Genomic DNA, 254,000 nt, shown 5'->3' with positions numbered 1-254,000 from the left:
CAACACTTGATCATTTGATGCTGGTTGAAACTGTCAATGAAGTAGAACCTAAAGATACAGATGAGATGATAAAATCAACATTTCAGTCATAATCCTTCTCCCCTAAACACTCTGTCACTAAACACTGATGTGAGATTCAGTTATGAGTGTTAAAACACTCAACCAATGGAAATCAATCATTCTAAGTGCTGTCCAACAACTTCTTAGCAATATACTTAATGATTATAAAAATATTCCTGGCTGTGTTTAGATGTATTTATCGATGCTATAGAATAAATGTGACTGCAAAACAAATTTAATAAGCAAGCACACAAACAATGAATGTTATGTCGCAGGTTTGGGCCGGTGGTCAGCCTATGGCGCATTGTACGATAACTCTTTAGCTACTATGACGCCCAAATAGACCCTTCCCATAACTCTATTTAACCTTTGGGGCACCACACAAGATTTGACCATCTTTTTTTTCCATTTCTCTCTCTCTCTCTCTCTCTCTCTCTCTCTCTTTTTGAATGGATAGAATTTCTTTCAAAGACAGGTCTGTCCATTCTTTCATGTTGTCTTCCCATCCATTTCTCTGTCTGCCTTTTCTTCTTTTTTCTGGTACTGTTCACTGAAAGAAGGTTTCTGCGAGCCCTGAAGATCTTTGATAAGGCCGTAGAGTTTAAGTTTTCTTTTTTTTACGATAGTTAGCAGGTTTATATGGATCCATTCGTTATATTAATCCTGTTTAAAATCCCTTCATTTGTGATGCGCTCTTTATAAGTGATAACTAGGATCTTTCTGTAGCATCTCAGTTCCATTGCTAGGATCCTCCTTTCGAGGTCTGCAGCCAGCGTCCAAGATTTTCAAGCATATAAGAATGTGGCCATGACCAGGGAGCACATCAGTCTAATGTTAGTGTACTAATACACAATGCTTTTGTTAACAAGACCATGAACAAAAGAAAAGCAGAATGTTATAGCAAGCGTCAGTTTAGGGACACTGAGGAAAATGATTTCTTTTTTATTGCCAATCCTTCAGGAGAATTAATATTCATTGTTTCTGGTCGCATTTTCTCGGATAACAAGACATGATCTCAGCAGACACCTCATATCATAAAAGTTAAAATAGATGAAAACCCAGACATTAGTCTCCGACTTTGAGCGACGGAAAGTAGGTGTGATCAAGAAAAAAAGGAGATAAACAAAAAAATATAAAAAATATTATATTTATATATATATATATATATATATATATATATAAGCTTATAATTAAGCATAGTTGTTTCAGTTATTTTGGATCAGCAGAAGTTATAAAAATTAAGTAATACTTGAAGAGCCAGATGCAGACGCATTGTGGGACATTCTCATGATGTATCTAAGCAGGCTTTTTCTTGAACGAAACTGCTGACATTTGTGATTTTACCCAGTTTTAATACGAGGAAGTGATGATAATTTCATTATCTTGGAAGAACTTATTGTCCATCGAAAAACAAGAGGGTCCGACATATTTGAGATAGAAGAGTCAGAAAAATCATCAAGTAAATCTAATTAGATTCCGAAGTATCTCTACCAAAGGAGCACTATCAATGAATAGTACTATTGCTGGAACTGGAGCTTTGCTCGAAAGTTTTTTTTATCTTCGTATATATCAACACACACCAAGAGGTTCTGTGTGCCAAAAACAATGGAAGTTTACAGTACGTCATGATACCGGTACTAAAATATGTGAATAAAGTTAGAGCCAGAGGATTAAACAATAAAGCCTTCAGTCAATATTGTGAACTGTTAGATATGAAATATAATCTCAGAAGATTTTGGAAACTGAAAAATAGTGTACATGATTTTCTAGAAGAAAAAGATGAGCAAGATGTGAAAGAGCATCTAATTTAATGAAAAAATGTATGTTTGAATTATTTTAGTTAACGTTACAGCTATCTCAATCAACTCAAGTTTAAAATAGTGGAGAGATAAAAAAAAATTGTTTCCCAACATTTTTATATTATTTCAGTGGATTCAAAATGAAGTTAAACTTTGTATCTATCAGATAGAAAACAAGAATTTCAGAAAACTTCAAATTTAAAAGAACAAAGTGAAGGTGATGAAGATCAAGCCAATTATACAGTATCACTTGAGAAAGACTACAAATTATCATAAGAGATCGTTCATAGTTGTTTTAACAATTTTTTTGAAGAAAATGAAGAATACATGCTTGCAGATATACCTTTTCTTGCAGTTACAATAAAAAAAATATATTCTGAAGATGCCTAGTAATATGCAGTTGGAACTTAATGTAATGATCAAAATCTGTATTGAAAATAAAATTTGAGTAACTTCTCTCACTCTCAATTACATCTGAAATAATGAACTTTAGGCGAATAGTATCATGTAAACATTCATTAAACTTAGATAATTTGCCCAAAGTTATGTCTGTGACTTCGGACCAATATACAGATGCGAGCAGGCATTTGCATCCTTAAAACAATATGCTAGGAAAAATTTGTACAAATGCTCCTTCTTCCCTAGTGCTTATTAGAGCATGGAATGGGTTGCCTGAGCTACCCAGGAAAACAAGTGACTTGGCAGAATTTAAGGCATTGGTTAATATGCATGACTGAATGCATGACGCGTATGACGTAATCATCTTCTTTTTTGAAGTAACATCTGTATTATATAAGATCAGATAACAAGAAAAACATTTTAAAATACTTTTTAAAAAACACAGCTTAAATGTAATAGTATCAATACGTTTGAATCAGTCATGTATTTAAATTTGTAATACACCTAGACTAACAATAATAAATGTGTGCGATTAGAAATATTTTTATCAATTTCATTTTACCGGAGTTCGAAGTCAAGGGCTCAAGCCAAGACACTAACCACTGTGTCAGCGAAGTGCTAATGAAAGAAGATTTTATACTTATCTGAAATTCTGTTGTTAGTTTCAAACTTTAAAGCGGCGCTTATTTCTCTCTGCAAAGTATAAAGTGGACTAATTCAACTCATGGGCGTAACCATCCCTTGCCCCAGTGCAGCCAAGGGGGTTTTGAGTTTAAAACCCCCTACTAGGGAGGTTTGCAGTTAAATCCCCCTCTTCTATAAAACAAAACCAAAAAAAAAATGCAAACGACAATCCCTCCAAGAGCATAGCTAAGGAAGATTTTGATTTTAAATTAAAACCCCCTCCGAAATCTACAATAAAACCCTCTCTTCAATATAAGACTATCCATACATCAGTCACATCTTCATTGTAAAACAAGGTTGCAAAATTAACGAGATCTAAACGGGACGGACGGACGGACAGACATTTCACACAAAACTAATAGCGTCTTTTCCCCTTTCGGGGGGCCGCTAAAAAAGCAAATTTAGCGGGGTTTGAAGCTAAAACATACCTCTCCAATATAAATAAAAAAGCAAATTACACACTCAAAATGCTATGATCGTAGCCAAAAGTGATTTTGATTTTATACCCAATCAAGCGGGGTTTGAAGCTAAAAAAGTTTGGTTTTGTAGATATTTAGTTTAACCCCCCACCCCCACCCCCAAACAAATGATTTTGACTATTTAACTTCCCTTTTCGATATAAATTCTATATCAAACTACAGTCACCTAATTCCAAGAGCGTTGCCAAGAGAGGTTACATATTTCTACCAGTGGCTGGGATCCATTAATAAAGTGCAGTGAATTGTCAATTGCCGAAATTGAAAAAGAGTAAATGTGACTCAACAAAGATGGCTAAGACAGATTTTTGAAGTCAGTTATAGAGATCGGGTCTCAATCAAGGAAATCATATGCGAACTAGGAGTCGACTCCTAATTAAGGTTGTGACAGAGCGTCGCATGAGGTTTGCGGGACATGTTCTCCAACAAAATGAATTACGTATAATAATAGTTGCGAATACATGGAGGCCATTACGAGATAAGCGCAAACAGGGACATCCTAGTACAACTTGGCGCCACACTTTCATGTAGGTCCTCATAGCAGGTGGGAAGAGGCTAAAGACATTGTCAGTGACAGATTTTTGTGGAAGCAGCTTGCAGCCCAGTGCATCGAATGACGCGGGAGGATCTACGTCAGTAAGAATAGCACATAAAGTTTTTGAAATGAAACTTTTAGTAGCAGGATAATGCACTGTAGATACCTCAGAATATGCACTTTGTGTGCTTTCAATACCGGAAATAGTGCTTGGCGGAGGGGCTCCCCCAGACCCCTTTGCTGGCAATGGCTGGGAGTTCAACTAAAACCACCTCATCCGTCAAGCACAAATTATTTCCCTTATTCGAGACCAAATAAAATAATTAATTACAAATAGTTAATTAACTAAATTTTGTTTATTTGTTCTTGTCTTGACAGGTTAAAGAAATAATTGTGCAGAATTTCAGCTTGATCTGAGATTGAGTCTGGGAGAAATAATGTGTACAAACTTTTTACCATACAGACAGACAGACAGAAAAAGTTGATATAAGCTTTGTAGAAATATAAAGAACCACTGAAGTCTCGACTGATTCCAATTTGAAGAACTGTCAGTTTGTTTCAGTTGCGACTTGAACTTTATTATTTGATGAAAGAAAAATAAATTACAATACACTTTATCTAAGACTGCTTTATTGTATAGATTACCATATTCCAGGGGTGGGCAAATTACGGACCGCGGGCCACATGTGGCCCGCAGGAGTGTTTTATGCGGCCGTGGACACCTACAGAAATCAGCTGTGCTCACAGTAAATACAAATGAAAATATATTGTGTTTGAGTTTTTAGTTTTTGGCACATTGGCACAATTTAGGCCATGTCGTGCCCGAAGTCCTTCAAGGATTACCCTCCCTTCATATCACAAGGGCTAAATTCCGTACAGTTAAATTATTAAAAGCAAGGTCTATTCACAGTTAAAATAGTAAAGTTAGTAAAAATTAATAATTTAGTAAAAATCTTTGGTAAATATTATATGTTCACAATTTCACAGATCAAATCTTCGTAGACAACCCCATCTCTTGGAGCAAATATATTAAAAATAATTCTAAATATCTGTATAAATTACTGAAAAATTTCGCTCGATCTTTGATTGAGAAAAACAGCTTGTTAGTTTGTTGTTGTTTTTATAAAGAATATCACAATAATAAACTCTAAACAGGAAAGTTTGCACAAGCTGCATAAAATATCAACAAATCATTGGTCCATATACTTCAGTGACGACATTTAGCTGCAAATACTGATTATATCAGCTAAAAGGGGCAGCAAAGATTACAATTGCTGAGAAAAATGTCCTCGTTTTATGCTAGCGAAAAGGTCTTGGCTATGATTTATCACGCTCACATCTGCAATATTTTAAGTTTAATATCACTGCCTGGTATGGCATTTGAACATTAAAAATTAAAATAAACTCCATAGAATCCAAAATGCTGCTGGTAAAGTTTTTGGCAAAAAAACAAACCCCATATGGGCAGCTGTTTGAGACAAACATCCATAAAAAAGCTAAAAAGATTCTAGAAATAAAAAATCACCCTTTGGGTCAGGATTTTGTGATTTTACAATTACAAAAGAGATACAAGAAACCGATAGCAGAGACAGACAGACACAAACACTCTTTTGTTCCCCTGGCAATCACATCATTAAATAGAAACTATCTGATATAAACTTTTCACATGTAAATTATGAGTGAGTCTGGTGTGAATGAACATTTTGGTTTTCTATAGTTATGTAATGTTTTGTTTGGTGTAATGCACAAATTGTAAAACAAATTTCCTTACAGATAATAAAGATTATTATTATTTTAATTATTGTTATCAGAGCTAGAGGCAGGCAGTTTCGAAAAGTGCTTGACGATTTAGAAACAAAATATTCCGATTTATTCGCTGGCTTAGCATGGGCAAGGTAATGAGAAGAATATAAAATCTCAAAGAATAAATTTGTATATTCCTTGAATAACATTGATAACTTTGTTTGCATATGAAATGTAAGTGCCTGTTTAATCTACTCAAACAAGGCTTTCCAATTTCTCCAGGCAAGCAAATGAAAACAGGTTTTGTCATTTTCCTTTGCTAAAAGATGAGACTATTTCTAATGCAATGGTTAAAAGTACAAGACTTATTTAGATTCCTTTATTGTGAATTTATAAAAGCAAATGTTAAGACGCCAAGAGCCAGTTTTCAAAACCATCAGCTCACCATTTAGCGCAGAAGCTGATTCAGCTCCAATCAAATTATGACCTGAAAGAGAAGTTCCAGTCAGTTCTTCCGCGGGAGTTAAATGGGTTCCAGAAGCTGTATTTCCACACTTTAAAAAACTTTGCTGCTAAGCTCTCACTTTATTTGGGCCCACATACATACGTGAACAAGCATTTTTTTGTGTGGTAACTAAAGTATAATCAAAAGTTGGTTAATAACTGACTGTAATTTGACAGCAATCACAAGGATAACAAGTAAGCTAGTTCCACAGTTCCGGAAAATTAAGCACATATGTAAACAGCTAAATACTTCACATTTAGTACAACTGTACCTTTGTGTTGAAATGTTGTGATATAAAAAGATAATAGCCAATTTTATTTTCTAAACATCGTGAAATTGGTTTCGAAATTGATAACTCTTGTTGTAATTCCTTAATTGGGAGTGTGAAAAAATGAAAAGTGAATGTATAATACAGTATAAATATGAATTAAAAAACATTATACAGTTAGCTAGCATATTTTCTAGGGTTGTAAGTATATAAGAACATATATATATGCCGCCCCACATTCAAAAAAAAAAAATTAATGCGGCCCTCGATATAAAAAGGTTGCCCACCCCTGCCATATTCCAATGTATAAAAGGGGCACATGAAAGAGTGCTCCACGAAATGAACCGTCGTTCTACGACTGAAGGAGGTCAATGAGGCAGCCATATAATTTTAAGAGAAAAGTGGTAAGAGAATTTAGATGCCAAGTAGGTGGGCAAGACGTGGGGACATTCATTAGCCTAGAGGCTTGGAGGAAGTTAGTAAATGACCTATGACACAGAGAGGACAACAGGCAGAGATGACAAAACAGTATCTGAAATCGTTATATTAATACTTATTATAATAATTTAAAGATACAAGACTACAGCTCTAGAGCGACAACCATTCTATTTCGACCCGATGTGACCTGAGGTCAAGAGTACCCCATTCGTCACACATCTCCGCCCGGCATTGGTTCGTGGTTCCATTAAAACATTTAGTCCACAATCAAACGGGATGTTATGATAAGAAGAAAGGGGGAACAAGCCAATTTGGAAGAGAAAAAGGATTAGTCCCGAGCTCATGTCTTGTCAGCTTACCCGATCATGACGAACTGTGGAGATTTTTGGGTTAGTGGCGGCTTTCTTCTCTTAGTACTCGATACCAGAAATCGACTACTCTAGCGTGACACTGCAAGCATACACACTCAGACTTGAAACGAACTTTCCATTGTTCGCTAAATAATGTTCGATTTTAAACAATGAATCTAAACAATTAATGCACAACCATAATACTCGACCTAATAGAATAACTACATGTCTTTATCCCAAACAGAAGACACTTTTTGCACACCATAACGCCAGCAGGCTACATAATGCTTTGAGTCGAAAACCAAGATTCTTCGCAGCCATAAATAATTGTAAACAAAGCGAATAACAAATATTATACTGATATAAATTAATGATCACACGCACGTTTCCTTTTTTCAACTACAATGTCAGAAAATGTTTTTAAACTGCTTTAGGCTGTTGTTGTTTGCTAAACGAGCAAGTCACATTAGAGGCCAGTTGGCTGTTTTAACATCTGCGTATAGATCTAGTATATTTGAACTGATCCTCGGCTATACTTCTTGTTGCACTCTACAACAGCTCAACAACACAAGTTAGTCCACCGCACATTTTGCTTTGGTCGTCTTACAAGAATGTAGCACAATTACGTAACAGAAGAACGAAAACTGATTAGGCTTTAGTTTCTACTTTTTGGTGACAAAAAAAAGTCTTTCCACCTCTAACAGAATATCGTCTACAATATCCTTCCGATACTGAGAAAAATAATGAAGCTATCGACTACTCGTGGAACTGATGAAGATGCCAGTGGAACTCATCCTACACAACTCGTTCCGAAATAATCTCTCGGTCATCTCCCTTAGTTCAAGACGCTCTCTGGAGGTTTGCCTCCAGACGGGAAAACATTTTTTTCCCGCCAGATCATCGACTTTCATTGTTTCGGATTGACCTAAGATAAGCTCGTATTGGTCGTGAATTATTGATAAACTACATCTATTTTCTTGTTCAGGCGACCTGTAGTCACGGTACAAATGGATTTGTCTTCCCTTGTCCATCCGATCCCTTGTGATTGGGGACCTTCCTGAAAGTGACGCTCGACTGTCCAACTAAGAGACTTGTCAACCCAAACTCAGAGATAAGGCCAAAAGCTATTGTCTCTGTTCGCGAGAACACATTTGGTAGAAAAAAAAGTGCCTTCCGATGGTATAAAGTTAGTTATCAAGTGTAACCCAAGAAAAGATCACATTTTAGATTGTGTCTATTGAAGGAAATTATCAAGTTCGAAAACATATCGACAATGAGGTCAAGTACATAAATCTACATATAGATATAAAACCAAGATCTTAATCTGTCCGTTTCCAAAAGTGAATCATTTCTTGGAATAAAAAACAATTGTAGGCATATGAAATATAAAACACCAACATATAGTTCTACCAATTAAGAGAGAGAGAGTGAGAGGGAGAGAGATTAGAAAGAAAGAGGGAAAGAGAGAGAAAGGAAAAAAAAGAGAGAGCAAGAAGGAAGGAAATAGAAAGTAAGAATGAAAGAGAGATTAAATAAAAGATATTTTTTCCTTTAATGTAAATTTGAAAAAAAAAAATCTTGTTTGAGATGAACACTCCAACATACACCCAGCTCACAATGTAACAGTGTTTCCCAAACTTTTAATCTATTTATACCTCTTCTAGAATTTTCGTAACGCCGAGTACCCCTCGTCCCGGTATCCCCCCCTCTCGATGGATTTATTTCAATAACAATCAATTTTTTTTTGGTAGACCCACATATAAAAAACAATAATAAACTAAAAATAAAATTGTGAATAAAATACATGCAAGTTCTATTCTAGATAACATTGATTTGGAGCAGTGAGAAGGATCACGTTGGGTTCAGAATTTGATTTCCTGGTTGTTTGTTTCAATCTGAGAAGCGATCTTTAAAAATGCTGAAAAAGCATTTATCAACTGAGCATAATAAATGGGTATTTAAATAAAATCAGCATAGTTAATGAGGTGCAACGCGTACCCCCTTTAAACTCTGCCCGTACCCCTGGGGGTAAGCGTACCCCACTTTGGGAAAAACTGTATAGATAAACGGATCTTCTGGTCAGCTTCAGCGCGCCATTAATGGGGATCTCATCGAAAAACTCATCATGCAAGTACAAGAAAGAAAATGTAGATTCAATCGTCTGCTAATTAAAAATCATTGTATGCAAGCCTGTTGGATAAGCCTTTTTTTTTTGTTTCCAATACATACACATACAGACACACATCTCAACAGACATACAGTCAGACACATCTGCACACATGCAGACACATCCACACACACATGCAGACACATCTCCCCACACATATATTAACACATCCCCACACATTCAGACAGACTCAACTTCACGCAAACAATATTTCTTATTAAGCATTCGTACAGGTTTCAACGTAACTAATTAAAAAAAAAAGAAAGTTAAAGTACATTGAGACCTGTACTTAGTCATTTTACTTCATTTTTGGTTTTCATTGGAGACCATTTGCCTTGGTAAACGTAGAATAACGTAGGAAAGTGGTAGGTGGGGGGGGGGTGACACTTTGATGTAATGAACGTTTAAAATGGAATGTAAAATTATTTAAAAGTTTAGGAAACACATTTTTTTTCTCTGTTGTTTACATACGTGTTGAAATCTGAGAAATCCGCAAACTATTCTAATAGCCAACAAATGAATGATTCAAAAACTGATAAACCCGCTTCACATCTGTGTCTATATAATGGTCGATGTGAACGTAGAAATAGTATAAAGTACGTTCGTGGGATGAATCTGCGCTAAGTTGTTTATTTATAGTCATGAAAAGGGAGTAGCTCATTGTTTCGTTAACTCAACAATAACAAACCTTGTCTCCATGGTCTTACTTAATATGCTAAGAAATAGAGTTATTATCGTGACAGAAAAAAACAACAACACCCCACAATCATTATTTTATGTGATGCTAAATATGAAACAGTATTTAAAAAGATATTTTAAAAGTATTTATTTGATAAAGATGGACAAATATGGTTGAACATTACTTTAAAAAAACAAAAACGCGTCCTACAATTTAAATCAACATTATTTGAGGTGGGACAATGCAAAATATCATGTTTGGGAGTGATTAGATCAAATCACATCTATCTATCTATTCTATCTATTCTATCTATCTATCTATCTATCTATTCTATCTATCTATCTATCTATCTATCTATCTATCTATCTATCTATCTATCTATCTATTCTATCTATCTATCTATCTATCTATCTATCTATCTATCTATCTATTCTATCTATCTATCTAATCTAATCTAATCTAATCTAATCTATCTAATCTAATCTAATCTAATCTAATCTAATCTAATCTAATCTAATCTAATCTATCTATCTATCTATCTATCTATCTATCTATCTATCTATCTATCTATCTATCTATCTATCCATCCATCTAGGCTACTGAATATTTCTCTCAGAAATAGGATTTTCTTATTAATTCTCTATTTCAATAATGACAACAAAAGAAGAATAGTATATATATAAGCCAGGCCTACTTCTACGGAAAGTCACAAGAACAAACAAGAACACAATTAAGTGAAATTAGTTGTCACACTGAAGGACAGAGTCAAGATACGGTTACGTTAGTTTAAGCTTTACTGTAATTAACAAAAAAATAGAGAGTGATAGAGTTAAGGTGATAGATTTCTAACTATGAAAAAATTTGACTTCGTGAATCACAAATTGTAATGTCATATCGGTTTAATAAAAAAAAAATGGTATGCAAAGAGCGACAACCAATATTTTACTTTGAAGCCAAATATATTGACATAGTTTCCCTTAATAGAGTTTCTCTGTAGCAAGGGCAATTGAAACTTTAGTAACATAGCAGGGTGTAGGCTAGGGCACCGACGTGCTAAAAAAAAAGTTCCCTTTTCAGACCTTGCGATCTATGGGGCAGAATGAATGGCAGATGATTTAAAGGTCATCTGTTTCTGAGGCCTACTGTTAACGAGGGTGTTATGTGGCCAGAATAACGTACGTCTCACGTAGGCTACTACGTATAACTGTAATTCCAGCTTCTTATAGTTTCACATCAATTAGTGGAACAAGCATGATTCAGAGAGAATGATAATCTCTTTTTTCGTCTTTCTGTGGGCCTACCAGAGTTTCGGCTCTGTTTTATTTATCCAAAGAAAGCAGTTCCACATTTAGCCGACATGAAAATAACACTAATTTATGCACACCAGATCTGTAAACAAGCAAACAAAAAGTTCTATATGAGAATTTTGATAATATATGTTCATACAATTGAAATAAAAATAAAGAAGCTTCTTTTAAAACAATAATAAATATAAATTTTATCTATCAATCACACAGATTCAACTTGAATATAGATAGCAACGTCTGAAAGGAAAACTTTTATTTTTTTTTATTCAAACCTCCTGCAGGAAGGCCGGAAATGGCAATAGGCGACTTGAACTAAGGACCATCTTTGCGATTGTCCAAACTCAAAGCTTATTCCACATGACCAGGCAGTCCTCTAACTTAAATGTATTTATTTTACTACCAAACAGCCTGTAGACCTAAACCGAAGTACTGGAGTGACGAGACTTTATTTGCTTCAGCCCATTATTATTGATAGAACCGGTTTTAATTTTCATTTTAAAAAGAGAGGGGGCAGGGAAGGACCGGTAATTATTTACAAACTAGATCTACGAATTTCTGAGACCACAACCTAATTTGGGCCTAATAGTCCTAAAGATTATTTAAAATAAGCATTTACTATTTAGGCTACCATGCAATACAAACAAAAGAATATCGTATATTATTGGTCATGGGTTACAAACAATAGAAGTAGGCCTACTACGCAGTAGTCAGGCATAGATTACAATTTTTTCATAAACACACCAACAACACATTTTAACCAGACTTCGGTAATGAATGTTTGACTCAAATTATTCAAAAATAGTAACAAATGTGTTCTTGCATCACTGCGCAAGTGGACAGAGAGTATATCCATATTAATGTGTGCTTGTTTGAAAGCCATTCTGATTGGTGCATGAATTTTTTAAAAAATGTGACGTAACGAAAGTAGGGCGAGTGTGTTTGACGATACTCGTGCAAAGTTCTATCGTGCAAGTGAAGATCTCGTTAAAAGTATGAACCAGCTTATTGAGGCTAACAATGGCTTTTCTCGAAAACAAGAAAATGGTGAAACTACGGATGATGTTATTTTTGTGGAAAATGAAACTTTACCTCACGTGAACATTAAAAATTCCGAACCCTTGCGGGGACAACCTCGTACACAGAAGTCCATCGATTTTCTTACCTTGACTGGCAATGATAACAGCAATCTTGATAACCCTAATCATAATGATAATACATGCGGGTGCTCATCGAATCGTGCATATTCAACGTCATCATTGCTGTCATGCAAACCTGTGTGCATCGATGAAAAAAGTAAATCATCGGGCACTGAATTGTGTGCAAGTGGAACTTCAAATACTTGCAGCAAACTCATAAGCAATAGAAATGGTGAAAGTTACGCTAAAACAAGATCTAACAATGACAACAATGCCAACATCGATTTTCTGCTGTCTTCGTTTTATTCATTTTCGTCATCTTCGATGGTGGATACTGATGAATCCCCTAGTGTGAACAGGTCCCACCCAATAATTGCTCATATTCTTACTGGCGAGGATAAAAATCTAGGCAAAGATCAGTCGCGTTGCTCACCTGATAGAAATAAATCTACAGGCCCTGTGGTCAAAGATGTCTCGTTTCCCATTGAGTGCCACGAAAATTCTGACAAGAGTGACACGGAAGATGATGTGGATTCTTTTATTGATGAAGCAATCTGTAAGAATTTGATGGCCGAGAAACTTGAAGTCACTGGTGAATGGGTGAGACCGAGACTTAATTATAATCATATTCAAATTACGTGTGGTTAAATAGATTATGAACTTAGATCTAATTCCTAAAAAGTTCATTGGATTCTAGATCTATAGGCCTATTTTATAACAATGTTTCAATTACTATAATAGATGTAGATCTACACTATAGGCATACTAATAGGTAACATTTTCATATAAAAGATTTTTTTTTTTAATTAGACCCTGAAACTCTATACATATATAGCATTGGGCTTCTTTTTCATGTGTAAATGTCTATGCTGGGCTAAGTCCTTGTGACATTTCAAGTCAATAGCTCAAAAAAAAAGTTTTCATTTGATCCAGTACAATTTGCAAATTATTATTTTTTTTTAAATTTTTTTTTACATTTTTTTTCAGGAAATTGGAAATCGTCTAGAAAGCCCAGCAAATGTTTTACCAACGACACAGTCTTCTGATCCTGTATTAACAGAGAGACGGACAGTTTTATCCCTTATTATTGCTGATGGAAAAATCGGCAGCGAACTGAAACAAGTTATTTCACAGGTGTAATGATATGAATTTGTGTATGTTTGCTATTATTTACTAACATTATATGTGTGCTTGTCAGAAAGGGTAATTGAAGGCATGAATTATTAGAATCTTAGTCTCCCACCCTTTTTTTTTGTTTGCCTCTCCCTGAAATTTGGTTATAAATAAATCTTGTTTATCCTGAACCTTTTACCTTTCCCTTACTAGTTTCTTCATTATTTGAAGTCTGTTAATTTGATCCTTGATATTATCTTACCGGTACATGAAATAGTTTCTATGTCAAATAATAGTTTTGTCTTGTCTCAATGTAAATGATTTTGAATAAGTCTGTTTTGTCACATGAAGTAAATTTGTAAAATTTAAATGTGATTCATTCAGGTGTTCATCTCTTACAGGCAATGACAAATGTATCTTCTGTGAAAGTTGTCTCACCTACTGAAGCCCTTAACACTTGTAACACTGAAGAGTTCCATCTTGTGTGGATTCACATCTTGCCTGATTTAGTAGAGGAATTTGTTTCTTTGTCTACTGCTATCAGGTTTTGATATACTGTAATAGCTTAATAGAAACTTTGAAACTTTTAATTCAATGTACTATTGGCTTTATTTATGTCCCATATTCAAGAAAATTCATGTTGTAATTAATAAATATAATAACTCAATGAATATTTCAACAGATGCACCAGTAAAAAGAATGGGAAGGCTATTTTGATTGCATTAACAGAAAAATCAAGTGAAGGTTGGACATTTTTTTTAAATATTATTTACTGTTAAAGATTTTTGCTATCATTAGAGGCTTAAGTGTGCATTTTTTCAGCAGAATACAAAATAGAAAACTAATTCTCCTTCTCTATAAAAACATTATTTAATGAATTTACAATGATTCAAAATATGAATTTGAAATTCTATATGGATTCAATACATACTTATCTTCATGGCTGGCCTTAAGGCACTGCAACCTAATCGGCCGCTGTGGCCCCCACACTTTCATAGGCCCGCCCTAACAATAGTTGTAAATTATTAAATTAAACCATTATACCTTATAACAGGGTTTCCATGGTATCCTGATTTCCCAGGAGCTACTGGAAATCTTCAGAAATTGCAAAGTATACGAAAAAAAAGTCACAAAAATCTCCTGAAATTATTAAATTGTCCTGAAAACTCATAAAAATGTCCTGAAAAATATTTTGGGTTGTCATTAAATATGGAAAAGACGAATCCTAATCCCGATGGAAAAAACCCCCCAGCATTTTCAACTTTCATTTAATAAAAATAATAAGGCAAATTTAAACTAAAACAGCAAGTACCAATACTTAATTTACTATAATAGTCAGTGGCATGTAAAGATAAAATCTATCTCGATCTCTTACAAAAAATCAGAGCGATATTTTGCTTGTTGATAGTAAATCTAAAAGGCAGATGTGAATGTTTAACCGTTTTTTGTTAGAAAACTATCTACTGTAGATGGCTCATAATTTTATTTGACCAAACCTGGACTTGGCCCAGCACAATCCATTTTGCATAGGGCCCTGCAATATGTAGGGCCGTCCCTGCTTAGTTTTGTTTCTTTCAATAATTTGTCAGTTTTCAAGTGGAGACCTATCTATCTTAGTTATGGCTAGCAGTGATTTTATTTCTATTCTACACAATGTTTCAAGTAAAATTGTTTCTATAAATAGTCCTTTTTTTTAAGGGGAAGTGAAGCTTCAAAGTTTTGATACTGTGCTTACTTTACCAATTTCAAAAGAAACCATTCAACAAATGTATATAAAGCAACAATGGATATTAGGCAAAGATATTTCAGGTGAAAACAACAAATTATATATGACAGTTTCACTTTAAAAGTGTTCAGATTTACTTAAAAGCTTATCTTTTTGGTATAAATTTTGTAAGTTAATAAGAAAGCTGTGTAAATAAAAAGTGTGATGTAAAAAATATGGAATTTATAGGAAATGTTATACAAAATATTGATCATACATATATTTACATATTTTGTCTACATTTGGTATAAGTTCTATAAATAAAATGAAGAAAAACCTTTAACATAAATATAAATAAATGTGAAAATGCCTTCAATTTTGTTTCTCTGCTTTGAAATAATATAGTTTAACATTTTAAATATTTATTTTGACTCAGAATCTGAGAGATCTATAGTTTCACCTGCACTGAGTATTGAATCAATTAGAACAAGTGAAAGAAGGTAGGGTATACAAAATATTTTGTATTTCTCTTAAGTATATGCCTATTTTTACATATGTATGCTATTTTTATGTATGTATTGATCTTTTGAAACAATGGCAGTCTTATTTGTGAGCCATAAAATACTAAAACCGCTTTGGTATAGAAGAGAAGTAGCTTTAAGGTGGCAAAGGTTAACTAGATAGTTTTGTGTGCCTCATTTTCCTACTTTTCACAAATTCCCAGAACCTATCAAAGCTGGTCTAGATATGTCTTTGAAATTCCACTTAAAATGCTACCTCCTCTAGCATTGAAACACAGGTTTCTGTTCAACACCCAAGCTACTTTGCACCATTAAAAAAAATTTACTGTTTACCAATAAAATGAAATTAAGGAAAGACAACTGTTATCTCAACTTTTTTTATGCTCTGTGATATTTCTAAAAATAATTCTCCCCACACTTCAGTCAATCTTCTCAGTGTGAAAGTGGTACCGGCACATTTGATCTCAATGACATCCCATTAATGGAAATCAAAAACTTAGCATCAGATTCTAAACTCTCATCAATGGTGGACATGAACTCGTACAGAAAAAGAAGGTAAAATGCAGTTTTAGAAAAATATATTGTATTTTTTGTTCCTTTGGTAAATATAGATATTTAAGTATACTTTGGCTTTGTTTATAAGTAGTGAGAAGATTGCTAAATTAAAATGTTTTGACAGCAGTCCCATGGATGCAGGCTCCCCTGCCTGGTGCAGAGCTGAGCATGCTAATAAAGAAAAACAAAGAAGGTGTGCAAACTTGTACATTAGTCAGCATGCTAGTGTTTTCTCTTTTTGAAATACTAACATTCAACCAGTTGGACATTTTAAATACCAACTAATTATATTATAAATTACATTTTGAAATGAAAAACATAAAACAGCGCTTAATAAATCTTGAAGAACATAAATTGTATTTGGAAATGCATATTCTGTCATTTTCTTTTATTGCTCTTTGCATTTTTTTCCATGTCAACCTATCAAATGTTATTGATATCTTTTCACTTAAAATGTAAAAAGAATGTAATCATTAATTTTTTTTTTTTAATAAAATCCAGCTAGCACTGGAAAGTAGAGCTTGTTTATGGAGCAAACTTTTAATTTATTTTCTTAAATTTTAAGCATTTTACTTTTTGTTCTCTTCTTTTAATTAAACTAAAAATTAACATGTATTTGAATTGAAATGACAATACATTGCGCCTTAATGCATTTCAATACAATGTGCCTTAAGGATGTATAAAAGCAAATAATATTTTTAAAAATGTATGTTCCAGACAAAATTAAATAGCTATATTTATGGCTTTACACTTAATTTTTTTCAATGAACAGTTCTAGACATTTCTATTGTAGTCTTTGGACTCTTCAAACTTAAGGATTTTATGGCATTTGGATTCTTTAAGTGAAAGGGTCAGTTATCTAAAGAAGCTATTTTAGCTTTTACTGTACAAACATTCAAAAAAGAAATCGCCTCTTATTTTTATTAGTATTTTAAAATTGTTCCTTAGGCCACAAATTTTGACTTTACTAATGTCACTTACTTGAATGCCACTTGTTTTGCTCTAAAATATTAAGAAATGTGTTTACAATTATGTTTGTTGTTAACATTTTTAATTAAGTTTTATTTCACTATCAACCAAATCTTTTTTTTTTTTTTTTTTTGGGGGGGGGGTATTATTTTTACAAAGCTTACATCAACTCACTCGGTCTGTATAGTAAAAGTTTGTACATGTTATTTCTCCCACATCCAATCTCAGATTAAGCTGAAATTGTGCACAATTATTTATTTTACCTGACAACACAAGAATTTTAAAAGAAATTAACAAATTAGTTAAAAACTATTGATAATTAATTATTTTGCTTGGTATTTTGAACAAGGGAAAGAAATTATACTTGACAGATGTGTTGGTATAAGTTGAATTAGTCCCGTTGAGGACTCTTGAGCACTGAATGAAATTTTTCTTTATGCATTAAAAAAGACAATCATCTAAACATTCACCAAGATACCCCCTTCTTCCCTCCTCCTTTTGCAACTGGTCCAGACAAGTGATAGGATCATAGCTCATTGAGAAAGCTAAAAGTTAAACAAAAACAATTGTTACAAATATATCTAATCACAGATTTATTATGTTTATGTATATTATGTATATAATTACAAGACAGATCCAAACTAATTGATACAATTGCACTTAATATAAGCTTTGTTTTTTTTTAAAGTATTTTTTAAATATGTTTTTCTTGTTATTGCTTCCAGTTGAGTAATCCCAATTAGAGAATGCCTGTTTTAATATTAAAGTATTCAGTATAATTTTAATTATTTGTTCTCATTTCATTTTCAAAACTTAATAAAACCTAATACTTTTTTTTTCACCAATGAGGGAATTTTAAAAAGCTGTTTCTATGATACCATCAAAGTAGTTCTATCTTACCTAACATATGTAGCGATAGTTGTAATTTTGTTGTTGGATTTGAAATTTTAAATTTATACATTATAAAGTAGATCTATTAAAATCAAATCGATTTACTTCCCCTTTCGACTATAAAAAAATAATATTTAACTTCTACATTTTAAGTCAGAAAAATTGTAACTTTCTTAGAACTTGAGACAATAAAACCATTTTGATAAATTGTGTCCATTTTGATAAATTGTGTATAACATTGGCTCTTTTAAGGAAAAATGTATTTTTAATTGCATGGTTAGCTGTAGCTTGTATTAAATAGCAAATTTCTAGACTTGTATTTAAATATTCAAATAATTTTAAAGATTGACATATTTTCGAAACAAAGTTTTTAAAGAAAATCTTACAATTATCTATTTAGATTTGTTATACCATATAGCATAAAATGTCTCTAATTTAAAGGGAGCGAATAAAGGATAGCTGTGACCAGCTTAGAGTGCTATTGCCATATGTAAGAGGTAGAAAAACAGATATGGCAAGTATACTTGAAATGACTGTTGACTATTTGAGAATCATTACAGCAGCATTACCTCAGGATTTTCAGTCACAGGTAAAAAAAAATATATATAGATAAAATTTAAAAACTTAGGTGTCATGGAGTTAAGGTTAGAAAAGGAAAATGTATTTTCAAAATTCTTACTAGATGATTAATGAAATTTAATATTATTAATCTATAGGGAATACATTTATCTAAGCACCAAGATGGTTAGAAAAACTAAATACTTCCTTCTCTTTATGTGTGGTTATAAATATTTTTTAAAATTATTCCATCATCCAAATGATTTTTTTTCATGTTGAAATTTACAACTTTATTTTTACAGATTATAAACATTATGAGCAATGGGAACTCTTTACCACCTTGTGAAATATACAAGAAAAACAAAAGTGTCAAGATACCAACTCAAAACATTTCCCCACTCATCAAGCAATCATCGGCTGATAAAAAGTACTTTTTTTTTTTAATCATAATAGGGGTTAATCAGAGTGGAGGAGTGAGAATGTAAATAATTTTTTTAGTCAAATATTACCTTAAAATATGCAAGAAAAAACAACCAATAGGCTACTTTATAAAAATAAATGTAAAAAAAAAAATAATTATTGAACATCTCATTTATTTCCTTTCACTTTTGTACAAGAAGAAATGTAACAAAATACAAGATTCAATTTATTTTGGCTTGACCACTTTTTCTGATGTACAACTTAAATCATTTTTAATAAGATCATGCAATATTGCTTATTTTCTGAACAGAAACAATTGTCATCCACTACTATTAAACCCTGAACCAAAAACCAAATTCAGAATAATGACAAGGTCGGTATCAAAGTCAGAGTCCTCACTACTGGATGATAGACATTCTTCTGGCAGCGGTAATGAAAAACATAGTGAAACCCACACAAGTCTGTCTGGTTCACTTAAAAAAACAAAGACAAAGCTTTATCATGATGTTGATCATGTTGTTAAAAGAGGTTAATCAATTTCCATTCTCTAATCTCTTAGCTATATATTGTAGATTATAATCACTAATTCTCCCATTAGCTGTGAACAATAAAATACGAAAAAATTTAGCCTGTTATTACTTAGAGTACATAGAACAATTAAGCCATTTTCATTATCGAAATCACAGTGGTTAAATTTATCAAAAACAATTTTTTATTCACAATTTCGAATATGTTTTTAAGAACACGAAGCATCTTTATGGAAGTTTGTGTGGAGAAAATCACTACAGCTTGTTTAGTTTCTGAATGGGTGTAAAATATGTTTTGTGGTTTTTGTGGTTATCTCTTTACAAGGTGCATCTCTAGATAACATTTTGATGAATTAAAAAAAAAGTTTAAAAAGTCATGTGTAAAGTCTACTAAATGGTGAATTGGAGAATGCAAAAAAAAAAATTTTTTTTATTTAAATGAGCTCCTAAAAAGTTCGTGGTTGAGAATAAGAAAATTCTATTGGAGAACACAAAAACATGCTGTTCTGATGAATAAAAAAAAAATTTGTTGAAAATTTAGGCCAAACTAACCAGAAATGCGTTATAGTTGAGAATAGTGTGGGTGGGGATGCGTTATTATGTAGGCCCATAAGGCTACAACTAATGGACCTAAGAAGTGTTTGTGCATACTCTAAAGAGGAGGTTTTTGGCCATTTGATGGAGGGATGAAAGAGACAAAAAAAAGGTACTTACACAGTTTGAGAGCTAAAAAAATGTGATGGGGCTGGGGGAGCTTTGTAATTGGGTTGTTATATTGAGTTTGAAAGTATACACATACACCAACTATTTCAACTATAGTGTAGCGCAGGTATCGATTAATCTTTATAATATATATAAAATATATATATACAATTTTTATAATTTAATAGGCAATAAAGACTTTGAATGAAGATTTTTGTCTTTTCAGAATGTCTGTCTACTGAGGGAAGCGGTGTTAAAAGAACAAAAGTTCAAGTTTTGCCATCTTATATGGAACCGATTCCATCTAAATCTGTATGTCTGCCAACTTCTAAAGTTTCAACATTACAAAATACAAAGAAAGGTTATTTTTCTTATATTTTTTTAATTCCTACATTTTCTAGCACATATTAAAAGTAAATATTTACCTAATATAAATGATTATATTTTTGAAAATTCACAATAGTAGTCTTCAAAATTGTAATTTTTAATGAACTTGATTGTTTTCAAGTTTTATTAGTTGTACGCATTTTTTTATGATCATCTTAAATGTCAATTTAATTTTCTTGACCCACAGAAATATTTGGTGAAATGGTGACTCAGGTTTCTAGCTTTCCAAACTTTTCATTTCCACCTAAAGTCACTGACAGTGACATGGCAGTCAGTCATGTGTACACCTCAAGCCAAATGGGTAATGATGTATTTCAGTTGCAGCAGCACTCACATGTTAACAATCTGACATCAGGATTGGGACATGGAGAGAGAGACGCAAGTCAGTTTGGTGGGTTGTTTATGGATGGTAATTATTACACCTACTTCCCATTGGTAGAGAATTCAAGTGCTGGTCTCTGTATCCCATCTATGTCTGGGAATTATGTTAGTCCTACTGCAGTTTTATCCATGACAAATAACCTAAAGTCTGGAAGTTTTGGTATAGCAACAACTAATGACCAAACTATAAATGATACAGAACAAATTAAAATAAATCCAGCAACTAATTTGTTTAATGTCTCTGTTGTTAAAAATAATAATTTGTCAGGCCTAAATTAAATTTTTTCTTTATTTCATTACTTTTTTTTTTTTTTTTTTTGTTAAATGCCTCTTAAATTTTTTTAAAGTTTGAGTTGTAATAATTAAAAATGTTGTTTCCAATTTGTTTGTTTTAAAAATGTATTTCATGCCATTATGTTGTGTAATATCTATTTTTTTCCCTGTTTGAAATATCTATAATTATCAAAACTTTTGGATATTAATACTCATTAATATAATGGAGTCATAGATGTTCAATGTAGTTCTTTATTGATTTGTATCACAAAATTGTACTTGTATTGTGACCAAGAATGAAATATGTGTATTTTTATTAAACTATAACATTTTATTGTTGTTGTTTAATCAATTTCTTAGTCAAAGTAATTTCTCAACACTCAAAATATTTTCAAAACTTTGTAAGAGCCTATGCTGGACTAAACATTAAACCTCTTAATGAATAAATACTTCTTTCAATCCTTACTCTATTTTCAGATTTTAAATGGCACAATTTGTTTAGTCTACATAAATAGTTGTAAGACAATGAACCAAAATTAAACACTTTACTCTTAAATTTATGAAAGATATATTAATGACTAATTATCCTATACATGTTCTATAGCTATATAAACACTGGTACTTAGGCCTATTGATTGATAAATGAGACATTAAAACAGCTCATACGTATTCCCGTTTAAGTACTGCATAATTACAATATATCTATTGGCCTATAGTTTGCTTTCTGAAAGATCATAATAAATTAGAAATTTGAAATGACCTAAATGATACAAGTTCTATGTACGGCCAGAATATATCACTTCTTATGTGTGTAGCCCATTTACAGTTTGAAAGTTTGTGCATGTTGCAAGGCATTTGAAAAGGGGCAATAACTCCAAATTTTACATTCTTATAGCAAATACCCCCCCCCCCCCTTTTTTTTTCTTTTTTCACTAAGAATTATTTTGACACGTTTTTGGAAAGACTAAGTTGTCTAGCAAAGTAGCAATTAAATAATTATTATGGTGGTGTTTTTGTTTTTAGCGGGATATGACTATTTACTATATTTTTAACACATTTATGCAAACGGTTTTAGAATTTTTGTCAAAAAAATATTTTTTTTTACATTTGTATTGCTAAGTTAATAAGTTGTCATACTAACTACTACATTTACAAACAAAAAATGTTAACTATTTTTTTTAAAGAGACAATATATATATATATATATAGTATGCATATAGGTTGGACAGAATTTAAAACAATTAATAAGTAGTTTTTCATAATATCGCGTGAACTGCAGCGCTGTGGCTATAAAACACACAACCAAGGGGAATTTGTTTTTTTTTTAATAAGAGATTGACCCTTTACGAAACAATTAGATCGATTAGGTTTACCTATCCTTTGGTGTGCTATACTGATCCATCTATTAGTGTCAAGACGTAGGCCTACCATCTAGAAATAGTCTATCGCACACACACACACTGTCAGGGTTGTGTTTCAAGTCTTAGCTCGTTTGACAAGCCCCTGACATTCAATATGCACCTTCGTGATTAAAAAAATCAATTGACTAGATGTTAAAATATTACTATAGGGGCCTAATGTTTAATGTGATGAAATTATTTACAATGAATAACAATGATGACTTAAGTTATGTATTATTTAGTTTAACAATGTCACAAATATTTGAATATACATATTGAATCATGTCAATTTAAGTAGTCATTCTGAACCTTGCGGTCCTTCAAGCCCAACACAACACCGTATTTGGCCTCTATACAACAAACGCACTATGCTGGCCCACAGCTGACTCTTGTGTACTACAATCCCATTACTAACTCCCCTAAATTTAAGGGGATACACAGCCTAAACTCAAAGAAACGTTACATATCAGCATAATAATAATATATAAAAAAAACCTCCATAAGCTAAAAAGCAATGCAACAAAGAAGATGCGTTCAAACCATAGACTCAAACCCCAACAGTGTGCACCTAACAAGAATTGGTGCATGAATAATATAACATACGCACCGACACACACACTCACTCTGGCTTAAAATTTTTCTTGCTAAATTCATTCTCCCCTTTCCAATTCTCCAGTGGCGAAACATGGGAGGCGCGGGTCGCATCATGCATTGGTATGTTAGAGGTATTAAAGATTCCGATTTAAGAAATGCATCAACTTTCAAGAGAAAAAAGAAAATGTTTTGGACGTCATTTCGGTTTAAATTGAATATCAACATCGTCAGCTGTATGCTATTATTGGCGCACTAGGCATCAACACTAGGAACATTTATTTTCACTCTGTCCCGCCTCAGTTAAGAGTTATTAAGAGCAAGGTCACTATATATATAACTTATATACCATTTTTCTCTTAAAACATCTATAAATAGGGAGAGGTATTTGAAGTTTACTCGGATCTAGATCTGGATAAGATCCGTTATATATGATAAAATGTGGAACTAGATCTTGACGTAAACTAAATCCAGATAAAACTAATAAATACATAATTTTATGCTGTAGCGGTGTAGCCGACTAAACGATTGTGTGTGAATAGGCCTATGGAGATTTTTTTTTACTCTGTATCCATCCGGCATAGCCCAGCAACGAGAAAATATAGTTCTTAAAACTTACTTGCTAAATGATTAGCACAACTTACTAAAAAGCTAATATAAATTAATCAAAATGAAATTATGCACATTTATATGTGTTTATTTCACTTAACATTAGATTTTAAAAAATAATTAACAATAGACACATATTTAAAAAAAATCAATTTAGTAATTTCCGTCGCCACCTTTAAACAATATGGCTGCCACTGACGTTTTGTAATTTAGTAATGTTCTGTTATTCCATTATTATGTAGAGGCAGCAAAATAAATGTTAGGGCAATGTGTCCATTCCAGACACTAACATTTATTTTTAACTGTAAGTAATAAACATTACACTGTATCATATTTTATCTTGTAAAATGTGTTAGATTATGGAAAAAGAATATAAATTTAGTGAATTACCCAATTACTTCAATTCAATTAGTCTAGAGTCTATAGATTAGTATAGACAGTATAGATCTAGATAGATAAAAATAGATTGACTAGATCTAGACTTCAGTTCTAGAATAGATCTAATTTATTCTAATTCTTAAATTCTAATTTATTCTAAAGTTTTTAAAATTAAAATAGTAGATCTAGATCTAATTAGTAAGTAATATCTAGATAGATCTAATACTTTAATATAAATATTATATGAGTTCTATTAGACGAATCTGGCCAGAATTCAGTCAGATAGATCAAGACTGTTCTATACTTGACTTTCTAGATCTAGACTAGAGACTAGAGTTAGTAGACAATTTAGATCCATAATTAATAGAGTATAGAGATTATTTTATAGATCTATTTTAGATTAACATAAGATTATAATAAGATCTACACACACTAACTCATTCTTAGATTCTAATGAAATCTAGATCCAATCATTCTAGCAAAATTGCTCAAAGAATTAGAATCTAGGCCACAAGCTTGCAACACTGTTCAGAATACTTTTTCAGGCATCACTTAATCAGGGTAGAGTAAGCCTACTGAGGGACTGGAAAAAAGGTAATGTTACTTCCCTATTTAAAAAAAAAAGAGATAAATCTGATTAGAGAAACTAAGACCAGTATCACTAACCAGCAGTAAAAATAATATCTCACTAACCAGCATTAAAAAATGTATGCTAGAATACATAATATGTAGCAATATTATAATTTCCCTAGTTGGTATCCAACAAAATAATTAATTACCAGTAGTTAATTGATTAATTGTTTAATTCTTTTATTGGTTAATGTATTGTCTTCACCAATGGATAATTGTGCAAAGTTTCAACTTGATCTGAGAATGGGTGAGGGAGAAATAATGTGTTCAAACTTTTTAACAGAGTTGATATAACATTTGTAAATATTTTTCTTATTCTGCACATTCACTAAAATGTTAAGTGCATTTTGTTCAAGGACAATTTTAGCATATTACAAGTTAAATGAAATGATAGTGAAAACTTAGTTCAGTTTAAATAACTCAGATAAACAGCAGCCATATAAACTCATAAATATCCATTAGCATTAGACATAATATATAGTACGTCTCTTTTACTAAGGTTTGCCAGTAAAAAATGCTATAAAATATTTTCAGTGCAGGACGTTTAGGCTTTATAATGTATTTTTTAATAAGCAGTTTCAAGTTGCAGCTCATGTATATTGACTTTCTGCACCTTTGCTATTTTTTTTAAAGTATTTACTGGCAAAATCAAATTCTATTGTTTAATCTAGGGTTTGGGACTTTAAAGACAGTCCTGAGTCTACTCTGGCTCTATGAGGAACCTGACATTGTTGGACCAGGAAAGAAAGTTTGGATTTAGTTTAACTGTATAAAGCATTTATTATTCTGAACAATGCTGATTATCATGAGCAGATTTGGAAAATCATATCTCCCTTCCCTTTCCAAATCATGTCCTAATATATAATAAAGTGTTTATAGATAATGAAGAATCTGATCCTGATTTTTAAACATACTTAGGAAAGTGGCAGTGATTAATTACATCAACCTGATTTTTGTGCTTAGGTTAAATTGGGCATTCTAATCTTTTATTTTTTATTTAATGGATTTTCTTTTCTGTGATTTTTATTGTTTTGTTTTTTATATTTTTACAGACTTTAATCAGTTGTCTGGAGGCTAAATCACCCTGGCTAATAACAATTCCATGGTTTTCAAAAGTAGTTCCAAGAATAGCCTTACTGGCGAATTTAACTCTCAGACTCAATTACGAGATCCAGTAGATGAGAGTTATATCAGCAGCAGCAGTTCAGATGAGAGTGATTGTGAAGCAGTAAGCCAGCCTTCACAACTTGTTGGAAACAGTGCTCAAGAGCTGACACTGGTGGATGATGATGCTCCATTGTTAGTGTTTCCCTCAGAGGAGGCAGGCGAAGGGGATGATAATGCAACTGAAGGAAGTAAGCTAAGACTCTCCTTTATATTAATATATTATTTGATTGAATGCATCTAAACCATATCTTTTATAAAATTAACCGGTTTTTAACCATGCAACATGAAATCACTTTCAATCTCCCCTTACAACTCATAACTATTTTTTTATTGTGATTACTTGAATGTTATTTTTCCATCACACTGACTGCAAAAGAGCTGACAGCTCAGCAGCAAAGAGCAAAGAAGCAGAAAAGACTTACTGCACAAAAACACTTTTAATTTCATTTGCACAGTATATGCTGTTGATAATATTCTAGACGAGTATATTTCTTTTTATATTAGAATTATTATTGATACTAATGCTACTATTAAAAAGCAATCGTCATAATTATATGCATTCCCAATTTATTTTTGTTGCTTTAGAATAAGATGTATTCTCAATGCAGTAGTGTGTCATGCTTCTTTTATTTTGACTAATAATTGCCATTGCTGTTACCAGCTACAACAGCATATAATGAAGATGAAGATGAGTTGGATGGTGAAGGTGCAGAAGAAGAAGAAAGCAAACTCACGATAGGAGCAGAAGATGATACAAAGGAAAAAAAGAAAAAAAAGAAGAAAAGAAAGAAGTAAGTTTTTACTATGTTCAGTGTGGAAAAGGTTTTCAGTTCACACACAGCTATTTTAGTCCATTATAGTTTCACTTTGGTTTGGCTTCTTGTGCTCATGCCAATTTACTTACATTTACACACACGATTACTCACACCTAATTACTTGTTTTCGTACATTAATTACATGCTGAATTAATAATAATAATTTAATTTATAGAGCGCTGTTAACAAACAAAATGTAGGCTCAATGCAAATTACAAAAATAAACAAAAGAGCTAAAAACAAAACTGATCTAAAAAAGTTTTAAACAGATAGGTCTTAATGTTCTTCTAATAGGTCTTAATTAGACTAAAGATAGCTTAACTGAATCCTCCAGCATGTTTGACATGTTTGTCAATGCATCATAGAGTTGCTCTGATGTTGTGTGAAAGTTCTCCACTTTTCTCTGTCAAAAGACATCTAAACTAGCCAATCAAGAATCAATTGGTTAATGTATAACCAGCATTTCTTCTGTCTCCTTTTCTGAATCATGTTTTGTAGTGTATTCAAACTTAAGTGGCTAGTAGCTACCAAAGCATAAACATTTTTAATTGAAGAGCACAGTATTATACTGTGCCATATTTATATTTAAACTTTGTCTTACTTAATTACTTAAGCTAGTGAGAGTTAGTTGTCCAGGTACTTTGCAATTGAAATTTGTAATTGTTATGGCATTTAATCAAAACATTACAAAATTACACACTCTATACACTTTCTATACAACGAATAGCATTTTATTACTTTTGAAAATATAACAAAAATACTAGCAATATAATCATTAAAAAATATCAATTTCTTTTTAGGTGTTACAATACTATTAATTTTTTTTTTAAATGCATTTTGTAATCATACAATTTATCATCATAAGCTAAATGTGCATTAGCATTGAGGACAATATAGATTGAAAAAAAAAGCAGAATTTTAACAAAAATTTTACATATACTATTTAAAACAAATTAATTAATTACCACTAATCGATTAACTACTTCGTTAATTTTTTAGTGATTCATGTGTTGTGATCAAAAATGAATAATTGTGCAAAATTTCAACTTGATCAGAGAATGAGAAGTGGGAGCAAAAATGTAAAGAATCCACCCAGACAGATGGAGTGAGTTAATAGAACCTTTGGAAAAGTAGAGAAATTTATTTGCTATTAACATTCACTTAGACATATCTCTTTTGAATTTTTTTTTTAGTTTATAATAAGTTGTCATTAATATAGGGAAAGGTCATTGAAGAGTAGAAAACAGTTACCATCCAGAGTCCTCTATAGACTTCATTCACTTGGGCTGTTTCAATTTCAATAAAAAAAATTGTATGCATTTATTGATCACTTGCTGGAAATCAAATCAATTAAGTTATTATACTGGCTCTAATCTTATCTGGTATTGGTATTATTCACAAATAGATTTAACTGATTCTTAAGACTTTAGTTACTTTAAAGAGAACAAACTCATAACTCTTAGTTTTTAGAATCGAACCTGTATTTTAAATGCCTAGTAAATGCCTTACTAAAAAGTTAATTTTGCCTGGTTAATGGTTCTGACATGATAACAATTCTTATTTCAATCTTTTGTTGGCACCTTCTCAAATGTCCATAGGCTTATTTCTAATCTTATCTTGTACTCAAGGTAATTATTTCTACCATTTGTTGTTTTTCCTCCTCATGTCTTTCACGATTGCCTTTTTTTTTCTCTTTGTGCTTTCATAACTATTTTCAGGGGGAGGAAAAATCAATGGCTCAGATTAAGTGCAGATATTTAGTAACATATTTAGCTGCTTTGTTCCTAAAGATATTTGTATTTACTTTTGTAGTATGATATACCTCTGATTAAAACATTTTTAGATTAAACAACTTTGAAATCAGTTTTTGGGTTTAATGTTGTGTGTGTGTATATGCTTTAACTTCTAAGAGTTTGTTTTATATTGCTTAATAACCTTCCTAAACATTAAATCTATATTAAATAAGATAGCGAAATTAGTTTTTTCGTACACGAACACGCCCAGAGGTGGCCCCTTCTGGTCAGTCTTGTTCACACAATACTTAAGGCATAAGTTGAACCTAAATTATAATTTCTTTCACATCTGTGACGTCTAATTCACCAAATAGTCTTTTGTTTGAACTGTTTGTTCCTACTATTGAAATGGAAGGGGAGGAGGGCACTTTGGTAACTTCACACTGTAAGTCGAAGAAAGTGGTTCAGGTCTCGCATTAAGATTTCATTAAATGATGCATCTATTGGAGAATGAAAACCTCCTATTCAAATACTTGTTCAACCTGTGGAGCGTAGTGATCGTCATGGGGAAAATAATTGGGGGAGGAGAAAAATTGAGGGTTTCCATTAGGAGAGTTGTCTTCCATTGATCGCTTGCCCCTATGGTATGATTCCCATTGACACTGTGTGAGTGATTGTTGCCTAAGTAAACGGAGTGTATGTGACACGTCATTGATACTTTGGTATTGTGTACTCTATGGCCACGCCGCATTCAGATGAACCATTTCCTTGCAATGTTGAAATAGGGAAAGAGTTTAGGCCACTACTACCGAGTAAAAAGGAAAATAAGTTTTCTAGCGTGTTTTTAAATATTTGCAGGGAAAACGACGAGTGATTTTAAGTAGCATTCAATAGCAAAAAATATTGGCGCCCCATGTATAAGTACATTCTTTTTTCTTGGTTGTGTTACTCATTGACTTTTCTAAACATCAATGAATGACTTAAAAATAAACTTTCGCGATGTTCTTGTACCAGCAGTATTTCAGTATTTTCTCTCACTTCTTTTCATCAAGTCTTGAAGTTTTTGTGTTACCAGTACGCTATAATGTCTTCCTGTCTTCTGTCAGATATTGATTGAAAACATAAAATAACGTTTAAAATAGCAATCAATATAACAATCCTACTTCGAACCTGTTATCTGGACCCAGGCCAATTTTGTGTGTTTTCTTAATGAGCAAATAATATTACATTTTATTATTGCTTTGATCTATTGTGCTCTGGTTGTGACACCGCAAACGAAATTGGGGAAATTACCTGTAGCGTAAGTGCAGCCATGGGGTCATTTTATTCCACTTCTTGTCTGGTAGACGTTTTACTTAAGTAGAAGTAACATTGTCATTAGATGAAGTAACATTGTCATTAGATGAAGTAACATTGTCATTAGATGAAGTAACATTGTCATTAGATGAAGTAACATTGTCATTAGATGAAGTAACCTTGTCATTAGATGAAGTAACATTGTCATTAGATGAAGTAACATTGTCATTAGATGAAGTAACATTGTCATTGTTGTAAGCATTAGGACAAGCTCATTTTGATCTTACTTGAATGTGTGCTCGCCTGCACTTTTATACTTACGTAACTACATATATTAGGTACACTCACAAAACTATTAGGCCTATAGGCCTATATTGGCCCTATATTGAACATGTTGTTTTTTTGTTTGTTATAAAAAGCTTTTATACATATCCTAGAGTGTCCCAGACAAATGTGTGCAATCCAGCATAATTGTATTTTTGTTCATTATTTATTCTTGTTGGATCGCCTGCTGCCATTAAAAATATTCACTCAACTTAATGACTAATGGATGTTTGATGTTAGTTTCTTATTTCATCTTGGGCACATGTGACAGTAAATTGAAACGCTTAAATTTGCGTTAGAGATTAGTTAAATAAATTTTGGGCTATATTTTTACCATAGTTTACAATAAAACTACAATATTCCTCGTTCTTGTAGCCTACAATGCACTATGTTTCAACTGTTATGTCACATCATTTGAAATCCTTACAGCATTCGTCATGTCTCCGTTTCTAAAGGCATCCACAGTGCAATGTCCTATCCCCGATTCATTATTGCACCAGTAAAGAGAGGAACTGATGTTTCAGTTTTTACACTATAGGGCCTACAGAAACACATATAGGTAGATATGTTCAAAGACGCTCATGGTTCGCGGATCATACCCGACGCATGACGCTGTGCTATCCGGTACTCCCACAGTGCATAATGAAGCTGAATGACTGTTGGAATATTGTAGGGGCCAAAAAAAGTCGTGGAACTTCCCACTGTGGAAAGTGGACGGAGTATGTATTTCCCAGGTCTCACCACTCTTTAGTACAGTAAGGTAATTAAATTAAAGGCTTGACTTTATGTGAACTTAATTCAAGTTTACAAACGGCATGCCTAGATCCCCGAACTAGATCTAGATCTAGAATCTACATAAGATTACTTTGATATCTTGTATAAACAGTCAGCTACACTTGTTAATGTGGAATTCTAGTAATAGGTCTAAGTAGGATAACAAAAATATATATTCACATCTAGGTCTTAATTAGTTCTTATGCTTACGCTGGCAAGACTACAACTAGACTAGTGAAGTAGCCTATTATACATTATGATTATTAAAAAAAAAACATGTTTATCTGTATGCTGATGTGGGAAATGAAGACAGAACACATCATGTAGATCTAGGACTATATATTTTATAGACTTTGTGACAGTATGTCTAGATCTAAATTCTAGATCAATGCTAAATGAGGCATGACCGTTTTCCAAAGGCGATCTTTTTTTTTTGCTGGCGTAACAGAGGTAGGCCTACCCCACGGAAGAGCTAGACTATATGGACTATGACGTCAATTTGTAGGCCTACTCACTGGCATACAGTGCTGAGCTGGATAACTCTTGCGAAGATCTCGCGTTAAACATTCACTTTTTTTACATTTGAGATTCCCCCCCCCCCCCCCAATTAAAAAAAACCTTACCGACAACAGGAGCAGATGGCGAAAAGAAAGTTTTAATAGACCCCATGGCAGATGTAACAATTAATGTGTAAGATCACCTGGGTCTGTGTATTCACGTGAAATACTGCACTTATCCTTAGTCTGAACACCCAATAACTCAAACTAATTTAACTAAACTAAGTTTACCAGTAGGCTTACCTACCTACCTTTACCTTTACCTATCCCTTAGTCTGTTGGACCGTTGGGGCACCAGGCAAGATTTGTCGACCGTCTTTCTCCATTCCTCCCTTTTTTTTTGCCTTGTTTAGAACCTCTCTTAATGGCAGGCCCGTCCATTCTTTAATGTTGTCCTCCCATCGCTTTTTCTGTCTGCCTCTTCTTCTTCAGTAGGCTATAAAAATCAAGTAAAAAGTAGAGTATATCTGGGTCAATGTTGACTTGCATTGCCAGCTACTACTGCTAAGTAAGTTAGTAGATTTACTAATGCTATTAGACTACCAAAACCCAGTAATTTAGTAGTTGACTGCTTGACAACTAGATTTAGCAGAATCTAGCTAGACGTCTACTTAATTGCTCTTAATCACTAAGCAAGTTTTGAATCTGGATCTTGAGTAGACACTATTGCCTGAAGTGACAAAAATTTGACCAATAAATCTTTGACTTACAATCAAGTTTTCTTTATTTACATTCATGTTAAAATATGGATGACAAAGTGGTCATCATCGAACCACGATGGACGAACTATATATAACAAAATGCTGACCTGTTCTCAATATATGTCGACTTAACAAAGGCATTCGACACTGTTAGCAGAGAAGGACTCTGGTAGATCATGTCAAAGTATGGCTGTCCACAAAAATTCATAACCATGGTGAGACTATTTCATGATGGCATGAAGGCTCATGTCCAAGAAAGTGGAGAACCATCAGAGCCCTTCGAAGTATCAAACGGGGTAAAACAAGGCTGTGTCCTAGCACCTACACTGTTCAGTATCATGTTCTCCGCTATGCTGGCAGATGCATTTACAAATAGAGAAAACAACGGGATAAATATATCATACAGATTTGATGGTGGCCTATTCAACCCGAGGCGGCTTAAAGCAAAAACAAAAACAAATGCAGCCGTAATCAGAGACTTGCTATTTGCTGACAACTGTGCCTTAAATGCCTGCTCTGAAAACGATCTGCAGAGCATCGTCAGTGACTTCTCAAGAACATGCTCAGACTTTGGCCTTACCATCAATACGAACAAGACTGAAGTCTTATATCTACCTGCTCCTGGGAAAGCCTACTCGGATCCAAGCATTACTATAAATGGACAGGATATAAACGCAGTGGACAAATTCACATATCTTGGCAGCACACTCTCCAAAAATGGAAAAATCGATAGTGAAATCGACCTGCGTATCGCCAAGGCCAGTGCATCCTACGGCAGACTGTCTACAAATGTCTGGAACAGACGTGGTATCACCACAAACACCAAGCTAGGGGTCTATAGAGCCTTCATCCTCCCTACATTGCTCTATGCCTCAGAAACATGGACAGTGTACAGTAAACATGCAAAGAAACTAAACCACTTCCACATGACATGTCTGAGAAAAATACTAAATGTCAAATGGCAAGACAAAATCCCAGATACAGAAGTCCTTCGAAGAGCGTGTCTGCAAAGCATCCACACAATCCTGATGCAGTCCCAGCTGCAATGGGCAGGTCACGTCTACAGAATGGAAGACCACCGCATCCCTAAACGACTCTTGTATGGCCAACTAAGTGAAGGAAAGTGCTCGCAAGGTGATCAAAGAAAGCGCTTCAGCGACACCCTCAAAGCTTCTCTGAAGGCGTTCAGCATAGACCCAGGCACCTGGGAGACAGAGGCACATGACAGAGCGTCATGGCGTCACGCTGTGAAAACTGGAGCACATGTTGCTGAGGAAAAAAGAACAACGCTGGCAGAAGAAAAACGCCAGAAAAGAAAAGCTAGGCCCACTACACTAGCTCCAGCTTGAATAACCTGCCCAGTGTGCCGCCGAACATTCCGGGCTCACATAGGTCTCACCAGCCACATTAGGAGGCATAAAACCCCAGTGCATAGCCCTCAGCCCCTGGATGACAAAGTGGTCATCATCGAACCACGATGGACGAACTATATATAAAATGATAATAATTCAATTACTATTTAATATTCTGCCTTTAGTGAAGCACATGTTCAATACAATCATAATAATAGATTTTACTTATGATTAAACTTTTTCTATATCATGCTATGTCTGGATCTTTATGGATGAACTGTTTGTGTTAGAGTGAGTTGGTGCTTGTGTTTCATTCGTTCATAAATGTGTGAGTGTGTTTTGTACCTAATTTTGAGACTTAAATGTAGCAGCCTATATGAATATGTCACTTATTTATTAATGTACTTATTATCTTGAGACTTTCTCTAAATTGTTTGTCATTAAATATGCTTTAAATGACCACAATTTTATTGCTGTCTTTTGCTATGTACATTTTTTTTTCTTTTTAATAAAAAGAAATATTTTTGTATTTTGTATTCTAAATTTTTTTTTTATAAACTTCATTAACATTTTGACATGAATAGAATTTTAAAGGAAACTACTTAGTAGGACACTGAATGAAATATAATTTTACAACACAAGTAATTATTTTTTTACTTATTTTTTCACCATCTTTCTTTTTTTTTTTCTTTAACAGAAAAAGGTTAGTAAGGTGCTTTTCATCCTTGATTCTTTTTTCTTGATTTTAACTACTGTTGCCTTATTTTTTTTTCTCCATTTGACACTTACATTATAAAATTATTTAATTTATTAGTTTTCAAAAAGTATTTGTTTTACTAGTAATGCTAGTTATGAATAGAAATCTATTCTGTTATATATTACTTTGGTACAATATATAAATGAGGACTTGATTCTTTAGATTTAAATGTCTGTTACTCTGAAAATTATTTTTAATAAATAGCATGTAGAGAATGGCTAGTCAGAACATTCTGGCAAGTATTTTATTATGGTATAAATTAATTGCAATTCTATTAATCTTTTTTTTTTATTTACCTTATCTTATAGAAATAATGTTTAATACTAATAAGTATGTAGTAAATGCCAGTGTCACAAAGAAATTGAATACTAAACTGTAATGCAACTAACTAAGCCAGAAAAGAACATTAAAATTTGACTATTTATTCAAAAACAAGAAATGAACTATAAAAATAAAATATTAGCCTACTTTATGATGTATCGATTAACAAAGGAAGGTATCAACGAGTGAATGGATTGTATACAATGGAATGAATTCTAAATAAAAGTATCTAAATTTAACAGATGCATATTACTGGCTATCAACAATATTAAGATCATCATCATAATTTAGGTACATATTTTCTATTATAGTGACACTTTATAAAGTTGTCTACAATTTTCTATTTATTTATCTTTCTATTAGATTTTCTTACTGTTGTAGTTGCATTTTAACTAATGTTATTGATTCTTAGTGGGGAGATCATTATATTAAGTGATGCTTCTTAAATAATATAATTTTTTTTTTATTCCTCAAGTTTGAAATGTAAGCAGAATATTATATAAACTATATAAACTAAAATATCAATATTTTAAAAGTTAAACAAAAGATGACCTGTAATCTTGTTTTTTGCAATTTAAAAGAGTATGGCTAAAATGCATTTTCTGTTTGGTTCAGTAAATGTTCAATATAACCAATCTACATGCTACACATTACTAATGCTAAAGAAGTTTTCTTTTTGTCTTGACAGGTGGCTCACTATTTGTCTCAGCAATTGTAAATATGATGTTGGTAAGATGCTAGACAGAATCATTTCTACTTCATTTTATTTTATGCAATAAACTTTCAGATTTAAAAAAAAAGTTTTAAATTTAATAATAAATTTAAAGTGTCCTTCTTCTGTGCTTCCAGTGCGTCGAACATCCAGAAAGTATGGTTTTAGAGAGGTTTCAGATGAAGATGACTGGACTCTATACTGGACAGACTTTTCAGTTGCCCTGGAAAGAGTCATGGATATGAAAAAATACCAGGTGCTTGAAATTAAAGAAAATTATTTTTTCTTTGTAACCTTTCCCAGTTGTAATTACACACATTCTGTTAAATAAAGATGTTTAAAAATTATTACTAGATTTAATTTAACTTACTGTCACATTTAAGTTTTTTAACCACATCATATAGTAAGATTAACTGCTTTATAAAGTAGTTAAATAGTGAAAGGTTACCACCAAAGGAATGTCTGTTAACATATGTATGAAATGTATACAACAGAATAATATTATTACTAATTTCAAGGATGACTAAATGGAGACTCACACACACACACATATTATTTATTCTTGTTAAGAAAGGAGCAATACAAAATTAAGTACTTATCGATTGTTTTCATTATTTTTCACTTTTACTCTCCCTTTTTTGTTTTCCAATAAGACCAGGTATAGCTGTTGAGATTTTTATATTAAAATAATTGAGCTTATTTAAAAAAAAAATCCCTGTTTACTTTTGATTTCAGAAAATAAACCATTTCCCAGGAATGAGTGAAATATGTCGGAAGGATATGCTGGCCAGAAACATGAATCGAATGCAGAAGCTATTTCCTAAAGAATATAATGTGTTTCCCAAAACCTGGTGCCTTCCTGCTGAGTAAATATAATTTATATTTAGACAAATTACATTAGTCTTTGTGCATCAAAATAAATTGAATAATAAATTAAATCAAATTGTATACATCCTCAATTTTTTTTAAATTAAAAGTATATAATAGAAAATAACTAAGAATTGAATTTTTTTTTTTTAATTGAATGTTAATACATAAATCTTATATAAATGAAATTTAGTCTAAATATCTTTCTATCCAATTTTATTTTGATAGAATTTTTTCAGTTGTATTTAAAGAGCTATCTTTTTCATTAAAAATTTCTAGTCATTGGAATTTCTTTTATTTAATAACTAATCTATTTAAATAATTAAACAATCATTTTCACAAATTAGATTAAATATATTCATTATTATTTATGTAAATATAAATTTCTGTTGTAAAAAAAATAGTTATGGTGATTTTCAAGCTTACACAAGACAGAAGAAAAACAAAACCTATATCTTGAAACCAGAGTCCGGGTGTCAAGGTCGAGGTATTTGGGTCACAAAATATCCCAAAGACATAAAACCCAATGAGCATATGATATGCCAAGTTTATATCACCAGGGTAATTTTTGTTTTTCAAACTTATGCTTTACAATCTTTTGTTAGTGGCAAAAATAGCTTGCTTGTTGCAGCTTTGTTGCATTTCTTATTCTTCTAGCTGTTGTCATTTTCTGAAGTCATCCTCCTCTACAGGAACAGTAAACACAACTTTGACTTTGTTGGGGATGCTCTGCTCTTGTTAGGATTCATTGACTGTGATTTTTCCCCATCAGCTTTTTTTATCCAGTTGTCCCTAAGGGTTTGTCAGGATGAATACTGGTTTTATCAATATCAAGAAAAGGCTAACAGACTTAATGAGTCTCAGTTTAGTAATACAATAGAATGTCATTTATCCAGAATGTGAAGTATCCTGATTGTCTCTATTTGTTGTTTTTGTTTGTTTTACAGTGTTTTATCTAAGTGGTCTTGCTGATGTGCAGCAAAAGATTATTTCTTTCAATAATGGTAGACTGCTGCGTATAATGCTCTGTTCCCCTGTATATTTTACTTGAATATAATGTTTATGTACATCGCAATACACCTATATGCATTTTCTTTATATTGTTGGAGAAATGGACTGTTTATAGTTTTCTGCATTTGTCTATCTGGAGAGATACTGTTCCCAAATAATCAGGATAATTTACATTCTACTGAACTGAATTATTAAAAGAAAACCTTGTTCTAATGATAAAGTTTTGGCTGTAGTATGGTGTTGAAAAGATGAAAAACAAAATTGCTCTGGAACAGACATGTCGCTTGTTGTGCTTGTATTTATATTAGTATTTGTAATCATATTTGTATGACCTGTGATTGTGTTCATCTGTGTTATCTCTTGGTTAAATAAAGTCTTGTTTTATTGAAATAAAACCTTTCTCATAAGGTCTTGATATAGTTCAGTGTATCTCATGTGCCATTATTGATCCAACTGAAACATTAATCTCCTTGAATTCTGCCATTCAAGTCAGCTTGTTCTGCTACAAAAAATTCTGTATATATTTTACTTTTTTTTTGTTTTGACATATTCCTTTGTCTCTTGAACACAGTATATAATAATAAAGTTAAAACAAAAATATTTTTGCAGAAAATTGTGTTTAACAAAGGAGGTTACTGTCCATAATTACAATGGACCTTTATCTTTCTTTTTTTTTTTTACTAAAATTTATTTGTGACATTTTTTTCTTCTACAGCCTTTTTTGATTGATGGATTTAAGTTTGACTTGCGAGTCTACACTCTCGTAACTTCTTGTGATCCATTCAGGATATTTGTCTTCAAAGATGGTCTGGCCAGATTTGCTACTTTCAAATATAGTGAGCCTAATCATAATAACACAGTAAGTTGACTTTTATCTAACTAATAAATCCGTTTTTGTGTCACAAGAATATATTTTAGGAGCGTATTAAAATTTTCAAACATTCTTTGCCCTTTTAATTTTTCTTCCACCATTTTTCTTCCTATTTTGGTCTTGTTAGTAAGTTTGTTTAAGTTTTGAGAAACCTATTTCAGAATAAGTATACATTATTGTGTCCACAGGACAATGTGTATATGCACCTGACAAACTATGCCATAAACAAGCACAGTCAAGACTTTGTTAGAGATGATGAGGCAGGAAGTAAAAGGTCATTGTTTAATAGTTCATTAAATCTTGGTTTACATAGACTGATCTTTCAGACTCCAAGACAAGCCTTGTTATTATAGTGTGATCACTTGTTAGCTAGCTGGAATTGTTTTAATGTTTCAATGTTGTGTAGTAGATACAAGTAAGTTAGTTGAGTGGAATTGAGGAGATTTGGTTGTGTAGTCTATTTTTTGTAAATTTTAAAGATTTAAAAAATATTCAAAGTTACTCTTCTATAAATTTTTACATAATGTCTTTGATATATAAAGTCAAATTTTTTTTTTGGCCTTCAGGCGCATCAGTACAATCAATAAATACCTGAGAGAAAATGGTTATGATGTGGATAAGCTGTGGTCAGATATTGATGATGTTATCATCAAGACTTTGATCTCGGCACACTCTGTACTGAAGCACAATTATAGAACCTGTTTCCCCAACCATGTCAAGGGCAGTGCCTGCTTTGAGATTTTAGGCTTTGACATCATTTTTGACCGTAAACTGAAACCTATAGTGCTAGAAGTAAGTTTTCTTGTTTTATCTATAATAAGTAATTCATTATAAACTGAAGTTTAATGTTAGTGTTATTTCTATAGGTTTATTCATTTGGGAGTTTGGTAAAGTCTTCTGCAAAACCAGATATTGCAATTCAAAAGTGAAAAGAAGCTTATTCTTACCCAAGCATGATAGTCTTCAAAATAAGATGAGCATTCATTTTTCAGTACTTGTACAGACTCACAGAATTTTTTGTTTTGTCACTCAATTTTAGGAAAACTCCCAAGTAACAGCTTTGCAACACTCAAAATATCTTCTAACCAGTATGAAAATTTACTATCTCAATTTTCATTTTTAAAACCTTTTAATAACGAAAATGCTTCAGGGAGAAATTTATCCTTGTTTTGACATTAATATTGTTCAATTTACATGTAAGGCCACACAAAAATGGGAAGTCAAACAGCCAAAAAGGATCTTGTGTTTCTTCCCAGCTTTCCATTTTACTAATCTGTGGAAGGGAGTGTCTCATTTGGATTTCTCTTTTTGAAGAGCAACTAGTATTTAAGGGCCAAAAAAAGGGGGAGGGTTCCAATGGAGGATTTTAAAAAAAGTTTTCTTGTCAACATAACATAATATTCAAAGCCTTAGCTGGTTCAAAATTTCTTTTCAGCTTGCAAAAAAGAAAATCATTAATTTTATTTGTCAATCCTAGCATAGCATAGGTTTCAACTAGTAAAATAAAACACATTAACATCCTTTCTTATTGAAGGAGTGCAGTGAATGATGTGCTTGATTAAAACCTAAGACTATAGATGGGGTGTTGTTCATATTTTAAACATAAAAATCGCCCTAATTTTTTTAATGAGAATCTTTTTGTCTAAAAGCTTTAATGTTTCAACATAGTACAATATAAAACAAATGGGTTTGATCTCTCTTTAATCCTGATCCTTGTCTCTTGAAACAGGTGAATCACTCCCCAAGTTTCACCACAGATGCTGATATTGACAGAGAGATCAAAGGAGCTCTTATTTGGGATACCCTTGGTCTTGTCAACTTTGGTGCTGTAGACAGGAGAAAATGTGTTGAAGAAGAGAAACGCAGGATTAAAGATAGACTTCTAGGAAAATATGTCAAGAAGGAAACAAAGTCAGTGTACATGATTTGTCAGGGTCATAGAACAACAGCTTAGATTATTTGGGGGAAGATTATAAGTTAACATTCAATTTCTATAATTAAAAAAAACAAATTTTATATGTAGACTACTGATAAATTTTTTTTTTTTTTTTTTTCATTTTGCAATAGAAATAAAGCTGGTTTTGATTTTAATGATTTCATAACTTTGACAAACATTGAAACAGCTTCAAAAAACAAGAAAAAAAACTATTGTTTTGTTTTTTATAGCTTAATGTTATAGACAAAATGTAAATAAAAGTAATTGTTTTTGGTGAAATGTAAATTTATATTAATTTAAGTTTATTTCATATTTATGCTCACAAAAATTTTAAGCTCACCTTAAGAGTATGATGAAAGTTGACTCTAATGAAACATTAACAACCAATAGTTGTCATATTTACATTAAGTACTGCCATTGAAAAATACTTTTTATAATTTAGCTAGCTTTTCTTCAAGTAGACATGTGATCAGACAATATTTGATACAGTGACAAGATAATCTACATTATCTTACATTTTACATTTGCCAATAATTTTTTTTTGCAGAGAAGAACTGGAAGCTGCTTATAATCAGTATCTTGAACAATTAGAGAAATACGAAGAAAAGCACATGGGGAATTATCGACGCATTTATCCGATTCCAGGAACAGAAAGATATGATAAATATTTTCATAGTAGTGGATCATTGTTTCAAGAAACTGCTGCATTTAAAGCAAGACAGGAAATGGCCAGGTAATATTTACTTGTCATATTAAAATGACAAAAATAAGTACTCATTGTTTTGAGTTTTAATTTATCTCATAGAATTTTGAAACTTTTATTATAATCATAGTTTTGTAAATGTATGTATTTTTTTTAATAAAAAGGCAACAAAGGGAAGAAATCATGAGAAAGAAAGAAAAAAATGAGATGATGCTGAAAGGTAAGGCAAAAAAAGATATGCTTCGACCTGAAAGTCCTGGCAGAAGACGAAGAAAATTAAGCAGTCGACCCACATTACCACTCAGGCATATTGGCAATCAACAGATGCCAAACAATGAGGTACTTACAATGCTTCAAATCAACATATAATACTAACATTAATAAGCTTTATTTTGAATTTTTTAACATTAGTGACCCCTCATAGAAACTAGGTTACAATCTGAATAAGCTATTATTTTGATATGTAAAATTAGTTTTTTAAAGTTAATATATATATATATATATATATATATATATCATCTGTATTACTTTTTTTTTAGCCAACTAATGGGACTGCCATATTGTATGTAAGTAAAAAAAAATTCATAAGTCATTTGGTTGCATCAATATATTTTTAAAAAATCTTTTTGTGAGTTAAACATTTTCATGGTTCATTCTAATGACTAACATTTTTTGGTTGTTAGATTATATAGACTTCAGACTATGCTTAGAATTTCTAATATTCTTTATTATTGGTCTTTTTTTTTTTTAAATAAAAAATGTTTCTGTGCTAACCAAAGCTACTAAAATTATATAATTTCCAGTATTCTAAAACTCTGCTAGCCAGAGATAGACAACTTAGTTTTGTAAGTTTTTTTTGTTTTTTTTTTTGTAACCCATGTATAAAACTGTACAGTGCATTTCTATATCTATATATAAATATATATATATATATTTATAAATTTGAATTTTGTTCTCTATTATAAACTATACTAAATAATCCAGGGCATATTTTTAGCTTGATCCAGTTGTCCCAGTTGTTTTAGACTAATAAATTTGACAAGGTATTGGTCCATTTTGTTACAGACTTGTCTGCTGTACAATAAGTTAAGCTTCCCTTGTCTATGCACTGTCCTGTCCTCTGTTGTATATAAATACACACGTCTGTAAACCAATGCTACTAAAACAATTTCCACAACAAATAGCTTGCTGCGTTTGTAATATGTACCCATTACCCATTTTTTTAATGAATGAGTTGCATGCTTTACACATAAGCAGCATTTATTATGTATGTAAGTTTCTGTACCTGGTTTCCATTTTACCCAATGAGGTTTATCCTCTGCAAACCTGATTTTGGTAGCCTATATTTGGTTGAACCCTCTAAAGGAATGGGTGGCCTGTTTTTGGTATATGTTTACAAGGACTGCTTCTGATTGAGAGGATTGAAGAAGTTTGATGCACACAACATGACAGCTCTCTCATTATACATGACAACAGTCTAATGAATGAAAGATTACCACTGTATAATTACAAAATAAACTGTTTACATTTATTTGATAGTATTTCATTTTTTTTTTTGGGGGGGGGGGGTGAACCCCAACCCCTCCCCATCCTGGCTACGCCCATGGTAAAATGTATCTTTAAGTAGTTTCTCATCTGCTTGATTAGTAGCTAAATTCTTTGAAATATATGTTAGTTGTTTATAAGAAGTGCTTACAATGTTTATTCATATGGCATTAAGGGCTAGATGAATATTGAAAAAAAAATATTCATAAGGTTTAATTATTATTTACTGACATACATAAGGACTGAGATACATAGAATTATCTGTGGTTAAATTAAAGGGATCATTTTCTCCAAAAAATCTTGTTTATTATTCACCCACCAAATTAGAGTGTATTATAATAACTGTTAAATCTTAACACATCAGCTTTGCCTGATTTCGATCTTTTTTTAGCTAACACAACCACTTTGTCCTATTGTATTCCCATGCTATAAAATGTGTGCATCACAACTGATATTTAGCTTGTCTTTTGTTTTATAGTTCCAATAGATGTTATTTATAGACTAATTGTAATAACTTCTTGTGATGTACTCATTATTCATTTCATTTTATATTTAAAAAAAAAGACTGCACCTAGTAATTAGACTTTTGACCTTTTATTTCCACTGTAGCTCTACAACTTGTTTTGGTTTTTTTGGTTTAGCTTTTCTTCAGTATGACTTCTTAACTGTCTTCTTTGTTTGGCAGGACCGACCAATTGCCTCTATACCATAAATTAAGCTGTTATCAAGCAAATAAGTTCCAAGTTAAGAAAAATCATTAGACAGTGTCAGTACTATGTAATATATGTTTCAAGAGAAATTGAATTTTTTTGTCTCAATATTTGCTTTTAACTAATTAACAGACTTTATAATTTGTTTAAGTACAAAAATTCAAACTTTCTTCTACTAAAGTTAAGAAACTTTTTATTTCTTATCAGGATGTCAAAGAGTGTGAACCAGTTGATACTAAAAAACCCCAGGACATTGTAGAAGAAGAAGAACTAGAGCGTCTGTCTGGTTTGCTCCAGAGAGATAACTTGGTGCGTGGCTTGGGTGTTGTTGAACATGCATATCGTCTGCTACACTCAACACCTGGTATCCTGAACAATGCCAGGTCAGATCAGAGAGGGCATGGTCTGACAGGTCAGGGACATTTTCACACCCTGGTAAGATCTTCTTTTTTTTTTCTTATAATACATTTTTTAAATGTTACCTTTTAATAGGGTTGCCAACTTCAGATACTGTACAGTTAGTGAAATTATGCAAAATTTATTTTAAAAAAATGAGATATTCTGTTTTTCTAAATAACCATGTAAATTTAAAAAAAATTGATTTAATTATCAATAACAAAGTGTCCTTTGCATTAATCAAACAATGACAGGTTCATTATAAATAAAGTCATTTGGTATTTCATTTTGCCTTCCTTAAAAAGCTTTCTATTTTTCTTACTTAGAATTATCATATGTTCATATTTTGTTTGAACATTTTGTAAGTGTTGAAATCATTGGCATCCTTTTGTCTTAATTTTCAAAAAGAAGAGAAATAAAATAAGCCCAAATTATATATTTTAATGTCAAAGATATGAATCATTAAATAAAGTGTACATATTTTTGTATAGGATTTATTTGGCAAAGAAATGTCACTGTCCCACTTGGTATGTCACTAGTACTAAATAGAGTTGCTTCCCAGTATATTATATCTTTCAGTAGTAGGAATACACAATATGTTTCTAATCCTCTCTCTCTCTTACCTTGTCTACAAGGAACATATAGGAAACATTGTTCTGCATGCTGGCCTTGTGCATGTCTTGATGACCTGTTTAGTTGTTCCAATGACCTATGGTTTGACCAAGTATCACTCATATTTGTGTTTTTCTTTACTTTACAAAAATCATTCACTATTTCATACATTTATGCTACATGTTTATTCTCATTTCAGGCTTCAGTTTCTTTCATAACTTAATTCAGACTTCATTGTGCACATTTATGCAATTTATACATTTTTTTAATGTTACATATATGATAAATTCTCTTATGAGCTTTCTAGCTTGCACTATGCTTTACAATTTATTGTCACTAATTCTACATGAAACACACACAAAACACAAATATTTGCAACTATTTCATTGCACACTTTCATACTAATGAAAAAAGTCAAACCTTGTTACAGGGAATTTGGTATCAGCATAAATTAATGATTAGCAATTGTAATAAATCTTGTCCATAGTTCTCAGCCTGTACTGAAGGATGCCTTTTGAAATAGCTGAGTTTTCTATATAACAAGGTTTAACTGCACTTATTTATGACTTGAAGCCTAATAATGCATGTATTTTTTTACCTTGATAAAGGTATTTTTTTTCCAATATTTCTTTAGCAATGGTAGATTTTCTACCTTCTAAGTCAAGCCATATTACTCAGATTTAAAGTTCCCATTTAGACTTAAATGACCTTACCATTTATCCTTAAATGTTTGAGATTCATAAAATATGTAATAATCAATCAATGGAAACAATTTATTAGAAATAATTTTTATTTCAATCTCTTCTTTCATTATCATTATGAAAAATATTACCACTAAAAAAAGGAAGCCTTGCCAAGTTTTATTTTACTGTAAGGTTATATTTCTCTGCAGCAGCCTCTACCTGCCCCTTATAGGTTATCTCAGGTATGTTGTAGGCCAGTACCTTTATGTTGCTGGCGAGAATTAATGCTAGATGATACTGTTAGATTGACAAAACCTTCTATCCTCAAACCAACTCCTTTTTTTGTTTTTCTAAACACCAGGTTCATTTAGTTCTGTTTCTTACTTCTACTAACTTTACATTAGTTTTACTAATCTTAGTTAATTGTGACATTCTTAGATGAATTTTGTCTCAATTGATACATTAGTAAAGCTTCAGTCATAGATTTTTTTTAAAAATAAATGTTTTGACATTTAAAAACTTTTTTTTCTTTTTGTATGTGTTGTTTTTTTACCAGGTACTTAACCAAATAAGCATCAAATTTAATCCCCTTTATATTGGCTCTATAATAAAAAATATTAAAAAACCTGAACATAAAATTTAAAAGAAAAATAAGAATTCTCTTTTGATGTTGTTTTTTGTCATATGTTGTCATTATAACATCTCACTGATGTTAACCTCAATATTGTATTTTGAAAACACAAATACACTCAAGATCAATATCAGCTCTATTCTTGTCACAAATAAATAATACCAAAGATTAGATAGATCTTATTATGAAAATAATATGAGATTATATTTTTGTATTCATGTTTTAATGTCTCTCATTTAAAATATGCTCCAAGTTCGAGTTAACAAAACTGATGCATTCACACTTTTTTGGGGGGTTTATTGGAAATAAAAATGGTTTCACATAATTGCAGACAATATTATTTTCATATAGCATATTGAATACTTTTTATACCAGATTCATGAATTATTTGTAAGCTTTGTTTTGTAGACTGCAGGTCACAGCAAGATGGCTCTGCGGCTAGAATTAGCAAAACAAGAACTTGAAATGATGAAGCCTATTCCCAATAAAGCAAAGGATACCCATTATTATAAATGTCTTCTTGATCGGTACTTTGGACCAAACCATGTTCTGTGTAAAGAAGGTTCTTTCCAGCGGTTGCAGCGATGTTTGTCAAGCATATCATCTCCTGGTGTTCAGTTTAAAAAATCTTCAGATTATCAGTTCCCACACATTCGGTTCTCCAGAACAGTGGCTTCTCACACACCATCAGATCAAGTATATGTTAATCAAGAGCTTCCACCCCAGATGGATGTCATCATTGGAAAAGTGAGCAATTTCATTTCATCAGCTGCTTATAGGCAGGCATCACCCTGCACTGCAAATAATTTCAAGTCCAAATATTTGTGAAAGCTTTATCTAAACAAAAAATGTTTGAAGTTGTTTCAACTAACATTGATGGCCTTGAAAATGTCTTCACAGTGATGTTAAAACTGATCATTATTTGTTTCAAAGCACTTTTTAGAGCTATGAGTAATTTTGATATAGTTAAATTTCAAACATGTGAATGGGTTTGCTTAGAATAGTATAGTGATATACTTATCTTATAGACCTCACTGTTATGATACAAATACAACTCAAAACTTTTAAGCTCTTTCTGTCAAATAAAAAAACCTAATTAAAAGAAAAGCATGTCATCATTGTTCTGCTAATAATTTCACTCAAATTAATTACTTGTGTTATTGCATGCTTAGACTCATAGTTAATAGTTGACATGATACATATATTATGTTTTTTGTTAAGAATTTCGTTTTATATTTGTGATCTGCATGTCTATGTGGATAAACCAAATGCTTTGATTGTGTGGTGTGCTATTCTACAGTGCTGTGCCTGATTGTATACCTATTGTTAATTTAAACACAGAGTTATTGCTGTGGCTGCAGTTTTTACAAAAGCACATCTGTCTATTCAATGCTAATATTTAAAATAGAGGGAAGGATTCTCATGCTACTCTCTTATTGTTTTCAATGAGTGCCAATTACACAAGTAGTGTAATGAAATCACATCACCCGATTGAAGCTGCCTCTTCTACATCTATTAATTCATTCTCCTTTGTGCATTCATCAAATATTTAAATATTTACTACTAATATCTAACATCAATTATTAATGAAAAAAACAAAGTTAAATTTGTTTATAATCATTACCTGCAGTCATATTTTAAAAATTGATCTGTGAGACATTTGGATATGTAAGATATTAGTTTGTAGACGATATCCTGTCATGAATTAGTCTTCAAGTGTTAACAAACTTCTTAATGCTTTTTTGTATTATAACAAGACTTTTAGAAAAGCAAATTTGTGTATAACTTAGCTTATTTACTTTGGTAAAATTTTAAATATGATAAGTATTTATACAAAGAAAAAATAAAACTTACATATGCCTATGCAAATATTTTCAACAACCCTAGAGCCCTTTTTATAAAAAGAAATGCTTCATAGCCTGTTCTCTCCCAACACTTACCAGCTAATATTTGTTTGATTAATTAATAGACTCCCTTAATAATATATTTGAACCCATACAAAATATATATATCAGGAAACAAAAAACTTTCTAATATTTTTATTTGAAAAGAATTTTATTTTATTATTTTATTGATTATCAGTTTTTTACAAATCATGGTTAATTGTCAAGTACTTATACACAGAATGTGCCTTTTAAGACAAATTATGTGTTTATCTTTTTCTGATGTTCTATTGGCTAGTGCATTATATTTGTGTGCTCAACTATGCCAATGTTAATAAATACTTTATTTACAGAGATGTGTACATTGAGTTCCAATTCATTTGACAATGTATCCTATTATCTGATTCTATGTTTTTAAGTATAGGAGTTTTATTTGTATACATGTTTATCAAAGTTCTCTGTTCACTGATGTTTCTTATGTTTATGATTTTCATGTTCATAGATTTTTAAACTGGTCAAAGTTTATTTATTAAAGGCTATTATATGGAAGTTATCCTTTTAAAAGATTATTTCAAAGAGCTAAAACATTCAGAAGCTATATAACTAGATAATTTTAATTGTGCATGAATTTTTCTATTGTACCAACAAAAAAAAACTACTTTAAGTTATTACTTTAAAAAATGAGTAAAAGAAATAATTGAAAATGAAAGAACATTTGAAAGAGTAAAGAATGAAATATATTTATTGAAAAATTTATTTACTTTACTTTAAATATTAATTTATCTTTAACATGCTTTTGAAAATTCTTTTTTCTCTTAAAATTAGGATATAATTTTTTTAAATTTTTGTTTAAAGCACATTACTGTTGTTGTTTTTAATTACTATTTTATTTAATCCTAACTTTCATTGTTTTATTTTATAATAATTTTACAAGTGTTATAAAAAATGACTTCTCTTTTTATTTGGTAGATATAATCATCAGAACATAGAGTAATTTAAACTTTTGTTTAATCAAGAAGCTAATGAATTAATTGTTTTCTTCTTGGTTAGAAGAATATTTTGTAAATTAAAAAAAAAGAAGATTTGAATACTGATTTTCAGAAAAAAAATCTATAGATGTTAGTGGTAAACAATCATAATTAGCTTATTTTGATTTCAGACAGACTCTCTGGATCATCCCAAAGACTCTGCCTCATTGCTTGGCTCTATGCCAATGCATACTGATGAAAGTAGACCTAGTGCCTTGAATCTGCTTAGCCTGACCAACATAGCCTCTAATTCATTGGCTGATGCTGCTAATCCTGCTAACAAGTCTAGTTCTAACATTTCTGCTTCTACTAACTTAACTACCAATAACACACTTAGTCCTAACAAGGCACCCAGTGTTATTAAATATACATTGACTCATGCTCCACCTGCCAACACCTCATCATCTAAACAATCATCTACCCACACAGACCAATCTTCTAATGTCAATGGAACTATGGTTACACACAACTCATCATCTTTGAACAGCTATGTGCCTGCCACTTTGGCATTCCCAGAAAAAAGTCTGACAACTTTAAGCCTGTACACTGTTCTAAATACAGACACATCTTTAGAATCCGTCACACCTTCAGAGAAACAAAAACCCAAAAAATACATCAAAACAAACACTAGAAAAATACTTTCAAAGTTTGCATTTCCATATTCTAAGCATTTCTCTGGACTGAAACGTGCTATTTCCGCCAATGCCAAACTTACAGCATCCCTAACACTGGACTCTCAAACACCTCTCCTCACTACCACCATCATCTTTCCCTCCACTTCTGCCTTATCATCTTACAATTTGGCTAAGCATGTAGCATCTTCCTCACTTCAGCCAAGCTACATTCAGAAGACACCAAACAGAGTATTGCCAACAACCAACCAAAATGACCGTTCTTTTCAGCATTACCAGGTAAATAATTTTTCATCATCTATGTAAACATCTTTTTAATGTTAGAACAAATTATTAACCCTAAATCTTTAACAATATGAAAAATTTTAAACTCTTTAAAATTTGTTTTAACTATCACTTAATTGGTCACAGATTGATTTTCTTTATTCCATCTGTACTAGTCTTTGACAAGGACTTTACTTTGGGTCTCAACGGCAACATTGTAAAATTTCTCTGGCAGTCTCTTTCAGAAGCCATTTGCTGCCGGCTGTTTTTCTCTATATCAGTAAGGACAAATTGAAGCCTGAGTTGGTCTTCATAGCACTTACAAATAACTATGTTCTGCTGAATGCTACTTTTGTTGTACAGCCGCACTATGTTGAACAACTATCCCATATGGGGGTGCACCATGTGCCAAAGGCGATCTTTTTTTTTTTTGTTATTAGAAAAATGTTATCCTATAATGAAAAACAACATTTCTGGTTATCCTATTACCTTATAATTTTTTGCGTCTGAAAGCATTTACAGCATTATTTTGTACCCATAAATAAATGCAAAAACCATCACTTCTTTACTTTTTAATTTATCCACAGAGATCAAGAGTGACTAAAAAAGCTTTGGGGGCAGCATCTCGACCTGGTCCTATTGTAGCATCTATTCAAGAGATGGATTATCGAAACATGGCCAATTTAATTGATGCTAAATCAGGTTATCAATTGGAATGGCGTTCTGATCTGAGCACCCCATCAAGGGGACGTTCTTTAAGTGCCAAACAAAAAGAACAAGGTACCTTTTAATTATTTCTGTAGTATTTATATCATTATTAAACTGCATATTTTTTTTGAACATCTAGACAAAACTTTAGAATTTGAAGTACAAACATCCTTCAAATGCATATTTGTTAAGCAAAAACATTTGGGTCTTAATCATAGCATTTATAATTATGCAATAACCTGCTTCTGGTGGCTGAGCAGTAAAGCGAAAACTATAAACGCTACACTCTCCATAAACAACATCAACACTATAACGCCAGATTCATGAGTGAATTTATTTACACACTGTGTTAACACACATGACACATAACATCACAACATTCACTGCCTTAGTAAAGGGGCATCATTCAGATACTCATATAAACAATGTCAACATTCATTACAATTTCTCTTTTCTTTTTCTCATTCGTTCTTTCAACTTTAAATGCAAAAAATCCAGAATCAGGAAAAATGTAAAAAATCAATTTAGAAATAGCATAGTGCATATTAATATAGTATTTAATACATGACAATAGTACAATGTAGAAGAGTTGTGTTAAGCAAAATAACTCAAAAATCAAATGTACAAAGTCATTTTTATTTAATTTATTCCTTTTTTTTCTTCTTTTTTTTTTTTCATTTATTTTTTCTTCCAATTTTTATTTTTATTTTATTTTATATATTTATTTTTTTTTTAAACAACATAATAGTTAATACTAGAACTACAAATATAGATATGATGAATAACAAAATGAAATAGTAGGCATATTCACAATACTAGAAATAAAAATATGGTGAAAAAAATGAAATAGTGCTGTTTACACAAACTCATCCTGGAGTCTTCCTTCTTGCAGTATGGTCAGAAGTAGAAGTCCAAATGCGCCCCGTTTGGTGATCACACTAGCTAGTTGTGCTCTTCCAGGACACCAGCGAATTTCAATTCTTTCAGTCCTGTGCATCTCATTGATGGAAGCGATGTCAATACGCAGCCTTTTGTCTTCAACTATCTTAGTGGTCTGCAGCGCTTCAATGACACTTCTGTTGTCAATGAAAACTGTGATAGGCAGAGACTGTTTCTCAATACCATAGAGTTCTTCTATTACAGTTCTGTAAAAGATGGTAGACTCTAGGCCTTCTTGCAAGCCTAATGCCTCAGTAGCTATGGTAGATCTCACTACCCCTTTGATCTTCGAGGCTTTCCAAAAAATTGGACAACAATACCCGTCTCTGTCTTTAACTCTTTCTCACCTGACGATACCTGCGTTGATTTCACCAGAATGTGGTAAATAATTACGGAGAGAAAGAGTTAATCCATACAATATGGGCACTTGTACTTCCTGTACCACCACTAAGATTACCCAAGGCGGCATCGCAGAACAGAAGCAGCTCCTAGTCTTCTTCAGGTTTTTTCCATTTAGACCTCTATACAATTGTATGGGTCTTAAGTCTTTTAGCTTTCCGATGACTTTTATTGCTCGCATTAGGTCTGTAACCAAAGCTTTGTTTAACTTTGTGCTTAGATCAACTAACTCAAAAGCCATATCAGGTCTGGAGTCTTGAGCGACCCAATTTAACTGGCCAATGAGTTTTCTGTACAAAGACTGTTCTGCATCATTCAACTACAAGTTCTTTTGCAAACATCTTGCTGGGTCTAGCTTTGGGCAATCAAGTTTTGCCATGTATGCTGTGTGGTCCAGGATGATCCCATCTATGACTTGTCTGATGTCGAGTCCGATGTAATAAAAATTTTGCTCTTCTATTTTTCCTGCCACAAATCAGTGGCGCAATTCACACATAGTGTTCTCAAAAACGTCATTGCCAGCATGAAGAAAATCGTCGACGTGGCAACAAATTATGCCACATACAACTCCATCAGTCATTAATGTGAACAGTGCTGGATCAAGGTTTGACTGTTTGCAACCAAGTTCAATAAGCTCTTCTTTGACACTTAAATAGAATTGCCTTGCACCATCATTGAGTCCATATAGCCCATACTTCAGTTTCAAAATAACTTTACTTGGAGTATTACTCTCTTTTGGTGGTATAATATGTAGGCCTACATCTCTATCCAGGGGCTTTCTTTGTAAAAGCGCAGATTTCATGTTTGTTGTTTTAATCTGCCACTGTTTACTTGCCACAATTGCCCAAAAAATTCTCATGGAAACTTTGGCAACAGTTGGACTATCTTTTGATATTAAGTCTTACTCTTCAAATCCTCTTACAACAAGACGTGCTTTTGGTGAACCATTTTTCATTGTTTTTACCCAACGTGTAGAAATAGCATTTTGTCCACAGTCTTCAACCTCTTCATATGTTTCAAGCTGCTATAATTTCAGTAACTCCAATTGTTTGGCTTCATCTATCTCTTTGCTTGATTCAACCATTGATAAACAATAATAAACATACATTGTTGCTATTGTCTCCCCTTAAATATTTCCACTCAATTCGTTCAAGGTCCACATTATTTTCTATGTTATACCAATATTTATACTTTCCTATGGCTTTGCCTGCTCTTCCGAGAATGGTGGCTTTTTGTCCATTGTTCTGAATCGTCCATTTTGTATTCTATTTGATCATTTGGCTTCAAACAAGTTACAGAATGAATGTCTGTCCTTGTGTTACTTTCAACCCTAATAAGTTCACTATCTCCATCAAATATTTCATTTACACCACTCTTGACGTCATGAATCGTTTTGTGTTCTCCTCATTATCTTCTGTACTCTCTTCCTGGTCTACAATATTGACTCTCTTCAACATGTTTTCACAACTGTCTGGGCATTTGGGCTTCATCTTTTTCTTCTCTATTTTTCTATATATTGTGTCAAATTCTGCTATGAAATCCTGTATGGACTAGTTTTCCCCCCCGTTTAAAATCTTCGAACTTGTCAAATTTGTGAATGCTGTCTGCGAGGTCATCTTTGGCCAAGTTCTTGTCAAGAAACTTCAAAAGTTTCCCGAAGCCTTCCCAACATTTGAGCTCTGATATGTCTAATTGTTCAAACACTTTCTCTGTTATCCCTAAATCACTGTTTTGTGGTAGTGAAAGGGATATGGCTTTTGCTCTTTTCTTCAGGTCGGTAATTCCATTCCATGCGAGTAACTTGTTTATACAATTCGTATGACATTTCTTTAAAGAATGATGGGATCTCTACCCTAGTAGCCATTATTACTTCAAATTAGATCGATAATGTAAATAATTTTACTTACAGCTCTGCTACCACTTGTTAAACTATAAATGCTACACTTGATAACCATAAACAACACTATAGCACCAGATTCATGAGTGAATTTATTTACACACTGTGTTAACACACATGACACATAACATCACAACATTCACTGCCTTAGTAAAGGGGCATCATTCAGATATCCATATAAACAATGTCAACACCCGGTTTGAAGACTGGGATTTTTTATTTTGGGATCTATGGGCCCCTCTGTGTCCACCCAGCTCTATTGGGTACCTGACATTAGTTGGGGAAAAGTAAAGGCAGTTGGTCATTGTGCTGGCCACATGACACCCTTGTTAACCATGGCCCACAGAAACAGATGACCTTTACATCATCTGCCCAATAGGTCGCAAGGTCTGAAAGGGAACTCTACTTTTTTTAATAACCTGCTTCATTAGGAAGCTCTCATAACTACTGATTGAGATAATACTTTATTTATACTATACAAAGCTTTGTCACTATTTATGTTTAACATTCAAACTAGATTCATGTTATAAAGATATCAAAGGGACTATTGTTTTTTAGCCTTTAATGCAATGCTCCAGAGTTTAATGTAATATTGAGTGGAAATAAGAAGTAAGAAAATGCTACAATTTAAAAAATATTTTGAACGAAAATTCTTTATGTATAAAATTAATTATACTACATTTGTACTTTTTGTGGAGCATCTTTGATCAATAAATGTTTATAGGCAATGTCCTTATGCTACAAAAATAGTCAGCTATTTAAATTAATTTCCAATATAGCGTAATGTAATATAGGACTATCTTATCAGGTAAAATACTGTACACTCTATATGGTATCAGTATTCCAGTATTTGTTAATTTACATTTTCATTTAGTAAAAAGGCTTTTGCCTATATGAAGTCTTACTTCCTTTGTTCTAAGGGTATTTGGGCAGTTTCATCTCTTTTCTATTCCCAAGCAAACAATACATACAAATACAGTAGTGTGCAAGATTTTATATTTCATTGCATATATTACTTGTCAATATTTCCTTCTACTAGAAAATATGTAAACTTTATAAATATTAACCATCTGTAAATACTGGGTTAATGAACTATTCACAGATTTGTCTCAAACTTTGTCTCAAGGGCTGTCTGTTGTGTCTGCTCCAGCCCCAGTGGTATACAAACCTGATATCAGCATGTCTTTAAATAAGGGCAATAATAAGTTATACACAGCTCAGGTAAATGTTGGTCTTTGATGGGAAGTTTTACGGCAAATATATTTTGGAGTAATGGCTCCTTTTTTTTTTCTTTTTCTTATTAACTCACTTCATAAAGTCAACTGAATACTCTATATTTTTATAGGCTTATCCCCATGTAACCTTCAAATAAATTCTTATATTGTCCATTGATTTTCTTTCTTTTAGGCAACAGACAATCAGAAATCCCCCAACACTCAGCGCCTGCGAAACATTCCAAACAACATGCCTTTCCGTAAACTGGAAATCAATGATAACAATGCCTTTGTTTTTGGTCAATAAGAATATAAAAAAAACAAGGATCTACTTATTAAATCTATATTATCTGTGATAAGTTGATTTTTTTATAATTGAAAATATTTATTTATTTTATGAAAAGAATATTTTATATTTATATAATATCTATCTTTTAATTAAAGTATTTTGCTACTTTTACGACTTTGATGTATATAAATTGTATGTCTAGTGGAATCGATATTATGAAGAAACAAAACATTAAATAGTACAGTGTCTTTGTTGTTTGTTCAAGCTCCCAATGTACTTCCATTTTGTGTCAGTGTAACTTTGCTTTCTTTGTACCATTACCTGTATATATTTATGGGAGAAATGACACTGTTGTTTTTTTTTATAAAATAAAACTCAAGAAAATTAGGCCTCTATAAAATCAAAATCTATCAACAAATTTAAAACCATAATATAAAGAAAAAATCAAAACAAAATTTGTATTAACAAACCAGAAAATTATGTGTAAAATCAAATCAATCGGAAGCTTTATTCATTGAAACCATAATATAAAATATAAAATAATGTCATTCTATTGAATTTTAAATTTTATTAAGTTTCTTTTTCTTGAAATCAATTTAGCAGTCAAAGTCTAACTTGTACTTGGACTAAATCAGTGCATTTTTTTCCCTTTTATATGCATTACTTTTTTTAAAAATGTAATATGCATTTTTGTAATAAAGGGTATCATAGACTATTAAAGTTCTATAAGCAGAAGTATGTCTAGGTTTCCAGAGAAACAGTTGTATATGTTTCTAGCTTTGGTACATTCCAATGTGTCTAATGTGCTTATAATATTTTAAACTACTTTTATTGACATGATGATATATACTGAAAATTATTTCAATGATTTTTTTCCCAATGTTCTATTACTTAGTGCCTTGATCCAGGCAACTTTTCAAAGCTCAAGTCTCCAGAAACTAAGTGGAGTGGAAATTTAGTCATTACAATCATTTTTTTTTTTGCATTTCTCAACTTTTGAGACAAAGATTTCTTAGCTTTGTAAATATATTCTTGGACTATTATTAAAACCAATAAAAGTTTGTAAACAGAATTGAAAGAAACTTCCTGTGGATTGAAAGTAGTTCTTGAAAATTGTATTTTGTAATTATGGACTGTAGAAAACAAATGGTTGACTCAAATAAAAGCCAAAAAGTACATTTTAAAAAATAGTTTGACTTTTTGCTGCAGCAAGTTATTTGATTTACAATGATGGGTGTTGTGGATGGTCATTGACTTGTAGCACCAAACTGCTGGTAGACATTTAAACCGCTGTAGGCATATTATATCTTAACTTGTAAAACTTGAAATAACTTGAGTAACTTCTTCGTGAACAATACTAAATATAACTTTTATTACAATTATAGACAAAATCAACTTGAGATAAAATGAGATAAATGTAGTAGACTTCAGTAATAATATAAAATGGTACCGTATTTTAAACAAAATCGAACTCACTACAAAAACATGTCTTTTCACTCTGACAATCTATTCTACCTAAGACATGTTAATAAAATAAAACACAGTATAGAAAGACATGCATGCATTTTTAATCATTCTCTATTTGAAAACTTTGAAGTAACTTCAATTTTCAAGTGAAAACGTTAGCAATTTTTTTTTTAAGAAAATAGATTTGAGGATGAAGTTAAAGTGAAAGAACTGAAACAAAAAAAATATGCTCTGAACATGTGATGAGATATGCATTTTTAATAGTATTTCTAACAAAACACAATAAGCATGCATTTTTAATTATATTTCTAACAAAACACAAAAAGCATGTCTCATTATTTAATTTTTCAGTAGGATAAAACATATCTAAATAGGTTTATTTGCCTACAACTCATATTAGTGTAAAAATATCAGGTGGATATCTGAACTTTGGAACTACCAAACAAAATTTGTATTATGCCACTTTTTCAGCTCCATAATTTTAAAGCTAGAAGTTATGCATCTAGATACTAATGTAAATATAAGTTTATGTTATGCATTACATAATAGCTGCATCCCTTAATGATTAGACAAATGTCAACCTGCACATAAACTAATCACTAGTATTATTTCTGATGTTAAGAATAAAAATCAAAATAGAGGATGGACAAAGTTCATCCACAGACTTTCTACACATCTTTTTCTTGAATTTGTAAGATATGCTGTGCGATAAATATATTTGTGATCAGACAAGTTATTAAAGATAACTTTGCTTTGGTCACTGTAACAAGTAAACTAGCAAGTGTTGTGCCCAGCCAAAAGTGAGCATGGCTATCAAATGGGCAGCATGAAGAAAATGTCACACCTGGTCTGTCTTGGTGAACAAATGTAAATGAAATAGCATTCCATATTTCCAAATTTAAAATTATTATTAAATGCTGCGACTGTACATATATCTGAGTCTCCAATTTTAACTTATTTAATATTAAATCTATGTAAACTAACAAAATTCCCATATATTTTGTTACATTCCATACTATGTTCACTGTACCAGTATTAGTGTTCGAATCTACTTAACTTACTAGATAATATTTTTATAAGGCAAGTTACTGAAAATGAAGTATTTGTTATATAGAGAACAAAATAAAGATCCCCCCAAAAAAGCCAATTACAGAGATCTACTGAGTGCAGTAAAAAATATTATGAATGTTTCATGGCTTTAATTTTACTAAAGGAATATTTTTAGAACTTAAACATTTGTCACAGGCCCATTCTGCATAAACTTCAGTTTTTAACATGGAGAATGCCTCTGGAGTTAGTCCTGTGCAGATTCTGTGGAACCAGAAATTACAACCACTTTCACATAGAACTGCTTGATCATTTTCATGAACTTCCTTGTGGCACACCCCACACGGGTAAATAGGTGGAGCACTTGGATTTGATGGATTGAATACCATGGGCTGATTTGGAGGATACACTTTTCCATGTGGTGGACCTTGTCCAGGGGCCATGAGTCCTGTCTGCATTTGTGACATTTGCTGAGGAGGCTTCCCCAGCATATTATTTGTAGGTAATGGATCATCAAAAGGATTTTGTGCTATAATTGATGTATTTGTGGTAACTGGTGGTGGGGAAGGTCCAGGCAATAACTCTGCCAAAGTGTTCTTTTGCTGTGAATAGAAGTTAAACTTAAAATTTTTTTAAAAATCTGTAAAATAATATATTAAATTTAAAAAAAAAATAGCCTACTTAAAGTATATTTCATTATATATGATACTGTGCATATAGATATAGATATCACTAAAATATCTTTTTATTTAAACCCACTATTCTGTTATGAAACAGAAACTACACATGCAACACCATAAATGTCATTTATTAAATAAATCCTTTTTTATCATTATGACCACTTATTTAGATTTTATTATGAATCTAGATTCTAGATCTAGATTAGAGTATTCTTATTAAATAATAAAATACTAAATTATAGATACAATACAGGATCTATATAATATTATTATAGATCTAGATCGTATGCTAAGTATCATTATCATACTAAATCATAGTTATACTATAGTATAGTATACTAAGTATATTAATCTATTATTTATTTAAATAATTTAATAAAATTATAATTATAATTTTATAATGATTTGATTTTGAGTGTAAAATCGTGTAAACTTACCTGGCTCGATGACGACTTTTTGTCATCCATTTGTGAAATTTTCATAATAATAATCTAAATGATACGATGTAAACAAAATTTTTATTTTTTTATTAAACTAATAGAGATCTAGATTTTATTATAAGTTCTTGATATCTAGACTCTTGATCTTAAGTCTAAAGAAAAAGTGCTAATTTGGACGAACCGGATGTCAAGAATTATTCGAAACGGTTCAAAATAAACTTTCAAATAACTTTTAAATTCTAACTCTTAAATTAGTTTCAAACGTTTCCAAAAAAATCTATCAGTGATAGCAAAAGTAACATATAGCATATAACCATAGAAAGTTGATATTTTAAGAGTAATTAAAGCAAATGGAACTCTAAGGACTTAACATAAGTGATTTTTTTTAAAAGCAATCTAGATCTACTTTAGAAATAAAAATTCGAAAAAGCTCATGATACTTTGTTCTTACAATTTCCGCCAAGGGAGACAAGTACTTACTGTTTCCAAGAAACTGAAAACATTTAATATTATTATGGTACGTTAGGTTCACACTCTACTAATCTAGACCTGTAAAGTCAGATGGTTAGAACTTAGATCTGCTTAAAAGAATGCTTTTGATTGTTCACGTTTTAATATTACTTTTATTTTGTATTAGACTTTAGAGTAATCTAGATTAGTAGATTATCATAGTCTATATTAATATTTTATTTTTATAATTTTATATTATTCATTATAATTATCTAATCTAGTCTACTTGTTTTAGACTTAGATTAAAGTTAGATCTAATTGACTTCGTCTTAATTAAGTTAATTAAATTATTTATTTAATTAATAATATTATTTAATAATAATACTAATTTACTTACTAATACTATTTACTAATTCATCATTGTAACTAATAATACTATTAATACCATTACCAAATAACTTAAATCTTAATTAAATTATAATACTAATAGTACTTTCTTATCATCAGGTCAGTCATCTTACATTAGTTACTTTTGAGTCTTCTATCCTGAAGTGGCTGAAGGCTTTCTAAATTTTGTGATTTTTCTAAAGGTGTTACTCTAGTCAAATGTGAATATTCATTTCTTATGAATCTCACTGCTCTATTTTGTGTCTGTTTCAGTTTCTTAATGTTTTCTTGAGTTGAGGGGTAACAAACAAAAGATGTATATATATTCTATTATTGGCCTAACCAAGGTTACTTAATAACATTTTAGTTTTATGTTCTTATTTGATTTATAGAAATTTCTTTTAATAAACCCTAATGCTTTGTTGGATTTTTTAATAGTTTCATCAATATGTGGATTCCATGACAGTTTTTTGTTTATTATAACACCTAAGTATTTTGTGTTTTTAGTCTGTGTTACTGGTTTACTATGAATAATATAAGTGGAATTAATTTGTTTTAGTTTTTTTTTTTTGTTACTCTTAATAAGTAACATTTTTCCAGGTAGAAAGACATGCTCCAATTTGATTCCCATTTGTGTAATTCATCAAATTCTCTTTGTAAAATTTCTGTATCTTGTGTTGTTTTTATTGTTCTATATATATATTATTTATTATGCAATTGTCTGCAAATAATCTGAGTTTTGTTCCTGAACTAATGCAATTTGGTAAATCATTTTTGTAAATTAAAAATAGTAGTGGACCTAAGACTGTTCTTTGAGGTACACCTTTGCAGACATGCCTACTGTCCCGCAGTATGCGGAACCGTCCCACAAAAGCATAAAAAAAAGCTCACATGTTCCGCCGTTCTGCATTCGCGATTTTTTGTTCCGCCAAGTCTGAATTCCGACCAATTAAAAATAGTAGTGGACCTAAGACTGTTCTTTGAGGTACACCTTTGCAGACATGCCTACTGTCCCGCAGTATGCGGAACCGTCCCACAAAAGCATAAAAAAAAGCTCACATGTTCCGCCGTTCTGCATTCGCGATTTTTTGTTCCGCCAAGTCTGAATTCCGACCAAAAAAAAATCGCAGATTTTTCATTATTTATTAATAGTGCGAAATGTAAATACTGAATGCAAAATAAAATATATATAGGTCTATGTTTATTGTTTACATTTCATCTCCTCACGGACCCGGACCTGTGTGTCCTAAATTTACAAAGATATGGTTGAGCTATCTAGATCTAGACATAGATCTAGTTACTAGTACTCTAGGTCTAGATACTAGATCTATTCTTAGAATCTAGTAAGTGCTAATAAGCCAAATGTTCCATTCAAATCCCTTTCTAATGAAGTTCCAGACAATGGCTCTCTACTAGTACTACTAGTCTAGACTTAGACTTAGTTTAGTAGACTAGAAGTCTAGATCTAGTCGCAATCTAGATCTATTCTAACACTCTCAACTGGAATAGGAAAGGCAGGGAGCATTTTCCAAAGGCTGCAGCCTATTTGAACTAGCTAAGCCATTGGACTCCGAGACAAAAATACACCTTCTCAACACAATCGTCATTCCAACTGCTACATATGCATGTGAGACGTGGAAGTCATCTGTCAAAATTGAGAAAAGACTAAATGTGGCTCAACAGAGAAGGCTGAGATAGATTTTGGGAGTCAGTTACACAGATCGGGTCTCAAACAAGGAAATCCTATGCCGAACTGGGAGTCGAACACTTAGTGAGGTTGTGACTGAGCGTCGCATGAGGTTTGCGGGACATGTTCTACGTCAAAATGAATTACGCACACCAAGAGTTGCGATAACATGGAAGCCAAAACAAGGAAAGCGCAAACAGGGACGTCCTCATATTTCTTGGCGACACACCTTCATGGAGGACCTCAGAACAGTGGACACCAGGTGGGAGGAGGCTTCAGACATTGCCAGTGACAGATCTTTATGGAGACAGCTGGCCGCCCAATGCACCGAACGGCGCGGGAGGACCTAAGTCTAAGTAAGCAATCTAGCACTAGATTACTAGATAAATAGATCTAGAATTCTAGATGATTATCATCATGATACTAAATCTAAAACTAAGAATAATCTAGATCTATCTACAGAAATAGACTTAGAAGGTGATAGTGATAGATCTCTAGATTTCTATGTATCATTATGTAATAAATTTAGTTCTCAATAAGTCTTTAGATCTAGACATAAATATTTAGATCTATAATATAATTATTATAATCTGTATTCTTAGACCTAGAGGACTTATTAGATGTAGGTCTAGTCCTAGACTAGTAGACTCTTAAATTATTTTAGATCTAGTAGAGACAACTTCTAGAGTGACTAGAGTAGAGCCCTAGAAAAGGATAGATAATCAAGTAGATCTAGAATAATCTAGATCTAGTCATTAGATTTAGATCTAGTAGTAACAAATAAAAATAGTAACATTTTAGTCTAGGTCATTAGAATTCATCATATAGGAGCTAGAACTATTGATTTCAAACAAAGGACATAATTATGAATTAAAGATTTCTTACTTTTAATTATACTATTGACATCTAATTTATAAGAAGCAAACTAGTATTGTTATTAAAGTAATTATAATTGAAGTTTTATTTATATATTAGGTACAGTATGGCTGACAAACATAAAAGCGTTTATGTTCCACATTGGGCCCCAAAATTCCACATTTTCAACCTGAGTGTTCCACATTCTGGGTCTTGAGGGTAGGCGTGTCTGCCTGTGTTACTGTTATTGGTGTTGATTTAGAGCCATTTATTATTACAGTTTGTTCTCTCCCTATCAGAAAATCCTTAATCCACTGTTGACCATGAATGCCAAAATATTTTAATTTTTTAAGCAAACTATGGTGGTGAACTTTGTCAAAAGCCTTGTAAAAATCTAATAAGATAGCAGCTATTTGCTCACTATTATCTTAACCTTTTGAACCAGACTACTGGCTACTACCGCAGTGGCTACACCTACAGTTAACAGTTATAAATGTTAGTGACAATGTATTCCAAGAGTCTAGATTTAGACTTTTAAAGACTAATTTTAAAAAATAGAGAATAGTAAAATGTACCAATACCAACTACCAAGTAGATCTAAATCTAGACCTTAGACAGTCTTGAATTCTATATAGAATGAATCTAGACTCTCTAGATCTAGTGTGTGAGTGATAATTGCTGTTGCTCTGTCTCATCTTAGTGATAACAGAACTGAGAAACCCAATATCTGTGCCACACATGAAGGCCAGGAGTTGGACTAATTGTCATGATATGCATGCCATTGGAAGCATTTTATTTATTTTGGAGTGCTTATAATACTTTGTATCCATTATTCCATTAACACTAGCAATAACAAAGTAAATACTTATTATCTTACAGTATAGTATACATCAAGTCAGTGTATCCCAAACTGTGTTCCACAGAACACTAGGTCTGAATAGGTGTTCCACCAACTACTGGAATGATTAATTAGCAGGCTACCATGTGAACTAATCTCTCTAAAAAAAAAAAGCAAAGTGTTCTGTTATATAGTTAAAATACACGTGTGAAGTGTTCTGTTAAGGAAACACTACTTTACATATTCTGTATACTCATAACTCATACTATAATTACTAGATCAATATTTCTATGTCTTGACCTACAGTTAACAGTATGAGTATGAATAGTATATTGACATACTAGAGTATATATTTAGATCTCTAAAGACAAGTACATAATTTATAGATTACTTTTAACTTAAATTCCTTACTATTATTACTTGTTTTTCAATGTAGGAGATCACCTGATTCTATTTCTATGATAAAAGGAAAAAATGCCTCGCAAAGATCCTAATCGCTCTGAGAGAGGCCCTAAATTACATGAATCTGTTTGTATTGGAGAAGATGTAAAAATTGGAATTCATTTGGCAATTCAAAGGTTTAGGTTGGATCCTGATTCACAAGGTATGCAATGACTTTATCCTTATTGTTTTTATTTTAAGTAGAATGCATATTTCTAGATAGATCTATGGTAATCATAAAACTATGGCTTATAATCAACAGAATGCAGAAAATTTGGGCAAAAAAACATTTACTCAGCATCAAATATACCTAGAACTACAACACTTATTTTGCACTGTAAACACAGTTCACTTAAATAAATCAAAAAAAAAAATCTTTTATTTCAATAAATAGCTTTGAAATCTTTTCCTTTCTAAAATAATATATAGCTACATCTGTAAAAGCAAATCACATTTTTTACTTGGCAACACCTGGATTTACAAAATTTAAAGTGATAAAAATCTGGTTTTGTTGTTGGTTAGACGATTGAAACATTATTTTATGAAAAAAAAAAATTGGAGTGGTACACTTTTTGAATACAGATCTATGCATTAGGAATATTCTACTTTTGTAACCACAATTGTATTTCTTTTTATTTGCAGAGCTGAGTTTCCCATCTTCATTTTCAACCACTGAACGTGCTTATGTGCATCGTTATTGTTGTCAGCTTGGCAGTTTAAAAACATGGAGCAGAGGGTAAATGTAATTGTTTCTTCGTTGCAGCATTAAGATTTAATCAGTTTTATTAGTACTTTTCTAAAATTGAATATTTCAATAAAATAACACTTGATAAAAAAAAGTTATGAATATCTTATGTAACAACTTTGCTTACTAATAATTAATGAATTTATGAATTCTTTATTTGTCTCTTTCAGGAATGGACAAAACCGCTACATAACAGTTCGTAAGGTGGAAGGAGGCAGAAACTCCAGAACATTACCGTCACTTTTTTCTCTAGCCCACAGTGCAGCTCAGTTAAACACCTTGTTAAATAAATATCCTGTTACTGTTAAAGAGAAACAAGATCTGACTGTTATCACTGATCGAGGTTCTAATTTAAATGATAGTAAGTTACTAGCATTTTAAAATATTTTTTTACTATTACAAAAGGAATAATTGCGTACCATAGACCATTATTTTCTTATGCTAATTGCTGTGAAAACTTCCTTTTTTTTCCTTAGACAGAGAAAGATCTAACTTTGGAAGACTGTCACACAATGTTCCTCAAGTACCACCGAAACGTAGTCCTTCTGAACTCAATAAATTTAGGGAAACTCTCCCAATTTATAAAATGGGGTCTAGCATTATAGAAAGCATCAACAACAATCAAGTTATTCTTGTTGCAGGTGAAACTGGATCAGGAAAGACAACTCAGGTACCTTTAAAGTTTAAACTGTTCAGAAAATTCTAGAGTTCATATTTAGTTACTTTATTTTCTTGTAACTATTTCATCTTCGTTTAATAAATGTTTGTGATATTCTTATTTTCAGGTTCCTCAGTTAATATTAGATGATTATTGTGAGAGACAACTGCCCTGTCGAATACTGTGTACACAGCCAAGAAGAATAGCAGCGCTTAGTGTTTCAGAAAGAGTGGCATTAGAGAGAGGAGAGAGACTTGGCCACACTGTAGGCTATCAAATCAGATTGGACAGCAAGTATGAATATTTTTTGTTTAATTGCTTTTATGTAGCTCTTTATGTATTGCTTTATATTTGCGACTAATCTCTTTTGTGGACCAGTGGGGTAAGGCGTGTCTAGGAGAAGATTTCCATATTGCCTTTGGGCATTCAGCAAACATAACTCCTTCTCAAGTAGTGATTCAATCTTGAGCCCTCTTATTAGGTGGGCAAGCAATAAAAAGGGCTTTGGCCTTTTATTTAAAACAAATATAGATTTTTTAAAATGTAATTTAAAACTTTTTAATAAATATTTTTTAAAATCTATTTTCTTTTTTAATTAGGCTGTACATCTGTTTATCTTTTTTTATATGGATGATTCAAAAACATACTGTATACTTTATTGCAGGATTTCTCCCAAAACTATTCTAACTTTTTGTACTACTGGTGTTTTATTAAGAACTTTTATGGGAGGAGATGCCTGTCTTAGTACCGTGACCCATATTTTAGTTGTAAGTATCAAGACATCTTTATTTTAAAATTATATTTAGTATGTTTCAATAATTTTATAAATAACTTTAAAATACTTATCAACACTGTTTATTAAACTGTGTAGATAAAAAAAAAAAGTTGCAATCTAAAAACTCTCAATTTAGTATTTTATTTGTCAGTATTTATAAAGATATTTTTTTAGTCTGCATTTGAAATTGAATGAGTAAACGTCTGTTTAAAATGTTGAACTGATAGATTGTCTCAAAACACTTTATTACAGGATGAAGTTCATGAGAGAGATCGCTTTACTGACTTTCTTTTACTTTGTTTAAAAGAAGCATTGCCCCGTCATCCTAATCTTCATTTAATTTTGATGAGTGCTACTTTAAACTTAGATTTATTTTCTGGATACTTTAATAACTGTCCAGTAGTATGTGGTACGTTTTGAATTTCATTTTTTTTTTTTTTTTTTCAATTATATGGGTCAACAAGCTATTTGTTAATTTAAACAACAAGATTTTCATAGATTTCTTTGACCATTAAGCGTGTTATTTTTAAATAGAAAATTAAGCATATATCTCATTTCTGACAAACCTTCCCCTTTTGTAAACAAATTATCCAACTTAAAAAAGGAAATATTTTTGAACACTATTGCACTAACCACTAACCTGTTGAGTTGTCATTTGTCTGTTATATCAGGTAATTGTAACTTGACAACTACCAGGGTTGTGTTGTGAGAAATTTCCCTTTTAGCAATTAGACCATTTAGAATAAGGAAGCAATTAAATTTTTACACATAATTTTCATGCATTAAGTTATGAATATATTTATAGCATTTACTCAACAGTAATTTTTTTATAATGACAATAACTTATTATATTGAATATAAATCTGGATTGTTACATAAGCCATAATTGACAGCATTTGTCACATTTCTGATTTTCAGTTGCAGGAAATTTGTTTCAGGTTACTGAGTATTTTCTTGAAGACATACTTAAATGGTAGGATTTCTGTGTAGTGTAAAAAAAAAATGTTCTCGTAATGAGAAAGATTGTTGTGTTAAAAACTAATTGTTATTGACTATAAAATCACTGGCTAAATTTTGTTTTCAATAGTTTATATTTTAATCAATCTCTTTTTTTTAAATTATAAGTAGTTGTTGAAGTTTAAAGAATATTTGTATTGTGTGACAGGCTATTTCAACATTTTAAATAAGTTTGAAAACTATTTGTTTCATAGGACAGGCCATGTGAATAAGCTGATAGACAAAGACGTAACAAAGAAGCAAAAATGTGAGTAGGTTTTTTTTTATACTACCAGTATACAAATAATTTTAAATAGTTGTGCTAACCTTTTTGTTTGTTTGTCCTGGTCTCATTATGTTTGTGTTTCTTGGTCTCATTATGTTTGTGTTTCTTGACCTCATTATGTTTGTGTTTCTTGACCTCATTATGTTTGTGTTCCTTGGTCTCATTATGTTTGTGTTTCTTGACCTCATTATGTTTGTGTTTCTTGACCTCATTATGTTTGTGTTCCTTGGCATTATGTTTGTGTTTCTTGACCTCATTATGTTTGTGTTCCTTGGCATTATGTTTGTGTTTCTTGGTCTCATTATGTTTGTGTTTCTTGACCTCATTATGTTTGTGTTTCTTGGTCTCATTATGTTTGTGTTTCTTGACCTCATTATGTTTGTGTTCCTTGGCATTATGTTTGTGTTTCTTGGTCTATATTTGCGTCTTAGCCTCTCATTATCTCTGTTAAAGTTAAGAAACAAGAAGAGCAGCTAACTGAATGGTGCTCCAAACAACTGACTCTGTCAGACACTACTCCTGGCAGTGGCACAGAAGATGACTCTGATGTGACAACATCTGATAATGCTGAAGTAAGGATCTGACATTTAGAACATTTAGGCATCCTGAATTAACTAATTCATTGAATCATTTAAAGTATTAACTTGTAAAACATATTTTTTTTTTACCAGAACTGCTAAATTTAATTTTAAATCCATTTTCAGCTAGGGGAAGAAAAAGAAGATCTTGATCCCTGGATTGTTGAAGAAATGGACAAATTGCTTCGTGAAGCTTGGCAGACTGGCAATGAAGAACTTTTCAATCAAATCCTACATTTGATCTCAAATGAAAATGTTAGCGGTGAGACAACAGACATCCCTAATTAATAAAATAATTTTTTTAATTCATTTTTAAGATTTAGAAATAAAATTTGTTTAATTGCCTACTTTCAGTGGACTATGTGCAGACAGAAACTAGTATTACACCTCTGATGATAGCTGCAGCTCGTGGGTTCATTAATGTTGTAGAGCATTTACTTACACTAGGAGCTGATGCCAACTTAAAGACAACCAATAACTGGACAGCTATAGATTTTGCCAGGAAATTTAACAGAATCGATATTGAGGAACTTCTTAAAGCTCACTGGTTAATTTTTGTTTTATTTTATTAGTTTGTGATCTAATATTCAATAGGCCTCCATCTTCATCAAATTGTGTCCTTTTTTTTGTGCATGAAAATATTTTTAAACATCAACCACACTACGTAAATCTTTACTAAAAATGTTAACTTGTTGATTACTGCACACAACATACCAAACAGCTACTAATTCAAATTTAAATCCAAATTGTGTTAGTAATTTATTTTTGTTTCAACTTTATTTTTAGTTCATCTCTTGCATTTGACTTGGAAAAAACTGATGAAGAAGATGTTCAGCTTACCTCAGAGGAAGACAGGGAGCTATTGTCTGTATATCAACATAATTTTGATGATGAGAAAGTGGATATTGAGTTAGTAAACAACCTCATTTTTAAAATTCATTCTGCAGAAGGAGAAGGTGAGCAATAGTGTGTGTGTGGTTAATGAAAGAAACAAAGTGGTCAAAAAGTTGTACAAGAATTACATTTTTATTTACTTTTCTTTATAAGTTAGATTTGTACAAAACTATAGACCTTCACTTATAAAGAAAAGATAATACTGGTTTTATTTTTTTAAAGGGGCTATCTTAGTATTTCTTCCTGGTTTTGATGAAATTGTATGCCTTAAAACAGCCATAACAGAAGATCGACGTTTTGAACATTCAAGGTATCCTTTTAAACAATCTATAATAAAATACTTCTATTTATAATATACTAGACATATGTTACCCGCGAGTCTTTATTTGCGCATTACTTTCGATATAGTCACTGAGAGTGTTTTGTAAACAATTAAACGAAATAATAATGTAATAAGTAAAGCGAATGTGTCAATGTAAAAATAGTGTGAATGAAGCTATCAAATCAAAATAGCTAATAGACTTAAATCCATTTTTTTTTTCAAATTGAAACATTTGCTTGTAGGCCTACATATATTTGATTAAAATTTGAGATGAATAGACTAAATTTTGTATGTTCATGTGTATAAAGTAGATCTAGAGGTAGACATAGATCTAAATCTACACTAATCTAGAGTTAAAAATTGGCTTTTATAGAGTTCATTCTGTGCTGCGCATGCGTGAACTTTTTTTCATGAATGAATATAGGCCTATCGCAACACGGCTACGCAGCTTTAGGGAACAGCGAACGAATGTATTAAAAATGCTTTAGAAAAACAAATTTGAATGTTAATTTGATTAAAATATGAAATGAATGGACAATAATTAGTATGTTTATGTGTTAAAGCATAAAACTATCTTTGCGAAAAGAAGTTTTATCAGTCTTAGAGTTCAATAAGAGTTTTAGACCTAGGCCTAGGAATAGACTCAGTAGAGAGATGTGTTAATGTGTAACCATTTGGTAATGTCTAATGAAAGAATGTTCGCCAGGAAATCTGTAGTCACAGATATCAGGAAATAATTTATGTAAAAAATGCTTTTGAATAATCTAGTGGATTGGATTTAGATGTATGTTAAACGTAGCCAATGATCCTTTCACGTTATTTCTCTTTCGCTACGAAAATAAAATTAGTTTTGCGAAAATGGGTTTACCCGAGGTCGATACATTCTTATCTATTAAAAACGAAAAGAGCGATAGCTTTGTTAAATGAATGGAATTATAAAGTGAACAATTAAACAAAATAATTTTTAGTACGCGATTCATGAATGAATATAGATCTAAGCCTATCTCAACTCGGCTTCGCAGCTTCCGTAAACTAATGTAGCTTTAGAAAACCAAATTTGAATGTTTATTTGATCAAAATATGAAATGAATGGACTTCAATTAATATGTTTATGTGTTAAAGTATAAAACGATCTGTGCGAAGAGAAGTTTTATCATCTTAGAGTTGAATTAGAGTTTTAGATCTAGGGATGGGATTATAAAGTAAACAATTAAACGAATTAATATTTACGGTATTGTCTAATGAATTAATGTTCGTCAGGAAATCTGTAGTCACAGATATAAGGAACTAATTTATGTAAAAAATGCTTTTGAAACACAAAATTGAAGGTTAATTTTATTATATAATGAAATCAATGGATCTTCTTTTGTATTTTCATGTGTCAAAGTAAAAAACTATCTGCGCAAAGTGTATTTCTTAAAATTAGATCTAGGTCTAAATCCTTTCTATCTTTTCTCATGTCAACATTGTAGACATGGCCTAGATCCATAAAATACTATAGCTGTAATAGTGTCGGACAACTTTATTTTTTTTTGAGGGTCTTAAGTTTGTTTTAGGGCTACAATACATACACTACGGTCTAAGTTAGTACCCAAGGAACATTCCTGCCTAGTTTTATCAAGATTGGTCAAGCGGTTTTGATGTCTATAAGTAACATACATCCATACATACATACATACACCACACATTCTACTTTATAATATAGATATATATATATATATATATAGTGCTTTTTTTTTTTTGTAAAAAAAAAATAGGTGCCGGTACTTAGTGATTAGGTGCCGGTACTCAATAGTTGATTGCCTAACTTTTAACTACTAAAAATTATTAATATACATTAAAATACAAGAAAAGTAATAATTTTTTCAAAAAGGTTCCTGTACTCAGTGATGGATTGCCTAACTTTTAACTACTAATAAATTAATAATAAACTTTAAAATACAAGAAAATTAATGATTTTTTTCTCACATTGAAAAAAGTGCCGCTATGCTGTACCAGTGCGTACCGTCACAAAAAAGTACTATATATATATATAATTGGCTTGTTTTATAGTATTTTATAGTTTTTAGAAATATATATTATATAACTTTCTTTAACTTAACATAAATTTTTTTACATCATTTTTCTCGTCTTAGGTTCGTAATTAACTTACTACATTCATCCCTTCAACAATCTGAACAAAAAAAAGTTTTTAAAAATCCACCAAGTGGGGTTAGAAAAATTGTAAGTCATTACAAATATTTAAATTAATTGACTAATTTTATTGCATACTTTGAAGGAAATTAAATTATTTCATATTTTAAATAAGTTTAACTTGTCTTTTGTTAAAGGATGCCCTTCTTGGTTTCTTGAAAAGTAGTGATTGAAAAATGTTTTGTTATTTTTTGAATTAGTATCTTAGTAGAAAAATGGAATAAAATTGACAAATTTTAATGGAATGTCACAATTTTGTTTGTTTGCATATAAAGTTGTTGTTTTTTCATCCCAGCCTTCTTTTTTTTTATTATCTTTTTAGAAACAAAACATTTAACTAATGTTTCTTTTAAGTGAGCTTTACAATAAAAGGTTCAACCTAATGACATTGACATAGAATTGACATATATGGGACACCCTTTTATTTAGAAGGGCATCTTGGTCAAGTGGTGAGAGTTTGGTTGAATGCAGCTTGAATCAACTCTGATTATATTATACTGGATGAAATCAATCACACTATTCTCAATTTATTTAAACATAGTTTGCTGAAATTAAAAAACATTTCACATTTTCTTGACTTGTTACATTATTTTAAAATGTCTATTTCTCAGATTCTGTCTACCAATATAGCAGAGACATCTATAACTATAGATGATGTTGTCTTTGTTATTGATTGTGGGAAAGTTAAAGAGGTACACAATGAGAATATTCTGAGTTAATAGCATTAATAAGTAAGACTTTATATCAGTCTATTTTTAATCTTCTTTTATATCTAACTGTAAACAGAAAACGTTTGATGCACTGACTTCATTCACTTCCCTTAAAAGTAACTGGATCTCTAAAGCTAGTGCACTGCAAAGAAAAGGAAGGTAATCACTGTTGAACTCATTTGTAACTATTTAGAAAGCATTTACAAAGATATAAAAAAATAAATTTTGTTTTCATTTACTTTCAGAGCTGGGCGATGTCAACCCGGTAAGTGTTACCATTTGTTTAGCAGGCCCAGATATATGCATCTACATGACTTTCAGACCCCAGAAATACTTCGACTTCCCCTTCAGGTGACTGAAAAATGAATCACTAAATCTTTGTTTTTTAATTATAATCTTTTTCGATTGATATGTTTATTGGTTTGATTTCTCAATGTTTCTTAAAATACTGCCCTTTTTTATTTTTTTGTAGGAATTGTGTCTACAGTGTAAGCTGTTAGCTCCACTGAATGAATCTGTGATAGACTTTCTACAAAAATGTCCCCAGGCACCACCTCAGTTGGTCATACACAATGCTGTTCAAATTTTAAAGGTAAGTTTATGACTTAACATTTAATTTGTCAAAAAAAAAGCATTAGTATCTTATTTATGCACTTATTTATACTTTTTTTTACAATTAAACTTTATAATTTGATCATTTTGCAGCAAATCGATGCATTTGATCCGTTTGAAGATCTGACAGAGCTAGGTCAGCATCTTGCTGATTTGCCTATAGAGCCAAGACTTGGGAAGATGATTCTCTACTCTGTTGTTTTAAAATGTTTAGATCCAGTCCTCACTATAGTCTGCACACTGTCTTTTAAAGAACCATGTAAGAAGTGTTCTGTTTTGTTGTTCTATATATTTACTTCTAGTTTTTACATACATTTTAATATTCCATTTATCATAATTACTGTTATTATTTTGTAGTTATTATTCCTGCCTTGCCGTCAGAAAAAAGATCTGTGATGGGAAAAAGGAGACGATTTGCAGAAGAGACTTACAGTGATCACATGGTTTTTCTGAGATCTTTCCAAGTATATAATAAAGTTTAAAAAGTTTTTCGTATAAATTATTCTTTACTGGCAGCTTATCTGTTTAAATATTTGAAAGCTAACAGTATATACCATGAAACTATCACTTTTCTAATAATGGTTTTATATAAATGTTTTAGAAATAATTGTGACTAGAAGAACACAACAAGGCAAAATATCAAATAAACCTTACTGAAGCAAATCACTGCAAAGTACATTGGTCTTAATCTCCTCTAAATAAAACATTTAAATCACATCTTGTCTAGCTAATAATGTTTGTCTCTTGAGCTACGCAAGTAATGATCATATGGCAACAAAAAGAAAATAGTGGAAAAAACATCAGGGAAGAACAATATGTGCAAAGATTTGTTAGTTTAGTCCATGGCAAATAAAGATTTAGTCTCAATAGCTGGCTGTTAATATGAATTATATAATAATAATTATAATATAATTTAACACATTATTTAATTTGATGTTGTTTTTTTAAATTTGATCCAGGCTTGGCAAAAAGCTAAATCTGAAGGATGGGAGAGAGCATTTTGTGAGAAAAATTATATTTCTTCTGCAACTATGGAAATGCTCCTTGGAATGAGGTCATTTAGAAATGTTGACTTTTACTATGATTAGATATTTTAGGTTATTTTTCTGTGCTTTTTTTATTGTTTATAACTTAAATATTTTTCATCATTTCAATTTATTGAATAATTTTTTTAGAGTAGTGTAATAAATAATTGCTATTTGTTACAAAAAAAAAACAGAATGCAACTTCTTGCTCAACTTAGAGCATCTGGGTTTTTACGAGCCCGAGGAGCTGGTGACATCCGTGACTTAAACACTAATTCTGACAATTGGGCTTTAGTAAAAGCATGCTTGCTGGCAGGAACCTATCCTAATCTTATGCAGAGAGATGCATCCATGGCTTTGTGCACCTTGTAAGTTTGATAAGTAATATTTATTACTAAGTTGATTAAATTATTAAAGATTCATTAAGCATCTTAAAATAAAAATGCGACTTATGTTTATGTCTAGAAATGAAAGAAATATCAGGTTCCATAGCAGTTCTGTCCTCCAGCCATTTACATCAGCTACTAATATAAATACGTCGAAATCTCTGAAGAAGTTTGTTAGGTCACTTCCTTCTAAATGGATTATCTATGATGAGATGTCACGCTTTCAAAGGGTCTCTTTAGCCAAATATTGTAGCTTAGTGTCACCAACAGCTGTGTTTCTGTTTGGTGGACCCAGTAAGATTACAACAGATGCCATAGTCCAACAGCAGCAAGGTAAATTGTGTTTTAAAATATATCTGGTTAATCATTTGCTGTATTTTGAAATTTAGTCTACAACTTAATATCTTTTAAAATTTAACAATTAATATACAAATTATATTTCTTTGAGAATAAATTATATGACTTAATAAAAATACTCTCAAATATTATTTTTATTGTATTAATCAGAATTTGATGAAGATGAAATGTCTAATTCAAATAAGATTGCACCCAATGTGACTGTCAAGTTGGATGATTGGATTGGATTCGATTTTGAATCTGAATTAGTAAATATACATCATTTTATATTTTTTTATGAAAACAAAGTACTGTTCAGTATTATCAGTATATTTTCTAGATGTAACACATTCCAGCTAAACCTTTCTTTTTCCTCTTACAATAATTTCATTTTGTTTGAAAACTATCACAATTTTGGGATTTCCACTAATTTGTTTATTTCTTCACTCTATAGGAAGCCAAATTGGCTATACAGTTTCGAATGAAATGGCACAGTTTGTTCTTAAATAGAATGAAGCACCCGTCTAAAGCTTGGAGTTTAGCTGAAGAGGTAACATAGTCTTAGTCTAAAACAATATCATCAACATCATCACAAATTATCAATAAGTATTTTTTATCTAGTTTGATACATTCTAGCATTTCACCATTTGACCTTTGAATTCACATGACACCATTAAAAGAATTAATTTAATTTGATATCACTGATTATTTGTGCTTAACTTATTTTTAAACTTGACAAAATGTGATGTTTTTAGGCAGTGCTTCAAACTATAAATGCAGTGCTCACAAATGCAGAGAAAGCAATTGGACTTGAAAACCCTATTGGAGTTGGTCAGCGGCCTAGAACAGTTGGTAAGCTGTCTGTTAAATGAAATGGTTCATTTAAAATAATAATTTAATCAACATATTTGCCAACTTTTTAATATTAGAATAAGCTGTAGATGTGGCAATTATATTTATACCTTTAAAAGCTCTAGAGAGCTTTCAGACTTCATGGTGAGAAGCTCCTCACATGATGACACTATACTTGATATTTATGGATCACCAGACATAATTATCTTTTTTTTTCTCTTCAGCTTTTCTTTTTTTTTTTTTTTTTTTTTCAGAATCCCTCATGGGAACTGGTTTTGAAGACTACTACAACAGACCTCCTGGTAATGGTGGTGCAAGTGGTGGAGGGGGCTACAGCTTTCAGCAACATTTCCCACAACATCAGCAGCATCCTTACCAACACCAGCAACAACAACAGCACCACAGCCACCAGCAGCACCAGCACTATCAAGCTCAGCAGCAGCACTTTTACAGGAACAACAATAACATCCGAAGCTATAATCATCTTCAGCAGCGCAATTATCAGGGATACAACAGTAATACTTCGAAATATTTACCAAATATCCTTGATAATATGCAACATCATATTACTTCACTTTTCTTTAATCAAACTTAATTTCGTTTAGATTGAATACATGTAAAAGTATCAAGCTAAAATGTTTTTTTTCAACAACTTTATTCTTTGAATTTCAAAACCATTTGAAATTTAATGATGCAATTTAAAATGACCATTAGATCTATTAAATGTAATTCAAAACCTTTTTATTGCAATTAAAAATCAAGCAACTAATTATCCTCAAGGACAGATTAAATTAAAATCATGTATTCTTATGCTGTCATATATTTTACCTTAATTAAAACCTATGACTATAATCTGGACACAATAATTTTATTATAAATTTTTCTTAATTATCAAAATTGTATCATTTGCACCAGTAACCTAACCCTAACTCTTGAGAAAAAAAATCAAACACATTTTTTCTGTTATATTTATCCTGGAAACTGATATTAATGCATATAAAACTCTATGAAACAAATTTAAGCCATTTAAATGGACTGACTAATAGATATAACGCCTTAGACTTGTTACATTATACCTGTAACAAATAGCTTGGTAAGAGTACTACAAAGTTTAGCAAAACCAAATTTGGTACTTATATTTAAAAGTGTATTGAATTTATTTATATTTAGGACATTTTAAAGAAAAACAGAAAGAATGATCTTGTAAAGTGTCTGTATTTATTTGCTTTTGCAACATTTATACTTTGTTTATTCTCTCTTTTTTAATAACTTGATATTTATTGATCTTTTTTTTTTATCTGTACAGAACCCGTGCCTGTAAACACCATGTCCAGAGAAAGCAGCAGTTCAACACCTCTAGACTCACCACAGTCAGGCTCACCCTCTTCATCTGTCTCTGCCACTGGAACCACTGCTACAGCTAATAACAGCTCTGGTGTTGAAGAGGGCAGGTACTTTTTGATGAGGTGCAATAATCAAAAGATTGTGGATGTTTCTGAGACTAAAGGCATCTGGGCCACATCTGTTTCTAATGAAACAAAGCTAAACAGAGCGTTCAATGTAATTCACATTTTCTAATAGCTTCAAATGTTCTTTTAGTTGAAATGAAGAGTAAAAATTTCAATTAATTGCAATATATCTTACATGGAACCTTGTTTTGTACAGATATTTATTTTCAATGCCTAATGTCTGTCATTTCTCAGAGTGGGAAACCAGTATACTTGATATTTTCTGTCCCTGGCAATGCAAACTTTCAAGGTTATGCCAAGATGACTTCGCTTATTAGCAAGAATAGGTCACCAGATTTTCCTGGCTCTGGTTTAACTGGTACATTTAGTGTATCTTGGGTCAAGAGGTAAATATTTTTTATTGTACAGAACTTAAAGGTTTTTTAACAGAAAAAATTCTATTCAGGTCATTTTAACTTATTTTTTTTAAATAGAATTTTTGTTTTAATTAACCAGTGCTGGTTTTACCTATAGGCAACATAAGCTATTGCTTAGTGCACCCCCCCTCCCCTTAAACAAATCATTCCAAGGAGATTTTCAATTATTTTTAAGAGAGACCAAAGAGACATGTAGATTCAAAAGTTCAAATAGCATATACAAGTCTAAATCCAGTCCTGTAATTAGTTTTGATAATTTAAAAAGTAGTGTTCAATCATTGATTAGGTCATCTAGTTACAATTTCTTACATTTTTCATCAAATATATTTTTATGTATGATTCATGCTAATAGAAAAAAAATTTATATAAATATCAGGGCCACCATACCATTCAGTAATACAAACTTCTTAAATAACCCATGGAATGAAAATAGGCGAGTTCATACTGGCCGTGATGGACAGGTCAGTTTTTTATTTATTTTTTTTATTCAGGAAGCATTTTATTTTTATTTATGTTTTACATGAATACTTTCATACTGTAAACTTCATTCACCTAACATATTTATTAAACTTCTAAACTTCTTGAAACTGTGTAATATTTAAATTTAAATCATTGGTCTTGGTTTTATTTTAACCAATTATTAACCAAGTCAATGGTTAAATTATTTCAGTTTTAAAAGAAAATTCCCAAATCTTCATACTTCAAACTGTTCAATAATATATAGTTTTCTAAAAGGTTTTTAAAAAAATATTTTAAAATGTTACTGAATTTTTATTTAATTAATTTGTTTTTCACTGTAAAGTGTTGATTTGACATTTTTTAAAACAGTTTCTGATCTTCTATTTTCAATTTTATAATAAAATAGGAGATTGAGCCTAAAATTGGCTTAGAACTAATAAAACTGTGGGACACCATCCAAGCCAGACGTCCACAAAGCAGCTCAAAGAAGAAAACCAATGGGCCACCTGCAACACCAGGTAAAAAGCAGCCTAGCCAGAAATCTGGTCAAAAAGAAAAGTCGTACAAATGTGAGACGCCAAGTGAAGAGTGTGGGAAGGAAAGAAGTGATATGTCTCACTCCAGCCCCAGCCCCTCCTCATCAACTAATACCAATCACAGTTCTAACAGTAGCACCACCAGCCCTGCTTTTGGCCAGAAGTCGGATAAAACCAGCGGTGCTTATTCATCAGGTGTGGCAGGATCACAATTTCAAGGCCACCAGAATTACTCTAACACTGGGGGCAAAGGTTATTTTCCTCATCAGCCAGGTGCTTATGTCCAGCCTGTGGTTGGTCTGCCAGCAGGTTTGAACTCAGTTTTGTTGTCTCAGCAGTCAGGACATAGTCACGGCAACAGTTCAGGTCAATCCCAGCAGCAACAACACTATTTTCATGGTACTGAGTAACTGTTACATCTAGTGGCAATTTAATAACAATACTGTATGCATGGTTGAGGGCATTATAGCTTGTAATAATTTTAGTCTAGATTTCTTTAGATTTGTTGCTTAAAACAAGTAGGAAATGAGTATCAGGCCCTGCTTGTACAGTCAGAGGATAGAAAGTATTGCAATTTGTTTTTTCTTGCTATGTTTCAGTTAGGAGAGTTAAATCCTGTCTAAAGATAAATAATTGCTTCAATGATTCTGTTATTTCTACCGAATGTTATTTTAATTTGTTTTTAATGCTTGTTTGAATTGGTTTCACAACAATTTGGTGTTAATTTAATCATTTGAAATATTAAAAAGGATTTAAAGGCAGAAAAAAATTTATTAAAGACAATAAATCCCTCATGAAATTGATTTTTAACAGTAGCTGAAAAAATGTGTTTCAAAAGCTTTACTATTGTTCCAATGTATCCCAGGAAGTCAAAGCTGTGATTTTGTATGCCTATACGTTTTGTTACAGACTTTTGGAGTACAACTTATTTTTAAAGTTTTCAGATGAACTATAGCGTAGACTCTTCAATGTTGTTTGATTTGCATTTTTTCATGTACTTTATGTCGGCCTGGACGTGATCTTTGATTGTTTTACTTGTAGTCCACTTGTTTTGATGGTTCACAAATATTATTTTTAAAGATCACTATATTAAATCTTGACTGTTACCAATGCACTCATTATGTCATTAAAGAAAAAAATTGAAATGGTGTTCAACTTTTATCATTAATAACGATTCTTTGTTTTTAAAACTTCCTATTTTATCAAAGAAAAGGTTTCCTCTTTCAGACCCTTTGATCTATCAGCAAGATGATGTAAAGTTCATGTTTCTATATCCAACAGTTAATGTTTATGTGGACAGCAAAAAAAAAAAAAAAAAAACTAAATTTACTTACTAACTAATGTCAGTACCGGTACCCATCAGAAATGTGTGGACTCGGGGGGCGTCCTGAAAATCCTGAAGTTGAAAATCCCAAGATTCAAACCTGAGACACTTAAGTTCAGAAGCCAAGTGCTCTAAGACTCATCAACTCTACCCCCCTATCCTATCTTATAAATGGTACACGTTCTAAATCTAGGGAAATAGTTTTGAAGCTCTTGACCAAATTTTTAATTTCTGATGACTGGCAATGTCAATTCAAATAATTAGGCCATCCCATAGTCTTCTCAACTCTGATCACCCTACTCATTACATACAGGTGGACTTGTATCACTCATCTCATTACATACAGCTTGACTTGAATCACTCTACTTATTAAGATTACTTACACAAAAATTGAAAGAAGTAAAAGTCCAAAAATTCTCAGGATAATTTTATTGCTGACATAACTAATTCATTCATACCAAGATTGCAACTCATGACACTAGGACACATTTCCATTACAAGATGTACATGAACTATTCACATTCTTTCCGTGATTAAATTTAATCAAATATTCCAGTTGTAAAAAAAATGAATCACTCTATGCCAATTAATTAAAAATAGTTCTATTCTAAATGTCTAAAGTTCTTGTTTTGTTCTAGTGTCGATATCACCGTCTGTGTTGAACTGTTCAGATGTTAGTACATAGGGACTTTTTATTCGGTTTATGCCACTCTTCTCAATGACAATTTTCCTCAATGGAACATTGAGTGGACCTGTCTCTTCACGACCTATTGTTTCGATCACATCCTGAAAAATCATTACGGAGAGGAGATCTAGCTGTTAAAATAAGCAATCCAGATGTATGACTAGACTCAAGTTAGTACTAATTAGATTGACTTAGTACCTTTCTATCACTAAGTGACTACATGGGGAATAACATTTAACTAAGACTTCGGCAAGTAATACACAATTTTTAAAATAAAACAATTTATTACCAATAATTAATTAACTAATTGGTTTTTTAAATTGTTTCTTGTGTTGTCAGGTAAAAGAAATAATTGTGCAAAATTTCAGCTTGATCCAAGATTGGGTGTGGGAGAAATAACGTGTATAAACTTTTACCAGACAGAGTGAGTTGATATAAACTTTGTAAAAAGAAAAGAAGGGGGTGTTCCGTCCATCATTATGAATATAAAGCCTAGGAACAAATCAACGGGGGTAGTCGGTGTGTACTGCTAGTATATATAGATATGGATATATATATAGGCCTTACCAGCGAATTTAAAGGCAATGCATTATAATTATTTATCAAATTAGAATATAGACATTGCGCCATGAAATATATCCTCTCTGGGCACAAATCAGGGCAATATCTATGTAACAAGGTTACAAAAGACAGTTTGTGTGGAAACATAAACTCAAAATCGGCCCCCGAAGTGGTCCACCCAGGCAGGCTTCAATATTTTCAGAAAGAACATCCGAATGAAATTATATCAAAGACAAATGAGAGATAAGAATGGAGAAAGAAGGTTAACAGATCTTGTGTAGTGCCCCAACGGTCCCGCAGATCAAAGGATAGGTGCAAGTGAATGTTAAGTAAGATGTGAACCTGGCCTAACTAGTTCCCCTTTCAGACCTTGTGGTCTATAGGGCAGATGATGTAAAGTTCATCTGTTTTTGTGGCCTACGGTTAACGAGGGTGTCATGTAGCCAGCACAACGACCAACCGCCTTTACTTTTCCCCAACTAATGTCAGGTACCCATTAGAGCTGGGTGGACTCAGAGGCGCCCAAGGATTCCAAAGTTGAAAATCCCAGTCTTCACCAGGATTCGAACCTGGGACCCCCGGTTCGGAAGCCAAGCGCTTTACCGCTCAGCCGCGGTGTTTCTTCTGGCCTAACTGATGTCTTAAATGAAGTTTACAAGATTACTATTCGTTTTAAATTAGGTCTAAATTATGATGCATACTAATTAGCTTTTTCTCTTTAAAAAACTGATTGCATAACTGATTTTAAAAATTAGATTTTTCGCTTTCAGAAAAAAAAAGTAGCCGTTGCATCAGAACTTTGAATGGTCTAAAATATTGTGATGTCGGATTTTCAATATCTTTTTCTAGTTTACGAGATCTAAACGGGACGGACGGACAGACATTTCGCACAAAACTAATAGCGTCTTTTCCCCTTTCGGGGGCCGCTAATAAAATTACTAATGCAGTCAAGCATATTTTGACTGCCTGCTGTTTCTGAAAAGAGATGCCTACTCACCATGCCTTGTATTACTTTGCCAAAAATGACATGCTTGCCATCAAGCCATCTAGCAGTCCTGAGAATGATGTAGAATTGGGAGCCGTTGGAGTCAGGCCCAGAGTTGGCCATGCCTACCCAGCCTGCGTGATTGTGGCTAATGGCAAAACTTTCATCATAAAACTTCACACCAAAAATACTTTCACCTGAAACAATATTAATTAGGTCAAGGGAACAGCGGTGATTGGCTAAATAGGATTAAAAAGAAAAAGATGGCATTGTAATACCATAAAGTGTATAACTGTATTCATCTGATATTACATTGTGATAGGCTATACATACTGTTGCCATATTTGGTCTGGACATCTCCCAACTGAATCATAAAGTCACGCACCACAGTGGCCACTGTTGTACCTCTGTAGCTCAAGATTAGCTGGGGAATAGTTTACAACGTGCCACACATTAGTCTAGTATATGTAAACTTAGCTGTGACGGGAGGATTAGTGACATGTTAGTCTGTTAAAGGGCCGGCCTAAGGCCACTGCAGCCTATGCAGCCGCAGTGGTCCCCGCACTTTCATAGACCCCCGCGCTTATTCTAGGTGTAAATTATTAAATTAAACCATTATCTCCTTAAATCGCAAAATATACGAGAAAGTCCCGGAAATATCCTGAAATTATTAAAATCTTCTGAAAACTCATGCAAATCTTCTGGGAAAATAGACAAAATAGTCATTTTGAGGTGTCATTCAATTATGAAAAACGCCAATCCTACTCTCGGTAATACAAAAAGCTTTCATTTAATAAAAATGTAATAAAAGGGTGAATTTTAATCAAAAGAAGATGACTATGTCACTACAGGATTAATTGCTTCAATAGAACTGTGGACAACGCAATTCAATCCTTGCAGCCAAGATTTGAACAGCTGAAATAAACAACAATCTATTTGAGTTTCTTGTCAGCTTTAATAAGCTTCAGCGTGATGACACGAAATTTTACAGCGAACATCGAGCAAGCATTGACGTCATCAGCAGACCAGTAATCAGATATGGGCCTATGTGGGCAAGAATTAGAAGATGAAATGCAATTTTTAAGGCCTATTCTACCAAAAACCGCCAAACCCCGGTAGAAAATTTAGCTTTTCTGTCCTCTAGTGAAAGGTACACTGCTTTCCCAAACTACTTTGTTGCACTCAGAATATTTTTAACAATACCCGTAACTGTGACATCTGGTAAAAGAAGCTTCTCGCGCCTCATACTAATCAAGAAATACTTGAGGTCAACATTCAAGAAGATAGATTGAACGATTTGGAAATTCTTGCTACTGAGCGTGACCTATGTAGTAAACAGAATTTGATGATATACTGTATGACACACAAGGCTCGTAAAGTTAAGTTAATTTGATCGAGATTTTGTACTTAGTAAAGAATTAATAAAATGCAAAGAAGAATTTATTTTCCAATAGAAAATCTTAATTTTTTTTTACTTATTATCCTTATCCCTACAATCCCTACCCAGACTGTGACCCGCGCAATCCATTTCGCATAGGGCCTGCAATTGTTAGGGCAGGCCTTGGTCTGTTATACGTCACTTATGGATGTACCTTAAATTTGTGCATTATTCTTCCTATAGCTAAACCTGCATGGTGTGGTATGAGCTGTGGCAACTTAGCCAGTCGTTACGATGGTCCTGAGTTTCAAGCCTACCCGCTGCCATCCGGCAGGAAGTGTTAGCAGCCATACAATAATCTTTATTTTTGAAGAAATTTAAGCTTAGAAAATGAGACATAAAAATCCATGAAAACCGATAGGCTATTACTGACTTGAAAATGCTGGGGGTAGTTTCAGCATGGAAAGACAAGCACAGTAGGCCTACTACGATATAGACAGAGGACTTCAATCAAATCTATGAAAACGAGCAAATCTCGTAACGCTGAAAACCAGTTCACACACCCGGTGCGTTGCGGCCTCAACTGCACGCGTTAATATTAAGGTCGTGGCTTATCACTATCAATAATTTGAGAGCAACAGCTGTAGCATTTCAAATATTTACTTTCAAATCGTAGATTGAATAGTGTGTCAATGTGTTGTGTTGCATGCATCTGTGTTTAAAGAAACACTTAGATATGTGTAGTCTTTTTTTAAAATCCGAACTATAGTGTGTCGTTTATCAAATTTCATGTCATTAAAAAAAAATATATTATTACTTTGTAGCGTGGACTAAATAGATTTGCGAGGGAAAAAATGTCGAGAGAGAACTTTAAAAAAAGAAGGCAGTGTTTAAAAGAATGTAAGATGAACCACTTAAAAGAAATGATAACATAATAAAGGGGAACAATCCTGCAACAGTTTCTGTTCACTTACCCTGCCTTTCTTATAACCTTTGGCCAGCGAGATGAAATTCATGCATGTCACTGGAGTAAGTTTGCCGAAGCAGCCAATGGTAAATCTTCCCCTGTAGTCTTGGCCTTGCCCGTCGTAGTCTTGTATTTGGATGTCAAACCAGATCTCTTCTGTGACGATTAATCTAGTGAGAAATATACTTTTAGACAAAGAGCTGGGCGAATAACATGTCAGCTGTTCCTAATTATTGTTGACAGACGTGTTCCTCTTCTAACGCTAAGAGGGCAGAGGATTGAAAATGCAGTTTCAGGAAAATAAAGGAAAGTCCTTGGCCTATAGGCCTATAACAAAAGATGTTTTAACTTAACTGTATAATTACAATTGTTATATTTAGGCCTACTGATCTTTTTTTTTTCGTGGCAGATGTGTGACGTTCTAAGAACAAATTCTCGTGGTGCCACGAATTTATTCAAACGAGAAGAGTAAAATACTGCCAAGCACTCTCTCACTCTTCGCAATTTTTATTCTCCCAAAGAGTTGGTCCAACAAATTCTTTAGACTCATAGAACTTTTCGTTTATGTATGTTCGTGTGTTTCTTACTATGTAATTCATTACTACTTACAATATTCATTGTGCATACATACTAGCTGTTACTTGTTTACTAGCTGTTGTAATACAATTTTAGTAAATATTCAAAAAAGATACAAAAGACTCATGTACTAAAAGCACTCACGTCTCTGGGGGATCCTCCAACGTTTTCCCGCCATATATCCTTTTCTGTATGCCATCTTTTTTGGCGCCATATTTCTCTGTACTGTTGGTACTGTTCTCTTCTTCATTTTCTGCTCTCCCCTTGACCGCTATCACGGAGATGAGGACGGCGAATGCAAGGGAAATAAACCTTAGTATCATTTCTATAGAACTGCAAAATAAACACAACCCAGTTCTACGAGAATGGAATTGAGAAATGATTTTTAAAAATACTTATTCTACGACATCACAAGGATGACCAATCTCTGCCTGACCATGAGATTTAATAAAATACTCTGAAAGACACAAAGATAAAGGCACATTCCTCGTCCCATATGCTAGGACAAATTTGTACAAATACTCCTTCTTCCCTAGTGCTATTAGAGCATGGAATGGCTTGCCTGAGCTAGCCAGGAAAACCAGTGACTTGGCAGAATTTAAGTCATTGGTTAATATGCATGACTAAATGCATGACGCGTAGGACGTAATCATCTTCTTTTTTGAAGTAACGTCTGTATTATATAAGATAAGATAAGATAAGATAAGATATACGCACTGGACTGATCGTTCGGTCGTCTCGATAGTCCCGGGTTCATACCCAGCCCCGATTGTCCAGCGGCAGGTTTGGACTAGGAAGTAGATTATCTGCAGCTCTGAATGAAAATCCGAAACATTTCAAATATCTAATTATAAAACGATTAGTAAAATTAAAATGGTGCACGCTTTAGGCCAACTCCCTAGAAGAAGGTTATGAACATTATACTTAAAAATTAATTAAACTAAAAGTAAATGCCTTATATAGCCTACAAATAGTCTATATATCTTAATAGGCCTATATTTTCTAAGATAAAGACTTAGCCGACTTGATCTCTCAAAAGCCTAGCAACAGATATGTTCGTATATCAACATTAAGACTAAAGGTTTAAAAATAAAAATTTACTGTGAAAATACATTAGGCGCTAATTGTATAAACTTTAAAAAATGTAATTATAGATTCCACTTACCTCTGTCGCTTTATTAACAATATTATTATAGGAAAAAAATTGTTTTAGAGAGAGAGGTCACAAATGTATCGGTCTGAACGCCACCAAAGCCACGCATGCACGACCAAATGCGTTGGCAAAAAAAAAAAAAATTGATTTTGAGCTTTTTTTTTTTTCTTTCAACCAGCAGACGTTCAGTAGTTTTAAAGTTGCAAGTTTAGAGTCTTGTTGACGCGACTGTTAGTCTGCATTGAATTGGCGATGGGAAAATACAACAAAGAATCGCGATTCTAGGCTACATAGATCTATCCAAATAAAGACCCTATATTGTTGGGGGGGGGGGGGGTTGGGAGGGGGGGGGGCAAAAAGCTTTTTTTATTATTATTTGTAAATAAGCCTAACTTTAAAAAAAAATATACATTGTCTTCGATTCCAAAGATTAAGGATGGCTGCCTGGTCGTGCGGTTTGCACGCTGGACTGTCGTTCGGATTTATCGACGGTCGAGGGTTCAAACCCTGCCCGCTCCCATCCCCCGTCGTCCTGCGGGAGGTTTGGACTAGGAAGTAAACTATCTTCAACTCTGAAGGAACATCGGAGAAACATTTGACAAACATTTGTAAGTATGAGAGCACGTAAAACGAGTTGCGGCCTAAATATTTTACCACACCTAAAGCAGCCAAAGCCGATTTCCGCGGGAGATCTACTAAGCCTAAATTGTCTTTTCGTCGTCTGCGTCTGTCTTCGGCTAAAGCGCTTCTTTGATTCAAATTTTTATCCCACGACCTACGTGTGAGCTCTCCAGTTGTCTCTTTCTGCTGCCAGGTGCCTTCTTCTTTTGCCTGAGAGAGAGAAAATGACTCCTGATTTTATCCTTACAGCGGTTTCGCGGGGCTCCTCAATTACGCCGTCCTCCTTTAAGCTAGCCAAAACAAAAACAAAAAAAAACATCGACTTTGGCGTTTGGTCGTCCTCCACAGGTCCGCCTTAGACATAATGCCGCACAGGAAAACTAGGTAGCCGCCTACCTCCGATTGGCGGGGGCCTCGCACAGGACACAGATCAATTTTTAGAGAAGAAATAGCGAAACCTGTGCCCAATCTTATTTTTGGAGACAACTAGGCCAAAATTGCCTTATTGATATCTTCGAAGTTTGAGTTCCTTTAGTTTGCCACATAAATAGAGTGTTCGCACATTCCACGTTCCAATAACTGGGGGCTCATGTTCGGTTTATTTGTTTTAACGTGTGTCTCAGTGGCATAATTTTCGCTTCTAACAAGCCGCTGTCATTTTTAATCCAGGCCTCAACCGATTCGTCAAGGTTTTCACTGGTTTCATCTTTCATTGGGCTTAATAAGTCTTAGTGGCACCTCCCCTAGAAGATCATTTTTTCCTTGGGGTTTTCTCCCGAATATTGCAAGTCTGATCTTATCTTATAAAATGCAGACGTTAAATAACTAATGAGCTCCATCTGCTTATTCCATTTTAAAATCTGGTGATGGTTTTGGTCCGCCCAAGTATTCGATAAAGTTTTTATTTTATTTTGGAATAAATCTAGCGATCGCTTTCAAAGGTTGTTGATAACCTTTTGGCCAGGGCCAGTAGTGCTTTTGGTCGCCTTCAGGAGTGAGTTGGCGGAATAAATCGTTCCGCCTGCCATCAAAAATCAGTGTCAACCAAGCAGTGGTTGTCTCAGCCCTTCTGTATGGATCTGAGACATGGGCATTATACAGAAAGCAACTAAGACTACTTGAACGCTTTCACCAAAGATGCTTGCGCTCAACCATGGACATACAGTGGCAAGAACGCACTACATACAGCGATGTCCTTGCGAACGCCGTTATGGACAGTATAGGGGGACTTATGGCCCGACAGTTACGCTGGGAAGATCACGTATCCCGTATGGGGGACGAATGTATTCCAAAAGCAGTTTTTTTTTGTGTGAGTTAAAAGGTGGTCGACATAACAGAGGTGCTCCACGGAATGCTTTAAAAACCAGCTTATGCCTCAACTTGCCTTAGATGACATATATAGAGCACCTGGTGTGCGGCTTTAGAACAAGACAGCCGGAGGTCACTTACAAAGGCCGAGAGATACACATTTGAGACCAAAAGAAAATCCGTTGCCAATGACAGACGTAGAAGGCGAAAAGAAAATCTTAATCGACCACCGGCGGACAATGGCTATGCTTTTCCTAGATGTGGCGAAATATGTAGATCACAGCTGGGGCAGCGTAGCCAAGCGAAATACTGCATTCCTCATTAATCTTCGGACTTGAAGATGAGCCTATTATTATTATCTCTTTTAAAAATTCCAGCTTTAAACTTTTCCGAATCTTTGAGTTCACTGCTCGGTAAGAACAAGCAGTTTAAAATATAAAATCTTTTGGATTGGAAAATTATTTTTGCTCGCAACTCTTATCTTCCTGGCTTAGTTTTTTTTTTTTTTCAAATGTAGTCTAGAATCTACGTGAACAAGATTTACATTGATGATTGATCTAGAGTCTATATACTATATTATATAGTCTTGATCTACCTGGCAGTAACACTAACGTTTAAAAAAGTCTAGGATTGACTCGAAATATGATCTAGTGGTATAGATCTGTATCTAGATTTATATAACAATCATGGCCAGCTACGATATCAACGCCGATATGATCGATGCATCTCTTACTAAGAGTTTACCCGCTCAAGTTGCAGCATTATCTGAAGCGAGAAAAGAAAACGCAGCTGAATTAGCAAGATTGCAAGTGGAACTAACCGATCTTGAGGTGAGATGTGATTGATGCTTTTTGTACTGAATTTGTAGTTCCATACTCTGTTGTCCATAGATAGAAACACTAATTTTAAAAAATCTAAGTTAGAAAGGTACTTTTCAGGGAATTTCTCTACGCTGATGATCATGATGCAGCTATAATGTTGCTGGTTGACAGACCATCTGCTGCATGCCAGAAGTTTGGCTTAAATATTCGTCAAAGAAAGACCGAAATACTAGTTCAGAACACAAACACTGCAAATCACGTGACCATTGGGGGCCAACCACTGGAAATGGCTAAACATTTTTGTTATCTTGGCTCATCATCTCCAACAATGTGCTACTAGATAAAGACATCAACAACAGGATACCCAAAGCAATGGTCACCATGTCTTGGCTGCAGAAAAGAGTGGGACAAAACCTTACTGACTACCAATAATGAAATCTCGCTGTCTGCCTAACCTGTGTGATGAGCACTATGCTATACGCTAGGAAACATAATCAACCTACTCTTGGCAGGAAAAAAGTTGAATATATTCATCCACCTCCTATGCTTAAGACATTCTGTATGATCCAATAGAAGTCAGGAGAGCAGCAGGTTGCCCTTTTTAAAATCTTTCTATCCTAATTGACGATATTATCATTTATTTTACTCCATTCTGCAACCTAATCAACAATATTATCATTGATGTTTAAAAAGTCAGTTGTTTTGTTGTCTTTCCTTACAAAATATTTTTAATTGCTTATAAATAAATCTTGAGTAGTTTGCCTTTGGGGCAATTTTTTTTAAAATTTTCATTGTGTTTTTACAAAAAAACAACAATGTTTTGTACATTTTTAAAGAGTGGGGACCAAAAAAGGCTCTATATTTCTATATTAATTTTTTATAGGGAGTGTGACATTATATAGTGGATTTATGACAATTATTTTATATATGTTATATATTAAGTTTTGTGAAAATATAAATAACTATCATAAAAATGACTTTTTATCCAATTTGGATAATAAAATATTGCCTAGATCTAGTCTAGATATAGTTTTAAGGGAGAATTATCCACAGTCATGAAATTTTAATTTTAAAGTTGCATTATCTAAAAAAAAACTTTTAGTTTGGTTTTATAAACATCAATTAAAATTATCTAAAAATTGTGTGCATTCTCCTATAATTGTATACCAAATAAAACATTTTCTGATAACAAACACAAAAGTTATTAAAGTTTAATCATAACAGGGTAGTGAAATATACATGAGTAAAATGAATAATTCTGTCGGAATGTGGAAAATAATTATGGAGAGAAAGAGTTAAGGTATATTGATGTATGCAAATGTGACATGAAGCTCTTCAAAATCAGCACCAACAGTTGGGAAAAAGAGGCACTGGATAGATCCAAATGGAGTGCAAGGGACCTGGACTGCAGATGGCATACACTCCAGAAGTAAAAAGAAGGGTGAAAGGGCTAAAGCATCTGGTGATTACAGATGCCCAACCAGTGACAGCGGCTGTGTATCAAGGATTGGCCTCTTTAGTCACTTGAGAAATTGCAAAAGGAAAAGATCCTCTCTTAAGATGTAAAATGCTACAGAAAAGAATATAGTTTAAATCTACATCAATAATATTGTTTAAATCTAGATCAATATTAATCTTAAATCTAGACTCTATAGATATATATTATAAATGGTATCTCGCTACAGAAAAGAATATAGTTTAAATCTACATCAATAATATTGTTTAAATCTAGATCAATATTAATCTTAAATCTAGACTCTATAGATATATATTATAAATGGTATCTCTGGATCTTTGTAGATCTATATAATCTTTATAATTATAATGACTAATCATTATCATTTATGTGAATCATTTGAAAATAACTGATCTTTTCATCTAGAGTAGACCTATACAGTCTACTATTAGATCTAGAATCTCGATCTAGAAGACAATATATCTAGATTTTTAGTTAACAGAATAAATGTATCACTTAACTAGTATTGAGGTATAGATATATATAATTGTAATGATTCTTACTATCCAGGCTGTCTGCAAACTGCATTACATGACACTATATATACCAACTCAAAGAACTTGATAACTCAGGGCTCAAAAATAACATAACACTTTAATGCACAATAAATCAAAGCTAATACTGTACATTTTGCAACAATGTAACACTGTTTGTATAAATGCTTCTCTATAGATAACCGTATCGCTGTATCAACTATGAACTCCCATATCAAACTCTTCTGATCTCTCTGTCTCATCTACATATAGTAGGCTATTTAAATATGTATAATTCGATTAACTATTAACAGACTTTTTATCTTTTGCAGGGAAAAGTAGTGAAAGGCAAGTGGAGATATTTTTTCTCTTTTTTAAAATTATTTTTTAAAAAGATCTACAGTGGATTCCACTTCATTCAAATAGCCAGGCAACATGAGTGACTTAGAATTTATTGATTACAACACAGTTTATATTGTCTGGTTTGTTTGTGACTGTGAGAGGCTGGGAGATGGGAAATGTGTATGTCACCCAGTCATGTCCCTCACTAGGAACACCTAACATTTTAGGCCAATTGATGCCTTTACACTATACATGTTATAACAGAACTTCTGGCATGCAGCAGATGATCTACTGTAAGAAAATCATGACTTTTTTATGTGACTTATCAGGAACTAGGCATTTTGATTTCAATACGAGAAAAAGATGGGGGAAAAAAATCAATGAAAACAAGTCTGTAGTTCTAATTATATGAGTTCTAATTTGAATTTGCAGTGTATGTTAATTAAAAAAAATGTTAAAACAATATGATCTATTATGAGAGAGTGAATCTATGCCTACTCACAACTTGTTTTCTGGTATGTTTAATGACATATAAGTCTGCAGTGAAGTAAGAATAGGGCTGCTATTTACAATCTGCAAATTTGATAAAATCTGAATTTTAAAAAATTATTATTACTAAGGAAATATAAAGCCCATAAAATGTGACATATTTTACTCCATGTAGAAACGAATCAATACATACCTCAGTAGATCTACGCATAATATGATGTAGATCATGGGCGTAGCCAGGGGGGGGGGGTTGGGGTTCAAACGAAATCCCGAAGGGGGGGAGTCGGAATTTAATGACTGATTTTTTGCTTTGATTTTGTTTATTTTAGGTGAGTTTTTAATACTAAACCATCACTTGCCCCAGCACAACCAAAGGGGTTTTGAGTTTAAAACCCCCTACCAGGGGGGTTCAAGTTTAAAAACTCCTACCAGGGGGGTTCGAGTTTAAAACCCCTACCAGAGGGGTTCGAGTTTAAAAACCCCTGGTAGGGGGTTTTGAGTTTAAAACCCCCTACCAGGGGTTTTGAGTTTTAAACCCTCTACCTGGGGTTTTTGTAGTTAACTCCCCCTCTTCTATAAAACAAAAAACAAAAAAAAATGCAAACGATAATCCCCTAATTCCAAGAGCACAGTTAAGGATTTTAAAACCCTTTCTAAAATTTACGATTAATCCCCTCTTCAATAAAAAAAAAAGCTAATTACGCACTCAAAATGTTATGAACGTAGCTAAATGGGTTTTGACTCAGATTTGAGTTTAAACCCCACTTCAGCGGGCTTTGAAGGTAAAAAATACCTCTTTAATAATAAAAACAAAGCAAATTATACACTCAAAATGTTATGAGTGTAGTCAAAGGGGTTTTGAGTTTAAACTCCCCTCCAGTGGAGTTTGAAGCTAAAATGTACCTCTTCAATATAAATAAAAGCAAAATACTCACTCTAAAATATATGAGCGTAGCCAAAGGGGTTTTGAGTTACAGGGGGTTTGAGGATAAAAAATACATCTTCAGTGTAAGAAAAAAAGCAAATTACGCACTCAAAATGCTATGAGCTTTGCCAAAAGGGGTTTTGAGTTTAAGGGGGGTTTGATGCTAAAAATACCTCTTCAATATAAAAATAAGCAAATTACACACTAAAATTATTTGAGCGTAGCCAATCCAATCAGGGGTTTTGAGTTTAAACCCCTCTTCTACAGATGGCTTTTTTTTAAAGTTTAAAACCCCTCCAGATGGTTTTGAGTTTAAGATCCCCCTACAGAGCATTTTGAGGTAAAAAAAACAACAACAGATGATTTTGACGATAAAATTCTCTTTTCGATATAAAATCTAAAGCAAACTACAGTCACTTAACTTCAAGAGCGTATTCAAGAGAGGTTACACATTTTTACCAGTGGCAGGGCTCCATTAATAAACTGCAGTGAATAGTCATCTGCCGAAATTGAAAAACACTAAATGTGGCTCAACAAAGATGGCTAAGACAGATTTTAGGAGTCAATTATAGAGATCGGGTCCTAATCAAGGAAATCCTATGCCGAACTGGGAGTCGACCCCTTAGTAAGATTATGAGAGAGCGATGCATGAGGTTTGCGGGACATGTTCTCCGACAAAATGAACTATGCATAAGAATAGTTGCAATGATATCCTAGTACAACTTGACGCCACTCATTCATGGAGGTCCTCATGGCAGGTGGGAAGAGGCTTCAGACATTACCAGTGACAGATTTTTATGGAAACAGCTTGACGTCAAATGCTCCAAACGGCGCGGGAGGGTCTAAGTCAGTAAGAATAGCACATTAGGTTTTTGAAATAAAACTTTTTAATAGCAGGAAAATGCAGTGTAGATACCTCAGAATATGCATTTTGTTGGCTTTCAATACCAGAAATAGTGCTTGGCGGCGGGGCACTGGGGGAGCTCCTAGCGCTCCTCCAGACCCCCTTGCTAGTAATGGCGGGAAATTTACAATTTATGGAAACAGCTTAACAGCAAATGCGCCAAACGGCGCGGGAGTGTCTAAGTCAGTAAAAATAGCACATTAGGTTTTTGAAATAGAACTTTTTAATAGCAGGAAAATGCACTGTCGATACCTCAGAATATGCATTTTGTTGGTTTTCAATATTAGAAATGGTGCTTGGCGGAGTGGCTTCGTCCCGCGCTGGGGTAGCTCCTAGCGCTCCCCCAGACCCCTTTGCTAGTAATGGCGGGGAATCTACTATTTTTCCACTAACTCATGGAAGAACCTATTCTAGGGCACAATAAACGTCTTCCGAAAGAATGAAGGGTCAGAATGTAATAAAAATTATGTACACACACATACACATAAATACATATAATTTTTTTTTTGCTGGGGGATGGGGGGGAGAAAAAAAATCCCAAACACTGGGGGATATATATATATATAAAACAGCCTTAATTATCATTCTTTAAACAACACTTAGTTGGTACTTTAAAATATAATTGATAACCAGATGTAGACAGACAATAGTAATACTGCACATTACTTAATGTCTAAGCATTGATTTTTTGTTTGTTTGAGGTGGGGGGGGGGGGGCAGGGGAGAGGAAAGGGAGTATAAAAACATGTTTACATCTAGCTTGCCAGAGAATAAAATTTAATTCTGGTACTTTTGTCTTTTTAAAAAAAATTTAATATGCATATTTTAGTAAAAAGAAATACATTTTTGAGTTTGTGGAGGGTAAGGCCCTGGATTGATGCACTGTCTTGAGCAGGGGCGTAGCTAGGGATTAGGGGGCCCAGGGGGATTGACCTCTTTAGGGGCCCCCTTGCATTGTGACATTCAACATCATGACATGAGATAATGTACTTAATAAATATATAACCCTACATTCCAATTGGTACAGTATATCAGTAAAATTAACAAGAAATGATCATTAAGACTCTTTTAATAAATAATACAGTTGTTTATTGGCGAAATAATGCATTAGTAACAAATCTCAATTCATATCGCTTGATGTCATGCTTTCTGTGAAGCAAAGGCATTTATAACATCATCTACATCCATCTATTATTTTTGACTCCACTGACATTAAAGTCATGCTGCTAAGTCTTTCTTGCGTCATTATGCTCGAATCCTGGGATAGTTTTTGATTAACTTGAGCTTTGAGAATGATCTCTTACATGACACAATGGAAGTGGCCTGAGTTAGCAGTATTCGAATGGATAAGATAAGATAATTTTTATTGATCCAATCAAATGGAAATTCTGTTAGACTACATCATGCACTTTGTTCAGATCTTATGTAACAGTTGTTTAATGGGTGCAGGTTATCTTTAAGAATCGTGAGTGTTTTGGAAAGGCATCTTTCATGAAAAAGCTCTTGAAGAGATGGTAGCTGTGTTCGAGTGATATATGATGCTTTTTTAATTAGTCTATTTAGTCTAAGTCTTTGTGCCAGTGAAGTATTACTATACCAGCAGGTGATGGCAAAGTTAATTAGGCTGATGGTGATGCTGATGGTTGCTGTATCTCTGGGGATGTTGCAAGGTTTGATGCACATCATTACCATATGAAGCCAGCTTCCTCAATATGTCAATTGGTAATTGTGGCACTGGTTTATTGATGAAAAGTGCTCATGCATCAATGACATCATTGAACAAGCGATTTGTCTGTATTTCATCAAACAGAAAAAAGTAATGCAGTTTTTCATCAGCGTGTCATCATCCTTCATCTCCATATGAAGTCTGTCCAGCACTTCTGTTGCAACACATTTGAATTGCAGTTCTATTCACAATACTACATCAGAACTCAACTCCCCATCAAGTCTTTTCTTATATCTGGTTGTTTTGATTACAGGAAATCCATAGCATTCACTACCTTCTTTTGCTCTTTTGATGGATTGATTGATCAGTTTTGTCAGTTTCTCATCTTTTTGCAGAAAGCTTCCCGTATGTGCAGTCCAAACTTTTGTGGTTTATTCTGAACTAGGCTATATTGCTTTAGCGCAGGAGATTTGACCAGAATTCCAGATAAGCAAAAAATTCATACCTATAGATGATTGATAGGATTTGTTGGCGGCTACTTGTATGGAGAGACAGTTATCCATGACAGATCTGATGTATCCAGTGTATAACTGTTTTAAGGTTTTCTTTTCAGTTCCCCAGGATGTTCCTGCTAGGTGTTTTATTACTGTATGTTTAATCTTTGTGATGCCTTTTCTTTTAAATCTGCCATAAACTGTTTTAGAGACAGTCTTTGGTCTAATTTTACACCAAGATATGTTGGATTTTCTTCTTTATTTATTGGCTGTGAGCCTATTTTTAGGATGTAGTTTCTTTTTGCTATTTTGTTGCTGTGACTAAAGAATGAATAAACTAACTTTTCTTTGTTTATTTCCCTTTTCCATAATTTTCGTGAAACCCTTCTACTGTGTCCTGGATAAAATGAAAGAAATGGTCTTCTGTTCTACTTGCTTTTGTGAAGCCAGCTTGTGGAGTGAGCAAGTGCTTTCTAGCCACCAATAAAGTCGGTTATTGATCATTTTTTCTGCCATTTTGCCAATGTTTGATGTTAGAGATATTGGTCTATAACTTTTAGGGTCTCCTGGTGGTTTATATTTCTTTAAGATGGGTATTATGTTTGCAGTTCTCCATTCCTGTGGTATATCTCCAGTTTTCCATGTATGGTTGATAAAGTTAAGTATACAATTTTGGGCCTGTGATCCTAGTCCCGGATCATTTCATTTGTTATTTTATCGGGTCCAGGAGATTTTCTTAACTTAAGTTTTTTTTGGGCAGTATTGAGCTCGTATAGAGTGAAGGGAGTGTCAAAGATCTAACAGTTGGAGCTTTTTCTTCTCTCTTTAGGATATTACTAAAGGCCTGGTCCAGTTGTTTTCTTGGATGTGACTTATTGATGCTAGCAAAGTATTTATTGAAGGTTTCGGCCTTTTTAAGGTTTTCTGATACAGGTATTAGGTCATCAGTGTCTTTTAAAGGTTGGGGGTTTGTTATTTGTTTCGTTCCTGCTAGCCGATGTAGGAGGGTCCAGGCCTTTTGACCATGCCTGTTTAGGTCTAGTTGTTTACATGTTGTGGTCCACTTTTTCTTTTTTTCTGTTTTAATTTTGTGTTTAATAAGCCCTGTCAATTTGTTGTACTTTGTCTTGTTCTCTCTAGTAGTTTTTTTTTCTACAGTCTTCCTGGCCATGTTTCTTTCTTTTACTAATTTATCTAATTCTGGTGTTTGTATTTCCTAACTTGGCCTCGTGGGATGTGTTTTTTCGCTGCTTCTAAGATGTTAGAGACTATAGTTGCGTAGGTTGTGTTGACATCTGTCTCCATTATGCTTGATAGTCTTGTGTCTGTTTCTTGTGAAAAAGCTGCCCAGTTAGCTTTGTTTTAGTTCCATCTAGTTGTTTTATTGTGTTGGTATCTACTTGTGTTCCTATATTGAGGAGTATAGGCCTGTGGTCACTATCTATGTCTTCAAGAACTGTAATTTTAGAAGACTTGATAATGTCTGTAGAGATAAAAGTTAGGTCAGGTCTGCTAGTTTTTTTTTTTTTTGCACTCTATGGAGGAATGTTGGAGGTGAGGTTTTGTTTTGCATAAGTTTTAGGTTAGATGCATTTGTTACATCCTCTTATTTCTTTGCCACGCTTGTTGTAGTATGGGTAGCCTAGGGAGGGTGTGTGCACATTGAAGTCACCAGCTATTATTGTCCTTGTGTAGTGTGGTAGTTTTATGTCTATTTCTGCTGTTGAAGATGGTGGGCAGTAGAAGTTTTTGATAGTGTATTTGGTTCCTCCTCTTCAAAGAAGTATTTCTTGCATGTCGATATCTGTATTGTTCTGTACGTGTTTTACTGTTGCTTGAGTGTCATTTCTAATGTGGGTCATAATTCCTTGACATTTTGTGCAAAGGCATCTGTACTGTGTGTAGTCTGTGATATTTATTACAGATCCTTGAAAGTGAGAGTAACCCCGCACGGAAAGGGTTAATAAAATCTGTGGAATACATGCAACAGGTTCACTGACTTTTATAACAAGTGAAAAGCAAGATTACATGGCAGTGACGTAAAATTTAAATTATTTAAACAAAAATTTGGACACTCATTTGGGGGCCCACCTCAAGTGGGGGCCTGGGGGATCTTCAAATTCTCCCCCTCCTCCCCCCAACCTAGCTATAATGAGCATGCTACAGGTGAACACTTTTTAACCACCACAGTGTTGCCAATCGTAACATTTATAGTATTGTCAGTAAAAAGGCCATAAAAATTCTCTCTTTTAGAGTCTCCAGGACATTAGTCCCACCTGTCCTTTTACCGGTAGGCCTACTTACCTATTTTGGGTACTAATAGTATTTAAAATTCTGTACTAATTACTTGCAAACAAATTTCATATAAAAGATTGGCTGTATACATTTACATAAACTACACTTATAATTTTTTAGACTGCTAATTAAAAATTGTAAAGTTTATGGATAATTATACTCTATCATACAGTTTTATGATAGTCATTGCAAATATATTAATGAAAACCAAATTTAATTAAAGGTAAAGAAGAGAAAAAAAGGTTAGCCATTGAAGTGAATTGTCTGTTGTCAAAGCTGCATGCACTTGAAGAAGAAGGTCAGAGACGACAGTTAAACACATCTGTTTTACAAAAAGGTTAGAAAAATCCACTTTTTTTTTTCTTTTTTGTAAGTTGAACTATATTTTACTTATTTGATTGAACATTGTGATGCTGAATGTACTTTAGTTTTAGATTTTCCGTTAGATTGGGCGCTTAGATCTAGAGGTGTCTAACCTTATAAGGTTAGGGAAACAGACACATAGAAGAGAGACAATAATTACAGAAAAAGTTATTTTAAGTTTTATATGATTTAATATATGAAATTTAATACATTGAATCATAAATTACTTTAATAAATAAAAAGGGGAGGGGACAATTACAATAATCAGTAACTTTATAATAAGCTTTCTTTATTGACTGCCGCTGATATGTATGAGTTGCCCTTATTGTATGTTTCTGTTAGGATGATGAGTGCTTTAGACCTGTCATCTTTAGACCTGTCATGCCTGTTAGCATAAGTGGGGAGATACAAACATTATTGGCTCTAACTCTCACCAAGACTGTAGTTACTCAGCTAAGTGCTTGGTAGCTGCTATTTTCTTTGTGTGATGCAGGGTACTGCTGCTGAAGCATGAGATGATGTTACCTTGTTTTTTTGGGGGTGAAGCTGTGGCAGGACTACATTTAATTTAGGATAATTGTTCTGGAACCAGGATGCATGTCATGAATGTGTAAATCTAGGTTAACATATGTTCAGTCTTGAACTGTAGACCTTAAAACCAGATGTTTTGAGTCAGGAATTGTAGAGTTAAAAAAACAACAGGTTTAGCTAGTATGTGTAGACCTAAAAACCAAGCTGCGAAATATTGCAGTGACTCTTGTTAATGGAAGTCTGGGAACGTTAACTTTTTGCAGAGCAGTCAATCAGATTGCATAGAGTATGACCACATGCAATACGTACAAGCTACTGGCATGAATGAAAAAAAAAGAACATTAAACCAGGGCCAGTCTTAGACCACTGCAACCTATGCAGCCGCAGTGGGCCCCGAACTGACATAGGCCCCGCGCGATGCGAATTCTAGGTGTAAATAATTAAATTAAACCATTTTAACTTATTATTTAAAGGTTCCAGGAATTCCAGAAAAAATATACGAAAAAGTCTTGAAAATCTCCTGAAATTATTAAAATCTTCTGAAAACTGATGCAAATCTCCTTAAAACAGACATAATTTTCATTTCGGGGTGTCAATCAATATGGAAGACACCAATCCTACTTGCGATTTAAAAAAAAAAGGGCATTGTCAGCTTTCATTTAATAAAAATATAATAATAGGCCGAATTTTAATTTTAACCAAAACAATAAGTTCAAATACTTAATTTACTGGCATACAAATATAGATCTAAATCTATCTCGACCTCTTAGAAAAAAAACAAAATAAAAGCGATATTTTGCTAGTCGATTTTAAATCTAAAAGGCAAATCTGAATGATTATCAGCTTTTTGTTGGAAAACTATCTACTGTAGATGGCTCGTAAAGTTAATTTGACACTGATTTTGTACTTAAATAAAATATGCAAAGACGAATTTATTTTCTAATACAAAATCTTAATTTTCCCTTATTATCCTTATCACAACCCAAATTAGGCCCTGCGCAATCCGTTTCGCATAGGGCCCAGCAACCTGTAGGGCCGGCCGGCCCTGCATTAAACAGTTACAGGAGGAAATAATAATATAACAAAGTGAAGGTCAAACAAATGTCGTGGACCAGATATGTGTAAAATAATCAAGTAATACTTATAAAATCTTTTTATTTTGGACAGAAATAACTAGAGCAGTAACTCTTAATGCAGACCTGAAATTGAAACTCGTTGAAAGAGAAGATGAATCCAGCACAATGGAAAAGTATGAAATATGTAGATTTCTTGGAAGCTATGTGCTTATTGTTTAAATTGATTTACACAATTTATTCCTTCAAATTCTAACAAATATTTTCATTTCTAGTTGTGTAAGCGAAAAAAGTAAAATAAAACTAAAAATTCACTTATTTCTATTAATATAAATTAGTACCAATTAGAGCTAAAATCCTTGAATTTAACTGTTAATAACATTTTACTAAAGGTAGGCCTATAATAGAAACATGTATACTTAACTTTTCATATATACCCAGTTTAAGTTTTTTTTTTTTTTCTCTCAAGAAAATGTACAAGACATGGAGAAAAACTAGACTTAGTTAAAAGAAAAACAAGTTTATATGAGAACGCTGAAGCTGTCATGAAAGAGCTAAAGATGATCAGGATCTTAACAGATAGTATGGTGGCCAGAAGTAAGACAAGTTGAAAGCAAATTGCTTCATTCATTCAAAAACCATTAAATAACAAATAGTTCAAGTATTAAATTTTTTTTAAGAACAAGAAATTAAGACTGACTGAATTTTCTTAATTTCTGTTATGTTCTTGTATACTTTGTGCGTGTAACATACATTAGTCTGGAATTCTACATAAGGTAATTAAAATGTAGTTTATTAAAGATACCATTGTGAGGATGACCCATTAGAAGATTCCGGTACTTAAGTAGACATGGCTACTTAGAGAGAAAATGCATTAATATTCTGAAAATTTTTCTTTAATTGAATTAATCTTTGGCCCTGATCACTGACAATCACTTATTCTTCATTTGCTATAGATGTTAAAAAAAAAAATTTATCCTTGTATTACTTTTCAGTCAAATAGAACAACTAAGCCATTTTCAAGATCAAAACCTCAGTTGTTAAATTTATCTAAAACAATTTTTTATTTGCAATTTGATCTTTTATAGCTGACATTTTAGTGTGCAAAAGTTTAAGCACTTATAAACACTTTCTGTTGTGTAACTTTATTTTGATCCATTTTTATTAGCCCCTGAAATGGGAATAGCCGCTATTAGTTTTGTGTGGTATGTCTGTCCATCTGTCCCATTTAGATCTCATAAACTAGAAAAGATATTGAAAATACAATGTCATGATATTTTAGATCTTTTATAGCTCTGATACAATGGCTACTTTTTTCTTTTCTGAAAGCAAGCATTTTTTTCAGAAAAATTCAACATTTGTACAACTATTCACTATTAATAGTAAAAAAACGTGGGAAACTACTTAGTAAGGAGGTGGATATTTAGCACATTTTTAACACATTTATGAAAAGCTTTAGACTTTTTTTGTCAAAAATGTTTTTACTAATCTTTTATTACTAAATCATGTACTTTCCGTCACACCAACTACCAGTACTTATAATTTAAACTAAATATTTTTTTTTTAAAAGAGAAAAAATCTATTTAGTATGCATATAAGTTGAATATAATTTAAAACAACAATTATTAAGTAGTGTTCATATTATATACATGAAGTGCAACATACATTAAACAATGCAGGACACCAAAACTAATATCGAAAGTTTTTTTGTTGAGGCTTTGAATGAGATATTTGCCCTTTACAAAACAATTAAATCAATTAGATAATGTTCAATAATATCAGTTAGGCCAGGTTCATATTTAACTATATCTTCAAAATTATCAGTTTATTGAATACATATGAATATTAACAATGTTATAATAATAACAGTAAATCTCTGTTCTGTGGTCTTTAGTCAAACTAACAACACAACAGTATCAGCAACATTTTCGACATGAGTACCTCTTCTTTTTGTATTGACGGAGATAGGGTTGTAGTTGTTGATAGTTTGTAGTTAATAGTTTATGATATTCTTTCTGAAAATTCTTGCAACCTGCCTTTTTACCTGCCTGAATGGACCACTCAGGGAACAATTTTGATTTTATGCTCCCACACAAACTGTCTTTGTAACCTTGTTTGTTTTTTTTTCCAATATATGTTTATTTCTACATAGCTGATGATCTGTCTAGATTAGAATTACGAATCCACATAATTGTCAGAGTGAATGTGAGGGATTATTCTTATATGTGTGTTTGTGGTGGAGAAAATTACTGGTACTATAGTTTGAAACTGATAGCATTTAGCACAACTTTACAATAACTAGATAATGTAAGCCTCTATTCTAAATCAAAATTTAATAATCCAAAACATTGTGAGCAGAAAATATAAGGGCTGTGTGAGTTTGTTTGGAGTGATGTATAATAGGTTCATGGAGATGAGTTATTCTATTTAAGGTGTGTCTCTAGATCTATGACTGACAAAATAAAACATTCTTATGCTGGTTATTCCATTATAATATTAATACGAATAAAAAAAAAGATTCAGGTTAAACTAAGTAGAAATGCATTATAATGTTTTTTGCACTTTTGGAATTCAAGGAGAGCCGTTGCATTGGAAGATACAAGGGTCAAAAAGTGTGTTGCTGGGGAGGAGGATGTCATTAAAAAATAGTGGGGGAGGGGGTATTATGATGCAGGCAAACGAGAAAGGCTTAAACTGATGGGCCTAAGAAGTGTTAGTGTGGGCCATTCAATTGAAGAATGAGAGGGACAGAGGGACAAAAAAAGTTAATTATAGAATTTTAGGGTTATTAATTTGTGTTGAGGGTATGGGGGAGTGATTTAATTTGCATATTTTCATTGATGGCTTTAAAAGTTGTTATGAGCAATACACAAATAACTATTTCAGCTGTAGCAAAGCATGGGTAGCAGCTAATATCTAATATATTTATTTAAATCTAGAGCATCTTTACATGCAATGAAATTAAAATTTACCGGTATTTTTTAAATCTTTTAAAAAGACATTTTAACATATATTTTTTAATTGTGCTACTTTTCCTTAGCAGCTAGTGATAAGAAAAATGTGTACTTATACATTTAAGTGTTTAAGTTCATCTCTTCTTTTTGATTTTTTTTCCTTTCAATCTAAATGTATTGAAATGAAATTAAAATTATTTAAAGAATAGAATATTTGCTTTACCTCCAAATTAGCACTAACATTTTTAAATAAGTATTGTTCAATTGTACAGAGGAACAGCTTGAAAAATGTTGCACTGACATGAACACAGGTCAGACAATACAAAAGCAAATAGAAACAGAAGACATTGTAACTTTGGAGACTTCAGTCAATGAGCAAAAAGCACTTCTAAATTGTAAGCTCAAAGAGGTATATTTAGGTATCCCTGATTTTGTTACCTTCAATTCAAGATTAATAATTTGACTATGAATGTGATTTGTATTTTATCTTTATATGGTATTAAAACTAAGATTTAGCTATTTATTCATATTCTTTAAAATACATCAGCTATGCTTTATAAGTTTTGAACATCTATTAGAAATGAAGATTATTATGTCATAGCCCAAACCTCTGCAAGAAGGAACAGCTGGCACTGAATTAACTCTGAACTATAATGTCTGAAGTGCATACCACACATTATCGGTACTTATTAATTCAGCAGAACCTTACCCTTTGAACCAAGCCCAACATAATGGCAAAGAGTTTTTTCAAAATACAAATAGAAAAGGCTTTAATGACAACTATTTAAAGAGGAAGTGCTATAACAGTTACTATCTTACTAAAAATGATTCACCTTAAAACTGTATTCGTGTTAAGAAAATTTTTTTTTAACGGGTAAAAAAAAAAAAAAAAAAAAAAAAGAATACCTGTGTTTATAAAGACCAAATTTTGAAATAAATCAAAATAATCCATAATTTATTAGTAATATTTTATCTATACTAAATTATCCAGCAAACATTTTATATGCCTTTCCTTCAATTCTAGCTTGAAGACTGTCAGCAAGAAAGAAAGCAACTTGAAATAGATAATCACATTTTGCAGGTAAAAACCTTTTGTGTGCTATTCATTTAGGTAAAAAAAAAAATAGCTGGTTGCATAACTACATGTGTTCATAAGCCAAAAAATCTAATACTATTTTAAATTACATATATAGAAACATCGTACCAAGTTTGTTTGTTTTTTTTAAATTATTGAATAGTTTCAGTGTAAACATTAACAACATTGACAAGATTCACTAGCTAAAAGTAAAAGAATGACAGATCAAGAAGTTAGTTCTTCTCAGCCTTAAAACAAATCAAAACCTAGAAAGTGATATAGAAAATAATTTTAGTCATCTAAGTGACAAATAGTAGGAGTTTTGGATGCCTGCTTGGTAGTAAGGTATGCGCGCTGGACTGTCAGACTTTTTCGATGGTCCTGGGTTCATACCCTGCGTGCTGCCATCCCCCATTGTTCTGCAGGAGGTTTGGACTAGGAAGTAACATCTGAAACATTTAAATATGTAGCCACAGATTGTAAATCCCTTAAATATATATTGCCCTTACTCCATAACAACATGGGTTTAGGAAATATATAGGTAGGAAATATAAAGGTCATGTAAAACTCAACTGATAGGTCTAATTGATGATTTTTAAAAGAGCTTTTATAATAACGAGCTAATAGATGCTATTTTATTAGACTTTTCTAAGACATTTGATTAAGTTCACCATTATAGCTTGCTAAAATTTTTAAATATTTTGGCATTAGTGGTTCATTACACCAATGGATTTATGATTTCATGATAGGGAGAGAACAAACTGTAGGAACAGTCTTAAACCCACAAATGTTTATAATTAAAAAAATATATAATATTAATGGCCTACTAAACTGCATTAGTTCAGGAACAAAAGTCAAATTATTTGCACACCATTGCAAAATATATAGAACAATATAAACTTTTTCAATAGTATTTACTCTAGAATTGAATAAATTTTCATTTCTATGAAGAAAATTATGTCAGTCCGGGCTTTTTAAAAACTGAAATCTATTTTAACCAGTACTACTATATTTTATAAGTTAAAAGTCTAAATGCATTTAATTAAACTAACTGCATGATATCCAACAAATAATGATTTTGTTTAGATAATTGAATTATTTTTACAAAATTTTATTTTGGATTATAAATTAGCATGTAACTTTTTTCATTTTCTTTGAATAGAAAAAGAATGCAGCTTTGTTAATTCGACTCAAGAACCAGGTAAAGGAACAGAAAGCTATTGTTTTAAATAAACATACTTTTCAAAATTGATTGTAATAATTAACATAAAAATATTAAAACAAAGGTAAATAAAGTCAAGTGCAAAAGAAAAACGTTTTATAGTGTTTAATTTAATGAAATATACCATAATGTTAATTCATATGAACTAACACAACAAATAGATCAAGTGTTCACTTTTTTAAACAATGTAAAAAGATAATATAATAACAGTATACACTACCAACCAGAGAACATATCAAATAGTGTTATGGACTATACCCATTCTACTGAAAAGCAGATAAACATTTATAAACCTTCCATTTTTTGGCAAATACATGATTGTATTGTACATATAACATCTGCTGTTCAAAACTACCTATCCAATATTAAAAATTGGTATAGCACCTAGTGCAATACAAGAAATAGATGTCACAGCTTTGTTTCAGCCATTTTCATACAGGTTCCTCTATACACAGAGTAAAAAAAAAAAGTCTAGAATAAAAAAAACTTCCTACTCTTTTTTTTTAAGTTAATTTTTTGACATGTTCAGTCTTACCATTTAAAATAAAATCAAACTGTGAACACAGAGGTATATGGAGTTTCTTTCACTTATTGTACAATTTATCCAGTCAAAGAATATTTACAAAGTTTATTATTGCATCAAACAGCAGACCAACAAGTTCCTCAAAAGAATAACACTGTAATCCACAACAGTTTTGAAAATTGTCATTTCACTCACAGCAGATTTAGTGGAAATAAAGTGCTTCTGAAATTGTAATGTTTTCTTCAGGGTATAATCCTTTACAATTAGATCATTATTTATCAGGTAATTTTCGCCTGAACAAAAGCACATGGGGTTCTGTAAAAAAAAAATTTATATAAAAAAAAATTAGTTTGTTTTTTCAATTATAAATGACTATTTTAACTGAATATTGATACCAACTTCTATCAGGGATAATAATTATGATACACTAGACATTTCTCTATAAAAAATTGAAATAGTCTTTCAGACTTAAAACTTTCAAATCTGACAATGTATATATGTGTGTGTGTGTATATCATTATACCAACCAAGAACTGGTCACACATGGGATATGAATATGATTTTTAAGAAATATTTTGTTTCATTACATTTTACAATAACTATTATAAATGTCTAATCTGTGCCGGGGTATTGCATCTTAATGTATATAAAAAAAAATAGGTAAAGAAACTAGCATAGCCATATTTAATCTATAGAAAATACATTAGTTCTATACTGTCACAAGCCATTCTTTCAAATTACCTGGATCGTGCCGCATGTAATGAACCCAGCCGTGACTTTGTTGAACACCAATACTCCGCCACTCAGTCTCTGACATGAGATGTGTTTTGGGAACCAATTTGGCTATTTCTTTTGGTAAAAGAACATGTCTGAAAAGTAAGTAAATAGTCCTTTACTACCGGTACCAAATTAACAAGATGTTTATATTATATTGTTTTTTGTAGTTGAAATTTCACTCTAAATTTAAAAATAAATGTTGGCCTCCTTAAGTCGTAGAATGACTATGGCCCATCTTGTAGAACATTTTCCCATGAGACCTTGGAGACTGGCAATATGCCATTTTTTTAAGGTTAGGGCTTGTTTAAACAAGATAAAAGCAAGGGCATTAATTATGGTCGGAACAATGTCGCCACTCTCCATACAGCAAATGTGTTCAGAGGTACATCAAATTCAGCACCAGTACAGTCTGTGTCACTGGTTCTGCCATGTTGTAGCGCAATGTGCCACAAGCTGCCTCAAGGTCACCAGCTTCTAATTTTTTCTGAGAGTTGTCTCCTGAAGCCTTTCACATTTCTGGGTACAGCCGCCATAAGGCAGCGTAAGTTTGCATTCAATGTTTTCTTTCTAAGTAGGTAGCCAATGAAAGCTAAGTAGCCCCCCCTTCCCCCAAGTTTACTCAGGCGCCAGTTGCTCGCCTTTCCTATCAGTGGCAATAGTTTTACCAAGACTCAATATCTGAAGCACAAGTGAAGGCCAGGAGTTGGACTGGTTGTCAAGGCTATTTGAAACCATACCACTGGAAGCATTTTATAGGTAACGGCGCACTTAAAACCATTACCCAAATAATAAATGTACAAATCTTACAACTATTTTTTTTTCTTTTCTTTGTTTCTAGCAGTGGCACAGATTATATTATGGTACTTATTTTTAGTTCTGTTGCATTTTACACATTGACTCAACATTCTATGCTACTAGAAAGATAGAATATATACTAGATACACGATGGTGCTTTTTTTTTTTTTTTTAGAGTGTAAGAAGAATACGATGTAAAAAAAAATAGACCCAGCTTGACACTTTGTCACTTTCTAAACGTAGTATAAAATAATTGTTATTGGAGTTCACCAATCAATGGAAAGCTTGAATTGACTAAAATTTGTGCCAAAATGTGAGGAGTGTAATGGTGCTCATATTTGCTAAAATTCAAATGAATATATTATAATTAAATTACATCTATTCTAGATATTTTTATAGAATTCTAGATCTCGAATTTATATATATAATATATAAATATAGATCTTAATATTATATATAATATATCTAGAATCTAGATTTAGATATGACATTCCCTATTAATTGAACAAGTGTAACTCTAGTTTATTCCTTTTCTTTTTCTAGATCTAGATCTAGTAAAATTCTATTTCTAGTCTAGTCTAGCCAGATTGAAAATTCAAAACATAAATTAAATATCATTAATTTTAATAGATCTAGATCTGTATATAATGAATATAATGCATATTATAAGTGAGTCTCCTTGTCTTAAGTCTAAGACTTAGACCTTAGTTCTCGTTTAATCCTAAATTCTCGGGAATGTTCTCACTGTATTATGAGTAGAGTTACCAGTAGAGAATCTACAAAAAGTTGTTTAAAAAAAAAAAAAAACAAGTTTCAGCACGTTTTCCTTATTCCTAGATTCTAGACCTACGGCCGGCTACGTACTACACAGTTACAGTACACTTGACTAAGACTCAGTAGACGTCTTCTAGAAAAGACAAGAATACTATCTCTAGAAGTCTAATTATAATTATTCTAATGCTATAATAATTGCTCACCTGTACTCGTATTCGTCATCTGTGTATTTATCTGAATAATAAATCTGTTTCTGTAAAGAAGACATTTCCTCTTCTGTGAATTTGTTTATAATCTTTTTACCTCGGCACTCTGCTTTTTTACCGTCCAACATGACACTGCTGCGACTAAAAAACTTTTTGTTGACAATCTTAGAGCCAGAGTTTAAATTGTGGTTGACTGGAGTAATCGTTCTTTGAAAAAAAATGCTCTATTGATTGGTGGGTTTTGCTTAAACACTGAGAAACCATTGGGCAGTTTTCATTTCCTTTTCGCTGTATTTTGTAAAATTGGTTGCTTTGTGTTGCCAACCTCGTTTAATTTAATTAAAGAATGTGAATTTTGGATCTCTAGAAATTTAGGTCTAATTTCACATCGTAGTCTAACCCCATCCTCCATTTTTTTTGCTCGATTATGAATCTTTTTTTTACCATTGACTTTTAGAAAATTAGGCATTATAAGGTGACCAGACGTCCTAATTTAATCGCAACAGTCCCGCTCTGGACCGATACTCTTCACGCTTTTCATAAAATGTCCGGGCGGGACGGCCAATGTCCCACTTTCATAAAAAAAAGATCTTTCTTAATCTTTTGAAAAGTAACTTAAAACTTCCGAATTGCGACGTTTTCTTCTAGATCTTTATTTCATGTTTACTGTTTAGCGGGCTCCTGTGATAAAGGCATATGATAGTGCTTAGGCCTATAAGTTGTTTTTTTCTGCATTTTTCTCAGAAACTGACATCAGCACGTTTTCTTTCGACTTTTGGCGTTTTGTCGTTCCGCACGTTACTCTGCTAATTCTGTGAATCAATTCCAGCAAACAGTATTCCTTTGTTTGGCTTTCCTTTCTGTTCAAATCGATGTCAGGGTAAAAATGTCGAAGACAAAACGAGCATCGAAGTTCATGGGAATCTACATGTGCAGACAGAATTCCCGTTCATAGATGGCAAGAAAAATCAACAACCACAGGGGAGTGTGATGCTAGAAATGATGATCAGTTTTCTGTCGCACATGTGGATTTAACCAAACATCTGAATGCAGATTGTATTTTTTTTTGTACTGAAAGCTTCTAGCAAGCAACCAACATTTAAATATTTGTCTTATAGTTTAACTAGCAGCCGCTAAAGGTAGGCTACTTTAGCCTATCATACAGTTATCGATAATGACAATTTTTATCAATGGATTGTAGGCAGTGGCATAGCATCCATGGCGCGAAGGGGTTCAATGAACCCGGGCCCACGACCAATAGGAGCCCACAGTAGCAGCAATAATTAACGGAAAGGGATTCATTGCACTTGGTCCCATTATGACTCTTAACTTGTTGGTGCCCACGTGAGAACTTATGGATGACACTTAAGTCCTGATGCTCAGAATTAAAATTTCGACACAGCTGCTAATTATTCGATTTTCTCCAAGCTCAATCAGTTTCTTTATTTTCTGTATTTAAAATGTGTTAAAACAACTCTTATTATATGAGATTCGGTATTATTTAGATTTAAACTAAGTCTGATATTTTAACTGACTTTCAACTTTATTCAATAAGTAGCAAACTATCTCAACAGTTGTGATTCTAAAACGTTTGTATCCGCGCCAAAGAAGTAGAGACTTTCAAGTAGTGTCAAACTCTCATTTAGGACAAACTGGGAAGTCTTCATCACAGTGTTTTGTTCTCTTTGTATTGTGTAAAACAAATGTGATGTAATCATTAGAAAAGAATAAAAAAAAAAGAGATGAAATCGAAAAAAGAAAATATATAAAAAAATAGCATTAAATATTTAGCAAGCAAACTAAACACCATTGTAGGCCTATGTTTCATATGTCTTGTTAAAGTTGAATATATGTTTGTTCTGCTACAATGAATGGCGAAACCAAATTGGGGTGCAGCTTTATAACAAAGATCTAGAAGATAGAGAGATGTGCACATTAATCAGGAATAGCGTCTTTCTCTGACCAATGCTTAGTATCTGGTTCATAGTTCTTAAAGAAAGTTAACACCATTATATTTATACATAAACTTCTAACCAGGCTTTAGGCCTATTTGAAATTGTTATGAATATTGAAATTTGACAGGAAAACAAAGCGCACAAATTCAAAACGAGATAATAAACCTGTTGGGCGATGCAGTTCTGGACAAAATACCGAGGTCCAATCAACACCATTGTTCTCTTTCATTTTCACTAAGCTAACCACGACTTCAACTTGGTCCTAAATGATTTCGTCAGTTGTGTTCAAGACGTTGCAGATTTCTATGACTTGTTATGTGTTTGTTTTTTGCTCGCAGCATCTCAAGATGGACTCGTTTTCAATCCCATAGGGAGAGCATAGTTTACATTATACTCAAATACTTTTGCCCACAATGTGGTCATCAAGGAATGCTCTAAAGAAAATTAGATTCAAATATTTTGATTTACTAAAGTTGATTACTCAAATTACCTTGTGTTCTTCAAAAGAAAAAGAACGCCTGGAAGCTGGAGCACTTTGAGGGAAATTAGAAACATTCGATAAAATTGTTCTGCTTATTGTCGAGTACAAAATTGTCAGCGCAGTCAGCGTTACGTTACATAAAGCAGAAAGTATTGGGATGTCTTTTGGTGAATGTACCCATACATTCAGATGACTCAATTGTTCTGTCACACACTACATTCGTTTTATTTGGAGGAGGGGGCCCAACAAGATATTCTTGAACCCTGGCCCACGGATACCCTGCTACGCCACTGATTGCAGGCCTACTTTGAAATTGCTTAAAAATATATGATCCAAAATACAAAAGTGCAAGATCTAAAAACAATTAATGTGAAGCAATCTTTACTAAAGGTTTAGCCACTAAATAATGAACAAAGTCAAGAAGCAAGTTAGTGATGCTCAGTTTTTGACAGCGTTAACTGGTGCTTCGAGCCCGCAATAAAGTGAAACTGTTTTCCTTGATAAATTTCTTTGTGACAACCTTTGCGGAAATCTTTTAAAAAAAAAATAAAAAAAAAATCGATTTATAAAATATCAGAATTGTTGGTTAGCTCCAGTAGCGGCCTTAGGGGGTGTCAAGTGGGGCACCCGTCCAGGTCCCGCGCCTGAGGGGGGCCCGCGATAGGAGATTTTATTGTCACAAACTTGATCACTGCACATTTTCCTAATTAAATCCGATTGGACTTCGATTTTTAAATACAAAATAAACTCTTCGGATTGACTTCTTCCGCCTAAGTGTTTTATAGGCTACTGTGCATGGACATCGTGCGGCCATGGGAGTATTTTTAAAAACTTTTTTAACTTGAAAGAAAAATCTTTTATGCAGAACAATTACAATACAGTATATAATACACTTAAGCAGCCAATAGTATGCCAACAGTACATATGTAATGTTCTACGTTTTGTAACAAAAAAAAAATAAGGCCTACAGCTTAGAGACGTAAATATTGTAATGTTATATTGTTACAGCGTTGGAGACGGATTAGCCCGTTAGCGTGATGGGGACACTCGCCCAGGGCCCCGCGCACTGCTAATTTAATGCCGCCCCTGGTTAGCTCTGATGCCTATTTAAATTAGCCTATAGGCCCATTCTGATTCGAAATCATATTTCTATTCACTAGAAAAGTGCCCCACCATTATCAAAAGCTTCTTTGAAAACCAGTGTGCTGAATTTTGCCTGCATTTTGTACACAACATTGCGCAATATTCCTTAAGGAAGTTCTGTTTATTTAGGGACAGAATGTCAGTGCTCTTAAAGTAGCCTATCTTTTGTTAGTCTAAGAATTACGCATGCGACTTAGGCCTACTATTTGGATGGCGCGAGTTGGTTCTTAAAAAAGTGATGTAGCAGCAGCAATCTTAAACTTTTACGAAAATAGTGCCGGTATTTGGTATGTTCTATTTTTTTTTTTTTGCTAGGGTTTCATTTCAACTATTGAAATTCACATGACTTTGCGCTGCGCGATGGCCAGAACTAACGGATGCTGGAGGAAATATATATAGGCTGTCGCCCTCTCCCTTTTATCGAAGAGTGGGGCGGTAGTAGGCCCTTTTTTAAGGTTGTGGAGAAGTTACAATTGTGAAAAAAAAAGTTACAAATTTAGAAAATATAGGCCTGTTATTGTTTGAATGAAAAATGAAGAAATTAATTGTAGATAAAATAAATGGACGAGCTCCCATCCAAATCACAAGAAAGATGATGCTTACTATAAGCTATCCCGACAAGACCAACGTCTAATCTTTCGACTCAGGACCGGACACAACAGAATGCGACAACACATGTTCCGGAAGCTCAAAATTGGAACCAGTGAAATCTGCCCATGTGGAGTATCACCAGAAAATGCCTACCACGTCCTCCAAAACTGCTCTCTCTACCAAGAGGCCCGTATAAGACATTGGCCCCAAATCACCCCAATAGAAAGAAAACTATATGGAGAGCTCCCTGATTTGGAAACCACTGCGCAGTTCATCTCATGTATTGGTCTAGTCATATGAACACTCCAACATAACAATGAGAACGATGAAGAAGTAGAAGAAGTTTGAATGTATTATATAAATACAATGGACATTGCAATACGCAGCGATGCACCAATGTATAGAGAAATAGACATCTTTCTGACCAAGGCCAAAAATACGGTTATTACCAGACCGTTGGCATAAGCAGGACATGTCCGTCCGGCATGCATTGGCGGCATAAAGTGTGGAAATGTTTGGCTTTTCCTGTTATTTGGCATATTGTATGCAGTCGAATTGAATCCTTCATATATTCTGATTCAAACAAATCCACTCTGTTCAAAAGAAGCCTGTTATCAGAAATCTCTCTAAGATCTGTTTTTTTTTTTAAAATTACTTTTTCCCGTCTCCCAGTGCCAAAGAAGCGCTGTAAAGACAGTTTTCCCTCACTGTCAAAGAGGAAATCAGCTGGCAGCTTTAAGAGACTGCTTGCGGTGAAATAGGTCTCTTGGTCTACCAAGAAAAATCAATCTATATAATGTATACTATGGCAAAATTACCAGAAAAGCAGCTGAGTGAGTGAATTCATATAAGCCAGTGATGCTTTTAGGTCATGGGGCCCACGAGATGAGTGTTGGAATAAGGTTGGGCATCACTGATATAAGCTTTGTAAACAGAGGTGCACTTACAAGTGACATAAGCTTCAGAATAGGCCTAGATCTATTTATACATATACTAATTACTACCAAATAAATAGATTTAAGCTAAATCCATGAATTTATTTTCAATTATAATAGTAAACCTTAAAATTGTATTTATAGCAGGCAATTTCATTAAGTTACAATGAAATAACTGAAATTTATCTACACTGACTGAACACATTATAAGAAAGACTATTTCAGGAAAATGAACTTTTATTTACATTCTATTCAAGATTTTTTTTTCTAAACATTTAAAATAAAACATGAGAAAAAGGAATCTCATCATCATATAAAATAAAACATGAAACAAGGAAACAATAAACATACAAGGAAAAAAAATCTTAAATTATGCATTTAATTGATCCCCCAAGTATACTTAAATACATAACCAAAAAGAAATATACAAACTAGAGCTGCAATTGATTAAGCCATGAAAATAATCAATACAATACAAACAAAGGATAGATACATTTTTATTTCTATACAGGGGAAAGCCTGGGGTGTTGCTCAATCAAATGAACATAATAGCTTACATAGAAAAAAGTAATAAGGAAAAAATAATGTTAATGCTATAAGATTTTTAATTTATGAACTAGACTATTTCCTGATAATCTAAACAAAGGCCAATTACAAATATTTCTCAGGATAAATACATACTTATAATTAGTAATGATCTAAAGCACTTCATTAATATTTTTTTTAAATAAAATAATAACACTTTAATTAGAGCCAATCTATAATAAAATAAAAACAGTGAATCAATAATATTAAGATTGAATCTCATACTTGTAACATAGCAACCATACTAGTTTAGAAACAAAAGGTCAGCTAATCATAATGTAGTTCCATATTTACTAGAAGGCAACAAATGTACAAGAGTGTTCTAAGATCAGAATCAATCTGAATATATCTCAAATCACATGACTAAAGAGTGTCTAATAAAACTATCACAGTCCATGAAAAAACAGTTAACTAGACTATAGTAAAAACATTCAGGAGACACATCAACATGAATTGACTACTGCTAACATAATACAGTGATGCTATGGACAAGATCCTCCAAAAATGCCTGTGCATTTTCCTGGCTCTGGTACAGAGATCATCATTCTGTATATGCAGTCATAAAACTGACACCAATTGTAGAAACCTCTCCCACAGCATTCCACTCCCAATCTTTGTGAAACATACTACTTTAATCAAAGTACGCAATATGACAACAGCCACACCTATAATGTCCAATGAACATGCACAAAAAAAAAAACAAACAAACAACAAATTCTGTGCTGATGTATAATGATGCACAGATACACCTGTAAGTGCATCAACTAAAACCAGTATTTCAGTCTATCACTGAATGACTTGTGCTCACCACATGTTCTTGAAACTAAACAAAACTCATGAATCAAAAGTAAGATGGAATAAAGATGAGGAGAGGTTCAATGATGGATATTTTGAAGGGCCGTTCCTTGTGTTTACATTTAGAACAAACAAAAAAGTAATTATTTTAACATACTTTAAACAGGATTTAGAAAAATTCATAAGAAAACAACCACCTCTTACAATCATGGCCACAATATTAAAAGACTCTTTTCCCACTGTGATAAGATATGTTTTTGAATATAATTTTCAACAACTCTTAATGGATGTGTAATTGAAATGAATTGGATGCAGGCTTTAGCTAAAACATGATTTGAAGAACTACAATGAAATAGTGAAGTGAGCAAACATCAAAACATGTCAACCAATAGTGTACATTGGATGGCATTAGTAACTAAATACACAAGTAAATAAAGAAAATTATTCTAACTAGTCCAACATGTTCTATATAGTAACTTGAGCATTGTGCAGCAGATACAAATAGTTATTATACAAAACATTGGAGGGGTATAATGTATGAATATTTTTAAAAATTAAATCCTGTTTTACTGCATTATTTAATAACTATAAACATTTAATCAGTAGTAAGCCCAGTTAGATTGTCTTTTAGTCAATAGCTTTCTTATCTCCCCTGCATTACATTTTTTTAATTGTCCAATGATCTTTGCATATCAGTCATTGCCAAAGCTGCACTATAAGACGTTCTGCTGCCAGTAAAAATATACAAACGATTACTATAAAAGAACGTACTGTGTCCAATAAATAAATAGATACAATTTTCAGTTTACACAATGTCTTTATTACAAACATAGCCCAGGGACAAAAATAATTAGTACCAATTAACTTCAAAGATATCATGACTATGTACTAAATATAATTCACACTGGTGAATAGTATACAAGAGACTAAATATCCACCAAAGTTGCAAGATAATACATTTCCACTATCAAAGTTAAAAACCAATCATATCTTTAGTAAAAGCACAAACAAATGTTTCTGAGATGATGATTCTTGGATCTGTCATTTCTAAATTTTAACCTAAACAAATTTATTTTTGCTAGATATTGCAAACACAAATACTTATAGCATACAAGAAAATCAGTGATAGATGCAGTTATTGCAAAGATACAATTGTGAAGTTGTTAGTGAGATAGTTAAAATTAAGTAAGTGTTGTAGGGAATGTGTTTGATGTTTACATTGTTAGCATGTTTGAGACAATAGTGAGATGGAACTTAGCTAAAAACTAAAAAAAAATTTTTTTTTTAAATTCATAGCTTTCAGAATAGTAAAATGTTCAAAATGATTGTGACTTTCTCACAATTCTATAATCTCACTGTTATGCTCAGTAAATAATAAATGTTTCATTCCTTGAAATAAAAGAAATATATATTCATCATCAACATGTCATGAAACAATTTTCTTTGCTGATACCTGCATTCTCTAAAAACTTGTACAGTTACAGCAAATGAGTAACATAAAACTAAGAGCAGACAGGTAAGATGGATCTACATATCCCAAACAGAAGAACAAGGCGACTATCTCTCAGGAAAAAGAAAAGCAGTTTGGGGCGTGTTTCAAATTGTCTTGATTTCCATCAGAGTGGGTTGATCACTTCTACATAATTTATAGGGAAAAATCCAGCCTGGCCATTGACAGAGCCCTCATACCAATTTTCATCAACCTGAAAATAAATAAAGATTCATAGATTTTATTACATAGATATCTAATCAGATTTTATTACATAGATATCTAATCAGACTTTGCAAAATTTTAGGAAATTTTCTACACCTGCGTTTGTGATACACCATGTCATCAAACTCTATCAATCTATATATCTCTCAGCAGATGAAGATCATCTTGATCTAGACTTCACTTTTAATCTTACTAATATCACTAATCTAGATCTAGATCCAATATATTCTATAGATCTATATCTAGAGTCTAGATCTAGACCTTAGGGGGCTTAGAAAGTTCAAGATGTGCAAAGCGCATAGTAGCTGCGAACACCAAATGTCCAGACAGCCATTCAAAGTATTTAAATTAAAGAATCTTGATCCAGACATTTTATCTAACTAGAAAGATTTAAAACTCCGTAGATCTAGACTTTTAAACCTAGATCTAGATGGTTTTTAATTACAACATGATCTTTATATATAAATCTAGACTATGTAAATAGACCAAAATCCTACATGGGCATGTACAACACAAATCAGGTCCCAGTTCGCATTTTTCTAAATATGGATAAGTAATAAAATCAGATATATATATCTATGTATGTGTGTATAAAAAAAAATTTAAATGTTTTTCTGTCAAAAATAATAAAAAAAAATATAGGACTTTTTTGTCTGAAAATATGGATCAGACAAAAAATTTTAAATTCCAAAAATTTTTCAGAAAATTCCTCACTGTCTAATACAGTGATTAAAATTGAAGGCTGAATTCAAGCTGGTTTAGTCTTTGGTAGTTTATTTCTACAGATACCTGACTAATAAGTTGAATGTAATCTCCTTCTTGGAAGCCCAACTCTCCCTCATTTTCAGCAATGAAATCATATAATGCTTTAGCCATTGGCTTTTTCTTGGTATCAGGAACTGGATAATAAAAAGAATAAACAAAACATTCAGGTATATACATTTGTTGACTAATTCTAAAAAAAACAACAAAAGTGAAATGTTTGCAACAAGTTACAGACAGCAATATAAAACACAGACTTGACTATTAACACTAAAAGATGGTACAGAAAAATGTTTAGGATTTAAAAAATAACTTTGAATAAAAAAAATTTAATGACTTGCGAATTAGGTTTAGGTAAGATGGAACTAAACATGTCAAAATTTGTAATATTTTCACAAATCAATTTAAATACATATTTATGTAGGCCTAAAGAAACTCAATATTTACTTCTGAATTCTTATAATTGCTATTATGAATGCAACTTGTAATTTCCTAATACAAAGTAGGAAATAATAACAGCGTGGGACAAAAGCTATACTAATGAATAAAAAAAAAGGATTTGACATTCAATCAAAGCCACAACAAACTAAATAATGATAATGAAAAAGAGAAATTACAGGAGATTTTTTATTAAAACAGAGTAGAAATTATATTTTCTTTGGTAATATTCTTCTATTAAAAAAAGTTATGATGTGGGTTATTAAATAAGATTGTACAAACAGCAGCAATAAAAGGGTATTTGAGAATTAGCCATATTAATAAAATGCAACAAGCATGCAATTAAATTTATTAAAAAAAAAAGTGTGGTGACTAGTTCTACAATTAATTTTTGTTTTCCAATGAAATGCTCAGTAGTGTGAAGCTTGACAAGGACAAGGAAATGTAGACAACAAATAGTAGACTGAAAGGGTGTGTCCCGCTTACCAGCATAAGATCCAAAAGGATCTTGATCATCATAAGGATCAAAGCCTAAAATGAGATGGATCAGGAGCATTGTTTAATGACTTTTCCTTCAGACAAAGCAAATGAACATAGTGCATGAACATTAACATACAGGTGGCGTTAGTGTGTGACCTTTTTTACAATTTAGATGCTGAGTGACTTACTATGGGAATAAAAAAAAACATGCTAGGAAGCTAGTATTGTACAGCTAAGTTTGTTGCTTTAAATGTTAACATGTTTCCGGAATAATACAATTTTAGGCAGATTGTTTTGTATTTTATTAAAACTTTATTCTATCATCTTGCTTATAATTTTGTTTAGACAACGACACAACTGGACAGAAGAAAATGAAACAAACGTAGGCATGAGCAAACTGAGCTAAGATTAGTCAAGAACAATTAAAACTGATAATAGGTAAATATAACTTGATTTTCTATACATTCTAAACTTGGTTAAATATAATTGTTAATATATATAAATATTGATTTGATATATACTTGATATATTTTATATATGTTGTTAAGCTTTAGTAAAAAAAAAAAAAAGTTAGTCAATTCAAATTCAAGTCATTTAAATGTTAACATTGAACTTTGAATATGATATGCTAATGATTTTGACAAATTTTTTGCCTGTATTTTTTTTAGAGGTTTTCATGAATTCGAACAATGATATGCTATTTATTACATAGATTAAATAATACTTTCTATCAAGAACTATAATTACAATATTAGTTAATTCAATTTTACTTAATTAATGAAACTTCAATTATTGAACATGATTAAAGCAATTTAAAAATAAAGAGCAATAGCAAGAATTCAACATTTGAAAATATTTTTATCTAATATTGACTAATTAATGAATGTGTACTTACCAGACTGGTGATAAGATGGAGCTTGAATGCTATTGAAATTGTAGCTGCCTGATTTTCCGCCTGTGTCAAGACTTTCACTTGGACCATCATATGAGTTTGGAGATTCACTACGATTGTAAGATACTATCCTTTTAGGTATGTGTTCAGATTTTGGCCGAGAAGCAGCATCATTGCGTCTAGATTAAAACAGGTTTGGAAACATTGAAAGGGAAACTAAACTCTTTTCAATATTTAATGTAAAAATAATGAATAGGGATTGTTAAAAAAATAATTTCAATACAAATTTTTTTAAATGTATATTCCTGAGTAGCAGTGAGGTTTAACCTAATTTGTGCATGTTTTCCAGAAATATATAAACAATTTATAAGCTCTGCTTAGATCAGATAATTTCACTGTTATAACAATTATGAGTAAAAAAACCCCAAATAAACCCATTTTTATTATGCTTTACAAGTTAGAATTCTAGTTAATGAAAAATAGAGATTAAATTCAACAATATATTTACTATTGTAAATTATAATGCTTAATAGAAAAAAAATCAAGACATTTGTTTCTTAATACATTTTCTGTTTATCTTATATATTACAGACTTTACTTCAAAAAAGAAGATAATTATGTCCTATGCATTTCATGTGTCAATCTAGTCATGCATGTTAATCAATGACTTAAACTCTGCTAAGTCATTGGTTTTCCTTATCAAATTCTAATATACTATACAAATTTAATATGAAAAACAAAAATACTTGATCTCAAGAGCATCCATCAGAGTTTGAAGAGTATTCAGTGCCTGCCTGTGGTAATCCACTTCAGCCTCTATAAAAGCTTGCAATTGACTAATATATTCCACCTATCAAATAAAATTTAGTATTCAAACTTATCAATGATAGCACAATGAACAACAGAGCAACAAAACTGGAATAATAACTAGAGGACAGTTTTTTTGTTTCTAACTTTAAAGCAGCATCCATTCTTTAAGATGTAGCAAGTGTAAAGAGAGATGCTCTACAGTGTGGAGAGGTGTCATTGTAGTTCTACCTCATTGTAGTACAGTGAGTTCAACATAAACACACACAAGCTTCACTGAATATTTGATTGTATAGCTTAGAATATATAATTGACTTGAACAAGTCATTTAAAAGAATTGATTTGGATCACAAAGCACTTTACAAAACTTAAGCTCAATTTATTAAAGAACTGAATCTTAATTAAGTAATAATTGTCATAAACTGAATTACCATATTATGCTTTCTAAACTTACATGTATACATGTGTAGTTATTAACTCTACTTTACCTCATTTTCTAAAACATTATGCATAGCATTTTCTGCTAAATTTTTGGATTCTTCAAATTTATCTTCTGCAACCCGTAATTCTTCTTCTGTTACATTGGAACCTATTAAAAATAGGGTGAGAGAAAAGAAATATTTTAGATTTTCACAAAGAAAAAAAAAAAGACAATAGACACACATAGTATTAAAAACATTAGAAACAACAGCAGAGCTTAAAAAATCTTTCTTTAAATATTTAAAGTAATAATTTTAATTATTTAACCATTGCTCGCTAATTTGTTTTTTAAGTTGGGATGAAGAAATGCTCAGAGAGGAACAATCTAAGGGCATCCAAAAATACATACATTAGTAAATCAAAACCTAATTAGTTAAGTGGTGGAGGCTACTTAATGAAACAAGGCTCATGCCATAACCTCTTGACCTAATTCTGTGTACACTTGTACTCTGTTAAAGTACTGACACACAAAACGAACCAAGAACAGAGTTTTTGTTTAAAGTGATTTACTAGATACTGGATGAGAAGACATACATTGGAGGGTGTTATAAAACATGCATGTTTATTACCGTGGCTATCACTGTGTGGCTGTGCTTTTGATCATGCAATTGATTCAAAATGAAATAGATAGTAATAATTATTTTATATACAACTGGACTAAACTAAATAAATGTTGATGAAATCATTAAATTATGGGAAAGAATCTTTTATGTGTTGGTGATAAATCAAAATAGTTTAGCTGATGAAAATAATGTTCATAGACATAAAGTTTAGTAAATAAAAGAAATTTGAAGAACAGTTCAATCATCTTCATTCTTTTAAGTTTCTGTTGGCAAAACATAGACTGACATTTTTTCCCCTTATTAAAAAAAAAAGCTAATAGTCAATTTATTGACTCTAGATAGTAAATAAAGTTTTCTTAAAACTATGTGATATTTGAATGTGACAATGCAAAATTATCTGTTTCCTTCTATTCAAGCAGCCCATGCAATTAAATGTTGCCTGGTGATGCTGCATAAATAACATAGTTTTATCTTGATACTATATATATTTAGAGTAAACAAGACAAATAACTGCTCTACAGGTGGTTATAAAAGCACATGAAAAATTATATCTTTTTCTTTTAAAGAGAACAATTTAAAGTGCTTATGATGAGTTAAAAGCCACTGTACAAAACTATACTAACAAATGTCAAACTTAGCTAGAAATATACTTCAAAGATAGTTAACTGAATTTTTCTTTTTCATCTCAGGAAGAAACACACAACAGAAAATATACAACTAAAACCAGCACCAGAAAATATGAGACTGTCTCCCTCCTAATAACATTAAAAGTAAGTAATAATCTGAAGAGATTCATGGTAGAAAGAATTTATGGCTTACGAGGATGGTACAATGAGCAAATGCTACAATCGTGGCAGAGCATGTCAAGTATTCAATATAAAATGTCCTAAATCCTAAATAAATTTCCAGCCTCCACCTGAGATTCCTTATACTGATTTCCATGTGTTTTACTAAACAATCAACACTTTATCACTAGTATAGGCATTTGTTTAATTCATTAATTTAAAATTTAAACAAATTAAAGTTGTGTTTCCAAAAAAAAAAAAAAAAAAGGAGGCTGATAAATAAATAAATAAATTGTAAGCTGAGCTCTGGATTAAAAGACATACATGTATTCATGCAGGAAAAAAACAAGATACCCAAAACAGAACTATTGAATAGATAGATAATAAACAATATAAAGGACTAATAAATACAACTAAATAAACAGTCTAAATAAAATATCAACAAGCTTTATACTACCTCCGGCAGCTAGAAACATGGACATACAAGAAGAAACAGACTATTAATTCATAGATTAAAAAAAAAAATAGGTGATTACCCAGCAATTAGAAACAACAACAGCAAAAAAAAAACAAACACACAAAAAAAACACAATCTATTTAATATTTATTGGTAACTAGACATACACACAAAACAAAACCAAAAAAAAAAAGACATATACATGATTTCTTATTCTTAATATGAAAATAATACTTACATTGAATGTTAGCATTTATTTGTATGTAAATTAGATAAAGAACTTAAAATAATTACTAAAAAAAACTTCAGCATCAAGATAGATTATTTTCACTTAAACACATTAATAACTAAATTAAAATGATGTAATTATTTTGCAATGATTAAAGATAGACTGGACAATGTAATACCTTGTTTCACATCTTTGACATTAATATATTTTAGATGGAAGATATAACAAATAAAAAAAATTTCAGTATCTGTGCAGTGTTAACAAACATTACTTTGTAGAAGTAAGAAGGGATACTTCTTTAAATTTTTTTTTTTTTTTTAACTTTAACAGACTAAGAGCCTAAATATCTATCCATAGTGAACAATTTTAATGCCCAGCATGATCCTTCAAATAATGAACCACTCACTTAGATGCAATGTCAAGCATATTTATAACCTACAAAGTAGCCTACTAAAACTATTAAATAAAAATAAAAGCAAAGATGACCTTACCTCCTAGATTTGAAGGAAACAGGACATGAAAATAAGAGTATTAAATAAATAATGGTTGTAGATTAGATTTAAAAAATATATATAGTGTTTTATATATATATATATATATATATATATATATATATATATATATATATATATATATATATATATATATATATATATATATATATACATTACATTGGAACATGCTGCTTTCCAATGCCAACCTTATAAAGCAGTAATTAAAAAAACTCTTCACTTTAAAAGACATTACAGTTGCAGACCAAATGCAAGTTTTCAATGAATACACTAGATAGTCTTAAACACATGTCACTGTGTTGTTTCTCAATGTATAACTTTGTATGTAAGGCTATACTTTCAAATTGTTTGCATATATATAAGTGATGTCTGAGCTGAATAAAATGATTCCACGCATGAAAGTTCAATAGTAAATTTAGATGACAAGGTAACTGAGGTACTGAGGGAAGAGGATGGTGAAATTTGTGAGCTTCAGTAGTCTACATATTAAAACTTCCAAAATTATTTTATACACTTCTATATAGTTGAATTATATTTTTTAAACTAGAATGTACTTCTATTTAAAATGCTTTTTTTTTTCATTTAATATTAATATTAAAAATTAAAAACAATGATGACAAACTAATCATGCAATAATATAGATAGCTAATATCTCTTCATTCAAATTTTCAGAAAGTGAAAAAGAAAACGTCTACAAAAAAAGTACACAAAGTTAAGTTTATTATTGTATTATCTACTGACAGATCACACGTCAAAACACTATAAGGAAAAAAAAATAATTATATATATAAAAAAATACAAAAATAAAGTGGTTAACATGAAGCTAATTTAAGACACATTATAAACTGTTTTCAATTTACCTTTTTCTTTTTTTCTTCTTTTACAGTCAAAGTCTAGTCTTCTACCAGACAATTTTTTGCGATGATGCTATTAAAAGATAATTTATTATTTTTTTTTAAAAACCTGTAATTACATTAATTTTAGTTTAAATATCCATTAACAATTAAACAAGTATCAAATTCTCAAAGCTTGGTTATTGTCAATGTCAATTATTCTCATCAGCAAGGTACTCCTAATTACATTTAGGAAAAGTCAAATAGCATGGCCAACAGTTGGCAATATATTAACCCTACCAGCCTTTGCTTCTGAAACTAACTGTCCATCTATTCATGAGCTCCATGACCCTTTAACTACCTTTTACAAGCTTGGTTCATGTTTCAGAAATATTTCATATAAAACCACACCAATTCAAAGTAAATGCATTGGAGTAGGCATTTGAATGGCTAAACATGTGGTTTAATTACGATTGGTTAGTTATTTTTAAAGAATGAACTAGGCAAGTAGCCCTACCATTAAATAGGAACACTGCCATTTGGGAATCACAGAAAAGTGGTACAGCAGTCTGGTAGTGGTAATCTCTGTGCAGACGCTCGAGGGAACTGTGAAAGCTGGGTACGGTGCGGTAGTTCGACTCTCTTGCACTCCAGAAAGTGACGAGCTCAGGGGATCCTGTCAGCAGAAAAACAGCCTCGAGGCTGAACTCGAAGCAATGTTCCAGGCACTGGACTGGGTGGCAATGAAGATAATGAACAGGCCTGCGTCAGCAACGACATAGTCCTTTTCACGGATTTGATGTCCGCACTAGAGGTCTTAGAGGGGCTTAATGAAGGTGTCAGAAGGGTATATGACGTCCTAACGGTCGGAGGGCGTCTCCTACGATTTGGCGTGAACGTTACTTTGCAATGGGTGCCCGCCCATTGTGGGGTGGCCAGCCACGACTTGGCTGACCACCTTGCGAAAACCGCGGCCGCAACAGCACTCGAGCATGATGAACTGTGCACTTACCAAAGTGTGCGAGTCCTAGCCGACAAACGCTTGTTGGCACTTTGGTACGATGGCTGGGATTCTTCAGACAAGGGACGTGAGCTTCACTGGGTAATGAGTAGACCAGACAAAAGTGATGCATGGTGGCAATTGAATCGTGCAGAACAGGTGGTCCTAGCCCAGTTTCGGGTAGGACACTGTCCAATTGGTGCTTACCTCGGACGGCGGAAGCAGAATTACGACACAAGGTGCCGCCATTGCATGGAGGCCGACGAAACAATAGACCACATTCTTTAAGAATGCAGAGTTCTGCACGAAAGGCGATTGGCACAAGGATTAGATAGAGAGATAACTGGTTCATGGCCAACACAAACGATGTCCTTGTACGGGGACAAGGCAACCTTAAAACTCACTGCTCGCTTCCTCTCACGTGCTCTAAGGGAGTAAGCATGTTTTTCGCTGCCAGTGGGGTTTCTAAATTGGTAGTGGTAATAGAAGCATCCAGCTCTCATTAATTTGTATGTACCCTATATTCTGAGTTCACCAAACTTCAAAATGAAGTATTGGTAGTCAGGGAAAGTTTACAGTGGCAATATGACTCTGAAATAGCTGAGCTGTACATCTTCTGTACAGTAGAACACACTAGGTTTCACAAAAAACCTTAACTAATTATTACAATCACAATAGCTGGCCAAACTCATAATGCTTCTGTCAAGTTAACCTCGATTAGCACAATGACTATGGATATTCAGTTAACTAGTCATTCTACAGAATGCTTTGACTTAATGCAATGACCATAACATGTACACCACTAATCTAGCATCTTATGGATATATTTATAAATAATTAAAATAAAATGCTTACATTAACTTCTTTAAGATCTTTATTTTGCAGTTGATTTAAAGGCTCTAGAAAATTTTGCTTCACATTGTCTTCAAGGTTATATTTGATTTCAGCCAAATGTTTAAATGATTCACCAGCCTCAATCAGACAGCCACCTATCACAAATGAAATTAATCTATTAATATTAAAAACACATTTAAAAGATTAAATAAGAGCAACGCTTTAAGTTTTCTGACATACTTCCAATCCCTGGCAAGGACTAAATGAAACATAACATATGTCAAGTAATGCTTATTGTCTCACCAAACACTGAGTCTTCTCCCAGATCAGTTCCGTGTTTGATCATGTAGTCACCAAGTGTACCTTCAGGTTGTGGATATAATATCTTCTGTTCTTGTCCTCGTAACTTAGAGATTGCATTTCTTGTGGACATCTTAGCCCTTGAGGCTGAAATGTTCAAGTGCATACAATTTTATGTTTAAATTACAAAAATAGGTAATGCCAAAATAAGTCTTTATGGATATCGAAAAACAAAGCATTTATGAGAAACAAATGTATGATACCTGGATTAGGCTGAAGAAATTCATGAGTTTTATTGATAAGATCATCCACCAACTTTCCCAATACATCAATGCGCTGATGATATAGAATAATGATTATAAAAAAAATATTTCAAGAATGGAAGGAAAACAAAATCTACATTAATAAGGTACAGTAGTGAAAAAATATCATTTAATGGAGAACTTTCTCAAAGGTATCATGTCTGTCAAACAGGATTTACTTCATTGAGGAGAGACAGAGTGAAGAGAGTTACAAGGATTTTTAGATTAAGTAGTTAGATGTATTTAAAAGTAAGTTTGAGAGCATGAAGTTTGGGGAAAAAAATTCACTGACCAATATCTCAAAACATGGAGAATTATAACAAGACTAGTGATAAATCACCATTGAACAGGATAACAAAGAAGCAAAGGTGGTATGGGATTATGACTGTTAAATGCTATGATACTATGAAACACCTGTATATTGGTAATGCATGGGTAGTTCACTTTTAAGGCAGTCAACTATTATGATGGCTTCAGGGATGTATGATCTTGTGTATTGCTAAATATGAAATGTCCAAGTGATAAATATAACAAGAATATTTAACATTAGACACTTAGTGATAAAGAAAAACAAAACACCTTTACAAAATGAAAAAAAAAAAGATGTTTTTATACAATATTTTCATGTGCATTATGTATGGCTTCTGTCTCAAAAGACAATGATATGCTCAGAAAAAATCATTGGTTTTAGTTTCTTCTTTGAGCCCATGCACTTAATTTGGATGCTTTTATATTATTATTTTTTTCTAAATGATGGAGCAACGATTTCTTTATTTTGCTTCTAATGAATTAAGCTCATTATCCAACATATGTTAGTCCTATACTTTAAAGATGTAGTCTGATACCAAGACCTAATTAGTTTATGACTAACACCACCACAGATCAGGAAACTATGGACTCACTTATACCATTAGTAAGAGTTTTGACACAAAAGTGAATTGAAATGATAAGGTCCAGAATGTGTTTTTCTTTCCCTTCAGCCCAGCCAAAATGATTGATAATTGAGACAGGTGTCTGAGACAGCACAGACACTGATGTAGATTGAGCACTTGTAGGTGGACATTGAAATATCCCCGCAACACACATCACACTTTCTAAGATTTGTAAAGACAACAAAACAATCGCTGGAGAAGGAGAGAGATGGAGAAGGACGTAGAGATAGCTATGGCAAAGGCAGGCGGTGTATTGATCTCAATGCAAGGCTGGATAGCTTGTCCAGCGATGTCTAAAGAAATGCTACACATATCTACATCAACGAAGTATTCAACTACTGAAAACAGCAACAAGTGTAAGGCAGGCTCTCAACTCAACAAAGGTTCATTGTGCAGGACTGTGAATGAAAAAATGACCGCTTAACTTCCAACAAACAAACAAACAAAGTGGGGGAGGCGGGCAGAGAGAAAACTAGTGGCGGTGTTGTATAAACAAGCCTGAGAAATGGGGGAGAAAATCGACTGTACACAGCATTGCATTACGGCGCCGAATAAAACAAATGCCATAAACACGACCAGTTTCACCAGCGGGGCAGCAAATTCAACAATGACGAAGTGGCTAACATATCTGAAAAGAATTCCTACACGATTCCAAAAAATAAACACCACGGCTAATAGGGTGATAAATAGTGGGCAGAACAGTCAAGACGCGATGATTTATTGTTCCTGGTCCAAAACCAGATGCCTAACAAAACACATCTATTTGTAAAGGTATGTTGCTGTGATGAGGTGCACAATATCTCGAGGAGTGTTTCACTCCAAGACAGTAAGAAAGGAGGAACTGAGAGACGCACATTAAACAAACAGAATTACATTTAGTACTCAAGTTGCTGGCTGTACTATACAGACATGCTTCTATAAGAGAAATGTGGTCTGTCGTGTACAATATCATTTAATACACGTAATACAACAACATGAAATTCTAATATTATTTATTCGTAACATAGTATTGAGCACGAGCGCCGTTGAAACAAAAAAAAAAAAAGGGGGGGGGGGGCGGATTACTCGGTTTTAAATAGGCCCATGTTTAGTGTTTGGTAACCCAATAATACTTATTTTTAAAAAAGTCAATTTAAAACTCTGACGCATGCTGGAGATAAGGGAGATATTGACATTTAAAGTCAAAAATAAGACCATGGTAGGATTAAAATGAATACAATAGTGTCCTATATTTGAAAATATGCTTATATGGTAGATATGTCAACAAGTAATTAGACACTCTATAATATTAAAATGATGACTACAGTGTATCAGTCACTGAAACAAAAAATGCACATCTAGTTCTGAATAGTAATACTGTATCAGGAGAATCAGATAGACACTATTTATTAAACTCATTGTCTAGTGAAAGAATTCTCTGGGTCTTCGGGTGTCTCAACATTAAATTAAAACCAAATACACACATCTATATTGGTGAGGAGAGCCCGCTACACACATCAACGGACTAATACACCAAGTAGACCGCTAAACTACGTGGCGTGGACCAAGGCTGATATAAATATCGTTTGTTTCAATAAGCCTGATAGACGCAGTCTACTAGATCTATATGTAGATCTACTTGAATGTGTCAATAGCACTGATGAGTGGTGTGAGCCGTGGCCTAATTAGAAAGGTGTCTGTGTGAAGGGACGGAACCCATAAGACGTAAAGAATGAGAGAGAGAGAGAGAGAGAGAGAGAGAGAGGAATAAAAACAGAGCAAACGTACAAGGAAGTTTTTCTGTACCAACCCAGACCCTAATTCTAGTACAGATATCGAATAGTTGAAAAGTGCTTGAACTTATTGCATTGACAGTGATTATCACACCGTAATCAAACCTAAACACAATTACAAAGAAGAGGACCATAGTTCATAAACACTGAACTAAACCACAGCCGTAAGAATGAAAGTATCATTAAGTAATACCTCTGTGTCCACATTATGTCCTTCCTTTTGGAAACCAATGGGCACGTTCTCGGAAGACCTTGCAAATATTTTGAACACAATAGTGCAATTGGAATTGATCATGACAGAAAATGTTTAAGATATTAAACAGTGCGCAAAACGATATTCATTTTAAACCTTTTTTTTTAAAACAAGATTTCAAAGAGTTTGTGTTATCACACAAATACAGAGGCGACCCCCGAAGGATCCGCCCATGGCCAAGGAATATTTAAGCCTTGGTCTTGTTTTGATCGATTTTGATTGCTTTGCTTTCAAAGTTATTATCATTCAAACAGGGACCGAGCCATCCATTAAACCCAATTGTCCTAATAAAAGGGAAATGTTTACAAGCTAATCTAAATCCAAAGCTTATAAAATTAAAGTTAAACTTTTTTTTTTTGACTACATAGATCTGGAACACAAGAAATATCTTCTTTCGATTGATGAAAGTATTATAGCAGCGAAATAACAACAAACCTAGTCTTAAATCTTTAATAACATGAACCACAGTGTATTAAAACTCGATTGTAAAAATGTGCGTGACATGTACAGACAGTGTGCTTTCTTGGTCTTTATAAACGAAAATCAATATTGCGACTTATAGACCTTCTGACAATAAAATTGTAATGTAAGTCAGTCACTTAAAAACAAACTGAATAACCTTTTTATCAATAATAAGATTGGTGTATTACTTTACAAGAGATGTATTATTTTAATAAAAAAAAACGGCATGCATTATTTGAGTTGAAAAAAAAAAAGCGAAATCAAATCACATATTCAATAGCTCTTCTAGTTTTTGAAATCTAAACGTGACAGACGGACAACACAAATTTAATAGCACTATTTATCCTTTCGGGGGCCGTTAAAAATGTTTTCTTCTTCAACTTCTAGACAGTTTTTGTTTGCTACTGTAGGCTCTCTATGTTAGCGCATAAAAATACATCTAATAGTTTTAAAACCAAAGAGTTTTTGGATGATCTCTGCACCTATACTGAACACGATTATAACGTCCAACTTTCAATGGCGCCTTTAGTATTCAGGAGAAGAGTATGGTACAGAACTTTTTCAAAAACTAAAGCGTGCTCCTTGATAAAAGTTGAAATCGAATTGTCAATAGCTTAGTTTATGGTATACACACACGCGACAGTCGGGGTGACAGCATAAAACCAATAGATGACATTCCAGATGAGAGCCCGTAATACAATATTTTTTTTAACGTCAATATTAATCAGCATATGATTTTTAAAAAATTAAATATACAATTATTTGTCGATCTGCAATTATTTCCGTACAAAAAGTTGCTTCAGTTGGTAGAAAAGGAAAGGCTATTTAATAGTGGCCATGACAATAACTTTGACAGCATGATACTAACTTAGTTGTTCTTGAATCAAACACTTCAAGTCTACTCTACATTTGAAACACAAAGTTGGGAATGCTTTTGAACACTTCCAAAACATTCATATCACCGTTAAACTAAAGCTTCTGGTAACGAACTATTCAATGTAAGGGGAGTTCTCCCTGACATGGAGGGAGAGCTCGTGGGTGATCTTCTCAGCTTTCAATTGCACAATATTATAAAGCTTAAAATTTTAAAATAGCGCTCAATGTTACCGAGATATACCAGATATACAGTGCGTAGCCGGTAGGAAAGAAAAAAGTTGCGTGTTATATAAAATCTATTTTAGGGTTCCGTATAGAAAGCTTCATCTTATTGCCCTGTCTGTTGGAAATAAAAATGCAACAAAATTAGAAAACATTTGTCATGGGAACAAAAAAAAAACCGTGTCTGGTCATACAATGATAGAGTTGTATCAGTTGCTCTACAAACTCAATGAACCAGAGCACACACAACGAACGACATGACACAACTAAACAGACAACCTGCTATAAATAGCACACACTCTCCATAGAATGTGGCATCATATTTCACCACTACAACTGCCCAGTTAGAAATGTACACACACTCGATGAATAAATGCTAAAAATTAATGGGGATTTAAAAAAAAAACATGATCTTGTTTATAATGGTAATTATATTGCAAGGTAAAAAGTATGAAGCTAACAAGAAGAAAAAAAACAACAAAATTTGTTCAAAACGCCTAGTTTTAGCCTCTAAGATCTCATCAAAAATGTTTTCAACAATTTTGAATGCTTACTACATCAAAAAGGAAGTAACCTCAACACAATTTTCAAAAAGCTAGAAACTAGATATTAATGAACAACTAGATAGATATGATGTGCCAGTGCTTAACTAAAAGTATCATGAAATGAATAAATGACAATTTTAGATGAAAACTTATAAAATTCTGGACAATTTTTTAAGATACTGGCTGATTCTTTATTTGTACTGATTTCTTAATATTACAATTTCACCAGGTAAATAGCTTTGCAGGCACCATAAAATCATAAATAGAGTACCAATGTTATTAATTATTAAAAAAAAATCATACTCCCCATTATTTAAAATGGATTGATAATAAAATTACCAGCATTTCTCTAGCAACTATATTGAGAAACAGTTTATATTGCATTCTATTTATTGTGCAATAGTTTCACAACAAAATGATAAGATAAACAACCTAAATTTTGATGAATTTAGAATGGGTTAACACAAATCACTGCCAAAGACTGACTAACATCAAAAAGGAAAGGATAATGAACCAAAATTAGAAAGGAAAAAAATGTCTTAACATAAAAGTCAAATATTAAAAAAGCATATACTTTCTTAACTTTTTACTAATTAAACTTTTAGAGTAGGTCTTTGTGGCTTTTTTGGTTTTAAAAGATAATTCACTCACCCTTTCCATTTCTACGAATTCATCGTCCAATTCTGTTCCCTTAGCTCCTCCAATCTTTTCACTCATATACTGGAGACAAAAAAAGGAATCAGAAAATTACTGCAGGAAAGGTATATTTATATAAATATATCATATATATACATATTTGGAAGCAATTTTGGTATTTTTTTAAAAATCTTTTAAACTGGTTAAAAAACAAGGACCTAAAACCAAAGAACTTCACAAAAAATTATGTAGTTATCAGGCTATAATTATTTGTTAACTGCAATTCTTGTAAAAATATTTTCGCTTGTTTGTAAAAAAAAAAAATTGAAAAAAGCTCAATCTGTTTTCCGCCATTAGTCGTTCTAAATCAATCAGCAAAATTCCACAGAAGTTAAGGCTTTATAAAAGGATAAGTGAGAGTTTTATTTATGTGCCAGCTGTATTGCAAAAAATTGTCAAGGTTGTTTTAATTGTATTTAGTAAAAAAAACAACAAGTTTAAAATAGGCATAGATTTTTCATAAGAAGATTCTGGTTCTTTACTGTCTACTGGAGAAGCTAATTTTAGAGGGGGTGTATTATATAAATATATATATATATATGCAAGGGAAGACATTTATTTATTTAAAGCGAGACCAGTCCATAGGTTTATAAAAGCTTTGTGTTAATTTGAATTTTGTGAGTTTATTACTGAAATTTAATTATAGGGGAGGGGGTTGAATATCAAGATCCAGCATCGCTACACTCATGTAGAAACTATAGTTTTAAGTTTTTTTTAAAGAGGGTAGGTTGTAACATTTGGAAGTTGGTGACAGTATTTCGCTCAATTTTTCTTAAGACTTTTTTAGTCTGAATTTTTTATAATTGAAGGGGGGTTTTACCTCAACCCCCAGCACCCTCCGAAACATAAATTTAATATGAATTTGGTCACGTTTGCCTTTGCTATGTCTGTGGGAAAAACTCTAAAAAAAAAACAACAAACTAAAGCACCCTTCTATTTTTTTGTGCTGTAGGCCTACTAGAACTAAGCGGTATTAACTTCAAAACTCCCATTCAAGCCATCGCCTTAGCTACGATTATAATGGAATTTGATAACTTTTACTATTTATATAATTACGCATTAAACTTACAAAAGTATACCATCTATCACAAAACAGTTATCAAATCCAGTGCACTCCTAGCTCCCCTCACAACGCCCATGCCCATGTAGAGTATTGTAGACTAGTGTATGTATAGAATCTAGATCTATGGTCTATAGATAGTCTATTTATATATATATATATATATATATATATATATATATATATATATATATATATATATATATATATATATATAATATATATATATAGTTATAGTATTTATAAATAGTTTCAAGAGATATATATATTCTATACTCATAGTCATAATACTGTTACTAGACTAGATATAAATCTACTATCTAGATCTAGATGAGTAGATCTAATTAGACTTAGAAAGAGTAATCTAGATGAGTAGATCTATACTCTATAGTTATATAAGCTAGAACTGCTAGACTGTAGTAACTGTAAGTGTAGTACATGTATGTAGTCAGTGTAGTGTTACAAAAGTGTTGAGTGTCAGTGTAGACTAGACTCTACTCTAGTCACTCTAGGATTCATTGAACTACTCCTCTGAACTCTTCATAAAAAAGTGACATTATTAATGATAATATTAGAACTAGATCTAGAGTTGTTTATATGATATTCAAACTCTATAGTATAGGTCAAAAATTCAAAAGTTTGACTTTGACAGCGCATTATTTGATAATGGTTTGACGTAGAAAAAAAAAATTAAGTATCAAAATCTTCTTTAGTTTAAGGAGAATAAGGATGACTATTTATATTTGTACCCCTAACCTATATATACATATTTTTATTATTTTTAAGGTCAAAGAAACCATATGTATTTTCATTTAATTCAAACAAATTTTGTCACACCTTATATATTTGATTCCAAACACCAAAATTTATTTCAAACAGTTTCTATATTTTGGCATCAATAAACTCAGATTTTAATTCTATATTGATATTAACTAAATTGCCCATCACATGAAATCATTAAGATGTTTTCAAATACGAACACAAGAAATAAAAATCTGAAAACACACTTATTCTACCAAAATTAGGTCACTGGGATAGTGACTTCTACACTGACTTTTTGACTTATTTTATGTTTGCATGATTAGGTGTGTGTTGAATGATTGTTTTTTGTTTATATTCATTTAATAAATTTCTAATAAAGATGATCTTTTGTAGTATAGTACAGGCTAGGATGGCCATTCTTGCCTAAATAGCTGAATCCTCTATATTCTGTCTATAAATCTAGATCTACCTAGAAGGTGTAGATCTAGGCATTTAACTTCATTCAATGTATAATGCTCACTCAAAACATTTGCCCATTTTTTCTCTGTAAAAAACAACAACATAAAAACAAACAAACATAATATAAGATCATTAACACTGATGTCCAAAACTGGCTGTTTGAAATAAATTTTGGTAAGAAAATCATAATTTAATACAACATCTTATTAAACAGAATAATGCCGGTCTCATTAGCATAGACTTAGCCAAACAAAAAATATAGTTTTAACCCTAAGAAGAGGTAAAGTCATCCAGGCAACATCATCTATAGGAAAAACCAACAACCTGACTTACAAATTTGAAATTCTTTTTTCTTACATGAAAAACAGACTCAATGGAAGGAAATTGGGTCAAAATCATTTGAAAATGGACACACACATGATTATACAGCATGCTAGTTTCATATTAAATATTAAAATAAAGATGTAATGACCACAAAAACAGCGAGTTGTACAGATTCATGTAATGTCCAGAATAAATAAACTACTCTCTAGAGTAGTCTATCTAGAATCTAGATCTAGACTAGTAACACACTTAGTAATTAGAGTATAGATATCTAGATCTAGTATGATAAAGTATTTTATAAAGAACAAACTTACAAACAGTGCCTACACTGTTACTTGGTGTCTAGTGTTAGCAGTTAGTCACAGTCACAGTTAGTGTTACACTTAGACTTAGAATTTGAAAGAATGACTTAGCACTTAGAGATCTATTAGATCTAGATCTAGTATCATTTACTGTTTAGATCTAGATATATATCATCTATATTCTAGATCTATATTCTAGATCTAGATACTAAGATTAAAGATAGTCAAAGAAAGATAGTAGATATTAGATAAGTAGATTCAGAATCAAGAATTAGATAATTAGAATGTGACATGTCTAGATGATCTACAAGTACATGAATTAGAGAATTACTGAAAGTGAAATCTAGATCTAGTACAACAGTGAAGTAGTCTAAATAAACTTTGATAAACTAAAAATTTAAAATTAAATTATTATTACTAGATCTAGATCCATTACCTATGAGTATGATTACCTACGCTACGGTAAGCCTACCTGATTGGCTTTGTTAAATTGCTTTTTTAATCCTGCGAACGACATTTTGAACTGAATGCTAGTCCCCAGAAAAAAACAAACAACTAACTCGACACTAGTCTAGATGAAGACTATCTAATCTAGTGTCTAGTCTAATGGGTAGCGTATGCCGAGTGCTTGTTCAGATCAATCTCTAGTCTATATTTACAAGCGTAGAACAGAATCCCGAAACAAAAGTACTGTGATGTCATGAAGATGAAAAATTGTATGTCTGCAGCAAATGCAGTTCTGCATTTACTGAAGTAAACTATTTCGTATTTTTTTCTTACTTTAGAAATAAAGATGAACATGAAAATTGTCAAAATACTAGTTTTTCAAACTATTATTGCAACGTTTTATTATGTTAGCATTTAAAAATGTAAATTTTTTATTATATGTAAGTATTAAAATTAAAGGGAGTTAGCAATTTAAAAACACAAACCTCTATTATAATCTTACTTATCTCCCATTAAAAAAAAAAAGTGTATAGCTGTATCTTTTTTTGAAGTAACGTCTGTATTATATAAGATAAGATACTGATACACTGTCTTTGGTTCCGAAGATTTAAGATGAGTGCGGTGTTTCACATAACTAAGCAAACTCACTTGTTTCCTGCATATTTTGACACACCTGACTACTTCCATTGTGTACATATGTTTAGAAAAATTGGTTAAAAAGTATCTTCTGAACGATCTTAATAGTATTTACAATTTGCTTACCAAAAGGGCAAAGGTGTAGAGTAGTGTAGACGATGTATTATTTTAAATTTTGTCTACAAACATCTGGACTTAACACTTATGTAATATTGTTCTTTATTGATCTCTCATCAGCTTTTAATACCATTCTACTTCATTTACTTATTGAAAAAATGAAAGCGTTGAAGATTAGTTCATATATATATACATACTATGGGCTAATGAATTTTTGACCCAGAGAATCAGAGGGTATGGCCTAAGTGTAAACAATGTAGCCTAATATCAAATGTACGCATAGTTAACACAGGGGTGCCTCAGGAGGCTGTGACATCGCCATTGTGGTTCATTTTGTTCACCAATGATTTTTAATCCGATAGTCCTTTTTGCTCCTTCACAAAATTCTTCTTGCCCTGCTCTCAGAGAGCTTAGACGTAATTAAGTATAAACTCATAGAATTTTGAGTGTGTAATTTGCTTTTTATATATCGTAAATTTTGGAGGGGGTTTTAAAATCAAAATATTCCTTAACTGTGCTCTTGGAATTTGGGGATTGTCGTTTGCTTTTTTTTTGTTTTGTTTTATTGAAGATGGGGATTTAACTGGTAGTTTTTTTTTTAACTCGAACCCCCCTGGTAGGGGGTTTTAAACTGAAAACCCCCTTGGCTGTGCTGGGGCAAGTGATGGTTTAGTATTAAAATGCCACCTAAAATAAACAAAATCAAAGCAAAAAAATCAGTCACTAAATTCCGACCCCCCGGGGGGGGGGGGAATTTCATTTCGGGGGGGGGGGGGGTTGAACCCCAAGAACCCCCCCCCCTGGCTACGCCCATGTGTCTTATAATGAATATCTAATTGATATAATTGTTTTGTAAAGGGTCAATCTCTTATTCAAATCCTCAGAAAAAAAAACATTTCCGTAAAAAAAAAATTCCCTTTAGTTCTGTAACATGAGTTGCTAGTACGTCGCTGCAGTTCACGCGATAATAAACTACTTATTAATTGTTGTTTTAAATTATGTCCAAATTATATGCATACTAAGTAGATTTTTTCTCTTTAAAAAAAAGTAAACATTTTTTGTGTGTGTGAATTTAGTAGTTAGTAGGACAGAACTTATCTTAGCAATACAAATGTAAAAAAAAAAAATTGTCAAAAATCAAAACTATTTGCATAATGTGTTGAAAATATGGTAAATGGTCATCTCCCTTACTAATTAGCCTCCCGTGTTTGTTACTATTAATAAGTGAATAGTTGTAAAAGTGGTGAATTTTTATGAAAAAAAACTGCTTGCATAAGTGATTTAGAAAATTAGATTTTTCGCTTTCAGAAAAAAAAAATTGCCGTTGCATCAGAACTTTGAAAGGAATATTATGAAAATATTTCTAGTTTATGAGATCTAAACGGGACGGACAGACGGACGAACGGAAAGACAAAACAAATAGCGTCTTTTCCCTTTTCGGGGCCGCTAAAAAACATAGCGTAGTCAGCCGTAGCGTAATGTACAGATAACTGAGTTGTTTATTAAATTTAAAGTTAAAAAAAGTAAAGTTTCCTCTTTCATTCCTTGCTATCTCTAGGGCAGATGCTGTTAAGGTCATCTGTTTCTTTGGCCAACGGTTAACGAGCAGGGTGCCATGTGGTTAGTTAAGCTTCCTCGGTTGCACCCCACGGAAACCGGTTTGGTACTACTAGTACTAAATCCTTTGATTATAGAGCTACACGTCGAGTGTAGCTGTGACTTATTCTTATCTGAGCATGTGACGTCCTCACTCTTTCCCTCCCCACTCCTCCACTGTAGTCCTCCTACAATGTAGTTCCTGTGTGTAGTCTCTCTGTGATGCCCCATATCTAGATACTTGTTAACTACGCTTGTGACAATAACGTACCGAGTAAGCAGAAGTGACTCACCTAGTGACGTTGACACTGCGACACTGCTAAATTTAGCTCAATTCATTGGACAAAAAAAAAAACCTTGGCAAACTTATGTAGGATCTAGTCATTATAGGATAGAATTTACGCTTTATAGTGTTGTCCTATTTTTAAAATACCAAATTATTTGCTTTAAACTGTCATCGTTAGCATAGAAAAGGTAGAAAAAAAGAAAAAAAATCATCGCAGCCACATAAAGAATTCAATGATATTAAATACATTTTCGAAAAACATTTAGGAGGACTTGTATTATCTATTGATTTGATAAGACCTCGTAGAAGGCCGCTATCGTTAAAAAATACACATAAACAAAACAAGAGGGGGAGCGGAATCACAGGTAGAAAAGGATTATTTGAAAAGATAATACTTTAGGCGACGAGTTCGCCGTACGGTAATTTTTAAAGTAAACTTAACACCATTGGGTAGATATGGTTTATTGCATTGATGGCCAAAATACGGCCCCTAGTCTAGAGGCATTCTTCTCACAAAGTACAAGGTGAAGAACATTCAATTATACGAATGATAAGCAGCTGCGAAAAGTCTCTTTGACTAAGTACTATGATATTTAATAATGCAATTGCATAGCCTTTGATTTACTGTCATGTTTTATCAAATACATTGTAAGCCTAGTCTTTAAAGTCGTCCTTTTGTCCTCTTTTGTTAGGCTTTGTCCTCCTTTTTGTCGTCCTTCACGCACGCAAGTGTTAGGTAACACTTAAGTATGTTAAGTGTGTGGACATACTACTTTGACATTGTACTGCCGATCTAACCCTTACTTCAAGGTGATGACCCCAAAGTTCATATTATGTAAGTTTAAGTAATTGCTTGTTCTTCTTTATGTCAAACAGTTACAGATGAAAACTAATTTTTGAAATGCTAGAACAGCCTTGTTAGACTTTCTGTTAGAATTTCAGTTAGTTATTGTACTCGTACTAAATACTCTTTTGTTTTAAGAATCCGGTTGTTGTCACGATATCTGACTTGGTACAACATCTCATTGATATGACATGTGACTTGGTGCACCATCTGACGTTTTTACAACATCTGACTTGGTACAACATCTCAGTTGATATGACATCTGACTTAGTAAAATATCAGACTTGGTAAACTTTTGAATTGGTACAACATCTGTCTGGGTACAACATCTGACTTTGTACAGCAATTGACTTAGTACAACATCTGACTTGGTACAATACCTGACTTGGTATATCTGACTTGGTAAAACCTTTGAATTGGTACAACATCTGTCTGGGTACAACATCTTACTTGGTACAATATCTGACTTGGTACAACATATGACTTGATACATCTGACTTGGTACAACATCAGCCACCATCCCAAGCTAGTGACTTTGAACTCAGTTTACTTCTGGTATCTGCCATTTCGGAGTTCAACGGTAAATGTCGACGTCCTGTATTGTCTTTTGTTTTTCTCTTGTCTGTCCCCTTTCTTCGACCTATCAGATAACCTTGCTATGTTTCCATACATGAGTAAGTCTATGAAGTTCGGAGTTTTGTGTACTTTTTCTTCATGACAGGTCTTGGTGCTTCTTTTAGGTCAGTGGTTCCCATACTTTTTTCTTAACGGAACACTTCGTACATTCAAAGACTTTAGCGGAACACTTTGCTTATTTTTTTAGAGAGATTAATTCACAATGTGGTCTACAAGCTAATTATTTCAGCAGTTTGTAGAACATCTATTCAGGCCTAGGGGAACACTAGAGCTCCGCGGAACACAGTTTGGGAAACACTGTTTTAAGCAATACTCACACCGAGTACACAATTATTGCTTTAATTTATGTCAAGTGGTTGAATTTGATTTTAAATTCAAGTTTTCAGTGACTAAATGAAGACAAGAAATAAGAAAAATCTGTTTGTAAACGTTTTTCTGTGCTGTCTAGAAGAACACAGCCAAGTCTTTATAAAATAGCTAAATATGATGTCTATATACTTATGAAGATGTTTTAATTTAGTGAAATAACAATTGCAAAATGACGCTAAAACGTTGAGGACTTAAATGAATCAGAATAACCTCTGACAGTGGTACTATGCTTTATATATTTTAATCCTAAAACCTTTGATGTAAATTATTTAATTAATAAATCTACTCTAGGCTATTAAATCATGTTTATTTTTGCTAAGAGAAATACATCAGAAAATGTTTACAAGTAATTATGGAGACTAAATGGAATATTCTGAGTGAAACGACTGAAAGAATAATGTATTTCGAAATTGCGAAAGTTTGGAAACCGCAAAGGGATAAAGCCATATAAAACTGTGTTGTCACTCAGGAACACAAATAGAAAAAAAAATCCAACAGCTGGTTAGTTTCTACATTAAGCATAGAACATGGCGGAGTTATCTTATATAGTGTTGTTGTTATATTTTATGATAGGTAATTATTTTATTCATTTGTAGGTTTTATATTTACGCTTTGTTTTCATTTTCACAATATGTGAATATATATATATCTATATATACATTAGGGGTGCACCAGATAGTACTTTTTGATATCCGGCCGGAGCCGGATATAACCGGATAATACAATTAGATATTCGGCCGGAGCCGGAGCCGGATACCTACATGACTCAAACAGCTCGTTTTACTGAAGTTTTTGCAAATCTTCTATATAACATACCTATATTCATATTATTTTGTTATTTACTTTCTTACTTTAAACTCTATCACTGATTGATAAATTAAAATGAACAGCATTTTTTTTTACAGATATGCTTATCATAAACTAATCTTTGTAACATGAGATGGTGTGTGCGTATGTATTGTAAAGTAGAATGTGGGATAACGCATGCAGAATATATAAACTTATATGTAACTAATGTAAATCTTTCAGAGGTAAAGTTCACTCTTGGTTTTATAGCGTAAATCTTTCTTAAGTACAATCTAAGTTGTATAGTGGGTAGATGTTTGTGTTCATGTATTTGACACCATCAACTTGTCATTAGGCTCGTGTTTTAAAGGCCACAAACCGCTTCTGGTTTGTATCTATTACAGATAATGGCTTAGTAAATATCTTAAGTACAGCAAATTTGCAGCCGTATGCTGGCCATTAAATTTTGTACAATGCAAAACATAGCTGCTTCGGTCAAATGACTCATTCAACCAATGGGCAGTTAAACCAAAATATGATTCGGTGGTATTATCAGCTGTCCAAGTGTCGTTGAGAAAGCGATGCTTTTAGCATCAGATAGCATTTCACGAAGCTTTGAGGAAATATTGTCGTAGATATCTGGAATAACACGTTCTGTAAAATATTTGCGACTAGGCACAGTGTATCTTTTCTCCAGTACTTTTAAAAGTCCAATAAATCCTGGCTTCTCAACTACTTGGTAAGGTTCCATGTCAGTTGCAATCATCTTTGCTATGGCCAAGTGAATGCGTTTAGCATTATCACTATTAATATCCCACAATTTAGCTTTGTCTAAGACCTCTTTAATCCCTGGTTGTTGCTTGTGTGTGAGGCTTGACGAATCACTGGAGCTCGTAGACGTACTGGCACAGGCAGTGATATTACTTGATGCTGATTTCAATGCAGTCATTTCGTTGAATAAGTCTGGGTGTTTCGAGCGTAGATGACTAATCATAGTGGTGGTTGAGAAGTCTTTAGGTTTGTCTGGTTTACCACGTGACATTACTATTTTACAAGCATTGCAAACTGCTTTAGAGTTGTCCATTGTTTTGACATTAAAGTAACGCCATATAAGTGATGACTTTTTATCAGCCAGTATTACTGTTATTTAATTTACTAAATGCCCTTGCAAGCCACTTTTATACCCGTGGCTTGTGTAACAAAATACTTGTAGGGGTGTGTCCTGTAGTTCAGCGCTCTAATTTACATTTCTCTTCAAGTAAACAAACTTAGTGTCATCATCTAGTGACCTCTAGACAGTGTCAATATGTCTTAACAATTTGGTTTGTGGTCCAGACCCTTGATTGACAACCTATCTCATAATAAACAAACTCATACCAGATTAACCTTATAGAGATTTGGCTTGTAGTCCCGCCCCTAATAAAAATTCTACTCCAAGTAAACAAACTCAGTTCCCTCATAAGATGTGACCTCTAGAAAGTGTCAACACGTTGACATCTGACTTAATGTGGTCAGCTGCCTATCCGTGAATTCAATGTTATAGACTAATCAAACAAAAGGAGGTGGGGGTGCTCATCTCTACCTCTGGAGATATACCCGCACATCTAGACAGATTATCAGCGTGACGAACTTAAGGAATATTACGTGTTTACAAGACCACTCAAAGGTCAAGACAAGCTTTTAAAATGTGCCAGACATCACTGCTACGTATGTAATACGAATTTATAATGTAAAGTCTAGTTCCCCCCCCCCCCAATAACAAACCTAATTCCCTCGTGTGACCTCTAGAGAGTGCTTACGTCCATCGTATCTGACTTGGGGTCACCTGTCAATCAATGAACTCAGTGTGATGGGCTAAACAAATAAAAGGGGGAGGGAGTTGTTCATCTAGAAATATACCTGGTTACATTAGAGGTGTGGCTCTTGTAGTCCAGCCCCCACCCCCTAATAAAGATTAACTACTAAGTAAACAAACTCAGTTCCCTCGAAAGGTGTGACTACTAGAGAGTGTCAATACGCTGACATTAAACCTACGTCCATCGTATTTAACTTGTGGTTACCCACCCATAAAAAACTCAATGTGACGGACTAAACAAATAAAAGGGGGTGGGAGTTGTTCATCTCTACCTCTGGAGATATACCCGCACAGCTAGACAGACGTCTGGTCAGCATGACGTAGTCAAGGAATGCAGCATTTTAACATGTTAACTAACTTACTCAAAGGTGAAGACAAATTGAAAAAAGTGCCAGCCATTGCTGCTCTGTATGTAAAGCGCATTTATGATGTTAAGTTTCATCTCTATTTATATTAAGTCATTAACATGCCTTGTCTTTATAATAAACGATGTTTGGTGCATATTCATAATGGCTCTGTTTTTAAGCACATTATTTTGTTTTCATATAAACATTAATACATTCTATAACAGACAGTAATGGAATTAGGTCCACTTTATGCATATTAAATTATGTACTTTTTACTATCCGGTTTACTATCCGGTAGTGATATCCGACCGGAGCCGAATAGCACCGGATAGTAAAAAATGCCGGATATTCGGCAGAAGCCGGAGCCGGAGGGACTATCCGGTGCACCCCTAATATACATACACACACTTTATTAGGCATATCATCCCATACTGTTCTGTTTGAGAAAGGGGTATTAATCCTGTGATCAGATGTGAAAACTCTGAAGCAGTCTGTAGTCAAGTGTAGTCATTATTTTCTACACTGTATATGAGTAAAGAGTACAATTATTAGTTATAGAAGAGACACCATTTTTTTCTTTTTCATTACTTCCAATACAATATTATTGAGCGTCCTTATCAACTGGGCGCGTTAAAAGATTCTTCTGTATTTTTTTTTATATGTTTGGTCCATTATAAACAAACCCCATTCTTAAACATGTATATGTCGACACAACAAAAGACACACAAAAAGGGTGTGGGGGGGGGGGGACTATCAAAGACAAAAAAGTTCTAAAAAAGAACTGAAAAAAGCTCCTACTCAAATACTTCAACAGTTTTAGTCTGATGTTCTTCTTTTCTTCTTCATCGTTCTCATTGTTATGTTGGAGTGTTCATATGACTAGACCAATACATGAGATGAACTGCGCAGTGGTTTCCAAATCAGGGAGCTCTCCATATAGTTTTCTTTCTATTGGGGTGATTTGGGGCCAATGTCTTATACGGGCCTCTTGGTAGAGAGAGCAGTTTTGGAGGACGTGGTCGGCATTTTCTGGTGATACTCCACATGGGCAGTTTTCACTGGTTCCAATTTTGAGCTTCCGGAACATGTGTTGTCGCATTCTGTTGTGTCCGGTCCTGAGTCGAAAGATTAGACGTTGGTCTTGTCGGGATAGCTTATAGTAAGCATCATCTTTCTTGTGATTTGGATGGGAGCTCGTCCATATCTCATTTATTTTATCTACAATTAATTTCTTCATTTCTTCTGGATAGAGTGCAGAGTTTACTTGTGAGTTTGTTCTCCCACTCTTGGCGAGTGTGTCAGCCTTCTCATTTCCTGCTAGTTGTATGTGAGCTGGTATCCATTGAATAACAGTTTTTTTGCTGTTGTGGTTGAGCTTTGTGAGTGCTGTTCTGAGGTTTTTAATATAAGGGGAATCAGAGTTTTGCAGGCTTTGGAGGGTTGTTTTTGCGTCTGTTAGAAAGACAATCTGACTGTGAGGGGAACTTGGATGATTTGCTAGCATGGTAGCAGCTAGTGCTAGTGCTTCCCTTTCTGCTCTGTGACTGTCAGAGAGCTCTCCAGTTGCAAAGGATTTTTCTAGTTTTCCTCCATCTGGCCATTCGATAAGTATTCCAGCTCCTCCATTTGTGGTGGCTTTATGGGATGAGCCATCCGTGTAAACTCTGATCCACTGATTGCTAGGGTAATTGGTATGTAGAAAACAGTTCACTATTTCCTTGAGCTCTGTTGGTCTGTAATCAGATTTTCTTTTTATGTTTTCAATATGGTCCCTTATAGTAGGAAGAGGGCTTTCGTCCCAGGGTGGAGATTCATTATAGTGTATCGAGGATTCCAGAGTAATTTTTTCAAGTTGGTGTTTCTTTTTTAGGTTTAGAGATTCCTGTATGAAATTGATCCTTTTGAGACGGTTTATTGTGCCAGTTTTGTGGATTTTTGTTCTGAGTGGGTGCCTCTCCAAGGTTTCCAATTTAGTGAATTGGGAAAGTCTGATGTAATACATGAAGTTTATAAACTAACAGCGACACGCAAACACAATCAAACACGCTTTCGTTTGGTCTTATACAAGATAAACGAATTAAGACCTTTGGTATTTTTGAAAAGATTTCCAGGTTATCGTCGAATGACTTGTGCAAGTCTTTACCGTGTTATCCCGGCGTCAATGTCTTTTTATTTTCAAATGCACTACGTACTATAGGATATGGTCTCAAATAATGTTTCAATAATATAGATTACATATATCAAATGCTGCGCTTTTGCTAATTATACGGTTGAAAAAAACATAGACGTATTTGAGAATAATGTTTAAATAGTCTCATACACACTGCTTTATTTAAAATGACAATAATAGTTATAAACTGATTATGTTGATGTATCATCAATTGATCCGGAAAGTTACTGTGGGAAAATTCCAAAGTTAAATTCTCAATAAATCTTTTAAAGATAGCATTCAAGTGAACTGTATCACAAAGTTATCCCAAAAGCTTAATTTCACGGTTCCTCAGAATCTGTGTGTTTAAAATGTATTTCCATTTCAGATTGAAATAGCCTAACACTAATTCTAAACATAAAAACATTCTTGTTTTTGTCTCACAATTTTGAAACATTCAACTAGATCAGGACTGGGCTAATTACAACATGCCGGAGCATTGTCTGCGGCCCGCGGGACATACACAGAAATTAGATGTATCCTTGCTATTTCTATAAAAATGCATACATATTAAAAATAAAAAAATATTTATATAATTTGTGAAACTTCTGTCAAGAGTTTATATTTATATATTTATTATATTTTATGTTATCTATTGTGATGATGAAGAGGCTAAAGAAATATTCTCTGTAATTCTAAAACTTTGAAGTCAAGGAAAATTATTCTAATTAGCAATATGTCAAAACATTCAGGAGTAGATTTTTACTCAACCAGAAGTTGTGTACCCTATGTTTTAAAGTTGTGTCCAACAGAGTATTATTTGAAGATTGAAGTATTGTTGGACTGGAGATACACGTTTGAAAACAAGACTCTTTCATCATGAATGCTTTTAACACAAAATAATTTTTAAAAATGTTTTTAACGATAAGACTGGACGGCAATGTATTTTTGACCAACTTTACCACGATAAGACTGGACGGCAATGTATTTTTGACCAACCTTCGTGGTAAAGAAGGCGCGGTGGCTGAGCGGTAAAGCGCTTGGCTTCCAAACCGAAAGTCCCTGGTGAAGACTGGGATATTTAATTTCTTTGGGCACCTCTGAGTCCACCCATCTCTAATGGGTACCTGACATTAGTTGGGGAAAAGTAAAGGCGGTTGGTCGTTATGCTGACCACGTGACACCCTCGTTAACCGTGGGCAACAGAAACAGATGACCTTTACATCATCTACCCTGTAGACCACAAGGTCTGAAAGGGGAACTTTTTTTTGTTTTACTTCGTGGTAAAGCCAAATGTAGATCTGCGTTCTATTGTGTATTTGGTTCATTACGTGATGGAGTCCATGTCGCACTTGCATGTCGTCAACGAGTCCCACTAGTCCGCACCCACCTGTATTTTGAGCAAGGCCACCTCTTCTGATCACGTGTCACTAGGTAGATCCTGTGTCACCATCGAGAATGCAACAGCTTGGGGTTTGATTTGGTCATAAAGAACTAAAACACAGTGTCAGATGAACATGATACCTGTTTACATTAGTGTTGTAGAGTTGTAAGTAATAGGTGACTGGAAGCACTCTACACAGACAGAAATAAGAGTTTCATCACGTGTTTGTGGTGGAAAGAACGCATTAATTTGGTAGAAAAAACAAACAAACTAGGATATGTAGGCACTATCTTTTGGCAATAGATGTGGTCAGTAGACAATGTGCTTCGGTTATAATTTTATCTTATAATAATATCTTATAATAATTCTTTATTATATTCACAAAGGACATGTATACTATAGCATACTATAATTATAATAGGAGACCAATTCAAAGGCTTATACTCCGTATTGTTCATTTGTTAACTTTATATAATAAGACGAAATATATTTAATACTTAGGTGCAAAAATACCAAAATACTAACATTACAAAGTCCCTAATTTGACCTAAATGTAATCAAATGAAAGAAATGTAGGCTTAATACGCTTAGTTCGCCTAATAGTTAGACTAGAACTATACGTTCAGTGCTGGATTAATCTATTAGCAGATTAAGAAAGGGCGGAAAAAAGGAACCAAACTGACGTCGAGCCAGGGCCGGTCTTTCTAATACAAAATCCTAATTTTCACTTATTATCCTTATTCCCACACAGACTAGGCTCCGCGCAATTGTTAGGACCGGCCCTGCGTCGAGCTATACACAAGGTTAAATAATAATAATAATAATAATATGGAACATGAAATATCAAATATCTTTTATGAAAAAACAAAATATACTCAAATTTTTTTTTTTTACTTTGTTCACTTCATTGATAAGCATTGGCCTTACACTCTTTATTTTAAAAAAATATGTGGCAATGGAAAATAACACACACACACTTGTCTTGTTAGTTTGTTTACTAGTGTCAATTGTAAGGGAAAGACCACAAAGAGATAACGATTGTTAACAATCTTATGTTTGTTTGTTTTCTGTAGCTAATTCAAATTTCAAATGCATTTGAACCATTGACAATCGAATTAATATTCAAAGCGCATAGCACACACTTGCGTGTTAGAAACTTTGCGCCAGAAAGCAGAAATATAATGATGTCAATAGATACAGACCTATACTATAAAAACAATGTATACATCATTCCCACAGTCTTACGTTAACCTTGTGCGTTTTCTTTTCTCTCCACTCGCAATAAGTATATATGCAAGTCAAAGTCACGTGTACAAATGTGTTTCATTTGATTAGAAATATGATGACAATGTGATAAGCATCTTATAGGAATTTGATTCTTGATCCACAGAGGTTGTCTTGGCGGACTACTGCACCAAAACTGAATGGTCCTTCCTTTATTACGGGTACAGACAAAAAGAATTTTATTGCCCTTTTGGGTGCTGTGGCTCCTACAATTATGAGTACTGTTGTATTGGACAGTGAGTAACTATTTCTTCTATGGTGAACTTTATGTTTCCTTTTGCGCACTACAATATTATTGTTAATACTGGGTCGTTGGTTTGTAGCCCAAACAGCTAGTACAACTAAACCGGTGTAGGTGTACTTATATCATTTATGTAGAGCTTGAAATAGATTGCAACAAGCTTCTTTTTTAACAAAAATGAATATAGCTTTTATTAATAAATATACCAAAAAGAAAGGGCTGTCCAAAAACAAAAAAAACAACAACTACTGGCTGGATAACATAAAAAAAATAAACCTCTCTCTCTTGATATCCTGCAAATAACAGCTGCTGACCAGAACAAGTGGAGGAACACCCTATAACGAAAGTCAAGGGACAGTTGATGATAATGATGATAAGTCACACGTGTTTCTGTCACACGTCTTTCTGTCACAAGTCTTTATGTCACACGACTTTCTGCCCCATGTCTTTCTGTCCCACGTCTTTCTGTCACACGTCTTTCTTCCACACGTCTTTCTGTCACACGTCTTTCTGTCACACGTCTTTCTGCCACACGTCTTTCTGCCCCATGTCTTTCTTTCCCACGTCTTTCTGTCACACGTCTTTCTGTCACACGTCTTTCTGTCACACGTCTTTCTGTCACACGTTTTTCTGTCACACGTCTTTCTGTCCCACGTCTTTCTGTCACACGTCTTTCTTCCACACGTCTTTCTGTCACACGTCTTTCTGTCCCATGTCTTTCTGTCACAAGTCTTTATGTCACACGACTTTCTGTCCCACGTCTTTCTGTCCCACGTCTTTCTTCCACACGTCTTTCTGTCACACGTCTTTCTGTCCCACGTCTTTCTGTCACACGTCTTTCTGTCACACGTCTTTCTTCCACACGTCTTTCTGTCATACGTCTTTCTGTCCCACGTCTTTCTGTCACACGTCTTTCTGTCACACGTCTTTCTGTCCCATGTCTTTCTGTCACAAGTCTTTATGTCACACGACTTTCTGTCCCACGTCTTTCTGTCCCACGTCTTTCTTCCACACGTCTTTCTATCACACGTTTTTCTGTCCCACGTCTTTCTGTCACACGTCTTTCTTCCACACGTCTTTCTGTCACACGTCTTTCTGTCACACGTCTTTCTGCCACACGTCTTTATGTCACACGACTTTCTGCCCCATGTCTTTCTGTCCCACGTCTTTATGTCACACGTCTTTATGTCACAAGTCTTTCTGACACAAGTCTTCCTGTCACACGTCTTTCTGTCACAAGTCTTTCGCTGGTTTCTCCCTCTTCAACTTTCACACAACTATTTATTAACTTAAACTACGACAGACCATCTCTTGGTTTCATCAGAATCTTTTCAGCCTACACAACCTAACCATCCGCCCTGCTTTACTCATGATTACATCAGAAACACGCACATAAAATCCATAACAATCATGATTCTAACCAGTTCATACATCAGTTCATACATCAATCCATACATCAATTCATACATCAATCCATTCATCAATCTATCTTATTTTTTGATATGTAAACGTTGTGTACAAATATTTTTTTTTGCTTTTTTTTTAGTGGTGACGTAACTTTTAAAAAAAAACCGATTAATGACGTTAATAAAGTAGCGGTAGAAATACTTTGTCCTGAAACACATTTCAACATGAAAACCATACAAGCGGGAGACCTATCTATGTTTACCCTCAGTCTGTCGCATGTACACGATACTTCCCTGGACACAGACACTCTCCTGAGTGCACGCTCTACTTTATGTACGCAATAATTATAAATGTAGTCATATGAGTTGGCTTCCGAACCGAAGGGCCTAAGGTTCAAATCTCGGTGAAGAATGGGATTTTGAATTTAGTTTTTTTTTTTAGGTCGCCACCGAGTCCACTCTACTGTGAGAACCTGGCATTAGTTTGGAAAAGTAAAGGTTATTGTGCTGGCCACATGACACTCTTGTTAGCCGCCGGCCATAGTAACAAGTGACCTCTACATTATCTACCCTGTAGATGGTAGGGTCTGAAATAGGAACTTTACTTTTCTTACTTAGACTATCTTAAATGCGTTATTGAAAGAAACTCAGACAAGCTTAAATATGTCTTTTAATGAAAAACAATTTTAAATGCATGTATTATGCAATACGTCTTAGACCATCTTAATCACTACGCATACATGTACGTACTTAGTAAATGCACATAATTCTTTGTAGTATATATTTTTTTAACTAAAAGAACAAATAAAGAAAAAAAAAACTCCTACAGAACACAAGTTAAACTAAGATTTTGTAGATTACGCGTAACTGCTGATAAGATAGAACTAAAGAATGATTTGAAGATAAAAGAAGTCTTAAGTTGTACACACACGATTGTTATGTACATTATTAGCTGGCAACAAAGACTATCAGGAGTTAAGCTTATCTCTAGAACAATTGAGAACACACTATTTTAGACTCATATAGAATAAATTATCTACATTGCGTTTTGAAAATTTCAAAGCTATTAGTGGCTGTAAACTGAATACACTGAGTGAAGAAAATTTTTTGTTTAGAATACTGCACACATTTAAGATTACAAAGGGAGTTTTTATTATACATACTTGTTGACCCTTCCTGGAGATTAGACTCAAAAACTGCCTCATACAGAGTGACCTATAAATAACCTATTTTAGGCCTTTTTATCGTGTTGAAAAATGAGGATCTTTATTGACTTCTGTGGTAATCATTTTGAAGCTGTGAGTTTAATACCCTATTGCTATTCAGTTACATGATAATTCATTTTCATATTCTTTTAGAAGTGGTTAAAACATAAAAAACAAAAAACATAAAAATGCATGCTCTATCTTAATTAAAAGCAAAAAGATACGATTTAGGATAACTACTTTTTTTTCTTTTTGGAGCACGAGTAAAATTTATGTTAAAATAATCGTTACAATGTATGTGCATATTAAGTTCTTCTTTAAAATAAAAAAGAGCATTTGTTTAGAATGAAGGCGATATAGAAATCGTATTTGCAAGAGCCCTTTTAGTTTTTAAGATCTAATCTTCATTCACTTATATGTCATTGAAACATTTATGCCTAAGATGAACAGGACAGACAGACAACATAAAATTATAGCGGATTACCCATGGGTGCGCTTAAAAAGAATACATACAAATAGAAGTGGAAACGAAGTGCAATTTTATGACAAATAATAACTTAGGTACCAACTTTGAGCTCAAAGTAGCCCTAATGATAATCTGATAATTTCTTTTATATCACAACTAGAAGTAGTAGACTACTTGGAATGTTCAAAAAATGATCTAGGAATAGTTAGACCTATACAAATGTACTGAATCATATATTTGTGTATCAATATTTCAGTGCTGGATATATCGTTGGTCTTGTGTTTGCCGGTATTGCTGGACTGGCGTTCATTATCTCCCTCATCTGTTGCTGTTTGAAGAAGTCTAACAGTAAGGGGCGTATAGTGGAACCAACTGTGACCACCACAGTTCTTACACAGCAGCACTATGATCAGGCGTCAGGATTTGTCGGTCCTACAGGTAACTATATTATCATGGATGTATTTTGTGCCGTCTTAAGTAGTAACTAAATAGGCGCATGCTGTGCTTGTCCTATCTATAGTTAAATTAAGCAGGAATATATTTTTGGTTATTGCATTGCTAGAAATCCATTCATTATTTTTCTATATACAAAGCAATCATCTGCAAATAAGTCTAACTTGTGTTCCTGAAGTACTGCAATGAGTTAGATCATGTATGTCAGTGTTTCCCAAAGTGGTGTACTCGTACCCTCAGGGGTACGGGAAAACTTTCGAAGGGGTACGCGTTTCAACTTAACTTTTAAGAAATACCCATTTGTAGGCTCTAATGTTCTGTTAATAAATTAAAATAAATTACCAATTAGTTTTAATTCACATTCTTTAATATTATTTTATTTCATACTTATACAAACTTATAATCAGTGTTATTCTACATCTTAAAAATACATTTCACAAAGATTGGGTATTGAATAGGGATGTTTATGTTTTTGAAGGTCAAAAATATTACATATTAATGTGCTGTGATCATTATCATCTACTATTGTAAAAATTAATCCCACGAATTGAATACTTATTAGAAAAGATTTATAGTTTTTGATGTGCAAAATGTCATTAGGGAATTGCTTTATACTTTGTAGCGCATATTGTAAGACATTTGCTGCACGTCAAAATATACGTTTCATTTGTGTGGTTTAAAAAGGTTTTGATCGCCATGCATTTTAACTCTCTGGTATCTGAAATACATATTATCTTTTCCATTTTCATATTTATGAGAAGATGCTTTTTCAGCATGTGTTGATATTAAGTAAAAGAAAAAAAAATGAACAGACTATTAGACGTGGAACAGCGTCTCAGATTAAAATTAACAATCAGGAACCAAATTTTCAGATCTGTTATCTCAGCACATTGATGCAATTACATACAAAAGTGTGTGGGGGGGGGATGGTTACACAACCTTGCAATAATTATAAAAGAGGAACACATAGGTCAAAAGTTTGGGAAACACTGATGTATGTAAACAGTATATACTGTGGGTAGCTTAAGTATATAAATAGATATAATTATATCAATGTAACTGTAATTGACAACATTGTTTGTTTATATTAAGCACCTCCCACATACTCATCAGTAGCCTACAGCACAGCGTACACAGCGCCAATGGGCTCCGGCTCCGTGCCACCACCGTATTCATATATCCAAACTCCACCCTACGGACACCAAACAGGCTACGACCAGCAGCAGTATAGCAGCAAGCCACCGAATCCCAACATGGAGCCTAACACTTATGCATCGCCCTACAACTGATTGGACACGTGACAAAAGGACATTGTTGGATAACGCTAGACTTGTATTTCCATTCCATAAGTAATGCTTTTTTTTTGTTAAGTATGTATGTGTTTTCTAATCTGTGTTTGTGTGGGTGTGAGTGTATGTTTGAATCTGTTTGTGGGTGTGCTTGCGCATTTGCGAAATGATTGCATTGTAGCGATGTTGGAATTGTGAAAGAAATTAGAAAAAAAATATTTTAATAACCTGTATATATTCCATACATATGAAATAAGATGATCAGGAAAGTAAAATAGCACAGAGACTATTAAAAACTGGCATCAGTTCTCTCTTTCTTTAGACGTAAAACATGTTTCTGAGCCCTTGTGAGTAGGAATCAAGGTTTCTTGACAACGGCAACAGCTACATTAATGGTTAGCGTATAACGTTTGTTTTAAAAATTGATTTGAGTTAGTTTCAATTTTCCGATGCTGTGATATTACTATCCGGAGTCTTATTATAATTTTTGTTATTATATATTGTGTATTGGTACACTAAAATAAAAAAAACAAACAAACTAAAATGTAAGACCCAAAGTGTTTGGGTAGAAAGTGAAAGGTCGTTAATAGTTTGCGGTTGTGTTGCATTTGCTTTGAACTTAAACAAAGGTTTAGATATTATAAAAGTTATTGTTTTGTAACGAGTTTACAGTTCATGAATTATATTTACAAAGTTTTATTCTTACTATAATAATAATCATAAAGAGACTATGAGTATGACTCTATTATTTATAAACTTTAATGTCCTTAAGAAGTCGATGTAACGGTCATGTTATAAGAAATATAAATTGTATTTATATCAAAATATGTATTATATTATTGAACTGTATATTTTAATGTCCGGTTTTCTTTTGTTAAATGTCTTATAAAGGCAATGAGCCAATAAAAATATTTGTGTTTTAATGTAAACTGGCTACTTTCTATTTTTTTTTTTTTACTGGCAAAGTGCAATTTAGGAATGTTTGTAGTTGGAATCCTGGCGAAGGAATTGGTGCTAAAAATTATGTCACAGTATCTGAGGCCATTTTATTGTGATCACTGATTAACATTTGAGGAAAAACTAAAAATAGTATCCGCCTTAGACCGTTGAACTACACTCAAGATGCCGCATCCGCTGGTTCTTAGAGGAAATTAGTTTTAAAAATTCTTTCCTTGGTGGACTAATTGTACACTCACTCCCTTAGACAAAGTAAACTAATCAAAATCTTATTTTAAATAATGGATGTTCTTTCTAGATTAGGGGACTTTGGTAGGCAATATTTATCATAACTTACAACAGACATTTTCTTTGATAAATGCTTAATATCTAACAAGCATTAATTTGATAATCAAAATACAATAATACAATCGTAAAATAAAATTTTAGGCTAACAAAAATGGTATGGCCTTCTTCAGTCAGGAAGCGACTATGCCTGGGGATGGTCGGAACTAAACAGTTTCCCCTCTCTCCAAACAGATATATATATATATCATGGGCGTAGCCAGGAATGGGGGGTTGGGGTTCAACCCCCCCCCCCCCGAAATGAAATCCCCCCACAGGGGGGGGGGACGGAATTAAGTGACTGATTTTTTATTTCATTTTGTTTATTTTACTAAATCATCACTTACCACAGCACAGCCGAGAGGGTTTTGAGTTAAAAACCCTCTACCAGGGGGTTTTGAGTTAAAAACCCTCTACCAGGGGGTTTTGAGTTAAAAACCCTCTACCAGGGGGTTTTGAGTTTAAAACCCCCTACCAGGGGGTTTTGAGATTTTAAAAAACCCTATCAGGGGGTTTTGAGATACAAATCCCTTTACCAGGGGGTTTTGAGTTTAAGACCCCCTACCAGGGGCTTTGAGTTTAAAACCCCCTACGGGGGGTTTTGAGTTTTAAACCCCCTACCAGAGGTTTTTGAAGTTAAATCCCCCTCTTCTATAAAACAAAACAAAAAAATGCAAACAACAATCCCCAAATTCCAACAGCACATAAGGAAGATTTTGATTTCAAAACACCCTCCAAAATTTACGATAAACCCCCTCTTCAATATAAAAAAAAGCAAATTACACACTCAAAATTCTATGTGCGTAGCCAAAAGGGTTTTGAGTTTAATCCCCCCCCCCCCTACAGTTGGGGTTTGAAGCTAAAAAGTACCTATTCAATATTAAAAAAAAAAGCAAATTACACACTATAAAATCTATGAGTGTAGCCAAAGGGGTTTTGAGTTTAAAACCCCCTGCCAGCGGGGTTTGAAGCTGAAAACTACCTCTTCAATATTTAAAAAAAAAAAGCAAATTACGCACTCAAAATGCTATGAGCTTAGCCAAAGGGGTTTTGAGTTTAAATCCCCTTCCTCCAGATGGCTTTTTCTTTAAAGTTTAAAACCCCTCCAGATGGTTTTGAGTTTAAAATTCCCCTACAGAGCGTTTAGAGTTGAAAACCTCTGTCTTCAATATTATTTTAAAGCAAACTACAGTCACCAAATTCTATGATCGTAGCTAAATGGGGTTTTGAATTAAAACCCCTCAACACATGATTTGTACGAAAAAACTTTCCTTTTCGATATAAAATCTAAAACGAAATACAGGCATGTAATTCCAAGAGTGTAGTCAAGAAAGGTTACAAATTTTTACCAGTGGCTTGGGCTCCATTAATAAAGTGTGAATAGTCTTCTGCCGAAATTGAAAAACACTCAATGTGGCTCAACAAAGATGGCTAAGACAGATTTTAGGAGTCAGTCATAGAGATCGGGTCTAAATCAAAGAAATCCTATGCCGAACTGGGAGTCGAACCCTTAGTAAGGTTGTGACAGAGCATCGCATGCGGTTTTGCGGGACATGTTCTCCGACAAAATGAATTACGCAAAAGAAGAGTTGCGGAAACAGCTTGTCGGAAAATGCGAAGAACGGCGCGAGAGGGTCTAAGTCAGTAAGAATAGCACATTAGATTTTTTAAATAAAACTTTTTAATAGCAAGATAATGCACTGAAGATACCTCAGAATATGCATTTTGTTGGCTTTCAATACCAGAAATAGTGCTCGGCGGAGGGGCTTTGCTCCGCGCTGGAGGAGCGCCGCGGGCTCCCCCAGACCCCCTTGCTACCGAGGGCGGGGAGTCTACAAGTTTTCCACTAAGTCCAGGAAGAATCTATTCTAGGGCACAATAAACGTCTTCCGAAAGGGTCAGAATGTAATAAAGATTAATTATGTACACACCCACACACATATATATCCCCCCCAAACCCCCTTCCCCGAAAAAAATCCTGGCTACGCCCATGATATATATATATATATATATATCATTGTTCATATTCACAAGTATTCAATAAACTTATTATTATGAAGATAGGGTTTAATGTGCTCAAGTCTAATGATCACACATTACCGTGTCACATTCATCCACATTATATAGAACTGTTGGCATTTATTGGAATAGGTGCAAGTGTTTTTTAGGGCCCGGTAGGCATACCCTAGTGAACCTATATGACGATAACATATTGTTATATACATCTATTCAAACAGAACCTTGCAATCTGGTGTATATAATTGGTAACATTTTCGCAGTTTACGGCTGTATATTGTAGTACTCCCTCGTTGGGCTAGGTCTAGGACACCATCATCTCTATCTTATCTTATAAATTATGGACGTCAATTCAAAAGAGATTATAATTACGTCCTACTTGTAACCATGTGTCAAAATCTAGACCTAAAACTGTTAAGTTACTCCGTGTTCTAAAGGCCCTAGTATCTATAATAAGGAGAACCTGTCCGAATTTGTTCTACTATATAGAATAAGAAATGTGCCTTTAACACTTGAAAGTTAACAGAGCAGTGGCTGAGCAATCCGCAATCAAGCAAAACAAATGCCATGTGGTTAAATGTCTTTGTCTGAAGCGTGGTCGAGAGGCCAAGTACGCTTGAATTTGGCTTGGCTTGGCTACCTAGAAGGGGGCTCGAGGTTCGACACCCGACTCGGGCAGAGTTGTGTTTACCTAAAGGCAGCACGGAAAACCAACTCCTAGACACCCCCTCCCCCCCACTGGTCCACAAAAGTGATTGGACCAAAAGCGCTCTGAGCATGCCATAAGCATGAAAGTAGCGCTATATAAAAGCTATAATAATTTAATTTAATTTCATTTTGATGGTTATTGAATGGCTAAGTTCTCATTCTCTTTTGTCTTTCCTTTGGTCAAGTATCTGAAAGGTCTGAGGTTGTTGGCTAGTAATAAATAACACTAAACACTGCCTAAAAATCATGAAGTGAATCAACGTAAAATAGTACTCATACTTTATATGTTTGCAACGTAAATCTACCATTGTTGTGATTTATTGGAGAATTTGGGTGGACAAAGAGAGAAATAATTAACACGAAGTAAAAAAATAAAAATAATATATTTATAACTTTCACTAATTTGAGAATACTATTTAAATAAATTATTTTGAGACGATTTCAGTTTAAAATAATAATACAAATAAAAAAAACGCAAAGAACAAAGATTAAGTATAATTCCAGAGTTCTACGACAAATATACAAGTTGGTCGTTGTGCTGACTACATGACAACCTCGTTAACTGTCAGCTATAGGAAAAAATGACCTGTACATCATCTGCCCTATCCATTGCAAGGTCTGAAAGGGGAACTTTAATTTACTTTCTTATTTTCAAATAACATATTAAACTGAACATTTATACTTTATACTTTATTTTGTAACAATTTTATTAATATAAAAGTATATAGAATTAAAAGTTATAGAATTAAAAAAAAAAGCGATTCTTTTCCTTGCATTTTGAAGTTTCCTTTTCATTTGATGTCTCCACATCATTATCTTATCTCTGGTCCCGTCTGGGGCATAGGCCACAAACCAGCTACCTCAAAACGTCTCTGTTCTGGGCTAGTCTTTCCAACTGTCCCCACGTCTTCCCCATCTGCTTCCAAATCTGGACCGTCCCCTATTCCTCTCTCCATGGGTGTTCCAGCTGAGGGATTTTCATGTCATGTTTGAATTTGAAGGTTATGGTCTATCTATCTCCAGCTTCTGAAGGACATCTACTTCAATGGGCTGCATTGCTTTGTTCTTTGCCTCAGTTCCTCTTTCGGTCTGGCCGGCGGATCATGAGAATGTTCCTGAGGCAGGTATTGATGAATTTTTGCATTTTTTTTCATGGTGGTGACGGTGGTTCTCCAGGTCTCTGCTTCATATACCAGTAGTATTGGTTTAACAAAGGTGTTGAAAAGCCTGATCTTGGCGGTGGTGATTTCTCCATATATTATGACGATTTTCTATTGGTTATTATCAGTTTTATGTTTTAATTTTTGAAGCTGACTTTGATCTATGATTTCTCTTTTTTTTCTTCTTTACAAAGCGCAAATGGCTCATTGAAAAATAGAGAGAAAAAAATGCTGATCGAACCCACGACATTCGGGTTATTAGCACGACGCTCTAACAACTAAGATAACCGGTCATACAACAAAGGGTATACGTAAATATATATATATAAATCTATAAATTAAATATAAATAAATAGAAAATAAAAAATTACAGCCAATTATTCCACTTCTTTCCAGATAATGCAAAAAAATAATTGTTGTTAATTGAATAATTCATGAAGTGACTTTCTGAAATTTCGATTAAATGTTTTGTCACGCAGAACAGGTTTATGTGCTCGAAAAAATAATTAAAAGTTGTCAAAATAAATGAATAAAATTTCTAATTAAGTGTGAGCTAATTGTACAAATAAAAAATAATACAACTATAGAATATAGAAATACTTTTTAAAAACAAAGCTGAGTGAAATTGCATCAATAATTTTGAATCAATTATTTTATTTATTTTGGATAAATCCAGCCTAACAATAATCACATTTCGCTATTTGAAATATTTTTATAAATTGTTCTTGTTTAGAATAACATTCATGCTTATAACATTCTCAGTGCGCTATTGTCCAATCATTTTGTGTACCAGTTGAGGGTTAGGGGGTATAGGGGAGAAAGTGACCGTGCTACCTTTCCGAAAGTAATAAAAAAGAAAAGTTGCATTCAAGCACTTAAAAAAAAAAAGAATTATTATAGTCTACTGCTAGTCTAAATGGTATAGAGAACGACCTAAATCTCTACACAAGGCTTATCTCCCCTTAGTTTAGTAGATTTTCTTTATAAAACAAAATTATTTAATTAGGTTTAAAGGATTAACTAATTGTTAGTATCTTGATCATTTCACGTGTTATCATCGGCAATGAACAATTGTGCAAAGTGTCAATTTGACATGAGAATGGGAAGTGGGAGAAATAACATGAAAATGGTTCCACCCAGACTGACAGACGGAATGCATTGCTTTGTAAAAAGGATCTGCGTGTAAATCTCATTTGCTCATATTATGTTACGCTACTAAAGAGAAAAGATGGCATAGAGTGCACATTTTGTAATTTACATTTAGGAATTAAAAAAAAAATGTTCATATTTTCCTTTTTTTTTAAAGTTAAAAAAAAAAAAAAGAAGGGGGGGGGGGTGAAACAACAATGTTTGTCCCTACCGGAGAATGGGCAAAACATCTTTAGTATCATCAACATTCTTATTAATGGGTAAAAGGGTAGTGCGTTGAAATGGAGAAACTTGGCTTCGCCGTTTTATTATTATTTTTTCTTATTTTATAGATACTAATTACTCACAATTTCTTTTTACTTTGATGTGGACCTGCTCTAGAATCAGCTTGTTTCTTCATTAGAGAGAAAAGGTGATGGCATGGTATAAGGTCAAACTAAAAAATCTTATTAAGGAAATATGCAATTTTAAGAATAAACACATTTATGCACACACTTTGTGTACTTTTGTCACGGAACAAGTGCGCTTCCTACAGTAGATCGGGGCAAGGAGGGGAAGAGGGTGGCTATCACTGTTTCATTGCTATTTTTTTTTCTTTTTGTCTTTCTACACATTATATTCTTCTGGATCACTCAATCTTCTTTATGTCGATTAGACTTATTAAATTAACTTAATATTACTAAAATCCAAATAATCTCCTACAGTAACCTATCTCCTGGCGGATCCAGGGGCGATCGATTTTAGTATAGAATTCACACAATTTGTATACGAATTTATTACTTATGTTAATAATATATACTAATTATTTATATTTCAACCTATTTTAGATTATTTCGCCCTCCCTTCTAGTATGTTGGCCAATTTGGTAGGGTCGGGAGGGTGAGATGGCATCAATCCGCCCCCCCCCCCCACCATCAACGTTTGAGTGGGGGGGACGGTCCTATTTATTGATAGAAATCACAGCTTGCTAACAGAATCAATTAAATATCTATATGATTAAAACTTGTTATTGGTATTTTAACCGGTCTATATATTATGTCGTTCACCTGAGGCCGATTGGGGGGAGGGTAGCGAATACCTCTACTGCCCTTCCCATCTAAACCCTTTGAGTGGGGGGGGGCAGTCCTACTTTTATGGAGAAATCATAGTATATGAACAAAATTAGTCAAATATCTATATAATATAAACAGGTGGAAGGGCGATACATGCAATCACCTTCCCCCCATCGGACAAACCAATACTTTTTCTTTTTGTATTATAGTAAGAAATTACAAAATTAAAAAAATCTGTCACTCATGGGCGTAGACGGGGGGGGGGGGGGGGTTGGGGTTTAATGCAAAATGCAATCATTAGCAGAAATTATAAAAAGGAGCAAGGATTAATCGTTTTCATTTTACCGCCCTTCCCCTTTCCAGACAGAATTTTTGTAATTTCACATGAATTTATCATAACTATTTTAAGAAAGACTTTGCTTTGGAAAAGTTATAATTGAAACAAAATTTTTCAATATAACAGTCACGGTTGAGGTGAGTTCAAAAGCCAGATAATCTTTTCCTAGTCGCCTTTTTCCACTCTATCTCATATTTTTCTAGTTAAATACATTTAGGACTATAACTCACAATTTATGCTTGAATTTTATTGAATATTATTAATCGAATATTTTTTTTTCGGCGGCGAACCTCAAAGCCTTAATCTAAATATGTTGGGTATCTTATCTTTTCAAAGAACAAATCGGTTTTATTTGCAATGTATTAAGGGACTATAAATTCATATTAGAATATTTTTCCACATTTTTCAAAAGGTCCTTTATAATAGAATGAATAATGAGCTGTAGGTCAGGAGAATGCGTTTCAGCCGTGAAAATGCAAGAAAACGCTTTTGGCGTAGGTGCTTCGCCCCGAACCCCACTGATAAATAATGAGCTGTAGATCAGGAGAATGCCTTTTTTGCCAGTGAAGAATGCCAGAAAACGCTTTTAGCGTCGAGGCTTCGCCACGAACCTCACTTATGAATAATAAGCTGTAGATGTCAGGAAAAATGCGTTTCTGCAGTGAAGAATGCAAGAAAACGCTTTTGGCGTCGGGACTTCGCCCCGAACCCCACTGATAAATAATGAGCTGTAGATGTCAGGAGAATGCGTTTCTGTAGTGAAAAATGCAAGAAAACGCTTTTGGCGTCGAGGCTTCGCCCTGAATCCCACCGAGGAAGCTTACAGCGCTCGCCCAGACCCCCAAGCTTGCAAGAGAAAGGCCTCAACATGACTGTTTTTTTTTTCTTTTCTTTTTTCGCCGAAGATTGAGAAACAGTCTTATTTTATTCTCATATATATATATATATATATATATATATATATATATATATATATATATATATATATATATATATATATATATATATATATGCCGTACGCACGTTTATACATAGGGTTAGGGTTTACTGGGCGTTAGGGTTAGGTTTTGGAAAAAAATCGCCCCCCCCCCAAATTTCTGGATCCGCCAGTGCCGTTATGTTTACTTAGGTCTAAACACTAAGTTGTTCTTTTGTGTTCACCACGGTCGCTAAGGAAATCTTTTATCAGTGACTTATTTCGGAGTTACCTACACAGATTAGTTTCCAGGCTTAGAGTGCTGTCTCACACAACTATAAATGCACATAAAACTGTAGTTTTTACTTAGAGACAAAAACAAAGAAAACAATATGAGGGGAATATTTATTGTGATTTTTCTTTGCATGACTCTGGGTAAGGAAACATGAGCTAGCCTCGTGTTTAAACACATCATTATAACAAAAAATTAGAAAATATTAAAGACTTTTTGTTCTCCATCCATGTACGTTAAGGCAAACGGTCCTCGTTAAGTTTTCATTTCCAACTATGTATAATGTACCTGGTGACCGAGCCATGAATGTGTGTATATATGAAATTGTATAGCAAGTTAGTAAGTAATTAAGGATAAGATCAACTGCCCAGTAAAGATTTAAATTGAAATTTGAAATGGCGTTCACGGATATTGGAGATTCTTTTAAGAGAGTTACAAAAAAAGGAAAATGCAAAGGCTAAATAAGCCCAGCCACTACAATAGAGATCTTCACGAGTAGAAATGCAACATTACCCTGAATGCTTTGTTTTTTGCTTTTTTTCTTCAAGAAAATATTGCAACAAACAGTCATGGTTCTACAGAAGAATGCCCACTCTACCAATACAGAAAAGATGCACAAAGCTTAAAAATATCTGGACCACGAAATCAGAAATTCAACACATTGACAAAGTCTGCTCTCAGAATGAAATAAACGTGTCTGACTAGCAAAACAAGAGAATGATTAAAAGTAAAATGGAGATAAATACATTCGTACATAGTAAACATTAAATCATTGTATATGAATGATTTTTGTTCCTCTTATCTTTCTAATTTAGCAAAGTTCAACTCTGCAGAGTATTGTTATTCTTCTATCCAGACATCAATTTACTGCTACAATGATTGTTGTGGAACTAGATATTACCAATATTGCTGTACCGATACTTATGATATTGGGTAAGAAGAGACTTAAAATAAAATTTGTTTTATAAGTTTATACTAGGCTGAGAATGCTAAGACAAATGAAAAAAAAAGATAAGTTCCTAATGAACCATATTATTTACACATTTCATTAAGTTATAGATGTAATTGAATTTGAGGTTTAACATCACCAGATAATCTGGTATTAGGGTCTGGGTGTTGACATCATGTTTTGTATGCGAATGTGAAATGGAATCGTTTAGAGCAGTGATGGTAAAACTACGGCCCTCGGGCCAACTCCGGTACACCCAAATATTTTGTAGCAATGACTAAAACTAACAATATCACTCACTATTATTAATAAACATTGTTTATCTGCTTGAAAAGTAAAACCTGTCCTTGATGTCAATTGTAGAATGTTTGTTCAAAGTTGACAACTTTAAATATTTCTGACCAGCTTTTTTTTCCAATAATGAAACTAAGATGAAAACAATTGACGGATAAGAATGTAAATTCACTTTAGACTAACTTCGACCCAATTTAAAAAAAAATATATTAAACCAATCACTGTTTCATACTTCGAACTAGTTTAATTTAATATCACTAAACCCCATATTAAATTTCTGCATTGTTTATGTCCACTTCCCCACACCAATTTTTAGCGGCCCCCGAAAGGGGAAAAGACGCTATTAGTTTTGTGTGGTTTATCTGTCTGTCCGTCCGTCCGTCCCGTTAAGATCCCAGAAACTAGAAAAGAAAATATGAATCAGAAATCAAGATATTCTAGATCATTCAAAGTTCTGATGCAACGGCTACTTTTTCTTTTCCAAAAGAGAACCATCTAATTTTTTAAATTATCTATGCAAGCAGATGATAAATAAAAAATACACCACTTTTTAATGAAAAACTTCTGGGGAGGTAAGTTTTTTTTAGAAAGGTCACAGACTTCTGCATAAATAACTCAAGCTTAATTCATAGATTCGCGCATTGGTACAACACATTTGATTCTAAGGTCACTATGGTAAAAGTGTCAATGGATAATGATAAAAAATATATTTTCCATTTATTAACTAAGTTATTGAGAGGAATACTGATTCCAATGTTGCTTTAAAAAAAGAATTTTGATACGAACTTCGTTTTAGCTATAGATCTAATTTGCAAAGATAACAAACTACTTTTATAACGCGCAGTTTTGACATATCGTCATTAGCCTATGTACTTGACTTGGTCTATATAAAACTAAATAAAGTCCAGATTTAGATATATTTGATATATATATTTATTTATCCTGGTGAAGACTCTAGATCAGCGGTTCTCAACCTTTTAAGCTCGGCGACCCCTTTTACAATTCCTCACTTTGACGCGACCCCCACCCCCTTACACACACACACATAGCAATAGAAGAGTAGACAATAACAACCCATATTTCCGATGGACTTAGGCGACCCCTGGCAAACCGTCAATCGACCCCCAAAGGGGTCGCGACCCACAGGTTGAGAACCCCTGCTCTAGGTAGACCACTTCGGGGGCCGATTCTGAGTTTGTATTTCCACACAAACTATCTTTGTAACCTTGTTTTTTTTCAGTGTTTGTCCCGCTCCCAAAACAGTTTGCCCATCACTGACTTAGAGAATGCCAATGTCAATTCACAAATCTTACATTCTTACACTAGATCTATACCTCCCACAGTCTCATTGGTTCACAATCTCATACTACTTTATCTTCACGACACTTGTACATATTTGCGAACTGTATTAGGGATCCGCTTTATGTACAGCTTATCTCAGTTTCTCCAACAATTAGAACCGAACACAAAAAATCGATAAGGTGGATTATTGTATTTATGTTATACTATATTTGTTGAATCCTTCAAATTGAAATGCATTCAAAGACGTTTTGTTATTTATTGACATAATAGTGATTTAGTTTACTGTTGCTAAGGTCACATTCCAATGTATTCGACTTGTAAATTGTTTTGAAATTTCTAGAATGGCTTACATTATAGTTTATTACGTGTTTAAAGGAACATTCATTTTCGAAAGAATAAATGCACCAATATTCAATATGCACGTTTGGCATTAAAAATATATATTTGAATATATATATGGTTAAAAAATGGTGGGCTAGCCAGTCTACAGAAGACATATACTCTGACACTGGAACATACAAGTAAACTCTTTGTGACTTTGTAGTGTCTATTGTGAATCGACTTCCAATTCTAATGTAATGTTAAAATCTTGTTCGCTGCTGGTCATAATATGTATTTTTTTCTGTATTGATTTGCATTCTGAAAGCTGCGAAAGTCTTGTCTATGCGTCTCAAAGTTTTTGAACCAACTTTAAACATTGGCTTAGGGATTTAACTCATAGGGAATACAAATCACAGTTTTTATCTGGATTTAGTGTCTAGGGTTATCCAGATTGGAGTAGAGTGCTAACACTGGAGTCTGTATAATACAGACGTGTTGCATTTTTTAAGGGCCTAAAAATGAAGAATGTTGCGTTAATACATTTGTGTATATATATATATATATATATATATATATATATATATATATATATATATATATATATATATATATATATATATATATATATATATATATATATATATACTTTATATAGTAGAATGTGAGGCGTATGTATGTATATATGTATGTATGTATGTATGTATGTATGTATGTATGTATGTATGTATGTATGTATGTATGTATGTATGTATGTATGCGACGAATAGAAATCAAAACCGCTTGACCAATCTTGATAAAACTTGGCAGAAATGTTCCTTGGGTACTAACTTAGACTGTAGTGTATGTATTGTAGCCCTAAAACAAACTTAAGACCCTCAAAAAAAAAATAAAGTTGTCCGACTCTATTAAAGCTATAGTATTTATGGATCTATGCTTTGTTTACAATGATGACATGAGAAAAGATCGAAAGGATTTATATCTATATCTAATTTTAAGAACTAAACTTTGCACTTTTTTTTTAATACATTAAAATACAAAATATAGTCTATTGATTTCATTATTTAAAAAAATTAACCTTCAAATTTGTGTTTCAAACGCATTTTTACATTAATTCGTTATTTATATCTGCGAATTAAGATATCCCGATGCACATTCTTTCATTAGACATTACCGAATGGTTACACATTAACACATCTCTCTACTGAGTCTATAGTCTATTCCTAGGTCTATAACTCTTATTGAACTCTAAGATGATAGAACTTCTTTTCGCAAAGATAGTTTTATGCTTTAACACATAAACATAATAATTATAGTCCATTCATTTAATATTTTAATCATCTTAACATTCACATTTGTTTTTCTAAAGCATTTTTAATACATTCGTTCGCTGTTCGCTAAAGCTGCGAAGCCGTGTTGAGATAGGCCTATATCATAGACATAAATAAATATAGACTGGAAAAAGGAAGTAACTTCAGGTAACTTGAAAACATGTATATCTATTGTATTCGGATTTCCGAATTATGAAAAGTTGCATGATCTTCATTCTTAGAGATTAAACAAAGCTACACTGCCTCCTTATTTACAATATATATAGGTGTGTATCAAAGTTAAAAAAGCACTTTTATACTGCTCATAAATGCTTTATAATAAAGTACACAAAATTGCAAGTCACAAATTTTCGTTTCATAAAACTCTTTAATTGGCCAGTCTATATTTATTTATGTCTATGGCCTATATTCATTCATGAAAAAAGGTCACGCATGCGCAGAGCAAAGCGTTCACGCAGCACAGAATGAACTCTATAAAAGCCAATTTATAACTCTAGATTAGTCTAGATCTATATCTATGTCTACCTCAAGATCTAATTTATACTTTATTCATTTCAAATTTTAATGAAATATATGTAGGCATACAAGCAAATGTTTTAATTTGAAAAAATGGATTTGAGTAGATAAGCTATTTTGATTTGATAGCTTCATTCATACTATTTTTACATTTACACATTCGCTTTATTTATTACATTATTATTTCGTTTAATTGTTTTAAAAACACTCTCAGTGACTTTATGGACAGTAACACGCAAATAAAGACCCGCGGGTCGCGGGAAATATGTCAATTACTGACGCTGCAAACGTTTAGAGATGTTTAAAAATAAATTGAATAGTAATCTTGATTCTCGAAACCTAAGGTCTTGCCATACTTAGAAAACAAGAACTACTTTTAATGGGCGCTAGAATGTATTAATTTGTGGCATGGGCGTAGCCAGGATTTTTTTCGGGGGGGGGGGGGAGGGGGTCTGGGGTGGAATTTTGTTCTTCCCCCGCCCCCCTCGAAAAAAAAAATGTTTTATGGATGGATGTGTGTGTGTGTGTGTACATAATTAATCTCTATTACATTTTGACCCTTCATTCTTTTGGAAGACGTTTATTGTGCCCTAGAATAGGGTCTTTCTGGGGTTAGTGAACAAATTGTAGACTCCCACCCTTTTAAATTGATTCTTGTGTTGTCAGGTAGAAGAAATAATTTCTGCTTAATCCCAGATTGGGTGTGGGAGAAATAAAGTGTACAATCTTTTTACCATACAGGCAGTGAGTTGTTATACGCTTTGTAATTTTTAAAAAAATCAACATTTTTATTCCGTTCCTACAGCAACTCGGGCATCATTGTTGCTATTGCGGTGCCATTAGGTGTCGCCTTCGGCGCTTTCATTGCATTGATCGTCTGCTGTTGTAAAGGGCTACTGTGTTTCAAAAGTCACGCAGTACGGCCCGGTGTGGCCCATGGGCCATCAACAGTTACAACCCACGTCAGTCAACAAGGGCAACAAATGAGCCAGCCAGGTAAATACATTGAGTGGGTGTTAGGTGTTATGACCAACGATAGATCTAGATGTAGATCTAGAAGTTAAGTATCATAAATCATAAGGGGGGAAATAAATATTTATTTTAATATCATAATGATCATATTTAATTTACAAAAGTGAACTGTAGGCCTACGCTTTCAGAAAACAAAAAAAAGTATCATTTGCACTTGAACTTTGCAAGATTTAAAATATCCTGAGATGGTATCTTCAATCTCATTTCTAGTCCTTTATTGACCCAAACGGGACGACGGACGTACAACACAAAACTAATAGCGGCTGTTTCCCTTTCGGAGGCCGCTTAAATGGAATTAAGGTCTAAATAATAAAATATTAATGACTGTTTTTTCTCATCTATTAACTAACCTTTGTGGCTTCGGTCTCTTAGCCGTATATACCACCTTTATAACTCTTATCGCCGTCTTTCATCCCACGAAGCAATCTTGTATCTTATTCAATTTTTTTAAAAAGATCTTATTTTTCTTTCAACTTTTTCTATTGTTTTAGATTTTGTTAAAACAAATTCTAAACTATTATTATTATTATTATTATTATTATGATATTTAACAAATATTTAAGAGTTTAAATTTTCTCTTCAGCTGCACCTCCGATATTTTCAACGTATTCCTACGCATCAGGTCAAAGTCAAGGCTACCCACTGCAAGCTTACAGCCAACAAAACACTTCATTCCCAGGAACTGTTCCTCAGCCTTCATACGCATCGTACCCCCCTCCAACATTTGAGCAAGCCACCAACCAGCAAGTGAAGACCCAGCCATAAGTGCACAATGCAAGGGATACGACGTGTCTCTTACTTTAGTTATATGTGGAGTCATGGTGTACTATTTAACCAAAAATACATTGTCCATGCCTAATGTTTATTTCTCATGATTAATTTGATTGAGCTTTAACACAAGTATAAAAAAAAAATTCTGTTAAAAGACCTAAGAACAAAAAGCCGCATTTAAAAACATACTTTTATTTTGTGTAATGAACCTTACGACAGTTTGTCTTTAAAACAAGTATTATAATTTTTTAAATTCCTTTTTTATGAAGCTGATAGCCATATATTAAATCTCATTATATTTAATTCTTGTAATGATTCATTATCGAAGGAGTCTTTCCAGTAGGCTATGCTCAATCCAATTCTTATATTAATAGCCCAGCTATTGATCTCTACACGTGACGGTGGGCAAAATGATCATGCTACATCGATCTATTCATTCACCTCTTTTACAAATACGAAGAAACACTTCAGTTTAGTGCGGGAATTCCCGCCGAGGTCGTGATTGCAATAAACAGACGAAAGCCAAATTTATTTTAAGATTATATTTTGAAAAAATATAACTGTCAAACCAAAGTTTTCACTGTGTGAGAAATTAGGTTATTATTTTTTCCCAAAAAGTTATACACAACCTAACGCATTTCTTTGAAAAATCGTTAGAATCATTTTTGAAATACCCGTCCTGTTTTCATCCATATTTTTGAGCATTTGCAAAATTGGCATCTAATGGTAGGAACTGTAAAAGAGTCTAAAAAAAAAGTGAACTCTCTGGGCACCAAAAGCAAGTTTAATTTAACCTTATTGTCAAACTCTTGAAAAAAAGTTTCGGAGTAGGAGCGAGACCATTTGTTCTAGAAGGCCTGAACACTGACCTGTGGGCAGTTTACACCAATAGCTCGTTGCCACATTACAGGTCTGCACGACGTGATAACAAGCTATTGATCTCCAATGCCGATAGGTTGCGACGTTGCAGGTCAGTGTTAAGGTCTTGTATAACGACTGGCCTCTGTTGAAAACAGTGGAAGAACAAAATGGAACTAATTTGGGTTAGTTAAAAATCTAAATACAACACAATTCCACACATCTTCTTATTTTATAGATTACAGTAATTACTTCAAAAGAGAAGCTAATGACGCCCTGCGCTTTTCATGTGTTTTTTCGTGTTAATAAAGGACATCACAATTTCAGGCAACCCATTCCATTCTCTAATAGCACTGGGGAGCACTTGTACGAATTTGTTCTAGCATATGGAGTAAGAAATGTGCTTCTATCTTTTTTTTTAATAATGCTAACAGTTTTTTTCCTAATGAGCGCACAAGGGACAAAAACGAGAAATATTGACTCTATACCATATGAATTTTTTCAAAAAGTTCAATTCAAAGAAAATTTCATCCTTTTTAAAGCTTTGTTATTCTATTTGTCCTGGTTAATGTGTGCAGGCGTCTGGTATCTGAAGTCATATGTCTCATTTGCCTGAGAGCTATCCTCCTCTGATAATTTCTATTTGCATGTAGTTTGGTTTATTTTCAGATAATGTGTCAATATTCTTACCAATTGTAAAAGACCCGTATACATAAGTTTCCCTTATTTACATTCAAACATAATTCATGGAATATGATGCAGAAAACCATCTTTTTCAAACTGAAAAAAAAAGGCTTTTATTTGGACAAAATATAGAAGAAAACTAGAAAGTAACCGCTAGTTAAAAAAAAAAAAAAGAAAAGTTCCCCTTTCAGACCTAAGGATAAGATCAAGGTGAGCTTAGGAAGAATGAAGTATAAACTACGATTGCTTCCCTTGGCTTGTTATAGACATTATGTTGGAGATCCACATACATGATTTCACCTCCCTAAATAGAATTTTTTTTTTTTTTGCAAAGCTAATATCAAATCTGTTTGTCTGTCTGTCTGGGAGGCACGTTTTTTCGCTCACTTTCCATTCTCAGATCGTGTTGTAATTTCGCCAAATTTTTAATTGTTGCTGAAAACACTTGAAAATAAAAAAGTAGCAAATAAGTTAATCAATAAGTGGTAATTAATTAAGTTTGTTCCACATAGGAAAAGGGGAGATAAGACTTGTGATGATGAGAGATATAGCATCGATTGAAATTTCTCTTCCTTCACTTTGTAAGCTTTGTACTTTAAAAATATTTGTACAAAGCTTATATCAACTCACTCTGTCTGTCTGGTAAAAAGTTTGTACACGTTATTTCTCCCACACCCAATCTCGGATCAAGCTGAAATTTTGAGCAATTATTTATTTTACCTAACAACACATGAATCAATAAAAAAAAAATCAAATTAGTTAATTAACAATCGGTAATTAATTGTTTTGTTTGGTATCTCGAGCAAAAGAATGAAATTTCACTTGACTGAAGTGGTGGTATAAGCTGAATTAGTCCCCTTTATAGGTCGTCGTCTGAGGATTAGTGAACACAAACATGAAATAGAAAAAAAGATAACTATACAATTTCTTATGTTCATACGTTCTTCGCTAGCAGAGTGGTTACCGTGTTGACCTGAGAAGCCCGAGAAGGCTTTAGCCCAAGAATTCGAATTCAGGTCGCTCACTTTAAAAAAAAAAATACATTTAAAAAATGCTAATGATCACCCATATACCCCGTTCTATCTCTCCCACTCCTTTCCAATTGATCCAGACAAGTGATAGAATCATAGCGTATTGAGAAAGCTTAAGGCATGAAATTGCGCTTAACAAAAACAGTTGGTAAAAAAATATTTCTAATCGCACAGATTTATTATTGTTAGTCTAGATCTATTGCAATTTTAATTACATGACTGATCCAAACTAATTGATACATTTAATATGAGCTTTGTTTTTTGTAAAAGTATTTTTTCTTTTGTATTTTGCTTGTTTATATTTGTATTCTGTGTACAAAAGTCTTGATAATCAGTTGCAGTTTATTGTCAACGGTATCTTTAAAATCAAAACTTAAACTATCCAAATGGAAAATAGGTGGAATAAAAGAGAGAGAGAGAGAGAGATGATACGGTCGACTCTTTTGTCGACCTATATGTAGGCTACTATTGAACTAGTGAGGTACCTGGCTTGTCACTAGTAATTATTATTAAAGCTTAAGGACGAACATGTATTTAAGTGAGGACACATAAGCTTCAGTACAGATCTATATTTTATTATTAGAAAAGAATCACTCAAACATCCTATATTCCAGTGATGGCCAACCTAATTCCGTCTGCGGGACAGTTTAATTTCCAACATTCGTGTCGCGGGCAAAATCATCGAAAAGTTACAAAAACGAAATTAAATTGACCTGAAACTATTGTACTAATGGAAATTGAGGTTTATCTTTTTTTTTATTACGCGTCGGAAAATGGCTTCATATCTCTGCTTAAAATGTGAGCAAGATTGTAGCTAGTTTTACTACCGACTCATTTTTTGTCTCTTTTTTTAGGAAATATTCTCATCAATCCTTATTTGCGGCTCAAATCAAGAATGCCGCCATATTTGTTTGTAATGCTGTTTATTTAGCGGCCCCCGTAAGGGGAAAAAGCCGCTATTAGGTTTGTGCAAAATGTCCGTCTGTCCGTCTGTCCGTCTGTCACACTCAGATCTCGAAAACTAGAAGAGATATGAAAAATATTATTTCATCATTAAATGCGGCTTGAAAAGTTTAAGTGCAACGGCTACTTTTGGTTTTCTAAAAGCAAACCGTTTAATTTATAAAATTAATTATGCAAGCGATTTTTTCATAAAAATACACCAATTCTAAAACAATTACGTAAATGTAAGGGAGGCAATGTTACAATATGCTAACAAAGATGGACAATTTTTGTGTATTTTCAGTATCACTAAGTCAAATATATTTTTAAAATGTACAGGAAATGTTTACAACAAATATAAATAATAGTTAACGATGTTTTTTCTGGTCAACTAGCTGCTAAAATTAAAAGAAAACATTTCTGTTTGTTTATAAAGGCTAATAATGCATTTTGTATGTAAATATCACGCACATTTTTTTTAATGGACTTTTTATGCAGCGATTTTCGTGCAGTAGCGTAACGTCGCTACATGACCAGGTGCTAAACCAATTCCTTAAACTTTTTTAAAAAATCAGATTTTATTTATTTTTTCTTTAGTGCCCCCATCCGAATAAAAGAAGATTATTTTTGTGCGTTTTGTCTGTTGGTCGGTCTGTCCGTCACGATTAGATTAAAAAAAACTAGAACTCTAAAAGCTATTGAAAATCTGATTTACACTTTAATGTTCCTCCCGTAACATCTCAATAGTTCTAAGTATCTAAAAATTGATTGTTCCGGATTTTTTTGTGCAAAACTAATCAACCCCAACAAATGTTTGTTTGCTCTTCTAATTTATATTACATTCAATTTCCATGCTTAAACGTTGCAAAAACACATTATCAATAATATGTTGTTCCGTTTTTTATGTAAATAGCATATTAATGCTAAATCAAAATCTCTATACTGACTTATATTTCATTAAGTGTAAAAATGTTCCGGATATTGTTTTATAAAACATGAATTATGCCTAATGATTGTTTGAAATCGCATAATTTACTAATATTACACTTATATTATTTGACAATGCGTCACTATAATTTGGTTATCAATATCAAATTGTTCCGTATTTTCATCTTTAAACAAATTTTAAAAATATCGACAATAGGTTGTTCAGGGCTTAAAAAAAAAAGTAATTTACTAGAATTGATTACTGAAAATTACTTTTTAGACATTTAATTTTTTTGCTAAAACATAACATAGAAGTTTTGTAATCGATAAAGAAAGTTCCGGATTTTGTTTCTTATAAATCGTCGCCAGAAATTTCCGAATTTATTTAAAAATCTACTAACGCCAAATAATTGTTTGAACTCCCTCTTCTAATTAATAAACAAATAATCTTCTCATTTACGAAATAATGTTTTTACGGATTTTTATGAAAAATATTTTAACTCACTACTCTCTTACAGTACATTTAACTTTCTACCTAAAACATTAAAAAATCTAATTATCGTTAATATTATGTTCCGATTTTTAAGGAAAACAGAATCCAAACACCAAAGTAAGGTATGAAAATTTCTCCACATGGCTGTAGTACATCTAATTTTTATACGAGACCATCCAAAAAATTTAATTAACGGTATTTCATTTATCTGAAATTCTCTTTTTCTTTTACTATTTATACAAACATCCGGAACAATCTATTATATAAACTTTTCAATTGTGTTCATACCTAAAAATTATTGCGATGTTTTGAAACGTAAAATAAAGGTTAATCAATTTTTAATAACTTTTAGGTGTTGTTTTTTTTAGATCAAGATGACGGACAGACCGACTGACAGACAAAACGCAAAAACAATGCGGCTTTGATCCTTTTTAAATAAATTCTATTAGAACTCAGTGCACCAATGTCTATGAACCCTCGTTAAATATCTCGTGTAAATAAAGACATTTTTTTATGGTACCGGTACTAGCCTATTGTGAGGTAATGGAATTTTTTTACTTTGAAGTCATATGAATGGACTCTTTAAATGTAATGTTAAAAGAACGCACTCGGTGCACCAATGTCTATTAACCCTCGAAAAATTGCTTGTATTAATAAAAACATATTTTAGTCTAACTAAGCCGTGTGACGTAGTGTTTTTTTTTCCTTTGACGTCATATGGAATGAATTCTTTAAAAGAAATGCTAAAAGAACGCACTCGGTGCACCAATGTCTATGAACACTCGATAAATGGCTCGTAATGATGAAGGCGATTTTTATTCTAGCTAGGCCGTGTGACGTAGTGTTTTTTTTTTCCTTTGACGTCATATGGAATGAATTCTTTAAATGAAATGCTTAAAGAACGCACTCGGTGCACCAAAGTCAATGAACACTCGGATAAATGGCTCGTATCGATGAAGGCGATTTTTAGTCTAGCTAGGCCTTGTGACGTAGTGTTTTTTTTTTCCTCTGACGTTATATGGAATTAATTCTTCAAATGAAATGAAAAAAGAACTCGGTATAGTAATGTTTATTAAGCCTCGTTATGTGACTCGCGTTTAAAAAAGGAATGATATCTTGATTTAGATCTAATCTAGATTTTTTAAACTAGATCTAGATTTTTATTACAGTATATCTAGATCTGGATTTATATTCTAATTAAAATTATTTTAGAGTCTATATCTAGAATTTGTAGATCTAGTTTAGACTAAAATAGACTAGATTAAGATGTAGAATTTCAATTTCTAAACTTAAAGTATAAAAAAAAAGTGTAGATTTTCATTTCCAAACGTTTTGATCAATATTGTAATATTTTAATATACTAAAACTAATCTACTATTTTTTTTTTATTTAACTTAAATTTACGGCAAATGAATCTTTGAAACATTATTACTTTTGACCATCGGATGGCTGCCTGGTCGTGCGGTTTTCGCGCTAGACTGTCGTTCAGATTTATGAATGGTCCAGGGTTCAAACCCTGCCCGCTCCCATCCCCCGTCGTCCTGCGGGAGGTTTGGACTAGGAAGTAATTATCTTCAACTCTGAAGGAACATCCGAAACATGTAAAACATTTTACATCAAAATTAAATCACTTCTTGAATATTATTTGCGAATATGCAGATCCGACAGGGATCCGACTTCGACGGGGGCCGCCTCTGAGTTTGTGTAACACAAACTCTCTTTGTAATCTTGTTTTTTTTTCAAAATAGTCACACTTTCTTTCTAAAACAAATAAGTTGGCTTATTAAATTATCATGTTCTACAAAAAAAAAACAACTAAAGATCCGTCCACTTTTCCTGGAAGATTCTACATTCAGAGTCCCAGTTCATAAACACACAAAGGTCATGGTACCCAGGGTCGCCGCGAGGATTGTGGCCGCCTGCTTGCGAAATTGAAAAATGACGCCTCCTAGGAACAATGTCAGATTTACGTGCATTCAGAAATCTGTGAACTTGATTCTTTGTGATGAACATTAAAAACTGATCTCGCTCAGTCTACTCGCTTATGCTCCTGCATTTATGACGATTAGAATTGATGAGCTACGGCAGGTATATTACTAGGAACAGTGTAAATGATCATGATCATGATCTATATACAATATCTCGATAACTTTGACTTCTCAACAGTGTTACATGGTCTGAAGGTGGACATGTTCACTTGGTTGTTATTGTAAGTTGTAAGTTGTAAGTTAAAACATTATCCGAAATAAAATAGCTGGAAATTTAAAAAAATCATTGTCGGCGTTCCGTACACTTTCATAATAATTATCACGAATGTATTTTTGGAGAGATGTGCATTGTATCCACAATCATCTGACATACGCGGATTCAAGTTACCTACAAATTTATCCAACAAAAGAAGCAACTCAGCGCTGAGTTTAATACAAAGTAAATCTTCCAAAGTACATGTCACTAAACTTTCACTTATACAAAGACTTGAAATAAACCATAGTAAAGCAGTGTTTCTTACACTCCCTAGATAACAACATTTTCGTTCGAGCCCCCAATAAAAGTTGGAGGTCAGAGGAGCGATGTAGGCTGCCACAGTGATGTCCGTGAGTTTTTTTTAAAGAATGTAATAAAAAAAAGAAATGAAACTTAGGTTTAGTATTTCATTTACATTCATTGAACACTCTGTGTGTATGTGTGTTTAGAATCCAAAGTGACGTCATGACAGTTCCTTACAACGTTGTTGTTGTTTTCTCGGACATATAATATCATAATTTTAAAGCGCTATAAAAAGTTCTTCCTGGAGATAGAATGGAAGAAGCGGCAGGTTTCCTCTCTAGTAGGAAGGGGTCTGAGCATGATTTTCACCCCCCCACTCCGTAGTTGGTCGGTTGTTGGCCTGTAGCTCCAAACAGCTAGTGTACAACTAAACCGATGAAGGCGTTTTATGTTTTAAATAAATAAACTTTTAATAACTTGAACAAAATTCTTTGCTAACAAAAAACCCTCAATATAACTGTTATTATTCAAGATTTAACTTGAGATGAAATATAGATCTATCATCTAATAGTAATGAAATAAACTGATATGTAAACTAAATCTAGCTCACAACAAAAAAAGTCTTTACTTTTTCATGTCTAAAGGTTGTCTCACATTTGCACTAGATGCGCTAATTTCACCATTGTCACTGCACAATCACCAATCAATCGCTAAACCTTTTCTCAACGCCGCCTAGGACACACACACACTCCATAACACCCCTTTTTGTCAGGACGTTACGCCCTCCCCCATCCACATGAAAGAAACTAGCGCCCCCTTCCCCCTAGTGAAAGTGTTTTTAAAATTGACCTTTTAATTACCTGTAAGTATTTAAGTAATTTTTTTTTATTTAACTAAATTTTGTAAAAAAGTAACTTTGGAATAATGAATTGGCCATCCCATAAAGTCGGCCCCCTGAGTGCAATCCACACATTGCACAATAGGTAGCGGCGGCCCTGATGGTACCAATCAATTAGAAAAAAAGTGAGGTCCCTAACGTAGGTAAGATACATTTTTTTTTAAATTGGCCGTATTTTGGCATCACTGCAATATTTAATATTACACTCCTAGCCCAGCTTTTTTCTAACGGGACCTAAACGAGGACTCTTCCCTGACCCCCAGCTACCCTTTTGCCCGACCCCCTTGACTTCTCCCCTCATGCTCCCCTACCCTTTCAGTCAGTCTCTATTATATGGGGCAAATAGTTCTCACCCCACTGTCTTTCCCCCTAGTGTAGAGAAAAGACTTCTGCTACCTGGAATTTTTCTAATAGACCTCATTCACCAATCGTAAACAAACAACATTTAGCCACGTGATAATATTGATAAAACAATGAAAAAAAAAACGTATCACGTTACAGCCTTTATGGATTACGTAATTTGTAAAGAAGAGATAGAGAATCACGTGGCTAAGTGTTGTTTGTTTACGATTGGTGAATGAGGTCCATTGGTAACAATGGCAGTATCAAGAGAGAGAGAGAGAGAGAGAGAGACAGACAGACAGACAGACAGACAGAGAGAGAGAGACAGACAGACAGACAGAGAGAGAGAGAGAGAGACAGACAGACAGACAGACAGAGAGAGAGAGAGAGAGAGAGAGAGAGAGAGAGAGAATAGTGCTAAGGCTTACGTTCAAAATAAAAAAAAATGCTTAACTGTGATACTAGTTGTGCCACCAAATGAGCATTCTTAGGGTTAGAGCTAAATAAACCTTTATGGATTAGAAAAAATACAGTCAATAAATCGATAGTCAGTTGTGCTAAAAATAGGGTATTACGAGATTCTTATATTTACATTCCTTATAAGCCTGTGAAGTTTTACACAGAAACACATGCATACAAAGACACACTCTCACACTAGCGTGTAGTTAAAGTGTATGCTGACCAATACAATGGAGGCGAGGTGGATTCTAAAATAAAGTTGGCCTGGCTAGGGACGCCACAGTATGTCAAGATCATTATGTGGAAGTCAGTTTTTCTTGGACTGTACCTTCACCTATCTCTAGGTAAGAAGTTTGAAGGTAGTTTTCGTCCTGAATCACAGTTAATAGGCTTGATACATTTTTCAAAAGAAAAGTAGGCAGAGTGAGGTGAACACTTTTAGCTGCATTATTGTTAAAACAACAGAGAAATGACGAAGCCCCTCGTCAACGTTCATTCCGTGGATCTAATAAATCTATATATAAAACTTACACCTTAACGCCTGATAGTGCTCATGTTTGCGTTTTTGACACCTGTGTGTGAACCCACGGGCAAATAGCTTGTACTAAATAAAAGCTTCTATGACCAAATCATGGTGAGATTTCATAAGCAGATACCCCCCCCCTCATTTTTTCCACTGAATTCCTGACACTTGTTTATATAAAATGTCAGTTCTGCAGATATAATAAATACATTTCACCTAAATATTTGTGTTTCGGTAAGATACTTTCATTCAGTCTAAGGTGTTTACCTTTTTGAAACCTAATATTGTGGAAAAACAATTATTGTAGTATAGGAAACTGCAGCTGAATATTTCGAAGCTGAAAGTTATAAATCAGTTTGTATTTGATTCAAAAGTGTTTCTCTATGTACAGTTTATATCGGGGCTAGTCCAGAAAAAAAAACATCCTTTTTTTAAATTTTCAGCTAAACATGTTTTAGGTGTGACTTGTTATGAATTTAACAATGACAAGACAAGTTTTACAAAGATATTATGTAGCTACCAGTGCTGTGGCTCTGAAACCAATCAGTATTGCTGTGGAACCAGGTGAGCTGAAAATATTTAGTCCCCCCCCCCTTTTTTTTTAGATGAATATGTGCAGAGACATGGCTAAAGCGATTTTAAAGGAGGACGGCGTAACAGAAGTACCCCCCTTCCTCTTTTTTTTTCACTTTGTAATTCAGATACATCACACAAACTTTCCTTCCAATATTGATATAGGCCTATATATTTGTGTGTCTCTTTAGTATAAATGGATTTTCCATGATAATAATGCCTGTTGATATATATATATATATATATATATATATATATATATATATATATATATATATATATATATCATGGGCGTAGCCAGGGGGGGGGGTTGGGGTTCAAACCCCCCCCCCCCCGAAATGAAATCCCCCCCTGCGGGGGGGGGGGGAATGGAATTAAGTGACTGATTTTTGCTTTCATTTTGTTTATTTTAAGTGAGATTTTAATACTAAATCATCACTTACCACAGCACAGCCGAGGGGGTTTTGAGTTAAAAACCCTCTACCAGGGGGTTATGAGTTTAAAACCCCCTACCAGGGGGTTTTGAGATTTAAAAAACCCCTATCAGGGGGTTTTGAGATACAAATCCCTCTACCAGACCTACCAGTGGCTTTGAGTTTAAAACCCCCTACAGGGGGTTTAGAGTTTTAAACCCCCTACCAGAGGTTTTCGCAGTTAAATCCCCCTCTTCTATAAAACAAAAAAAAATGCAAACAACAATCCCCAAATTCCAACAGCACGGTTAAGGAAGATTTTGATTTTAAAACCCCATCCAAAATTTACGATAACCCCCCTCTTCAATATAAAAAAAAAAGCAAATTACACACTCAAAATTCTATGAGCGTAGCCAAAGGGGTTTTGAGTTTAACCCCCCCCCTCCAGTTGGGGTTTGAAGCTAAAAAGTACCTCTTCAATAAAAAAAAAAAAAAGCAAATTATACACTATAAAATCTATGAGCGTAGCCAAAGGCGTTTTGAGGTCCCCCTCCTCCAGATGGCTTTTTCTTTAAAGTTTAAAACCCCTCCAGATGGTTTTGAGTTTAAAATTCACCTACAGAGCGTTTAGAGTTGAAAACCTCTCTCTTCAATATTATTTTAAAGCAAATTACAGTCACCAAATTCTATGATCGTAGCTAAATGGGGTTTTGAATTAAAAAAAAACAAAAAAAAAAAAAAACTCCAGAGATTTTTTAGTTTAAAACCCCTCAACAGATGATTTGACGAAAAAACTTTCCTTTTCGATATAAAATCTAAAGCGCAATACAGGCATATGTAATTTCAAGAGCGTAGTCAAGAAAAGTTACAAATTTCCACCAGTGGCTTGGGGTCCATTAATAAAGTGTGAATAGTCATCTGCCGAAATTGAAAAACACTAAATGTGGCTCAACAAAGATGGCTAAGACAGATTTTAGGAGTCAGTTATAGAGATCGGGTCTAAATCAAAGAAATCCTATGCCGAACTGGGAGTCGAATCCTTAGTAAGGTTGTGACAGAGCATCGCATGAGGTTTTGCGGGACATGTTCTCCGACAAAATGAATTACGCAAAATAACAGTTGCGGAAACAGCTTGCCGGAAAATGCGCCGAACGGCGCGAAAGGGTCTAAGTCAGTAAGAATAGCACATCAGGTTTTTGAAATAAAACTTATTAATAGCAAGATAATGCACTGTAGATACCTCAGAATATGCATTTTGTTGGCTTTCAATACCAGAAATAGTGCTCGATGCGAGCTCCCCGGACCCCCTTGCTAGCAAGGGCGTGGAGTCTACAATAAGCAATAAACGTCTTCCGAAAGGGTCAGAATGTAATAAAGATTAATTATGTACACACACACACACACATATATATATATATATTCAATTTTTGTCCACGGGGGGAATCCCCCCCAACCCCCCCCCCCCCGAAAAAAATTCCTGGCTACGCCCATGATATATATATATATATAAGGCTTGTCTTCGATATAGATAAAATCGATATAAAAGAGAGAAGCATCTATTTCTTTCATGGCATCTTCTTTGGTAATCCTATTTTCCAAGTTAATTTGTCTTGTTTTAAATCGAGAGAGATAGAGCTAATGTTGCTGGCGATTGGCGTTAATTCTATTAAAATGAAACATCAATAAATATTCGAAGTGTCGAAGCAGATGTTAAAGTTATTTTTAGTATAGACTTAAAACTAAAATTATTATTTATGAAATTATTTGCTCTTTTTTTCTAGCAGTTACACTAGTGCCACGCTCGATACTACTGCAGTCATTGTAATTGCTAGTGTCATACCCTCGGTTGTTGGAAGCATGTTTATTATCGGTGTGGTGATCTGCTTTATCAAAAAGTTGTATTGCTTCCAGAAGCGTACAGTGCGTCCTGTAACAGACAGTAGGATGTCTACAATAGGTACCCAGGTCAACATCGTTAGTTCAACGACTCAGACAGGTCAGTATCTTTTTAACAACTGTAACTGTTAGCTGACTCACAAAACACTCTTGTTATCTTCTATGATAGTTTGACACAAATCTAGTTAGCGCCATTTTATCCGGATTGATAATGATGTCATATACTGTCTGACCCGCTATAAATTATTGGCACCGAGCATCGAGATACCTAACTGCTTCTGCTATGCTCCAACGATCATCCAAAGTTTGAAAAAAAAAATAGGTTGGAGAGCCGGGACAAAACCCTAGAAGCTAGCGATCTGTGAAAACAGCAGGCACCTAGGTCTGAGAAAAAACACCAACAAGGCCAATGACACTAGCTCTAGCTGGAATAACCTGCCCAGTGTGCAGACGAACATTCCGGGCTCACTTAGGTCTCATCAGTTACATGAGGAGGCACAAAACCCCAATGCAAAGCTCTCATCCCCCTGGATGACAAAAGTGGTCATCATCGAACCACGATGGACGAACTAAATAAACGTCGACCACGTTGGTATTGTTGATCTTTCGATTTTTTGCGTGTTACTTCGTTTGACTTATCTGCACAAGACACTGCGCGTAAGCGTCTAACAACACACACCCACATCTACTGTGTGCAAGTGGATCTAATATAACAAAGATCTTCACTGAATGATGAAATCTGTACACGTTTTGTCAATTAGCTAAGCTTCCAATTCTTTCTTTGTTAAAGAGTTCTTAATTCTCTGACATCAATACCATCTTGTTTTTCCCCCTGTTTTTCTTTTATTAAATTGTTGTATGTCTCATTTTATTGTATTTCAAGCATGTTAGGCCTATTTAAAGTTAGAGTAGCATAAAAAGAACACTTTAAGAACTGTCACGTTCTACATAATTATCAATGTCTCTTAAAGTATTAAAGAAGTCCTAAACAATAGAGACTTTTCTTAACGGCTGCAAAACTTTGGGAAATATTAACTCTGCTTCTAAATTAAAAATTATTATTAAAGTGCCAATAAATCGCACAATTAAAGAAGATCACAGATATATATCAAACTGGATGCTATATGTTGATAATCTGTCAAGCTTTTTCCAAGTTTACTATTTTTCAAAATAAAAAGACGCCATTACGTTAACACATTAAACAAATGTAACAAAGATTAATAGCACATTTGTGTTTGTATTTCTGTCTGTTTTGTATCTTAGCCTGATTTTTAGCGGCCCCCGAAAGGGGAAAAGACGCTATTAGTTTTGTGCGAAATGTCTGTCCGTCTGTCCGTCCGTCCCGTTTATATCTCGTAAACTAGAAAAGATATTGAAAATCCGACATCACAATATTTTAGACCATTCAAAGTTCTGATGCAACGGCTACTTTTTTTTTTCCTGAAAGCGAAAAATCTAATTTTTAAAATTAGTTATGCAAACAGTTTTTTAAAGAGAAAAAGCTAATTAGTATGCATTATAAATTAGACCTAATTTTAAACAAATAGTAATCTTATAAACGTCATTTTCTTCAACTTTTCTTTTCATGCACTACTATAGAGAATACGTATAAAGATTAAGCTTTTTCAAAACAATTACATTATGTTAAGACCAGGAGAGGCTCGGTAAAGCGCTTAGCTTCCGAACCGACGGTCCCGGGTTCGAATCCTGGTGAAGACTGGGATTTTCAACTTCGGAATCCTTGGGCGCCTTTGAGTCTACCCAGCTCTAATGGGTACCTGGCATTAGTTGGGGAAAAGTAAAGGCGGTTGGTCGTTGTGCTGGCTACTTTATGACACCCTCGTAAACCGTAGGCCACAATAACAGATGAACTTTACATCATCTCCCCTATAGACCACAAGGTCTGAAAGGGGAACTAATTAGGCCAGGTTTACATCTAATTTTACATTCACTTGCACCTAACCTTTGATCTGCAGCACCATTGGGGCACTACACACGATCTGTCAACCTTCTTTCTCCATTCTTATCTCTCATTTGTCTTTGATATAATTTCATTTGGATGTTCTTTCTGAAAATATTGAAGCCTGCCTGGGTGGACCACTTCGGGGGTCGATTTTAAGTTTGTGTTTCACACAAACTGTCTTTGTAACCTTGTTTGTGTCTTATATTTCATATTTAGCCATATGACTATCATAGCTTTCTTGTACTATTTATTTCTCTTAAAACTTGTATTCTACAGCGTCTCCTGTGTATCCATCTTGTCCTATTGGTTTGCACATAGCTGATCAAGAATACCGACTGCCTCCATACAACTACCAAGACCAAGCTTATCTAGAAAGGGAGCCTGATGTTGTGCTTCCACCGCCATCTTACGAGGAAGCTGTTAATCTTCAAGTGAAACGATTGAATTCATTATGACATTGATTATTGGTTTTATCGTTTCTGTAATTTTTAGCGGCCCCCGAAAGGGGAAAAGACGCTATTAGTTTTGTGCGAAATGTCTGTCCGTTTGTTCGTCTGTCCATCCGTCCCGTTTAGATCTCGTAAACTAGAAAAGATATTGAAAATCCGACATCACAATATTTTAGACCATTCAAAGTTCTAATGCAACGGCTACTTTTTTTTTCTGAAATCGAAAAATCTAATTTTTTAAAATCAGTTATGCAAGCAGTTTTTTAAAGAGAAAAAGCTAATTAGTATGCATTGTAAGTTAGACCTAATATAAATCGAATAGTAATCTTGTGAACTTCATTTTCCTGAACAATTTTTTTTTGATGTCGAATTTTTTTTTTTTTTTTTTTTTTGAGGATTCGAATAAGAGATTGAGCCTTTTCAAAACAATTAGATCAAATATAAGACATCAGTTAGACCAGGGGAGTCGCGGTGGCTGAGCGGTAAAGCGCTTGGCTTCCGAACTGGGTGGGTCCTGGGTTCGAATCCTGGTGAAGACTGGGATTTTCAACCTTGGGTGCCTCTGAGTCCACTCATCTCTAATGGGTACCTGACATTAGTTGGGGAAAAGTAAAGGCGGTTGGTCGTTGTGCTGGCTACATGACACCCTCGTTAACGATAGGCCACAAAAACAGATGAACTTTACATCATCTGCCACAAGGTTTAAAAAGGGAACTAGTTAGGCCAGGTTCACATCTAAATTTACATTCACTTTCACATATTCTTTGATCCGCGGGACCGTTGGGGCACTACACAAGATCTGTTAACCTACTTTCTCCATTCTTATCTCTCATTTGTCTTTGAAATAATTTCATTTGGATGTTCTTTCTGAAAATATTGAAGCCTGCCTGGGTTATCTCTGCCATTTGCCTTTGATAGAAATTCATTATTTCTGAATATATTGAAACCTGCCTTTTTACCTGCCTGGGTGGACCACACAAACTGTCATTTGTAACCTTGTTTTTCTATAAAGTTTAAGATTGAAAGTGTGGAAATAACAGCTTCTGGCACTTTCACATAAGAATTGACTGGAACTTCTCTTAAAGTTGATAATTTATTTGGAGGTTCTTTGGTTCCGAATCTGATTCTGCATTAAATGGTGAGCTGAAGGTTTTGAAAACTGGTTCCAAAGTCTTTGCTTCCTAGAGATCAGTGATTCCCAAAGTGGTCTATATAGACCCCCAGGGATCTACGAAGACTTCCAAGGGGTCTATGAAAGTGACAAAAAATGGGGGTCTATGAGATGTCCACGGGGGTCTACGATAATGGATTTCATTTAAGCAGTGACTTTAATTTTCACATCCCATTAATGTAATTATTTCCTACACTAATATATGATTTGCAACTTCGTTAATCCTTTGAATATTTATCTTTCTATTCAAATGAAAAATTGGTTGAAATTTAATTTCAACACTTATTTAAATAGCTTAACTATGTCTAATTGTAACTAATGTTAAACAAAAAGAAATGTAGATTTTTACAGTGTTGATTATTTAAAATTGAGATTCATTAATTCCTTCCTTGTTAAACAAGTGGTTGCTAATTTGGCCTAATTAATATTAAATGTTTGAAGAACTACTTCATAGAGCAACTAATTCCTATATGAAACATTATATGCATAGGAACGGATCATGAAACTGAAAAAAATAACATTTCCAGTGTGTTTGGTGATTCCAGTAATACTTTATATATTAACTGTTATTTCAATTGGTTTAAATTTGAATTTTATCATTAACAAAAGATAGTTCTCTATAAATTAAAATGTAGCTTTAAATTACTTTTTCACTCTTCGACTCAATAGAGTTAGAAATTAGCTGATGAATTGCAAAAATGCAATAAAAGTTAAACAGGGGGTCTACCGAAAACCAGAAAACATGACAAGGGGTCTACGAGACAAAAAAGTTTGGGAACCACTTCTATAGATGGTTTGGATCGAACTAGGTTGTACTAATTTTTAACTCTCAAGAAACATCTGAATAAATGTGAAACTGCCTTTACTTTGCCCAAACTATTGTCAGGTACACATTTGAGCTGTGTGGACGCCTTAAATATCCTTAAATATTTCGAATTAAAAAGCCCAGTCTTCACCAGGATTCCAACTCGGGACCCCAAGTGCTGTACCACTCAGCCAGCGCTCAATGAGCAACCCTATTTGATTTAACCAAATGTTCTTTAAGATATTTGTTTTACAGCTACAAATAAAAAATTAACAACAACAAACGTTCCGATTTAATATACACACAGCATGTAAAAAAATAAAAAATCGCCATTATTGCTTTGGAGTGTGTGTGTGTGTGTGTGACATAATAGGGAAATAACTATTTTTGATTACTTGTATAGTTAGGAGTGATTCCCCTTATGTAGTTTATAAAAGGCCTTGCACACTGTGATTAGTTGCCACTTGCTCCTGAGTTACCAGCTTGACCACTTGACCTGTGTTGTGTATAGTATTTTTTCTGTTAGTGGTCGTGTGTCATGGGGTACTCGGAGAAGTGTGCCCTGCTCTGGAGATCTTTGGGCTAAGTATGTCTTTAGTATTATTGTATTTTATATAATGTATTTATTAATAGATATAGCCCCAAATGATTTCCAGGCAGTACATTTTTTTTACCCTGATGTTCTGCATCCTGGGGTACTCCCAAACGTGACATATTTTTATAGCCTTGTCTCTGAGGGATTCAACCTGTATTGAATCATCAGATGGGCTTTACCAAACGGATGGCTATAGGTGGGATTCTATGAATAGTATGAAGCTTGTAGGCTCATAGATTTCCCTGAAGCCTATAGTTCATCATGACCATTTTGTTGTTTTTTTTTTGGCTTAAAGTGGCTAGTGTAAGCCTGAAGCCTGTAACCCTAGAGTAGCCAAAAGTGGTCGTGTTTCGACCTGAGGCCTGTGACCTTCAGTTGGCTGTGTAAGCCGGAAGTTTGTAACCCAGTGGTCAAAAGTGGTCATGTGTTGACCTGAGGCCTGTGACCTTTATTTTTGATAACCAGAATGTGACGATAATGTAACATATGACTAGGGCTGTGTGCCATATTATTTTTGAGTATCTTTTGTTTACTTTTTGTTGTGTCGGCCAGTGAGTTGATGGCCATTTATTTTTCTCGTGTAAATAAACTTTGTAAATATGTTTACCTGCGACTTTGTAAAGTCTTTTGTTGCATACATTAGTTGAATTGTATACCTGGAGGTTATACCTAATAACCTAGGCAGTACAAGAAGGGACCAGCACACCTCTGGACGAACGTGCCAGCACTTTTAACACTGATCTGTTGATCTAAAGTACCTAAGTCTAGCTATAATTCTAATTGAATATTTTTAGCTATACCCGCTACTAGGTAATGTGAACTCATATTGGTTCATGAATCCTCTTTAGGTCACAGTGTGTGTGTGTCTGTTTCTATGGTGACGGTGGGTAGAGGTTAGCGATAGCTTGGTGGCTACGTAGTGTGAATGATGCAAGATTAGCGGCATTGTTGTGAGCTGTCTTGGGTAGGATAGACGACCCCCAGAATGCCAGAGTGAAAAGACGTGTTTTTGTTGTGAGTTAGATTTTGTTCCAAATATCATTTTATATTATTACTGAAGTCTACTACATTTATTTCATTTCATCTCAAGTTGATTTTGTATATAATTGTAATAAAAGTTATCATTACTTTTATTAACAAAGAAGTTATTTTAGTTATTTCAAGTTTGGTGTGTTAAAATATAACACATTTACAGCAGTTTAGTTGTCTACCAGCAGTTTGGTGCTACAGGTCAACGACCGTCCACAACAATTAAGTCTCTTAGAATTGCTGTCAGCATATGCTTGGTTTGGTCAAACAAAGAAAAGTCAGTTTATTCAATCTTTAGCAATAGCAACAAAACAGCAACAAGGAACTACATCCTAAAAATAGACTCACAGCCAATAAATAAAGAAGAAAATCCAACATATCTTGGTGTAAAACTAGATCAAAGACTGTCTCTAAAACACTTTATGGCAGATTTAAAAGAAAAGGCATCACAAAGATTAAACATAATAAAACACCTAGCAGGAACATCCTGGGGAGCTGAAAAGAAAACCTTAAGACAGTTATACACTGGATACGTCAGATATGTCATGAATAACTGTCTCTCCATACAAGTAGCCGCCAACAAATCCTATCAGTCATCATCAGACACAATCCAAAACCAAGCCTTGCGTCTAATTAGTGGAGGTATGAGAACTACTCCCACAGCAGCCTGTGAAATAGACTCCAATATTGAACCTCTTAAGTTAAGGCATAACAGAGCAGTATTAGAAGCTATTGAGAGATACAGAGGGTTGGAGGACGATCATCCAAATTAACTACTAACATAAAGAAATGGGAAAAACAACCAAGAAAAGCAAAGAACTCTGATTCAACTTACTGACGAATTAGCCCTAAAACACCACCTACTCAATAACATAGAAAAAATTACCAGGTTTTCAAACAAAACTCCCGGACTTAAATACTGTTATGACTTTGCCATGCGCACCACCATCCAGCTAGTGCAGAGATGCGCACTTCTAGTAACCAAACTAGAACAGGATGTTGACATGAAGAGACTAACGTTTTCCGCCCAAGTAGAGAGCCAATATGGAGATGCTGTACTTAAGGCAGATGCCCTTTGTGTTTGTCATGTCTCTATGTAAATAAACGTCTATGTCCTCGTTGAGTTGCCTCACTTAAGTTATTACAATTGGTTGTCAGAAGTGGGATTATAGGCAACTCAACGAGAGGAGGTAGGCTTTGATTACAATGACATATTTGAAGCTATTACATCAGCTCTCAATTAAAGAGCTACGACAAGAGCTTCGGGACCATGGTTTAAAACCCGTCGGTAGCAGGGAAACGCTCACGGATCGTCTGCGGCAAGCCTTGGTCGATGAAGAAGAAGATCCGGAGACCTACACATTTGAAATTGAACTTGGGATTGTTGAGTTCTTTGACAAGATACAGGAAGAAATTGTTGCAATGCGTGAACAAATTAACAGGATGGGAGTAAGGTAGATGAAAGTGTATTGCAAGTAGAAGGCCAAATAGACCAAAGTGATAAAATTGTGTCGCTAGCAAAAGGAGGAATAAACTCGTGAGGGAAGGAGCAGTTGCCTGGTCAGGACTGTGGCTGCACAAACAGTGGTGATGGAGGCGCTGGGGATTGGAGCGCTGTCTGTGACTGTGTTGTGGGCAAGTCTGGCGGGGATGACTTTCATGGCGAGAAACGTGACAACGATCGCAATGGGATATACAGAATTGAAAGAAAAGAAACAAATGAAGAAACTAGAGAAGTCTGTTATGTGCCTGAAGTATTTGTTCCTGGTATACATGCAACGGGCCGGACAGATCAAGACAACGTTGGGTCTGCGTCCAAGCTGGCTGCTGTGGACCTTAAAGACCTCTGTTTATCTGTCAGTACCTTTCATAAGAACTCAAGCCATGAAAGCCTCAAGATCGTTTCTGATTCCTTGCCTTTGATGTCGTAAAGGGAAATTGCGAATACGGGCCCCAACAATGGCCGAGACAGAAACAACGAATTTGACTTTGGCAGCGGCATAAGAGAGAACTCGATGCTTGGCAACTGCATCCAGGCGATTGACATGAACTGTGTATGCGGCGTCCTGCGGGGACAGTGCCCATGCCAAGAAACCCAGCTACAAGATCTGAACTTGACAGAAATGTGTACTTCTGCCCACTTCAGTGAGAATGACTTGAACGGTGGTGAATTAATCCCAGCGAAACCTGATGTAGTGATGGATGAACATTACAAGGATGCTTCATGGGCATACCTTACAGATGAAGCTGAGAAAGACTATGTGCTTGAAACCATGGCTAGCTGTAGGCCTACAACTGTGTCACAACACATCCATGGAAAAGGTCCGCTGACTCAGCGTCTTAGAACAACAAACCTGGAATTTACGGTGATCACCACAACATCCGTTTGTGTTACGTGGCTGGCAACCCTGACCTCCACTAACTCTCCTTGTGTCAGCTGGCTGGCATCAGCGACTATCGTCATGAGGTCGAAGCAGCGACCACGATATCGTCTCAAGCATAGACTGGCCAACTGGAAGAAGAGGAAGCGACGACCTCGGGAAACTGTGCAGATGGCTTTGTGGGCAACAGACACTCTAACGTCTGTGGTTCCCACCGATCGACCTCCACCTGAACTGTCAAAACCACTGCAGTGTTTCTTTTCGGGACGAAAAGTGCTAAGACGGGGGCAATGTTATGACTTTGCCATGCGCACCACCATCCAGCTAGTACAGAGATGCGCACTTCTAGTAACCAAACTAGAACAGGATGTTGACATGAAGAGACTAACGATTTCCGCCCAAGTAGAGAGCCAATATGGAGATGCTGTACTTAAGGCAGATGCCCTTTGTGTTTGTCATGTCTCTATGTAAATAAACGTCTATGTCCTCGTTGAGTTGCCTCACTTAAGTTATTACAATACAAACAACCAACCATTAAAACACATTTGTTAAATAACATAAGAATCAAATCCACTGGAGTTCAAAGTAAGCACGCTCGAAACAATTGAAAGCTACCCAAAAACAGCATCGTCCCGAGACATGACGTTAAACTGCGCTCCTCTTTCCTTAGCACTTTTGGAGCTCAAAAGTGCCCTACTTCTTTTCTATCATTGTGTCTGCCTCCTCTTTTCCTAAGTCTGCCTTCATTGATCATCACACTGTCTCCTTAACTTTAAATTCTCACTACGTCCTAGACCAGTCCGTTTGCCGTGGACTGCGACGGGTAAGGGGGGATAAAGAGATCCTGGTGTTTGAGTGGTGGCTATCTGAGGATAAACCACAACAACACAATACTTTGGCTCCAAGTTCCCCTAGACCTGAGACCCAGATGGCCCGCTCTGGGTCAACCGGCTGGTCATGCCGAGCTACCAGCATAGGTCGTCGACCTATGCTGGAGGGCGGTGGCTGAAGGGTCAATCAGGGAGCTGCTGTATCGGACACATGTCCGATGTAGCAGCTGACTGAGTATAGCACCTGTGTAGCCCTGGCGGGCTCATTCTGGACATCCGAATGGCCCGTCCCCTTGTTGGACTCGATGGCGGGTGGGGAGCACAGGTGCCGAATTAACCAAAATATATATGGACAAAAAAACACACACAAAACTACTTGCCCCAGACCTATGTCTGGGCAAGAAACGACGAATTGACGATAAAAAAGAGGAGGTCCCAAAAAGCTGTGCCACCTGGCCATCATTTCTGGTGGTTAGATGCACAGAGGAGGGAAAAAGCCTGACCAAGTTGAGCCCTTTTATTATCTATAAGGGACTCAAGTCAGTAGTGGGAGAGCCCAAGAGTGTGTCTAAGCTACACAAAACAATGGAACTCCTTGTAGAAGTAGACAGCAAGACACACTCTGATGGGCTTTTAAGATGCAGAAGACTCTGTGAACTCCAAGTGGAAGTCATGCCACACAAGAGTCTGAACACCAGCAGAGGTGTAATCAGCTCTAGGGACCTACTGGAATGTTCCGAGAAGGAAATAGTGGAGGGCATTGAAGGAGTCACCCATGCCCGGCGCATTACCAGGCGCAGGGAGGGTGAGGAGGTCAAAACCGCCACTATTATCCTCACATTCGGAACTAGGACACCGCCAGAGTATGTGAAGGCAGGATACCTACGAGTTCCAGTGAGGCCCTACATACCTAACCCCATGAGGTGCTTTAAGTGCCAGGGTTATGGACACGGCGCGGCAGTCTGTATGAGGAACACTGTGTGTGCCAGATGTGCTGGAGAGGGTCATGAGGACAAGGGCTGCACAGCCCAGTTCAAATGCCCAAACTGTCAAGCTGGCCACTCAGCCTACTCCAAGGACTGCCCTGTGTGGAAACAGGAGGTTGCCGTGCAGGAGTTCAAGGCAAGAAACGGATGTACCTTTAGCCAGGCGAAATCGGCTGTACTGGCCCTACCCAAGGGCCAATTCGGCTTGACAAAGACCTACGCCCAGGCTGTTGCTAAGAAAGGAAGATCCATAGCCACACAGACGGACACATTGACCCCACCACCCCCTCCTCCTCCCCCAACTCAGAAGAAAACACCGCCAAAGAACACACCTCTGAAGAAACAAGAAAGCCCTGTTGTCATGCTAAAGAACAGGTTCTCTGTGCTCGCTGATGAGAGCATGGAGACTGAGCAGCATGTCAAAACCAATACTCCGGGAGAACCCGGAGACATCATGTCTGACACAGGTTCTCCTCAGAGAACCCAGCCAGACACCCCAACCTCTACTGAGTTAGAGGTTGACCAACTCCCTAAGGGGAGAAATCAAAGCGGAGAGGATGCCCGAGGTGAGAGAGGAGGAAATAACCTCCGCTCTAACCAGAGGGATCTCCCCTCTCCAGAGAGAAAGACTTCCCCCAAAAGGGGGTTGTCCTCCTCTCCATCCAAACCCAAGAATAAAAATACCAAGGTCACTGGAATAAAGGGAAACCCCTCCGGGGGCCTCCCAAGGCCAAATAGCTCCAAGTAGGTCATCTAGAATAAGCCATGGATTCCAGAATTGTACAGTGGAATTGTAGAGGCCTCAAGGCCAATTACGAGGAAATGCAGCTACTGATGGACTCTGAGACTCCTGTAGCTGTCTGCTTACAGGAAACATTTCTAAAAGATTGCATCAGCTTCCGAAGCTACCGTGCTTACACCAAGAATGTTGAGGATGCAGAGAGAGCATCAGGTGGAGTCTGTATCCTTGTGAAGGATAGCATCCCCCATGAGAGGGTAGAACTACAGACCACACTACAGGCCGTAGCAGCTAGGATAACCCTTCACAAGGTTATCACTTGCTGCAGCCTGTATCTACCACCAGGCGCTCCATTAAACCGAACAGACATGGAGGACCTATTGAAACAACTCCCCCGGCCTTATTTAATCCTTGGGGATTTCAATGCCCATAACACCATGTGGGGATCCAACAATACCGACACAAGAGGTCGTATGCTGGAGGATATCTTCCTCCAACATGATTTATGCATACTTAATGATGCATCACCGACCTACTTGCACCCAGGAACTGGATCATTCACATGCATTGACCTCACCGTATGCGTCCCCGGACTTCTGGACGATTTTAAATGGTCAGTTAGCAATGATCTACGGGGAAGTGATCACTTCCCAATCATCATTACTAACAATCTCCCTTCATTGGGACGACCTCAGCGGTGGAAACTGAATAAGGCCGATTGGGAACAATTCCAAAAAAGATGCTCTGAGGATATCACAGAAAATATCCTCCATGAACAGAACCCAGCTGATACCTTTGCTAGCAAGTTACTAAGTATAGCCAGGAAAGTTGTACCCCTAACCTCTGCAAATCCAAAACGGCCTAGCAAACCATGGTTTGATACAGCTTGCAAAAGTGCTATTGGTGATAGGAAAAAACGACTGGCTGCATTTATAAAGAATCCTTCCCAGGAAAACCTAAAGCTATTCAGGATAGCTAGAGCAAAGGCTAGACAAACCATACGGTCAGCCAAAAGGAATTCCTGGAGAAGTTTTGTCGGCAGTCTGGATGCCAAAACTTCTGCTAGAGCGGTTTGGAAGGCAGTAAGGCGAATCAAAGGGAAAGAATCAAATGCAATAGGGCATTTGAAAAACCAAGGACGAACTGTCACGTCCCCCAGAGAAATAGCTGACTGCCTTGCATCCTCAATAGCAGAAAAATCATCCACTGCACACTACACGCCAGAGTTCCAAAAAGTCAAAACCAGGGAGGAAAGACACCCCATTGATTTCAGGTCAGAGAACAATGAAGACTACAACAAACCGTTCTCGCTTGAGGAACTGAGGGAATCGCTGGACAAGTCACATGACACAGCGCCTGGAGAAGACGAAATCCATTACCAGTTCCTCAAGCACCTTCCCGAACCCTCATTGGCAGTCCTACTAGGGGTCTATAACTGTGTGTGGCAAACAGGCGCTTTCCCAAACAGCTGGAGGAAAGCCACAGTTATACCGATACCTAAACCGGGAAGAGACGGCTCTGACCCAGCTAACTATCGACCAATAGCACTAACAAGCTGCATCTGCAAAACCATGGAAAGAATGATTAACAGTAGGCTGGTCTGGTACCTGGAAAGGAATAAAGTGATCTCAAACTACCAGTGCGGATTCCGGCAGGGGCGGACAACAACTGACCACCTGGTAAGGCTGGAAGCTTATATTAGAAATGCATTACTCAGAAGAGAACATCTAGTAGCTATATTCTTCGATATAGAAAAGGCCTATGACACAACCTGGAAACATGGCATTCTACGTGACCTGGCGCTTATGGGGCTTAAGGGACACCTCCCCCGTTTTGTGGAGGAATTCCTGAAAGATCGAAAATTTCAGGTCCGAGTGGGCAACTCCGCTTCTGACACTCATGACCAGGAAATGGGTGTACCCCAGGGCAGCATTCTGTCAGTCACCCTGTTCAACATTAAAATAAATAGCATCATAAATGCGCTGTCCCCTGGCATAGAGTGCTCTTTGTATGTTGATGACTTTGTCATTCTTACTTATGGGAAAAACATGAACACCTTAGAAAGGAAATTACAGTTATGTTTAAACAAAATTCAGGGTTGGGCAAACTATAATGGTTTCAAATTCTCTGACTCCAAAACAGTTAGTATGCATTTTTGTAATCTAAGGGGGCTCCACCCAGACCCTGAACTATTTATACTCAAAAAGAAGATCCCTGTCGTGAAAACTACAAAATTTTTAGGCCTCACCTTAGATTCCAAATTTAATTTTCTCCCCCACATTAAGGAACTTAAGAAGAAATGCCAAAAGTCATTAAACATACTAAGAGTACTCAGCCATACGGACTGGGGAGCTGACAGAGATACCTTGCTGCTGCTCTATCGGAGTCTAATTCGATCCAAGCTAGACTACGGATCCATAATATATGGAGCAGCAAGGAAGTCGTACCTAAAAATACTGGAACCAATACAAAATGCTGCCCTGCGTCTCTGTCTCGGCGCGTTTCGTACATCACCTATCCCAAGTCTCCATGTGGAGGCTGGAGAACTCCCCATGGATATAAGAATGAAAAAGCTTGCAATGCAGTATATAGTCAAGCTAAAATCCAACCCCACAAACCCTGCTTTTGACTCCATATTTAACCCCACAGAGGTAGAATTATACAATCGAAGGCCTAACGTCATACAGCCGTTGGGCCTTCGAATGAGAGAACCCATCCAAAATTTAACCCCACCCATTGACCAAATCTCTAAAATAGAAACCCCTCAGAATCCTCCTTGGCTAATGAATAAACCTAAATTAAATTTATCCCTCCTTAATTTCAAAAAAGAAAATACAGACCCAAGCATACTACAAGTCCACTTTAGGGAACTGCAGGAGAGCTACGGAGATTGTGGCACCATCTACACAGACGGATCCAAAATGGAGGGAAAGGTCGCGTGTGCCTCCTCCTTTCGGAACAAAACAATCTCCCGTAGACTCCCCGATGGCTGCTCCATCTTTACGGCCGAATTGCACGCAATATTGCTTGCACTTATGGCCGTAAAAGCATCAGAAAGGAGTAAATTTATAATCTGCTCCGACTCCAAATCTGCATTGCAAGCTTTGGGGCGGATGAAGACTGACATCCCATTGGTACATAAGAGCCTGAAGCTGTTGGACCTAATAACAGCCGACCGTAGGGATGTCACCTTCATCTGGGTCCCCTCCCATGTTGGCATTGAGGGAAACGAAGCCGCAGACAGAGAAGCAAAGAGAGCCCTAAATCATGCGGTGTCAGGAACCCAAATTCCCTACTCGGACCTGAGACAAAGTATTGCCTCTGCCACCTATCGAGAGTGGCAGAACCGATGGGAGGCTGAGACTCACAGTAAACTCAGGCAGATTGTGGCGGATGTCAGGTGGCGGCCCACATCTAAGGGTCTGACAAGGCGTGGTAGCACAACCATGTCCAGACTTAGGATTGGCCACACCTACATCACGCACTCTTTTATACTGAAGAGAGAGGAGCCCCCACTTTGCGAGTACTGTGACTCTCGCCTCACCGTGGAACATATCTTCGTTGATTGCCCCAGATACCAGGATGTCAGGGCGAAACATTTTAGAGCCACTAATCTAAAAACACTATTTAATAATGTCGACCCTGGGAAGGTACTGGGCTTTATTCGGGAAGTGGGGCTATCTACGAAGATCTGATTTCTGAATTTGTGAACATGCACTATTTACATTAGATTTTTACCAAATATTTAAATTTTTACTACCTTTACTATTTTAACTGTGAATAGACCTTAATTTTAATTATATGACTGTATAGAATCTGGCCCTTGTTGTTTAGAGAGATAGTAGTCCTTAAGGGACTGCAGGCACGACATGGCCTAAATTGTGCCGATGTGCCTCAAATCAACAAATCACAAATCACCCAAAAACAGCTATCCATATATATACCGACCGATTGGCCTTCAAAGCCACCATCAATGCTGGTTTATTTCTGTTCTTTTTTTCCAAAAATAAACACTTTGAAACGCACCTTGTGGCGATTACTGCTCAAACTTCCAGGCCGAAATTGAGGCAATTACTTTAGCATTACAGACAGTCGAAAACAAATTATAGGACTTATGAAGGAGTACAATCAACATCAGATATTTTTGTCTTTACAGACTCCCAATCAACTCTGCAAGTACTTAAAAGCAGCACCTAAAAACAGCCCAAGAGAGTTGACAACACTGTGATAATCCATCAGATGATGCCAAAATTAAATATCAATATCACACTACAGTGGATCCTTGGACACATTGGCATCATGGGAAATGAAAAGGCAGACAAACTATCAAAGGCAGGATAATCTATGGAACAACCAGATAGACCTGTTAACGACCTCACCCTAAGGTCAAAGTTAATCAACAACCACAAAGAGGAGTGGCTCAACCAATGGGCAACAGGAAACACAGGCAGAGTCATCCACAAAGAAATGACTATGCCTAACAAACTGGACAGTATTAACTTTCTCCCTCGCAAAGAGCAATCTACAATCTTCCAACTAAGAACATGACACACAGCTCTGTTAAATTACCATCTTAACAAAATAAATTCCATACAACTCCCTCTTTGTAGACACTGCGCCCACCCTTATGAAACCGTAAACAATATAATCTTTGAATGCCCATTCCTAATCCATCTTAGGCAGACCCTACTACCACTACAGCCCAACATAACCAACACCCTGTATGGTAGTGCTGGACAACTGAAGAAAACGGCACACAATTTTTCCTTGGCACAGTCTGCAAAAGAGCTGACAGCTCAGCAGAAAAAGGGGGCTAGAAGAATGTTTGGTTATGTCCTCTAAAAAAAAATCAGACACAAGGTCATATATCATTCAGTAACGTTTTTCTACTATTTCTGAATGTCAATAATGCTGTTGAATTCCTGATGCTTTTATATGCAGGTTCTCGAAATTAATATGTGTATATTGAGTAGATAAACATTGAAAATGCTTGCTTTTAACAATATTTTCTATTTAAAGAGAAAAATTTTATAAAAAAATAAAAAGACTTCGGCCTTCATTTTCCCCCTGTGGGCCCCGTTAAAGTATAATTGAATAGGACAGTAATAAGGGAACCTAGAGTGCATTTTTAGCAAAGCGTAGGCCCAAATTATCTATTATTGATTAGAAGAAATTCCGACAATCAATAAATCGATATTTTAACTTTATTTTGCTAGATCTAGTTTAGCCTTCACCACCACAAATATTTTTTACTTGTTTCCTTATATAACTTGTCATGGGACTAGCTACTGAATGACAGAAAACGTCATCGTATTATGTTGAACGACAAGTATTGATTTCGTCATCAATAAACGGTAATGCTAAAAATAGAGTATTATCAGATTCTTATATTTACACCTTAACGACCACACACACGTCCGGGCAGTTTTACACACATACAACCAACCAAAGACACACTCTCTCATTTCTGCGTGCAGAAAGTTTGTGTTGACAAAGAACGATGGGTGTGAAAAGATCAAGGCTTGCTTGAACTCAAGTGTCTCAATAAGTATGTGGAAGTCTGTTTTTCTAGGACTGTGGCTTATCATTGTATTTGGTAAGAAGCTATACGGTAGCTTTCAATTATTTGAATCACTGTTAATAAATGTGATAAAATATTCAATGGAGTAAATGGGAATGCAACCACAATAATTCTAGCATTTAATTTCATTATAAGTAAATTATACGCAGACAAATGAGAGGGACGAGGCTAATTAGAAGACATAATCTATGGCTATGAGTAGACTTACATTTGAACCCTTGAGTGTGTTCATGTTAGCGTCGACGCCTATGTGTTCAAAGAAATAGCCTTTACCAAAAGTAAATCTAGTACTTACTCCTCAGCAAGGCCAGATTTAAGATAGTGCCGCAGCCCAGGACCTCACACTAACTACAAAATTAAATGATTGAGTAGCCTAGATGCAGTTTAATGTTTCAATACTTTCAAATTAATAAAAATGCATTTTCAACTCTTCTAAAAAGGGAAATTACTGCACATAGCCTCCACTTGCTTAAATACGGCATTGCATCCCTTTGTGTGATTATTGAATTTTATTTCAAAATGACCTAAATACGTTGAAATATTATGAAAAGATATTTCGGCCAAAAGTATTCTCTCTGTAAGAATTGGACGGATTAGGCTTAGCTCTCCCCCCCCCCCCCTGTTACTTTGTACACAAATATAGAGAATGAATATGTCTGGCATTTCACGTCACAGGTTAAAATAAAAAAAAAATTCCCCCTTGCAACTTCTCATGTGACTACCGTATAGAGGCCAATCTTTGATGCACAACTGCGGTCACAGGTTGGGCATCTGTAATCACCCGACGCCATAGCACTTTCAGACTTCCTTTTTCTACTTCTGGTGAGTACGCCATATGCAATCCATTACCCTCCCTTTATGATTGCCATTTTTTATTTTGAATAGCCTTATGCTGAATATGTAATGAATAATATAGATCTAAATATTTTGTATAAAGATAAGATATGTCATTTTCACATAGAGTTTGGAGTTATTCTTTAAAAACAAATAATTCTGGAATAACTTATATTAGATAAGAATCTGTAAGTAGCTTAAAATCATTTCTCTAAATACTGCAGCTTTCTTAGGGAAACAATCTCGGTGTTTACTTGATTTAAACAGAATACTTTTTTTTGCACAATATCTCTTAATCAACTCGTACTTTCGTGATAACCTCTGGGTGGGTAAACTAAAAAAAAACCTGGACACTGATCTCGAAAACGGCTCTATTTTCCTAGTAATTTGAAAGTTGATGTTTATCGTTGCGAAAGGAATTATTAGCTCGTTGGCCACACTGGGAAACTCTAGCTTGACCGTTATAACTTTTCAAAGTATAAAAGAGAAAATAAATTTAAATTTGGTTAGAGAACTAGAAAAATATTTCTCTTGAACCGACTAAATGTCTTCAGGTAGTTCCGCATTCATTCAAGAGTTTAATGAATATTATTGTTCAGGACCATTTTGCGCATCTTCTTTAAAGTTAAGATCTAAAGGCCTATCAATGGAATATTATAAACTCTAGTAGATTTTTAGCTTACTTTCACTTAACCAGGATTCTTTCTCGGTGAAGGGGGATGGGGCGGGGTAGATAATGTTCCATTCTTTATTAAGAGAAAAATATTAACGCTCTAAAAGTTGTAAAAAAGGTATTGTCTTTTTTTTTATAAGTATCTTTTTGTGTTTCCCTTGTTCTTTGTATATTCAAGACCGTGGAATGTAGATAGAAGCGTAAAACAATAGCTCCAATGTATGTTTTCAGCCCAACGTGTTAGAAGTAAAACTTGTGACTCAAGCTCTGACAGCTATACAGAGTTAGAGTGTAGTGATGACTGCTGTGGGGATGAAAACGTGATCTATTGCTGCAGGTAAGTTAACAATGTATCAGAAGTTAGTCGAGTGTTGTTGTTTTTTTAAAGAAAAATGTGTTTTTTTACTACATTCATTTTGTTTCACACGAATTTTTACAAAAACGACATTCTTTATCATTACTATAAAGTTTATCCGCCATTTACAAAATTAATTCCAGTATCCTTGAACGTCTTACCAAGTAGCGTAGACATTGAAGTAAGTTCAACCTGCGCACCGCTGGTCTGACTGTGTATTATTATTAAAAACGAATAATTTAAAACTGAAAACGTCACCTTTTTTTTCGAAACTTCACTCTATAACCAAATAGGATAGTGCATGTAGTGATGCGCATAGACAAGACTTCTGCAGCATATGGTATGCAAATCAATGACGTAAAAAAAAAAACAACACAAATTAGGACCATTAGCCAACACGGCTTAAAAAGGGCGATCAGTAAAACACTTAAAAACTGACAAGTGTCAGTAGTTTTAAATACTTCATAGCTATCGTCTACTGACCATAATTGCACAGTCCACAGCAGACATAGCCCTCGACACTAAAATCAGACTGATGCGCTGGTCATGGTTACATTCTTATATGCTTGCGAATTTTAGACGCTGACTGCAGAACTAGAGAGAAGGTTCTTAGAAATGGAATTGAGATACTACAGAACGGTTTAAGGTAACACAAAGACCGCATCAGTAAATGAAGAGAAAGCAGAAATTGGACTCTTCAGTACTGAAAATTCACTAGCATAATGTTATGGTTGATTCAAAGACTTGGCTGAGCAATCCTGTCATATTCTGTACACCGGATACGCCAAAAGCTTGCTAGTTATGAAGTCGTCTCAATGTAGGAACATCTCAAATAGTTAAACAACAAAAAAAAAAGACTACTGCATGACATATAATGAATTACAAAGTAAAAAAAAATACCTCTCCTCTTTCAGACTTTGCGATCTATAGGACAGATGATGTACGAGATATAATGATAGTATATGATAGTAATAATCAATAATCAATTCTTTTCTTTTGTTTCTTTTCTAACAGTTCCACTTCAACTACTGCCATTGTTATTGGTACTCTGGTACCCTCTGTGATTGGAGGCATGTTTTTTATCATTGGTATCTGCTATTATAAAAAGTTGTATTGCTTCAGAAATCGCATAGTGCATCCTGAAAGAGCGAGTAGTACATCTACAATAGGTACCCAAGTCCGTCCCATCACTCCAACAGGTGGGTATTTCTATATAAAGTGATATCATATGATAACTAAATAACCACTACATTCTACTAATTTCTAACGTCAATTATGGGCGTTTCGGTTGCTAAAATTGTGTTTGTGTGTGTTTCCAAGGTAATGAAGAAAGGGGGCATTAATTGTGAGTCTTATAGAATGGTGCAAGATAAGCGGCTCTGTCATAATCCATGATAAAAAGAGGAGTCGATCTAGAGATTTGAAACAGTAAAGACGTGCGTTTTGTAGTGAGTTAGATTTAGTTTTAAAAATATCATTTTATAGTATTACTATTAGGCTGATTTTCTTCCATCTCGAGTTGAATTTGTCTATATTGTAATACAATTATTTTAGTTTTTTTTTTTTTTTTTTTTAAAGAACTTTAAAGTTATTTCAAGTTCTATAATTTAAAATAGTATACGGCTGTATCGGTTTAGTTGTCTAGTAGTTACACACCACTTAAGTATCTTTAAGTCACCAAACGATCAACAGTGGTTTTGTGGTAAAGTGCTTGACTTCAGAGCCGAAGGGAATAGGGTGAAGACTGTGATTTAGAACTTTGGGGTTTTTAAGACGCCACTTTTACCAAACTCTAAAAGGTACCTGACATTTGTAAGTATAGGCGATTGATCGTTAACTTGTCACATGACACCCTATTTTACGAATACAGAAAAGGTCGCAAGAGTCTTGATTGGTAAAAAAAAAAAGGTTACAAAGACAGTTTGTGTGGAAACATAAACTCAAAATCGGCACCTCGAAGTGATCCACCTAGAGTCTTCACCAGGATTCGAACACGGGACTTTGGGTTCCAAGTGCTTTACCCCTCAGCCACAGCATCTCCATATATTTATTTAGCGTACACTTATATTTTTTTAAATAATAATTATTAACCTTATCCATACATTCAAAATTAATAAAATGTTACATGTAATAAAGAGAAACAAAAAAAAAAGATTTATTCTTCCTACAAAATTAAATAAATTGGCAACACGATAACAAATAATTCTTTACCTACTTTAAAGAAAAACAATTATCTACAAGTTTATTGCTTACGTATTAATGTAATTATCACCAAGGCTAGAAAATGTTTTACGAAATACATTAATTTCTCACCTTTACCAATCGATTAGTCTTCTTATCTTATATAATACAGACGTTACTTCAAAAAAGAAGATGATTACGTCCTACGCGTCATGCATTTAGTCATGCATATCAACCAATGACTTAAATTCTGCCAAGTCACTGGTTTTCCTGGCTAGCTCAGGCAACCCATTCCATGCTCTAATAGCACTAGGGAAGACGGAGTATTTGTACAAATTTGTCCTAGCATATGGGACGAGGAATGTGCCTTTATCTTTGTGTCTTTCAGAGTATTTTATTAAATTTTGTTTTTGTATTTGAAGATTATGGTTCAGTGTTTTATGTATGATTGCTACTTTACTTTTGAGCCTTCTGTCCTGAAGGCTTTCTAAATTTAGTGATTTTACTAAAGGTGTTACTCTAGTCAAATGTGAATATTCGTTTGTTATGAATCGCACTGCTCTATTTTGTGTCTGTTCTAGTTTCTTAATGTTTTCTTGAGTTGAGGGGTCCCAAACAGAGGATGCATATTCTATTATTGGCCTAACCAAGGTTAAATAACATTTTAGTTTTATGTTCTTATTTGATTTATAGAAATTTCTTTTAATAAATCCTAATGCTTTGTTTGATTTTTTTGTAGTTTCATCAATATGTGGATTCCATGACAGTTTTTCATTTATTATAACACCTAGGTATTTTGCGTTTTTAGTCTGTGTTACTGGTTTGCCATGAATAAGATAAGTGGAATTAATTTGTTTTAGTTTTTTTGTTACTCTTAGCAACTGACATTTTTCTGGGTGGAAAGACATGCTCCAATTTGATTCCCATTTCTGTAATTCATCTAATTCTCTTTGTAAAATATCTGTGTCTTGTGTTGTTTTTATTGTTCTATATATTATGCAATCGTCTGCAAATAATCTGACTTTTGTTCCTGAAGTAATGCAATTTGGTAAATCATTTATGTAAATTAAAAATAGTAGTGGACCCAAGACTGTTCCTTGAGGTACACCTGAGTTTACTGTTATCGGTGTTGATTTAGAGCCATTTATTATTACAGTTTGTTCTCTCCCTGTTGAACCATTGGGGCAAGATCTGTCAACCACCTTTCTCTATTCCTCACTGTACTTTGCCCTGGATACAACTTCATTTAAAGGCAGACCTGCCCATTCTTTGATGTCTTCCCATCTCTTTTGTCTTCCTCTTGTTACCAAATGGGAACAAAAAGATCATAACCCTGGTTTTATTTTCTTTACAAGGAAATATAGAGGTTAAGCCCCTTGTTAAATAAAATTTCATTTAATTTCCTATTATTATAGATAATTTAAAAAATTAGATGGTTCACTTTCGGAAAAAGAAAAACGTAGCTTTAGCTTCAGAACTTTGAATGATCTAAAATATCATGATGCCCGATTTTCATTTCTCTTCTATGTATTGAGATTAATGATAATATTATTTCTACTGAATGATTGATTTTAATTTGCAATAACTTCGCGATGCATTTTTCGTGTAGAAACAATTTACTAATATTATATTTTGTAATATATTATTCTATTGTGGACGTAGAGTACATTGTAGTCTCCATACTGTGCCAAAGATGACTGAATTGTATTCGCGTAGCACGTTGTGTATTTTGATGTAAAAAAGAAATAAATGTCTTTCTCTTTAGTGGATAATACAAATGTTCTTAACATTTACGACATAAGGACATTTCTAATCGCTGTGTTGAGATGTGAGATGGATTAAGTAATTAAAAAAATAAAGGGTAATTTCAAGGGAAACTTACGAGTGTTGACAGAAAAGCCACAACCAGATCGACTGTGCCACTACATGTTTGATGTCTTTCAGAATTATAGATTGTTACTCTGTTGAACACATTAATCAAATATATATAAGTAAAGTAAAGTTCCCCTTTCAGACCTTGTGGTCTATAGGGCAGATGATTTAAAGGTCATCAGTTTCTGTGGCCTACGGTTAAAAAGGGTGTCATGTGGCCAGCACAACGACCAATCGCCTTTACTTTTCCCTAAATAATGTCAGGTACCCATTAGAGCTGGGTGGACTCAGAGGCGCCCGAAGATCCCGAAATTAAAAATCCTGTCTTCACCAGGATTCGAACCCCCGTCCCCGGTTCGGAAGTCAAGCGCTTTACCGCTCAGCCACCGTATATAAAAGATAGATGGTACACGAGTAAATGTATTTCTGCACATTTTGTATCCATATTAATCTATATATACATTGTACACTTCCTTGTTTAATATTTTTTCTTCTTAATATTCTTCTATAGATAATCCGGCACATCAATCTTATCTCATTGTTTCGAACGGTACAGGTGAAGAGTGGCAGATGCCTACACTAAAATATCAAGACCCTGCATATCCTGGAAAGGAGCCAGCTATTTCGTATCCAGCCCCATCCTACGAAGAAGTTGTTCAGCTTCAAGAGAAACCAACGGTCACGTCCTGACATACATTTGTTTAGATGGTTTCTTTCGTTAGAGATTGAATCACGTGTTCAAATGATTGTTTGTACCACTAGAGATTGAATCACGTGTTCAAATGATTGTTTGTACCACTAGAGATTGAATCACGTGTTCAAATGATTGTTTGTACCAATAGAGATTGAATCACGTGTTCAAATGATTGTTTGTACCAATAGAGATTGAATCACGTGTTCAAATGATTGTTTGTACCAATAGAGATTGAATCACGTGTTCAAATGATTGTTTGTACCACTAGAGATTGAATCACGTGTTCAAATGATTGTTTGTACCACTAGAGATTGAAAATATGTGTGTACATAATTGTTGTTATTGATAAATCCAGAGATTAAAAGTGTATGCACAAAATGATAGCTTGAGCGTAGTTTTGAAATTCGCCAAACCTAAACGTTAAACATTCATGAATGGAAAAAAATCTGTTGCAGTTTTTCTTTTTTTTTTTTCCTGTTCCTACTCATGTCAACCTGTGGTGCTCAGATGTTCGAAATTTTTGATGAAAAAAATCATATTAATTGTCCTATTGTACATAACTTATTCACTTACATTTCTGTTAAAGGGAAACTCCGATGGTTTTGACAATTTTTGATATAATATGTGTTTTGATTTATAGATAATGAATATATTATTCTTTTTTTTATTTGCAAGAATAACTTAGTAATTGATATTTTTGTGACATAATTTTTCTGTGCATCCAAAACGGTCAGATTTTCACTGAATTTCTGTGTGACGTCACGAGTGTGCACTCAAATCCTATAGATAGGGAGGCGAAAAAAAAATTATCTTTGATAAAAAAAATTTTCGTTAGTACATCATTAAAATACTTTAAAAGAAATTTCTAATGGTGTATAAATTATGACTATGTTTGACAGTAAGAAAGTTATGATTTTTTTGTGCCGTTTTGACCTAACATTGGTTGACATGGAAAAAGTGATGAGAGAAATGACCAATTAGTCTTTTGATTTGTTGGTGAACAAAATAACATAATCATTTACTGTTGTATGTATTACTTCATTTTACAGTTACACTTTTTTCGTACTCTAATAATAATAAAATATTGATATTATGAACTATAGATATATTCTGTTATGCAAGAACTGACAATTTAGTCTTTTGATTTGTTGGTGAACAAAATAACATAATCCTTTACTGTTGTAGGTATTACTTCACTTTACAGTTACATTTTTTCGTGATAATATGGAATGTAAACATGGCAGTCTTTGTGTTATACATATATATATAGATACGCACACACACACAATCTTTGTTGACTTGCTTAGGTTGTTGACATAATGAGAGAAAATTATGTGCTATGAGGTTTTCAGCTCGAGTAAAATCTCATTCAAACATTTCCTAGTCCACATCAGGATACGAGCTCGAGTCACGCTTGGTAGGTAGCCAGGACGTTCTATGCTACTTAGCGACTTATTTCACTTCAATGTCATGATTACAGCAAACCAGTTTTTTTTTACACTCAGTTTAGATCAATTGTATACATTTCAAATTTGGGTGGTCAGATTTGGCATGTGAGAATATCACGTTTCTAATCTGTTCAATACATAGCACCCAAAGGTCGTAGTTAACAATGTATCAAGGATTATACAAGAGCGTACATTTAGTATAAATCAATTTTATTACAAAGCCAATATCAACTCACTCCGTATGTCCGTCTGCATGTCTGTCTATCTGTCTGTCTGGTAAAAAGTTAATACACGTTATTTCTCCCACACCCATTCTCTTTGGATAAATATTCATTGGCATAGACAAGTCAAGAATCAATAAAAAAATTAATTAATTAGTCAATTAATTACTGGTCATTAATTATTTTGTTTAATACCAACCAAAGAAATTAATCCTTCAGTAAATATGAATGGTTTTGATCCTTGAAATAATTGAACACGGCATTTTCCCCACACCCATTCTCTGATCAGGTTGAAACAGTCTTTTATTGTACCTAATAAAGCATGAATAAATTAAAAGGTTAACGAATTAGTCAATTGATTATTGGTAATTAATTGTTTTGGTTGATGAACGTTGGCCCAAACGGGTGCCCTTAGGGCTGAGTCTGGGTTCAGTTAGGGGCCCAGATGAGGCCAGTAAGAAATGACACTGAGCTCTAGCTGAAATGGCATAAAATGACATAAATAATTACATAAACAATTTACTAGTTGAAATTAATAGTTTATTGCATTATAAAATGTTAATGTTAGCAACTATTTAAAATAATTAAAAATACCTGAATACACTAAAAAACTTTTTAAAAAAGTAAAAGCAATACCTGTAGCAAAGATTTTAACTGTGAAAATTGATCCTATAATATTATAGTATACTATGGAAAATGCATTGAGTCAACAAAAATGTTGTGAATGATAACATGAAAATCTATAACAAATTTATAAAGAACATAATTCAGGATCATCTACAGAAAGTATAAGTCTGCTGTATAAAAATTATGTTTAAAGCAAACAGTTTTGACAATCATAAAAACAACAACAAAAAAAAAAAAACTTAGCTTTTGTAATTATGTAAAAAAAATATAAAAAAATAAAAGTAACAAAAAAAGTATTGAGTTGGTGGAATGTAAGCAATATGTACACTGAAATAAGTAAAAGCATATTCATTTAAATATTAATTGTAATAACAAATTGCTTAAAATGGCAAATTAGAAATAAGTTTTTAAAATATGGATGCTTATATTTTTAAAAATACAATAAGTACCGGTACTTATTATACCATAAAATGTATATACATTTTTTTTTAAATATAATGGCTACCAAATTTATGAAATTTTAACATGTACAAAAGCTTGAATAGCCTATACAGAAACCTATAAATTATATATAGAATTTAATTCAGAATTATCTAAACAAAGTATGGGCCTGCTGTATGTAAATTGAAAAGCAAACTGTTTTGACAATCATGAACCAAATTTTAAAAAAAAAATTAACATCAGATTATGTTGTACCGGTAGTTCTAAAGAAAAAATGACCAAAACAAAAATAAGCTACCTGTAACAAGTTTGTGAAATGTTAGCAATATAAACACTGAAATTTTAAAAACATACATTTAGAACATAATTGAACATTAAGTAAATGACTTAATTTGTTTAAAATGAAATAAATGTGAAACATACTTTTAGAAAAATACCAGTGCTTACTTTACAAAAAAAAATTTAAAAAATAAATACAAAGAATAATTAATAACCATAAATATATAAATTTAAACAAGTAAAATATAATTAGAGAATGGTGCTTTTTAATCAATAGGGTCTACATGCACAAAAACCCAAAGCTGAGTCTGTTCGAGGTAAATATTCTCAAGACCTCGCCTAATGTTAGATGATAATATTTCAAAAAAATGTAGGTCATGTACATTACCCAGTACCAAAGAAAAAGTGTGTGCTCAACAATGAAAACTATACATTTATATATACCGGTAGCTCATGTTTATAATTTCAACAAAATATTTTTTTCAATTTTGAGCAGAGTAACTAGCTGCACTATCATATTCATAATTTTTTAACAGTGAATATTCTATGTAAGTAAGAGCAAATGTTTCAAGCTATTATTCAAAAGCCAGTAAACAACAATGATGCTCATATGGTACATCATCTGTAACTGTCAACTTATAACCTTATGTTGTAATAAAATTAAAGTTCCCCTTTCAAACTTAGCATCTATAGGGCAGATGATGTTAAGGCCATCAGTTTCTTTGGCTAATGGTTAACAAGCAGGGTGTCATGTAGCTAGCTAAACAACTGTCTTTACTTTCCCCAGCTAAAATCAGGTACCAGTATCCATCTGAGTTAGGGTGTCTTAAAAATCCCAATCTTCACTGAGATTTTAATTCGGGTCTGGAAGCCTAATGCTTAACCACTTAGCCACCATGCCTCCCTTATGTTGCTATAGCTGAACGAAATAATTAATGGTGAACATAAATATTTATAATTAACATATGACAAAACTAATGTGTATTTGAAAAAGGCACAGTATCGTAATCAACAACCAAGAACCACTACATGTTTTATGTAATGCACCTACATAGTATGTTATTAAACTAACAAGATCCAGCAGATGTTTGAAATATTATATTTACTTATTTCTTTGTTGTTAAGTCTAGATAGGTAGTTTTTTTTCCATTAGTCATTAGTTCTAATATCTGTAGTATGTAAATAAATTTGCTTGTGCATCTTACTTTTTTTAAACATTTATCTAGCATTTATAAACTTTGATTAGGTTTGTTTGTAAAATGTTTTACATGTTTGGGATGTTCCTTCAGAGTTGAAGCCATCATCCTTCTTTTTTTACTATTTCTGTGCCATCACACGTGCCAAGTTCAAGTACTTTCTCTAAGTTATTTGACAGACTTGGGTAACTCACTTGAATAATCTAAGAAGAACATAAAAAAAAATATATATTCCTATGATTTAAAAATGAAATGTTCATATAAAACATACAAAAAACAAAAACACAATGATATTCACTTTTTCCAAACCAAAAAATGCTGACATTATCTATTCATGATTTGTGTATGTAGGCTTCATTAACTACTGTATTTTCGCACATGTACATATCCTGCACAAGTTAAAAAAAAATTTAAAAATTTTTTTTTTAAAAATCTTACAACTCGTATCATATACCAAACGTGACTTGCCGTAAACTAACAGTACATTAATTGTTGTTTATCTGTCCCTCAAGTTTCTATTGTGCTTCAGTTGTTCCAACAAGTGATAACAATAACAGAGTTCAAAATTCTGTGAAATATGAGCCTACCATCATATGTATAAGTAGTATGTTTTTTAACAGAAAGTCACTGACATAGTTATCTGGTGATGGTGGAGAAAACATTTCACAACCACACAGCGAATTATAGGAGGTATAAAGACCTAACAGTTTACACACAATGTTCATAAAAAATTAAAATACTCATGAGCCTCTTAGGTTAGGTTGACGCAGCATTTGATCAAGAAATGATTTGAAAGAAAAGTAACAATGCAATTGTGGCATAAAAAAAAATTATAAAGATTATGTTAGTTAAAAATATGGAAATAAAAATTCATACCTAATATCCATAATTTGGATTGAAAATTCAATACATTTATTTTCTGTTTGTGCCATGTCCAGTCCAGCCAAGTTATAATCCATACTATTGTTCTCTTAATGCTGTTTTCACTGGATAGATCTGTAATATATAAGATGAGATAAGTATGATTCTGCTAACACATAAATAAATAAATAGCTGAATTAATGTTTCACATAAATGATATTTTACATCCTAAATCCTACAATATAATATGGGCCTTACCAAATTTTCATGAGAATCTTCATCCTTCAGTTTCACTTCTATTTCCAACAGTGATACATTATTTGCCATTGGGAAATTTGCTTCATACCCAATCCTGATTGTATTTATCTCTGCTTCTTTTAATTGCTTTCAATTGAAAATGAGTCTGTACTGCACTCAAATCTTTTCTCCAGTATCTCTAGAACATGTTCTGCAGACAGAAAATAAAATAAGTATTAAATAAATTTTAAAAGTAAATCTAGACTGCTAATATAAATTATTCAGGAAATATGGATCATCAGATTTGTATACAACATTTTTAGCTTGAAAATATTGTAAAAAAAATTACCAGTTTGATCAATTCAATGCCAATAGAAAAGAACAATAACATCAATGGAGCTCTTGTCTCAACTTGACTGAAAGTTATTTTCCAACATTCATGGTCCACCTTGAAGAATATGACAAAATATTAATATAGTCAATATAGTAGCCTAAGTCTAAGTATAGTAATAATTTTTTAAAACTTAATAAATTGGTAATTATAATAAAATTGAGTAGTAATAATACTTTATATTTTAAATTAAATACCTGTACTCATTGACTCTTGGACAGATCCAGCAAGAAGTGATCATAGTGATTTAAGCATTTAAGGTGATGCCATCATTCTTTCACTCTTTGTTTCCGAGAGCCTGAAAATAGTGAAAATCATTTTTTTTTAAACATTTCAATTTTTTTTATCAAAGTTTAAAACATCTTCAAAATTGGGGCAAAATGAAAAACAAGATCATGTGTGCATGAGAAATAGTAAATACATACATAAGGCATAAGCAATATAAATATAAAGATAAATTATAAATTCTGCATAACATATTTCATTAAGATTGACTAGAGACTAGTTGCAGTATAACATTGTTAGATTTTCTTCTACAAAAAAGTATACACAAATGTATTTATAGATTATAGGCCTACATTTTTTCATTTAAATTGAAAATAGATCTCTAGAACTCACGTATTTCAAAATATTAATGGTTGAAGAATTTGGTTTTACTATCTTTTCTAAATTGACTTTATAAATCTAATCTATTAAGGTTCTAATAAACTGTGAGACATGCCACGGGATTCGAATGATTATAATTAATATAATTATTATTTCAAAAGGCTTCCCTTACGTCACTTAAAATAATTATTTGTGCCTAGTCTGACAAGTTAAACCAAAAAAGCACATTCACAAACAAAAATGACATTAAAATTAAATTTAGGTGTAGATCTAGTGACTAGTGACTAGATTGTCTAGATCTAATCTACTTTAATTTATCCAGACTTAATCTCTATAATTCTATAAATAAGTATAAAATAATAAAGTAGATCTATTTGTCTAATAAAATAAAAAGTACCTTTGCTTGACGCACACATTCCAAAGTTGTTAGAATAGAGTCGAGTTAATCACAAATCAATACAATCTTGAAGTAGATGAGTAGGCTACTATGACTGGAATGGGATGGTCATGGTGTTCGGTTCTGGCGCTATTTTTCTTAATGATGCAATAGGCTGTATCATGTAGACCTGTCTCTGGTTGGTCAATTGTAAGTAAGCCACGTGACCGGGTAGCCTCCACATTGACCAGCGGCACAGTCTTTCTTCGCCCCCCCCCCGGACTATATAATCTTCTCTAATACTGTATTAATAGTGTCTCTTATTGAATATTTAAATTGTTTGTTTTATAACTTATTAACTCTAGTATTTCGATACCATATAGCAGTGTGCAGCATTTGAACAAATGATGTGAGGATGTGTTGGTTCATCTCTTGACCTCATCTACTTGACTACCGTACTTACACAACTCACATTATAGACATCATAATTAACGAAGATGGTTCTTACAAAGTTAGATTGCACGATTTAAAATATGGATCTAATTAATCTTATACATATTTTAAATCATAAATATTCGTGAATGGGGTATACAGTAGATATTAGATAAAACACTGACACGTACATAGTCTACAACTATGGCTACAACACATGTGCATGCCTCTTGAATTTTTTAAAATGCTCTTTATCGTCGTAGAATCACTCATCGATAATATTTACGAACTATGCCTATAATGTAGTTTATTAGATCTGTCATGTAGCATGTATTTTGAGTCATAACTTTTTTTTTTTTTAATGTATGAAACTGAACAGCAAATCCTGTCGTTCATATCATGATCTTGCCAGTTATATCTTATACTTTAAATAAAAATTCCTTGAATTATATTTAAATCATAAGATAGTTTTAGTTACGTGTTTAATTCTATTTGAATGTTCTTGACCTAAACATTTTTGTAACTCATAAAAGAAAGAGATCACAAGGTCTATTACGTCAACAAAATGATCGAGTAAAGAGGTGGTACGAAAAAGATTTATAGTGAGAGTCAGTGAGCCTTGACCTACTGACCATCAGTGTGCCCACGTGTACTTTCTTGCTTGATAGCACGCAGCGTTCTATGCAATGAGCAAGGCAAACGCCAAACACGTGTTAACCTAAGCTGATCTTTATTTGTAGGAATTATACACGCACTCAATCTTTATAAATTGATATCTATATTTAAATATAACTGAGACAAATATTTAAATCAATATAAAAGCATTCTTATTAGTCATGTTTCAAAACGACTAAATAAATTCAAACAAGATGGGTAAAACCCCTATTGTTAATATTCTTTGCTTGTGTAAAGTTTCTTTACATTAAAAATATCTACCGGTACTGGAAACTAGCATTATAGGCTACATCAAAACTTTTAAAATCGGCTTATTACCAGAAGATGCAATAAGAATTGCAAATAATTTATGTATTTTAAATCTAATTGAACAGTGCAACTATAATATTCACAATTACAGTAAATCAGATCTGTATTATGAATGGTTAAAATATATTTAATATATGTTAAAAATAAAGCGTAAAAAAAAAGAAACAAATGCTGTGCTTGTTTAACTAAATCTGTTTATTCTCAATGTTAACCTAAAACTTTTTTTTTTTTATTTCCTGAGGTAGACGTGAAAATAAACTCTAAATATCAATGACTGGTCAGTAAATACCGGTACCTTCCGCAATGATAGAAACCTACAAGAACGACAGATTCAGTTTTATTACTTCGAGAGGCGTCATTTTGTCTAGCGTTTCTTAAGGTGTTAACTCGCGAAATCCAGCAGAGTGGGTAAAAAAAAAGAAGAAAGGGGAGTTAAGTTAGAGGAAGGCTATAAAAGAGATCGCCAAGATGTTAATTAAACATCTGGGTCAGATAGACGTAGAGGTAGTGAGAATATGGTCACGTGGGGTGTTACATTACATGAGCAAAGTCAAAATGATGCCTAAGTGAGGGTCCATTTACAGCTATAACCTGTTGCAAGTGTTGTAAAGTCACAAGTTGTTTTTTTACTCGAAAAAAACAACACCACTTGAGATCATATTAATCGCACATTTATATCGAGCCAGCTCATTAAAAATCTTGGAGCTAGGCAATCATGCCCAATTTTTTAAAGTGTCACGTACTATATTATTAGATCTAGAAATTTTAACTTGGCACATAACATATGCATAGTTCATACACACGCGCGCTAACAAACACGCACACACACAAATATTCCATGTATATGTCGTTATAGTAGAAACGTTTTGAACTACTGTGAGAAGAATAAAGAAAATGTAGAATATAAATCACTTTTTGACTTATTGACATTAAATTTTAAAGCTAAAAATTACATATAATCCAATTTATTTAATAAAGTATAATATAAGATAAAATTACCACAGTTTAGAAATCAGCATTTTATAACTTTAAATGCAAAGAAAGAAAAAAAAAAAGAAGTAAAACATAGGAACCTATACACATTTTTATGAAAATAAAATCATTAAAAACAGCAATATTGTTTGTATTAATAATCTAAGTGAGTCTATCCGAGCCAACATATCAAGGTCATGGTTTTCTTTTACCTCCCCTCCAGTTATGTTACGTAATAACTTTCTATGCTTCGTCTGAGATAACAGCTAGACCGGGAGAGCATTCCTTGTCAGTAGGGAGAAAAGGGAGAGAGAAACTAGAGGCCAACTGAGCCCAGACTCAGCCCTAAGGGCACCCGTTTGGGCCAACGTTCATCCCCCAAATGGGGCCCATGTGTTTAGCCCTTTCTTCTCCCTCAATGTTTCCCCGTACTGGCCCCATGAGGTTTCCATCAGGGCTTCATCTGGGCCCCCTAACTGAACCCAGACTCAGCCCTAAGGGCCCCCGTTTGGGCCAACGTTCATCCCCCAAATGGGGCCCATGTGTTTAGCCCTTTCTTCTCCCTCAATGTTTCCCCGTACTGGCCCCATGAGGTTTCCATCAGGGCTTCATCTGGGCCCCCTAACTGAACCCAGACTCAGCCCTAAGGGCACCCGTTTGGGCCAACGTTCATCCCCCGAATGGGGCCCATGTGTTTAGCCCTTTCAAGCTCTCAATGTTTGCCCCATACAGTCCCCATGAGGTTTCCATCAGGGCTTCATCTGGGCCCCCTAACTGAACCCAGACTCAGCCCTAAGGGCACCCGTTTGGGCCAACGTTCATCCCCCAAATGGGGCCCATGTGTTTAGCCCTTTCAAGCCCCTCAATATTTCCCCGTACTGGCCCCATAAGGTTTCAATCAGGGCTTCATCTGGGCCCCCTAACTGAGCCCAGACTCACCCCTAAGGGCCCCCGTTTAGGCCAACGTTCATCCCCCAAATGGGGCCCATGTGTTTAGCCCTTTCTGGCCCCTCAATGTTTCCCCGTACTGGCCCCATGAGGTTTTCATCAGGGCTTCATCTGGGCCCCCTAACTGAACCCAGACTCAGCCCTAAGGGCACCCGTTTGGGCCAACGTTCATCCCCCAAATGGGGCCCATGTGTTTAGCCCTTTCTGGCCGATCAATGTTTCCCCGTAATGGCCCCATGAGGTTTCCATCAGGGCTTCATCTGGGCCCCCTAACTGAACCCATACTCAGCCCTAAGGGCCCCCGTTCGGGCCAACGTTCATCCCCCAAATGGGGCCCATGTGTTTAGCCCTTTCTGGCCCCTCAATGTTTCTCCGTACTGGCCCCGTGAGGTTTCCATCAGGGCTTCATCTGGGCCCCCTAACTGAACCCAGACTCAGCCCTAAGGGCACCCGTTGGGCCAACATTCATCCCCCAAATGGGGCCCATGTGTTTAGCCCTTTCTGGCCCCTCAATGTTTCCCCGTACTGGCCCCATGAGGTTTCCATCAGGGCTTCATCTGGGCCCCTTAACTGAACCCAGACTCAGCCCTAAGGGCCCCCGTTTGGGCCAACGTTCATCCCCCAAATGGGGCCCATGTGTTTAGCCCTTTCTTCTCCCTCAATGTTTCCCCGTACTGGCCCCATGATGTTTCCATCACGGCGTCATCTTGGCCTTCTGATTCTCCCAGGCTCGACCCCTAATGGCCCCATTTGGGCTTTCATTAATTCCCCCCAGAGGGCCAAGTATCTATGGCCTTGTTGGGGCCCACAAGGATTTCACAAGGGGGATTTTCTGGGCCCACTGACTGAGCCCATACTCAGCCCTAAGGGCCGAGTTCATCCCCCTATTGGGGCCCATGTGGTTAGTATGGGCAGGCCCAATTGGGGGTCCTTACCGGGCCCGAAAATTTTGCTATCAGGATACAGTTATTGTATGCAGCGTTTACATCAGTTTTTATATTGTTCGTAGAAAATTTTTTTGATAAATTTAAAATATCATAAAATATAGTTTTCATTAAATATGTAAATAAAATTATTAAATCAAAAGAATCGTCCATATATATTGTATAACAATAAAATACTTTTTTTTTTATTTCATAGCTATATACATATATATTAAAACGAAATATTTTAATGTAAAAAAAAAACCAACAACAACAACAAAAACAATAAAAACAAACAAACAAACAAACGAACGAAGCAATAAAAAGTTTATATTAAAAAATAACAAAACATTTAATGAGTTTATTGTGTGTTTATAATGAAATGGGAGACTATCCGAACCAATTATATTGAGCTCATTTTTTTGTCTCCCCTTGAATTTCATTACGCAACGAGTTTCCTGGCCGACGGTCTCGTCCGAGAAAAGAGCGAGGCGGGGAGGGCACTCGTTGCCAGTAGGACGAGAAGGGGGAAGGTGGTGGGACCTTAACTGTATTACGCAAAAATTCAGACCGCCAGCCGACGCCCAGCAGTGAAGCAATGGGGCGAATCTCTCCATCCCCTGCTATTTAAGGGCCCCATTCATCTAAGGGGGGTTTTGAATGGGCGCATGACGGGGTAGGAAAGGAAAAAACGGCCCCACACGAATATCCGGTTCCCCGTGCGGGCCCCTAACTCAGCCCGGGCCTGAACAGGTAGCTTTGCTGGCTGGGATATTCATTCATGAAAAAAGGTCACGCATGCGCAACACAGAATGAACTCTATAAAAGGCAACTAGATTAGTGTAGATTTAGATCTTTGTCTACCTCAAGATCTACTTTATACTTTAACACATGAACATAAAAAATTAAGTCTATTCATCTCAATTTTTAATCAAATATATGTAGGCCTACAAGCAAATGTTTTAATTTGGAAAAATGGATTTAAGCCTATTAGGTATTATGATTTGATAGCTTCATTCACACTATTTTTACATCGACACATTCGCTTTACTTATTACATTATTATTTCGTTTAATTGTTTACAAAACACTCTTATTGACTATATCGACAGTAATGCTCAAATAAAGACCGGCGGGTCGCGGGTAACATATGTCTAGTATATCTATATTATAAAGTAGAATGTGTGGTGTATGTATGTATGGATGTATGTTACTTATAGACATCAAAACCGCTTGACCAATCTTGATAAAACTAGGCAGGAATGTTCCTTGGGTACCAACTTAGACCGTAGTGTATGTATTGTAGCCCTAAAACAAACTTAAGACCCTAAAAAAAAATAAAGTTGTCCGACTCTATTACAGCTATAGTATTTTATGGATCTAGGCCATGTCTACAATGTTGACATGAGAAAAGATAGAAAGGATTTAGACCTAGATCCTATTTTAAGAAATACACTTTGCGCAGATAGTTTTTTACTTTGACACATGAAAATACAAAAGAAGATCCATTGATTTCATTATATAATAAAATTAACCTTCAATTTTGTGTTTCAAAAGCATTTTTTACATTAATTAGTTCCTTATATCTGTGATTACAGATTTCCTGACGAACATTCTTTCATTAGACAATTCCATAATGAATCGCGTACTAAATATTAATTCGTTTAATTGTTTACTTTATAATCCCATCCCTAGATCTAAAACTCTAATTCAACTCTAAGATGATAAAACTTCTCTTCGCACGGATAGTTTTATACTTTAACACATAAACATATTAATTAAAGTCCATTCATTTCAAATTTTGATCAAATAAACATTCAAATTTGGTTTTCTAAAGCTACATTCATTTACGAAAACTGCGAAGCCGAGTTGAGATAGGCCTAGATCTATATTCATTCATGAATCGCGTACTAAATATAATTTCGTTTAATTGTTCACTTTATAATCCCATTCATTTAACAAAGCTATCGCTCTTTTCGTTTTTAATAGATAAGAATGTATCGACTTCGGGTAAACCCATTTTCGCAAACCTAATTTTATTTTCGTAGCGAAAGAGAAATAACGTGAAAGGATCATTAGCTACGTTTAACATACATCTAAATCCAATCCACTAGATTATTTAAAAGCATTTTTTACATAAATTAGTTCCGAATATCTGTGACTACAGATTTCCTGGCGAACATTCTTTCATTAGACATTTACCAAATGGTTACACATTAACCGGCGCCTTCGACATTTTTTTTTCCATATGTTCATTAAGCAATTGCAATAAAAACTTAACTCATTAAAGTGGTATCCTTTGTCTGCAAATAAAATTGCTATATAACACCACACATTTGTTTTCATGTTGTGTTATTTCTGTTGTGATGCTTGTTATCATTAGTGTGTACATTAAGTTGTAAAGCAACTGATCAATTTTATATTCTAATAACATATGTAGGTGTAATACTGTTTATAGAAAAGTTATAACATACATGACTACAAGTTAATGAGTTACAGACTATATCACTTAGCCTAAGCACTAATGCAAACATTCAGCCAGGTGTGCTACAGTTCAGTTTACAACACACTACAGTTTACAACACACACAAAGCAGTCTTCAATCACTTAGTGTGTATATTAAGTAAATACATAAAGTCTAGACCTAGTAATTAGTCTACTTTAATAATACGTCTGTTTATAGTTATGAGGATCTAAGTCTGATCTAGTAGTTAATCTACTTTAATACGTCTGTTTATAGTTATGAGGATCTAATTCTAGACCTAGTAATTTGTCTACTTTAATAATACGTCCGTTTATAGTTATGAGAATCTAAGTCTAGACATAGTAATTTGTCTAGTTTAATAATACGTCTGTTTATAGTTATGAGAATCTAAGTCTAGACCTAGTAATTTGTCTAGTTTAATAATACGTCTGTTTATAGTTATGAGAATCTAAGTCTAGACCTAGTAATTTGTCTACTTTAATAATACGTCTGTTTATAGTTATGAGGACAACAACTACATGTTGGTTGTGTTACATTTTAAAACATTTCGCCTAAGCGCTAATGCTAACACAATCACTTAGTGTGTATATTAAGTAAATACATAAAGTCTAGATCCTGTGATTAGTCTAGTTTAATAATACGTCTGTGTATAGTCATCAGGACAACTACACGTTGGCTGTGTTACAGTTTACAACACTTCGCCTAAGCGCTAACACACAGCCAGGCTCTGGTTACGATCAGAAACAATGGTCGCTGACCTACTACGTCACAAACCAGCCTTACGGCCTGGGGTCACGGAGGTCACGCATTAACACATCTCTCTACTGAGTCTATTCCTAGGCCTAGGTCTAATAAAATTCTTATTGAACTCTAAGATGATAAAACTTCTTTTCGCAAAGATAGTTTTATGCTTTAACACATAAACATACTAATTATTGTCCATTCATTTCATATTTTAATCAAATTAACATTCACATTTATTTTTCTAAAGCATTTTTAATACATTCGTTCGCTGTTCGCTAAAGCTGCGTAGCCGTGTTGAGATAGGCCTATATAAATTCATTCATGAAAAAAGGTCACGCATGCGCAGCACAGAACTCTAGATTAGTGTAGATTTAGATCTATGTCTACCTCAAGATCTACTTTATACTTTAACACATGAACATACAAAATTAAGTCTATTCATCTCAATTTTTAATCAAATATATGTAGGCCTACAAGCAAATGTTTTAATTTGGAAAAATGGATTTAAGCCTATTAGCTATTCTGATTTGATAGCTTCATTCACACTATTTTTACATTGACACATTCGCTTTACTTATTACATTATTATTTCGTTTAATTGTTTACAAAACACTCTCAGTGACTATATCGAAAGTAATGCGAAAAATAAAGACTCGCGGGTAACATATGTCTAGTATATATATTTTCATTTATTTCCTTAAATTTATTAATAAACGTTTGCTATATAGAATTGATTATAAATAAACTGCTGCAAATAATAACAAAGGTTTGTCTTCTGAGTTTGAAGAAAAAAACAAACAATTTATCTAAGGAAAAGAACTCTGACAACTTTATCTCTCAATAATGTAGAACCTATTTTCTTTATACGATATCAAACAAAATAATTAATTACCAATACCTGATTGCATATTTGGTTAATTTTTAAATTGATTCATGTTTATATGAATAATAAATAATTGTTTAAAGTTTCAACATGATCCTAGAATGAATGAGGGATAAATAATGTGTACAATTATCTAAAGCGACAAAGCTCTACATACTTTGCCAAATATTTGAGTACTGAAGGATTAATTTCCCTTTTCGGAATCAAACAAAATTTTATTACCAGTATGTAATTGAGAATTGGTTAATTTTTTTATTTTGTTGATTCATGTACTGACTTTGCCAATGAATAATTGTGCAAATTTTCAACTTGATCAAACAATGGGTGTTGGAGAAAACTTCAAACTTTTTACCAGACAGACAGACAGACAGACTGAGTTGATAAAAGCTTTGTAAAAAGAGTTTAGTGTGTCACTGGACTACGCAGCTTTGACCTACAAATTTTGTCACAACCAACGCAAACAACACACAGACCTGTACACTTGAATTGATCCTTTGCGGCCTGAAATTCACCAAATGTTGTTGCAAGATAAGAAATGTGGTGGCCAGATTTCTCTGATCCTGTCACAACTTAGTTTGCCAACGTGGCAATGAAGTGCCCATGTTTGATTAGAAAGAGCTGCCACTAGATAATCGAGATTTTGAATTGAGACTAATCACCCGTGTAACACATTTAATTTTTTTTATCATTATTGGCACTATTTGGAATTTGAAAGCAACCAAAAAGTTGTTGACTTTTTACAACTGCCCAACTCAGGGCGTTCGAGTTTGAAAATAGACGAAGACAAGTAATTATTTTATTTTGAGACTTTACTCGAGCTGAAGTGAGTTTGCTGAGCGCCTACAGGCAGCATGGAAACCTCTGAGCGATACGTCTTCAAGTGACCCTAGGGGGTGCGCCCTATTGGATGAAACTCTTTATGGTTGACGTTAAAGTGATAAAGAAGATAAAATGACCACTCACAACGAAATTTAAAAAAGAATCGGTGCAGGTTATATAACTTGGTACATCACCGAACGTGAATAGCTTTTGTAACAAAAAAAGAATACAACAGTAACAAATGTAATTGCGAATGATAATCTTGGGTAGGGTTGGCCATTTACTAACCGCACCGGGTGACAACAACATTAGAAACGACTCTGTTCCAACCCACATGTCTACTATATTCTACTTAAGAGATTTGAATAGTGCGCACTGAGCCGTGACCTCCTTGGCCCTATGACGTAGGTGTTGGCAAACAGAGGAGGGTAGGCAAGCAAGAGACGAGTTTTGCAAAAATAATTGTAATATCGCCTATTTTTTTCTTCAACTACTTCTCCCTAGCACTGACAATACAGTGGCTTCGTTTCTTTTATAGAAATGTTGTAATGCTCCTTTGTTGTTGGACTCAGGAAGACGCATTCTATTTTAATAGTCTGACGGTAGTAGTCTCTCATCTTGGTGACGATGATTACTTATGTGACAGACTACTTATGTGACAGATTACTTATGTGACAGATTGTTTTAGTGACAGATTGTTTTAGTGACAGATTAATTATGTAACAGATTACTTATGTGACAGATTGCTTATGTGACAGATTACTTATGTGAAAGATGACTTATGTGACAGATGGCTTTAGTGACAGATTAATTATGTGACAGATTACGTATGTGACAGATTACTTATGTGACTGATTGCATTATTGACATATTAGTTTTACTTATGTTACGGATTACTTATGAGAGTACAAAAATTCAAATAAATAAACTAATTAAATGCAATTATTATATTAATAGTTACGTTTTGACTGACACCTGACTGTAATCTGTATATACTCTGAAAGAAAATGGAAATATTCTAATCAATAATAGGCATAGTTTTGTTCTGAGAAATATAGATCGATTTCTGCAGCGTTGTGTGACAATAATTAAATCTCAGCCTGAAAAGATTTGATTACATAGTGGACATTCTTCCATAAATGTCGACAAACATTTGCTTATAATCGTTAGACGGGTTCACAGACTATAGTTTGTCGTGTGACTTCATACGAATCTAGTCCCATTGTCGATAAATAGGTGCATGCCAATTTAGTTCGTTTTAAGCTAGAGATACAGCTATGAACTTTGTGTTACTTAAAAGCTTTTTTTTTAGTGACCAACTAGTTACGAACAACAGTGAGTCAAGGAAGTGTGGGTCTGGGTCACTGCCTTGGCCCGAGTTTTGTGGAGACCCCAACCCATTTTGAAAAAGGGTAAATTAAAAAACGGTCTTAATAATATTAATAAATATAAACGCATGTCATATTTGTGAAGGAATAGTACTTATGCATTTCATTTACTTTTTTTTATATTAGGCTAAATGTGCATTTTTGAAAATTATATATTTTATTGTGTGGAGAACCCCCATCAAAGGTGTGGCCTTTATCGGCTGCTAAGACTGCAATGCCTTAAATCCCGCCTTGTCAATGTGTTGTTGTTGTTGTTGTTTTTGTTTACGTTCTGGTAATTGATTACATGTGACCAGCAGACGTGTGTGGTTATATTTTGGAGGGGATAGATCTATTACTCGATTTGTCTAACATGTAGAACCGCTAAAGACAAGGGCTTTGTTTTAAATCTGTTTTTCTCTTAAATATGATTGGGGTCATTCTATTGACCTCTCCATGTACTGACATTAACATTGTACGTGAAAGATTTCTGTTGTTGTCTCAGAGCATGTATCCACCTGTTTAGACGGGTTCAATCAAGTCATCTCATTCCAAGTTATTTCTTACTGTAATTATATTACCTTTCCAGGAATCGCTCTGCTATTTTTTTGGCCCACATTTAACACGACTTTAATCAAGCATAAATTAGTTAACAATCGCTCTGATTGACATGTAGAACTACATTTAGTTAGCAACAAAAGTTATCCGCAAGAGAAGTTTGCTTAAAGGGTTCATTTTTGTATAAATTGCAATTAAAATAAATTTGCAGAACTAAGCAGAAAATAAGATAAACAATTACCAGCACACAATCGGGAGATAGAATTGTGTCCTAAGTGACAAGAGATATATCGAATTAATAGAAATGAATCATTACTGCGATATGTTGAAACTATGGATCTTATATGTTACTTTTCTGACTCATTTTGGTAAGAATTTGTGTCACTTCGTTGTAAGAATTGTTTTAGGAAAGTTTTGTCAGGTATTTTCAAGATGTGATTTAATTTTGATGGTCAAAAGTAATAATGTTTCAAAGATTCATTTGCCGTTGTAAAAAATGTTTGTTTATTCCGTTTTACATGTTTCGGATGTTCTTTCTAAGTTAACTTCTCGCTGGACGACGGAGGAAGGCAGTGAGCAGGGTATAAACCCTGCCTGGTCGTGAAGTTTGCACGTTGGACTGTCGTTTGGATTTATCGATGGTCCATGGTTCAAACCCTGCCCGCTCCCATCCCCCGTCGTCCTGCGGGAGGTTTGAACTAGGAAGTAAACTATCTTCAACTCTGTAGGAATATTCGAAACATGTAAAACAAACAAACAAACCGGCACCGTCGAGATAATCAGTCCAGCACGCTTACCGCACGACCAGGTATTGCTCTTAACTTAATAACAAACTGGTTACAAACTAATAGCCTATTATTGATAACGAGATATATTACACATTACGGCATGTCATCTACCGGATATGTACAATATGTCAGACGAGCGTTTTTAGATCATCTTTCAGCATTGATTTGTAATTGAAAAAAGAAAAGAAAAAAAATTTATCGTTCTGGTACTTCGATGTCTCAGCACAGTTATCAACAGAGCTATTGGCATTTTCATTTAAACGGAAACAGGATAAGGATGTAGATCTACATAAACTAAACTTCTGATTTAGCACTCTTATGATCTATATCTACTAGATCTAGATCTATAATATAAATTTGAAATAATTTAGATATAATTTAGATTAAATTTATATAAAAAAAAAATCCTAGATAATCTATCAATAGACTGAATGCAACATTAAATTTAAAAATAGTAGATTAGTTTGAGTATATTATAACAATTCAATATTGATCTAGAGTCAGTGTTTCTCAAACTGTGTGCCGCGGCACACTAGTGTGCCGCCGAAGATTTGCAGGTGTGCCGCGGGAGTTTTCAGAACGCCACACGTGCAGGCGTTACACAGGTCTGCCTACTATTAAATTTTTATTTTACGTTGCGATGACATCTCCACTTGCAATGACCAGTAGTAGTAGTGGATCGCTCCAATTTTATTAGAATATGAGAAACCAGACATAATTGCAGGCACAGAAACTTGGCTACATCCTGAAATTTATAATGCAGAAATTTTCAATAGTAATTATGAAATTTTTAGAAAAGATAGGGCTGATAATCATGGAGGAGTTCTTTTAGCAATAAAAAACACTCATATAGCAGAAGAAATTACCTTACCTAACTCAAAAAATATAGAATCAACATTTTGTAAAATTAATACCACCTCAACATCCCTAATAATAGGCAGCATTTACAGACCACCAAATTCTAGTTTAGAATACATGCAGGAACTATGTAATCAGATTACGACACTTAAAGAGACAAATAAAAATGCAGTTTTTTGGATTATGGGTGATTTCAACCTACCTGATAGGCTATAAATTGGAAAACACTAACCATAGATAAACACCAAAACCTTAAGGACATAAATGAGCTTTTCATAGAAACTTTACACAACCTAAGTTTAGATCAAATCATTAAAAAGCCAACTAGATTAAACAACACATTAGATCTCTTCTTAACCAACAGACCTGGATTAGTAGTTGATTATGATATTATCCCTGGTCTATCAGACCATGAGATCATAAAAATACACAGTCAGATAAAAGCAGTAGCCTATACAAAACCCAAAAGAAAAATCTTACTCTGGAATAAATGTAACCTAACACAACTACACCAAGCTGCATTAAACTTTCAACAAACATTCTTATTAGAAAAAGACATTAACCAACCAGTCGATGACCTCTGGAATTTCATTAAAAACCATCTTAAAAGCATTATAGAAAATCAAATACCAACTAAATACACATCAAACAAAATAAATAAATGCTGGTTTAATAATAGACTAAAGAAGCTTTGTAAACAGAAGGAAAACCTATATAGAAAATTTAAAGAAACTAATGCAGAAAGAGTTTACAAAAAGTATATAAAAATTAAACACTTAACCCAAAAAGTAAGCAGACAGCTGCAGAGTGAATATATAAACAATGTAATATCTAAAGACAACAACAAAAACCTATGGTCATACATTAAGTCTAAGAAAATGGAAACAACAGGCGTAGCGCCATTAAAAGATGAACATAACATAATACATAATGATAATGAAACTAAAGCAAACATTCTAAACAAATACTTTGCATCAGCATTCTCAGCCCCAGGAGACAAAGACATATTACTGAATTTGAACCAAGTAGACAACATAGAAGATATAGTAGTACAAGAAAATGGAATTCAAAAACTATTAGCCAACACCAAACCAAATAAAGCTTCTGGACCTGATGGTATTCCAGCTAGATTACTCAAAGAACTAAGTAATGAGCTAGCCTCAGTATTCAAAATACTCTTTCAGGCTTCACTTAACCAGGGCAGAGTACCAAAGGACTGGAAAGAAGCTAATGTCACCCCCCTATTTAAAAAAGGAGAAAAATCTGACCCAGGAAACTACAGACCAGTATCACTTACCAGCATCACATGTAAAATCCTAGAACACATAATATGTAGCAACATCATAAACCACTTAGACAAACATAATGTCCTCACACCATACCAACATGGCTTTAGGAAATATAGATCATGTGAAACACAACTAATAGGACTAATTGATGATTTTTCAAAAGGTTTAGATAATAGTGAACAAATAGATGCTATCTTACTAGATTTTTCTAAGGCTTTTGACAAAGTTCACCACCATAGTTTGCTTAAAAAATTAAAATATTTCGGCATTAATGGTCCACTGCATCAGTGGATTAAAGACTTTCTGATAGGGAGAGAACAAACTGTAATAATAAATGGCTCTAAATCAACACCGATAACAGTAAACTCAGGTGTACCTCAAGGAACAGTCTTGGGTCCACTACTATTTTTAATTTACATAAATGATTTACCAAATTGCATTACTTCAGGAACAAAAGTCAGATTATTTGCAGACGATTGCATAATATATAGAACAATAAAAACAACACAAGACACAGATATTTTACAAAGAGAATTAGATGAATTACAGAAATGGGAATCAAATTGGAGCATGTCTTTCCACCCAGAAAAATGTCAGTTGTTAAGAGTAACAAAAAAACTAAAACAAATTAATTCCATTTATCTTATTCATGGCAAACCAGTAACACAGACTAAAAACGCAAAATACCTAGGTGTTATAATAAATGAAAAACTGTCATGGAATCCACATATTGATGAAACTACAAAAAAATCAAACAAAGCATTAGGATTTATTAAAAGAAATTTCTATAAATCAAATAAGAACATAAAACTAAAATGTTTTTTAACCTTGGTTAGGCCAATAATAGAATATGCATCCTCTGTTTGGGACCCCTCAACTCAAGAAAACATTAAGAAACTAGAACAGACACAAAATAGAGCAGTGCGATTCATAACAAACGAATATTCACATTTGACTAGAGTAACACCTTTAGTAAAATCACTAAATTTACAAAGCCTTCAGGACAGAAGACTCAAATGTAAAGTAGCAATTATACATAAAACACTGAAACATAATCTTCAAATACAAAAACAAAATTTAATAAAATACTCTGAAAGACATAAAGATAAAGGCACATTCCTCGTCCCATATGCTAGGACAAATTTGTACAAATACTCCTTCTTCCCTAGTGCTATTAGAGCATGGAATGGGTTGCCTGAGCTAGCCAGGAAAACCAGTGACTTGGCAGAATTTAAGTCATTGGTTAATATGCATGACTAAATGCATGACGCGTATGTCGTAATCATCTTCTTTTTTTGAAGTAACGTCTCTATTATATAAGATAAGATAAGATACTGTACAAAAACATAGATCTAGTTTTAAAAATGTAAATAATATTTAAACTAACTATTATGCCTTTTTTATTACGAGTCAGATAACGAAGTATAATAAACAATACTATACCGAGTTGTTCTAGCATTTCATTTGAAGAATTCATTTTATATGACGTCAAAGGAAAAAAATCCACTACGTCACAGGGCCTAGTTATACTAAAAATGTCTTCATCAATACGAGCACGATGTCGAGGGATCATAGACATTGGTGCACCGAGTAAGTTCTTTTAACATTTCATTTCATTTAAAGAATTAATTCCATATGACGTCAAAGGAAAAAAATCCACTACGTTACACGGCCTAGTTAGACTAAAAAAAATGTCTTTATCAATACGAGCCAGTTATCGAGGGTTCATAGACATTGGTGCACCGAGTTTTATTTTAGCATTAAATTTAAAGAATTCATTCATATGACGTCAAAGGAAAAAAATTCCATTACGTCACAATGGGCTAGTAACTAAAAATGTTTTTATTAACACGAGATATTTAACGAGGGTTCCTAATCCATAATGCATTGAGTTCTAATAGAATTCATTTAAATATATATATATATATATATATATATATATATATATATATATATATATATTAGGATTAAAGACGCATTTTTAGTGCGTTTTGTCTGTCAGTCTGTCCGTTGCAATAGTCTTAAGTATCTATAATAGATTGTTCCGGATGTTTGTATATATAGTGAGAGAAAAAGAGAATTCTAGATAAATCTAATACCGTTAATTAAATTTTTGGATTGGTCTAGTATAAAATGTATATGTACCATAGCCTTGTGGAGAGATTTTTATACCATATTTTGGTGTTAGGAAGTTGTTTTCCTTAAAATTCGGAGCATTTTTAGTATAACTAGGCCCTGTGACGTAGGCGTAGAAGTAGGAAACGTTTAGTCTGAGGATTGTATGTAATGTACGACAGAAGTGCAATTGTAAGTCGTTGCATAAAAAGTCCATAAAAAATGTGCTCGAATATTTACATACAGAGTTCATTCTTAGCCTTCATAAACAAACATAAATCTTTTCTTTTACTTTTAGCAGCTAGTTGACCAGAAAAAACACCTGTAACTAATATTTATATTTGTTGAGAACATTTCTTGTACATTTTTAAAAATATATTTGACTTAGTGATACTGAAAAAATGATATATTTCTTTGTTAACATATTGTAACATTGCCTCCCTTACATTTACGTAATTGTTTTAGAATTGGTGTATTTTTATGAAAAAATCCCTTGCATAATTAATTTTATAAACTAAACGGTTTGCTTTAAGAACACCAAAAGTAGCCGTTGCACCTAAACTTTTCATGCATGACGCGTAGGACGTAATCATCTTCTTTTTTGAAGTAACGTCTGTATTATATAAGATAAGATAAGATAAGGTCGATTACATATTTTTAGCTCCATTTATTATATTTTTATATTCACACATTTGCTCTACTTCTAACATTATTATTTTGTTTAATTGTTTCTACTACACTATATCAGTGATACGCAAATTAAGACTAAAGTTATCAACATTCACTTCTCCTAATATTATAATATGAAATACGCCAGTGATGTATATGTATATATTGACATAAACCAGTGTTCAGGCTTTGTTAATACGTGAGATGATGACGGAACTTAGTTAAAGAATAATGAAAGTTACAAAACTTGACAAAGTAATATAACATGAACGGTATATGATCCACATATACTAAGAATCGCACGTCTATTTCTTATAGTTGCTTTACTGAGTAATGTCAAAGTCCAAAAAGCTGAGTTAGCATTGAGGTTTTACAAGATTAAAATAAATTATCCCATCCTAATATTCTGTCAAGTGGAAGAAATCTAGAAAGGCAAGACAAAACAAAAAAAAAAGGTTGGGGACTTGAACGAGTGAATTATGATATCTTTGTACGGCTTAAGATGGTTTGAAGATGTAATACAGTACCCATTGATACTTTCCCGGTATAAAGGGATGGAGGAACTAACCAGATGTATATAATTTTATAAAAGTGTAACCTAAGTTTTATTTATAACTTTTTTACTTAAATTAATGCTTATTTTCATTTTTGTTTAGATACTGTGGACTCAACAATATGTCACACAACGAAAGGCGCGACATACTGTACTTATGGCTGCTGTTATGATTTCTGGGGATACTTTTATTGTTGTTACTACAGGTAATTTGAATATAACATAATATCTTTGAATAATTATAGTAGAACAATGTCCCGGACAAAATTACTTCAACTATTATGGCTATTTTTTATGGATCAGCTGTAAAAAAAGGGGGGGGGTTAAACTCAAAACCCTCTAGATGGGTTTTTAACTTAGTCCTCTGGAGGGGGGGGGGTAAACACAAAATCCCTCTTGGTTACGCTCATAGAATCTGGTGACTGATGTATGCTTTAGTCTTATACTGAACAGGGGGTTTTATCGTAAAAAAAATATTCGTAGTGGGGTTTTAAAATCAAAATCTCCTAATGCTTTGATCTTGTAATTTAGGGATTTTCGTTTGCATTATTTTGTTTATATAAGAGGGGGTTTTAATTACAAACCCCCCTGGAAAGGGATTTTAAATTCAAAACCACCCTTGGTTGCGCTGGAGCAAGTAATGGTTAAATATTAAAATATTACCTAAAATAAACAAAAGCAAAGCAAAAAATCAGTCAAAAAATATCACTCAATTAAATTTCGGAGGACGGGGGGTTGAACCCCAAGGATCCAGCTAGATCCAGAACTAGGCCTAATTCTAGATCTTGAACTAGATCTAGAACTAGATCTAGAACTATCTAGATCTAGAGTCTAGATCTAGAGTCTAGATCTAGAGTACTCTAGATCTAGAATCTTGATATAGAATCGAAATCTAGACTAGAATGCATATGACTTTACACGTTTAATCTTAAAATTGCTAGACTTAAGCCAATGTTATTATCAGGAATAGTAGGCCATTTGATAACGAACGTAATGTTGTACTATGCTCAGTATGCTGTTTGTATCCGATTCACTTCTTAATGTGATACTGCTATTGACAATAAATAAATCTGCACCCATAAGTTGTCAGAAGATAAGCTATTGCTTTGCTTTCTATGTAAAAATAATAAGTGCCGGTATTCAGTGATGGATTGTCTAACCTTTAACTACTAATAAATTAATGACAAACGTTAAAATACAAGAAAAGTTAACATTTTTTTCCCACATTGAAAAAGGTGCCGGTACGCTGTACCGGTGTGTACCGTTTAAAAAAAAAAGCAATAATAAGAGATATATCTAGATCTGGGCTCTATTTAGTCTTATTTAAACTGTCAAGTGTATAATGAGGATATGTCAAAACTGCGCGCTATAAAAGTAGTTTTTTTTTTAACTTACAACTAAAGCGAAGTTCGTATCAACTTTCTTTAAAAAACAACATTTCAATCAGTATTTCATCCCATGAGTTAGTAGATAAATGGAAAATATATCTTACAATAATACATTGATAGTTTTTCTTTTGTGACCTTAGATGCAATTTTTGTGTACCAATGCGCAAATCTATGAATAAAGCTTGAGTTATTAATCAAGAAGTCTGTGACCTTTTTAAAAAACTTACCTCCCCTGCAGTTTTTCATTAAAAAGTGGTGTATTTTCTTATATATATTTTTTAAAATCTACGTGCATAAATAATTTTTAAAATTAAATAGTTCAGTTTTGAAAAGAAAAAAGTAGCCGTTACATCAGAACATTGAATAATCTAAAATATCATGATGTTCAATTTTCATTTTCTATTCTAGTTTCTGAGATCTAAACGGGACGGAAGGACGGAGGGACGGACGGACCACACGAAACTAGTAGCGTCTATTCCCCTTTCGGGGGCCGCTAAAAACCCTCCACAATATGCAATCAATGAGTCTGATACACCAAAAGAATCAATTATAATTCATTATGGTTACAATTATTGCTTTGTTTTTTTCTTTAGAGACCGCCTTTCGGGGAAAGGCCACTATTAGCTTAGGGAAGTCTATCTGTCCGTCGGTCACACTGAGATCTAAAACACAAGAAGCGATATGAAAATCAGATTTTGCCACACTTGACTTGCTATATTTAGGCATAACGCTACTTTTTGTTTTCGAAAAGCAAACCGTTTTATTTCAAAACGCGATTTTTTTCATAAAAATACACCACTTTCGCTTATTGTTCTCCCAGACTCTTATCATTCTGCCTTAGTGTCGTAAACTGTTCAAGTTCTTTAGCGTGAGCATCAGCGTTGGGGGTTGACAGCTCCAGCTGAAGGTTGTAGTTAAGGTTAAAGTAGCTCGGTCACTGTCGTACGTCTGGAATATAGATTTATATATATTTGCATTTACATTGGACCAAATGCTATTATCACTCGTGCACAAATGTTTACTAACTCTCGTGAACTCTCTCGTGTTGAAAAAGACATTTTTATATCTGTTAATATCATATTTTATGTCTATAATTAATATTCATTTATCATGCACATTTTTTAGTGGCCCCCGAAAGGGGAAAAGACGCAATTAGTTTTGTGTGGCCTGTCTGTCCGTCCGTCCCGTTTAGATCTCAGAAACTAAAAGAGGAAATGAAAATTGGACATCATGATATTTTAGATCATTCAAAGTTCTGATACAACGGCTACTTTTTTCTTTTCTGAAAGCGAAAAATCTTTTTTTTTTTTTAAATTAATTATGCAATCATAACGAACACTATGTATATGGTCTCCTTCAGATATCTCTCGGAAATGAGATGAATACCTGGGCATTAGCTTTACTTGGAATGATGTCGCCCATAGATCGGTTACCCCCTCTTAACGAAGTTGATCTATCCGACGGAGCGGTTTGTACCGAATTAGTTTGGGATCAGCGGAACCGCAAGCTCTACCAGGGTGTAGCACTGTGTGCTAAAGGTTCCCTAAGGATAGTCAGTTCCTGATTGTTCCTCCAGAAGTCTTTCCCATGTTTGGGCATAGCTTTATAACTGCAGAGGTTTGAACTTAGAGTTTTCCTTCTCTTAGATGGGTTGCAAACCAAAGCTAACCAGCCCCTCCTGCCCCAAGTTTAATGGTATAGGCGCCAGTTACTCGCTTTTGCCCTGTTAGTGAAAACAGTTCCACTGGATCCAATATCTGATCCACACTTTAAGGCCATGAGTTGGGCTGGTTGTCAAAGAATATTAAAGACACATGCCACTGAGAGCATGTTATAGGTAGTGGAGTGCTTATTTTCATTACCACTTCCGGCTTCATCCTGTAATCATGTATATATAGAAGTGTTCCACCGGTTTCAAATGTAGCTCTTAAATCATTACAGTGACACAACCACTACCACAACAACAACGACAGAATCATACTACTCGGGCAGTGGATCTGGTTCAAATTACAACAGCAAAGCTAAAGACATGGGCTACGTTGCTTTTGTGGTGGTCCCCATCATTCTTGGTCTGATCGTTGATATCGTCACTTTGATCATCATACGTGGTGGAATCAAATCAAGTGACAAGGTCACACCAATCACTGAAGCAAGTGCTACAGAAGCTAACCAAGTGGACCAGACCGAGACTCAAGTCTGGCAAACAGGTTAGTTTTAAATGCTCAAAACTATTTATATTTCTCATGTCTACTGTCACAATGACTTTTGAATCTATTAAGGATTTGCACACCAGTTTTCTTTATACTGCTCTGTTTCCCCATATACATTGTGTTTCACCTAGTTTAAAGCTGAGCTATTACTAAATGTTAAGGTCATAAAAAAGGTCGAAAATGTATTGGTACACATTCACGGTGTGTAAGTACGCATCACAACATCTTTGTAAGTTAAACTTTTTCAAATTTCATTCGAAAGATTTCTTTAGATTTTCATTGGATTATCTCTCCCTTTCTTTATCAATATATATATTATTATATATATATATATATATATATATATATATATATATATATATATATATATATATATATATATATATATATATATATATATATATATACATTATACACCGACACACACCACAAAAACTACATGACTTGTTTAATAAATTGTAAACAGGCATATGGATTGTGGATACATTGTATCATTAGTCATTTAACACATCCTTCTTCTGAACAACTTGTCAATACTAAACTAATGTTACAAAATTGCTAATTATTGAAATCACACACACATACATAAATAAAAAGACGTTAATTTGGCCAGAGCAATAAAGCAGTCATTATTTGAGGTCTAACTTACATGTAGAAGCAACAAGTAGACTGGGAATATATTTTTTGGTATTCATTTTTGTTCTACAATATATCGAAAAGACAAACAGAAAAACATTTTCAAAATACCTTACAAAATGTATGTCAAGTGTAATTGTATCAATTATTTTAGATCAGTCGTGTCATTACGTTTTTAACAGATCTAAGTTAATAGTTACAAATCTGCTTTTAGGTTTCTCGATGCACAATGATCGTATCACTTGTCTGGACCATTTGGAAAAGAAGAGGGGGGGGAGGAAGGGGTATTTCTGTTAAGATTACCGTGATCGCTTTTAAAATGCATTTATTACAATTTATTTATTAACTGTAATCCCATGTTTCAATGCAACACATTATGCCATAAAGAAGAAGGTTTTATAGTTATCTATTGTTAGTTTCAAACTTTTAAGCAATTTATTAAGGGAACTATAACTACCAATAGTTAATTAACTAATTGGTTAATTCTTTTTTATTGATTCTTGTTTTGTTCAAAATTTCTAATTTATCTGAAACTGTGTGGGAGAAATATTGTGTACAAACGTTTTTACCAGACAGACGAAGGGAGCTGATATTAAAAAAAAGGAAATAATGACATAGATTATAGAATTATACAAAAACTTTATAGACTTCCTTAAGACAATAGTTTAACAGAACTATAGATTAGATGTACAGATTATATTAAACCGAAATTCTTCTAGATTTATTTCATTTCACATGACATAAGGTTTAGAGAAGTCTAATCGTTATGTTTGTTGCGCTCTAATGTGTATCATAGCACTCAAGATTGATTGTTCTACCTTACAGGTGTCCCTGTTGCTGGGTCTATCCCCATTGTAAACCCTGTTCCAAATGGAAACCAATACTTACCTACAGGTACACATTTTTTATTTAAGTTTTCACAAAAAAAGCTAAAATATTAAACCAGTAGCTCTCACTTTGTGCACGTATCTGCACAAATATTTCATATTTCATGAACAGAACTAAAAATGTTTTGACTATAGATTGCTTTTCAACCAGAACTAAAAATGTTTTGACTATAGATTGCTTTTCAACCAGAACTAAAAATGTTTTGACTATAGATTGCTTTTCAACCAGAACTAAAAATGTTTTGACTATAGATTGCTTTTCAACCAGAACTAAAAATGTTTTGACTATAGATTGCTTTTCAACCAGAACTAAAAATGTTTTGACTATAGATTGCTTTTCAAACAGAACTAAAAATGTTTTGACTATAGATTGCTTTTCAACCAGAACTAAAAATGTTTTGACTATAGATTGCTTTTCAAACAGAACTAAAAATGTTTTGACTATAGATTGCTTTTCAACCAGAACTAAAAATGTTTTGACTATAGATTGCTTTACAACCAGATCTACATTTACATGCATAGAGAAACGATCACAAGGTAGAAAAAAAAAATGACACTAGATCCAGCTAGAGTAACATGCCTAGTATGCAGCCAAACTTTTCGTGCTCACATGTCTCACCAGCCACATGAGGAGACACAATGCAAAATCCGCAGCCCCCCCCCCTCCGGATGACAAAAGTGGTTATTGAAACACAATGGTCATCCCCCACTCAAAACATACCTATATATGTATATATCATGGGCGCAGCCGGGCGGGTTTCTTGGAGTTCACCCCCCGCCCCCCCCCCCCCGGAATGAAATTCCCACCCTCGCAGGTGAGATTTTAATATTAAACCATCACTTGCCCCAGCGCAGCCAAGTGGGGGTTTGAGTTTAAAATTCTCTCCCAGAGGATTTTGCGATTTAGCACCCCTCTTATATAAAGCAAACAAATAAATAAATGAAAACCCCCAAATTCCAATAGCATAGCCAAGGGGGATTTTGATTTTATAACCCCCTCCGAAATTATTTTTACAAAATAAAAAAATTCCGAAATTTTTTTACGATAAAATTAAACTTCTATATAAGACTAATGCATAAATCAGTCACCTGATTCTATGATCGTAGCAAAAAGAGTTTATGGTTTACCCCCACCCCCTTCAGAGGGCTTTAAGTTAAAACTCCATCCAGAGGTTTTCAAGTTTAAAACTATCCTCCAGCGGGGTTTGAAGCTAAAAAAAAACACCTCTTCAATATAAAGAAGCAAATTACTCACTTGAAATTCTATGGGCGTAGCCAAGGGGTTTTGAGTTTAAACCCCCCTCCTCCAGAGAGCTTTAAGTTTAAAACCCCTCCAGGTGGTTTTAAGTTTAAAATCCCCATACAGAGCGTTTTGAGGTTGAAAACCCCATCTTCAATATTATTCTAAAGACTAAGGGATAGGTAAAGGTAAAAAAAAAAACATAGAAAATGAAATGTAAACATGACATGCATTTAACAAAAAGATAATGTATAATAAAAATTTAATTGATTCAAACTATAGTTCTAGTCTTGGCAAGCACAAAATGGACAAAATATTAACGTTAGAGTGAGCTCAAAAATACTGGTCACAATAAGAATCGATGAGGTCTAACTTTAGGGTTATAATGAGACTGGAATCAATTCCACAAGATACAACACTGTAAGACTTTTAATTGGTTATAATGAGACTGGAATCAATTCCACAAGATACAACTCTGTAAGACTTTTAATTGGTTATAATGAGACTGGAATCAATTCCACAAGATACAACTCTGTAAGACTTTTAATTGGTTATAATGAGACTGGAATCAATTCCACAAGATACAACTCTGTAAGACTTTTAATTGGTTATAATGATACTGGAATCAATTCCACAAGATACAACTCTGTAAGACTTTTAATTGGTTACAACAGTTAGTTTGAAGGCTGTGAAATGACGCACAGGTGATAGTTTTGGAACTAATCAATTTATAAAGCCTAGAATTCATACAAGTGAGTGTGTGTGTGTGTGTGTGTGTGTGTGTGTGTGTGTGTGTGACAGTCATCACGTGCTGCAAAGTTCAACATTCAATTTTTAAATTTATACCTTGATTTCTTTTGTTTCAGGACCTAACGTCACGATGTATGCTTCACCTCAGCAACCAGTAGGCCACCAGTATCAAACCTACCAGCCACCTGTAGGCCTACAGTATCCCACCCACCAGCAACCTGTAGGCAACCAGTATCCCACCCACCAGCAACCTGTAGGCAACCAGTATCCCACCTATATTAAACTCCCAGAATATCCCCCCAGTTACGTGTTCTCCAACGTACCATTAACAACTCAAGGAACACAAACTTTATAACTATTATTTACTGAAAAATGCTTTCAAAGCATTTACATGCTTAAAAAATGGTTTTGGTTAGTATTTAAGATTGATTTGTTTATTTTAAAGAGGGGCTGATTACTTATAAATTTTTATTTGACCATCACCAGTCAATATATTTTAAAGAAAATTCTTCTTTTATTATTATAATTATTATTATTATCTTATTATCTTTCCTAACCACTATAAACGTTGTAGACGTGGTATACACATGTATTGTATTTCTCCTCTCTCTCTCACTCTCATGTGTAAAATAATTTTCAACCAATATTGCTTTATTATGGGTCACATAGTAGTCATATTGTGTTAACCATATTGACCTACACAGAAATTCAAAATATGTTAATATATTTGTAATGGTGTGATTGGTAAAACATTCTAGGTCCACTAATACCTTTTTAAAAAAAATTATCAATTGATTTTTTCCACGCAAAAGTCTGTTATAATCTTTTTTATGTTCATGTACTGGAATTGATTGTAGGGATACACTACTAAAATAAATGCCATTGAAATTAAACATAACAGGATGTTGTTACTTGTTATTGTCAGCTAGCACCTGACCGCTGGTAGACAACTACACCGTTGTAGGCGTAATATATCTTAACTAATAAAACGTCTTATAACTTGAATAACTTCCTTGTGAACAAAACTAAATATAAATTACTTATAATAGAGACCAAATCAACTTGTGATCAAATGAAATAAATGTAGTAGACTAACGTAATATCTTTGTAATCACGCCCTAACACAGGACAATATTAGTCATCATTCGTATAAGCCTATGTATTTAGCTCACAATGGGAAAGCTTATCATCAGTTCAAGACAAAGTGTTTTTATTTTATATTATAAGGTAATCATTTGACATAAAACATATAGATTTGCATTAATAATTATCATTTGTAACAATAAATATATATTACCACTGAGAAGAAAAAAAATAACAGCTATTAATTTTTTGTTGTTTTTTAAGACACATTTTGATGCAAGAAATGTATTTGCAGATGTCATCAATTTCCCATAATCCTTCTCGGATCAAGTTGAAATTTTAGCAGTTATTTATTGTACCTGAAAGACGATTCTTTTTTTTTTAAATTAACCAATTAGTCAATTAATTATTGGAAATTAATTATTTTGCTTGATATCGAATGAGGGCAATACCGTCTACATTTATTAAGAGATATAGTTGTAAGTGCGGAGTTCTTTCCCTTAGATAAGCTTTATTTTTTTTTTAACGGATTTTTATATTTTCTGATTTCCTTTTTTTTAAATCCCCCCTATGCCATGTATTTATGCATTTACCGTCAAGCATGTAGTCATTGCAAATGTTTGAACATACGAGTTCTAAAAAAAGAATTTAAAAAAAAATCAATTCTACTTTACGTTTAGATAATTAACTAAACATTTATATTTTTTCATAATTTTGTAGCAATTGAAATAAATACAGTTTTATGATACATAATACAATGAATATTTCTGATGGTCATTAAAATGCAAAATTATTGTTAGTTCCCATAAGTCCAATAGATGGAACACCAGGCTTCAACAGTGAATCAATAATAAAAAAAAAAAAAAAGTGATCTTTCTTGTTTTTAATATGTATTTTTACAAAATGCAGCACGAGTCTTATGTACGAAAATTTCAGTTAATGATAATATAAGGGTGTCAAAATAAATTAGTCAAAGTTTTCAGCTTTGACATTGACGAAAATAAAAGTGAATAGTTGGAATTAAATATGCATTCAACATCCAATAATTTGGCAAAAATAGAAACCAAATAGGCCCACATTTCCGTTATATCTGTATCTGTGCCGAGAAACGAACCAGGCCAATCCGCAACTGACCAAACCTTCCCATGCCACCTATGCGTCCGGCTTTTTAAAGCGAGGATTTGACTTTGCAGTCATCTTCGAGCCGAAGAAGGAGCTTTACATACATCTACATCTGTAGGCCCATTATGCTAATGATTATATTGTGTTAATCGTAATGTGGGTACATAATGCCTTATAGATAAACATAGATAACAATATTGCGTAATTTAAAAACAAACAATATCAATGATATCAGCTTTATTGACCTAGTTTATCAGTCAACTTGGTAAATACTTGATCTTATTGGGGAACGTCCGGATATTACGTAACGGTTAAAAGGGGGGAGGAGGTATACAAATTTGTTACGATTTGTTACAAGGAGAAGGGGGGTCTTAAGATCTGTTACGTAACAAAAAATATTCAAATGATATAACAAAACTTTTAAAAATCATTTGAACTCTCGTGTTTATTTTTGTTCTGTTATCACTGCGCCTTCAGCCTACATTGCGTTTGTTATCACTGCGCCTTCAGCCTACATTGCGTTTGTTATCACTGCGCCTTCAGCCTACATTGCGTTTGTTATCACTGCGCCTTCAGCCTACATTGCGTTTGTTATCACTGCGCCTTCAGCCTACATTGCGTTTGTTATCACTGCGCCTTCAGCCTACATTGCGTTTGTTATCGCTGCGCCTTCAGCCTACATTGCGTTTGTTATCACTGCGCCTTCAGCCTACATTGCGTTTGTTATCACTGCGCCTTCAGCCTACATTGCGTTTGTTATCACTGCGCCTTCAGCCTACATTGCGTTTGTTATCACTGCGCCTTCAGCCTACATTGCGTTTGTTATCACTGCGCCTTCAGCCTACATTGCGTTTGTTATCACTGCGCCTTCAGCCTACATTGCGTTTGTTATCACTGCGCCTTCAGCCTACATTGCGTTTGTTATCACTGCACCTTCAGCCTACATTGCGTTTGTTATCACTGCGCCTTCAGCCTACATTGCGTTTGTTATCACTGCGCCTTCAGCCTACATTGCGTTTGTTATCACTGCACCTTCAGCCTACATTGCGTTTGTTATCACTGCGCCTTCAGCCTACATTGCGTTTGTTATCACTGCGCCTTCAGCCTACATTGCGTTTGTTATCACTGCGCCTTCAGCCTACATTGCGTTTGTTATCACTGCGCCTTCAGCCTACATTGCGTTTGTTATCACTGCGCCTTCAGCCTACATTGCGTTTGTTATCACTGCGCCTTCAGCCTACATTGCGTTTGTTATCACTGCGCCTTCAGCCTACATTGCGTTTGTTATCACTGCGCCTTCAGCCTACATTGCGTTTGTATATCACTGCGCCTTCAGCCTACATTGCGTTTGTTATCACTGCGCCTTCAGCCTACATTGCGTTTGTTATCACTGCGCCTTCAGCCTACATTGCGTTTGTTATCACTGCGCCTTCAGCCTACATTGCGTTTGTTATCACTGCGCCTTCAGCCTACATTGCGTTTGTTAACGCGCTTTATAAATTAAAATGATTATTAACAGATACATTGGCCCTTTGACTTTTGCGGGTCCGACTTTCACTTACCGCGGTGTTGGTGTGCGTGTGTTTGTCGGGGAGTGTCCAGTACCTGCCCAGTGGTGGAGTGGGTCAGCCTAGCGGATGTAACGGGAGGTCAGGACTGCAGAATTACAGTTGAACGGCTTGGCCTGTCGAATTAATTTGTGAGATCTAGAAACTAAGTAGTGAATAAAATGATGTTTCTTGTTCAATAACAATTTTAAAATATTGATGGAAAAATACCCGGCGTTGTTGTTTTTTTTATATACCACGTGGAATTGGGCGGCCGCCCGATGTAGCCTATATGTACAGCATTGAGGGAGGAAAAACAACAAATACGTCATCGATGCGCCGATAGAAGTCGAGACATCATTTCTATAAATACCACAACGAAAAATGTAATTTGAGAATACGATAATTAACCCTTTAAACGCGTGTGGTAGATTAGCCTCTAAGCATCAGAATTGTAGTTCCATTTTGTATGCACTCATTGTAAAATAGCTCAGCACTTTAAGGGTTAATAAATGTCTTTTGTACAATTCTAATTTTCTTGTTATGCTACTCTACGGGAAAAGGAGGGGGGGTTACAATTCGTTATGGGGGAGGGTGGGTAGATAACTCGATTTTTTATGTTACGTAATATCCGAATGTTCCCTTAATTTTTTTAGAGTTTAGCCTGACTGACCTACTGGAACCCACAGAAAGACTGGAAGACCAAAGAAAACCTGGAGGAGATCAGTGAACCAAGGAGCATAGACGGCAGGATGGACATGGACACGAGGGAAATTGCCCAGAACAGAGTCTGATGGTCTAGTACAGTTCCGGCGCTATGCTCCACAGAGAGTCAAAAGAATGTAGTGAAGTGTTATAATGCAGGTTGTGGTGCATTAGAATGTAATATAAAGAGAACTTGTGACACATGGACTTTTTGTTTTGCAATAAGACTGGACCACTTTGCATTTAAACCAAGGGAGCGAACTATTGTCTATTTAGCAACGTTTCAACGAACCAAGGCCTACAACTAAACCGTTCTAAACCTCTGTTGTATTTTTTTAAATGCCCTATATTTTTTCCCGTTTGGTTGAGAAGTACATTGTTGGTATTACTGTACTTGATAGGGATTGCACGACATTTGAACTTGTATAAAGACTGCTCTTTCGAAATAGGAAAGTGGAACAAAACAAAGAGCAAATATTGAGCAATAGACGTTAAAGCCGAGATATACATGTGACGTAGTTTAAAAATACACTGGCCTATCTAATAATTGATAGTTGCTGTTTTGTAGTTGATATGTAGATTAGGACATCTCAAGTATAAATAGAATATCTTTACCAGAACGACACTTTATTAATGACTCTATGGTGGGAAAACTGTAGATTAATATTTTTTTTACCGGCCAAAAATCCTTTCCATCCACGTTTATTCAAACATTGATAACAGAAGTGGGTATCGATGAACAAGTAGTGATACAATGATCGAGTATCATCTTTTCTTGGCTTGTTTGTTCGCTTGTCCTAGTCTAGGTAAGTATTAGATGATATTTTTCAATACTGTCATTACTACTACTTTATGTGTAAATATAGAAAATAAACATTCAAGTATAACAATTATAGGAAACGTTTGATCATGCTTTAAATGTAAAAGTAAATAAATATGTTAATAAAATAATGTAGGACTTTATAAAAACTTTAAAAACTTCATTACAACTAATTAGACCTGTCTTGTAGTTGAAACACATTTATTGGAAATTTCATACCTGGCGGAAAAACTATAAATAGCTATCTTTGTGGTGTCTCCGGTGTTTCAAACGAAGGAAGTGTGTTGATAAGATGTGTGTGTGTTTTTGTATGACTGTAGGCTATAGCATAACTTTTGTATGTGTGTGTGCACTTTTTAGCTCTGCAGAATCAAAAGTTTGAAGCTCTTCAGATTGTCAGACAAAATAGTTTCGTTCAGGACAGATTATTGGGTCATTGACTCTTTGACTTTCAATTGATTAAAAAACATAAAAGCAACAAACTAAGGGTAATAATGAAGAAGGAATATGAAGATTGACTTCCAAGCAATGAAATGTTGTTACAATTCTCGCTCAATTCTATTTTTGTATTTAGTTGGCAATAGTGTAGCTTAAATTAGCGTCTTTGACCTTTTTATCTTACATTTCGTTTTGAAACTGTTTCACACGTTTCGGAGTTTCCACGAAATTCAAATGATTACGTCATAGGTGGAGGCGGCTATGCTTCGAACTCGGGTCTATCGGGAAGATCGTACAGTGGGTAACTGCAAAACTACAAAAACAATGTGTTCATACTTTCCAATAAGAAATTAGCCGAGTAGTCGTTCAATAAAAAGAAATATAGCCTTCAAACCTTTAAAAAAAATCTAAGACCTCACACTTGCTAACATCTTAAGAGAGGTCTTGTATATAGATCTATCTATATATATATATGTGTATATATTATAAAAGTAATCATACATATTACTTGTCATTATATAATAGCAAAAAACATTTTTTTTTCTCTCCAGGTTTTGCTTTTATAGGGTACTCTTGTACAAGACCTTATAAACCTGAACTGTATAATTATGAGTATGAACAGTTTATCTGTGATTTCGGCTGTTGTGGTCCAGAAGATGATCAATATTGCTGTATGAAATAGTGAGACTACTATTCAATCCTAGGTTTAAATTAGTGCAAATGTTTGAAGTCTAAATAAATGGCGCCATTCAAAATGTAGCTATTAATAGAGTACACACACACACACAAATACATTTTATTCCAGGATAGAAAAAGGACTGACATATCGCTACTTCCAACTTTTCATTTTGTAATGAAGATACTGTTGGGATGAGCTGATGTGTAGAAGAATTTGAAACGCTAAACAATGAAGTTGTTTCTAATTGACAAGAGGATGTACTTACATTACGCAATTCTAAATATTTCTACCATTTTTTTTCTTTAAATTATAATAAAGTAAATTGAGGTCATTTAGGTAGGTTCTCACGGTGACCGGTCATTTCATCCCTCTTTACAATTATTATTTGATGAATTAGAAGAGGAAATGACCAGGGGATGAAATGACCGGAAATCAAGTGACCGGGGATGAAATGACCGAGAACCCTTCTCACAGCATTCAGCATATTTTGAATGACCAATTTAATAATGAGAGATCATAGAAGTACCTTTGAAAAAAACCTTTTGACTTATTCGTAGAGCTCATCAGCTTTGTTTTAATTTCAAAGCTTCCTGGAACTTTAGCACAACAAAAATGTATAAATAAATCATAACCCAAGACAAAGAAAGATTGTGTTACGGATACATTCCATCAACACTCCTAAGGTTGAGTAAACATTAGAGACATCAAACACGAACTGCCTTTGAAAACTTGTTTGACAAAATGTGTTTTGATTCTTTCCCACGCCTGTATTGTGTTCTTACCACCACACATCTATTTTTGCCATATAATTGTTGTAACGTTTAATTAAAACAAATATTTACGTGTTTAAAAAGAACAGTTCTCATATTTAAAACTCTAAAAACACAATGGTTGGTATTAAGTAGTTGTTTATGTGATTATTTTAAACGCTATCCGCATTATATTTTACTCCCTGATTGCAGCCCCGGACCTATCATCGGCATAGTGATTGGCGTTGTCTTATTTATAGCGCTCATCGTCTTTGTAATCTTTTGTTACAAGACGAAATGTCGCTATTGTCCAACAGTTTGCAAATCACAAAATAGAATATTCCTTCCAGGGATAGCTATCGTCAGCACACAAAACCAGATGGTTGCAACTAATGGTTAGTATGAAATGATTTATTTCTGTGCACATTTTAAAGACATTTGACATGTTAGTTTAAATAACAGACTTTCTTCACACTGATTCATAAAAAGAGTTAAAACAACTGTAGGTATAGAATTCTTTTTTCTATCTATCAGTCTGATTGTCTGATAATCTATTTATCTAATGATACTTATCTGTAACTCGCAATTCTATAAGGTGATCTGTTTCTTTGTCATACGGTTAACGAGCAGGATATCACGTGGCCAGCACATGGTGAGTGGACTCAGGGGCGCCCCAAAAATTCTGAAATTCAATTTCCCAGTCTTCACCGAGATTCAAACCCAGGACCCCAGTTGCGGAAGCTAATGAGTCTATGTCTACCTATGTATACAAAATTGTACTGCATTGTTAATGATTGTATAGCATAAGAAGGCTCGTCTTCGATTCCGAAGATTAGTAAGAAATGCAGTATTTCCCGTGGATGCGCAGCCCCAGCTGTGACCTACATATAACTGCATATATATATCCATCGTGGTTCGATGAAGACCACTTTGCACTGGGGTTTGTGCCTCCTTATGTGGCTGGTGTCACAGTCCAGTTTTAGAACCTCTGTGACATGAAGTGACACTCAGTCACCTATTGTAATATTCCGTGCGGGCGAGCACGAAGTTATGTGAATAAGTTAAAGGACTCTAAAATAAGGGTCAAAAGTTAGTTAGTGAAGAACTCCAGCAGAGAGTGGATGTACGATTTTCTCTGTCTGTAATATGTACCTTAATGAATTTGATTTAATGTTAACTTGAGAGTTTTCTTCGGACTTATATTTTGAACATTTCATTGATGTGATTACTTATTCCACATGGCACGAATAGCCAGTATTTATTGGTGTATATTTTGTGACGGCTGAAGTCGCCAGTATTTTCTGTGATTTATCCTATATATAATAAACGTTAAGTCTGCTACCAGTGTGTTCATCAGTAATTCTAAATGTTGTCGTTGGAGACCTTAGTATACTAGTAACGTTGCGCACTTGCAAATCTAGTGCGCCTAATAAAGTACATCGTTAAGAGGAGTACTATAGCCGTACCAGAAGAGGTACCTACAACACACGGACGCACCCACGCCGCTACGCCTACAGCCAAAACCAAGTAGCGACATTTGGTGGCCAGTATGGACCTACAACATAGGTGACATTTGGCCTTTGGTAGCCAGTATGTCTTAAATGACAGAACGAACCTACAATCTTTAACAAGTAAATCGTCGATCGTCTACATTAGACCTGGCGTAGAAGTACAAGGACTATTTTTCTTTCACCATGGCGGCGAAAACAATTCAACGAACTTAGAGGGCTAATAAACTTTTCTTCAATAAGAAATCAACTCAGGTGGCCTTGCTACAACATGATCTCAGAGCGACTCCTAGATCTTAATATGCTATCTTAGAAGCAACCAGAAACCAAGATCTGATGCAGATTGATGATAAACAACAGTCAACAAAACAGGTCAAGGCCCATTCATCTCAACTCTCAGAGATCCACTACCTTAACATCATCATACACATAAGAGTCGATTTAATTAGTATGTATGAAACTGAATACAGCCATGCCTGATGAGCCGCAATATGGGTGAAAACAATTACTGAAGAAAAGCCGAAGCCGGAGTACAGCTACCTGTCTGTACTGATCAATTCCGACGTCATTCAAGTCGACGATTCATCGTGGTGTACGTCTTTTGAGACTCACCTAATCATTTGTTCACTGTTCCAGTAACAAATTGTGGTACACTGGGGCACGTGATACCACCATATCGTCCTAACTGAAGAGAATCTTCTCCATAACATCTTCTGTGAAGAACTTCTCCTGTCTTATATTGCTAATTAAGTCAGTCATAGACTATTGGATTATCTTCTAAAAAGATCAAGTACTTTGGATTATGTATACATATACTATTTGCCATCTTAGTCATCGTTGCCCATACTATTTGTACTAAGCCCTTATTGGATCACTAGCTACCAGTTTATTTGATTCTGTTGGGATTATTGAACTCATTGGATATATTACCTCATTTCATTGGTTTACTTTGTGACTGGACTATTGGATATATTACCTTATTTCACTTATTTATTCTATGTTTGGATTATCACTGGACTATGGATCTACACTAAGAGTATCGAGCTTATCTACATCAGACTACACTAGAAAGCCCCTGTAAGTTTTGATCAACTATTGAATATATTTGTTATACATTGATATAATTTAAAGCATCCAACTAAGTATTGTTGAATTTAAAGTATCCAATTAAGTATTGTTGACTATTGAAGATAGTCACTAGTGAGTAACTATTTTCATTTTTCTAAGTGTTCTTTTAAGGGTGGCTGGAGAGGGACTATTGCATGAACTATCATAACAATAGGATCTATTAGGGTCTATCCTATTTGTTCTTTAACCTCTATAAGGCCCAATGCGTTTGAGGCTCTCCTTGTTGGTACGGAGGTCATAGAATATAGTGGGAAAATATTTATTTAGCTGTTGAGTCTTGTTTGTATTTCTGTCAGTTTACTTAATCTGTATCTATATTGTTGTTTGTTTAAAAGTCTTGTATCTATATATCTGTATTCCTCCTGTCACATTTCTACTTTTTATTAATTTCTTTAAAAGCAGACTGTGTTGTTCTCTATATTGTTTCTGTGTTTGTCCTTTTACTTATACTGTACATATATTTTTCTTTCTCTTACTAATTTACATTTTTTTTACTATTTTACTTTGGCACAACAGCACACATGTATAACATATGTTGAAATTTATGACTATTGAATTTGAATAGTCTATAATTGAGTAACTGAGTAAATTTTGATCTAGATCTATACATTTGTTTCACAATTATCACTACATTCTTTCATTATATTGTAACCATTGATTGAATTTTTTATTGTTGTACAATATACACATGTAAGATAATTGACACACACTGTATTGACAAGTATAACACAGTACATTTTTCCTTTCTCACTTAATTAACTACACAAAGCATTAAACATGTCTTCCTATGACAAAATTTTAGAGCTAGTGAAAGTCATGGAACTAGAAGGGGATGAGAAAAAGGAATTTATCAAAAAAGAATTAGAAAAGGCTGAAAGGAAAGAAAGGGAGGAAAGGGAAGAAAGGAAGCAAAAAGAAAAAGAAGAAAGGGAAGAAAAGAAACAAATTAGAGATAGGGAAGAAAGAGCTGCTGAAAGAGCCCATCAGAAAACATTAAAAGAACTAGAAACTAAACAAAGAGAAAGCCAAGACAAAGTAGAGTTAGCTAAACTAGAAGCTGCCAAAACAAATCCCAACATTAATACCCAACAGTCTACAACAAAGCCATTCATCTCTAAATTCCATAAATATAATGCAAAAGAGGAAACACTTGAAAACTATTTAGTCCAATTTGAGCATATAGCCTCAACCTATAGTCTTAACAATGAGGACATGGCCAAACACCTACTAGCAAATTTGTCGGGAGAACCCCTCAACATCATTTCCACTCTAACAATAGACCAAAAGAAAGACTATGCAGCAGTAAAGACTAGATTATTAGAACACTTTGGAAAAAACTCAGATTTCTATCGTAAGCTATTCAGGGACACTAAATTGAAAAAAGATGGGGACTTCAACAGAATAATATTCGACATGAGGACTAACATGATAAAATGGTTAGAGCTAGCAAAATGTGACATCAAAGACCCGACACAAATCCTAGACATGCTACTTATAGACAATGTCCTCAACAACGTGACAGACTTAGTATTCACCTTCCTTAAAGAAAAGAAGATCAAGACAGAGACTGAACTGATAACGAATCTAAATCTATTTAAAGACAGTCACCCTGGACACACGATTGACAAAAGAGACCTACACCAACTAGTAGCCACAGCAACAACATTCAACAACAACAAGAATGACAAATTTAAATGGTCCAACACCAAGACTTGTTTCAATTGTGGGAGAAAAGGTCATGTAAAAAATCAATGCAAAGCTCCTATAAACTACAATAACAATTACAGATACAGAAGTTACACTAGTTTCTACAACCCAAACAGCTACAAACAAAACAACAATAATTACAATAATAGACCATATAGACTACACCAGAGCGCAAGTCCCAATGAAAGAAGAAATTTTGCAAACAGTTACCAACACAATAACTATAATAGAAACAACAGGCAATCTAGAAGGGACCAATATAACTACCACACAAACAACCACCCAAACAACTACAATAGAGGAAACAATAGAAACAACAGTGGCAATAACACCAACACCCATAGAGAGGAAAATGTAGCCTACATGCAAGCAAATAAGTCCAAAATAAAAGTCTTTCCATCCTATGTTAATTCTAAAGAAGTAGGATCAATTCGCGACAGTGGAGCCACGGCAATAATAGTTAAAGCCTCTTTAGTCGAACCAGGACAGTATCTAGAAGATACAGTAAAAGTGACCTATGCAAATATACAAAAATTCGATATTTGCAAGACCGCTAAAGTCCTAATAGAATCACCCTGGATTACAGGAGAACTAGAAGCCATAGTCATGGACACCCCAGCACAAGATCTAATAATAGGCAATGTAGATGGTGTAAAAGATCCAACACTAGAAGAAGTTATGCAATGGGCGGAAGATAGACAAAAATATTCCCTATTTAAACATGAGGCACTATTAGCTCAAACCAGATCACATAAAAAAATAACACCAGAAATAGAATGCCCCACTGTATTACTCAATGAAATAGGCATAACTAGGGAGGAACTAATAATTATGCAGAAAAATGACACCACAATACAAGACCTCTTAAGCAAAGATTATAACAAGATAAATTTAAATAACCACCACATAGAAATTAACAACTTAGCTATTAGATATAACAGGAAAGAAAACTGTACTAGACTTCAAATCCTGATCCCTAAAACTTTAAGAGCTAAAATATTAAATATGGCACATGATGACCCCACAGCAGGACACTTAGGAAAAAAGAAAGTATATGCTAAGATAGCCAATAAATTCTTCTGGCCAAAGATGGGAAAGGACATTAAGAACTATGTAAACAGTTGCACAGAATGTGCCAAACAAAAAACAGTAACTAGAGCCCCATTAGAGAAATCAGATAAATCTCACTATTTTTGGGACAAAATTGCCATGGACATAATGGGACCCCTAACTACCAGCAGTAAAGGGAATAAATATATTTTGGGTATCATTGACATGTCCACTAGATGGGCAGAGGCATTTCCTCTAAAAGATATAAAGGCTATTGACATATGTAATTGTTTGAAAACACTTTTTCTTAAATTTGGATTCCCTAATAAGTTACTGTCAGACAATGCATCAAACTTTAAGTCCCACCTTAACCAGGCATTTGCAGAAATGACTAACATCCGCCTAGTCCATAGCACTATCTACTCACCACAGGGAAATGGAGTAATAGAGAAATGGAACAGAACTGTAAAACAGATGATATATAAGCTAGAAAGAGACTCAATGAGTACCTGGGACCAGACTCTTAGCTATGCTATATTTGCCTACAACACTAGCATCCATGAAACCACCAAATTCAGCCCCTATGAGCTTGTATTTAACAGAAAACCTAAAGGACCGTTAGAGTTATGGGCTGACAACATGTTAGACTTAGAGAACATAGAACAGTACCATCCTTGGATAATTCAGACCAAACAACAGCTTAGACAAGGAATAAAACTAGCAGAGATAAACATGGACAAAAATCTAGAAAGGCATAGGAAAATAAAAAACAGAAATAGAAAACTAAGAACACTAAATGTAGGTGACCAAGTTTTTGTTAAGATAGAAAACAAACACTGTAAAGATAAGAATGAGGGACCATTTAAAGTTATAGAGAGAATTAATAACAAAGTGTACATCATTGATAAAGATGGTAGAGAATGCAAACTCAATATTGACAAACTTGTTAAATTGGATAAGAGACAAATAACTGACACAGACATAATTGAACTTGATGTAGAAACCAAACACAACATACAAGAACATATAGTAAGCACTATAAACACAACACATAACAGTAGTCCAAATATTGAAAATGATACGTTACAGAATTTGACAGTTAAATATAGTGATGTAATTACACAAAAGCTAGGATGTACCAATCTGATAGAACACACAATAAAACTCAACAAAGCACTACCAACTAAGACAAAAGCCTATAGTATCCCCAAAGCATATGAGGACTTAGTTAGGACAGAAATGACCAACTTAATTAAAGATGGGAAGATAGAGAGATCAGAAACATGTAAATATGCATCACCCATGGTCATTGTAAAAAAGAAAGACAGTGGAGTAAGAATCTGCTGTGACTTTAGAGAAATAAATAAATGCACAGTCATAGACCCAGAACCCCTACCAGACACTGACAGCATAATTACAACTTTAAGCAAATCATCCCTATTCACAACAATGGACTTAAACAGAGGCTTCTGGCAGATTAAAATGGACCCTGACTCTAAGGAATATACAGCATTCAAATGCACTATGCCAGGCCTAGAAGGTATCTATGTCTGGAATGTCATGCCATTCGGCTTAATAAATAGTACAGCCACATTTCAGAAATGCATGTCAAAATTATTAGAAGGCATAAATAAGGTATTGTCTTATGTAGATGACATTTGTGTTTTCACCAACTCACAACAGGAACACATTCATGTACTAGAGCAAATATTTATAAGACTAAGAACACACAATATGACATTATCCCCCAAGAAATTAAACCTAGCCAAGCCTGAAATCCAATTCTTAGGATATTGCATCACCAATGACAAAATTACACCCACTGAAACAAACCTAACAAAGATTAAAAACATAAAAGAACCTAGGACTAAGAAAGACATGAGATCATTATTAGGACTTTGCAACTTCTATAGAAAGTTCATTCCAAATTATGCACAGATAATTGAACCCCTTGTTGAATTTACTAAAAAGAAGCATGGAAACACAATTTGTATAGATGAAAAAAGTAGACTAGCATTAAGCAACTTAAAAGATAAATTTAATGAGAAACTAGAATTAGCCAGTATTGACCCAACATCAACACTATCACTATACACTGATGCCTCCAACACTGGCATTGGGGCATGCTTATTACAGCAAAGAGAGTCATTTTTTAAGCCAATAGTACATATCAGTAGAACACTGTCTGAAACTGAAAGAAAATACTCAGTAATTGAAAAAGAATTATTAGCCATTGTATGGTCAGTTGTAAAACTCAAGAATTACTTGTTAGGTAGATATTTTAGCATTAAGTGTGATCATAAACCATTACTGGCACTAAAAAGAAAAGAGCTAAAAAATGACAGGATAAACAGATGGACACTCATTCTCTCAGATTACAAATTTGATTTAGAAAGCATTCCAGGACATGAAAATGTAATAGCTGACTTTTTATCCAGATACATAATACATGAAAATGAAGCAAGTGAAAATAATGACATTAAACACATCAGCCAGGACATTCTGATAGAATAAATAACCAGTACAAAGCACTTAGAAACAAGTAGTAATAGTCAACTAAGTCAAATTAACATTCTACACATTTTAAAATAGGTCATGACACTTTATTGTTACACTTTTCTTTTGGGTCATGATGACATTTATGCTTATGATCAATAACAGATCATCTATTTGCTCATTGTATTTTATTGTCAACTTGTAATATGACAAATACCAGATGTGTTTATTTTGTGTGTATATATTGTATTTCATTACTGATTGTGCACAGCAATGTAAACAATGAGATGTAAACAACAGTGAACTACTTGAACTGTTAACCTGAATTTTTTTTTTCATAACAACTCACAGATGTAAATATTGTCTAAAATTTTTTTACACACCTGAATACTACAATGAATGTTTATAAACATGGAAATTTGTTTACTATTGTACTTCAATACTACACTCAGACTATTTATAGTAGTCTTATGCAAGGTCAACCTTGAACTGGATTGACATGTATCTGAAAATTTTTTTTTCATTTTTCTTGATGATGAAAACTTAGAATAATATTTTGACACAGCACATCACAATTGTAAATAAATATGAAATTTTTTCTGTAATCATTTTGAGTAAATTTACTCAGTGTGTCAAATGATACACATTGATAATGTTGTGCATCTACAATTATAGTAAAACATTAGATGTGGAATAACTTGTATATTTTTTCCTTTTTTATATTGATTAGCATGTGATCGTTTGTACACATTTTTTCTTTCAGTACAAATGTATGTATAAAGTTTGTTAACACTTGATGGAGGTACTTTTCATTACAATTAATGTTACATTTCAGTGATTTTGCTCTCAGTGAATTAAGTATATAAATGATTATACATTTTGGACTCAGTAATTTATATGATGTTATACATAACTACTAAGATTATATAAGATGATATGAGCAATTGAAGTGAACTTACAGCACTTGATAGAATAATGGACTAAACTCATATATATTTGTACAGTGATATTGATGTAAAATATACTTGTCAAAGATTTTTGGACAAAAATCTTTTTGGAGTGTGGGGCGTATGTCACAGTCCAGTTTTAGAACCTCTGTGACATGAAGTGACACTCAGTCACCTATTGTAATATTCCGTGCGGGCGAGCACGAAGTTATGTGAATAAGTTAAAGGACTCTAAAATAAGGGTCAAAAGTTAGTTAGTGAAGAACTCCAGCAGAGAGTGGATGTACGATTTTCTCTGTCTGTAATATGTACCTTAATGAATTTGATTTAATGTTAACTTGAGAGTTTTCTTCGGACTTATATTTTGAACATTTCATTGATGTGATTACTTATTCCACATGGCACGAATAGCCAGTATTTATTGGTGTATATTTTGTGACGGCTGAAGTCGCCAGTATTTTCTGTGATTTATCCTATATATAATAAACGTTAAGTCTGCTACCAGTGTGTTCATCAGTAATTCTAAATGTTGTCGTTGGAGACCTTAGTATACTAGTAACGTTGCGCACTTGCAAATCTAGTGCGCCTAATAAAGTACATCGTTAAGAGGAGTACTATAGCCGTACCAGAAGAGGTACCTACAACACACGGACGCACCCACGCCGCTACGCCTACAGCCAAAACCAAGTAGCGACAGCTGGTGAGACCTATGTGAGCCCGGAATAACTGCATATCCCAGTCTTAAAGGCATGTAGAAAAACAGTTAAGATCTACAGATCTACGCTCTTAAATGACTATTCTTATTATTTTAAGTTTTTGATTTTTATGAACAGGTTACCCATTATCAACCTATGGTAACGCAGGAACAGAACCTACGCCATTCGGCATCAACGACGCTGGCTACACGAACTATGGACAGCAACCTCCGCTCGGTGGTTACACAGCCAACGGCGCAACTCAAGGCCCAGTTTTTACATATGCAACACCTTCAACTTTAACCTGAAGTAATTGAACACACTTAGAATGTGTTGTTTGTTTGTTTCCCAGCGTGTGATGGTAAAACACTTGCAAAGTGCAACAAGCTCATTCGTCTCTCTACTAGCAGCGACAGTACAGATAGACAGCATAAATACATTTAGACATTTTAGATTCTCAGTTTAAGAGATTGTGAAGACGCATTAGTTTGTTCTCTGGGTAGGTCACGTGGGTACTGTGTTGTGCATGCAGAAGCAATGAACACATTTGATTGAAAAAAAAAATTGTGAATTCGGATGCCTTGAGTTTGTGCATTGATTGGATCATGTCTATGAGTGTATACCGCCAGATTTTCCCTTCATCTATTGCAGTGATGCCCAAAAAATTGCATTATGAAAATAAATTCTATGGCACTCTTTGTTTGAGTCGCGAATAAAATATTGTTAAACTACGCCTAGAGATTGGAGAATGTCTGAGAATATTTACCAAAAAAATACAAGACAATGAGTTTGTTGTAAAGCTATCTACAATGTTGCTCACACTTTAAGTAGAGAAACTTCAAATATCCCATCAATTAATGAAAGTTCTTGATCCACTTGTTCCTAATAAATTCATTTCATGTATCATTAATTTCGTTTTAGTATCTTTTCGTCGATGTGGTCCGCGACACGAGTGTTGGAAATTAAAATGCCCCGCAGGTCAAATTAGGTTGGCATCAATGATCTATTCTATAATATTAATGCTTTCATGTGAATCATATTTATTTATACCATACATTTGTTTTGGCACAAAGCTTGAGATTGGAAATGTTTTGGTGATCTATCCCGATGAAACAAATTCAATCTGGAGCGAGGAAAACCAAATGTGTATGTGTAATGTGTCATTTGAAGTTCCAGACAAGGCTAAGGGATCCCAAATCTTTTTATTCTATGTGCCAAGATGATTTCAACATTTTGTATACATTTTGAAATATTTTTTTTTCTTATGTTTGTATTATACTTCACAATTAAAATTGAATATGAATATCTTTTGTATCACTGAGTTAGAGAACGTTGACCTTCTTAGTGTCTGTGTGTAGAGGGAATACATGTGTGTTGGTGGGTATGTAATATTCTTTACAGTTTTGCCCCTGATTAAAATTTTTTAAAAGTTTGTTCTAGAATTGTTCATTATTTCTAAAAAAAAATGTATACATACTTTCAATGGCGGAATTACCACGAGTGAATTAATGTGCATGTTGTGAAGACTGTTGTTAGATTACTACAACTTGATCCATTGTTTTAAGAGATGGTCGACGGAAACGTTTTAAAGACCATCTTAGGTGCCAACTTGCTTTAACTGACATAGAAGAGAGCACCTGGCTGCAGGCGGCTTCGGAACAAGATAAGTGGAGGTCACTTACAACGGCGGAGGGATACACATTTGAAAAGACAATCCACTGCCGAGGACAGAGTGTAACGGATGCATGTGTAGTCAGATGTAGTTGAAGTATTTCTAAAGATGGTTATGTAGACTAAGTGAAGCGTACCTTGTATGATGTATTTTCACTCTGCGAGTCCTCATACACACCTTTATAAATAGATATATAAGGTACTGAACAGGAACACAGACTCAATGACCAAGTTGACTCAAGGTGAACTTCAAACAAACGTTTATTACAGAATGGGCCACAGTCTTGTCTGTCGCTATAGAACGATGTTATCCCCTTGAGAATCTAGCGGTAACTGATTTCTAAACGTCAATCTTAACCTCTAACCCCAAAGTCTATGTCGTCATTTTAAAATATCCGTTCACTGTCAGTACATTAAAGTGCGTAACCCAACTAACTAAACTAGCTATCTAACAAGAGGCAGACGGCGAAAAGCAAATGTAAATCGAACATGGTGGACAATGGTTGTGGGGCAAGCTTGTAGGTCGCAGCAGGGACTGCTAAGCCACAGGAAATACTCCATTCTTCATTAACTCTTTCTCTCCTAATTGACGATACCATCGCTGATTTGACCTCATTAAATTAAATTAATGTTTAATTTTATAAACTTTATTTTTGTTTCATAGAAAAGAGCATGCATTCCCCTTTAATTCTATACCAAATAATACAATTTCTGATAAGAAACGACAAAGCTATGGAAGCTTAATCATAACAGGGGAGTGAAATAGTAATGAGCAAAATAAAGAATTTCTTCGAAACTTGGAAAATAATTACGGAGAGAAAGAGTTAATCTTCGGACTTGAAGACAATCCTTATTATTGTTAGAGAAATAAAAAAAAACAAGCTGCATATTTCTAAATATTTTTTTTTAGTTTCTTATCAAACATCTGAACAACTCTAATATTCTATTCGCCTATGGTAAATGTCAAGCATTGTAGCATGGGCAGGGTATGGCTGCGTGGTGAAAACAAAGCACTGACCACATCTATCTCTACACTGAAGTTTGAGTGGTACACATGCAACACACAAAGTTATCAGAGCCAGAAATAAAAACAAATACAGTTATTCATATTTGATGTTTCTGTCAAATTTTGCTCATTAGTTAGAGTTAGGCTTTAATGTATCTATTATTAGAAATAAGAGAATATGTGTATGCTAGAGATAGCTGGACTTCTAAATATAGCACTTACATGACATGACATTTACAATAGTGTCACACAAAATAAACACCACAAAAATCGAGTACAGTCTAGGAGAGACACAAGACCTGATATAGACAAGAGACAGAAGCGGCCCCTCTCATTACTAACTAAACAGAAGCTGACTTACTTACTGCATGACAGAAGGAACGATCCTCCTGGCCAGTGTTAACTCTTTCTCTCCTAACTGACAATACTAGCGTTGATTCCACCAGAATGTGGTAAATAATTACGGAGAGAAAGAGTTAATCTACTATTACACCAAAACACAGATATCTATCAAAAGTTACAAGTCTGTAGATAGAGCGCATAACTAGTAACAACTTGCGAAATCGATATTTCAAAATCAAAGTCAAATAAATAAAACAAGATAAACATTTTAAAAATACTTTTAAAAAAAACATAGCCCATAATTGTATAAATTAGTTTGGATGCTTTGTGAATACGTCTATAGTTGGCCTAGAAATAATAAAGCTGTGCGGTTAGAAATATTTTCAACCAATTATTTTTGTTTAGCTTTCTCAATGTGCTCTGATCCTATCACTAGCCTGGCCTAGTTGGGACATGAAGGGGACAAGGGGTATCTTGGTGAACGTTTACATGATCGTTTTTTTTAAA

The 254,000-nt window shown here is 33.9% G+C and overlaps 14 protein-coding genes and 2 long non-coding RNA genes across 36 annotated transcripts; 11 read left to right on the top strand and 5 right to left on the bottom strand.

The window, feature by feature from the left end:
* Positions 1 to 12,167: 12,167 nt before the first annotated feature.
* Positions 12,168 to 21,902, top strand: LOC129926056 (uncharacterized). 2 transcript variants are annotated; one of them, XM_056027981.1, is made up of 13 exons: positions 12,168 to 13,146; positions 13,534 to 13,680; positions 14,061 to 14,203; positions 14,342 to 14,403; positions 15,358 to 15,468; positions 15,801 to 15,864; positions 16,309 to 16,440; positions 16,565 to 16,633; positions 18,742 to 18,889; positions 19,161 to 19,285; positions 19,589 to 19,806; positions 20,734 to 20,868; positions 21,082 to 21,902. In XM_056027981.1, the coding sequence occupies exons 1-13, from the start codon at positions 12,403 to 12,405 to the stop codon at positions 21,552 to 21,554; spliced, it is 2,571 nt and encodes an 856-aa protein (XP_055883956.1). In that variant the 5' UTR covers positions 12,168 to 12,402; the 3' UTR covers positions 21,555 to 21,902. The 2 variants fall into 2 exon arrangements, with proteins under 2 accessions (XP_055883956.1, XP_055883967.1); XM_056027992.1 differs by lacking the exon at positions 16,565 to 16,633.
* Positions 21,903 to 24,294: 2,392 nt separating this feature from the next.
* LOC106073697 (tubulin polyglutamylase ttll6-like) lies at positions 24,295 to 56,071 on the top strand. 9 transcript variants are annotated; one of them, XM_013234334.2, is made up of 22 exons: positions 24,300 to 24,452; positions 24,991 to 25,120; positions 26,209 to 26,511; positions 26,985 to 27,114; positions 35,642 to 35,682; positions 35,803 to 35,921; positions 36,401 to 36,531; positions 36,937 to 37,093; positions 38,259 to 38,402; positions 38,603 to 38,688; positions 38,981 to 39,206; positions 40,144 to 40,325; positions 40,898 to 41,083; positions 41,218 to 41,392; positions 41,593 to 41,619; positions 41,857 to 41,898; positions 43,516 to 43,743; positions 46,039 to 46,377; positions 49,375 to 49,452; positions 50,025 to 50,217; positions 54,483 to 54,601; positions 54,788 to 56,071. In XM_013234334.2, exons 3-22 carry the CDS (start codon positions 26,259 to 26,261, stop codon positions 54,899 to 54,901), a joined length of 2,970 nt encoding a protein of 989 aa, XP_013089788.2. In that variant the 5' UTR covers positions 24,300 to 24,452; positions 24,991 to 25,120; positions 26,209 to 26,258; the 3' UTR covers positions 54,902 to 56,071. The 9 variants fall into 9 exon arrangements, with proteins under 9 accessions (XP_013089780.2, XP_013089815.2, XP_013089809.2 ...); XM_013234339.2 differs by having other exon boundaries at positions 24,302 to 24,452; positions 25,006 to 25,120; XM_056027911.1 differs by having other exon boundaries at positions 24,306 to 24,452; positions 24,974 to 25,120.
* Positions 56,072 to 56,233: 162 nt separating this feature from the next.
* LOC106073689 (protein pygopus-like) lies at positions 56,234 to 58,788 on the bottom strand. The gene is made up of 2 exons (XM_013234316.2): positions 58,515 to 58,788; positions 56,234 to 57,999 (listed from the first exon to the last, which is right to left on the bottom strand). The coding sequence occupies exons 1-2, from the start codon at positions 58,557 to 58,559 to the stop codon at positions 57,541 to 57,543; spliced, it is 504 nt and encodes a 167-aa protein (XP_013089770.1). The 5' UTR covers positions 58,560 to 58,788; the 3' UTR covers positions 56,234 to 57,540.
* A 154-nt stretch (positions 58,789 to 58,942) lies between these two features.
* LOC106073673 (3'-5' RNA helicase YTHDC2-like) lies at positions 58,943 to 78,568 on the top strand. 3 transcript variants are annotated; one of them, XM_056027872.1, is made up of 33 exons: positions 58,943 to 59,034; positions 63,171 to 63,338; positions 63,818 to 63,911; positions 64,091 to 64,281; positions 64,397 to 64,590; positions 64,706 to 64,872; positions 65,243 to 65,345; positions 65,606 to 65,762; positions 66,272 to 66,326; positions 66,565 to 66,617; positions 67,089 to 67,207; positions 67,340 to 67,475; positions 67,568 to 67,760; positions 68,000 to 68,169; positions 68,330 to 68,417; positions 70,565 to 70,652; positions 71,234 to 71,314; positions 71,409 to 71,491; positions 71,578 to 71,683; positions 71,805 to 71,924; positions 72,038 to 72,203; positions 72,302 to 72,408; positions 72,904 to 72,998; positions 73,164 to 73,337; positions 73,435 to 73,688; positions 73,863 to 73,960; positions 74,146 to 74,241; positions 74,447 to 74,543; positions 74,798 to 75,058; positions 75,850 to 76,103; positions 76,247 to 76,398; positions 76,805 to 76,889; positions 77,294 to 78,568. In XM_056027872.1, exons 2-33 carry the CDS (start codon positions 63,209 to 63,211, stop codon positions 77,831 to 77,833), a joined length of 4,707 nt encoding a protein of 1,568 aa, XP_055883847.1. In that variant the 5' UTR covers positions 58,943 to 59,034; positions 63,171 to 63,208; the 3' UTR covers positions 77,834 to 78,568. The 3 variants fall into 3 exon arrangements, with proteins under 3 accessions (XP_055883847.1, XP_055883862.1, XP_055883853.1); XM_056027887.1 differs by lacking the exon at positions 58,943 to 59,034 and adding an exon at positions 59,049 to 59,081; XM_056027878.1 differs by lacking the exon at positions 58,943 to 59,034 and adding an exon at positions 62,776 to 62,907.
* A 591-nt stretch (positions 78,569 to 79,159) lies between these two features.
* On the bottom strand, positions 79,160 to 85,212 carry LOC106073680 (peptidyl-prolyl cis-trans isomerase B-like). 2 transcript variants are annotated; one of them, XM_056027959.1, is made up of 7 exons: positions 85,065 to 85,179; positions 84,617 to 84,713; positions 84,044 to 84,232; positions 83,331 to 83,493; positions 81,312 to 81,402; positions 80,991 to 81,175; positions 79,160 to 79,533 (listed from the first exon to the last, which is right to left on the bottom strand). In XM_056027959.1, exons 3-7 carry the CDS (start codon positions 84,220 to 84,222, stop codon positions 79,363 to 79,365), a joined length of 789 nt encoding a protein of 262 aa, XP_055883934.1. In that variant the 5' UTR covers positions 84,223 to 84,232; positions 84,617 to 84,713; positions 85,065 to 85,179; the 3' UTR covers positions 79,160 to 79,362. The 2 variants fall into 2 exon arrangements, with proteins under 2 accessions (XP_055883934.1, XP_055883929.1); XM_056027954.1 differs by lacking the exon at positions 84,617 to 84,713 and having other exon boundaries at positions 85,065 to 85,212.
* A 2,239-nt stretch (positions 85,213 to 87,451) lies between these two features.
* Positions 87,452 to 104,215, top strand: LOC106068754 (early endosome antigen 1-like). 4 transcript variants are annotated; one of them, XM_056027835.1, is made up of 8 exons: positions 87,452 to 87,811; positions 90,124 to 90,139; positions 97,129 to 97,242; positions 98,967 to 99,048; positions 99,342 to 99,469; positions 102,099 to 102,235; positions 102,851 to 102,907; positions 104,064 to 104,215. In XM_056027835.1, exons 1-8 carry the CDS (start codon positions 87,668 to 87,670, stop codon positions 104,151 to 104,153), a joined length of 768 nt encoding a protein of 255 aa, XP_055883810.1. In that variant the 5' UTR covers positions 87,452 to 87,667; the 3' UTR covers positions 104,154 to 104,215. The 4 variants fall into 4 exon arrangements, 2 of the variants coding, with proteins under 2 accessions (XP_055883810.1, XP_055883815.1); XR_008777714.1 differs by having other exon boundaries at positions 87,453 to 87,811; positions 102,099 to 102,245; XR_008777716.1 differs by having other exon boundaries at positions 87,454 to 87,811; positions 102,099 to 102,221.
* Positions 104,214 to 107,395, bottom strand: LOC106068755 (cyclin-dependent kinases regulatory subunit-like). Its single transcript, XM_013228221.2, has 3 exons — positions 107,196 to 107,395; positions 105,388 to 105,515; positions 104,214 to 104,961 (listed from the first exon to the last, which is right to left on the bottom strand). The coding sequence occupies exons 1-3, from the start codon at positions 107,324 to 107,326 to the stop codon at positions 104,918 to 104,920; spliced, it is 303 nt and encodes a 100-aa protein (XP_013083675.1). The 5' UTR covers positions 107,327 to 107,395; the 3' UTR covers positions 104,214 to 104,917.
* A 5,127-nt stretch (positions 107,396 to 112,522) lies between these two features.
* Positions 112,523 to 134,451, bottom strand: LOC106068753 (endophilin-A3-like). 5 transcript variants are annotated; one of them, XM_056027796.1, is made up of 13 exons: positions 134,209 to 134,451; positions 130,785 to 130,853; positions 125,033 to 125,105; positions 124,773 to 124,916; positions 124,491 to 124,624; positions 122,662 to 122,729; positions 121,062 to 121,072; positions 119,265 to 119,365; positions 118,716 to 118,819; positions 117,973 to 118,148; positions 117,084 to 117,128; positions 116,187 to 116,296; positions 112,523 to 115,386 (listed from the first exon to the last, which is right to left on the bottom strand). In XM_056027796.1, the coding sequence occupies exons 1-13, from the start codon at positions 134,251 to 134,253 to the stop codon at positions 115,300 to 115,302; spliced, it is 1,167 nt and encodes a 388-aa protein (XP_055883771.1). In that variant the 5' UTR covers positions 134,254 to 134,451; the 3' UTR covers positions 112,523 to 115,299. The 5 variants fall into 5 exon arrangements, with proteins under 5 accessions (XP_055883771.1, XP_055883764.1, XP_055883792.1 ...); XM_056027789.1 differs by lacking the exon at positions 121,062 to 121,072 and adding an exon at positions 119,826 to 119,851; XM_056027817.1 differs by lacking the exons at positions 117,084 to 117,128; positions 121,062 to 121,072 and adding an exon at positions 119,826 to 119,851.
* LOC106068756 (uncharacterized) lies at positions 119,365 to 120,871 on the top strand. The gene is made up of 2 exons (XR_001217962.2): positions 119,365 to 119,886; positions 120,509 to 120,871. It is a non-coding gene; the product is annotated as an uncharacterized LOC106068756 (long non-coding RNA).
* Positions 134,452 to 139,115: 4,664 nt separating the features above from the next.
* Positions 139,116 to 152,066, top strand: LOC106068752 (protein shisa-5-like). Its single transcript, XM_056027784.1, has 4 exons — positions 139,116 to 139,240; positions 146,579 to 146,708; positions 150,047 to 150,228; positions 151,336 to 152,066. Exons 1-4 carry the CDS (start codon positions 139,195 to 139,197, stop codon positions 151,530 to 151,532), a joined length of 555 nt encoding a protein of 184 aa, XP_055883759.1. The 5' UTR covers positions 139,116 to 139,194; the 3' UTR covers positions 151,533 to 152,066.
* Positions 152,067 to 160,433: 8,367 nt separating this feature from the next.
* LOC106072784 (vesicular, overexpressed in cancer, prosurvival protein 1-like) lies at positions 160,434 to 169,589 on the top strand. The gene is made up of 4 exons (XM_056027775.1): positions 160,434 to 160,586; positions 161,259 to 161,376; positions 165,959 to 166,149; positions 166,769 to 169,589. Exons 1-4 carry the CDS (start codon positions 160,544 to 160,546, stop codon positions 166,948 to 166,950), a joined length of 534 nt encoding a protein of 177 aa, XP_055883750.1. The 5' UTR covers positions 160,434 to 160,543; the 3' UTR covers positions 166,951 to 169,589.
* Positions 169,590 to 176,218: 6,629 nt separating this feature from the next.
* LOC106072782 (uncharacterized) lies at positions 176,219 to 185,071 on the top strand. 2 transcript variants are annotated; one of them, XM_013233223.2, is made up of 4 exons: positions 176,219 to 176,421; positions 177,044 to 177,164; positions 179,371 to 179,582; positions 181,722 to 185,071. In XM_013233223.2, the coding sequence occupies exons 1-4, from the start codon at positions 176,376 to 176,378 to the stop codon at positions 181,898 to 181,900; spliced, it is 558 nt and encodes a 185-aa protein (XP_013088677.2). In that variant the 5' UTR covers positions 176,219 to 176,375; the 3' UTR covers positions 181,901 to 185,071. The 2 variants fall into 2 exon arrangements, with proteins under 2 accessions (XP_013088677.2, XP_013088676.2); XM_013233222.2 differs by having other exon boundaries at positions 176,226 to 176,421; positions 179,368 to 179,582.
* Positions 185,072 to 194,512: 9,441 nt separating this feature from the next.
* On the top strand, positions 194,513 to 203,023 carry LOC106072783 (uncharacterized). The gene is made up of 4 exons (XM_056027751.1): positions 194,513 to 196,026; positions 197,750 to 197,855; positions 198,888 to 199,072; positions 202,438 to 203,023. Exons 1-4 carry the CDS (start codon positions 195,981 to 195,983, stop codon positions 202,614 to 202,616), a joined length of 516 nt encoding a protein of 171 aa, XP_055883726.1. The 5' UTR covers positions 194,513 to 195,980; the 3' UTR covers positions 202,617 to 203,023.
* Positions 203,024 to 205,526: 2,503 nt separating this feature from the next.
* LOC129926013 (uncharacterized) lies at positions 205,527 to 209,339 on the bottom strand. The gene is made up of 6 exons (XR_008777703.1): positions 209,325 to 209,339; positions 208,519 to 208,619; positions 208,280 to 208,378; positions 207,952 to 208,141; positions 207,709 to 207,828; positions 205,527 to 207,035 (listed from the first exon to the last, which is right to left on the bottom strand). It is a non-coding gene; the product is annotated as an uncharacterized LOC129926013 (long non-coding RNA).
* Positions 209,340 to 220,433: 11,094 nt separating this feature from the next.
* Positions 220,434 to 235,124, top strand: LOC129926012 (uncharacterized). The gene is made up of 5 exons (XM_056027731.1): positions 220,434 to 220,785; positions 226,793 to 226,895; positions 230,019 to 230,284; positions 231,749 to 231,817; positions 233,917 to 235,124. Exons 1-5 carry the CDS (start codon positions 220,722 to 220,724, stop codon positions 234,153 to 234,155), a joined length of 741 nt encoding a protein of 246 aa, XP_055883706.1. The 5' UTR covers positions 220,434 to 220,721; the 3' UTR covers positions 234,156 to 235,124.
* Positions 235,125 to 245,649: 10,525 nt separating this feature from the next.
* On the top strand, positions 245,650 to 250,782 carry LOC106067276 (uncharacterized). The gene is made up of 3 exons (XM_056018572.1): positions 245,650 to 247,056; positions 247,159 to 248,800; positions 250,613 to 250,782. Exons 1-3 carry the CDS (start codon positions 245,650 to 245,652, stop codon positions 250,780 to 250,782), a joined length of 3,219 nt encoding a protein of 1,072 aa, XP_055874547.1.
* The last annotated feature ends 3,218 nt before the right edge of the window (positions 250,783 to 254,000 follow it).

Source organism: Biomphalaria glabrata, chromosome 1, assembly GCF_947242115.1.
Source record: "Biomphalaria glabrata chromosome 1, xgBioGlab47.1, whole genome shotgun sequence".
NCBI classification, from domain to species: domain Eukaryota; kingdom Metazoa; phylum Mollusca; class Gastropoda; family Planorbidae; genus Biomphalaria; species Biomphalaria glabrata.
The sequence above is the reverse complement of the archived record's forward strand: the minus strand, read 5'-3'. Positions and strand labels throughout refer to the sequence as shown.

Bases quoted from the DNA above. Each gene is read 5' to 3' on its own strand.
- LOC129926056 (XM_056027981.1), top strand. From the start codon at position 12,403: ATGAACCAGCTTATTGAGGCTAACAATGGCTTTTCTCGAAAACAAGAA. The intron at 15,469-15,800 runs GTGAAAACAACA...ATTTTGACTCAG, and splicing joins ATTAGGCAAAGATATTTCAG to AATCTGAGAGATCTATAGTT. The intron at 19,807-20,733 runs GTTAATCAATTT...TTGTCTTTTCAG, and splicing joins TGATCATGTTGTTAAAAGAG to AATGTCTGTCTACTGAGGGA.
- LOC106073697 (XM_013234326.2), top strand. From the start codon at position 26,259: ATGGTTTTCAAAAGTAGTTCCAAGAATAGCCTTACTGGCGAATTTAAC. The intron at 26,512-26,984 runs GTAAGCTAAGAC...TGCTGTTACCAG, and splicing joins TGATAATGCAACTGAAGGAA to CTACAACAGCATATAATGAA. The intron at 50,218-54,482 runs GTACCTTTTAAT...AACTATTCACAG, and splicing joins TGCCAAACAAAAAGAACAAG to ATTTGTCTCAAACTTTGTCT.
- LOC106073689 (XM_013234316.2), bottom strand. From the start codon at position 58,559: ATGAAAATTTCACAAATGGATGACAAAAAGTCGTCATCGAGCCAG. The intron at 58,000-58,514 runs GTAAGTTTACAC...TTCTATTCACAG, and splicing joins AAAAGTCGTCATCGAGCCAG to CAAAAGAACACTTTGGCAGA.
- LOC106073673 (XM_056027872.1), top strand. From the start codon at position 63,209: ATGCCTCGCAAAGATCCTAATCGCTCTGAGAGAGGCCCTAAATTACAT. The intron at 72,999-73,163 runs GTCATTTAGAAA...AAAAAAAAACAG, and splicing joins GAAATGCTCCTTGGAATGAG to AATGCAACTTCTTGCTCAAC. The intron at 75,059-75,849 runs GTAATACTTCGA...TTATCTGTACAG, and splicing joins CAATTATCAGGGATACAACA to AACCCGTGCCTGTAAACACC.
- LOC106073680 (XM_056027954.1), bottom strand. From the start codon at position 84,222: ATGATACTAAGGTTTATTTCCCTTGCATTCGCCGTCCTCATCTCCGTG. The intron at 81,403-83,330 runs GTAAGTGAACAG...ACTATTCCCCAG, and splicing joins AAGGTTATAAGAAAGGCAGG to CTAATCTTGAGCTACAGAGG. The intron at 79,534-80,990 runs GTGAGTAGGCAT...ATGATTTTTCAG, and splicing joins GCAAAGTAATACAAGGCATG to GATGTGATCGAAACAATAGG.
- LOC106068754 (XM_056027835.1), top strand. From the start codon at position 87,668: ATGGCCAGCTACGATATCAACGCCGATATGATCGATGCATCTCTTACT. The intron at 97,243-98,966 runs GTTAGAAAAATC...TATTTTGGACAG, and splicing joins CACATCTGTTTTACAAAAAG to AAATAACTAGAGCAGTAACT. The intron at 102,236-102,850 runs GTATATTTAGGT...CTTCAATTCTAG, and splicing joins TAAATTGTAAGCTCAAAGAG to CTTGAAGACTGTCAGCAAGA.
- LOC106068755 (XM_013228221.2), bottom strand. From the start codon at position 107,326: ATGTTGGACGGTAAAAAAGCAGAGTGCCGAGGTAAAAAGATTATAAAC. The intron at 105,516-107,195 runs GTGAGCAATTAT...CTTACTTTTCAG, and splicing joins GATGACGAATACGAGTACAG to ACATGTTCTTTTACCAAAAG. The intron at 104,962-105,387 runs GTAATTTGAAAG...TTTTTTTTACAG, and splicing joins TTACATGCGGCACGATCCAG to AACCCCATGTGCTTTTGTTC.
- LOC106068753 (XM_056027789.1), bottom strand. From the start codon at position 134,253: ATGTCGTTCGCAGGATTAAAAAAGCAATTTAACAAAGCCAATCAG. The intron at 130,854-134,208 runs GTAGGCTTACCG...TTTTGTCTCCAG, and splicing joins AATTTAACAAAGCCAATCAG to TATATGAGTGAAAAGATTGG. The intron at 124,625-124,772 runs GTGAGACAATAA...CATTTGTGATAG, and splicing joins GGGAGAAGACTCAGTGTTTG to GTGGCTGTCTGATTGAGGCT.
- LOC106068752 (XM_056027784.1), top strand. From the start codon at position 139,195: ATGGCGGAGTTATCTTATATAGTGTTGTTGTTATATTTTATGATAG. The intron at 146,709-150,046 runs GTGAGTAACTAT...TCAATATTTCAG, and splicing joins GAGTACTGTTGTATTGGACA to TGCTGGATATATCGTTGGTC. The intron at 150,229-151,335 runs GTAACTATATTA...GTTTATATTAAG, and splicing joins AGGATTTGTCGGTCCTACAG to CACCTCCCACATACTCATCA.
- LOC106072784 (XM_056027775.1), top strand. From the start codon at position 160,544: ATGAGGGGAATATTTATTGTGATTTTTCTTTGCATGACTCTGG. The intron at 160,587-161,258 runs GTAAGGAAACAT...TTTCTAATTTAG, and splicing joins TTTTCTTTGCATGACTCTGG to CAAAGTTCAACTCTGCAGAG. The intron at 166,150-166,768 runs GTAAATACATTG...TTTTCTCTTCAG, and splicing joins GCAACAAATGAGCCAGCCAG to CTGCACCTCCGATATTTTCA.
- LOC106072782 (XM_013233222.2), top strand. From the start codon at position 176,376: ATGTGGAAGTCAGTTTTTCTTGGACTGTACCTTCACCTATCTCTAG. The intron at 177,165-179,367 runs GTGAGCTGAAAA...CTTTTTTTCTAG, and splicing joins CAGTATTGCTGTGGAACCAG to CAGTTACACTAGTGCCACGC. The intron at 179,583-181,721 runs GTCAGTATCTTT...TGTATTCTACAG, and splicing joins TAGTTCAACGACTCAGACAG to CGTCTCCTGTGTATCCATCT.
- LOC106072783 (XM_056027751.1), top strand. From the start codon at position 195,981: ATGTGGAAGTCTGTTTTTCTAGGACTGTGGCTTATCATTGTATTTG. The intron at 196,027-197,749 runs GTAAGAAGCTAT...GTATGTTTTCAG, and splicing joins GTGGCTTATCATTGTATTTG to CCCAACGTGTTAGAAGTAAA. The intron at 199,073-202,437 runs GTGGGTATTTCT...ATTCTTCTATAG, and splicing joins CCGTCCCATCACTCCAACAG to ATAATCCGGCACATCAATCT.
- LOC129926012 (XM_056027731.1), top strand. From the start codon at position 220,722: ATGAATCATTACTGCGATATGTTGAAACTATGGATCTTATATGTTACT. The intron at 220,786-226,792 runs GTAAGAATTTGT...ATTTTTGTTTAG, and splicing joins TACTTTTCTGACTCATTTTG to ATACTGTGGACTCAACAATA. The intron at 230,285-231,748 runs GTTAGTTTTAAA...TCTACCTTACAG, and splicing joins GACTCAAGTCTGGCAAACAG to GTGTCCCTGTTGCTGGGTCT.
- LOC106067276 (XM_056018572.1), top strand. From the start codon at position 245,650: ATGCAAGCAAATAAGTCCAAAATAAAAGTCTTTCCATCCTATGTTAAT. The intron at 247,057-247,158 runs GCAGAGATAAAC...GTTTTTGTTAAG, and splicing joins TTAGACAAGGAATAAAACTA to ATAGAAAACAAACACTGTAA. The intron at 248,801-250,612 runs GTGAAAATAATG...TTTTATGAACAG, and splicing joins AATACATGAAAATGAAGCAA to GTTACCCATTATCAACCTAT.